The sequence below is a fragment of the Bacillus rossius genome, chromosome 3 (genome assembly GCF_032445375.1).
Source record: "Bacillus rossius redtenbacheri isolate Brsri chromosome 3, Brsri_v3, whole genome shotgun sequence".
Lineage (NCBI taxonomy): Eukaryota > Metazoa > Arthropoda > Insecta > Phasmatodea > Bacillidae > Bacillus > Bacillus rossius.
The window spans coordinates 56740691-57029048 of record NC_086332.1 but is presented as its reverse complement, the minus strand read 5'-3'; the positions used below and the strand labels follow the sequence as shown (position 1 = coordinate 57029048).

General features: G+C 38.2%; 3 protein-coding genes, 1 long non-coding RNA gene and 2 other non-coding genes across 8 annotated transcripts; 5 read left to right on the top strand and 1 right to left on the bottom strand.

The window, feature by feature from the left end:
- Positions 1-4075: 4075 nt before the first annotated feature.
- On the bottom strand, positions 4076-45846 carry LOC134531446 (uncharacterized). Of its 2 annotated transcripts, none has more exons than XR_010074997.1 (3): positions 45762-45846; positions 14316-14435; positions 4076-4273 (listed from the first exon to the last, which is right to left on the bottom strand). It is a non-coding gene; the product is annotated as an uncharacterized LOC134531446 (long non-coding RNA). The 2 variants fall into 2 exon arrangements; XR_010074998.1 differs by having other exon boundaries at positions 45615-45799.
- Positions 6711-13005, top strand: LOC134530735 (52 kDa repressor of the inhibitor of the protein kinase-like). Its single transcript, XM_063365856.1, has 2 exons — positions 6711-6973; positions 10078-13005. Exons 1-2 carry the CDS (start codon positions 6971-6973, stop codon positions 12697-12699), a joined length of 2625 nt encoding a protein of 874 aa, XP_063221926.1. The 5' UTR covers positions 6711-6970; the 3' UTR covers positions 12700-13005.
- Trnal-cag (transfer RNA leucine (anticodon CAG)) lies at positions 30123-30206 on the top strand. The gene has a single exon. It is a non-coding gene; the product is annotated as a tRNA-Leu (tRNA).
- An 11575-nt stretch (positions 45847-57421) lies between the features above and the next one.
- LOC134530733 (uncharacterized) lies at positions 57422-61825 on the top strand. The gene is made up of 2 exons (XM_063365855.1): positions 57422-57860; positions 60305-61825. Exons 1-2 carry the CDS (start codon positions 57686-57688, stop codon positions 61075-61077), a joined length of 948 nt encoding a protein of 315 aa, XP_063221925.1. The 5' UTR covers positions 57422-57685; the 3' UTR covers positions 61078-61825.
- A 33608-nt stretch (positions 61826-95433) lies between these two features.
- Positions 95434-240244, top strand: LOC134530729 (paired box protein Pax-1). Of its 2 annotated transcripts, none has more exons than XM_063365850.1 (2): positions 95434-96007; positions 235487-240244. In XM_063365850.1, the coding sequence occupies exons 1-2, from the start codon at positions 95998-96000 to the stop codon at positions 236281-236283; spliced, it is 807 nt and encodes a 268-aa protein (XP_063221920.1). In that variant the 5' UTR covers positions 95434-95997; the 3' UTR covers positions 236284-240244. The 2 variants fall into 2 exon arrangements, with proteins under 2 accessions (XP_063221920.1, XP_063221921.1); XM_063365851.1 differs by lacking the exon at positions 95434-96007 and adding an exon at positions 227802-227990.
- On the top strand, positions 124794-124877 carry Trnal-cag (transfer RNA leucine (anticodon CAG)). Its single transcript has one exon. It is a non-coding gene; the product is annotated as a tRNA-Leu (tRNA).
- Positions 240245-288358: the final 48114 nt, after the last annotated feature.

The following is a 288358-nucleotide window of genomic DNA, read 5'->3' as shown; positions in this document are numbered from 1 at the left end:
TGAATAAAACAAATGTGGAATCATTTTTCTCTAATTTGGGTGGAGTCATGGAACGCCATAATTTCCAAGCTCATGAAATATGGAATATGGACGAGACCGGAGTTACAACAGTGCAAGTCCCCGATAAAGTTGTAGCTCAACGAGGATTTAAACAGATTGGTAGTATTGTTTCTGCTGAGAGGGGTAGTCTTGTGACAGTCGCATGCGCGGTGTCAGCAATCGGTAACCATATTCCGCCTTTCTTTATCTTTCCTCGGGTTAACTACAGAGAACACTTTGTTACTAATGGTCCTCCCGGCTCACGGGGTGCTGCCAATCCTTCAGGTTGGATGCAAGAAGCGCACTTCTTGCAATTTTTGAAGCACTTTCATAACCATACCAAAAGCACTCCAGAGAAGCCAGTTTTGCTTCTCTTAGATAATCATAACTCTCATCTTAGCATTGAAGGTTTAAATTTTGCAAAATCAAATGGTATTGTAATGATTTCTTTCCCGCCGCATTGCAGTCACAAATTGCAACCTTTGGGCAGGTCAGTTTATGGGCCATTAAAAAAATTCACAAATTCAGCTTGTGATAGTTGGATCATAAATAATGCAGGAAAGACCATGACGATTTATGATATTCCTGGCGTGATAAGCCAGTCCTTTTCACTCGCGGTGACTCCCAGTAACATTTGTGTAGGGTTCAGAAGCACGAGAATTTCCCCTTCAACCGAGATATTTTTACAGAATCTGATTTTGCACCCAGTTTCATCACCGATCGGCCACATCCTAGAAACCAAGTCGCTGATGAAGTCACGCCAACTCCAACAAAAACAAATCGTCAAACCAGCACCAGTGAAGATGTTGAAGAAATACAAGCCAACAAACGAGGAGTACCGCACCAAGATCAGGCTGATCAAGTCCCTTCTTGCAGTGGTATGAGCAAGGCGTTAACAATCAGTCCCGAAGTCATTCGGCCATTTCCTAAGGCTGGAGTTAGAAAAACAGTCCTCAACAATGCTAGAAAAAGGGAAACGTCGATTTTAACAGACACTCCAGTAAAGAGATTATTAGAAGAAAAAAAAAAAACAAGAAGGTGACATGTTCCAAAAGGCCACTATTCAAAGAAAACCAAGCTCAAAACGTGACTAAAAAAAATACAACTAGCAAGCGGCGTAGGGATACAAGCGAGTGCAGCGAGTGTGTTTTTGCCTAGTCTGCATCGAGCCATTTTCCACAAGTAAGCTGCGAGACACGTGGGTCCAGTGTGTGGAATGCCAGGGATGGTCTCATGAAAAAGTTACCTCGGGAAATCTTGTTTACACATGTCATAACTGTTTTTCTGATGTGTCAAGTGGTGATTAGGAGCAGCCTGAAATTTATAAATATACCAAATTTAAATTTTTAAAATTTTTGGAAAATATTTTTAAATACTTTAATTGCAATAAAGTACCCAGTATTGTGTATGATATTCATATTTTGCAGACACTTTATTCAATTTTGTAGTTATTTTTGCAACTGCATAAATAAATATGTTCACAATATAGGTATCTGGAATGTGGGAATATTATGTATTTTAGTCAAATAATCAATAATTCATGCTTAATGTTTTAAGATAATTTAATAAACCCTTACCTTTTATTTTAACAACTTTAAGAACATAATGTGTGTGTGTTTTCTAATTTTTCTTGTATTAAATAAGTTGGGACAACCAACCCCGACACTTGAGACAACCATCCCCAGGGCGGGGTTGGAAGTCACACGCCACAATTTTTTTTAAATTAAAAATTCTTAGCCTTAAAAGTTTCACAGAAAGATGCTGATTTTTCATAAGATGTGAAAAAGTTCATATTTTTGTTTTCCTATAAGATCACGTCATTATTACTTACCAAAATTAAATCAAAATTTGAATTGTAAAAAGTGTGACAACCAGCCCCGGTTCCCTTATCCTAATTTATTTCACGATAAATATTATTATGTATTAAACTTCTTAAATTAAGTAGAATAAACATTCGGCATATTTATTGATTTTTATTATTAATTAAAATTCATCTAGAATATTTTACTAAATTAAATAATAATTGTATACACGTGTTTATATTAATATTGAATAATGAGTATTTATTTTAAACAAATAATTAGATTGAATTGATACATTACCAACCGTATTTATAATATAACTGCAGTCCTTTTGTTTATTTTATTTATATTAATATTTTTTTTGCAAAATTAAAGTCAATTTTTATTACGCCAAGTAAATATAGGTACTTTATAACGCACGTACATAGGCATTAACCCATTTTTTAAAGTATTATTTTTCATGTAAAAGGTTTTGCAAGCGCAACGAAAACTAAACGAGTTTTGTTTTTTGACAGCTTACGAATATACCCCAATTGCAAAAACTGTCAATGTTTCATACAATTTCAAAACCTGCTAAATTAATAATAATAAACCCAAAACTTATATTTTCATTTTCCATAAAAAAATAAAAACCAAACAATGTTTGAGAAATTGTGCTTAGAACAAAAACTAAAAAACTAAAAAAAAAAATAAAAAAAATCACGGGACTCACGAACACAAGATATGTCCCAATCATTGTTTTATATTATAAACATGGTGGTATTTAAATCTTAGCTTTCTTAGAAACAAATACAAATACTGTCTTCTGCGGTGCAAAAGTTAAGAAGTTTACATATTGATGACACCAATAATAACAGCATTTAAGAATTTTTTTTTATGTTTGCCTAACAGCTCAAAACAAGCATAAGGATCGTTGGTAGTGTCTACAATTGCAAGGCATTCTTGTTTTCTGAAGATATCCGGGAAAAAGTCAGGTTTTAATAGTATTCCCGTGGATATCTTTAGAGTTTTTCAACAGTGTTTTGACGTCTTCGATCTTCGATTTCAGCGCGATACGACCTTCAGTGATGATAGTTGGTAGGTTCTGGTTCTTAAACTCAAAAATATAGAAAGGTTGTCCTTGTACTAGGCACAAATTTTTGTTCTTGATTTTGAAATTAGTTTTTTTTTACATTAAATGCCAGTTCAATGGTTCTTTAATCTGTCCATCTACACAAGTCTTCCAATCTCAAACAGGGAAATTTTCTCCTACCATTTGAATGACGGTTGCGTGATTTTTCATGATGTCAATGTAGATTTCTGGCTTCACAATCACGTAAATTTCCCGTAACAATCTCTTTAAATTTCCGAATAATCTGTTGGGCGGAACAAGAGTGTCCCACAATAGGAAACTACAACTGAATTTCTCTAATTGTAATGAGAGCCTCGTTCAGAATTCAATGCATCAACACGCCTATTACAGTCTTTTTTTTTTACGTCCCCCACCAACCCCCTCACCAATCAGCAGACAACCAGATCTTGCTACCCCTTCAAAATCTCCTTGTTGGAATAGTCTTTGATGTGCGATAGAAGCTATTCGGTTATATGCTTTGGCAAAATCAGTTTCTAGCCATTTGTATGCAAACACGTTTTCTGGAGTTTGGAATTTTCTTTCACACACTGTGAATTTGTAGAAGTACATTAAATAAATAAATAAATATATATATATATATATATATATATATATAGAAAGAAAAAGCAAACCATTATCTTTTAAATCCTCAACCGAAAGTTCTGAGATTTTAACAGATTTTGCATGTACTTACCTATATGGCTTTAGGTGGCAATTTTGCGATTTTGATTTAGTTGGATTTGGAATTGGACTTTTTTAAACAGGTTTTGAAGTGTAGTTATTGCAATTTTGAAAGATTTTTCTGGTGGACATGACTTTCTCAGTGACTTTTAAAGCGATTTTTTTTCAGGCTTTAATAGAAAATAACTTCACATCTTTGGAAATAATTCTGAGACGTTTTCAACGACCTTTAAAACTTGATTTTTTTTTTTTAAATTTGATTTTAACAGGTTTTGCGATTGGACAATTCATATTAAAAAAATATATATTGCCTTAAAGAGCCATATTTTGAATTGAGTCTGCTGAGAAGATAGTCGATTAATCCTCTCGCAATGTCAAGTATGAACGTGTGTGTTTTGTTTAAGTGGAACTTCTTTACATAAAGCTGATATGGTAACTCGAGGCGATGACTCATCAGAGAGTACCGATAGTTCAACAACTCTCAGGCGAAGAAGGGGGAGGAGAGTATTGAAAGCCCCACTCCATACTTTCCGGCAAGCGGCAGTGATGCGACGCTACAGTGCTGCATTTATCGTTACGCTGCTGACACGCTGCGACACACTCCTCCTTGCTGACCGCCGCTCCTCATGGACACAGTCCGCTGAAACACAACATATTTATGCCGTCTCCCTGCGGCACGTTTCGTAGAGGTGACGGTATTCAGTACGTTAGTGTGTATGTTATGGGTTAGCTATATCGTTTAAGTGAATTATCGGGTGTCTTCTTTTATCGTTGAAGTGGATTATTAAGGTATGAAGTTTCACTTCTAACGTGCGAGGTGGCTACGCACCCCCCCCCCCCCCCTTTTAGAATGTAGATAACCAGTCTTATATTACTTACTACGCAGCAAATGAAATCCTAACATAAAAATTTTACGTAAAATAAAATATTATTTATTTGTAACTGAGATAGTTTTATTTTTCACGTGTATTTTATCTACACTGATTTATTTATTGTGTTTATTAAATTTTAATTCCTTAGTTGTAAAATATGCTGTTGTTATGGTGTATGCAAAAAACACAACTAGGTACAGTTATTCATAGCTGCGTAATGCGCAGTTAAAGTCAAATGAAAATAAAGTAATTAAACAGGGGGGAAGTAAGACAACCTGCGATAACAGATACAAAGTGTAAATTACTAGCACAGGCTAAAAGAGACTTTATACAAAACAAATTTTGTTAAAATCTAACTGATGGAGGTATGGAAGTAGAAACCTTTTATGAAAATGTCTGCGTGGACAGTTGCTATTACAGAAATGAAAATAACAGAAGATTTAAAATGCCATGCTGCAGACGAATACTGAAAACACGTGCGTGTTTCTTCGTAAGTTACACGTAAAATACAAGGTAGCGCAAGATATTTGCGTTTCGCTGTCCGTCTGTCGATACCACAGTGCACGAAAACGTAAAAAAACGGCAGCCAATGATGTTGTTTGGAACTTTTGTAACCAGCATAACACAATCGTGTGTTAGAAATAACTTCATTTGCTAACGTATTAATGCAGAACGAAATGTGTGGATATTAAAGTTTGAATATCAAGGAAAGTTACTGAAGGAGCAATAATAATAATATCACGGTAACGAAAAAAAAATTATTTAACTTAACAATTTTTGAGAGACGAGAACATAACAGCACGTTCCGGATTTGCATTGCAGTGTTATGGAAGTAAACATGAAAGCAATAACGGAACACGGGTCGTATTCAAATATAATTTTACATTAAAAAATAAACGCATTCAAAACGTAAACAAACACAACTATATCACGCGGCCAAATACTCGGCTTCTATTGGTTACACGGAGCCGTGTCTTTGTAGAGCGGGCATACCTTGTTCTCACCACGCACAATGGGAGGAGGGGAGGGATGAGAGAGTGTCTCCATGTACTTACACGCCTATGGATAGAGACCCGGAAAATTCGCGGGTTCAATGACCCCCAGGATAGACTCCAATATCCTATACACCCTCGGGCAAATGCCAACTGTTCATTGGCTGCTGTCTTGTGAATCGTCTCGACTGTGTGGCCTGTGATTCGACACTTCTATGAGTGAGGGTCTCTAATTGGCCCTCAGTCCTCCAGGTTAACAGTGAACCAATGGCAGAAGCAGCACTAAGGTATAATTATTTGAATTTTATCATAACACGAAATTAACCCGCGAATTTTTTGGGTCTCTACCTATGGACCTGCGCTCCGTGGCATGAAACTGTAGCACCACTGGTAACGTCCTGAAGAGAGGTACCTATGACATTTCGGGCTGCGGAGTCGAGAGGGGAAAAAGTACCAGTATGGAGATGTACCAGCGGAAATATTTCTTACGCACAATTGTTACGGGCTTACAGTGCTGCCTATAATGTGTTTTTCTGTAAACATTTATTTCTTTGCGCGTCATCCGATGAGTTAATTTCTGAGTTACAAACATAACTAGTCACCGTCAGGCCTGCTGTCTGTGGTATTTCAAACAAACACAGGTAACTACTAGGGTTGACAGCGCTACCTTACCAACGTATTCAATTCACTACTTCCTCAAAACTCTGAGAGAGAAACTGCTGCACTTATTCCATGAAGTGTAGGTACTTGAGAAATTATGGCGGAATTCCACTTTCGAGAAGGCCACGGGGAATGAACTTTTTCCAAGTTGGCACATTTCCGCGCCAGTATACAACCCTGACAGGCGCGGCTCCAGAGGGGGGGGCTCAGGGGGCGATAGCCCCCCCCGAGACCCGAGACATTATTTTTGTTTAAGAGTGTTTACTTTTATTCCCTTTCATTATAACTTTCTCAATATATTAAAACAAACCAATCTAGAAGTTGGTCTTGGAAATTTGAATTACCCTAGTAAATATAGGGTACCACTTCACTGGCAGCGTGTAGGCTAGCAAGCCTAGTAGGTAGCAGGTAGCAGGAAGTCTCAACCCACGCGGTCGCAGAGGGCACAAAGAGCCCCTGAAATGTGACAGAAAGCTGAAAATGCAGTGGAATTTTGGTCTGGAGTGGGAAGGCATTTACTACAATGGAGGGGGGGGGGGGTCCATAAATGGCCTGAAGCTGACAGTTTTATTGCACCCGCACGGGAAGGGCCAAACCTTCGTGAAGGGGAAGTAGGGGCACTCGCTACAGTGGCACACTTTGTTCAGTTGTTGCCAGAACTTCTCAGTACTCAGTATTGTCCAAGCTGTGCCTTGCTGTGCTGCGGACCGTGACAAACTATCTAGTTTTTTTACAGAACTGGTGTGCTTGTGGTCGATCAAGAACTAACAACAATGAATTTCTCTCACTTAATCATTTGATATTTTCTACGAAATGGTGAGTACTTATTTATATATCTGCTATAAAACATTGCTGTGTTAAATTTCAGGACTATGTTTGGTGGCATCTTGTAAATGTTAAAAATCAAATATTGCCAGCAACAGCATTTGGCTTCAGTGTTAAGAGTTCAAGGATTTTGAGTGTGATCAAATGACATGCCTCTTACCCTAAATATTTAAATTTGGTTGCCACAAGGTTAAACACGTATTTTCTCAAGTTTGAAAGGTTCACATTGCCGTAAGCCAACGAGTTTTCTCGAGTTACTCCTATTTTATCACTTCTCCATCCAATCGTACTTGGTTGCCGTAATCGTTAAAGTTCACACTTATGTGGTGATGGTCATGGGATCGATTCCAACCCCCGAAATGTGTCAATTTATGAGTAAAATTTTGGCAGCCAAGTCGTGAAGACTCTCTGCATAGCTGTGCGACGTAAGTCTCTTCATTCTCATCGCTTCACACCTCATTCTTGCTTCGTGTTTTGACAATTTGACAAGTACTTTTAAATTGACTCTCATAAGACAACTTTGTCCTTTACTGCGAAGTAACGCTATACAGTTGTAAGTATTATAATCCAAAGTCAACATGAGGTGGTTAGTGTATTTTATTGTAAGCGAATTACACATGAACACAAGTAAAAAAAAAATTATTTTATTATTATTATTCGCACCATGGTAACGGCTACAAGAGGTACCTAGTCTGTCTTCGAAATCTACCTAAAATCGTGTTATCTATTAAAGTTTACTGTTATATTTTCGTAGAATTCACTGTTTCAAACGGAAACTCTTTTTCCAGTTTGTAATACCGTTGAAAACAAAATTTATATTTGCAATTATTATGAGGTGAATATAAAGCGCAAAACAAGGTCATAAATAATAAATAAAAATATAGGTTTAAAAAAGAGTTTTTGAAACACTGAATGATTTTTTTGCTTTTTTCCCCCCACATATTAAATTCAAATTTTGCTAAATATATTCTATAAAGACTGAGAATTGTTTGAGATAAGCTCAGAAGCTGCCTTTTTTCCTTCTTTTTACATGCAAGTCTGACGAAAATGTACAACCAAAACAAGCAAGACGACAAAGATAATTTCGAGAAAATAATTAATGGCATGATATGGATTTTAAATATTTGGTAAAAAAAATTAAAAACTCAAATAATCAAATGTAAGACGATTCACAGTTTCCTGACATTTGTGTCATTTGTATGTATGCTGAGGGACTCACAAATATTTTCCTAATTTAAGATAAGTTTTCCCACCGTGGTGTGAAAATGTTGTTTTAATATCTGACTTGATAAATTTTGGAAAAGGAAAAATTCTATTTATTAGTAGCTACCAAATTACTTGAATTGTAAAGCTTTTCTTTAGTGAAATATATAATCAATAAAATATTAGATGAAAGTAACAATTTAGACTACTTTTATTGTGTGTGGTTATAAAGCCGGCACATACGAGAAGATCAGGAAAGAGATTGTGTTTTTTGCCATTTTAATTTCTCAAGCATTAATAACTGTGGTCTACTTAATGTAAATAAGTCCTAGTTTTAGTAGCTGTAATTTATCGTAATTTTTTTCAAAGCCAAACCTAAATGACCAATGATTACCAGGTCTTTAGAACTATAAATAGTGATAAGAAAATAATAACGTCCAAACTGTATCGACCATGAAAGTCGTCTTTCAAATTTTATTATAAATGAGTTGTTTTATTCCTCTTGAAACTGGAAGGATCGTGACATTAATTAGCCCCTTCCCTCTCTGAGCAATTGCATTTTTATATATTTGAAAATTATATTTTCCGACTCAGACATTTGTTATTTATTGCTCTTAAAAATTGGTCATACTTATATCCATCATCACTTTTAGGAAAACACTATTGTTATTTCTTTTCTTAAGAATTAATTATATAATTTACTTATAAAAGGTAGCAAATATTTAATGACAGATCGTAAATTAAACCACAAAAATGAAGTAGGTGGATACCCCTTAATAAACCAAAATAACTGATTACATCGTTTGTTTATAAATACTTTTAGTGACAGTCCGGCCAACTGCCGAGTTGCGACTGTGGCGCGAAGACTGTCTGCTCGAGAACATTTTAACGCACAGCACGAACATCAACTTACAGAATAAATCGAATCGTCAAAGGCATTATGTTATCCATGGTCGGGCACAAGGCACAAACGTAAAACTTAGCGCCGCTCTTAGAGTAGTAACAATAGGATCCCTTGGACGATAAAACACGTGAAAATAGCCAGATTGTCACCCCTCAAAGCTCCCCTTAGAGAAAAATAAGAGTAATATATTAATTAAGAAACTACAAAAATTGGTGTATCTATTTCGAGTTCACAACTGCCATAAAACCTCAATTTTAGAAAATTTATATATTTTTTGAAAACTTATATAGCGTGTTCGGTTTATGCAGGGCACAAATTTAATGTACGTTAGGGTATGCCAAAACAAGCAGTTTTTGTTAAGTAACGTAGTAGGTTTAAACATTCGGCTTTGGGCGAAGAGCGCAGTTTTGACTGTTAGTGAATACGGTGTTGCGCTTACATATTCGGGTAACAGTAATAACATGGCGAACTTTCATTCACAGAGGTGGCTGATAATGCTAATGGGCTAGAGGTATGTAGAGGCGAAAAAAAAATATTGCAGCGCATTTACAAAGAGCGTTTTCACAAAAGAAGTATTCCGAATAGGAATACGGCTTCATTAGCGACTGTCCACACCACGAAGAGTGACCGCTGATTGCTAGTACACATGTCTAACTAACTCTAAACGTCTGCACTCCGCTTGTCGTGTGCTTCCCGCAGAGCGTGTGACGTCACTGCGCTGCGTCTGCGCTCCCTCTCAGCCAATGATGTAGATGTAGTGCCCATATTCGTATGAAAATCAAGTTTGCATTCTACTATTCGCGCTTAAAAAATTGTAAAGTTGCATTTCCTTTTTTATTCTTCTTTGAAAATTTACTTGTATTTCCATTCCCTGCTACCCATTAAATTTCTGTCCCGCAATAATTAGCAAATGTTCTGTATTTAACATGTTTTAACTTTCTTTTGAAAGCATAAAATATTTAAATTAATTTATACATTTTTTTCACAGGCAAAAGTACCAAAAAGGCCTAAGCTTGGCTCATTGGGCTTTACCAAAAATATTGAGTCATATTTTTCAAGAGCCTCATCTTCAACGAGTCAACAACCACAAGAATTATCAACACAAGCAGCAGCTAATTCAGGAAGTGAGCAAAGAGATGCCATGGATGCTCAAGAGCAACAAGGAGCCATTGCACGATTCAATGGGTCTTCAGTGGATTGTGCTGAAGCTGTTGACTGCAATGTAGGTGCGAGTGAATCAGGTTCAGTAAATTATAATTCAGTTAATCATCCTTCCCACCAAAATGATGTAGGGCTACACATAGGGGTAGGAACCCTTATAAGTGACTACACAAAATGCCAGTTGCTGGAAAATCATTGGACTCCACCTTGCGACTACTCATTTCCTTTTTCTGTTAAAAAAGAGAAATGTAGAGAATATAAGAGGTATTTGTCCAAAAAACATATTGATATGTTTCATTGGGTGGTTTTCTCACATGCAAAGAAAGGACTATTTTGTGTGTACTGTTCTCTCTTCTCTGCCCATGCTGCTGGTCACAATAACGGTATGAAACTAGGGAAGTTGGTGACGGAGCCACTTACCAAATTTTCAAAGCTGACTGGAAAAGATGGTGATTTGGAAGTTCATGATAAAACTGAATATCATAACCAGAATGTCATTGCGGGTAAACGATTCCTACAATCCTACCATAATCCTGAGTTTGAAGTCATTAACCTGATTAATTCTCAACGTCTTCAACAAGTAAATGAAAATCGAGCTAGATTGCGACCTATTATTGAAACCATAATCTTTTGTGGTCGCCAGAATATACCCCTACGAGGGCACAGAGATGATGGTGTCCTACTGGATGATTGTACACCAGCAAACAATGAGGGTAATTTCAGGGAATTATTAAGATTCAAAGTAGCATCAGGTGACAAAGAGTTGGAGAACCATCTCTCTTGTGCATCATCTAGAGCAACTTACATTGGGAAAAATACTCAGAATGAGCTGATAGAATGTTGTGGTGATGAAATTCAATCAATTATTTTAGGCAGAATAAAAAAAGCTGGGTTCTATGCAATTATATTTGATGAAACTACAGATGTAGCACACATTGAGCAACTAAGTCTTAGTGTCAGGTATTTTTATGAAATGACTATCATTGAAGACTTTATAATGTTTATTGATGCCTATAAAGCAATAGATGGAAATTGTCAACACATAGGAGAAAACAAAGAAATTGGTTCTGATTGTGAAAGTGAGGTTATACTTGAACCACGTCTAACAGGCAAATCTATAGGAAAACTTGTCGTACAGATGCTATCAGATAGCGATCTAGATCCACGTCTTTGTGTTGGTATTTCTACAGACAGTTGCAGTGTAATGGTTTCTGAAAGTTCAGGTGCAGTTACAGAAATAATGGGAGTTACGAAAAATGCCACCAGATGTTCGTGTCAAAACCATTGTCTAAACAACTCAATTTCCCAATCATCCAAAGTGTCATCAATTCGCAATACTGTTTCCATAATAAAAACATGCATTTCTTTCTTCAACCAATCTGCCAAAAGACACAAGGTTTTAAGGAAATTTTCGTCCTCAAATATTGCCAGCTTATGTGAGACCAGGTGGGTTGAAAGACACACTTCGTTACTCCAGTTTCGCGAGCATTTACCTAGTATTGTGAAGGCACTCTCTGCTATAACATCATGGCAAGACTCGAAATCGGCCTCAAAAGCATTAACTCTACTTAATTCCTTACTAACCAGTGAATTTATCCTAGCAATGCTCTCTCTCCTGGATGTTTTGAAGATTACACTTCCATTGAGTACCCTCCTTCAAGCAGAATCACTTGATATGCACGAAGCTTCAAATGCTGTTAGGGATACTTTATCTGTTCTCAAGACTAGGAGAGAAAACAGTGACAATACTTTTCATGTAGTGTTTTCTGAAGCAAAAACCTTGGCTTCAAAACTCGATGTAGAAATAAGAAAACCTCGGACAACTGCAAAACAGATACATAGAGAGAACTATGATACTGATGATGCAGAATGTTACTACAGAGCCATTTATAATTCCATGTTGGATTTTATACTCATCGATATGAAGTCCCGTTTTTCAGAAGACTGTTTGAAATCATTTGACATTCGTTTGCTGGTACCACATATTCTTCTCAATAGAAGTAAAGATGTTGATTTCAGAGAGCGACTAAAAGCTATTGCTTCTCGTTTTTCTTTTATTCAGGATAATCAAGAAAGTGTTTTGTTTGCGAAGCTTGAAGGTGAAGTCTGTGTATGGGAGGCCAAGTGGTTTCGTGAGCTTAAGGCATCAGACGAAGTAGAAGTACCGAAAACTGCAATGGAAGCTATTTTGAAGTGTGAAGAGGAAATGTTTCCTACAATATTTAAGCTACTAAAAATTTTAGTGACATTACCAATTAGTGTAGCTACTGCAGAAAGGTCGTTCTCAACACTTCGAAGGTCAAAAACATGGCTGAGATCAAGAATTCTAGAAGAAAGACTTAATGGACTATGCCTTCTTCATATACACAGAGACATTTCGATAAATATTGATAATATTATTGAAAGATTTGCCAAGAAAGGTAAAAGAAGATTAGATTTTGTCGTCTAATGTAAATGAATTACTTATTCAGTTTCCTTGTTGTTTCAATGTTATCACATAGGTAGATATTTGTAAATATTTATTTGTTTGTGTCCTTTTTATATTCTTTATTTTAGAGTATGTCATATCACCAACATTTACATTCATGTGCCCTGTGTTACATTTACTTGTTTGAAAATGTGTATAAAAGTATGTTAAGTTCAATATTTGAGACTATAAATTTGTAAATATTTAATGGCCAACTGGTGGTATGTTAAAAATAATTTTTTACAACTTCATTTGTATTGCTACGATAGCCCCCACCGAAAAGCCTTCCTGGAGCCGCCCCTGAACCCTGACGGGAATAATGGTTACTAAATACTCAGGTCATTTCGTACATTATAGATTGAGTTCACTTGCTTTGATATAAACCTACATGAATAATCCTGGGGTGATAACAATACCCTCCAAATCTACAGCAAAACATACTCCCCTCTTTTAAGCACACATTTACTCGGAATATTTGAAACCGGCGTAGTTTCCACGAAGACGAAGCTATCTGAGGAACCGCACGAAGACCAGTTGGTTTATTTCAGGTGCAGTCTCCGGTGGAAAGTCCGTGAAGTTGACCGCGACCCAGCTGCTGGCTCGTCCTGGAACACGCCACTCCCCGCGGCTGTTCGCCGCCGTCTTGCATTGGTGCGGAGCCGCGCTGGCCCCGCCCACCACCTGCCGCGCAACGGTTATTACCGTCTCCACTCCTCTCCCTGCCCTCCTCGCTCACGTGTGGCAACACCCGCCCTTTCCGCTTCCTTCCTCTGCCGCGACGCTGCAGACGAACTGTGTGCTGGTACACATAAATTATTTATGTGGCAAAAGTCACCGCTGAAGTTACTAGTTTTTTACACCTTTCGACCAACGTTCACACTAATAAATAGAGAACGGAAAAATTCGCGAATTCATTTCGCAATAGGCTAAAATACAAATAGTTATACCTCAGTGCTGCCTCTGCTATTGGCTCCCAACTCACCTGGATGACTCTGGGCCAGTGAGAAACGCCCGACCAAAGCTTTATCGAATCACAGGCTGCTACGTTGGGACGTCTCACAAGACAGCAGCCAATGAGTGGGTGGCATTTTACCGAGTGTACGTAGAACTATGGAGTTCATCCTGGAAGTCATTGAACCCGCGAATTTTTCCTGTCCTTACTAATAAATTATGAAGTAATGGGGATACTACTTGACGAAGACGTGTTGGACCAGTGCTATGTAATCAGTGACCTGGTGTAATTTGTCGTTATGCACATGTATTTTTACAGTTACTTGCTTATAGTACCACGACTATTTTGAACTTTTTTTATTGACGTAAGTGTGTTTATACGACTAGACCGTAGGCCCTACTGATGAAAAAATTCGTCATTGCATTATTGAACTCATGTGGTTTGTGTAATATCAAAAGTTATTGACATGAAATGTATGCATTAGTGTGTTTTAATTAAAGCGTGTAACACCGTTTGGTTATCAAGAAACATTCGTGTAAAATTACACCAAATCTCTGCTTGTTTTTTTTCTCAATCGCTCAAAAAATGTAAAATTACTAAGCAATTGTATATTTTTTTTACAATTATTTTTTTAATTGGTGATTACCTTCTCTCCTCAGATCCCTATCTTCTCTTCTTCCTTATCACTTCTTTGTTCTCTTCTCTTCTCCACTCCGCGATAAGGTTTTGAAGCCATATTTCTCTTGTTCCCTCGTGGGTTCGCGGGCTGAGAACATATGAATGAACGTAGTAATACAACTTCAAACATGTACACGTCATAGGCCCGACATGGACGGATGTCGGACTGATACCACCTGCTATTGTAATTCAGGCTTAAGGCGGGGCTCTCACACGCTGTTGATTTTCTTCTTCTTCTTTCATTTTCTCATCTTTGTTATTAGTTAAGTGTTAAGAGCTATTTGCTGTTGTCACAAATACTTTTTCAAAATATATTTACTAAGTGTTATATAATGGATGTAAATATCCGCGTAGTTGTTTGTAATTGTTATCACTTGCCCGAGTTTTTACAGCAATTATTTCACACTTAGTAAATATATCTTGATATTAATTGTGATACAACTATTGCATACTTTTTCAAAAGATATTTACTAAGTGTTATATAATGGATGTAAATATTCGCGTAGTTGTTTGTAATTGTTATCACTTGCCCGAGTTTTTACAGCAATTAATTCACACTTAGTAAATATCTCTTGATAATAATTGTGATACAACAAATGCAAGAGAGGCACATAGTTAAATTCACAGAGATAGCCCTTATATAATATTATGACGAAACAAATGAAGAAAATCAGCGTGGCGTGCGATACCCCAGCTTTTCGGCAAGCAGTTTTCTGAGATGTTTGCTCGCGTGCGAATAGCGTTCCTTCCCGGGGTCGTAACCCGGTTAATAGAGCGCGAGGCTGCAGTTGGGGCGCACGTGTGATCGACCCTAGTGCACGCTGCGTGGTTTACGTCGGGTAGCAAATAGCTCGGTCTCAGCAAGCTTCCATCTCTTTGACGCCGTACCAGCGGCTATTTTCATCGCGCTTCTCTGAAACATTTTGGCCAGAGGCTAGTTTTCGATTGGGTAGGACCTACCAAGAATTTACGGTAAGAATTAGTCGCACCCATGAGATATTGTTGCGAGGCTGCTAGAGACGAGACCGGCCCGACGCGTTGCCCTGCGGTATTCCTGGGGTCACCTCCCCCCCCCCCCCCTTCATCGAACTCCTGGAACGGACGCGACACAGGTACAATGACTATTCATTATCGCGACCACTACCCCCTCCCCCTTCCTTGGCGCTTTCGCATTGTGCCCGGAGATTCTCTGTGTCTCTCGAGGACTTGCCACGTTCCCAGAGCCCAGTCAGCGTGAAGTGACGTAACTAGGTAGGAATTTTTTTTTCCCGGTGATTCGAGTGTTAAGTAGGGGATTCTGATGAGGCGACACTTCGAAGAGCTATGAGAACCTTTTCAGAGTGCGGATGAGAGGTGTGTAAACGGGAAGGATGACCTGCGAGGGTGAGTGACCCCTTGGCGAGCGATAGCGGGCGACGTTTTCGTATGCCGGGGACTGAAGCACCCGGGACGGTGTTGCGTGTGCGGCAGACGGGTATTGAGTAATACGAGGCAGTGTGTTTCGACTGAAGTGGGCCACTGAGAGAGAGCCATTGTCGAGCCGAGCTCCTGTTGTAAATACACACTTATGAAAGTGAGATTAGTTTCTGGATGGACTTTTAGATTACTGTATTTTAAGAAGTTAATAGCGTAATTATCAAATAACCCTGTATTTAATAAATGAGGTTGTCATTCTGTATCTTTTTCCCCGTAACAATATGATTATGTATGTGCATCCAAATGATTATCGAGAACAAGTAGTGTACGACAATCATAAATAACTTACTACCTGTGTATATATAGTCAGACGCGACTAATTCGTACTATTAATTACTAAGTGCCAAAACAATTGTATAATAGCCTTTAGTGATTAGTAAATGTCTTTATTCAAATATATTACTGTCTACGAAACATCGAAATTGATTCTCGTGCACGTAATTATAAGCTCACGATTATATCAACGTCTCTTGAAATTTCATTGAGCATGAATTTAGCTTTTAATGTTTTAACATTTCAGGCACTGTAAACATATTAAATCTAGCCTGTTAGCTACTTTATGTATTGTTTATGTATATGGGTACTGTCATCGGTCCGGAAGTTGCTCTATTCTAAACATCGCCGAGGTACATCCGTGAAGAATCAAGCACGACGACATAATAATACCACTTATCCAGTCAAATAAACACCTAGAATTAATGATCACTTACTAGTAACAAAGGGGACGTGGTCGTAACTTAGAAACACATAACATATAAACACATATATAAGATATAATTCTCTATGTTATGCATATTCTAAATTGTGTGGTTCCAATTGTACTTAGTGGTGTGTTTCGAAGCTATGGCAGTTTTAAGTTGAGTGTTATTAATTTGTATCTAATGGTTCTAATTGTTTATAAGGTGTGTTTTTCGTATTTATAATGTTTCTAAGTTGTTATCGTTCTAACTTACGCCTATATCAATTCTAAGTGTTGTTTTCTCCGATGATTCCAACTTTATTACTCCAAGTTATTTGTGGATCGCATATCAAGGGTATTTAAAGTAAATAAATGTCAAAGTTGCTAATAATAAGTATTATTTTAATTTGCCAAGGTGTATCTTCTCCACTATCTTGGTTTTAATTTAGTGCATATTCAATCATTGAAAAAGCGATGAATTTGTGTTATTGCTAAGTAATATGAAGTGCCTGGCGAAAATCTAAATAAAGCAAGAAGAAGCTGGGAGGTTCACACAGCCCAACACTTCAGTCCTGCTAGGGTTGATGAATGAATGGAGTGTGGCGTGACACTGATCGATCCAGGCGGCGATAACGAGGGGTCGATGGCAGCCGGCGGGGCCCGATGGACAGGGGCAAGGCGCGGCTCCTTTGTCGGGGCGTCGCGCGGTGGGGGCGGGGGAAACCCACCCCTCCCCTTCATTTGTCGCTGTCAGGACCGTGCTTCACGTGAAGCCGAACTGCTGAGGGATGCGCCCACCTCCGCTGATACGTGCGTGCACTCCGCCCAACATGGTCTAACACATTACCAAGTTTCTAGGCCGACTAAGTAATAAAACCCCTTTAAAGCTTCAATACTGGAGGTTGTACGTCGTCTGGTGCTCCTGACGGGCTCCGAGGTTCTGGAATTCCGGAACTTAAGTCTGTATCGCTCTTAGATTGTAGTACAGAGCAAATAGTAGGGCCTACCCATTGTTGCCAGATTGAAACTACCAGACTCGTTACTTTTTTCTGCATTCTTTCGGAAAATTTTTTGTTGATTTTTCTAAGGCTATAAAATAGTGTCTTTTGATAGGTTTATTGCACTTGTAAACATTCTGAAAGAAAAATATTACTTCTCAAACCTTTTTTTATTTTAAGTACCTATAGGAAAAACTATTTCTAGCAGTCGGTTACTATTAATACAAAACATTTAATTAATTATGTACTATGGTAAAAACAATATTATTCAAATTCAATTATTTATAATTTTTTGTCATAAACGGTTTAAACAGAGATGGTGTCTTCCAGTTTACATTTTCGTTAATGTATGAATTGAATATTACCAGATGATGCTATTGATGAAACACAATAAGATGTATTTCCATATTTCTCATTCGAAATTTAACTTAAAAATATTTTCTAGTACATTTAAAGTTTAATCATTACATTATTAATATGGGTCTAAAACTGATAAGGTCATTGGGGTGAATCTGACAACAGAGCCAACTAAAACAAGGAAAGCGCTAATGGCAGAAATCGTGTATTGGAAAGAGAAAGTAAATGCCCAATAAAATGCTCAGAGAAAACTAAGTATGAGACACGCTATAGTAGTGATGATAGCGGCAGCTTTGCTGCGACGAGACTTCTACATTAAACAGAATTTCTGAGCTCTCTCTGCGCGCAAAGGCAGGAGTCACGTGACTATTCTAAAACATCAATATAAGTGCTGAATTTTACTTGAGGCTGACCTTGTGGATCGCCCTTACGAGTGAGCTGGAGCTCAAGCGATTGAAGCGCTGACGTCATCTGGCTGGCGAGTTAACAAATAGTTCATGTGTGGTCTACCTAATAAATTAGTGCAAGTGCGAGGCAATTGTAAATACGGAAGAACAAGTATACTTCCTGGTAGCTGAAGAGCTGTATATATATAGATTATTATTCATGTTTTAATAATCGTAATACACACACACACATATATATATATACACATATATATATATACACACACACACACACATATATATATATATATATATATATAGAGAGAGAGAGAGAGAGAGTTACGATTATTAAAACATGAATAATAATCTTCGTGGGAAAACTACTGGGTTCGTAAATGGATAGCCCAATTAAAGATTTTACTACACAGTTTTATCGATTGCCAATACTTACACCACTAACAAATAATCTTCTAAAAAAGCCTAATAATCAATTACACTTAAAAATGTATATTCCCCAGTCACTCGGTTTTCACACACCGCACACCTCGCTGGGAAGCACCTCTGGCGCAACTCACGCCGCAGCACCCATCGTGGACCTCCGTCGTCGCACTCCGCCGCCGTCGCACTTCCCTTCACCGAGGAACTTCGCTCGGGACTCTCGCCGCACCCGCGGCACTCTCGCCATCCAACTATCGCCGAGAAACTCGCTCACCGAGGAACTCCTCGCCCAGGAACACCGCCGCACCCGCGACACTATCGCGCAGACTCTCTCGCCCCGGAACTCCGCCGCATTCGTGGCACTATCGCCCGTACTATCGTCCCGGAACTCCGCCGCACCCGCGGCACTATCGTCGCGGGTAAACTCTCCTCGGAAGCCGGCGTCCCGGGCTTATATAGGCCCAGGCGCCACCTCTAGAAGTGACGAGCGCGGCTGAGGCCAGTCGCGTCATTCCGCGCTGACCCGACGCCAGATTTATCGAGAAAGGCGTCGGGAGCTCGCGCGACCGCAGGCGGAATTCCCACAGCTGCCAGGTGTCAGGTTAACGGCGCCGAAGCAGAGCGCCGCGCGGGGAGCGGAGAGGAGGAGAGAGGGGAAGCGGCGACCCTTGTAATCTACCAGGCGCGCGCGGCACGTCACACGTTGCGGCGGCCACGTGACGTCAGAGGCTGTGCGGGGCCACCAGCCAGCTCCGAACCTGCGAGCGCCGCGGCCCTGCTTACGTTTCATAACATTATATACCTATAGGTAATAAAGTAAATATTGAAGTCCGTCATGTAATCATGCAGTTAGGAATTGAGACGGAATTATCGTGTAATGGGACGTTTCTTCCAACACGTTACCTTACCAGAGGTACCATCATGGATTTCTTTTAATACCTCTGCCACTAGACTCTTTGGAAGGAGTAGCTTGCATGGTAACTACTTTTCCATTTGGACTCTCCCATGCCTTCATTAGTAGGCCATTCACAATTCTCAAGGAATACCACTGTGCCCATTAAGTTTTCACAGCCCTTCTGTCATTGGAGATCTCATGCCATATTGGACGCCCAGTACCACGCTCTAGCAAGCTTATAATGGGTGCCGGGACAGGATCTTGCCGTTGCGCTGCTTTCAAGCTAGCATTATCCAATTTTTCTTCCCGTTAGTTATCGTTCTATACACTTCGTCCATGTGTCGGTCACCATACCTCAGCTCAAGGGCCTCTACTAATACTCTATAGTCTTTCTGGTCTGTAACTGGTATGGTCTACAGCAGCTCTAGTGGAGATCCTCGCAGGGCCAAGACCAGTGCCGTAGCCCTTTCTTCCTCGTCCCAACCATTCACTTCAGCAGCTGCCTCGAACTGTCGCCTGTAGACAGCCCACGATGATGGCCATCAAAGGTGAGTGGCTTGAATTTTGGGTGACCAGTTCCGCCTTCCAACTTCACGTCTCCGGAATAACTACTCCGTTTTGGAGCAGATGTAGCTTCCTTGGTCATCCGACGGCACCCTTCAGTTATAGCTGCTACTAGCTGTTCGGTTGCCTGTTCAAGTTGAATTAACTGCTGTTCCTGAATGAAAGTTGCTGTTCTTTTTGTACGAGTTGCTGTTTTTGTTGTGCAAGGTGCTGCTCCAAACTCTGCACTTTACCCTCCAACTGAGTGCTGGTTTCATCGATTTTATTCTTTATTTCTTCTTGGTTCTTCTTGATGTCCTCTATCTCGGTCTTTATAGCATTTTTCAGCTTTTCTTGGCTGTTCTTCTACATTTATTCTTGGCCATTCTTCATTTCTTCTTGCCAATTCTTCATCTATAATTAGCCATTCTTCATTTCCTCCTGACCCTTCTTCAATTCCTCTATTTTATAATTCATTTCGGGCAAGATGGTCATTACATTCTTAAGCTGGTCGGCAGCTATCTTTCTTGTCCAAATGCACTACCAGTCTGTCACTATCTCTACTGCCCTACGATATACAGTGTAATTTGACCTAAAAGGTAACCTAAACTTATACTGAAAACTAACACTAACTTTACTACAACTACACTCAAACTAACTACAGTTTCTAACACTAATTTTAATACCAAAAAATTTTAATTCTATTTTTTTAATCTATATTAACCATTCGTAAATTATTTACTTAGGGCTATCCTACTTCTAACACCAAAATGTTACGATTTATAAGGTGGGGAGAACTGGGCTCGTAAGGGATAGCGCAATTAGTTTTTTCACATTTTTATTGATTACTAATATTTACATTAATAATAAATAATTGTACTTAAAAATGTCCTATCTAAAATCACTGGCACTTGAAAATAGTTATCCTCAAGTCATTCAATGTCTGTCCAGTTCCACAGTTCGCACTCCTCAGTGGAGCTAGGCTCAACAGTGGTTCGCCCCTTACCTCGCGCCTGTCCACACACACAGTCTCGCGCCACTCAGTCGCCGCACTCTCACGATCCAGCCGAACTCCGCGTCGCGCCACTCTTAGGGAGGTCTCTCTACCTCTTCGTCGATGCCGCACTTCCCTTCGCTCAGAACTGCCGTAGAGGCCGGCGTCGCTGCTTAAGTAGAGTGTGGTACCCTTCTCGAACTTGGGAAGGCAGCTGTGACAAGTCGCATCATCCCGGGCCGACCTGACGCCCGAACAGTCAAGAAGGGCGGGGTCCATTAACGCCAATCCGCGCAGCGGCCCGCGGACTTCCCAAGGCCGCTCAGTGATAGATAACGGCGCCGAGGCAATACGATGCGTGGGGTGCGGTGGGGATTGGGGGGTAGCGACGACCCTTGTAATCCGGCCAGGCGCGCGTGGCATGTCTTACGTCAGTGGAGGCCACGTGATACGCGAATGACGCCAGTGGCCTGGCAGAGCCGCCAGCCATCTCCGAACCTGGCGCGTGTCGCGGTCCTGTTTGCCTTCGTAACAATATAAACAGTTCTGAACTCCTGTCAAAATGCCACCCTACTCTGCCCTCATTGGCTGCTGTGCCGTGCGCGCGCCACAGAGAAGAAATATATTAATTTCCTTCCATGTGCACACGAACGTACTAAGTAATCATTAGGTTCTAAAACATGTTTTAGGGTGGGCCGCGAACTTTGCTGTCATTCCAGCGTCAACGGGTCCATCTAGTCAGGGGTGTATTATTTTACTGAGGCGGGATGATAGGTGCGACGCTTCCCGGTGCTTCCAGTGCGGTGTCGCCTCTAAGCGCAGGGCTGTGGACTGGTATACGCAGTCTTCTCGTTGTGCACAGGCCAACTGTGAAATTTGAGTAGTAACCATAACATTATATGATACTAGCTGAAGTACCCGGCGTTGACCGGGCTAAACACATCATAAGGAACATCACTGCCGAGTTTCAAGTCTGTAGGACATACACTTGATTTTAAAGTCCCATTGATTGCACAATCTCGATGCAACAAGGCTACGCATCAGCAAAAACGGGACGCCAATCGTCAGCTTCATTTTGTGGTAAAGCTGTTAACCCCTAGACAAGACGGGACGGACGCACCAAACGATAGCGCGTTACAAATTCAAGGTAACGCAATCTATTGACGAAGTTATAAACTAAATTTTCATTGGCACCTTTAGTTCGCTAGCAGATGCGAGCTTCACTAAGCAGATGGGTTTCACCAAGGTGATAGGCCTATATAGGAAATTGCTAGACCGTGTGGCGGACACAAAGAAATGACACAAACTCAACTGTTTGTGTGTATATGACCTCCCTTCTATCTCATCTTGGAGGGTTTCATAATTATATGTAGTCTATTACATTCTCTGGCCCATACACTATCTAACTTATATGAGAAAAAAAAATTATGTCCATCAGTTGCTACGTGAAAGGACAGACAAACACACTTTCGCATTTATAATATTTGTAGGGATTGCAAGTATCATGAGTGCTTTCAAGAATCTCTACCGTGTTTTTCACGCATAAAAAATATTCTGAAAACTCGGGTAATAATTTATTTTCACTCTTCTAAAAATTCATGTTAAAAATGAAATACGAAAAAAAAAACCACTCTTACGCCCTCGACGTATTCTTAATGATTTTCTTAAACAGACCCCACTCGGATATCTTCAGCAGTTTATAAATAGCGTGGTTTCTTCTGAAGCGGTGCACACCGTGTGTGTGCGTAGGTGCCTTAACGGCCCTCGCAGTCCGAGTGCTTTGCCGAGCTTTGAACCGCGGGCCCACGACGAGCCCAAGGCGACGGAATGCCGGCATTCGCCTCTGTTAATAATAACCCCGGAGAATTTAAATTATATTTGGGGTTTAAAGAAAACTCTTATTAGACCTTTTTTTACTGCAATTAAACTAAGAAGGGGTATCTCTCGGGACTCGAAACCATGCTAAGTTGATTGCAAATTTAATTACTGCACGTACCTGCGGGGAATGGCTGGAATGTTAGAGAAGTAGTTGCGGGAGTTGCCCAGGTTTGTTGGTTAGCTGATATTCCGCTAAAAAATTTGATATAGCAGTCTAATAAACCCCAACCTTACCCTCACAATCTACTTACTTTGTAGAGTTGCTATATAATGATAGCAGAAGAAAAATGCCTTGAAAGTTGATTGTAAAGTATAGAAGGTAGTAGGCCTACCTGAACCTGGTTTACGTTTCTTGGGAATACAAATTTCCGGTTACTTCAATGGTCTCCTGTGAAGTCGGGCTAACCAACAACCATGCAGTGAAATTTTGAGTAATTTAGGTCCGGTTTTCTTGGCTTAGTGAGTTTTTGTCCTACATTTTTTTTTAAATTTGGGTTATTTATCTCAACCTTCGGTCTGATATACATATAGCTAATAACGTCCAACGACTTGTGAATTAGTAACGGTTTGATCTCGACACTAATATTGTCTATAAAGAGAGAAAGTAATTTTTTTTTTGTTTGCAACAATTAAACTTGAAAACTAATGGACACATTAAAAGAATTATTTAACAAAGTTTATTTATTTGAGATGGACTTATGGTATGTTTTAGACCATTAAAAACATTTTTCATAAGAAACAGCTGCATTTGTAATAAAAAAGGAAGAAAATCGACCACATTACCTGTGTTACAGATAAAAATATTTCACGGTGTAATGAATCCCCTGTGTGTTTCCTCATTCCCGTGCTTGAAATGCTGTTCTGTATCCAGACTGTTCAATGACAGCAAGCCAAGAGGACACAGCGAAGAACAGCGACACTTACAGACACACACACGCACACACACGCACACACACACGCATACACACACAATTTTCACACGCGGATCGTCTAATGGAATATTTATACGTTGGACACTTGACATTAATTATGGTATCAGTTTCTTGATTACGATTAAAAAAGAAAACTTGTTCGAAACTTTTGATCTGCCCACGCAAATCTGGGCACCACATCTACACTGTTAAAAATTTTCACATTCAGTTTACGAAGAACCCTGGTTACAAATTATTCAGGGATCTTCGTAAATTTACGGCTATCTTCGTGTATTTACGGACACTTCACTTACTTTGAACATGAGTCCAAAAGAAAATGATTGGTAAATTAACATAACATTTGAAAACTGGTTAAATCTACAGCAGAAACAATCTTCTTTTGTCCAACTGTGTTTTCACCTTTGTTTAGAACGAAACGTACAACTCGGAAGTTGAAATGCGGTGTAGTTTGTACGAAGATTCAGTTATTTGCAATGACGAAGAACTCTTCGTTTATTTGAGTTGAATTCTTCTTTGAAAAGTCCGTAAATTTACTGAACTTTATAACAGTGTATTTAACTATAAGTCCAAAACTAAGCTCAATTTATTTTTGAGTCATGAACTAAAAAACAAATTATCTTCACTGCTAGCTGTGCCAAAATATTTTAAAAAAAATCCGAGGTGACAGGAATTGTCTATGTACACATGTAGGTACTTTCTTCGTTCAGCGGGAGGCCTTCCCAAGCTCGCTTCATCCCAGCCAATGTTCTCGCATTCAAATTATTATTTATTAAGGGGGAGAAATAGGAACGGAAAGACGCCATACTGGTTGCAACAGTTTTTACACCGTAACAATATTTTTATGGTTTGGTATTTAAACTTGTCCTTTGTAAAGGCACGGGTAACTCATAAAAGAGATTTTCAGAGGTCACTGTCTATTGACAGTACTATTACAGTTGAAGTCATTCCCACAAACGAATTGAATACTTAACTATCTGTAGCAGCCAGCCTGTACAACTTCTAGGACCAATAATAATAATTATTATACATTATGTTTTAACAAATCCAAATTTCAAAAATAAAACGATATAAAATTGTTATGATTTGAAAACAGTTCCTATATCTTCCCCTCAAAGAAACGTTTTCGCTGTAACATTTGGGATATGGAAAAAAAAAATTAAATTAATAATAACACTTTGTCACTACCGAACATAATTGTTTTTAGTAAACATTTATCAGCTGCATAATATTTCTGAAGTGAAGTTTTATGTCAAGTATCAATTATTATTTTCTTGAGAACATCGCAAATATTAATTACATAAGTTTTTAATGAACAGTAAAAAATAAAAACACGTAGTGATCTCCGCTCGACTCCAAGATGACTGCGATCTGTTACACTGTTGATTGGCAGCTGACACTTCTAAATTATTTATGTTTGTTATGAAACTACTCATTAGGTGACTATATCTCATTACAAAACACGCCATTAACCAATGGCTGTTTGCGAGAGTACTAGACAGTAAAAAAAATTAAGAACTTGGCATCAAAAAATGCTATCACATAATTGTTTTTTGTTTTCGATTTGTAGCAATTATGTTTGTTGGGGCGTTCTCCGGTTATTGCGCTACGAAAGGTTATCATAAAGGCGATCACTTACAAGCTTAATTAAAATGTAACTACCAACGAAAAGAGAGCAGCTTTTGCAATGATGTCGTTCTGTATTTGGGAAGGGTGTCTGTACGGTCCGAGCAGAAAAAAGAAACTAGGTATGTAAACTCATATCGCTAACTCAATTGGTATAAAAAATGTATATTTTTCATATATGTAAATTCAAGGCTATTTTTTCTTAAATAGTTAATTTCAATAATAATAGAAAACCCGTATACCATTTTCTTATTTTATTGGTTTATTTTTTCTTTAAAATGTATATTATGTAATTAAAAGTAGAATGAGATACCAGCAAAATTAGTGTCTCTTCATTTTTTTTCCCCACACAATAACATGTCTCAAAATTCTACATTTCTATACACTAGTTAAAATTTCATAACTCGCAAACTAATATCGTAATCAATAAGTGAAATTCATAAAAAAATTATTTTGATGGCTAAAACAGTAAGGTAATGTAGGTTAGCTATTAATAGCAAACGGTCGCACTAAATGTTTGACAGGAATATACGTGCCTATAGGTAGGCATCTAAACTGTCCTAAACAAATGACGCGCACCGTAGACTCGAATTAGAAATATAAATACGACTGTGACTGTTAACCATCTGTCGAATTTACGTGGCTCACCTAGATCGAAGTTGGAAGGATCAAAAAAGCTCACCATTGTGTCACTGATGGTGAATAGCTTATCGGTCCATAGGCTTGTATCTGTACAGTTTGAGGTTGAATTCCACCCACAAACTTTGGCTGCAATTTCATCACGCAATTATTTTTTTTACTTTTTAGTGCATATTAATTTGTTTTGAAATAGTTTTTTTTAAGTCGGTATTTTTTTGTTAAAATTTGTGTTTATGTTGTGATGAACCTACAGCCGAAGCTTGGCGGTCAAATCCGTCGATGATTAGACAAACTTCGATGCTCTTTACACGCCTCTGACGTCTCTGAATCAGTTAGGGCCTGTACGTAGACAAGGAGAAGAAGTGTGACCCGCCAAAGCATGTGACATTATTTATTTATAAAAAGGCTTTATTATATATAAGCAGTTCGAGTTTATCCTGGGGGGGGGAATCTTCTAAATAAATACTGATAAATTCAATAATTTTGAGGATCATATATTATTTTTTATACGAGTCTGAGAGCACGACATTTTTGTAACTAATCCACGGGCCTGACACATGAAAAATACTAAACTTCTTCCAACATTATTATATGTGGCATGGAGTAAAGAAATTAAATGTAATTATCTCAGAGGTGCCCACCCCCCCCCCCCAAACACTATGACTCACCCCCGTAACCTAATGATGCGCCCCCCCCCCCCCCCCGAAATTCTTTATGCCATTTTCTCAATGATTTACTTAATTATTTTATAATATTATACTTTTTTAGTATTATATTTTATCACATTTTGCATTAATTAAAACTGATTTTCTAATAATAATTTTGGTCATATCAGGTAATATTTCCATCCTGAACCGACAGATGCCAAACTGCTTTTGTTGAGGAAAGTGCGGGGTTGCCAATTTGATTTACAAGATCCCTTTCAATAATCAAAGCACCAGAAACGTATTTTCACAATAGAAGCTATAATTATGTAAATAATATATACATTTTTTTCGTCTTTTAACCCCCCCCCCCCCCCCTGAAATTTTAATGACGCAGTCTGCGTCGTTACCCCCCCCTTGTGGGCACCCCTGATTATCTTAAAAATATTGTACAGAATTTACAGAAAAATTTAAATATAATACCTAATAACAACCATGAATCAATACATTGCAAAAAATATTAATACAATAGTTTCAATTGTTCTGCGTTAATATTAAGTATGCTTCCGAACAGTGTTTGCTGATAACTTATTATACACGTGTGCCAACAAAGATGGCTTATAAAAGACAGTTTATCTGTTGATATATATTTTTTTTGTTGGAAGATTCTTTATGCGGGCCGTACGAAACGATTTCTTGGACTGGATGTGGCTCGCGGGCGGCCAGTTGGATACTAATGACCTAAATAATCGTGGCTCTAGTTATGGTGTTGTTTTCTAGCACCGTGCCCTAGGGTCTTGGGGGGCGTCAAACACTAGGTTTTTTTTTTTACTCGAAGTCTCTTTTTGACTGTTAACTCTAGGGACGCCCTTGTGCGTTTAACATGCCGGAAACAGTGTGGCGGATGGCCGTTTTACTCGAGGGGGCAAGGTGCTCTCAGGTCACTCATGTTATGCCCTTCATGCTCCTTCTCTCGAGGAAGAGTTGCGAGGGCAAGTCGTCTGCTGGTTGTTTTGGCGCGATCTTCTACTTCTGTGTTGTTCGTCATGTCCAGTGTACTGTGATTTTTAGGACCGTGAATAACTTATGTGTCATGATACAAATAATAATGATATTTTGAATAAAGTATTTAAAAAAAACATTTATTTCATTACTACATGTAATGTGAGTATTTGACTATCTTATGTTAAAACAACATACAACATAATTTTATTCAGCTCTCATAATTTGTGGCACGATATTAGGTATTACCAACGTAGTTTCACCTTCAGACGAATATTAATTCGCATTCGCAAAAACCTTTATATCTTAACATGTTACTTATTATTGGTATTTTCACACCAATGCTAATATTAAACAGGTTGCTATTAGACAGCCCATCTATAGTATGTTAACTCTTAAAATTCTTTCCAGTGTTTTGAAATGCCATAGGTGTCCTTCGAAAATGTTGCATCGTGTTCGCAATGCAGCGCAGCTATCTTCGAAGCATCGAGTGAGTAAACATAGCTAAGGCTATTTATTACCGAGTATCGTAAATATAATTGAACTGGGAGTTATTCCCATTTTAAATTATGGTGCATGAATGTGAACCCAAATTAGCTATAAAATTATATGAGCAATCTTGTACTTGTTAATTCTTCCGACAGAAACATCACGAACAATTTTAATGAAAAATACAGAATTGCAAATATCGGGCACAAAATGTCATCTACTCGAACAAGTTCATTTTCTTACCAGTTTTTTCAATAGCACACCAATACGTTTGGTACGTCCCCCGATATTCACGAAACAGATTATATACGAGTTAATGGTGCCATACGTGGGACCGCAATCGGGACGTATTTGTCGAAAAAGTGACCTCTGCGCATGCGCGGAATTTAGGCAACAGATAGCTCACAAATAAGATACCGAAATTCCTTTCCTAAAAATAAGGGACTGGCCGTGTCCTATCGTGCACTATGAACACGGTTAGGGTACAGGTGTACCATATTTAACACCTATACCCTTATTTTTATTTCTTGGAATTATGGCATAGCCCCCTAAGTGTAGGTCCTCCCGTCTAACAGACTAATTTTAAATTGATGTTTTTCCCTCGAGGCATTGCCTATATGTTGAAGTTCAACATTCCTACTTTTTTTTTTTAAATTTAGGCTTCCCACATGGCTAAATTACAGCGCGGCACTGACGGTGACATAAACGCCCTCTTGAGTAAACAATGCTAATGCTCGTGGTTTATCTTTTTTACTATTCCGCAAACAGGTAGTAAATTCTGCGTGTCCTCCGCGAAATTTATAACAGTGCAGACGAAAACTCGTGTTCCGTTTTTGAATTACCAAATGAGCCAGTAAAATAAACTTAGCTTTGTGTCTAATCCTAAGACTGGTGGTAACAGAATTAGCAAGTTCAGAGAACTGTCCAACGAAAAAGTTCTCCTTTCACGGCGGTCTGTGATTTTGAAATTATAATCCATCGATTCTCCTGGCTTTGACAATTCAATAGTTCCATAAATCATCAATTTGCAAAGAAACACTGGTTAGTAATTATCCAGGGATGTTCGTAAAATATGCAGGAATCATCGTAAATTAAGGGCACTGATTTCACTTGTTTTAAACATGAACTCGCAAAATTAAACTTGCAGTACATATTAACAAAACCTCAACGAAGTTGTTCAAGTCGCAGCAAAACACCCTTCACCATCCCACGAGCCTGGTTTAGCCTGTTTACGACCAAGTTAGAACTCGAAGATGGACCCCAGAGTAGATTCTACGAAGCTACAGATGTCTGAGTTAAAGAAAGAACCCGTCGTTAATTTGAGGGGCATTCATATACATACATACATACATACACATACATACATACATGCATACATCATACATACATACATACATACATACATACATACATACATACATACATACATACATACATGTGTGTCTACCTCGGAGGTGCAATGCACTAAATGTCACAAAATATAAATTGTTTAGAAGAGCATCCCCAACTTTTCCTTTAATTACTTAGATATTTACATATTACGGGAAAAAAAATTACAATTTCGGGATCAAAATCAATTCGAAGTTTAATTTAAAGTTTACCTATTATTATTACTAAAAATTGGATATGGTGCACTATGCTTGTACTTTATTGAAAACCTTTCTTTATGATTAATTTTGGATATTGTGATGAATACAACTAAAAAAAAAAAGCGAAACCGGTGGTTCGAATTGTGTTAAAAATGTGTTTTAACCTATATGACACAACATGCTTGTTTGAGTTATAGTTACAATTATTTCAACGTCAGGATGGCCGAGCGGTCTAAGGCGCTGCGTTCAGGTCGCAGTCCACTTCTGTGGGCGTGGGTTCGAATCCCACTTCTGACAATTTTTTTGCATGTCGTTACAATACTCCATCAAGATACTTCGATCAGTTTAGAAGGCGATGATTATCGGAATGTATGTTTACACCATTGAACTCTTCTATACACCCTCAACATTGCGCGATAAAGTCAACTCTGTTCGTCTGATTCCTCGATGATTGACGGCTGTTATTTCAACGTTCTCCCGAATGCCGGTTAGAGACCAAACGTGTATAGGCGACAGACGATTTGTTTCTTCAAAATATGACGGTTTCATACTAAAGCGTCTACAGCCAGGTCAAAAGTATCTGTGGCAAGGGGGGGGGGGGAGGTGGAGAATAGGTTTTTGGAAAATTTTTCTTTATGAAAGTTTTTTCTATACAAATCAAGTCTCTTGTCATAGAACAACTATGTTTGCAGCTTCGTTACCCTGTCACAGTCTAGTAAACTATCTAAAATAACAGTTTATGTAGTTAAAATATAAACTATTTATCACTACTTATTGATTTAATAAACCAAGGAACTAGGAATTTACACCAACTAGTATTTTCAAGGTATCGCCTTTTTTTTCAAGTTCAATCAAAATGTAAGTTCTTACAATGCTGTCTGAAACTACAAAGAACTTACCGTTTATTTCTAGTGCATTCTTCGTTTAAAGTCTGTATGTTAGCTTTCATACTGTGATTTCTAAAGGCTGTGATACACAGATACAAACATTAATGCAAGAATATCTACACAGAGATGTAGCAGTAAGCACTTACACAACACAACACAAGCAAAGCGATCGGGCTACAATGAACATTAACTAAAACCCGTTCCTTTGTTTATTCTGGTTGTTTTAGCTTACAAGAAATAGATGCTGCAGTAGTTTTTTGTTGGGCTATGTAATCAAAAGAGAAAATTATTAGTATTTACACAATAAAATATAAAATAGCGGCGAAATTTCAAATTTAAAAGCGGGATTTTTTTTCTGTTATTTATAACGTAATTTAATGTAATGTAACGTAACCTGATAGTGGGAGCAAATTACACAAAATAAAAAACATATTAATTACAATCTAGTCAAAACAAGCATTTGTTGAAAATTTACTAAATAAAGTTATCAAATGACAACGTAGTAGTACTTTCAGGGCTTCTTACTGGCCGAAAACGTAGCATGGTTTAGCTCAGTATTAAGTAAGAACGAACGCCTAGTCACTGGTGTATTTGTGTTGGTGAGGCGAAATGATAAGTGCGAATCTCGGAGGTGCTTCTAGCGTGGTATCGCCTCTAAGCGCAATGCTGTGAACTGGCGCGTAGTCTCATGCATTGGGCAAATTTGAGATCTAAGCGGAAACCGTAAGATTATAATGACAGAGAAATTAAGAAAAATGTGTAATGCAAGTCCTTTGAGTGTTTCCAGGGATCCATACCAGATGCTTCATGCCTAAAAATTATACTGAAAACACGTTTCTTTTGCCAGTTTAAAAATCGAAATACGAAAACCGAACTACTCATTCACCATAAGTGTAATCTTAAATTTTTTTCGTAAAACGACACCACTCTGATGTCTTGAGCAGTTTTCAAATCGCGAAATATTCTCTGAAGCTTCGCACAACGTACGCGTCCTCGATAATTTCCCGCACTTTGGCAAATGCTTGTCGCAATGCACTATGCAGCTGGTTATATTGCATGACGTGTAGTTCAACTGCGTTATTCAGGCTAATACTGAGTTGTGCTTGTGAAATGATTGAGTTGATTGCGTGCGAGCTTCCACCAAACCTCATCTCCAACGTCACAAGGAGAGCATTGGTCGGCCGTTTGGCGTCTCGATGAGCGGTAGAGAAATAGAGAGATAGAGAGAGAGAGTGAGAGAGGGGGGGGAGTGAAAGGGGGTTGAGGGGTAGGGGGAACCAGCGTTCTGGTCCAGCAGCATCGCTAACCACTTGTCTCGCATGTTGCCCTCGCGGCGCGCACGGGAACTACCTCGTCACACCCCCTCCCCAACACCCTGGCGTACCACCCCTTCCCCCGCGGCTCATCCCCTCCACCTCTCCTGTCTACCCCCTCCCTCATGGGACATCTTTGATGGATCTTCCGAGTCCTCCGGGCGGGAACTGCTATATCACCACATCTTTCATCGACAAATAAAAACCTCCGACAGAACAATATTCAGTCGACAGCCGCCAAAATATCGTCCGCAACACAATTCCATCCGAGGAGAATAAAATGTCAGCTAGTATTTCAGTACTCACCAGTGATACGTAAACATCTAATCTCGGTAACGAGCAAATTAATGTGTTTTCTCGTTGCTATGATATGCGTTACTTGCGTTATTGCGTTTCTTGCGTAGTTTCTAAGCCCGGCCTTGAAAAACCCACATGTCAATGTGTCGCGCTGTTCAATGCCAGGCGTGATGAATATTAGCTTTCATGTACGTACGTTCTCCACCCGCCGCTAGAATCGCCTGAATCGTAAACGTTTTATTGTCGTGCAGATGGCAGCACGAAACAGCACGAAACAGAAGGAAATTTTAAAATATTAGAAACGGCTAGGACAAAAGCGGAAAAGACTTGAAAATATACTAAACCTCGGCTTTGGAAGTGATTTTCGACATGGAATTGTATGAAAACACTGCCCATCTTGTTAAAATCCACTGGACGGTTAATACTTTAAAGTGTCCCCACACTTTAGATAATAATAAACTATAAGAAAGTATTAAAGCATACTTGTCCTATTATATAGTTTTATTATTTAATACAAATGCGAATTCGTGGACATTCATTTTATAATAAACATAATTAAATTAATTTTTCTTAAAGTAAAACAAAAGTACGTGGGGCTACCTAGTATGAAATAATTAATGCAATGGACTGATTTATGTATTTAATAATATTATAGCAATTATATAAACAAATAAAATGTATTAATATATGCTTAGTTAGTATAATATATTAATTTGATATTAAAAATAAAAATTAAATGTTTTCAGTGAAGGTATAAACCACGTCAAAAATTACCCTTTGAGAATATCAACCGCGCGTTCTACCATTGCGCTATCGGACGATTGAGGGTTGGAGTGGAGACTATCTATTATTACCATTGTAATACTAGGTTTCTTAAGTGTATATAACTTGGGATTATTCTTTACTATGACTATTTTAGTTTACAAAATATATTCCGGGGTAGTTTCAATATCATAAAATTTCATTTGGCACACCGATACGTTTGGCATGTTATATTAATGTTTAAGAAAGTGACTATATACGGGTCCGAATTTTTGGTTGCAAATTTCCGTTCATCGACTTCCGTTCCATGTTCACGAAATTACTCCCACCAAATGCCAATTATACCGAGAGCTAAGATGTTTACACATATAATGTAAATAACTGTTCACAAATACACAGGAACTTTTCCCCGAAACAAGATGCTTTAAAACTGTTCATTTTGGGTTATTTATGTATTTATTTTTACATTCCTGTCGCCAGCGGGATACAGTAACACACGACAAAATCCACAGAACGGGTATTTTGTGAGACGACTCGTCCGCTGCTTGCTCTGGAGTGGTGTCAGGGATGGGACCAAACATAACACGTGACCGGACTGTGATTCCCACATCCACGCTCCACGCTCCGCTACTTCAACATGGCTGCACTCTCGCCCGTTTTCATTGGATGGAAGTAGCGACCAACGTGTCAACCATAAATTGGTTATTCGTGGTTTGAACACGAGCTCATCGGCGTGAAGGGAACGTTTATGTTTCTGAATATTTTCAAGCGTAAACCCGCTTTAACGCGCGTGGCGACCGAGCTCTGCCCACACCGCGTCACGCGCTGTTCGCCTGGTGTATCAAGACAGGAAAGTTCGCAACGTGCATGAATGACGAGAATGTAAAAACAATAACGACTTGACAGAGTTAGATGGGGTTCTTTTTTTTCCGGCTAGATATTTCCATGACAGAGACCGGAATGTACAGAAACTGTCAATTTAGTGTATAGATAAAAAAAAAGTGTAAATAATTTGCCTGTAAAGTTATTCAAATCACACAAGAAAAGCTTTTACAGTTACCAACTGTTAAAACGTAAAATATATTACAATTTTAACTTATTTAAACATCTCTTATGCAATTGCAAAAGAAAATATTTGAAACTAGCTGCAGTACCCGGCTTTGCCCGGGCTGAACATCGGGTGATATATTGTCCGCGAGTTACAGCAAAATATATAGCGATATGTCCAGTGTGTTGGACATTAAGAAATGACACATAATTACTGTTTGTGTATCTGTGACCTATGATTTTCTGTTTACCCATGGCGATCGGTTGAAAGGTTTAGAAGTTGATGCGCTACAGCGCCATCTAGAGTTACAAAAAAATGGATAGCATAAAAACCTTCTTCATGATAAAAACACTTCGATGTGCCAACTTTCATGGCGATCGGTCAAACGGTGTAAGAGTTTATCGACGTCATACATACCAAAATCCAATTATATATATATTCTTATATTTCGAAATTTTGGGGCTTTCACTTTTGCGGAAAGTGGATGTTCAGGACCTCGAATGGTTTGGAACACTCCATCAAGAAAGAAAGAAATTTTAAATTCCTGAAATTTTCGAAATTTTGGGGCTTTGTCCCCAGAGAATGGGGCCGGGGGGGGGGATGTGATGTTGAGGACCCTGAATGGCTCGTAAACACTCCAAACCGAAAGAGAATAGGTTTTCGAAAGTTTGGGAAATTTTTTTATTATTGGGTCTTTGACTCCTTATGGGGGGAGGGTAGTTTGAGGAATGGCTCGGAAACACTCCAAATAGTAAAAAAGTATACTTAAATTTAAGAAATTTTTCGTAATTTTGGGGTTTTGGACTCCCCCCCCCCCTCCCCCCAAAATTGGGTGCGAAGTCGACTTTGGGTAAAAGTTCCACCATGCCCCGGACACTTTAGTTCGTAATGACTTAATTTTAATACAATTTCCTCCATTTTTCGAAATTATATGGCTTTAACTTTTGTGGAAGGGGGGGGGGGGGGGGGTGGAGGTTCAGGACCTCGAATGTTTCGGAACACTCCATCTCGAAAGAATAGATATTTTAAATTCCTAAAATTATCGAGATTTTGGGGCTTTTTCCCAGAGGGGGGCGGGGGGTTCGAAGACCCTGAATGGCTCGAAAACGCTTAAAATCGAAAGAGAAAGATTTTTAAAAAAATTTTAACTTACGGAATTTTGGGGGTTTAACCACCTGGGGGGGGGGGGGGGGGGGGGGGTTGTTTTGTTGAGAACCCCGAATGGCTCGGAAACACTCCAAATCGAAAGAGATATAAAGGAAAACTTATTACTACCTATGAATAATTTTCTAAATAAATTAATAAATAACTCTATGTTTAAGAATTTACGTACATACATAATATTAAACTTCAAACTATACACACCAAAAAAAACTAAGGATGTTTGTGAAACTATTTTTTATTTGTCATAATGTTTAAAACATTTGTAGGATTTGTTTATATGTAAAACTGTAGTGGCCATATTCCGCTTATCCAAAGGAGTATAGAAATTAATAGAGATATCACTCCCTGTACACACCACAAATCTTTGAATTAAGTAAAAAAAACATAGTCCAAAATGAAACAAAAAGTATAAATAACAACTAATTTGTCAAAAAAAATTATTCAACTGGAATGACAATGTTAACATCCACCTGAAATTTAATAGAAGTAGGTAGGTCAGAATATATATAATATAAAATAAATGAAATTAAAACATACATTAATAAAATTATCCCACGCTCAACCAAACATAATGTTTAATATGAAATAAAGGAAGATGGCAATTACACGTAACTATTCTAATTAATAAAAAAAATCAACCTACCTGAAATAGTAAAATTCAAATTTTTCAACAATATATTAAATAATTTATAAATATTTCTGGTCTTCGGTCTCAGTAGCCCTAAGACTCTTGACGCTCAGCAGATAAATTATAAACACTAAACCAAACTCCTTGTGAATAAGTTATAAGTAGGTACTGTAAAAAAAATAACAATATTGACAAATAGAAAAAATTAGTAGGCCCTACCAACCTATAAATAAATTTCGAAGAAATTTATGAGTTTAAGCATTTATATACCTACATAATATGAAACTTGAAACTTTCCACACAATAAAAACCTAAGAATGTTAGTGTAACTAATTTTTTTTATTTGTCATAATACCTAAAAATATGTATGTTTCCAAAATGAAACAAAGTATAAATAATTACCAATTTGACAAAACAAATGTACAACTGAAATGACATTGAAAACATACACGTGAAATTTAAAAGAATTATGAGTGCCCTAGGTAGGGAGAAAAAAATATATATAGAAGAAATTAAATTTTAAAAAAATGGGTGCGTGTACTTAGGTACGCGCATGAGAAGTTATACTTCTTTGGCATCACTAAAAAATAGTTTTTAATTGCATGCAAAAATATTGCGTGGAGTCCCTCCGCGCGGAAGAAGTGAAACTTCGTCATGTGGAAATGAAAATAGGAAGGGGTAGAAATTGATTTTTAGTGAAATCATATTGTATCAAATCAAACTAAAAAAATAAAGGAAATAAATTTGTAATGATTCATAGATTGATCTACAGAGAGAGAGACACCTATTAAATGTCTATTAAACTTACTTTTTTATGAGAGCAGATTTTCATGAAATAAATCATGAAATCATTCAACGATAAAAGCTGTTTATTTAATTAAGCGGACGGGTTCGCCCCAAGGAGAAAATTGACGCGGCGAGACCTCGTGGACATAGAGATATGACACAAATTCACTATTTATGTGTTTATGAAAATTTATTTTTTTCTGCAATTTAAATTGTAATATACAAAAACGGTATTGAAAATTGAAACAAATATGGCGACACTACAAACTGTCAAGATCTTTATTTTTTTCTTACTCTCTACTTAGTTCCTTACAATAGAAAAACGTAACGTAATGGCTTGAAAGCTATTGCTCGGCAGGCATAGAGGAATGCCACTAACAGTTTGTATATCTATGACACACATTACATAAAATTAAGATTTATTTTTTTAACCCGTTTAAAGATTATTTTTTTAGACAAAAGATAGCCTATGTCCATCCCCAGGATATAATATATCTCCTTGCCAAATTTCATTACGATCCGTTCAGCCGTTCAGCCGGGAAAAGGTAACAAACAGACAGACAGACAGAGTTACTTTCGCATTTATAATATTAGTAAGTATTGATATATTTCGTTCTCATATTAGTTACTTTAGAGGTTTTTATTATATGATTTTAATAATTTTACAGCCAATAATTTTTTTTTGTTTTTTGTTTTTTTTTTGTTTGAAGCCCTTGTTTTATGAAAAACAGCTTGAAATGTTTTTAATCTATACATAGTCTATATGTTTTAACTATTTCTGTACATTCAAGTATCCGCAATGAAAATATTTTGCCGACAAAACTAACCACATCGAATGCTGTCAAGTGGTTCAGATTCTATTAATGTTTTTATATTCTTTTCATTCATACACGATGTGACATTTCCTGTCCTCTTAACCCCTTCAGTCTATTCATACACCGTAGTGTACGAATAGACTTTGAATGTGTGGGTCATAAGTACATTATAGTTGACTATTTTATTGCTACGAGAGTAAATATTATTATTACTATATTATTATTGAAGTTATACTTCTTTAGGCACGTTATGAAATAAAACGAGAATGAATTTTTACGATGCGCGCGAACTATGCAATGCAATTTTCACAAGACTAAAAAAAACTACGTAGGCCTACAGATAAAAATTATAGGCTATACGTGTATTTGCTTTTAAATCTTATACTTTAGTGATTGATATTGAATACTAATGGTCCATATCATTAAAATATTTATTGTGAATATGTGATGGAAACTGTGTTTATAAAAATTTTCAAGTAAGGTTTCTTTATAATTTATTTACATTATAAATTATTATTTAATAAATATTTAAAATTAATTAATTATAATTATCAATCCGAAAATTTATAGATTTTCATTATTAATTAAAATCACCTAGATTTTTTACTAAATTAAAGAAATAATTTTACACACCTTTTAATATCAATACTAAATACTGAGTGTTTATTAGAAATTTTCTCTTTGAGTGAATTTAGACACTACCAAACGTATTTACAAAATCATTCTAGTTGGTTGGTTATGTTATTTCAATTAATTATTTTCATGCAAACTTAAATTTAGGATAGATTTTTTTATTTTGCCGAGAAAGTATTAATTCTAACGCGCGTACACAAGTACACGTACCCATTTTTTAATTGTACTATTGTTTTATCTGTAGTATTACTATGATTATATTTTTATGATTTAAATTTTATGGGCAATAAAAAAACTTCCAAAACAAAATGTTGGGATTTTGGTTAGGAAATGGTAGAGTGTGACTGAGAGCATTAAAGAGGCGCTTCAACACTATCCCCGTCGCGCTTCGCCGACCGCTGGACAGCCCGGCTCGCGAATAGCTGCCGGTCAGCGTAGCATGAAGCATGAAGCCCTTCGCGGCTCGTGTGGCGGAACACCTCCCTCTCTTCCCTTGGCCCTCCGGGGGGGGGGGGGGGGGGGTGTTCCCGTCGCTCACGTCTCGCGCCACGGACTTTAACGACGTGTCCCGGGACTCCGCTGTTCTTCTCGGACCGCCGCGCCGGTCAGACACCGCACACTGCGCACTGTACACTTTTATTTTTTGTTTTGTTAGTAAATGGAACAGAAATATTCACGTAAATTTGACAGATATTTGTACATTCGTACAGTTACGTGAACACAGCTGTAGATATCACTACAAAATAGTGTTCGCGCAGTAATGCTGGGTTTTTATTCTTACCCGGGCAATTTATGTGCTTTATGTTGTCCCAGTATACCTCCGATAATTAAAAGTTATTTTGTAAACCGTTCCTTCAATAGCTTTCCGGTATTAACTGCGAACATTAATAAGCATGATAAAACAAAATATTGAATATTCGATTACCTTACCCATGATCTAAAGAAAAAAGTTATGCTTGATTGAAACACGCGCAAAAATAACCATAGCCACGTATTGTACAATGTTACAATAACTTTCTTGTAGTATGTATTACAAATTATTTCTTGGCAACTAGTTTCCAAAGGAATCTTTTGTGCAAGTAAAGATTTTTTTTTCCTGTGTAGAGTCGATACCATTCGAGTTCACCCGTCATCTCGTCTCAATCACTGCTTTCATTGTGGTTCCACTTTTACTTTGTGAGTGTCGTGCAAAGATCAGTGGAAACTTCGGGATGAACCGACAGAGCTGATGGTCCATTACTACTATCTCGGATCGACATAAAGTGAGAAGACTTCTCTATAATGTTTGTGGACTTAATGCAGGGTATTATTGCAGTCTGGCGTAAATATTAAGCACTGATTTATAAATTCTCATATTATCAAAGATACCGCAAAGTATGAAAAATGTTGCTTGTCATATCGTTAGAACCATTTTCCACATAAAAAATCGAGTAATTTTTTTGGAACAATTATTTTTTTATAATTAAATAACGGTTTTTATTGCACCAGAATATCTTTCCAATCTTAACAGTTATTTTTTACATAGCCCAGTATTTATGCCTGAATGCATATTACGTTTCTTCGTGTAAACGCAACTGACTTCGGTCCATGCGAGCAGAGATCGTCCAGCTCAAGTATGGCGCAACATTTGGATAAATGATTTCTAAATCATTCTTGGGCAAAGATCGTTGGGTTTCCGATCGAAAGGCAGAAAGGTGCTTCTGAACAGTAGTCAGAGTCCTTCTATCGTGAAAGTGAGACACGTTTGTGGCCGCGGAACCCACAGTTTTTCCGAGCAACCTGCGACGCACTACATACACCCTGTTCCCACAGCGCTGCGATCTCGCGTGGTGTGCAGATTTGAACGCTAATTTTCGCGTCCATAAATTTGCAGGGTTTCATTTCCGGACACACGTTTTTAACAAAAAAAAAAAATCTTTTAGCATTCCCTGGCACCCATTACATAATCATTTATCATCTTTATACTGTATGTAAAAAAAAAATATCAGATAAACGTTATGAATTTCATACGGATTTCTATATTATTGTATAAATAAAAAAATGGGAACGATAACAAGGTAACAATTCATTGTATGTAAAAGTTTGACCATTATTTACCTCTTACGACGCTCGTAGGCACATGGGTCTGAGCGGGGTTGATGAACTTTAAATTGACTGAATGTGTCCATGATTGTTCAACGTCTCGTCGAAATCGGGCTTATCAGAGATGGACGGAGGGTGAGCAGAGGTGGCCCTAGATTTGTGTGGGGCCCTGGGCCATTAATTTTGCGGGGATCCCAATATTTGTGAGAGTGGCTTTATAAAAGAATTACCTCCCCTTTTTGGAGGTTATAAAAGAGCCCAGCAAAAAAATTACGAAAATATTTTTAAAATTACCTATTTAAATCAAAGGTTTTAAGCCAACCATGAACTTAAATTATTAATTATGGTTTTTCTTATTTATATGTAGAAAGTACAAAAATTATAACAATAAAGATCAATATTTGCGGGTTTATAATCCGAATACTTGAACAGGATTCCACAATTGAATGACCAACATGTTACTGTACAGGTGGGTCGGTATGTACAAGATCTGACGCTGGGCTCTGGGCTTGCCCTGTTTGAAGTTGCCCCGAGGGCGGTTGTAGTGTGTGTAGTGCCTGCGAGAATAGCGGGCGAGACTCGGTCGGGAGCCGAAGCTGGCATTAGTCGTTCTTTTACAAATACTTCTAACAGATATTTACTAAGTGTTATTAAAACGGGTGCAAAACTTTGCGCAAGTGTTCGTGAATGTTATCACTTGTGTGATTTTTTTTTTAAGCTGTATTTTCACGCGCAGTAGGCCTAAATATCTTTTGAAAATGTTTGTAACAAAATAGTGTTATATTTAAAGAAATAGCCCTTAACTAATGTAATGACTAGAAAATAAACAAAAAAAATCATCATGGCGTGTGAGACCCCACCTTAGTGTCTACTCGCCACCTTAATGTTTACTCTTCAGCGAGGTCATTAGAGCCGGCAGCACATGACGACATAGAAGAGTAATATCGGTAGACATTTTAAAAATGTTCTTATATTTACGAAAATAAAATTATTGTTAAAAATCATCCAGCGATCTTCGCAAATTAACGGGTGCTGACTTAACATTCTGTGAAAATAATTCCTTTAGAATAATATTCGTGCGTTTAGAAAACGTTCAAATACTGGTCAGGTCTACAGCAAAATCACTCCTCTACCTATAGTCCAAGCGAGTGCTTGCTGTTTTACCTTGTTTACGACGCAGTACAAAACTCGAAAGAACGGAAACCACCGTAGTTTATACGAAGATTCATTTACCTGAAATTACGAAGAACACTTCGTGTATTTGAGGTGCTTACTTCGTTGACGAGTCAGTTTATGACACCGCAGAGGAATCAGCCATGGCCTGTAGTAAGCCTACAGGTATACTTGCCCCGGGGTGCTGGATGACAGAAACCAGTACGATGTTCAACACGGGGTCTAGTGCAGTGCTACGCCATTCCGTCTCGGGAAACGTGACAAAGTATCAAACAAAAGATTAAAAAATAAAGGGTGACGCGCTGTTGTGAGATGTCGCGTAGGATCGTATGTTTCCAAAGCATATATTTTCTCTTCTTATTTGAATCATTTAGATCCTAACCCCACGAATGGTATACCAACTAGGGTTTATTAGCTTCCTATTTAATATTTAAAAAAAAAATTATCTTAGGTCTTTTTAATTTTAAAATTTAATTTTATGGGGCTTATGACCGTTTGATACATTAACAACTTTGTATAGTGTCCTGCATTTCTTAATTGAATTAATTTTAGATTTTGTTTTAAATTTATTTATTCTAAAATAAACTCTTATATTATAATTAGTTAGATATCATAATTGAATAAATGTTTCTTCTTAGAATTTTTCCTTACGTATGGAAACAACTGTAATTAATATAGGCGTTTCCATAGCCGCCATTTCACCTCTTTTCTTTCCTAGTCCTCTTCAAATTTACATTCTTCATATAACTTCTTGCATTCTCCCACAACGACGGTATCATCACAACTCCTTGTGCATGGCCATACTTCGTCTTCAGTCGCACAGAGACGACTGTTCGAGGGCGCGGGGCAGAACGCTTAGTGACGCCGCAATGTAAAACCTTTTCATGGTATTTTATTGGGTTCTTATTCATTCCCGGGCATTTTTGCTTAGTATTGCCCCGTAGCTACATACATTATGCAAGTTATTTGTAAAACGTTTGGTATTAAGTGCCCATTTTAATAAAAATAATAATAAAATAAAACTCAATTTTTAAGTAATTATTTATAATTTCTATTGTTAAAAAAAATAATTCATGTATGAAACATCCATCAAAATTTTGAATGATTTGAAATATTTTTATTTGTGAGCGCGAAAATAAATATTTGTTATTGTTTTTAAAAAAAAGTATATTATACATGCAAAAATTAACCATAGAAATGTGTTGCACAAATTGAAGATTCCCCCCCCCCTCTTTGCAGCATTACGAACTACTTCTTGGCAACTGTTTTCCAAAGGAATCTCATTTTTTTCCTGTGTCTGTGCGCGCGCGGCGCGCGACGGCCGGAAGCTGTAAAAGCGCGGCCCGGTTTAGCCGCCGCCGTCGCCGAGGCAGCGACGCCCGCGCGGCCGGAACGACGTCCAACGACGCGCGTCTAGTCGCCGCGGGCGGACCGCCTCGTGCCGTTTACTGCTTCCTGGCCCGCCGAGGCATCAAAGAGCTGGGCCGCCGACTGCGGTCCACAGTCCCCGTCCCCGTCACGTGGTGTGCGGGGCAGGGACAGCGACGTCTGGAAGCGGTGTTGCGCTTTGCGTGTTTTTTTTATGTAACACAAATATTCATGTAATATTACACATATTTGTAAATTTGTACATTTACATGAAAACAACAGTATCTAGTGTTCGCAGTAATACTGGGTTCGGGTTCTTACCCAAGAATTTATTCTTTGTTTTGTCCCAGTACCTCCAATAGTTAAAGTTATTTGAGAACCATTCCTCGAATAGCTTTACAGTAGATACATATTAACTTCGCACATTATATCTAAGCATGATACAAAACATAAATTAAATTTGTTAAATATTCTATTTCATTTTTTGTGTTTTAGAAAAAAAAATATGCTTGAATAAAACATCAATTAAAATATAAAATTATGCGCCAATTTTCGTAGAAAATACTCAGTATTATCTCGAAAAACGTATTTCATCTATGTGAAAATAACCTAAGCAGTTTGTTGTACAAAGTTACAATAACATTCTTGTAGTATTACAAACTATTTATTGAAAACTGGTTACCAAATGAATCATTTGTGAAAGTAGAGATATAATTTTTAGTGTAGGACTACATAACGTAATTGTGAATGTGTTCAAAACAAATAATTTCCTAAAGTTTGTTGTTCCATGCTTGATCTACGTCAGTAGAATTGCTGTATCCGAGAAATAGGCTACCTAAAGTTGTGATATTTACATATGCAGCCTATGGCCCTATGCGACCAAAGGATCCATTAATTTCAAAACTGCACTCAGCGAGAAACTAGCCGTGAAAGATATCTAATTTTATTTCCGACACCAACATTACCTGGAGTTTACACCATAAAAAAAATTTTGGCAGTTAAATGTTTGTGTTTACAATTTTTTCACCCTCTATATTACGTTCTAAGGTTTTTTTAACGCTTAAGTTAATCATTTGACAGCAATAAATAAACGTTGAATTGTAGTAGACAGCAGGAGACTGGCTATAGACTACTAGCAACTTCAAATACGGTGTGTCAAATAAATTTGGTGGGTTATGACGTCACCCAAAACGTCACTAGCGCAGCCATGTTTGTTTGACAAGTTTGATGAGTTGAGTTTCGATCAAATATTTTACATATAGGACGAGTTTTAAAATATGTGGGATGTTGGATTCAATCGGCCAATCAAAACTGAGTCCACGAAAAAGGAACCGTTACGATCCTTTAAAATGACGATGAACACATGTGCGATTGAAGAAGTTATAAAAGTAAAATGACTTAAATAGTGTTACTATTATGAATATCGGAAGCGAAATTATTTTATCTGTAAAATGAAATTATACTGCTAGAACTTAAAAAATCACTAAGTATAAATTAATTTCATTATTTAACGAGTATTATTGTCAAATAATTTAACACATGTTCAAAAGTTTTAATATGAACAAAGAGCATAACAAGTTAAATAATGCCATCAATCATTGTGATTAATTAATTTCCAAATTAACATTAAAATTAAAAAGTTTTAGATAGCTTAGACTGAAAATAAACTTTCATAGTGTGATATGATTTAAAAAATAAAATATTTGAAATTATCTGTCCCGATTTATTTGATGGAGAAAATTGGAAGCCATTTCCCCTCCATTGCTATCCCGTCAACTCTATTGTCAGATATATTGAAGACAAATGTTTGACTGTGTGGCAGGGCTTAAAATAGCGCCACAAACCCCTCCCTTTAAGGCTACGAATGCATGGAAAGATCCGAGCGACACTTTTTTTCACGAAAGGCTGCGTCGTCGATTCTGTTAGGATACTTGCAACAATTCTTAAGGTCAACAGAAAAAGCTGACATCCGTTAAAATGAGCCTAGATGATCTATTCGTTTTTTGTCATATTTTTTTAATGGTTAGGGCCTATATCTAAAAAAAAAATATATTCGCTACCTCCCTTGCATTTGCTGTTATGCCACAAATTCTAATTTCCAACAGAAATTCTCTTATTGTAATATCATGGGTCTAAAACATCGCGCAATTGATGATAATTACGAAGACTTGCGCGTATTTCGTTTTACAGCCATGACATTACACTATGTGGATATCTGTTGGAAATATTTGTGGCAGAAGAACAAATGCAAGGAAGGTATACGGTTAAATTTGTATAAAGAACCCTTAAATAAAATAGTGACCAAAAAAAGGGGAGGATGACATTAAATGTGAGCCCAAGTTTTAAGGAGGATTAGGCCTCGCCATCTTGCAATTCAAAATATATCGGTACCACCCGCAATAAAGCTTGTTTGACACGGCTACGATAGCTGTAGTCGTCCGCGTGAAACAATAAGTTACTTCCTCGCGGCGCTTACAGACTAGAGTCTGTAAGTAAATACGTGGCTGAAAAAGGTATGGAAGATCTGGGAGATATGATTTATGCCTTGACTTGCCAAACATCGGGCCAGATAGTTCAAGATTAGAATCACTACAAAAAAGATGTGAAAATCTAAGATGGCGGGGCCTAATACCCCTAGAGAAGGTATCGGTAACCAGCAGATCTGTCGTGCGCTTGGCCTACAGCTGGGGGCAGGCATTTTACGCGAATAAATCTGAACGCCTATTAGACTGCAACAAGTTATACTCACACCAGCGGTTTCTTCCTTGTGATTGGCGGACGTCTGCCAGGGAAGTCGTTGCCTTATTTGACCGAGCCACTCAGGACGTGTTTGCTTCCGCACTGACTCACCGTGATTGGTGTTGTAACAATCGATATTGACCTGAAAGAAACTCACCCAATCACGAGACACGGACGATGCTACAGTGTTTTAACTTTCAGCTAGCCTCGGAATCTTTTTCGCGAAATATGCATGGCCCTGCCTACAGCTGTTCGCAGCCGGCCCGGGCGCCCATCGGGTCCGAGATCGGGCGAGGCTCTAGAGGCTATCTGCTCCCCGCGGGGAGGGGCTGACACCCGTCAGCAGCCGGAGAGAGGCTATCGGGCCGCCGGAGGGCTTCCGAGAAGCGAGACCCCCGAGCCAACGACCTCGCCACATGGCGGGCCGCGGGCCCCGTGGCTGCTGGATCTCTGCGCGCAATCAGCGGCCGCTTGTGGCCTGGTGCCGGGGACCCATGCAGCAGGTTCCTTTTCGGGGGAGCGCCTGTGACTCAGTACACTGATGGAAGTGAAACTTCTTTGGCAATTCGTAAGTATATCGCAAGGGGTAAAACGACAGAGAGAGAAGGAAAGAAGACAATTTTCCAAATAAACACGAATTAACAAAATTACTACTCACTTTAAAATAACTGCTCAGGATATCAGTAATAATTGATCAATCAATAATGATTAATTAACAATGTTGAAATACTCTCTGTTGAAATAATCTCCCCATAAAAAAATAAACTGTGTGTGTTACTGTTTCTTCAAGCAATTAAGCCAATTTGAACGAAATATGAAATTCATAACAGGTAGCGCTATCTATGTGGGAAATGCAGGGACGGTCTCAACAGCGCTCTCTACGCTGCTGGTTCAACAAGAAGGTTCGCTGGTAGCAAATATAAAATTCAAGGCACTCACAGCTGACTATAGGATACCTATATATATTTTCTGAAACAAGCGCATGCACACACAATCAGTATTATTCTTTCGTTCATCTATATCTCTCGGTTTTTTTTTGGCGACGGACGATTCATCGCACAAAGAGGAAAACGAGAACGAGCCTAGCAACGTAAATAGCATAGTGCTGTCTTTATATCTCTTTGGCCAAGTACTTATTCTCTGTTATTTGTGCTGCAGAAACGTTTCAAAACAATGTTTCACAAAATTGTATTATAATTTGGCCTTAAATTTTTACTCTCATCGCGTCCAAAGAAGTTTCACTTCAAAAATAGAATAAATCTAAAATGTGAACACGTGTGTTAAATGAATATACCAACATTACTAGTGACACTAACACACAGACATGTGGACCTACTCAAGTGACTGTAAGCGACGTGGCTTCGTACACAGTTAACGTTGCAGGTGTTGTAACAGATCAATCACCTTGCATCATTCAAAATATTTACCCGCTTTCACTGATATCTTGCTAATACCTCCCCACTTTTTTACCCTTCACCCCTGCCCACTGGAATATACTACTGCTTGGCGAGGCAGCCTACAAGCAGCGCACTATTTACTGCAATAATTCTATAATGGAGGGACACACCCGTAAAATTAAAGAAATATGTGAATATGTATTATTTAGTCACCGACCTTTTTTTTATGATGATTATGTAAAAGAGGATTACGATAAGTAAATACTTCAAAGGTAATTTACTATTTTAACATTTGGTTAGGTTTACTTAATTAAAAATACTGCATAATCGTGAGAACCATTGCTAAGGTTATGTTAACTACATTAAAAAAAAAATATTTTTTTAGCATAGCATAGGACTTAGCTCTGGTTGAATTTGAAGTCAACACTTGTGAACTGGTGTGATTAAGATGGTTTTAAAGTATTTTTTAATGTTGCGAACCGAACCTAACCATCCGTACACGCTATTTTATTTGAAATATTACCTACACCTTAAATTTACGAAGAAAACAATCTACAAATTATCCAGAGATATTAATTAACTTGAAGGTATTTTCGAAGCATTTACTGGGACTGAAATAACTTTCTTTGAACATTGAATTCACAAGCGCCATATTAGAGATTAACACGTCGATGACATACGTCTTCCTTTCACTGGCACGTTTGCCCTGGTCACGTGACTCAGGATTCGTAAGTGTTAACCAGGCGTGCATAGTTACCACGAAGTTCTGGTTATCTGGAACTAAGAAGAACCATCGGTACATTTGATAGACAGTCTTCGTTGAAAAGCCCGTAAATATACTGTGATTTCTAACAGTATAGGTAATTACGGTTTAATTTTTTGGTAATGTTTATAAGAAAGCAAAAGTTATTAACTTTTAACATCGTTTGGGAAAGTCGCCATGCACGTATGATATATTTCCCACTAATAAACCTGTTTCCATAAGAAAATATAGGAGAGGTACTATTACTCCGGGTAAATATATTTACAACTTAATTTATTAGCATGCTTCTACATTGGTATGCCTATGGTAAAATTTCCAACAACTTCTTAAAATATTTTTCTTGGCAGTGGATTTATTTGGCTTAAGCTGCCTGTTCCTTCGACAGCAAGTACTGTGATAAATACGTGGTTGTAGGAGAACAAGAACTGTGTATATAGGGACAACCATAAGCTGGGTGGGAATTATCATACAACCCAAGGACTGTTTCCTATTAGTAAGAACGTATCATTTACATGTGCAGTCTTAACTAAACGATCCTTTAACTACAAGGTTGCATTCAGTAAGAAACTAGCCTTAAAATGATATAGCTACTAATTCTTTCGACGCTTACATAACCTGTAGTAGAAAAAAAAACTTTTTATTTTCAGTTTACAAGTGTTTCACACTCTAATAATTCAGGCAATTTTTTTTACAGTAAAAAATAAATCAGTTTTTAAAGGGTATTAGGCCATCTTGTGATTTCAAATATTTTTATACAGCTTGCAATAAAGTTTACGTGCTAATGTTTTTTGGTTTGGTAGAGCATAGGGCTTAGCTCTGGTTGGATTTGAAGTCAACACTCGTGAACTGGTGTGATTACCATGATTGTAGTCACCTGCGTGAAATAATAAGTAGTTACCTCGCGGTGCTTACAGAATATAGCATGTTAGTATATATGTGGTTGCAACAAGGTGTAGCATGTCTGGAGACATGATTCATGCCTTGACATGCCAGAAATTGGGATACATAGTTTGAAATTAGAATTATAGTAAAACGATGAAAAAATCTAAGAGCGCGGGGCCTAATTCTCCCTTGGCAACAAACCATAGTTACATTTTTTTACTAAAAGGCCACGCCCTTATGTAAATGAAGGCCACAAGTATGAGTGAAAGGACGCAACCGACTCGTCCTCTAATGAGATTCTGTAAGTATCCTTGCAAATATTTCGAAGGTAAACAGAAATGGCTGACATCCTATAAAGATGCACTTTTCAAGATCCTTTAAGGTAAAGGGTCCTTAAGAAGGTGTTTGGAAGCAGTGAACATAAGGAGCTGTTACAATCTACTAAAAATTTAATTTATAATGTTCAGTAAGTATATGGATTATTCTGTTGCTGGAACTAATAGGTATGGACCGGAGTTTTGCGGTTAAATGACATCTAGGATAGACTCCGTAGTCCTTTTCATACTCTGGAAATTTGACACGTGTTCATTGGCTACTGATTCGTGAGACGTCTCAAATATGATATCCGTAATTCAGCACTTTCTTGGTTTAGGGTTTCCCATTGACCTACAGTTCCTCAGATAAATTGTGGGCCAATCCCAAAAGCTGTACGAAGGTGTAATTGTTTGGTTGTTAGCCTATCGCGAAAAGAATCCCAAAATGTTTTCATTCGCTTGTAATAGACATTGTAGATGGATAAATACAGTAACTCAGAGAGGCGCGGGATAGATCAGTCTTTGGTAAGAAACCATCGCAGCATTTGCCTGTAGTGGCTCCAGGAAACATTTTAAAACCCGAAATCCGGATGCCTGGGATGAGAATCGAGCCAGGGTCTGCCCAAACACAAGTTAAAAGATCCACTGTTTGCTCCCAGTGGCGTAGCCAGGATTTGTGTATGGGGGGTGTTAAGAAGCATGCGCCCCCCCCCCCCCATCACCACCGTATTGAAGCGGGGGGTCCGGGGGTCCTCCCCCGGGGAAATTTGGATTTTAAGGTGTAAAATAGTGCTATTTTAGCAGTTTTCGGTACTTAAATTTAAATATTGTAATGGTAAAAATTTTATTAATTTGAATATGAAATTTGTTTGAGTGATGAATAAGAAATTAATTAAAGGTTTGGTGCTAAGGGGGGGGTTTGAACCCCTAAAACCCCCCCCTGGCTACGCCCCTGTTTGCTCCACCTCTCACAGCAACTTTGGGGGCAGCGGCAAGCGTCATGAATCAGTTCAAATAACCGCTGGAAAAAGACTAATTCATTCAAAAGATTCCAGTGAAAAGTCAGTTATTCCAGTGGAGACTATTTGCTTCCCAATCGAACCTTTCCAAGCAAAAACCAGTCTTTAGTTTCAGAATGATAAATAGAAAAAAAAAACATTATCTAATTTTTTTTTCAACATAAAGACTGTTAGATAGGCTAATTCACATCATCATATTCATATCAGCGTAACATTTCACGATTGACGCACCTTTCCGTGAAAGGACGAGTCATTTGCTTCCTTTCATGCATACTTGTGGACTATGATGGGTTTGGGACGTAATCTTTTAGTAAACGTGTAACGATAATCTGTTGCTAACGCACGACCTGTTGTCTACGTCTTTTTTTGTGTATATCTTTCACTGGCAAATTATCAACTTGAATGTGTGAATTTTTAAAATTTCCTGAAAAAACGAGTGGGATAACTTAGGAAAAGCAAACAAGTGACTACCGAAAAGTATTTCTTTAGTAATACACTATAGGTTGTTTAAGCGTTGAAATTCAGCCTTGAAATACAGCCTTTGGTTAAGGCTGTATCGGTACAGGATTCATCCTTAGGTACTATTCGAGGACAGATGATGTGTACTCGCCAACGCATATTAGTTATTTGTGCATATTTAGAAATTACTATAAACAAAGAATTAACTTTAACAGACAATGATTTGTTCGTTATTTCAGATAAATGGATCTTCGTAAAAACTACGCCGTATGTCGACTGTTGCGTTATGCTTTTAAGGTGAACACACAATAAAATAAATAAGAGTGGTTTGCAGGAGTCATAACACATTATTGAAAGTTTTGGTACAATACCAAGAATTTTCTTGGGAATTCGTGTTCACCGTAAGTGATGATTTACGAAGATAGTGGTAAATTTATGAAGATCCCTGGACAATTTTCAAACAGTGTTCTTCTTCATAAATTAAAGATGAAAAATTTTATCTTTTTATTTAAGAAACCTTCGTCGAACGATTTTGTTTTTCGGCAAACAAGAGAGTACTCGTATTGATATTGTTTTCCGCGTCTCGTCACTTCCCCAATGCCATCCCCCGACAGCCCACCTTATTTCAGTCGGCGCTGGCGTGATATCAAATCATAAACAACGTCGGTACAACGCGCGCGCAGAGATTTACAAATAGCACGGCACTAAAACGCTGTGTCTGAAGTCCTCTCGTCTGCTATGATGCAAAAGCAATTGCTGTCATTTTGTTTTTGCACTTATAAATATAGCCTACTAACCGATACACTTGTGATGCCTCGTGGACATTAAGTTATGTTGCCTCGAGATATACTGTTTTTAATTTCTTAACTCAGTGCAGCGACTGCCTAGAGTGCCGGCACTGTGTAACAAACCTATCACGAGCCAGTCTTACGATAACAGCGCAGAAGGTGCGGAAGTTAATGCATGGGAAGTTTAAAAGAGTCATGTATATGTAGGTAGGCTATTTAAAACAACCAATTGAAGAGCGTATTTGTACCTACAGTTGGAAGAGATACTCTCACAGTTTGGGATTTTGAACCAACATGCGTACTCATGATACAATACGTCTATCACATTCCTTAAACTAAATAAAAGGGAGATTTAATTTTCAAAATGATTTAACTAAAAACATATCAGTAAACACAATACAAATTTTTACAGTGATTTAAATTTAAATGCATGTTTTATAGGATACAAAAAACAAGTTAAGAAAAACGAACAATTTAATACACTATATCCCATAAGCTTATACATATATGCTGTACCAGTGTTCGTGTAGTTAGGGCTTACCAGATTGTAAACCAGGCATTCAGGATACGAAATTAAATTATGACCAACGAAGGCTGCAGTTATGCCATGTTGTTAAAATTAAGAAGATGGTCATGTTATGACCTACATCATACAATATCTCAAAAAATATAATTACACAGGAAAGAGTCCAGTAAAATATGTAGGTCATTATTCCTGATATTATTAATACTGCAATTTCGTGATATAGTAACTTATTGTTCTATGCAGCCAGTCAGCAAAGCCTTTAGGTACATGCGATTGGTTTAACAATTGTGTCAAGGGGAAAAATGGATCAAGGTGTTTCACTGTTTGTTTACGATCAGTGTTATTAATTTCATTGCAATACATCAGGGATTCCTGATGTATTGTTGTGGTAGCTACGTCCCTCACTGAACAGGACGTTCCCCTGAAGTGACTACCACCCGTGATACGTGTTTGTGTACTGGGTATTCAACTCCACAGGCGCTCCACTCCAAGAAGCGGGTTCGCGCCACACCCAGAGCTGCGCAGTGGAGGGGATGACCACGTGACTGACGAGCGGTCGTGTCACATGACCTCCCTCCCCTCCGACCGACCAGACCGAAGGAGGAGGAACCACGAGGTTCTGGATGGTCATAGAACATAGGGGAAGGCGCCCCGAGGGGTATATAAACCCCGACCTCGGCAGACCATCAGCACGCGATGAAGGACTGGATAATTTCCCTAACCGACTCTGGCTCTGTCCACTCCTGAGTGCAGGCTCGATGCACAAGCTCGCGAATAAACACGATTAAATTAAAGCTACCAAACTAAACATATTTTAAATGTTTATTTTTATGTCAATTTAATGTTTCTCCACATTTTGTTTAGATTCAAAAGCGTACACGAATTTTTTCCCCTTCTTAGGCTGGCTGGCAGCCTGATGGGAAAAGACAAATTCGCACCCGAAACAACCAGTGCCACCAAACCAAATGCGGACAAAACGTCCAAGCTCCAGCCCATTTGCATAGTAGTCTTTCTACTCTGTCCAACTCTTCTTCCAGAACCATCCTTCTGTTTCCTGTAACCAACCTGCTTGTAATTAATGCATGAAATTTTGCATCCCGCATGTCAGTGCCCAGGGTTTTTTCCCTGTGTCTATGCAGGTTTTACCTGGGCCCAACGTATCTAGTTTTTAACCTAGAATAGTCAGTGAGGGGAGTTAGTCATGGCTAAAACGTTGCCATGGCTGGCCAATCCCCTCCTAGCACATGATGCATGCTTCCTCCCCTGCATGGTTCATAACCTGCATGCTTAGAGCGTATAGGCTTCGGCCTGAGACGCACTTAGAGTCTTCCCTACCCAGACCCCTCCCAAATACACTGAGTTATTAGTTAGTATAGGAAAAAAAACCATCAGCAGAATATCGGCGAGCAGCGGAAGCGCTGCACCGCCACTACGAGACCTGCCGCCGCCCTGCCTGGACCGACTAGAAGACCGTCACTGCGCGAGCGAACACCGAGCTCCGGAATGGGACCTAGTCTCTGCGAAGGGTAAGCGGGACTTTGACATTTTTTCGTCGTCAGTCACACTTAGCCCACTTCGCAAGGAGCACCACCCTAGAGCTATGAGAGAGCCAGTGACAAAGTGCCCAAGGTACAAAACAACGAGTGGAGTATCGATTGTGTGGCGACCGAGACGCTTGTTGGAAGAGTTGTTGAGAAGGGCACTTGATTATCGCGTGTCCGAGACAGAGTAGGACAAGAGTGGTTGAGAGTGGTATGGGCGAGTGCAAGTACGTGAGAGAGGCAGGCAAGCAATGGAAGGTGTGACAACCCACATAGACTTGTGTAATTCAGCAGTGACATTTGTATCGAATATGTGTTCACTACGAACTTACGACACACTAGAGAATGTGACAGGTGTGGACATGGCGGCAATCGCGGCAGTCCAACCAAGGGGATTCGTGGGCTGTCCTTCGCAACTCTCAGCGAAGTCTTCAACTGGGCAACTGGGCACCAACAAAGTCCAGCCACGGCGTCGTTAGGGCAGCTGAGCTCTGCACTGTAAAAAAAACCAGTAAAAATACACGTACAAAAGTCAGGTAATTTTACATTTCCTGTGAGTAACTTGTAAATACATGTACATTGTGCGTGTAATTTTACAGAAATGTACCTATTTATACATATTATAGTACATTAACAAGATAAAAAAACACAAATATACTGGAAAATTTACTTGAAAAATGTGTGAAAATACATATTTATATGTACATGTAAAATCCACCAGGAATTAGTATTATTACACGAATTTATGTGATTTTACAGTCACATTTGTCATTATATTATAACACGTACATCAGTGTAAAACTACCCATTATATTTTTCACTAAATTGTAGTACATTCTTTGTGTAAAATAACACAAGAAGTACTACTAAATAGCCATAAAATGTGTGTAAAAATACAATATAGAAAGTACGGGTAAAAAACTATAACAATAAGTATTATTACATGAATGTATGTAATTTTACAACTACAACAGTCACTGTATTAAAACACGTACATCAGTGTAAAACTACCCATTATTCTGTTACACTTAAAAAGTGGTATATTCGTAGTGTAAAATAACACCAGAAGTACTACTAAATAACCATAAAAAGGGTGTAAAAATACAAAATATTAGTACGGGTAAAAATACCCTAACAATAAGTAATATTACACAAATTTATGTAATTTTACAACCACAACAGTCATAGTGTTAAAACACGTACATCAGTGTAAAACTACCCATTATTCTGTTACACTTAAAAAGTTGTACATTCGTAGTGTAAAATAACACAAGAAGTACTGGTATTTAACCATATAGTGGATGTAAAAATACAAAATCGAAAGTACGGGTAAAAATACCCTAACAATAAGTAATATTACACAAATTTATGTAATTTTACAACTACAACAGTCATTGTGTTAAAACACGTACATCAGCGTAAAACTACCCATTATTCTGTTACACTTAAAAAGTGGTACATTCGTAGTGTAAAATAACACAAGAATTGTGGTATTTAGCCATAAAATGGTGTAAAAATACAAAATCGAAAGTACTAGTAAAAATAACCTAACAATAAGTAATATTACGCAAATTTATGTAATTTTACAACCACAACAGTATTTGTTAAAACACGTACATCAGTTTAAAACTACCCATAATTCTGTTACACTTAAAAAGTGGTACATTCGTAGTGTAAAATAACACAAGAAGTACTGGTATTTAACCATATAGTGGATGTAAAAATACAAAATCGAAAGTACGGGTAAAAATACCCTAACAATAAGTAATATTACACAAATTTATGTAATTTTACAACTACAACAGTCATTGTGTTAAAACACGTACATCAGCGTAAAACTACCTATTATTCTGTTACACTTAAAAATTAGTACATATAGTGTAAAATAACACAATAAGTACTGGTATTTAACCATAAAAAGGGTGGAAAAATGAAATATATAAAGTATGGGTAAAAATTTCCTAACAATAAGTATTTTTACACAAATGTATGTAATTATGTAACCATAACAGTCATTGTATTACAACGCGTACATCGGAAGAGTGTGATACGGTGTCAAGCTAATAGCTTTGTCGAAATAACCAAAATAGGAACAATGCAAGACGCGCTGCAAAGATAATGTCGTGGGGCTTTTTTTGTCACCACAGCTTGTCAAACTACTGCACACACACTGTTCCAAAACTAATTATTTTTGTGTAGTACTGCTATGCAGCTAGACCCGTGACTCTTACGAGCTATTAGGCTATATGGCAGAGTTTATTTCCGGCTCACCCCAGCGCATCGGGCATATGCTCGCGTGTGTTTCAGTTATATGGAAATGATGGTGCCGCGGCGGTCGAGGGGTCAGACCTCTCGCCACCGACCAAGGCGATTAAGGTTCGATTCCCGGCGGGGCATTACCCCTAATTTTCGCATGTGGGATTCGTGCCAGACGGTAGTCGCGGTCAAGGACACCCGCGGATGTTGTGTGTCGAGTAGTCGGTGATGGGTATTTCGATGACAGCGAAGAGGCCTTATCGCGGTGCTACTTGTACGTGCGAGGGTCTACCATCTGTGAGTTTAGAGATACACTTTATGAACCTCGTTCCTTAGAAGACAGACTTGTATGATTCTGACTGTAGAACTCATGTAAATAGTAGTTATTTATTTTATTTTCTGTGAATATCTAACTATAATAAAGATTTTTGTGGAGACATTATATTTAGTTATGACTGATAGTTGTAGTATTCGGACTTTTTGGATGTACATAACGGTAGATAATTTTTCATTTATTTTAAATATTTTTTATTTATTTCATTACAGACCTCAATTCAATTCGTACATTGCCAAACTTGAAACAATCGTCTCTATTTGAACGGTGCTTGTAAATTTGAATCATAACTTGGGTGGCGTTCAAGTTATATTCGCTTCAGAAGACTAAATAAATAATTAATAGAATGAACATGTTATAGGATAGTAACTATTACTAACATCAGTTTCAATTGTTTTCTGAATTTGCTATGAAATCACGTGTTTATTTTTAATTTACTTCGTTTTTCATCTTGGCCAGCATGAGTTTTGTAAATATTACTAAAATAAACTACACACTTGCCAACACCATTAAAGTTTTCGGTTAAACAATTAACTGGCAAGAGAATACATTCTGGCGATACAATACAGCTTAGTGCGTAATAAGAGAATATGATAACATCATGGTAGCAAACATTATACACCAAGTTTGTACAACCGGCCCGAAATCGAGAAAGGTGGAGGAGAGCCAAGAGTGCTGGTTGTACGAATGGCAACCCTGTAAGGGCCGGGCCGTCTCGTCTCCGTCGCGCCTTTCTGTCTGCCTTACGGCTCGTGAGTCTCACCGGCCCGCTATGTTCTGTGGCCGCGCAGCTCGATGATTTTTACTTTTAATTACTGTGTACATAGTATGGAAGTTACATATACGCCCTCGCGGAATTGTGTAATGCATATTTCCTGCTAGAAATAAATGCTACGTACTTTTAATAACCTCTTAGTTATCAGGTTATTCTGACTTAAAAAAATTGAGAAAAATGTTAGACTTTGATCCATATACCTGGAATCGAGTTGTAAATCTGTTGAATTTGCCGTTTATTTCACATTTCTATTTTACTAAAGGCGTTCGTCTACCAAGCATTAGAACAGCGATGCAGTGTGTTTGAAATCCAAGCTTTTACAGAAAACTACGTAAAAGTTTCCAAATCTGTTTCCGTATGAAAACAACACGTACTTCAGGGAATGATGTTAAGAACTTTTTAAAATGAACCTCATTTCAAAAACAATATTTTAGAACCCCTCAACGTAGCCAAAAACGCGGTTTTCAGGCTGCGTTTTATTACAAACCATTCACGGGATACTTATGGCACTTCCCAAGGGTCATGCGCTGGACCTTGCTGGAAACTTTACACCGAAAAAAAATTATAGGGTCACCGCATTGAATTCCAAGAGGCACTTGTATTTCCACGGCATGTTTTGCACTTGGTGCGCTCTCAGCCGTCGACTCACCCTCGCCTTGTTCACGCAGGGCGAGGCGAAGAAGAGCCAGGTTGGCGCGCCTGGCCCCCCCCCCCCCCACTTCCGACACAGAGCGTGCAGTGAGCAACCGCTGTTAGGGCCCTGACACACGAGCGACCGAGTCGCGCGACTGAGACGCGCGACTCGGTCGCCGGGAAATCGCTTGCCATAAGATAGCATGGGCGTGGGTGAGAACCTGGCACACGGGCGACTGAGCGCGTCTCCATCGCGCGTCTGTCGCCAGCAGACGCGAATCCCCGCGACAGATCGCGGCGACCAGTCGTGCGGGAGCCTTGCACACGGGCGACTTTTAGCCGCGCGTCCGAGCGACTGTCGGTCAGTATCTGGTTGTATGTGCTGGCGAGGAAGATGGCGTTCGATTGTGACCGTTTTATAATCGAAATAGAATCAAGGCCAGCTATTTGGGATTCCAGATGTGATGAGTATGCTAACAAATGCAAAAAGGGAAAGGCATGGGAAGAGGTGTGCGATATGTTCGTTGAGAACTTCAAAGCCATGGATAGCGTCCATAAAAATAAAGCAGGTAAGTGTAATTTATAAATATAAGTGGTTAGTGGTGATCTGAATATTTCGTGCAGCCCTGCATTCACTTTATTTGTTTCAAATGTATTATAAACATAATTGTTCTACGTGAAGCCTATTTACTAGACAGAGTATTGCAATAATTTTATAAAACTTATAAAACGAATATAATATTTTTTTTCATTATTCCTTTATAGAAACGTTACTACGTTTTTAAATGATTTACAATCGTGAAGATTACTGTTCAAAATATTTACATTATTGTCGAAACTGTTTGGATGTGCCCGCTGCATTTTCGTATCGGGTGTTCTCTTCAAACGTCCGTTTAAGTATTCATATTACCACGAACCACCTGATATTGGCAATAATTACAACACATGTGAAATATTGTATAGTTAATATATCTCTTAACAACAAACAGGTGTGAAATTTTAACAGTTCGTGTTATTCTTCCCTCATAAAATACAAAACCACTGTGCGTGCATGTGAGTCATTGCCAATGTAAATAAATTAGCTATTAATGGAAGGGTTTGTTTTCAAATTACATTGCAGTATTTTGCTTCTACGCGGAATTCATTGTAACTTACGCTTATGTCTAATGTTTACGATAAACATAGAAATACAAGTAAAATACGATATAATATTGTTACGAACGTGGGAACGATAGGGTTCGAAAGGATAGCCCCTTTTTTAAATTAATTATCACTATTTTTATTGGTGCTACTATTTACAGTTTTATTTACAAGTTATCCTGGCTTGATATAGGCTCGAAATAAAGAAAGTCTCTCTCAGTCCGTCACAGTCTTACCGCAGCCACAGATCGCCGTAAAGTGTCCGCCGATGTCACACAGGGCACTTGCTGGCTTCGCCGATGTTATACACTCTCTTCCCAGAAGTCGCCCGGTCTTCGCCGCCTCGTCGCACAGGTCTTCGCCTCTCCACACTGCGCCAGACGCGCCACACAATTATCTGCTCTGATGCAACCGCCCCCTGCTGATATAGAGGTCGGCCTTACATTTAGAACCTTCGAGATGCTCTTTGACATTGCGCAACTAGGGACGTCCAGGATTACGTGCTGGGGCCGGCGACGATGTCGGAGAACATTCAAGAACCGTTCCATTGACCGACCAGGTGCAGCCAGGTCATTAGCGCAGGCAGGGCGAGGGTGAAGGGGGGGCAGGCAGGCCGCGTGTCATCAAGATAAAGATAAGGCACGCGCGGCGCTAATCTGTTTCCGAGAAGAGCATCGCTCCGTCCCCACTGCGACTGGGCTTGCACGTAACAATATAATTAAAAGTAGCGTAACAACTAACATAATTCCAAAGTGAACACATTTTCGCATACGGAAATTTTGTTTTCTCTATATTTTGTTTATGCCACAAAATTCACCATGGCTACTGTCCAATGTAACGGTTATACGGTTATAACTATTACGTTGTTGAATGTGACACCTCTATAAAAGTTAAATTTCACTAGTATTGTTCACTCTTCAAAGCAAAAAATATTGCCATGGCACTGACCCTTGTTCACTAGAAAAGTAATCGGAAAACTTTTCTCGGATTGTTAAAGCTGATCGTGTATTTCCTGGTCGTGTAAGCGGCTCCCCTTCATCTAGTCCCACGACGTTCAGAGTGCTGTCAAATTCAACACCATCCCTTTCTCTAACAAAATTGTGTAAAATACAACATGCTTTCACTATAGTTTCTGCGTTTTCAATTTTCACGTCCAATGGCCTGTGAAAGATACGCCACTTATTTGTAAGTATGCCGAAAGTGCATTCGATGTAACGTCTGGCTCGTGACAGCCTGTAGTTAAATATTTTCTTTTTTTGAGTAAGATTTTTCCCACCATAAGGCCTCTGCATGTGAGTTGAAAGAGCAAATGCTTCGTCACCTACGAAGGTAAAGGGAAGTGGCTCTCCATTTTCAACTATTGGCCTATCACTTGGGATGTTCAACGTATTATCCTTCATCTTCTGAAACAGCTCACTGTTTTTATATATTGCTGAGTCTGATGATTTTCCATAAGAACCAACATCAACAAATAAAAACCTATAATTAGAGTCGCATAATGCTAACAACACCATGGAAAAATATTTCTTGTAGGAAAAATAGGTTGACCCACTTTTAGCAGGTTGAATAAGCCTTACATGCTTGCCATCTATTGATCCTAAACAGTTTGGGAAATTTGCACGTGTTCCAAAACCGTCAGCAATCTTCAGCCAGTCCTCTTGCATTAACTGCGGGAAACATGCTTCATGTAAAAGCCGCCATATTGTTTCACACACTTCAATAACAATCTTGCGACATGTGGAAATTCCACAACGGAATGTGTAATGCAATTCTGTGAACGAACATCCTGTAGCAAGGTACCTGCAAAAAAAAAAAAAAAAAAACACACACACTAAAAATATGCACCTTACATTATTGTTTTTTTTTTTTTCAGCTGCAGATCTGCAACGGAAATGGAAGAATCTACGTGACTGTTTCAGAAGAGAACTGGCTAAACAGAGGAATTGTAAATCAGGTTCTGCAGCAGATGGCAGGAAACAATATATATATTTCCAGCAGTTAACTTTCCTATTGCCAGTATGCGACACCAAACCTACAACAGAAGAATCTCCAGACTTGCACACGCAAGCCACACCCGCAGCAGCTACATCTACGGCACCTACTTCTCTTAAAAGAAAAAAACCGTCACCAGAAACAGAAGAACTTGAGCTACTTCAGTCGCTTAGAAGAAATATGGAAAAACGACATGCAGGTAGAGAAGAAGAAGACAGTGACAGGCATTTCTTGTTGAGTCTTTTGCCGTACTTCAAACGTCTGCCAGACGATATGAAACTTGAAGTTCAAAGCGACTTTTTAAACACCTTAAGAAGGTACAATCAGGTGTCAATTTCTGGTCATCGATGTCCTTCTCAGACTTCTGTCTACCCTCATTCTTCTCCATCAGTGATCACAGGCCCATCATTTGTTTCGCTTCCATACCCTAGTAGTAATACAAGTACCTCTGGAGTACGCAACCAACAATTTACACCCACCATCAGTCAGTCTTACAACTACGGGTCTCATTCAACTTCAGAAACATCGCAGTTAATGAGTCAACCCCAGCAGCCGCTGCAATGCCACGCCTTATCACCAATGTCACCAGCAGCTTCCTCATCAGTATCTCTCCAGTCTGATACGTCAAGTATTTGTGAAGACTATTTTAACTGATACCTAATAAATTATAAGACATGTGACCTTCATGGAAAGAGCAGTTTCAGTGAATAACAAATAAATATGTTATCTAACAATTTTCTTCTAAATTTATGAAAGAATTTATTTTCGTGTGCAAAACGATAAACATTTATGTGTTGGATCTTTGAGACAATATCGTGTCACGTAATAATAAATGTTACTTATTTGGGGTATGTTCAGAAAATGTTTTTTTTTAATAATATGATAATAAATGCTTCAACTATACCCTTAAAATACATGTAACTGTCTAATTAAATTATAATTTCAGCCGTAGCCAAACACATTTCACTCCTGTGTTCCTTGTACAACTATGAAATGAACTATTTGTCTGCTTATACAAGTGTACCCACCTTAATGTAATTGCAAGTCTCTCTTCAGCAGGGATACTTCTTCTCATACTTGTGTCAACTTTTTCAATGTGAATTTTCAGTACATCCAGAAGATCCGAGAAAGTACTCCGAGACATTCTGAAATAGTTAAAATATTTCGAATTGTCTTCTTTTAGCTCACTCATAATCGTATAAAACTGGCCCCTTGCTAAGCGGTCTGCAGTTATTGGGTGCATCCATAGTACACGTTGCCTGCGACGACGCCGGCGCCGACGGCAACGACGCCTTAGGACAATGCCAAGAACTGTTTCTTCGTCGGTGTCCATATTCACAGTGAAGAGTGTGTCGCGTGAACCTGGCACACGAGCGTCTCGGTCGCGCGGCTGAGTCGCTCTACTCGGTCGCTTGGACGCTCGACTGCAGTCGCGCGTCTCAGTCGCGCGACCGAGACGCTCGTGTGCCAGGGCCCTTAGGTGTTGTTAAGAGTGAGGAGGGGGGGGGGGTGAATCGCTGCACGTGGACGGATTGTCTTTTTTTCTTTTCTAATCTTACGTCATTATGTTCAGCTATTTTCTTTGTGTATTTAGATGTATGTAGGTGGACATAGGGAATCATCCGAGGACTTGTGCATGATCTTTCAGCGTGGATCCTAGGACTTTTGGTAATCCGAGGACCTCGGATTCATGCTGTACTGCCAACCAAGTGTGTAAAAATATAATTTTTTTTAATTTTTTTTATATCCCCGGATGGACCGTAGACAATCAAATGTGTAGTTGGTGGCGTGTGTTACCACCACGTTGCGCTAGTGTCGTTGCAACTTACACACCCTTACACGCGGTGTGTAATGCATGTTTCTCTACGCTCCAAACGAAGACATTTCCTCCGAGTTTACACACTTCTAATAAACATCTCCATAGTGTCTTACGCCGGTTGCGAGGACGTCGTTGACTTCTCTCATTTCACACATTGCGAAGCCACAGGCGAATGATTCTAGCAACCAGTTTGCTATGTCGTACTTACTCCTGAGTAAACAACGCTTGCTTGTCGCCCAGGATCCTAGTAGTCGTCGCGACAGACATTCGCTCCTTTAATCGCAGGAATACATTGTCAATACCTGCAATGACGTGGCCACCACTCACCAAGTGCAAGGTTTCCCTACATAAAGCAAACACGCTTTAAAGAATTGATTGTGTGGAAACTAGCTTTCCATTCGTTAACAAAATAAACCTATGGTCGCGGTAGATAGCAAGTACGGCTGCGTTGCATAAACCCTCACCGGCTTGACAATACGCTGCTGCCGTTGACTTGAAGCATTGCTCTTATTATCATTCACACATCACGAAGCTGATGAGTATGCGCAGAAATGATACACCTATGGTGATCACTATAAATGCCCAGCAAATCGAGTAAGGACTAACACCGGACATAATATATATGATCGTGTGTCACTGAATAACTCACAGATGTAAGTTGTTAAATATATTTCAATATTTTCATTAATTTTGGAGTTGGTCGATCTACTGTTGAGATGTACGAAGAAGGAAAACAGCGCGAACGGAAGGTTAACCGACGTACCTACGTATTGACGGTACGTAGCGCGTGCTTACCAAAACAATATCTGCAGACTAGCACCATTTGCAGGTAACCACGCTGGTCTGGCTCAAAGAGTATTTCATATTATTAATAGTGGCCACAGAACATTATTGGAATAGTTCCTAGTCCTTGTTTCCTTGTACGACACAGTTGGCAGCAACGAACAACTTTTATCTAATTGTATTTATTTATTTACCTCCACAAAAATTTTAAAATGCCTTGTTAATAAAGACAGTTACAGAGCGAAATTGTAAATGGAACATGAAAACTTCCTGTAAGCGAGTTATGGTATTTACAATACTCTGCACTGGACGAGTGTACACCAGTGTAGCAAATGGATGACGCCATTAGTAAACTATGATAAACTTTGAGGCATTTCCATTGGTGTTTAAATGGGGGATTTTACAACGGAAATTTTTTATGCTATGACACCTTTTGTTTGATTGTATTATCCGAACATCGTGTTTAGCAAGACAAAATGTTTCATAATATCTGTTAGTAATTTAATTTATAGTAATTTAGAGTAGACCAATAACATGTCAGGATTTTGAATTTTTATGTATGCCCATATACTACCATAATTAAGACACGATCGTACCACAATTTACCTGAACATAAGGCGTCTGTACCTGAATATCGCTCAGTGGTTGGTTTCTCATAAAATTTAATTTAAACTTAATTGGTGATTGTCATTTCAAAAATGTTTCAAATTTTATTATGTAAACAATAAAAATTTTGTTTGTCAGTGTGACATTTTACAGTTCTGAAGAAAGTAAAGCAGTTTGTTGTTGCAAAATTTATCCACTTAACATTAGAGGTAATGCTGACAAGCTATCAAAGGATTATTTGCCAACATGCAAAAATAGTTGGGATGGAATTATTTATGATCATTTTAGCTCCTCCTCTGGGCCAGACTGGACGAACATACCTTCAGTTTCTCAGAAACGAATCGCATTGCTTAGTTTAGTCAAATAGCTGTTAGTGTTTGAATGATCAGTTTCTACCATGGTCATATAGATAGGTCTGGCAACATCCTATCCCTTTGCCTTGGCGTACCTTGTCGGCTTAGTGAGGCTCGCGGCGGCCTGCGAATTAATGGCTCTAGTTGCACTTGCACTTCCACATTGCCTTAAATGGAAGTTTTTAATAAAAAAAATATATTTTTTAAAAAACGGTTCCTTTTTAAACGTCGGGTAAATTTTAGCGTTTCCTAATTTATTTGGAAACTTTCTAGAGTTTGAATACATAGCAATAATTTGTAATTTTACCGAAATTGCCAATTAAACTTTTAATCCAAAGGAATGTTCTTTAGTCGATATTTTTTAAGATGTACATATATGTTTGTCGCGTGGCGTAATGGTTAAGGTCGTGGGATGTTAGTCACGCGGTCCGCTGTTTGATTCCCAGTCGGCTGAGTAGGTCATTATTTTTTTTTTGTTTCTCGCATAATGAACCTTTTAATACAGACATTAAATACGTTAAAACAATTATATTACATAATCAGGAGAGAGTTCGAATAAAAATAAACATTTACAAAAGTTCTAGCAAGTAATGTTTTGCTCTGCTTTTTATTTATTATCAAGAGAAATATAGTGTATCCTATTCCTATCAAATAATACGCGTTTTTACTGTGTAAGTTGTTAATTTCTGCTAACTGTTTGAATGTATTTAGTTTCTGTTAAAAACGTAAAATTTCATAAGAGCAATATTACCTTTTTTTTCCATTTTCCAATAAAATAATACGTTTTTAACTGTTTGAGTATATTTGACTTCTATTAACAAACATTTTAATACATTTTTAATTGTTTGAATATAATTGAATTCTGTTAAAAAATATTTTTAATTCGTTTGATTTCTGTTAAAAATGTATTATTTTATTCGAGATATAAGTACATTTCCTTTTTTCCCTTTTTCCAATAAAATAATATGTTTTCAATAGAAATTCAATACATTCTCACAATTAACAGTAATTAAATATATTACTTCGGCCATAATAAAGCCAATGTTCATAGAAATTGTTTTATGTATTTAAAATTAAAACTTGTCTCGCAAAAGATCTAACACCCATTTTATAATTAGAGCTTGTGTAATATATTTATATTCGGATGTTGTTATATATTACTTGTATACCTACTTATGTATGAACAATAGGTACATATAGTCCATACACACAAATATACATTTATGCATACATACAGGTACTTAAATTATTTAACATCAATTTAGGTACCTTTGTATGTATATATTTAGCTCAATGTTGCCAACCTTTTGAAACATATTTATGCTACAACTCAGAAAAAAAAATGCTATTCTGAGAAAAATTATGCTACATTTAACCAATTTTTTTAAAGTTATTTACTAAGGTAGAAAAACATAGCTTTTACGACGCAAAATAATAAAGCTGTAAAAATTTGCTAAAACTTAATATTGCACATAAATTATTATAATATGTATTATTATAAATTAATATCCATTTTCTTTATAATCCAATCTTTTTTTCTTTACACACACACACACACACACACACACACACACACACACATATTAATAGCCAAATACAGCTAAGGAAGAGCTTCATCCTCTATACTGCTGTCATCAGCAGAATTTAGCACATTCGCAGAAGTCAAAGTACTGGTGCTGGGATACAAAGTTGTCTTTGTCATGCGGCCAACTATGCTTTTGGTTGGAGTGAAGCCTGTACAGCATCCAGACATCTTCACTGTTTGTCTTGCTTGAAGCTTGAAGTGTTCCATTGATCGTGGAAGTAATCATGCGATTGCGCTTTGCAGTTTTCATGTCATTAACTTGGGGAAAAAATTCTCTCTGCATCAGCATTGGCACGAGGTATGGACAAAACAGAGAGAGCGAAGTGAGGGAGCGCCTTGAACACATCATTCCCATGGTCATGCTTGAGCAAGACGTCGCTGAAAGATAGCCGTGTGTGTGGCTGTGTAATCAGAGATCCCAGTCCTTGCATGTAGCACCGAAACTGTGTTATCTACTGCTCTTATTACACCGAGCTCTCTGTGGTAGTTCCGAGTGGTACCGTTTGGAGCGCTACGCTAAACGCTGCCGCAATTGTCGCTGTGGAAGAGGAATATTCTTCATTCCATTGTTGAAGCCCAAGAGTAACCATGCGTCTCGTGTACGCCGGTCACGTGTACGTGTTGTGAATATTTTTTGTAGCACGAGTTATTGTGAAGTGGGGCAGCATAAGGTATGTATCAATTTCCTGTTTTTTTTTGTTTTTTTTTTTAAATAATTTGGGTACGTAGTATAGTGGTCACTATGTGCTGAAGGTCTGTAACTACATTGTTTGCTAGTTTATTTTGTTTTTTTTGTAATTGATATTGCGACGAGAAGCATTTGGCTTCTTTATAAATAAGCCTTGTATAATAATTATGCCTATATGCCTATTCGTCATTTTATTTTGGTTCTGGCAATAAAGCTTTGCAAAGCAATTATATTGTTGGTAAATGTATTAAAGGGGCTTTAATTAAAATAATTTTAAGAATGCAAACCGAAAGCTAGGTACGAGGTTTTTAGTCTAATAATGTCCTGGTGTGCAAAACTTTGCCCGATAAATAAGTTACAGAGCATTTTGTGCAAAAAATTCTAATGCGGGGATAACTTTTCAAATCACACTTTTAATTTAGGTATATAGCTTTAAATGGGTGCACAACAAATACCTACTTAATATGAAAATTTAAGATAACGAATAAACCCTTCAATATTTAGGCAAAAACTTTTGACCTATTGCATTTGCTATTTACCAGTCTATAGGACTAATGATTTTAGAATATTAAAAATATTATTATTATACATAATGTTTTACAAAATATGTAGTACAATTATTTAATATAGCATTATTTTAACTAAACAAGTTTAACCTACTACTGAAACGTTAGGTTTTCTATATGTATATGTATTTTTTTATTTATTATTATTTGAGTGCCTACCAACAGTCAAAGCATTTAACAGGTGGGCACTTAACAAATATTACATAAAGAAATAACAATAACATACACAAAACACAATGATAAACACAACAATAAAAATGGGACAACACAAACATAAACACATGACAAAAGACACATATAAGATTATAATAGCTAAATTTGTCAATTTTAAACTAATTCTTATCAATGAAATAACAATAAAACATTATTTACATCAGAAGTTATCTTAACTGCAAGAAAATTAAGAATTCAAAATGTCTTTCATTGAGATTTTTGCCCTTTGGAAAGAGTCTAAATCTTTCAAAATATCATTGCAATTATCAGTACACCGTTTTGATAGTTCATTTTTTATGTGATACGTTCGAAAGGGTCGCATTGTTCTATGATTTAATGAAAGAACTCGAAGACCAATTTTGTTTAATATTTCAGTGCTGCGGTAAACATTTATAAAACAATTGATTACAAAAACAGTATCAGTAACTTTCCTTCTAAACTGTAGTGTATGCGTGTTCAGGATTTCAAGGGTTAAGTCATAGTTAAAATTCTCTGAATTATCATCTATTAAATGTTTGTTAAAATGTATCTAAACATTTTATTTTGTATATTTTGAAGTCTATTTGAGTCAGTGGTAGTTATAGAGTTCCAGATGACAGAGCCATACTCTAATCTCGATCTTACTAAGGTAGAAAAAAGACTAATTACAGAATCAAAGAGAGCTAGCTAAATAAATTAAATATTTTATAAGCCCAATTATTTTGTTTGCACTTGCAATTAAATTATCCACGTGGTGATGAAAGTAAAATTTTGAATCTAGGAGAATACCTTGATCACGCATACAATAAGTTCTCTGTATCATGTTGTTGTTTATTACATAGTTAAAATTTTCTGTATATGTTTTCCTAGAATATGATATTATTTTAATCTTCTTAAGATTTAAATTCATTCCGTTAGTTTGACACCACTTAGTTACATTATTTATATCTTCTTGCAACAATATACAATCACTTGGTGTTCTAATAGTACTATATATTTTTAGATGTGTATATATATACACACATACATATACACACTCACACACACCTATATATATACACACACTTATACGTGTCTAGGGCCCCATTCGAGAACTTACTCCCTTAAGGTGAATCAGAGGACTCAGAAGCAACTGACCTGAGACAGTGTTTGCGAGGACAATCGTCTTAACAAGTGAACGAGAGGACCTTTCAGTGCGAGGACCTACTGCAGTGTGGCTTCGAATGGTACCACAGTTGGTTAAATCGTTTCACTTGTCAATAAAATACACTTTTTAAATTTTTTTATTTGCGATTTCAGCAAAAATGCAGTTTATCATTACCGAATAAATGCTATATTTTTGCTAAAATAAAGTTTTTATAATCCTTGTTTTTAGTACTATGTAATCACGTGTGAATTAAAAGTATTTTAATAAATTATGCAAATTCATGTTCTTTTGCCTATAAAGAAAGAAAATAAATTGCACACTTTTGGCTTGTTTCTTCAATTAATATAATATATATATTTCCAGAAGTTGTTTAGGCCTAATCCTAGATTGGTAAATTAAAACATCTATAATGTGATACTTTGTATTTTATAAATGATATCTAAAGTCGTATAATGGAAATCGGGAAACACTTGTGTATTATCGCTTGCACAAGATTGAAAATAAATTCTTTGCTAAGCGGGGAAACAGTCTCGCAGCTTTGTCTTACAGGTGGTTGTGGCAAACGTCCAAAGCACGTAAATATGTGTGACAAAGAAATATTTCCTGCGAAAATTGCCAGATATGTAAAAGTATGATGGATTTTTAAATTCATTAGCTATGACCAGGGGCGTAGGGAAGGGGGAGGTTATATGGATCCATTCATCCCCCTCCCCCCCACAAATGTGTGGAAATTTTTTTACTCGAGTTGCGTTTGTTATTTTAGCATTCAAAAATTAATAATATTTATAGCAGTACAATATTCAATGTTATATCATTAAAACTGCTAAAATAGACCCATTTTTAACCTAAAAATCAACATTTTTCCGGGGGAGGACCCCCGGACCAACAGCTTTATAAGGAGGACGGGTGAATAGCCAAATGTTTAATCCCCCCCCCCCCCCAACTAAAATCCTGGCTACGCCTTTGGCTAAGACTATTTTAATGTACGTTGTTATAATAATCAAAACACGAAATACATACTGCATGAATGATTAGAGGCAGATTATTTCCAAACACATTTTAGTGTCGCGAACAATAAATTTGTTTGGTACCGTATTTATTTTTGCTGTATTTTGTGTTAGTAAGCCTTGTGCATTTGAAGAGTTCGTGAGGATCTAATATCACACACTGCGCGCATTACAGTGAATATAAGGACGTCTTCAATTGTAACAGTCTAAACGAGGACCCTTACACATGTGTGTTAGTAACCTTGTGTTTAAGGCGTTTGCTAGGATTTAATATCACACACTGCGAGCATTATAGTGAATATAAGGACGTCTTCAATTGTAACAGTCTAAACGAGGACCCTTACACATGTGTGTTAGTAACCTTGTGCGTTCAAGGCGTTTGCGAGGACTGCGCGCATTACATTGAATATAAGGACGTCTTCAATTTTAACATTCTAAACGAGGACACATTTCTTCGCAGCTTGGTTGCAAAGGATATCACCGGGACATGTTTATATGACCCTCGCTCAAGTCGCTCCCCCTACCAGCCCTCCTTTTCGCTGAACTCAACCCCATTCCCGTTATCTTTTTGCTTGTATATGTCTCCGAGCAAGACGAAGTACAATCCTACAACCATTCTTTTAATTCTATAGCTGTGTGTGTGGAGGAGTATTTAGTTTGTCGGGTTCTCGTCTATCATGGCCTGATAAGCGAAATGCGACGCTTGCCTTCTTCGATTCCAGGGGAAGCGAGTGGCGTGGGTGGCGGTGCTGGGCTGCGTGGGCCGAGGTTACTGTGCCGGCAGTGAGGCTGGTTGGGTGCGGGGCTGCGGCCCAAATAGCGATATCAAATGTAAAAGTTTTGGCGAGTGACTAAATTTACCGGTCACAGGCAGCACCCGGGCCTTATAACGCTTTTTTAATTACAAGTAATTTTATTTTATTTCGGTTCACATCAATTATTTTTTTTATTATTTTTTTTTCTGCCCGTGTCCGTAGGCCGTTTGGGTAAGGGAGGCCCAAGCCTCCCACCCCACTTCGTAAAGTTTTTCGCCGTGAGTCTGTGTACCGCGTGCAGTTTCATGTTTTAATTTCCTAGTTTCTCAGTTCGAAGCATCTACTAATTATCTGACGTCTTGTAAACCGAGATCAGTCGTGGCTTCAAAAATAATGTAAACTGACATTTTGTAAATTTTGTAAAATTAATTGAATAATCAATATCTTCACAAAATCCAAATCTTTAATTTCACCACCGAGATAAACATTCCACCTTCATCTTAAAAGAAAAGGTTTCGTCTGTGTTTTGTCAATCATGGCCGTCATGGCCGACAATTAAGAGGCCTATACAGACAGTCTTCAGGGCGTGATTGTAGGGCCTTTTGTTTAGAAGAATTTGCAGCTACTCATTACAGATAAAACTGTCATGTTTTTTTTTGTGTATTGGGAAAGGATGAATGGGTCGATCTATAATTTTTTATAATGCTTTTTAAAATTCGTAACATAGGTAAAACTATTTCCGAATGTGTGGTTTTACGCAGCTGTTTTATGTATCGTGTGTAATGCATACAAAAAAGTAGACACACACAACGATAGAGTACCTATTAATCGTTGATTAAAATTGTGTAAAAAAATACATAGGTCACCGCTGAAAATCTCTCAGAATTCTTCTACGACGAAATATATTTCCGCACATTTATTCTGCCGCGAAGTGTCTCCCTTGCGCGGCGTATTCTTCAGCCGGCGACTGGAGCCGGGGAGTGGGGCGGCTGCTGTGAAGGCAGTCTGACGGCTGCTCGGTCGCCTTATCAGCGCGTCGGGGTATCGGATATCGCGATAACACATGTGTTCGCAGGAAAAGTGTCTACCGCTGAGGCCGCCTGGTCGGGAAGTAATAAACAAGCGCGGCTCGTGAGGAAGGGCGCAGGGGGCGATAGCCTCTTCCGAGCCCAAATTTTACTTCTTATTTCTTTGTAGGGAATATTAATGTTAACTTAAATACTTTCGTAAATGTGCTAAACTCTTCTTTCAATCAAAATTTGTACGAAAATACTACATTTCAGTATTTGAGACCATATATTTGGTGAATATCCCAAGGGCCATGTCATGATTACTAACTGCATCCTCCCGTGTGTGAGAGCCCTGTCCGAGAGGTCTTCCTGGAGCCGCCATTGGTAAGAAAATCTAGGATTCAGGCAGTTATTCCCAGAGAGAACCTCAACCACGCCTTATATTAGCTTCACCTGTATGTTTGTAACCGACTCCTTTGGGTGCGATTTTGACCCACTTTAAACGGTCAGATTTCATTCAAACTTTGTAGATTTATCGAGGACCGATGACAATACACTAATTTAATAAGATTATTCCATTATTTAATTTGTAAAATAAGATTTTTGTCAATATATAATTTTCATCTATAGTCGATAAGGTAGGAATTTATGTTAAAATTAATTTCCAACCATTATCTTTAGCCGATTTCTCTAATATTAACAAATTTCCGAATACCAAAGAGAATTTTCAATTCAACAAAATAAGCAGGAATTTAAATTTACAATTTTTTGAGGAAAGAGCCTTGTTTGCTGTTGTAATGAATGGTGATTGAGTTACCTATTAATTTTGTTCTAATAAAAATAATAGTTTAAAAAACTAAAAAATACGCTTTTATAAATAAACTAAACTAAATAGTAGAAAATAATTAATAGTTCAAAAAACTAAAAAAACATGCTTTGTATAAAAAACCAAACTAATAAATATAAATTAACACAAAATTTTTTTTTAATAAGTTTTAATTAAGAATAGTGTAAATTTTTTTATTAAATATAAATTAATAATAGTATAAATAATAAAAAATTACACACAAACTTGACTGTTTCCGCAGTACATTAAAGATTTGAACATTTATAATAAACACTTGGGTAGGTGGTGCTTGAGGCACCGATAACGAATAATAGCTTTTAATCTATAATTAATTGAATAGCATAATTTTAACGAAGCAGCTTTTAGACGCACGAGTTTGTGAGATGAGAAAATATCTAAATTAAGTAATAGGGATAATTACATATGGAGCCTAATGAAAAGCTTCATTAATAAAGCAGAGAAAATACCACCGCTTAAATGATTAAAATTTTTCATAAATACTATGTAACCTGCATCTAGCGAAGTCCTCGTATTCTGCTTTTGAGATATAGTGTGTAAAAAAAATATCACGTCCTCAGAGTCGGCTGCTAAGCACAAGTGTGTCGTGACTGCGTCCTCAGATTCCGCGCTAACTACTTGAGTGTGTGTTTTTGAAAGTGTGTGTATAGCTGTGTAAGGGTCCTTATATAAGATGAGCAACGCCAAACGATACACAGCGTGTGTAAAGACGGGCGACAGTAGCACAACGTGGTGGATACACACGCGAACTACATGGTTGACCCTTCAAGTTTTATCCGAGGACCCGGCGAAAATCCTTCCAACACCAGGTTGATCGTAGAACGCGAATCCGAGGAATTTTAATCCGAGGACCTGTGTAAGGTCCTCGGATCGCCACAGGTCCTCACATCCACGCTGAAAATTCATGTGCAGGTCCTCGTATAGGGCGCCAAACACAGTCACACACACGCTTATTTAAAATTAAGTTACTTAATAATTTAACAAACCTTTCCGACAAATAACATCATACTACATAGGTAAAAGCACTGTAGGCATGCTTCATGGAACTAATTTTTTTCTTCAGTTTTTTTCCTACTTGCTAATAAAGGTAAAGTTACGTATTGCGTATCCAAGTTAACCCTTTAATCCTGATGGTATGACCCTGATGGCATGTTCATGTGGTACATGAAGTTTTTTTTTTTTTTGTGGGAAGGTTCGTAGCGCCAACGCGTTTCGCGCGTCAGCCCGAAACCTGACGTAATTTATATTTTACATCACGTTTCGCGCGACAGCGCCTTCCCACTGCTAAAAAAATAAGCATCATGTACCACAGGATCAGGTGTACAGGATCATGCCATCAGTATCAAAGGTATATTTGTATACACCTGGATACGGAATTCGGAACTTTTACCTTGCATAAAAATGTTTTAAGGCATAATAAGGAAAATTGTTCTGCTCTGGCTTCTTCGTTAGTCTTGGTATGTGAAGTGGTGGGAGGAAAGTTAAGAAAGCCAGTAAGGAGATAATCTATTTTAATGGATATATTTACAATGCGATTATATTATTTATGGCATATCATCTTAGTTGCAGCATAATAAAAAATGCAAATATATTTTTACAAGTATCAGAACTCTGCTTTAAAGTTTTATGGCAGATTTAGTATGCAAAAAACCACATTATTTTAAGATATCATGCATAAGAACCACTTGCATAAGCAAAGGGTAAACAATCTCTCATTTATCTCTTCACCATTCCCCTTTTAAAAATCCAAAAATAAACACACTAGAGCTGAACTTCATTTTTAACATTTATGGTGTTCTATCTTAAATGTTTCAATTTTGATTCTTCATAGTTTGAAATTACAACACACATGTACCTACTTATTTCAAAGTAAAAAAAAATCAGCATTATCTACATGGAAAATAAAACAAAAATTTAAATAAAACTTTCTTTGTTAAATTGAGATGTGAAGATGCACTAGGGTTAATCGCCAATGGTAATAAAATTTTAAAAATATGACAAATTGTACTTGTAGATGATAATTTGCTATTTTATTTGTAGAGTATTCAGTGGTAAGTGAAGGCTTGATAAAATGTTTTTATTTACAGTGCATTAAACTAATATTCATTTATTGATGTTTTACAGACTTGTGTTCCATATAAATGAAGAAGGATCTAAGGTTAAAAGAGTGAAACGACAACCTGCTGCTGTACACACAAGAGTGGTGTCATTAATAGAGACTCTGACTCATTTAAAAGAAATGTGGAGATTGTAAATAGTAAAATGATTTTCTTTTTTAATGTTGATATGTACCTCTATAAATGTAAGTTTTAATGTTGATAATGCACACCTATGAATGTAAACCTGTGTCATATTTCTTTATTGTTTATAAAAAAGATTTCGTGATTTGTTATTACAGCCATTTTGTATTATTTCAGCTTTGAGAATATAAATTTTAAGCTGTTTTTTTTAGTTGAGCTATTTTTAATATGTTTGATGGTAACGGAGCATACTATGTAAATTGTGGTGTATTCGGACTTGTTTATTGTATTATTGTTAGTGTGTTACCAATAAATTCTTATTTGCAATTATTATTTGGGGTTTAAAACTTTAAATTTGTAAAGCTACTGTGCTTCTATTGATAGGAGGATAATAATTTCTCCGTGGTGTTGTTAGTTATTTATAATAAGTATTTATTCTCTAGAGATTAACTTTTTTGAAACTTTTTACAGTCAAGGCCCATACCGACAAGCCATGTCCTCAAGAAACTTGCCTTTGTTGCATTGTTTTTCTTTAAGATTGTGTTTAACTGTAAATAGCGCAAAACAGTCACTTTTTAAACATGAAATATTGTTTCGTGGTATAGGAAAACTTTTCCTGAAGACAATGGTCTAGATACAAGTGTTTCCAATGACAATTTCAGATTTTTTTAAATTTTCATCTTTGATGGGTTTATTGTAATACAATGAAGTGTTTAACTCATTTACTCAATAATTAATTCATCAACGCACAGCCCAAATCGTTGGATCTAGACCAATGAGGTTTTTTAGAAAATTTTTCAATTTTGCAAAATTTGATAAGAGGGTGAAAGGCAGTAGAATGTTTTTTTTTTTTACTTTTCTTTTCCTTAAATTACCTAATATATCGAGGTGTTATTTTCTTAAGAATGAGACTTATGTAAATAGCTAAAGTATTTTCAGAATTTTTCTAAATTCTAACTTTTAAGCCGTTAAAAAAACCAAATAGGTTTCCAATTAATTATCTGTATCTGTTAAATTTGTTAAGATGATGTCTTGATAAGAATTAAGGTTGTGAAAATTTCTAAAAATCAGTTTCTGGATTTTATGAAATTTGAAACTTAATGATGTGGAAAGCAGTAAAATGTTAAGACTCCTGTAAAATGAGCATGACCATGGAGAAATAAGCAGTTACTTTTTGCCATGTTCAGAGATAAACCTTTTTGGTGTGGGCCTGTACTCCAGAAAAAATTCTAACGATCTCCTTGAAGCATTGTCGAGTATTTAAGTCTGCTATTCTATGGGGGGGGGGGGGGGTTCGTATTCCACGTAATACTTTGCACTTTGCGAAAGTTATTACTGTGATATGTGCACAACTATTATCGACAGCCAGAAGATAGCGATGTAACACTCGATTAATTTGAACTGCTCTGATTAAATTAGGACTTGAGAGCCGATAAGGGCAACATGGGTTGGATATAGAGCAGTGTATGGAATGAAGGGTGGGGGAAACTGTGCTCTCTAAATGTCATTATTCAAGCACAATTCACACATGGGAAAATACTGATTAATATCAAAAGAATACCTCCAAAGAATTTCCTCAGAAAAGGGCTGTGGGGGAGGGCATGTATATTAAAGACAGCTGCCCAACTGTTTACCTTACATTATTCCACGCGGGCAAAGTCGTAGCTGGGCAGCTTGTTTTGGTATAAGATGACAATATGAGGTATAAAAGCCACATAATGTAGGTATTAATCCTTGTTTTAATATGTACTGTAGTAAGATTTAAGTGCCTATATGAAGAACTACACAATTTGTGGGGGCGCAAACACTACTTCTCCCTGCAAATCATTCTGTTGCTGAGCAAGCGCTCAACCTTGGATATTTTATTGCAAGTCCTCAACAATCAGTGATATATACACCAGCTGCTACTATCAATGAATTGAAATACAAACACATTGTTATCTATATGTCAAGTCTCAATTTTTGTACGATGCCTATAAACAGTAAATTATATCGTGCTTGTATATATTTGTACAGTTACTTCATGCATAATGTCTCTATTCATACCCTTTTTTTCATTTCTAAACTATATTAAATACAAAGTGAGCAACTAGTAGTATTGTGGAGTGAAATGACAGTCGTATTTATTAAACTATGGTATGAAAAAATAATTTTAATGTTATGACCCCATATTTAATAATGTAGGCATTTGAGAACTTGAAAATACATTCTGAGTTACATTTAACATTTTTGTCTAATGGCATAGATGTCACTTTTAGTAAACAAAATCCACAGCCCCTGCCTGTTGTGTAGCCTCTGCGGTAATGTTTTGATAGTTTGTGGTTATATGAACGCAATCACATAAAATCAATTTTTTTTATGAATGTATCCATATATAAGTGTGTGAGGACTTGACTTAGACATGAGTTGTGTTTATACTTTTATATAAATTCTGCTTCCTGGAGGTTTAATATTTAGTTGTAAGGTCATCTTTCTTTTGATGTTGATGTAAACATTCATTTTTTAATTAAGTTTTTTTTTACAAATATTTGATTACTGACATTTCTTCAAATTTAATTGTAAAAACTTAATAGTATCTATTCTCATTGCTATACAAATTGATAGTCTGTGGACAGTTAAGTCAGAATTCCAATGACCTGGTGCATCCGTCCAGTCGTTGCCAATCAATTACATTAGGATGTATATCTATTATAAATCATGCTTTTGTACTGCAGCCAACTTATGCATAGAAAAATACTTTTTAACATAGGTAATTCACAAGTTTAATTTCCTTTGTCAGACCACCAGTAGTAAAATACTCTTTCATGACAACAAACTTTGGGCCGAAGTTATATTCTGTTGGAAATTACTTGGTTTAATTAGTTAGTTTACAAATTAATTAGTTCACAAAACCCCTAAACGTTCTGGAAATTTTATTTATAGTATGCTGTGTTACTAACATAAACAAAAAATTAAAACCAAACAAACTTCGTGCTCTAATGAAATATTTTAAACCACTGCCATTTGTGATTTTATCCATTCCCCCTCTGAAAGTCTTAGTGTGGCAAGCTTTCAGTGACAACTTTATGTATTTTACATATTTTATACTTGTGATTGGTGGAACATCATGTGTTTAATAGATGGGCGTGACAGGTCATTGGCAATCGACCTGAAATTTTTTTATGCTACTTTGCTTATCGTGCTTTGGTGTTGTGCACACAGCCTTGCTGTGCATGCGAGACACTTGCAACATACACATTTTAGTAAAATTCAAAATGGTGTATATATTGGAGCAAGGACCAGTATTATGGCCTTAACACCAATATAACAAATGTTAAGTAAAACTACAATTTTGTTCATAGAGAGCATGGGACATAACACTATGCTTAATCAAAATTTCTTGCCGATATGGTAATGTTACTCCTACAAAGCACGTGTAATGTTACAATGGTGATCAATCAAAACTACTAGCTGGTATGGTAACATACTTGCTAAGTACATGTTATTTAACTTGATCAGTTAACATTACCAACTGGTACGATAGAATTACAATAAATAAAGTATGTGTTATTTCACATGGATATCAATGAAAAATGCTCATTGGTATGGTAACATTACCCTTGCAAAGTACGTGTTATTTAACTTGATGGTCAGTTAATATTACGAACTGGAATGGTAGAATTACACCAACGAAGTACGTGTTATTTAACATGGTTATCAATGAAAAATACTCACTGGTATGGTAACATTACACTTGCAAAGTACGTGTTATTTAACTTGATGATCAGTTAGTATTACCACCTGTTATGGTAGTATTACACCAACAAAGTACGTGTTATTTAACATGGTTATCAATGAAAAATACTCAATGGTATGGTAACATTACACTTGCAAAGTACGTGTTATTTAACTTGATGATCCGTTAATATTACCACCTGGTATGGTAGAATTACACCAACAAAGTACGTGTTATTTAACATGGTTATCAATGAAAAATACTCACTGGTATGGTAACATTACACTTGCAAAGTACGTGTTATTTAACTTGATGATCAGTTAATATTACCATCTGGTATGGTAGAATTACACAAACAAAGTACGTGTTATTTAACATGGTTATCAATGAAAAATACTCACTGGTATGGTAACATTACACTTGCAAAGTACGTGTTATTTAACTTGATGATCAGTTAATAATACCACCTGGTATGGTAGAATTACACCAACAAAGTACGTGTTATTTAACATGGTTATCAATGAAAAATACTCACTGGTATGGTAACATTACACTTGCAAAGTACGTGTTATTTAACTTGATGATCAGTTAATATTACCAACTGGTATGGTAGAATTACACCAACAAAGTACGTGTTATTTAACATGGTTATCAATGAAAAATACTCACTGGTATGGTAACATTACACTTGCAAAGTACGTGTTATTTAACTTGATGATCAGTTAATATTACCAACTGGTATGGTAGAAATACACCAACAAAGTACGTGTTATTTAACATGGTTATCAATGAAAAATACTCACTGGTATGGTAACATTACACTTGCAAAGTACGTGTTATTTAACTTTATGATCAGTTAATATTACCAACTGGTATGGTAGAATTACACCTACGAAGTACGTGTTATTTAACATGGTTATCAATCAAAACTACTAACTGGTATGGTAAAATTACACCCTTATTGTACATGTCTTTTTACATGATGTGTAAATAATTATTAACTACTTAGGTAAAACTACCCTAGCAATGTTTATGTTAATTTACTATAACGTTGTGGAAAAATGTCAGCAATTATAGTAACATTACATGAACTGAGTACATGTATTATGTTATCTTGGTTAGTAAAAGTACTAACAGGTTTGGTAAAATAACACTATCATTGCAGTTGTAAAAATACCTTATATGTACTGTAAAAATACACGTACACATGTACGTGTTAAAATACATGAACATGCGTGGAGATTGTGCTGCCACGTACTTTCGGGTAAAATTACACAATTTTTTTTTTACAGTGTGGGTGGCCGGTGCGCGACCCACGGGGACGACCCAACGAGTGTTCAGGCAAGAGTCCGGCCGTATTGGACCCAATAGGACGAGGGGTCTCATATTTTAAACCTTGTTGTAAGCCACAAGGTGGGCTTAAACTTTAGACTTATGAACTGAAGATTTTTAACGCATAATATTTTGTAACGCATCTTACGACATAATATTGATCTTTTAATTTTTCATATTTATATAGCATAGTTATGTATTTAACACTAGTTTATACCCGCGCCTTCGCTTACGTTGATGTCCTTAAATAAGTTTCAAAGACCATTTGAAAAGAAAAGAAATGTAATATGGTAATTAGTTTTTTTTATTGCGTGACTGGGGTCATCGTATTTAAATATTCCAACATACAATTTAACTTAAACTGAACCTGCTTTATTGAAATATGTTTCACTATTACAAAAAATTAATAATATTAAATAAAACATTTTCAAAAGTTTAAAGTATTAACGTATAATGTATTAATTTTTCTTTAAAAGAGTTTAAATCAGAGTATTATTCTAGGATGCTCCTGTATACTATGTTATAAGGGTTTCTGTCCGAAGCAAATATGTGAAGATTTCGGACATTGGACACACGCGAATATGATACATGCACCCCTGCTACCTGCAAAGTTTGCCCTTGCGCTTTGTTGATGGTAACAGCAGAATTAAGCTTGGCGGTAAACAGAAATCTTTTGAATTGGGACGGTAGATCAGTGGGGATAATTGGAATACGAAGTATGATAACACTTTCCCCTTTACAGACACCTGTTAAAATAGTGGCACTATATTCTGCCCCAATTGTGTGATCCGAAGCCTCGTTCCATTACATAGTCGAGCAGCATCTAGATGTCGCAACTTATACATTTAGTTTCATTTGAAGTATATGTGAGGGTACACCCGAAAGTTCGAGTGAATTTAAAAACACCGCAGTTCTGTATCCATGATTGTATCGATTAACAAATACTCCTTCATTTCCCCTCACGCCTCTTTTAAAATATAAGTGTTTATTTTATTAACGCTATCATTTGCTGGCGCTAATATTGCTGTTTGCGCGCAACCACTGATCACCATTAAAATTTTGTTGCAAGTCCGGGAAAACCTGAGAAATAAGATCCACATCATTCTATTCTAATTTACAAAATTCTATTGAAAGTAAAATATCACCTTCAGCATCAACATCCAAACAACCATCACCGAAGAAATAAAATTAGTATAAGTTTTTCTTGAAGGTGACAGCAAAATAAAATTGAAAAGTGAATTAACCACTGGTATCACAGTATTAGATTGGCGAATTATTTAATTTACTTATTAAAACGCCAGATCGCGTTAAATTTCATTCAAATCACTCAAACTCTCAGTCGGACGATCATACATACCAATATAAATAATTTTGCCCTTCGGAAAAATATTTTTTTTTAAAAAAAAGTGACATATGTTCTTTACCATACCCTTGAGAATATGCGCACAAAATTTCATGATGATCGGTAAATTAGTTTCGGTGTCAAAGCGTGACAAACAAACGCACATTCGCATTTATAATATTAGTAAGGAATTTTTGTGACTCGCTATTGTTTTCTAGAGTAAAGCGAGCTTAACGAACTTCAGAAATATTTACTTTTCTATGTAATAATTAAACATGCTGCCATTTTTTGTATTAGGGTAATTTATATGTCATATTTTGTGTTGGCAGCGAGCTGCAATATTCGAGCGGGATCCGTACCAGCACGAAGAAAAACATCGGAAGACAGTCAGAGTGTACATACTATAACCATGTTTATTGTTCTATCTCGCAATTTCATGTTAATAAATCTTGGTACTATCACTACACAATTTCCATTTGTCGCTCCAGCTCCCTTGTTTCCCCTTCCCAGAGAAAACAGTATAAATAAATTAAATATATTAAACATATTGCGAAAAGTTGTCATTTATTAGATTTAGACGGAAAGTTATTCATTGTGCGGAGATAGAATTACATAACTTTTAATATGAACGTTGCCAATAGCTATTTATTTCAATTGCCGAATATCACTTGATAAAAGAATATGGTTTTATTGTTTTATATAACATTTATTTACACAGAATGCACACCAGCCATAAAATTACAATGTAGAAATTATCAAAATCTTAATTTTTTAGAAGTTTACTTCCTTCACAACCAAGTCATTTATTCTCATAATTTTCACAAGGATTTATTCACGAGGTTTTCAAGAGGTAAGACTATAGAAAAACAAGCTATGTTTCTATGTTTCCAATTCGACAGCAGGTAAAAATTTGGCTCCGTATAACGAATAAACTTTGCTTGGCATTCAACCCGGAGCTAAATATAATCTATATTTAAAAAGCCAGCCAGACCAGCCAGGCCTTACACTTACAGACTACTGTTGGTAACATTAAATCAGGTTTTTAGTCATTAGTACTAGCTATTTATTTATCCTTATAGGTTCATGTTGCCTCTTACGAGGTTTAATTACAGATGTAATCTTACTGCAAAGATTTTTTTTAAAATACAAATATCGTAATAATACATTATAGAAATCATAATTAAAGTTAATAGTATCTTAGATTGGCAGATAAGATTCTGATTTTACGTTCATGAGTCTTGGTTCATTCAACCACTCTTGTTAATATCAAACCCTTATATTATTTGATTTTGTTGTATAACCAATAGTTAAAATTTTATTCCCGTCAGATGACTAATGAACATATTAATTTTAGTTTTTTTTAAGTGAAAACATCTTTAGCCGCGTTGAGCGATTTTTGGTAGGGGCAGAACGTATGGGTTCCCGTCACCAACATGCTAGTGACGTGTTGCGCCTGATTGGCGAATCGCAGCTACCTGTGTACATGTATACGCATATATACACTAATACATTGTATATACTCGACTGTATCCTGTGCGTGTTGTACTCAATTTTGGATGGGTACAATCTTGTGAGTTCGCATCACCGAGATGCTGTAGTAGCAGTGAGTGAAGTTAATTTTACCATGTGAATACATGACCTAGGTCTGACATCACTGGTAAGTCATAGCTAGGGAATGAATTTTTACGTAATTTTTACATACCACTGGCATCTGTTGTGACTAAAAAATGATGTAAGGATAAATTATATCATGCTGACATCGTACTGATATAATACCAAAATCATTTTCTTACGTACATTTGACGTATGTAGAAATGATGTCATATTACACATTCAAAAAATAAGTTTCAAGTTTTCAGTTCTGTTACAGTCCCCATGACTGGCTATATATTTTTTTCAAACTACTTGCTGTAAAACCGAATGAGATCCCAGCGATTACAATATATTTATTTATACCGATTTTCTATCGATTTCAAGTTCCTTGAAGAAATTTCAAGCTAAGTCGGTGGCACTGTTGCTGATGTTAGGAGAGTTTGTCGGCAGAGAGACATGCATGTTTTATCCATCCTCCTGCTGGCCAGCCCAGCCGGACGAGCATCGATGCATCGTTCCGCCGAGGCGAGCACGCCTCCGCGTGTTGGCGCGAGGAGATAGCTGATAGCGGCTGGAAACAGCACTGCGGTCGCCGTGGCAGCCTTGGCGCGACGTGCGCTATCTCTTGCCGTGACTGCTGCGCGGCGGGACATGTCCTAGTCCAGGGCTCCTGCAGTCCTGAACAACATTCGCTGGTCTGCGTGAAGGTTCCGTCTCACACGCCATGGGGATTTATTTTAACAACATCTTAGCTCTCTTGGTAGGAGTCATTTCGTGAAAACGGAACTGAAGAAGCATGGAACGGTGATGCCATCTGTACCGGATGGCGCGAAACAAAGTTCACAAGTAGAAAGGGAAACGTTATAGTATTAACTGTGTAGTGATTTTTAACGAGCTGGGCAGTATTTTAATAACATTACGTGTCGTAAATTGGTTCCAAATGCGGGGTTTACTATTTTTCAATTATTGGAGCCTTTTCATTATATAGTTGAAAAACATCGGTCTGCAAATCGAATGATTCGATAGTCGACACTGTGCGTTTTTCACCTCAAGAAATGTGGTTGAAAATATATTTACCTTGGTCGGTATTATTTTAAAGGATCCAACGCTAAATTCGTGTCCGAGTTACGTATTATAAGTATTTACTTCACTGTCTATAATTAATTTTCTCGTTGCTGAGGTTAGATGTTACATATTCTTGGCAAGTATACTGAAACACTAGCTCACATATTTGCTTCGTTTGCTCTTTATAATTATTTAATGGCTGTTTCTGTAAATTGAACACTACACCTCTCTTGCATATGTTTTTCTGTCACAAATTTTTGCATCAGTTTTTTTACTAAGAGTAATATAATAATGGCTCCAAAATGTCACGCAAGTATTATTAATTACGAACACTTTCGTGACTTTTTAAATCCATTATATATGTTACGGTTAATGCTATAACCAAGAAGTAAACCTTAGTTTACCCGGGTTAATTTGGCATCATCCAAGTTTGTTGGTAAAAGTCTGAATAATCACTCAAATACATTTGAATTCAGCGTTTACCCGTGTACCCCTAGGTTTACGACACGCTGACTGGGTAATGTGTAATGTTAGGTGTTGCGTCATGTTTGAGCACGTGGCACAAGACGCTCGAGCGCCGACTCCCCCTCGCCGCTCCGTGACAAAATGGCGGCCGAACAGAGTGCACGTACGGCGTGCCGTGAGCGTTTGTACAAAAAGTTCAAGAGTTGCTGTCTGTGAAGGGATCGAATTGTTTTCACTGAATCAACGAACCGTATTTGCAATTAACATTAACGAACGTGGAACTATTGAGGAAATGTTCTCAAGGATCCAGTTTTCTGTTTGTCAGGATAAACTGATTAATGTTTAAATTATACCGCCCGGAAAAAGAAGCTTACGACAACTTGCAAATTAACGCTCTCTTTCAGGAGGTCAGGGCTATAAAAGGTGAAATTGTAAAACGAAATACGCTACAAAAATGTGTAATGGAAAGACAGTAGTAAAATTTTGTAATTAGAACTGTCACGACAGTTTGTATTGCTCGAATAAATAATTTGTTATTAATAACACCATCAGTAGATATATTTTACGAAAGTGCCATTGTGTGAACTATTGTAATAAATATAATATTGATTACATTTCATTTTGAATTTTCTCTTTTAAAGCTTACTTACTATAAATAAGTATGCTTAGTTAAGGAATCAATACTTTGTCGGTCGTAAAATTCATTAAATTAACATATGGTTCTTAATTACTTGGTTTTTCTAAACCCAGACAACGATGGGTAGATCTAGGTTTACACGAGTAAGCGCCGAATTCAAAATTTTTAGTGATTATTATTCAGGCGTTACCCTACAAACCTGGGTAATATTAAGTTAACCCGGTTAAATCTAGGTTTACTTCTTCTAGAATTGCTCTTAACATATAGATACACTCAGTATCCATTGAAAATATATGTGACAGAACAACAAATACAATAAATGTTTAGTGTTAACTTCACACAAACAGCTCTTAACTAATAGTATTTCGAGAAAAAGAGAACAATCAACATGCGTGTCGGACTCAGCCTGAACTAGACGAAAGAGAGCGTAGGCTAAGCTTGCAATGCCTTAATTGCTTTTCCTCTTCCTCTTCGTTTCTCTTAACTCGTGTTATTTATAGTAAAATTTATCAAATATATTTATTAATGAAGATGCAAAACTTTAAATTTAATTGCAAATAATTTTTATAAAACAAGAAAAATTTATTGTTTGTGGGTACCTACCTATATGTGATATAAGATTTGTTTCAACAATGTTTTTTGGACGAGCTTCATATTGGTTAGCCTTGGGGGCGCCACAGGAGATAATCTATGAAGTCTAGCAACCATTGTAATCCAGTCCAACATTGAGTGGTTGCTGCCTACAGGACATCACTTTAAAATATTCTACCTTGATTTTTACGAGAAAAAACTCACATAGCATAAATGCGTAGCTTCCAGCAAGCGTGTCGGTGAATTTATTTACGTTTGCCGAGCAAGTCTGGCTATTGAAGCTTGGTTCTAGCTTGTTAAGTCCGAGATTGGCTTTCTGCAACCTTGTCAAAGTTGTTATGATCTTGTATTGTTTTCTGCATTTAGACGTTGTGGCAAGCTGGCTGTGTGCTCGCCTTGTAGGCAGGCTTGTTAGAATCAAGCTTGTTACAAGCTAGCACAGGTATAGCTTACTTGCCATAACAAGCTTGCGGTTTGCCATGGAAAGCTTGATTTATAATTGAATCAAGTTTTTTTTTACTCTCTGAAAGGGTTACAAATTATTCCGAGAGTTTCGTGAATTGTTTTTAATATCTTCGTAAATTTATGGGGCACTGAGTTAACTGGCTTTGAAGGTAAACTAATTTCAATCATCTTACAGTATTAACAAAACCATCAAAAATCTGGTCTCTCCGGCAAACACTCTCACGTTCCTTCTACGTGCGAGTGTGCCTCTTTAACGACGGAAAAAAGAAATAAAACAAGGGAGAGGTACACTGCCAAAGTTTAAATAAAGTTGCTGCTATTTGAAACTATGTTGAAAAGTCCTTACAATAACTATAATTCCTAGCACTGCAGTTACAAAACAATGTCGGACGGCAGTTGGTGCGTTGGGGTTATAAAACCTCTTCATCACTCTGTCCAGAGATTCGATATAGTAATTGTTTGATATTTTTAATCGCTAGTCAAGGCCTCGAGTGGGTGGAGCAAGACAAATTGTGTTGGGGGGGGGGGGGGGAGGGTGCAAAACCACTGGGGCCCAGTTGAGTTTCGAGACATTTCTTCATTATTTGGGTTTACCCTGATAGGACGAAAATTACCTTACATGTAATGCGATACGCACAGATCACGTTTAGAGTAAGCTATAGCCAAAGTAACGTATTCTTTCTTTAAAGTTCTTTTGATAGTTGTACATTAAATAACAGGGTTTGCGGAGGAGGGAGTCCACTCGTTAATTTAAATATGGCCTACGTAAAATTATCACCCAACGTTCAATAATTTTCTGGACGTGATAACGTCTTATAAATCAATGAACACCGGCTCTACGCACGAAAAAGCATTACCTATTGTCACGTTACGCCTGAGCATAGCGTGCAAGAACCGGCCAACCACCGTGCGAGAAAATCTTCTATAATATCACACAGGTTAAGGCGGGCTTTTAAACTAATTTTTTGTGATTATGTTGAAACAAATTATTTAAATTAAATTTTCAAAAACTGTAAATAATATTTGAAAACTAAAAAGTATGCTATTTTTCATCAATGTTTTCTTATGGCGTTATCACGTAAAATTATCGTCCATAAACCGACTTTACAGCCAACCCCCTTTTTAAACAAGATGACGTGTTTTCTGGAGTAGATACCTAATTATTTGGGATAAAACGCACGTGCCAACTTCTGCAGTGTAAGCCAATGATGGTCTCATGCGCAGAAGATCTGTCTATATCATATTAGTCTATGGCATATCCCCGCTGCCCTCCCGTGACCACCCTTCCCCTCCCCTTCCCAATATTACTCAGTCTGTGTATGGTTGGGTCGGTAGAGCGGTGTTGCCAGATACGAAGATGATATTCATTTTGGCTACCAGGCTCATTGAAAATATATTTTACATATGGTTGTGTTAAACAACCAAAAACATTTTTTACATATATTGTCATAAGTTCTCCAATTATTTTCTTTAATTTATATAGTATTATCAATTTATATAACATTCGATTTTCGAGACCAAAATATTATAATCTACCTACATTTTCAACTTCACTAGATGTACCCTACAAAAATACTATAGGTATCTAATACTGCTACGTGGAAACGGAACGGAAGAAAATGCTAGCTAGCTATATAATTACAAACGACGTAATTTGTGCTTAGATTTTATTTCAAAACGTGAAATGTGAAACTAACCGTTAGATTTTTTTTTCAATGTAGCAAATCATGCACTTTAGACTAAGCAACGTTTATTCACGATTTTCCGTTCGTTGATAGTTTGCTATATTTTTCCAGGAAGACCACATTCAGGCACATTTTTGCATACCAGCATGAACGTTTCGGTACCTCGTACCGAGAGTCTAATTGTGGTGCATGTACTAGATATCGGGAACGTCTGGTAACACTGCCTACACGGACAGAGTGGCTGATTCCCTTACACGTCACCACAGCAAGACATAACAAGCGAGAAGTACCACAACAATACTTCCACAGCAATCATCACAAAAATGCGACATATATTTGATGTAAGAGCCTAATATTTTGTTCTATTTTAAAACATTTGAAGCTGAATTTCGCTGCAGTGTGCACAAAGAACTTGCATTTTAACCATCGTTTATTTTTAATTAATAAGAAAAAATACAAGAAAATTTACTCAATATAGGCGTACATATTATGGATGCTGCTTTATGTACAAGTACGTTTTTCTTTCATTAAGAAGTATTTTTTTTTTGTAGAAATGTTTGACTAAGGTGACATATGATAGCCTAAATCCAGATTGTAGATTACCTCTATCTACTCTAGCTCCTGGATTGCTTCCAGTGAAATATGAGTATGTTTTTTTAACACTGTACCTAGCCCTACACAAAAGAACACTTTATAGTGGTTTATTAAAGAGTCAGCAAACCACAGCCACTATAACGAAACTAATTTTTTACTCGATAAACTTGTCAGAGGATCTTCTATTTAAGTTTAACTATTAGATATTTATTTCTACGGTGGAATTTTTTATGCCTACATCTACATTAAAAAAATTACCTAGTAATCCTTAATGATATAGGCTAACTATATCAAAAATCAAATTTAAAGAAGATTATTTAAATTTTTAATTTTTGGTAGTCTTATATTTCAAAGAAATAAGTAAAACACATTAACGAATTAAATGAAGCTAATTTGGCTGAAATTTATTTATAAGCGTATTGTCTATCTGACAGCACTGTTCGTAAAGTAGATAGTTCATCACATAGGTTACACAATACTGCCGTTAAGATTTATACTCTAAGATAAAAGAAGCTAAGGTTTCATTTAACGGAACACGTTACCTAATAATAAGTTTTAGCTGCTACACTAAACAGATAAACATTACAATCATTGCAATAAGAAAAGAATTTTAAAAAAAAATTAAGAAAGATATCCATTTTCCATTCATATCGCATGATAAGATGAATGGCACGCTCAAACATTTTAACAGTCCATTGTTTAACATTTTAAATTGGTTTATGGAAGGTTTACTTTCCCAAGTGTCAGAGATTGAGATTAGGTACCTATAATATCTCAAAATAATGGAGATCATGAGGTTTCTTATAACAACGTTTGATAACTAGGGATTGATAACAATCCATTTTTTATATCTGACAGGCTGTCTCATTTTGCCAGCCACTCATTTTTAGACATTCAAAATATGCGTTATTTTGTGGCATCAAAACACAATTATACACAAATAAATAATTGATTTTTTCCCCTTGGCTTCATTTTTATTCTGTCTGGATTGTATGTAGGTACCTATATGGTCGGATAAAATTACCCACAAAACCTAACAAAACCAGTCAATTGTTAACATGTTAAAAGCCGTGCAGTTTAGCACGTATCCAAATATCAACGAGAATTTGGCAGGTCTGAGCCATGTAAGGCTTAGAGCCAAATTTAATAGTTTAGGCTTGCTTGTACGTGTCTATAAATACTGTATGTACTGTACATAAAATTGTACTGAAACTACCAATTTTTGGGTTCCAGATGTGATGCCTGTCCGCCCACAGGGTCAAGTGGCTAGCGCGGCTGGCTGGTTATAACTTTCAGGACTTGGTGTTTGCGATGTCCCTTTCACCTTCATCCCGCGGAAGGCAATTTAAATCCATCGCAGAATCATCCTGCCTCGGCAAGCATGGTGACGTCACGGCTGTCACCACCGTGGCGTTATTGCCTGGTCTCATGACACCCAGTGATTGGTGCAACGACTCATCTTTATCAGTTGTTATTTCTTTTTAAAAGTACATTGCACCAAAACCGTGTCCTTTTAAGCACCCCCGCCTATCTGGGCACACACACGGCGCGGCGTGCAGAGCTTCAGAAAAATCAACGCGATTTGAAAACTAAGTACTCAAGATTGGGGACTGTTTACCAAAAGCATTTAAGAATTTTATGGGGACCGATAATTATTTGGTTTTCCGAATAATGTTATTAAAATCTATTTTTAGAAGAGTTAAAATGGCTAAAAGGCGTGTTTTCAGAATAATTTCTAGACATAAAACAACCGGTAGGCTATAGGTAGATTTTGAAAGCAATTAAGGGACGTGCATTACATATTTATCTTCATATCTCCGTCATATAATGGTACGGTCACCGCTCAAATTTCACAGTTGTCCTATGCACGACGAGAATACTGCGCACCAGTCCACAGCCTTGCGCCAAGAGGCGACACCGCGCTAGAAGCACCAGCGAGCGTCGCGCATATCATCCCGCCTCACCAACACACATACACCCCGACTAGACGGGGCCCTTAAGTGAGTAATTTCAATTGTGATTGCAGAGATTACTTCGTACTATAAACTACTCGAACTACAACATTCGTAAGTTGTAGCCCTATTATGAATGTGTTAATTTTCCTCTACCTGTGTGAGTTTGTTCTTACATATTTTTTCAAAACATTTATTACCAACACAAACAAAATCATAATAATATTAATGAAAGTGGAGCATCTTAAATTATTAATTGAGTTTGTTCATAAATTTATATAACAGTGTATTTTACTAAAGAGTAGGTACTAACGTACTTAGTGACTCAGGAATAGTTCTGTTTTACTGCTTTCATAGTAGTTATTTATTTACCAGTTTTACATAATGTGGTATTTTAAATGAAAATAAGGGTTAAATCCTGGTCTTTATGTATTCATGTATTAGCTAGGCCTATATGAAAACATATTAGCTAAGTGAAAACACATAATGAAAACCATAAAATTTACTGGCCTATGCAATTTAAAAGGCTCAATCAAGTTAAACATGAATTTAAAAAAAGGATTTTAATACAGGCATAAGTAGGATGTAAAATTATTAATTAAATATAACGGCTTCTTAATCGTGGTAATTATATTACAGTGATAACTGAAATGTCTTTACTACTGAAATACTTCTTAAAATCACTAAGCTGGGTTTGCAAAAAAAAATTACTAACTTAAAGGTTTATTTATAACTAACAGAAAGTAACACTATATAAATGGCAATATTAAAAAGGCATTAGCTACCTTGTGTTTAGTAAACTATAGGCTACGGCTTATACAAAGTAAAATTATATTTTCTATTATAAATTTGTACAAAATATCTACAACATTTGATAAAATCATACTAAAAAGCCGAAGACTTAAAAGAAAATTCAAACTCCGCCATTTTGAATTTAAAATAATATTAGCCACAGCGTGCAGATGAAGGCCTAGGTATCATTTAATTTCATGGCTCGACAAACCACAATGTTGAAGCAAACAGTTATCGTTTATAGTGTATTTGTGATACGTCAACTGAAGCTGCATACCTACTCACTTATAAAAGTAGCAACTTCCTCCCAGCAGTTGCACGTACTGAATGGAACTTATTCAATAATATCAGACAATAACAGCCGTAAAAACCAGGAAATTCATAGCCTCCTATTTAGGCCTATGCCTTATTGTGCAATAATTATGATATATATTTCTAAATTCAGTTACGGAAAACAGTGCGTTAAATCTAAGCTAGTAGGTTCGATGGAGAAAAGTAGTCAAATCTAGGTATATTAATTATACGACTGTTCGAGGTAGAATGTCTCAACATTGCATGAAATGATGAAAAATTTATTGAAAATGTCTAATTACATGAATGAGAACTGATATTTGGTTTTTTTTTTTTTTTAAATGTTTGCGTGTTACTTGATGGATGTTGATGTTTTTTTCATTAGGAAGTATTCAGCTAACTTAAAAACTAGGTCATATATATAGATATATATATAATTGCAGAATTTCATCCCTAATGGGGTGAAATAAGAGTTAACTATAGTTTTGAGATAATTAATTATAGGCTATCCATGAAACTAATCAAGCATAAGATAATAATATATAGGGTACCAATAATAAACACACTAAAACAACCAATCCCTATGTTTATATTTTGCTAACATCAACTTCTAAGGAGTAAAAAGGGGTAAATATAGTTTTACAGATTAATAATTATAACTCCAAATTTAATTAAGCAAAATAAATTAAGTTATATATTGGTAAGATAAATTTAAATTCAATATAAATGTAAGTTTATAATAATAATTTTAGAGTTTACATCTGCGATAAAAAAAAGGATGAGTTTGGTTTTATTTGGTTAACGGATATTGCCACATTTACTTAGTTCTGAATTTATACTTACATAGGCATCCCTGTGTGAAAATAGGAGAGTGGTAAAAATGTTTAGGAATTTTTTCAAATAATACTAAATATAACTAATAAATAACTAATACGTTGGATAAGAATTGTGTTATCTGCACACTACATTTAAAATAAAGATACGATTTTATCGAATATCTTACAATAATGGAGTTATTTGTAATAAGGTGGCATTATTTACTTGTTCTATAAGAATAGATTTAAATCATAATACATGAAAGTGTTAGTGCAAACGATCGCGTAAAATTAATTAAAATGAAATATGTGGATAAATACTAATGTTTTTAATTGTCCACCTCATGGAAATGAAAAGGTGTGATTTCATCAAGGTTAAATATATCCTCGAACATACTAAAACATAAGTTTTAAAATCAGATACTAATATAGTATACTAAAAATTAAAAAGTCCTTTTTATAACCACTTAAAAAATTATGTATTTCTTAAATGGTTTTGTTATGAATTAAATATTTTATGAACCTGACAATTTATTAGCCTACGGCTATTTATTTAGTAAAAATGTTTGGAATTGATCATTTAATTTTCTTTGGATGGTAAGATTTTAGCAACACTGAAATTGCACGAGCGAAGCCGCGGGTTATTAGGTTACCTAGTAGCTATTGCAAATTTATCGAAAATGGATTACTCAGTTTTCAGGAAAACAATAAAGAGCCGCCCCGAGTTAAGCAGTAGCACTATACAAGATACTTTTCTAGAGCGTGTTTTTACAGCTGAGAAAGTTATATATAGTTATATATAGTTAAATAAAAACTATATCATGAAGTAATTAAGTAGTTTTTCCTTTAAACCTAAAAAGTTTTAGTTCTGTAATTATTCTTATCGGCACTGCACAAAACATAAAAAAAATAAACATTGTCAGCTAAATAGGTAACTCAAAAATAATGCAGTAATTATGCCTAACAATTTTTTTTGTCATTTTGTATATAATTAAACCTGTTTAAAAAGTCTACAAGTTTATAAGTTCCAATTTAAATATTAAATATTTACCTGTAATTTAATGCTGGCATTAATATTCACACGTTGTTGAGACCGCGGGATAGTGGTGTAGTTTAGTTTTCATCTCTCGTATGTACGTTTTAATTTCATAACTTGGGAAAATATCTCATGCGCGTTCTCTCTCTCGGTGATCGAGACAGTGAAGACATGGCTATTCTACCTCGAAATATGTCAGTTAAATATGTTTCGTGATACTTTCGCAGCTATAGGCCTAGGTAGGATTAAATCTAATTTGTTGGCTATATTTTGAACATTTTTTTGTCATCTTTTTAAAGGGTCATGATTCTAGGTTTGACATTTGTTTATTCGAATATTAGTTACTCTCAAAATTTTGAAAACAATTTTTTTTTTTGTAATTCTTATGGCCTATGTGTTAAAAGTTTAGTATGAATTTCAGTGTTTTGAATTAAAGTTATTTATTTTTTTAACTTCTTAGTTTGTGTGATACATCGCCGTGAGTAGTAGGTACTGAGATATTTGATTTTCTCAAGGTCCTACTTAAATTGAATGTTTGCCTGAGTACCTGATGTTCCCCATAAAGTTGCGGGACCTTCACTAGCTTGTGAATACACCCTACACTAATTCATAAATCGGTTGTGTATCAAATAACTAGCCTACATTTTTATTGGTCACACCTTAGCTACTAGCAAATAAATTGAATTAATTTAAAAAAAATCTGCATTCATTCATTTTCCTAGCAGATAAAACGTTGGACTTAACAGATAGGTATGTAAGATTATTTCTGCGTTAGGTATCCTTTAGCCTACAGATATGTGCTACCATTTCAATTTAGTTTTACACTTTTATTTCTACAATTTTTTTATTGTTAATTAAGGTTTTAAACTGCTCCTGTAGCTATATAAAAGCGTGTATTTTAAAATCTAACACCGAATCACAAAAGGTTTATAGGGACTATAGGTTCACAAAAAAAATAGCAAGGTCTCTGAAAAATGAGTTGAGCTAAGTATAGTCTACCTCATTACATATCAATTATTTACATATCATATTGTATTTATTATTTTCTTTTTTTTGTAGGCAAACTATCTACAGTAATATATCATAGGCATATTTAAAGATTTACAGATAGGTAAGTAAGCCTAAGCTATGCCATTTCGGAATCGAAAGCAGTTGGTGCTTGTTTAGGTATTTTGAAACTGTGTATAAAGTATAATATGCCTATATTGATATCCACTCTTTACATAACATCTGCCATATGTTTTAACAGTGGCATTTAGTCTACATATAGTTGGATTAATTTATTGTGTTGTTTAAAATATGATAGGCTTTTAAAGAAGTTTCGTGAATTGGGTTATACATACCTATGTGAAAATCACTGGAAATAATTTTAAGCCAGCCGTCAACTGCTGTTTGTCAAAGTCACCCTTGTTGTGTGGTTTAGTGTATGTAGCCTATAGTTATGTTCAAGTAGACCACACATTTAGGCCTATGTGTTTTTTTAATTAAAACCTTAAAGATAATAAATTATTTGAATTTTGAAAGATAAATGTAGGCTACATCTTTGTAAAAATTAGATAGGCCTACTTCAAGCATATGAAATCATTACCATATTTAGTCCTACGAACATAAATTAAGGTTATTGAAAATGCCATACACTAGCCATTTAATCTATGCGCAAATGTCAGACCAATATTTTGCAGTAGGCAGAAGGCTATCGTCGCTGTGTGAAAGCTAACTTAGGCTACATTTTTACTTATGTTAATTATTTTCTTTAGTACCATCCAAATAAAGAAGTACTAATATATAATTTAGGTAATGTGTGCTTGAAACTACCCATTTGCAGTAACAATAACAGGAAAACTAATGATCTGCTTAGTTTTGGTTAGTAAGTAGCAAATTTGTTAGGTACTAAATGTGTAGGGGCATACTACCTACAAGTTTTTTTTCGCAAAAAGATTTCGACATTTAAAACATTGTAGTAGGTACCTGAAATCTGTGCTTCTTGATTGGAAGAATTTCTTTCAGGTACTTGTATACTGTTAACACGCCAATCACAACAATTCAGTGCTGAAGCAAACGCGTCCTGAATGGCCCGATAGAGTAAGGCAATGGCTTCTCCTGCAGACGCTGCCAATCACAAGGAAGAAACAGCTGCTGCGGGTATGCCTTACCGCTGTCTAATGGGAGTTCAGATTTTTTTTTTTGCGAATAATGCCTCCCCTTTATACTAAAATGTGTTTTCGTGACTGTTTTACGAAAAAGGAAATGTTTTCCGCAAAGCTCGTAGAAAATAAAAAAACATTGACTTGCAATATCGCGTCATTATTGGATAAAGTCTAGAATGTGTGGGTTACTATTTGTACGATTCACACGCCCCGAAGAACAATAAACAAAAAAAACTTCCTCAGCTAATTTTATTCTACCATGTGCAATGCGGACAGAAGGTAAGATATGGCAAAAGCCGATGATGAACAAAAAAAAATTGACTGATTTTTCTTCAAGTGTGTGGAAAATAACGTGAATTTGTTAGGTCTCAAAAAAATAAGTTTCAGAAATCAAACGACTGTCATATTCCATTAAAGATTTTTTTTTTACTGATTGTTGCCAAGGGTGTTAATAATGCTTACAACGCAAACAGTGATATTATTATAATAGGTACGCAATTAGTTAGCTAAGAAGAGTAAGATGAACGACTTGATGAGGGGACGGCCGGTGTTATTTCACGCGAGTCGTGTCGTGTGTTCAACCGCGCGGCCGCAGAAGACAGCAAGGGGTGGGGGAAGGGTTATTTGTCACTCCTCCCTCGGCGCGCCACCATTGGGCGAGCGCGCCGGCCAACCGGAACGCAGGCCCCGCCCCCGCCGTCGCCGCGATTGGCCGGCGAGCTAATGGTGCGGCGCGGCGCTTGGTCTAGGGACTGGCGCGCGTCCCGCGCGGGCTCTGCTCTCTCGTTTTAGTCGGTTTTGTTTTGTTTGTTTTTCGTGCGCGATCCGCCCGCCGGGAGCGCTGGAGTGGCGCGGCGTGTCGCTGGGTCCGCCGCAGACGGGTGAACGTGCAGTCAGTCCGAACTGCGTCTCCTGTCCGCATCCAGCACCTCGGAAATAACGCTTCACTCTGTTTCTTCTTTCGGTCGGGGAAAAAAAAAACAACTCTCTTTCTCTCTGTCTTTTTGTTCGGTTGACGTTTTTTACTCGGCACGCTCAGTGATAATTGTCCAGCCGCGACAGATACAATTCCCGAAACAAACGGATGGATTACATTTCACGAACTACGTAATACGCACGCCACTACAAAGCTGGATAATAATTTTTGACAGCGGCTGACAAGTACTCTGATTTGAAGTTTGTGATAATTTCGGCGCGTTCGGTGCCTGCGGTGATTGCAGCCATGTAGAGGAATACGTGGAGGGTTTCGGGAAAAAGAAAAAAAAATGTTCGCGACGAGAGAAGTTTGAATTTGAAAAAAAGAGAAGGAAACAAAAGTGCGACCGGACAATCTCGGGCGTGGGCGCTTGCTGCTGCCAGCGCGGGGCCGGACGAGGCGCGGCGGGAATGAGGGAGCAGGAGGAGAGCTGAGGACACGGCTCCCCGCCACGCCGCCGTCGCCATGGACACAGGTAGCTAGCTGGAGCTGTCCCGCCACACGTGGGCTGCCACGCCCAGTGTCTGTCACACTCCACACCTCTCCACACCACACTGTTCACAATTGCAGTCTGTTTACTGAATATTCCTACTTCCAATATTTCCGAATCATATGTTTATCAATAAAATAAGGATGTTCTTACTGTGGACTTAGCTAGTGTTCTTGTTAGTAGTATACGATGAAAATTCTTTTGTATTCGTGTTCAAAGTAAGAGATCTCAGTGTCCGTAAATTTACGAAGAAAGCCGTACAATTACAAAGATCCCTGGATAATGTGAAACCAGTGTTCTTCACAAATTGAAGGCGAAAAATTTTAACAGCGAAGCACAAATGGTACATCTACCCAGTTCTTAACTTTACCTTTCTGTTTGTTTACAACCAAACTTGGCGGAATAACAGCGGAAGACGTAGGGTAGTGTAGAATTTGAGACAAATGGATATGGGTGTAATTTTAGAATACTCTACGTTGATGCATTGAAACCACAGGAGGGATGAGAAATCAAACTTGGGAGAAATTAATTGCCTGTCTGCCTACAACATTTAAGTACAAACATCTAGACAAATAAAGGTAGGTGTAGCTATACCTACTAGACTACACAGTTTTTATCAACAATCTTTCTTCGGTCAATAACTTACTGAATGTCTACTTAAACGCAAAGCTACACGATACGAAAGACAGCCTGCAAATGCGTAGCCAACAAGAAACGGGATGTGGTTAAGCTCACTATAAAAAAAAGCCGATGCTGTGTAATGAAATCAAAACCCAACTCGCCATCAACGAGTACATCTTTACAAATAGTGAAATAAGAAACTATTTTTTTTTTTCGCGGCAAACGATTTTCGTGTGGTTTTTGTTGCCAAACGCGCTGACCCGATAAAAAAAATTATAATGTTATGTTGCTGCAAAATTATTTGACACTGAAAAAAAAACATTTTTATCAGCCACTACTCGAAAGAGTTTTGTTGCCAATAGAGTAATTTATTTTTAGCTGCTATATATTAGGCCTGTTGAGTAATTTGTAGTGTACGAACAATAGTTATGTAGGAATGCTGCCTACACCAATGTATTCGCAAATAGGCCTGGCCTAGGCTTTATAGTTTTTTGAATTGATCTTGTTTACAGCCTATGCATCTCTGGTTAACAGAATTTCTTGGGCTATGAGCGACTGTAGCTTCTAAGTAGGCCTACATGAATTTGAATTCGTAAACCAATTGGAAAATTTTGACAGTGATTGTGAGACTGTCCACTCACAGAATTGTTATTCCTCCCACTGTATCCATGACATTAGTGTTCTTATCGTCTTGCTGAAAATAATTTGTGTTTAAGAGTAATAAGTCTTTCTCTGCGTTCAAAGTTATAGGCCGGTCTGTCATTCGTTTTGCAATAATTTTTTTTTTTTATCTTTTAAGTATTTATTTTAAGATTGAATCATTAGTTACGAACGTTTCAGCCAATTTAAGATACCATCAATGTAAAAATTTTAAATTTACAATTGAGCCGAATGCACTTTACGCTTACGAGGATTAATGTAGCTAATCTCGGTGTAAGTATAGGAACTAGGTCACAAAAGGGTTCTCTACTGAAAACAAAAGAATTTCTGAGGGTGATGCTCCACTGCTCCTAGTTTGGAATGCGGTTATTTTTAATGAAATATTTTTGTATCACAATTTAGTTCCTTCACCGATAAAAATTGTAATATTAAAGTATAACTTGTATAGACAGAGTAATAAATAGTTGTAAGCCTACTTACATTTTAACACAGTGCCCGTTATCTAATAGTTTAGGACAATTACGAAATCTGTGCAAAAGCGTTTCTCTCTTCAAATATTTGGTAATGTATTTTAAAATAAATTTTACGCAATTGTAGACATCACCACATATTTTTATTATTTTAAATTTTGAAATATGTTTATTTTATTACAAACTATGTAATTGTATTGGTTTGAGAAACGTTGTATCTGGGCATGTTCATAATTTGTAACTAATCAACCGATTTATATATTTTTAAATGTGGTGATAGTTAAAATAGTGGGAAAATTTATTAAGATATTACCAAATGTTTGAGGACTGTAACGTACCTATTTGTACAAATCTCAGAACGGTGTTAAAATATTGATGGGTACTGTAGATAGTTGTTTGGAACTTGCACATATTTTTTGTAATGCTAAGAATAAAATACTGAACTTATCTCAACACAATTGGGACAAAAAAGTGTGAATCGAAGCTCAGCATATCATATTTGGGGGACAAAAAACGTGTTCAGATAAAAAAGGAATTGTTTTGTTCTACTTGAGCTGTTTGTTAATTATAAGAAAATATTTTGGCAAATACAAAATTTCCATATAATTTTCGTAAAATTACCAATTTTTTTATAATACCTCATACTTAATTTAAGTAAATAAACCTGACGATTCACGTAAATTAAACATTTCAACTAAACTGAGCAATTTGGTTGTACTTAGTCCAGGATATGACAAATACTTACTCTACTTACACCTATATAAATTGCTCTAACATTGGTTTCAGACGTTAGTAACACACATAATAAAATTAATATGATAATCGAAAAAAATTATGCTACGAATTTTGCAACACATTGATTCGGTCACATGGTGTCTCACTCTAAGATATTTGTATTATGAATCATTTACGTAGATGCATTTTATCTCTAATACTGACTGTGTCTAAGTATTCATAACGGCGAAAGGTTCTTTTTTAATAAAGGGCCAAACTCTATAAATTAATAGGCTATAAGATTTGACGTGTTAAAACATTGACTGATACAGAACATCAAAAATCGTATTTTGAATTGCTGATAATAATTATAAATACTATTCGGTAGACATGCCTTTTTAGCATGAAATCAGTAACTGCGTTTGTTTAACAACTGTTTATTTATTACGAATTAACTATAAACTAAACCACACTTCCATTGTTTATTTCACAGATTTTATTGCAAATGGTCCGGCAACGATCGACAAAGAGTGTCGAACTATCTAGTTCAAATGTTGCTGTACAAATGTAACTTTTGAAATTAAATTACACAACTTGTTTTAACACACATCAATTAAAATGGTTTAAACCAATAGTATCTACTTATCTACGACGATAACTTGATAATGGTAAAAACTTAATTTCGTTATATTTAATCTTTTTCTTAGGTCACAACAATTTTTTGATGTTTAAATACTAATAATTATTTAAATTTCAATTTCCGCGAAGGGAACTTGAAATGAATAACGTCCCTACTGATAAAAAGTATTTAGTAAACAATACGGTCCAAACACAGGTGATCGAATGGTATGCTACAGTATAAATTATTAGTTTACAAACGTAGGTACAGTTAAGTGTAAACGTTTGAACAGAATATTGGATCATTAGAAAATAAAGGGTCGGTAACCGTCAATTATATTAATAATTGGTTTAAGATCTAAATACTTAGATTTATATTCAATCAGTGAGTAAAAACCTTTTACTCTTCAAAGTAAAACCAATGAAAAATTCACCGCGACATTTGTAATTTAGCTTACGCTAATGAAGTAGGTACTGATAATCTAATTTTAAGTAATTTTTAGCACACTTACTGATCTGATTAAAATTGTGTGCTCCGGATAGATAAATAACTAGTGCGTGAATCATTACACACCGGTATGTTTATTAGTTGTTTTGTTAAATAATGCATTATTATTTCATATTAGAGAGTGTGTTTAGCATCGGATCTATGTATGATAATTTTTCCAATATCATACTGTGATTTTCTTAAGAAATAAAATTTTTTTTCTCACGTACAGGTTATTAGGAGGCTTAAATACTTTTCTGGTGAAATTATGCAGTGCGCTTTAACTATGCCGTATATTATTGCTTACATTTTTATCAACCAATCGTAAATGTGTTAAAGGGATTTTCGTTATGAGTAGATATATCATTAATTCCATTTGGTAGCTACATTAGGTTGTCAAGTCTTTTATTAATTTAAACCTTACTTAGAAAACTTTTAAAGTACCTAATAACCACGAAATTAAAATTTACATACATAATCACGAAAATAGCTACTTGTCAAATAACGTAATATACTTAAATTAGGGATTGAAATGAGTTAAGCAATAAGATAATTGGGTGATACACTTCACTTGAAACATCTTTGGGGGGAGGGGGGGGGAAGGAAAGACAAAGCAAATGCTGAGTATTGACAGTAAGGTGTACAAACAATCGTAAGAGATGAATGTACAAATGTCGGTCGGCGATATGAAACAAAATGAAATACTTCATTTAAATAGTATATACTTATTTAATCTCATGCCCACTAATACAATAGAAAGTTTATATTTATTTAATAATAGCATTGTTAATTTATTCAGTGCAATACTTAGGTATCTTATTCAACACAGCTGCTTTATAAGTACGTTTTTATATTTATGGTTTTATTTCTTTTGCCCTCATATTTATAGCAGCTCTGATTGGTTTCTTCCCTCCTGACGGACGGGCGAATAAAACTGGGTACAACTTAAGCAACGTTTAATTGGTATCTCAAGATAATTCTCGTTTTCCTTTAAGGCTGTGTTTGTTTGGCCTTTAACTGTTTACATAAGATACTTAGGCTACATTGCGTTTAAGTCGGAAGTTTGAGACAGAAGTCCATCGCAACGCGAAAAAGTTTTCTGACGATACTTAGTTTATTATCTACGTTTAGTAACGAAACTCTTGCCACATACTTATGTATTTGGCAAGCTACGTAAAGATTGAAAATTTCATTCAAAAGAGAAACGCCATACAAACCTTACACACAGGCTCATTGAGCCTTTAAGTATGTTAGAGGTTTAAATTTTCTTGGTCGTGTTAGTCAACAACGAACGTGTTTAGTGTTACTGTAAAAGAGTCGGTTAATTGACGGACGAACTTAAGACGGTCGGATGCAACGGTACTGGCTAAACTCGACTTAAGGCTAGGACAAATGTTACTAAGAGGCTTGTAATATTATCATTTATAACTAGAGTTACCAGTAAAGTTATCAAACGTTTTTTTTTAAGTACGTGTATCGGTAAGCATCTAAAAGCAAATTTCTAAATGAATGAGTTTTTCTTTTACATCTATATATATATAAACTAAGGTTACTTAAGCTAACCGTAAATATATAAAAATATTTGTTCTTTGGAATATTTCTTTTCAAGGATGAATAATATTCCCGATATGTATTTATTTATTTCCCAATTGTGGTAGAGCTAACCTTTACAATTTTGTCTGAAATCTACTACCAAAAGAACAATTTTGGGTATTAATGTTGACTAAAATTTTCACTGCAATTTTGGTTTTTGTGAGAGTTCAAGTTAACCGAAAATAATTCTGAGCATTTGCAATCATTTTATAATACTTACTTAAAAAAACACAAAAAATCAATACTTACAGCATTACAAAAGCAATGTAAAAGTTACATTTTTATTTTTAATTGGATGTAACTACGAGACTTTTTGAAGTGAAACTTATTTAGGTATAGCCGGTAGGGTATGTCAAGGTGATGACGTCATAAGAGAATAAATAAAATTGTAACGCTAAGAAGGTTTAGAAAAGTGCAACGCGAGTTTATGTACCATATTTTAGCTATCAAATTACTTGCCGAGAACACAGATGGCAGTAGCAGTCCATTTCTGCACTTGTGTACTTGCGCACTTGTGTACTTGCGCACTTGCGCGCTCGCATTCTTGCTCACTTTAATACTCGCGCATTCGGATAGCCTACTTGAACACATTCTTAACTCGCGCATATCTGTACATTTGCATATACACCTTGTAAACAAGTACACTTATTTAGAATATTTGTGTATCCTGTACAATTCCTATCCTTCTATCTGTGAAGTTTCGCTTCTAACGCACGAGGGACCACGCACCCGAAATATACCTATTATTTTAAATATTCTCTTTGTAAGTGTACTTTTAATGGACAAGCCTACAAAGTTTAAATGTAACACATTAAATAAAAACAATTTTGCTTGAAAAAAAACGTGTAAAAGTTTTTGTACCAATGCACGCATATTATAGGCTATAACATTGTATACTTCCAGAGATTTACAGTTAATTTTTACAGATTTGATGTTTAGGCATATCTAATTAAGTGTAAGGCTATATACATCATGATAACACGGAGAATAAAATATTATTTTGGTTTAAAATATGCTCTAAACCGTTTTAATCACTATCGTAATTAATTTTAAATATTAAGCCGGTAAAACGATTCAAGAAAAATATTACTGCTGCACTCCAGCCTTCCTCAGTTAGGTACTCACAGCTTAAGAAATGGAAGAAATCCTAAGACACCTCATGAAAGATTACGTAACACGAGCGTCGTTTTTTAACTTTACCACGTGCAAGTGAGTATTTGAATGTTAAACTGCGAAAATTAAAAAAAAAAAATCGCTGTTGCCTATACGTTGAGACTTACCAACATAAGCAATGTAATATTGAAAAGTGGGAACATCTTTATACTAAGGTTTTATAAAAACCTTAGTAAAATATTTTGATTGGAAAATACCGCCAAAATTTACAGATCTGAATTCAAGTCAGTGTATAATATATAGATACTTCTGAGTGTCTAACCGAATCATTTCCTGGGACAATTATTTTCAGAAGAGAATCTTTCGGTAACAGCTTGTGAGATTTCATCACGTAATTGACACGTTTAAGAAAGTAAATACATAGGATGAATAATAGTATGTTGCGGCCGAAAAATATTGTAATCACATAAATTATTTGAAGGAACTAATTATGGTACATGTTATCTTGACAAAATTCTATCATTTAACCTTTTTTTAATAATAATTTGATCTACTTAAAAATATTAAAATGTTATTCATGGTACATCAAAACGCAATTTATAAAATATATATTTTAAACAACTTTTCACAAACAAGTGCTAATAGTTTAACTTACGTTTTATTCGATCAGACTACTGCTACTCTCATTTCAGCCGTCGTCCTGAAAATTAGAAAATTTTATATCAAACTCGTTGCAGAAAACATCAAAACTGACATATAACTAAGAGTGCTTACTCGTTAGGTGGAGAATAGGTACCTACATACAATACATACATACATACATACATAGTTAATACAAAACGCAATTGTTATGATATAAATTGCATCTAAACCATTAAAACTACAAAGGTGAATTAATTAAACATTTCTTGTTTCGTTTGAGCAAGCAGGTGTTTTTTAACTTGAAAGAGTTGTTTAACTTGTCGGTAGATCTGACAAATTTATTACAGGCGCGGAAAGAAAATACAATCGGTACTTGTTCGACAAAATCTATTCTCGTTTCAGTGAAACAGCTGTACCAAACAAACGTGCTAAGTAATTGGAATAATTTTATTCTTAATTGACAGAATAGCCATAACATGAAAATATTTTTGAAATTTATATGGGGCTAATTAACTTATGAAATAATTATTCAAAATAACGCTTTAAAAATACTGAATGAAAATGATAATGATATTTTTAAATAAAACACTACCGCTTATAATGTTTAGCCTACACGGTATGGTACAGATAATGCTTAGTTGATTCATTTATTCGAACAGCATGTTAAAATAAAGCATTAAAATTGAGTTAAATAATATGTAAAAATACCAGCACAAAGGTCTAATAGCCTATATAAAATAGACTGTACAAGATGCTGATACCCTTATACAACTTTACTCATTCTTAACATTGGTACCCTTCAATTACGGATATTATTTTTTAATTTTAATTTTTAATACTTACTTCTCTTATGGGACAGACTTACGTTGCAATCTGTATTATGCTATATCGAACGCATAGAATTAATTTACGTAATTAACTTAAACTTAATCAATATATATCACTGAATAGTATTTTAAAAATATTATATCTCTGCATACTAAACATGTCCCCCAGAAAATATAAAAACTATGTAAAAATAATTTATTAAAATATATTTGGATTTTTCTTTGAAATAATTATGACAAGGTATTACAATATTTTTTCCCGCGAGATAAGTAAAGGATTGGTTGTGTTACAAAAATAAAATGAAAATGTACTATAGTTTTAGAGTAGGCCTAGTTATACCTAGTACGCGGGCATAATGTTCATTTTATAAATGGCGGGTAAGTATCTGAATTTCAATTACAGTCATACTGCATAGGGATGGCATGTAAATGTTTTATAATTTCAAAATAGACACAACGTACGTGAACTACAAAGCAAGCCGCACTCATTGGCTATCCTAAGACAGAGGATATATATAGGTATGTATATACCTATATATATACCTATATATATTAGGTATCCATGGATTCAGCCTCAGTATTTTAAATATGTTCACACAATACTTTTTTAATCAGGGGTTGGCCACGTCTGCAGGACTACTTGGTAAGTGTGTAAAGCCGTTTTTTTTAATTCAATCAATTATTGCGCCAAATTGGTTAGACACCTGAAGCATTGCTTGAAGTTTCGTGTTTGTATTATGAAAACAGTTTTAACTGACTTATTTTTATGAAAGTGGCTGATTTTAAGGACGGAGATTCTAATTCATTCTTACTAACCATCATCAGAAGTTTGTCAGTGTTTCAAGCGGAACAATACGGCGATGGCGAAGTTAAAAATTGACTTCAACTACGTCACAGCATGGCGTCTCCTGACAATTCCCAACTCCGTGCTTCAAACAAACAGCCCTTCTGACCACGCAAATATTTGTCAAGAGACATTAATGTGCTTATTTAAACCGAAAAGGGTCAGCACACCAGTCACGGCCATCCAGCGTCCTGAATGGCCAGGCCATTAGCCAAATAGGGCAATGGCTTCTCTTGCGTTCGGCCGCCAAATACAAGAAACAATAGAAAGCGCATGCATACCTTATCGGAGTTTAATGAGCGAACATAAATTTTTTTTTGCGAAAAAAATGCATGGCCCTAGCAATAAATTAAAACTAAGGGAGTTAAATAAATAATCATGGATTGCGAAATTTTACTTTGCAGTAGGATTTTTTCTAATGATGTTTCAAGAGATCGTGATGCCCAGATGCATCCCACTAACCCTCGACGCCATGGTATCCGCGCGGACAACTTCGCCAAGATAGGCAACTCGGAAAATTAGCTGCGAGCGGAGGTGTGAGCACTTTACACCGACAGTCGCGTGTGACGTGGTAGGGATTTTTTTTTTTTAAATTTGACAGCCTTTTCACGCCAAATGGTTGTCCACAGGAGCTCAAGGCGACGGTGACTCCAAGATCATGGCGCTCAGTGATTTGAGCTGGCTTCGAACCCCCGACCCTCGCAAGCGAGCGTGGTCTCTTTACACTAACCACCGTGAATCCATTTATGACGTGGTTGCGTGCGCCATACTATTAACTATTTTATATTTTCCATGCATCTACACTGTATTTTTTTTTTGTAAATGGAACTGAAATAGTCACAAAAATTACAACATAAAAAAGTTCGCAATAATGCTGGTTTCGGATTTTGCTCTGGAATTTATGCTTTGTGTTGTCCCAGTAGGTACCTACATTATGTATATTTAAAGTTATTTTTAAATCGTTCCCTGAATAGTTTTAGTATTAACTGACCGCATTAATATGCACATAAAAAAAAAATTAAATCCAAATGTTGAATAAGGAACTATTTTGTTCCACGGTTTTTTTTAAATATGCTTTTATAAAACATCAATCAAAATTTAAAATCATGTGCTTATTATAGTAAGCACGACATGAAATATTCAATAATGTAGTCAAAAACGTATTTTATGTACTTATGCAAAAATAACCATAGCAATGTGTCGTATAAATTTACAATAGTTTTCGTGTAATATTACAATCTATTTTTTTAGCAACTGGTTTCCAAAGGAATCTTCTGTAAAAGTACAAGACAATTTCTGTGCATGTTAGTGCATTCGATACATTTTGATTCTTCTCGTAGTTAAAGAAAGGTTCCTGTCGAACCGAATCCAATTCTAGTTCCATCACTGCAGATGCGTCGTGGCGTAAATCGATCAGCTTACCTAAACTCTATGAACAAGTGTGCACGCAGTATTACTTAACACTTTTTTTTAAGTTGAAACGTAAATAGAAACGTTTAGAAGTTTACTTATCTTGTTGTAAATAACGTCATACTTAGACTTCCGCCAATCTTTAAAATAACCAAACGATTGAATCGATAAAGTTGCCATCACAAATTCAAAACAAAGTACCAATAATTTAAATATCAACTTTAGTTTTGAGGCTTAGCTTTTGAAATCTTGAGAACTTAAAAACAGTTGAAAAGTCTACAAAAAACATCGTGCGAGCTTTACTCGTCCCAATTAAATTATATATGATTGGCTAGTGACAACGTATGTCATTTTTCTATGACAGGATGTCCAACATCAGAGAAAACTGGGTACAGCTGAAAATTTCAGGGGATTTTCAGTTCTGTTAAAATCAGGAATAGTGTGGGAAATGCAATATGTTACTACAGGAGATTTAAATGAAGTGGTTGGGCTAAGATTAATCCCGAATTGCTAATCCATTACCTGTGACATGCATATTTTATTTTTGGCTCAATATTTATTGCAATGCTGGTGTGCTATGTATTTTTAAGAGAGCTGTTTTTCGAACGTGAGACTAAATTCCAGCTGGGATGGTGCTTCACAGTGAGATGTAGAAAATGTCACTTTGTGCTTAGGTTTCAGGACTAAACACATGTCATGATATTGAAGAATAGGCTACGTAAGTATTTTTTAAAAATATTCCAGTGAAATATCCAGTGCAACATATTATAGTGATTGTTTTCTATGGCGATACTACATGTTTTAGCCAGTTAAATGTTTTTTTAATAATCTGTACAGATTCTGGGCATCCTACATGACGAGAAGCCAGTAAATTCGCCTAACATAGTCGTCTCTAAGGCTGGGTTTATAAACTACGCAAGAAGTGCAACGGCGCAACAGCGCAGCAAATCACAACGGTTTACAAAGTACGCAAGTCGCAAAATGTCACCAACCCTTCAACTTAAAATTGTAAAACAGAATGAAATACACTTCTCTCCCGGGCTTCTTCTCATGATTCATTTTTATCATGAAAATTAAAAAAACTGTCATTAATTTGATTTAAAAGTGTTATTTCTGTTCATATAACGTCTGCGTCTTTAAAAGTTTTCGGAACACTTCTTTTCAAATATGGCCGTCGAAAACTCAAGCCAAAACGCAAGGAAGTTGGAATTTGAACAATACATGCGTTGCGTTATTTCGCCTCGTGTGGTTTATAAGCAGAGCTATAAAATTAGGTTGCTGAACATTTTGCATCTTGCGTTCTTGCGTGGTTTATAAACCAGGCCTGACAGCGGTTGCACGAGTCTTGACCCATGCTGCACAGCTCCCAGCCGCCCTCTTAAGTCGCCCACATAGAAGAAGTGTGTCTGTGTTAGTGATGAGGGATGATAAGTGCGACACTTGCTCGTGCTTCAAGCGCGGTATCGCCTCTAAGTGCAATTATCTGTACTGGCGCGCAGTCTTCTCGGCTTGCATGGGCCAACTAACTATGATACATATTCGAGTGGTAATCATAACATGATATGGCAGAGAAAAGAAGATAAAGGTGTAATGCAAGTCGCTTAAGTGCTTTCAAGAATCTCTTTCATGCCTTTTCCAGGGCGGGGGGAGACCGTTTTCACCTCAAAAACGTTTTGAAAATTCAATTTTTTATTTAATTTTTTTAGTGATTTTTTACTAGATTTTCCTGATGATTCTCCTGGCAACAGCTATTGCATTGTTGGTTCTATATTCACTTTCGGATCTTAATCCAGTCTTTCTGTAATCACCTTTGCCATCATACTGACATAGTATTGGTTAAATAAATGTGAATCTGAAGGCCCTTAAAAACTTTAATCCAAGATTGCGTCTTTAGTTTCGGTTATCTTCTTTTTTCTAATACGTCAGTGGCGCCCCCACGGGTATGGGCGTGTGTAATGAGCAGGGCGTGTGTAATGAGCAGTGCGTGTGTTTTGCCTGTAGACTGCCGTAGCAAATCAAAGGCGGTTCAGCTAGTTATACATGAGGGTTTTTTAACCTCCGATGTGCTATAAAAAAGACAAATTTACATAACATTATAACTTTACTACCAAAAGTTCAGCAGGGTCTTACTTATTTTCTACATAATCGCCAAAAAAATCGATGCATTTTTTACATTGCAAAACAAGCTTCTCGATGCCTTTTCGAAGAAGTCAGTCGCCAGTGAATAGAGATACAGGGCTAGCGCCTGGTTACCCCTCTCCCTCACGACGCCGCTGTGAGGCGGATGGACTAATTGTGCGGCGCATTCTGCCCCACTATTCGCAAATCTTGCGATAAGGCTTGACGCGGGAGCCAGTGCGCCGCGCGGTTAGTCTATCCGCCTCACAGCGGCGTCGTGAGGGAGAGAGAGATCCAGGCGTTGGTCCTGTATCTCTATTCACTCGCGGGTAACTGTTTCGAAGGAGGCATCGAGAAACTTTTTTTACTACATGAAAAATGCCTCGATCGTTTTTGGCGATTATGTATAAGAAATAATTAAGACCCTGCTGAACGTTCGGTAGCAAAATTACCTTTTTATGTAAATGTGTCTTTTTTATAGACCATCGGGGGTTGAAAAAAAGTCCTCGTACAGTTACCTGAATATTTCTAGACACCTCGTTCTCACAAATTTTATGGAGATAACTTATTGAATACTCACAGTGAAACTCAGTACTTGACTTTTGGAGTGACTACCTTGTAAGAAGATAGTACAGTTTCTCTTTATAATATATTCGAGTTGTCGCACTGAAACAAAGAATAGTAATCTAGAGTAATGTGTAGTGTTTTATGAAATGTTTATCTCTCTGAATTTTTTTTGAAAATATTTATTTATTGACTAATAGTTATTTTGTCTCTTTTTTACAAATAATTAAAAAACATTTCATTATCAAAACAAATTATTTGAAATTTTTAAAAAAAAATATTGGCATCATTTCATGTCTAGAAACCTGAATAATTACTTCGAATGCGTTTGAATTACACAGCCCGAAAAAAATAAACCAATAAGAAAATACCTCAATTAGGCCTAATGTTATCCAACCATGTACAATTTAGACAGGAATAATAATGTGCCAGCTACCAATAAAAAAAATACATTGACTGGTTTGTGTACAAGTGCGTGGTATCTAGCCTGATACCGGAAAAATAACGTGAATATGGCACGTTTATACTACACGCAAGCCACAGTTTCTATTAATGCACAATCTTGCTTCCTTGACTGATATCCTTGACTTGACTTCAGCTAGGCGAAGAACAACGAGATGCATGCCCAAGGACAACACTTCAAAGCTGCCACGGTAGCAGAAAACCAGACTTAGGAAACAGCAACATGCTGATCTGTAATTTAAATAAGTTATTTAATACCTATAACTAATGCATGTATTTTTCGCAAAATTATTTCGAGACTAATTGCCTGTTAACACACTGTACCATAGACTGTGTTTCAGTATTATTTGAGTTTCTCTCAGAGACATGGTTAATGTCGACAGTAAAGTAAACTGATTGAGGATTGCTCCCCCTTTTGTTTTGGTAACCCAGCCCTCTTAGCATGAGCCCTACCGGCCCGGGGCCTCCACGGGCGTGGATACGGATACGCCGTATACGCGAAACGGGAGAGGTGTTAGAGATCCGGCTATGTCCAGAGGCCGAGGCTACCCATCCCAGCTTAGACACCACCTTCACCCCCCGCCTCACTCAGCTAACCAGACAATTGGCTGTGTCCTAAGCTCTTAGACATTATCAGCGTTGCTGGCGCCTACCCCGTTCTCCCACATCACACCGGGACCCCTAAATCACCCAGTGAACCCGTGGTCTGGTGGAGGCCTGTCCAACCTCCGTTAGCTATCCAGGCTAGTACCGGAGCTGTGTCGTCGCTCACCACGTCGACTCCGCATCGGGCTAGGGAACCCTTGGAGCCTGCTCCAAGCGATCGGAGCACCAGCACCTAGTACGAGTCCTACCCAATCAGAATCCAGGGCCTTGGAGAAAACCTCAGTGGGAAACCAACCATTCAGTCTTTCATGGATTCTTCCCGTATTACTACCAACTTGGCGTCTATTCGGCAGACCGTTCGCTAGCAGGCTAACCGACCATTGCTCTTCAGATTTACTCCACTGGATGTCCTCGTCTCCTCGGACTACCCACCGACCTGCCGTACCTCGGCTCGGCAGATTTACAGCAGATTAAGGCCCGTAAGTGCCTGAACTCATCCGACGGCTTCCGCAGGAAGCCCTGGCTAGAAATGACAACCATGGTGTGTGCGCTGGAGGGCCTCGGGGTTGCCTCGGTACCTCCCCGACCACTGAACTAGGGGAACGTATCACACCTAGTCGAGCAGTTTGCAGCTCTTTTTTTAAGCCCGGGTGCCCCCGAACACGCTGGCGCCATTCTCGGTCGTTCCATTACCACAGGCCTGATCCATTCACTATGGGGCCCTTGGGACCGAGACACCCCCCCACATCTGCTGTTAATGTCGACAGGCGAATAAAACCATTCGGTGCGGAAACAAGCGTCTTGAATGGACCGGCCAAAATAAAGCAATGGCTTCTGTTGCTGGCAGCGGCCAATTACATACAAGGAAGAAATTCCTGTCGTTGGCATATCTTGTTGTAGACTAATAAGCATTGAAAATATTTCACGCAAAATCCCTACCCCTATCTATAACTCAGCTAATTGTAAGAAATGCTTTTTTAAAAATTGTTCACCTTCTATTTACGACGAACAATTTATCCATGAATCCAAAACAATATCAGAAGAATATTCTTGTTTCAATATAAAAACTTTCAAAACTGGTTAAAAATACTCATTTTTTGTACCTATACGTGTGTGTTATCTTTGATTATAATATAACATACAACTCGGAAATCAAAATACGTTGTAGTTTCTACGAAGATTAAATTATTATAAATTACAAAGAACTCTTCGTTTATTTTATATCGACTCTTCGTTGAAAAGTCCGTACATTTACTGTAATTTCTAACAGTGTAGTTAGGAAATTTACCATTCTATTATATGGGCATACGAGTTAATGAGAAAGATACCAACTTCCATAATTTTCAAGTTATCTGTCAATACTTTCACAAAAAAAAATTACTTCTGTCATAAGTATGTTTAGAAAAAAATAATGCATATTTTACTACTAATATTAATTAGTATAGCCCGAAAAATTTCTAGGATTCATTTGAAGCTAGACTAAAATTCAAATCATATAGGCCTAAGTACATATAAGCTGCTTTTCCTGTTGGGTCACCGTTCTTCTAGATGACCCTGAGCTAATGAGAAACCCTCAACCAAAGTAGTATCGAATAACAGGCAAACCAGTTGAGACGGCTCACAAGTCAGCAGCCAACGAACGGGCGTTATTTGCCCGAGTAGGTATACAGAGGACTGTGTATTCTCTCCGGAAGGTCATCGAAACCGCTAATTTTTCGGATACCTAATAAGTTTTTTAAGTAGCCCTCTTGATTTTGTTTCCTCAAAACATATTCCCCCCCCCCCCCCGGTGTAATAAGTACAAGGTTCTCTCAGTCATGGTCTAGGACGCAGTCAGCTCGGACCGCCAGTGAGAACCAGAAGAAGAAAAAAAATATAATTTTTTTTATCTGGCGGGAGAACGGAAAGACATCCGCGGCGGCGGGCGAAAAAGGAAAGCAAGGTCTCTTTCTCTCTCTCTCTCTCTCTCTCTCTCTTGCGATACGGCGGGTCGCGACATTTGGCCTGGAAGAGCGTAATAAAAACCGCGCGAGTAGGAGGAGAGGATACGTGAACAGAGGGGTGGACGGGAGGAAAAGGGACACGGAGAAGAGGCTGGAGAGGTTTGTAAAAGGGGAGGGGAAGGGTATAAGAGTGACAGAAACAACCGCAGCGGGCCGGAAACACGTGAGGAACACGAGGACTGCCAAACTCTAACCTCCATCCCCTCCTCCCTGCAGCTTCCAAACCTCCTTTCCTTCACCCGCCGTTCCAGGAAACGCTCGCCAGGAACACAGTTCATCCCGCTCGAGATTAATTCCCAGCCCCTAGTGTGGACTGAGCGACCCCTGGCTGAAGCTCACTCAACGCAATAGAACAATAGAGCGCAGGGCTGACAATCATCTAAAATTTACTGGTTGTATTTCTACTCAATCTTATCTATTAATTTGCTTTGCAAAAACTTTTTGAGTACCCAATCAAATCACAATTTTACCAATACTAAATGACACAGGGCTGACAATCATCTAAAATCAAATCAAATCAATCAAATAAAAAATGTTACCTTTTATAAGCCAGATTACATAACGTCTTGTGTATCTCTAAAGCTAAAATAGTGCAGTTTTCATTGAGTTATGAGTCTATGGAAGGGGTAATTTTTGGTCTAGTGCCTTTCTGCCTTATGCCTGTTCGGTCTAGACACTTTCGGTCTAGTGCTCTTCAGCCTAGTGCCTGTTGCCAGAGTTAAGACATACCTATTACCAGAGAGATAAATGTTCAAGTTTTCGGTGTAATTCCTTTAGGCCTTGTGCCTTTCGGCCTAGTGCCTCTCCGTGTAGTGCCTTTCAGTCTAGTGTATTTCAGCTAACTACTTTCGGCCTAGTGATTTTTGGCGCACTGCCGTTTCCCCGAGTGGGTGTCTGTTGCAAAGTTGAAGTCACTTCAGATAAAAAAAAAAACCATACTTGTATAAAAGTTAATGGTAGAAATTTGTTCAATAGCTTCAAAGGAGGAAATCGCTATAAAGAATCGTGAAAATGCCATCACTGAGTGAATACTGTTGAACAAATATGTTAGAGCGTCAACAAGGAATTAGCGTTAAATTTCATAATGGCAAATGTTACAACAACCCACTCCCGTGGTAATTTTAAAGCATAAATGCTTTGTTGTTATTAAAAACGATAGCTACGCCTGAATATACTTATTATACTCATTTGTACGGTAAAAATAATACACCTTCTAGTATGTTTACTGCAATGAGTTTTAAAACGTGCAATAATTTCCTAGTAGGTGTAACATGTGTAGATGTAAAAACACTAACATGGGTGGAGACACTACTGTCACAAACATTTTCTGCAAAACTATATAAAATTTTTAAACTGTAGTTGCAGAAGAAAACGTAAGTGATTAGTACTACTTTAAACAATCAAATTTGAGAAAAGTTACAGGACGTAACCCAACGGACGGTTGGTGGTGCTATGCCTTAATTCCGGACACGAGTAAAATTTTTGAAAAGAACGAGGAAATTATTTTTTCAGAAGAATGTTTTATAGTAAGTACGTAATCCAATTGGTTACTGTGTACACAATAAATGCATTTTGTAACTGGGATTGCTAGTTAATATACTATAGAGCAACGGGAAATTTTTGTTGGTTCCTGATTATTCCTGTAGGCTAAAGTCAATAAAAACTATACTTAGTGTTTGTTCAGTTACGAATAACAGCATCGCTGTGCGGTGTGGACAGTGGGCCAGTAGACAGTATTGTTACGAACAGGCCGAGCGAGATGGCACAGTTGTGATCGCTTTGTGAGGGCCAAGGTTTAAGTCCAGGTCAGATAATCCCAATCAAATACTTCATATCTCTTGGCTCAGGACACGCCCTTGGAAACAATGATTTTAAACTAATGATACGTTTCAACATGCCTCATTACAGCCATCTTCGAGAGTGATCAACAATTGCTACTTTGGCCACGAGATCCTAAGACAAATATTTAAATTATGATTACGTTTTTAGAAGGTTTTTCTGGAATCATACACCAGGGGAACGCTGGGAGGTTTACTTACCAAAAGTCTTAGCCAATTTATTCCCCAATACTCCTGAATTGTGTATTTTTGGGTGTACATTTTCATCTCTACCTTGTGATTTTTTTTTTGTAAATGAAACACAAATATTCCCTTACAGTTACAGATGTATGTAAATTTGTACATGTAGATAATTGAAAACAACTGTATCACTACCAAATAGTGTTCACAGAAATACTGGGTTCGGTTTCTTACCCAGGCATTTATGCTTTGTGTTGTCGCAGTATTTCCACGGTTAAAATTATTTGCAAACCTTTTCCTGAATAGCTTCCCAGTATTAATTGCACACATTAAAAAGCATACTAAAACAAAATAAGTCAAGTTATTGATTATTCGATTATTTTTTTCTTGGTTAAAAAATTATACTTGAATGGAATATCAATATTATGTGTCAATTATCGTAAGAAAACCTCAGTATTATCTCTAAAAATGAATTTCATACATGCATAAATAACCATAGCCTTGTTTTGTTCAAAGTTACTACCTATATGTTTTTTGTAGTATTACAAACTATTACTTGGCAACTGGATTCCAAAGGAATCTTTTGCAATAGCACATAACACTTTTTTTATGTGTAATGACCTAACTAACGACGAGACGTCAACGTAAATAAAAAAAAAGTAGTTCAAATTGTTACTAGAATTCGGTCAACAGCTGATAGCGTCATGTCAGTCAGATGTCTGGGATCCAGACCCATCCTGACAGGGTCACTTCAGTGTAACTGACTGTAACTGACCTCAGAGTGACTGCGCAGTTTGCTGGTTGTGCCACGTCGTCTGAGGGGAGGTCTAAATTTGGTAGAGCTCAAAACCGCCAGCACTTGTCTTAGTCAGCCGCTTATTCACGTTCGTTTCTTCAGTTTACATACAACAAAATTAGTCGCTGCATTTTAAACTGAAGGTAAAAATTTTGCTTAGTTTGTTTTTGCAGCTGTAATTTGCACCCTACTAATTTGAGTTAATGTTACTGTTATTGTTGTTCACACAAATTAACATTCTGTTTATTTTAGCTACGAGGAAGCAAGCTATATATATGTTAAGGGTCAGAAAATGTTTCCGCAATCATTTATGCTAAAAATATAAAATAAATATAATAAACATTTGAATGCGCATTACAAATGTGAAAGTGTACACAAAGGTAAAACGAAATTTAATTTTTTTTTCAGCATAAAGTTTTTCCAAGTAGGTAAATAGTTTTGAAGTTTAGTTCTGTAAGGTTTCCGTTGCTTTCCATCGTGAGGCACGACACAGCGAAAATAGAAATAGAATCTACTTCTAGCGGGCCGTCGGGGCACGTATCTTGTCGTGTTGACGTCACAATGACCTTGTATTTAATTGGCTACAGAGCGTGTCGTGTTTGTCGTGGCATTGCGACTCCAGTTCAACCCAAACATATATACAGCCCTATGTATGACTCATTAACTGACGGACTTATCAATACCAATTCTAACCCACTTCCAGACGAGCTAGAAACTAGGAAATTTGATTCAGGAATATCTCGATAAAATTTTTAAAAAAAATCTCAAAACCATACTAAGCCCGTCAATTGCTGTATAGACGCGAATAAATGCTATAAACAAGTTTATTGACGACGAAACAATGTAATATCACTGACCAGCGAATTTTCACACCATTATCCACGCTGGTTTTTACGGTAGGACCTTATGTATGTTTATTTGTAAGCCATGGCCATATACTACAATAACACACCAACATAGTTAACAAAATTGTTTTCAGTGAACAATATAGCGATTGCTGTATACACATGAGGTTAGAAAACATAGCGTCATCAATTCAAGCCACTGCTATATGACCGTAATTCGAGCTGTACGTTCTGTGCAGCATGTGCCACGTCTTACACAAATGAAGCAGACGTTTATCTATGATACTAATGATGATACTGAAAACATGCACAAATTCAAGTTATGGTTAATTCTTCTACAATTTTGGGAAAAAAAATAAAATTGGCACACTATAATGTTCAACAGTTCGCATCCCACTACATGTTCTACAAAACGTTTTAATCTTACAGACGTTTTAAGTAGTGTTCGAAACAATACAAGCTTGATGATTTAGGTTTAAGTTGTTAAGAAGGGTGAATTTAGCCCTCAAGTAAAAGGCTGAATGAAACTTTAATCCTTCAAACCCGGTAGGCCATACCGAAATTGATGAGATCTACAAATATGGACCAATAACGGTCTATCGTAACTCAATCTGTAAGAACTTAGATATACAACCTCATGCAAAGGTGTGGGGGCGAAGTCCTTTTATAATACCTACCAGTAAATGACACAAATGGACAGCCAAGTTCCAAAATAAAACAGAACATAATATTGTATTATATACATATCCCTAAACAGAGTGTGTCACACAAAACATTTTACGATCCCAATATTGATAGTGATGCGTCGTTGCCTTTTTGCTAATTACCGATACGAACACTTTCTCAGTCATATGGTCATGTCACACCATTATGGTAACTGATTATTAAATGATAAATACTATCATTTTAAAAGTGGAATTCACAGTTAATCAGCAAACAATACTTGTCAGCCTTATGTGATCTAATCAATGGAGAATATAGAGAGTGAGACAACAGAAACTTCAAATGAGCATTTTGCAACAACTTTAAGCATATATCATTGTTACGATTTCAAGAATATAAAGAATATAATCTAGCGTTTCACTTTTATCTGTGCGCAAAGTGTCTGTTAATGGCAAAGAGAGATTGTAAAAGTTAGTATTCATAAATTCCGAACTAGAAATATTAGATATCTTCCCAGGAAGTAATTGTGCAATATATTTTTTTTTTTTGCTATCGTATCCGTCTCCTGTTTCAGATTTATCAGCTCGTACGAGCGATTGTAAGCAAAGCTATTTGGGCCTAAGTAATGTGTTAACACGATAGCGTGATGTGTTTTTTTTAGAGTGGTGGCTCGTAAGTATAGCTATAATTTTATGGTCAAGGATTTACGAGCTTAGTAATGTGACAACTAACTAACGTAGTTATAGCAGTCACGAGCCACCGGAGATGGGTTTCTGCTGTGACCACACATAGGTCAGCATACATCAGTGGGCTGACGTCTTTTGTCAGGGGCCTTCTTTCTTTGTTTCACTCGGCTGCCTGACGCCGTCGTTCAAGGTCACGGCAGCAATGACGCTAAGCGCTCTTTACGGGAAAGCAAACGCACTGAGCGACGAAGGCTTCAACAGCAGCATGCATGGAAGCTGCGTGAAGCTGCTCTGATTCTCTGCGCCATTTTTGGAGGTCATGCAAAGCATTGGGCATTGTGAAAACAGTTTTATAAAGATTTATTTGATGGCTGTGACAATGTTCAAGAGGCCCGCCTGGTCTGGGGTTCATTTGTGTAGTGAGGCGGGATGATAAGTGTGAAGCTCGATTGTGTTTATAACGTGGTATCGTCTCTAAGCACAAGGCTGTGTACTGGAGCGCAGTCTTCTCGTCGTGCATAGGACAATTATGACATTTATGACATTTGAGCGGTAAGAATAGCATTTTGTTGGCTGAGAAATGAAGATAAAGGTGTAATGCAAGTCACTTGAGTGCCTTCAAGACAGCATCGGGTTTACCACGTCTAAAAATTATTCTGAAACCATGTGTTGTAGTCCTTTTCACTCTTATAAAAATACAGATTTAAAAAAACAACAGAACTACTCATACACCCTTAGCTCACTCTTAAAGGCGTTTCGTAACCAAACACTATTCTGAGCATATCTTGAGCAGTTTTTAAATTGTGGTTTCTTCTAAAGCTCTGCACACCGTGTGTGTGTGCCCATGTAGTCAAGGCCCTTAACGTCGGAAATTATAATTCACAATTAGCATTAACAGCATCATGAAATGAAGTCAAGCACCATTTTCAAATTGATTTGGGTTTTGCATTACCGCGTTGGTAACGTTGAAAGTGACTTCAACCACCTCATAGCATTTCATATCCTGACAATTCGTCACTCCATTATTGCTATATAAAATTACTGGGAACTCAGTGTCACGGCCGACGAGTGAAACTAAGGGCCCTGAAAGCAAAACATAACTTTTCAAACTTTAAACAATAAAAAAAGCTCATGTGTTCTCATGCTGTAAACACACTTATAATACGAAACTCGGACAAGAAATGTAACGTAGACTTATTTAAAATAATGCCGAACATTATAAATATACGCAAATTGTGTTTTCAACTAACTTTCTGGACGGTAATCACTCGTAGTTTCCACAACCACCGCTATAATTCACTTCCATAACAGCTACATCGACTATAGAATCATTCGCTTTGCGGAGCGAAATGTTAAACTATATATAATGAAATGCATTCCATAAAAGCGAAAAAGACTTGAAAAATATTTAAACCCTGCTTTGGACCTGATTTTCGACAAGGAATTTTATTAAATACTACCCATATTATAAAATTCACTAAACAGTTAATATTGTAAAGTTTCCCTTTGGTTTTGTGAATTTTGGTTCTCGTCATTCGCCACAGATGGCAGCACCGTGGTTAAACATTTACGTTTCATGCGACTTCCGTTCAATTCCGAAATTAATTTACCAAATGCCGTAACCGAGAGCTAAGATGTTGCTTAACAAAGACTAAAGAATGAAAACGTCACCGTAAGGGCGGCTACACAGCTAACGCCGACGTTAGACTTACCGATCGTTTTTTTCCCCGTCGAATGTGCAAGCTCCAATGTACTACAGTGGGCTACTAGTGGAACGGCGGCGACGGTAAAAGATCCACTCGGAAAAATCCGAAAAACGGGCCTAACTGCAAACGTGATCTGCAAGTATCACATGATTTGTAAGGTTTCCGATAAATTGTATTATCAATTGAGTTTGTAATTTACTTCCTACTATCAACGTGAACTCACGCATTAAAAAAGGTCTTTACCCCCACCACCATGGTCCTGCTCAATGGCCACGTGTGCAGAAGAGCGACGCTTATCTCGCGAGAAAGCGAGTGTCTAGGATTCTATCCCAATTACCGCGCCGCCCCGACTTCACTGGAGATCACTGAGTAGCTGATAAAGAGGGATGTCGACGCACTTATAATTTTGGAGTTCCCGTCTCCTTAGAGAAAGTTAACCCACACAGCCTTCAACTTCCCACCTTTTCATCAATCAACTCTTACATGCACCTAGTACAAATTTTGGTTTGCATTTCGTGGTTAGGCATGGCCATTTGAAAATATTTTCTTTGAAGTCACCGGCGTAAAATAATCAAATGTTTCTCCTAATGGACGGTAACCCGCCCTACTAAGAAAAAGACGTCAGTTACGTCCTTTGTACTCTTCTTGTTCTTGCTTCGGCCAGACTCAAGAGTACAATCACAAGACTGCATGCGCGATCAGACATAAATAAAATAACTGAATTAAAAAAATGGCTACATTAAGCTTGGCTGCCGACGTTCCGTTATAGACTGTCTGAAAACAATGATGGTTATATTTGTATTACGATCCTGGCGAAAATCATGGATCGCCTTGTGCTTTTGATAAATCACCATCTCGTGCCCTTAAACGGCCGATGCAGTTCCCTGGTGTCGGCGTTTACGTTCACACCTCGGAACTGAATCAAAAGCCAGACGGAGGCGTGACCCTTCCAAGGCCGAACGCATCAGTTTGCCTTCGAGGTTGTATCGAGGGACGAAGAGGCAGCAGTGGTGAGACAATGAACGTGAATTAACATGAAGCGACACAAACAGACGTTGGTGGTTAGCGGCCCCACAAGAGGCTCAGACTTTTCCGAGGAGGGGAGACCTCTCGGTCCGCCGTCATGCCGAGAGAGCACGGGAGGAAGCTAAGGGCCGAGGGGCCCAGATCGACGGACGCGATGCGGAGGGAACGACGCCCTCCTCTCTTCCTTCGCCGTGGAAGCATCGTCCGAAGGCCCTCGATGCTAATCGCGCGCTCGTCCCGTCGGAGAGCGGCCGGAGAGGACTCAGCGCGGCTTCCGGTCGGGCGGGCGCGCAGTTCCCTGCAGGAGTACTGCGGCGGACTGCGCTACGGGCCCCGCCCCGCCTGCGGTGTGCAGAGCTCCTGGAGAACTGCTCCAGACGTCACAGGGGCGTCCGTTATGAAAGGCGTTTAAGAACGCGCTGCATTTCGTTTTACAACTGTATTTTAGGAGAGTGTGGTGAAAGGGCTTATAAACGCGTGTTTTCGGAATCATCTTTTTAGACATGAAACGCCCGGTGAGATTCTTGAAAGCTCTCTCAGTGGCCTTGCATTATAACCATACTTTTATTTCACCACCATGACGTAATGTCACGGTTACCACTCCGACTGATTGTCAGTTGACAGCCTTGCGCTTAGAGGCGACACCGCACTAGAAGCACCACCGTGAGTCGCACCTATCCTCCCGCCTCACTAACACAGGTACCTACCTACACCCCTGACAAGGCGCGTGTGTTAGGCCACTCAGACATAGGTGAAGCGGAAATAAAACATATATATAAGAGCCACGCTCGCTGTGGTATTGCCTCTATAAGCGCAACTCTCTCCGTGCAAGCAGTTTTTCCGTCATGAACATGGAAACTACAAGATCATCATTGCTTTTGACTGGTTTTGAATGTTTTTGATATTTTTAATACCTGTATTAAACATAAAAACAACATGCTTAGAATGGTCTTGAGAATGCTCAATGTTGAGATAGAGTTCGGAAAAGTAACTATTACTTACTGAGACACTTAAGCGTTTCTGCAATGATATCTGAAACGTTTGTGCATTATGCGGTGTGATCCTATTGGTTTGGAAGAAGGCAAGTCGGCTACTTTCTCTACGCTTCTACAACTTTATATAGTACTAAAAGGAAGATGTATTCTACCAATGGAACTCTAAAGGTAGAGTGAACATAGAGGTAAACTGCGGACGGGGCTGCGCTATGGAGAATTGTTTTGGCATAGTTTTGCGAGACCTTTTAAAACGTGACACATTATCTTGACCAATAAGCGTCAAGGATACGTACCAAAAAAAAAGGAAGGAGAAATTTATTGATGTACATAAATATAAAGTCATAACCAAACTTGTGAACGAAAACTGATTTAAAACCCATTATTTAATTTTATGTTCGCCAGAAAAAAAGGTGTCTAAAGATCTCGACATAATAAAGAAAGTGTCACAAATACGGAAGAAGAAAAAAACCTCAATTATTCATATTTGGATCTGGATTTTACCGCAACCATTATCGGCAAAAAGCAATGTTTGCATCCTCATTGATGTACGTATATATTGCAAGGACGTGCATAAACCTAAACTCGCTCTATATAGGTAAGCTAATCTATCCAATGAACGAGTGAACTTATATTTTTATTTTACTGCGAGACATTAATTTGTCGTTCCACACATATTATCCCATTACATAAAATAACGTACATTGTGCTCCAAAGGAATAGGGTAGCCAAACATTTAAAGGTGTTTTTCTCTGAAGTTAATGGGAAAATGTTGAGCTGTTTGAATTTACATTAGTCATAGGCAGGATTTTGGGAAGAAGGTGGTCTAGTATAACATTAAACATTTTTATGAGTAATTTTTCTTTTTAATTTAATTTTAAAAGAAAATTGTTTGTTACGCTAAAGTCTCAGGGAATAGTAGACTTTCAGAGCTCCAACGTTTATACATAGAAATTTAAGTATTGATTTTGCTTGACAAAATAAAACTGAACCTTTCATATTTTGGTTTTTAATACATTTTCCTTAACCCAATTGTTATAATATTATATTTATGTTATTCAATTCATGAAATAAACATGTCGAGTTCACGTGAAAGACATGATTACAGTAACACACGTGCAAACTAACACTATTCTCACCGCTTTCTTGTACGAGGTATGTCAGGCTATAATGGAGAGGAAATATGATATTGTGGGACGTTAAGGATTAAAATAATACTTGTGAAATAATATAATTATCTGTAACCTTATGTGGCTAAGTTGCCATGATTTAACATATTGTCTTTGCTCCTTTTTTTTTTAATCCTGGAAGGGAGGGGTTCGGACCCCACTGACCTCCTGATCACTTGTGAGAAGAGAGCAGTCTTTACTATCTCTATGTATTCACCATCTACGAATGCGACTCTTCCAAAAAATTATTCTCGGTGCATACATGTCTCCGAAGCGGGCACGTGATACGCGCCGAAGCTGGTTGACGCAGTGCAGGTTGGCAACACTGGGACCTTCAGGTCTGCGGGCGGGAAGCTCACGCTACGCTTCATTGACCACCGATCAGGTCCGAACATAGCCGAGGTTTCGCCGCTTGCTCGCGCCACTTCGAGGGTCGGGAGAAAAAAAATTAAAAAAAAAAAACACCTTTTTTGCAAGATTTATTATTTTTATTTTAAACTTTAGATTTTTTTTTAAAAGATCGCTGATCCACCCAACGAACCTTGCAGTTTAGATACCATCACTTAGACGAGCGAAAACATACCCTTTCGGGGGAAAACATTATTTTTTTTTTAAGAATTTGAATACTTAAGGGCCGCGCCTATACCCGCGCGCACACGTGTTGTGCAGAGCTTCAGAATAACCCTCGCCATTTGAAAACTGTTCAATACATCACAGTGGGGTCTGTTAAGAAAAGCATTTAAGAATACGTTTGAGGGCGGATGAGTAGTTCTGTTTGTGTATTTCTTTTTCAATCTGTATTTTTAGAAGAGTGAAACTGGCTGAAACGCGTGTTTTCAGAATAGTTTTTAGGCATGAAACACCTGGTTAAATTTTTTGCAAGCTCCTAAAGGACTTGCACTACACCTTTATCTTTATATCTCCGTCATATAATGTTAAGTTCACCACTCATATTTCATAGCTGCCTTGTGCACGATGAGAGAACTACGTGCCATTTCACAACCTTGCACTTAGAGTCGATACCGCTCTAGAAGCACCAGCGATCGTCGCACTTATCATCCCGCCTCACTGACACAAATACACCACTTTTTATTTAGTAAATATTAAAAATAAATATATAGTTGTAAAATTTATGTTATTTGACCTAGTCGGGTGAAAACCTACCCTCTAGGAATAAAAAAAATAATAAAGAACTAATCCTTGCAATTATTTTGGTTAAGCAACACAACTAACCTAACGTGCAATTTACTTAAATACGGACACGGATTTTTGAAGTGTGTGACTCGGGGCCAGTGAATATAAGTTTTCCCGGGAGAGCGGGCCAGGGCGAGAGCTGTCGCCGGCTCCCTGCTTGGCCAAATAATCCCCCTCCGACAAACGACATTAAAAACAAGTTGGTGCGCGTGTGTGTTATGCTTTTAGAGGCGAGCCCCTCTGCAAACATTTTCCCAAGGGGTACGGTCGCCTGCGGGGACTCCTGCAGTAGGGGAGGAGGGGAGCGGGGCGGGCAGGAGGTGACCGTAACACTGGTAGCGCGGCACCGCGCGACGAGCGCCCGAGTCAACACGCGCCGCCGTGCGGGCTACACGGGCTACACGGGGTTGTGGCTGCAGCCTTCACCTGCGAGGCCGCCAACGTGTTCTCTCCAACAGCCTTTCCAAACTACCCGAGGATTCCCCCTGTGCCCAGCGTGTTTTAACAAAGGATTGAGGTCGGCCCCACTCACTGCAAGCATCAACTCTAACTGCCACAATTCAGGCAACACGTGCTTGTCCAGAAAGGGCCGACCTGCATGTTAACTCTTGTAAGACACAAGAGAAAATGATTAAAATAATGTTTCAAGGCGTGTGTTCAAATGTACGGCCTTTTAGTTGAATGTGCGGTATCAGGTCTGTAGTCGGGACTGAAGATTTAATGGCATTCTCGTTAATTCAAATATTTAACTCTAAATAACTCCCGGAAATAATCAGCTCTTTTTTTACTTCACTGGTCACTAGTAGTGTATAATAGTTCCTCCGGGCCCAGGCTTAGGCTTGTGGTGCCCATGCCTGGGTCCGCCATATTGGATTTTGACGTAACGTCAGCCATCTTGGATGTCCTTGACCTTGACCTCGGTGGCCATTTTGGAGCCACTATCTTGTATCCGCCATCTTGTATCCGACATCTTAAAATCGAGCGCCCCGTTCACTAATGTTGCAGTTTTCGTTACGCCCGCCATCATGGATGTGTATGACGTCACTGTTGCACATTTTTTACGGCCACCATATTGGATTATAGAACGTTGCAATTTTCGTTATGGATGTCATATTGAATTCTTATAACATGTCCGCCATCATGTATTTTATTTCAGTCATTTTTTCGATTTTAACACCATGTTCGCCATTTGGTTTTCGTCTGCTGGAGGCCGCCATCTTGGATAACGACACATTCACCATCATGGTTTTATCTGATCCGATGGAGGCCGCCATATTGGATACCGACATTATTGTTTCTGCTGTTTACCCCTAGTAGCCCAGGAATTTTAGGTTAATATTTAAAGAAAGTTCGAAAAAAATAAGGTAAATCTGAAAATTTTGTCATTGATACTAAACACCTTGCTGAACAACATACTGCAATTCCCCTATTTTCCCATGTCGGCGTCATAATTTTTTTCGTGCAATAATGTAGTAAGTCCCCCTAAATGACACAAGGACGCAAATGTACAACCGAAAACTATTTGTATCAACTGACAGCCACGGGGATCGATACATACATATGTGTGTGTGTGTGTACCTCGGAGGTGCAATGCACTATGTCACAAAATATAAATTGTTTAGAAGAGCATTCCCAACTTTTCCTTAAATTACTTAGATATTTATTACGGGAAAAAAATTACAATTTCGGGCCAAAATCAATTCGAAGTTTAATTTAAAGTTTACCCATTATTATTATTACTAAAAATTTGATATGGTGCACTATGCTTGTACTTTATTAAAAACCTTTATATGATTAATTTTGGATATTGTGATGAATACAACTAAAACAAAATCGAAACACGGTGGTTCGAATAGTGTTAAAAATGTGTTTTAACCGATATGACATAAACTGCTCCTTACGTTATAGAATTAATGAAATCAACGTCAGGATGGCCGAGCGGTCTATGGCGCTGCGTTCAGGTCGCAGTCCACTTCTGTGGGCGTGGGTTCGAATCCCACTTCTGACAATCTTTTTGCATGTCGTTACAATACTCCAGCAAGATACTTCGATCAGTTTAGAAGGCGATGATTATCAGAATGGATGTTTACACCATTGAACTTCTTCTATACACCCTCAACATTGCGCTATAATGTCAACTCTGTTCGTCTGATTCCTCGATGATTGACGGCTGTTATTTCAACGTTCTCCCGAATGCCGGTCAGAGACCAAACGTGTATAGGCGACAGACGATTCGTTTCTTCAAGAAATGACGGTTTCATACTAAAGCGTCTACAGCCAGGTCAAAAGTAGCTGGGGGGGGGGGGGGGGGGGGGGGTGGAGGACAGGTTTTTGGAAAAATTTTCTTTATGGAAGTTTTTTCTATACAAATCAAGTCTCTTGTCATAGAGAAACTATGTTTGCAGCTTCGTTACACAATGAAATAAATCGTCAGCGAAATTTTTAAGTTTTAGATATATAATAGGCTATATTATTTTTACACGTAAAATTATTTCGCATACGAAATTCATGTTAACATTATTTATATTAATTAATTTCGACGAAACAGTTCACGTGTAGATGACTTGTAATTAATTTTAAAAACTGGCGTTTAGCTATAAAGTTTAAATATAGTTATGAACAAGTTTTCATATAAATAAACTGTAATCAAATATATATCATCAATTATATGAATCACCATAATTTTTTAGTCAATTGTAACATAACCTATTATTACTGCACTTGGCGACAGCGTAACGGGACACAGCGTAACGGGACACTGCGCAACGGAACAATGAGCGTAACGGGACACAGCGTAATGGGACACAGCGTAACGGAACAATGTGCGTAACGGGACACTTTTTCGTGCGTGCAGCCGGCTTTCATCGATTTATTAGACGTTGTCACGTCAAAAAAACTTTGATAGTGTGACATGATTTAAAACATATTTGAGGTTATCTGTCCAAATGAAGAAAATTTGAAGCCATGATCCCGTCTGATGCCACCCCGCCAGATATATTGGAGACAAACATTTGGCAGCGTGACAGTGCCCTAAGGCATCCAGGAACCACTGATGCGGACGTGTCGCAGGAGGGTCGAGGCCACGCGACGCGGAGGAGGGCAGCGAGAATACCCGCTGGCAGGTGTCCACCGAGCCTCGCCAGGTCCCGGCCACGGTATGCCTGACGCCCGCTGGTGCGGGTCGCGAACCACGGCTCGTATCAGTCAACCCCGCCGGCGGGTGGACGTGTACGGGCGTCCGCGGGATACGCCCGCCCGCGCGTTCCGTGGCCCGTTCCGGCTTCACTGCCACCATTTTACAAAACCAACATTTACACTGTATTTATTTTGTAAATGGAACATAAATATTCATGTAAAATTACAGATATTTGTAAACTAGCTGTAAGTACCCGATTCTCTGTTTTTTGGCCGTTATTTATTTATAATACATTTTTTATGAATGACATAAATATTGTTACGATTTACTGCGGGTTCGTAAAGGATAGCCCAATTAAAGATTTTTATCACACACACAGTTTTATTTATTACCACTACTTAAGTCACTTACAAATAATCTTCTAAATTGGCAAATAATTAATTACACTTAAAGAAATGTCAATTCCCCAGTCACTCGTTCCGCACAATCCACACGCCTCGCTGGGCCGCACCTCTGGTGCAACTCTCGCCGCAACACTCCTCGTGGGTCTCCGCCGCGGGACTCCATCGCCGCACTCCGTCGTCGCCGACGCACTTCCCCTTGGCCGAGGATCCGCTCGACTCCACGCTCGCAACTTCGCCCGGGACTCCGCCGCGCCCGCAACTCTATCGCCCGGAAACTCCGCCGCGGGAAAACTCCCGACTCCACTGAACTCACTCACTCCCTGCCCTGGAACCTTCGTCCAAGGACTTCGCCACTCTGCCGCACCCGCGGCACTATCGCCCCGGAAGCTCCGCTGCGGGAAGGCTCCCGCCTGAACTCTCTCTCTCTGAACTCCACTGACTCTCGCCCTGACGTCCTCGGGCATATATATAGGCCCCGGCGCAATTCCAGAACTCACGAGAGCGGCCGGGGCCTGTCGCGTCATCGCGAGCCGTCCCGACGGCAGAATTCTCTCGAAAACACGTGTCGGCGGCTCGCGCAACTCCCAGCTGTCCGGTGTCAGTTACATGTCAAAGGCAGGGCGCCGCGCGGGGAGTGGAGGGAAGGAGGGGGGAAAGCGACAATCCTTGTTATCTTCCAGGCGCGCGCGGCACATATCATATTGCGGCAGTCGCCAGCCAGCTCTGCACCTGCACATGTCCCGGCCAATGTCACGTTCGTAACAATATGTAAACTTTTCTTTATCAAATTATTTTACATTTTTTACATAAAATTTATATACTAACTGAACACAAATATATTACACATACTAAATTATTTAAATGAAATCGGATTAATATAGAATATACAATATTTTTAGTCATGCTTTCGTGTGGTATTGGTATATACTGGTTTTCTCCGCAACCTGATCTACACAAGGGAAAATATAATAAATTGTCCGTGGGAAAAAAAAAACTGTTCTCTCACATCTATTCCAAAAATCTTAAAAGTGTGTTCCTGCTCTTTTTTTTGTAGAGACTGCAAACGATATTTTTACACGAAATTGTAACCTTTTAAAACTAAATGGTAAATTTTAGGGTATCGTTGGAATGCGAGGTATTAGTACCGCTTGCCCAACTGCTGACCCAATCGAAACTATAGCTACTGTGACATTGTTTCTAAGAAATTTCACTTGAAGTCTTGTTCCGTTACATAAATTTGGTGGTATAAGTTTACGTAATAAAATAATTGGAATGACAATTTTTATTTTCAATGAATTTGGGGGTAGCCTACATGGATTCAATGAAAAAAAAATTTTTGTGTTAATGTACGACGTCTTCTTGATCCATGACGGTATAAATGACAAGGTAATATACGATGTCGCCTGGTATTTTAGACATTATTTTGTCGTTAATGGCGTCAACGATTGTACTCCTGGCAGCTAAAATTTACCTCTCACACGTCCATTTATAATTTTTTTTTCATGGATATTGGTCACATCCGGATACACTTTAGAGATAAGTTCTTCAATGTTAGTCACGAACTCACAAAGGTCAATGGCAATTTTTTTTTGCCTGATTGAGGTAATTTTCCCGTCACCAATCAAAAGGACCTTTATTAGGAAATCTATGCTTCCTCCACCTAAGTGACTCCTAATGTTGGTATTCAGCTTCTAAGATTCAACAGACTTCCATAATGGGGAAGAATTTAAGCAAGATTTAATAATATCTGCTCTAGTTTTCCTAACTATTACAGGCAATGTATGTCGGAAATCACCAGAATAAATCAAAGTAATTCCACCCATAACTTTATTTGAGCTTCTTATGTCTCTGAGAGTTGTGTCTAAGGTTGCTACGTGATCTCTATGAGTCATCGTGCACTCATATCATATTATTAGGGTTGCATCTTGCAATACCTTGCCCAATTAGCCATTTTTACACACTGTATTTTTCAAGTAATACTTTAAGGGGTAGTTTAAAAGTGGAATGAGCCGTTCTTCCTCCTGTCAATAGTGTTGCAGCAATACCTGACAATACAACGACTATGGCTATTGAACTAACTTTCGCTAATATTTAATTGGTCACAAAAGTCTTGCCAGTACCACCTGAAACATCTAATAACAAGTTTTGCCTTCGTCAGTGAAAACCCCTTTTAAAACAGAATTAGCGAAAAGTTGATCACTTAATAACGTGGGTTCATATTTGGAAACATATTTATTTAATTCATTTCAATCATATAGTCTCCACAAAACTTTTTATCGAGGGTCCAGATTATTACTATTAACGCAAATCGGTGCCGGGAGTCCGAAATCTGTAAGAGATTTTTGCGTTATCTTATGAATTTTATCCTCTATCAATGTCTTTCATAGTATATTTTATCATTGTATTGCATTGCATATCGTTTAGAATTTTATTTAATATGCCCTTACACAAATTATTACAATTTTTTCCGTAATTTGGTTGGCTCACTGGATAACAAAATATTAGAATGGTAACAAATAAGTCTTTAAATTTTGTTGCTGACTCAGAAATAGCTGTGTCTGAAAAAGTATTTTACCAAAGTTCATCTCCTAATAATCCTAATCCTTTGCAAGCATTTTATTATGTTCTTAACCAGCTCATTTGAGTATTTCTAAAAGATTTCGTAGTCATTGACGTAGTTAAAATATAGGCCTAATTTCACAACTACTTAATAAAACAAACAGCAAACGTGACTCGTTCTCAAGTAAAGTATAACAAATAATCCGTGTTCACAGTTCTCAGGTTGAAAATGTTGTGATTGTTTTTATCTATTCTTAATGGCAATTGTTTCTTTTAGATCTATAAGTTAAAATTCTCTTAAAGTGGTTTTCTCAGCACATGCTAAAAACATGCTGGAATCACAAATATCATGTGACAGCCCCGACACGACAAAAACAACACCACAGCCATTAAGAAGTAAGGTCGTAGTGAAGTCAGCCCACGAATATTGAACCCCAAACAGCCCATCAGAAACATCATTTGTGTATTATTAATGATGTAGTAACGTAAAAATATTTTTCTGTGAAATCATTCATGCTTAAGTTTGTTTTATTGTTCTTTTGATAGACTTGTAAAATAAAATCAATTGAATTGCCACCTCAGTACTATAGATGGCTATAAACCTGATTGTGACAATCTGTCGTGGTGTTTAAACATATGGTATAAATCATGCAATATTTTAGTTACTTACCCGTCGGTTGTCAGGGAATTGTGATTTTCGGTCACTAGATTGCATTTCATTTCAACCTGTGACCTGGAGTTAACACATGAATTAGATTCACAAGACTTTATATGCTGCTTATTTCTAAAAATTCTTTTTAAGATAACAGACATACTCATGTCGTTCGAGTATTCGGACTGTATGGCTGCGTTTTAAATTATGGTAGTTTTCCATTATGGCACTTTTAGGTCGCCCCCAGGCGGAATACTTTGATTATGGTAGTTTTCCAGTTGGCAGTCTTCCGTTGCCCCCGTCAAAACAGGCGTAATATTGCAATAATGGAAAATTACCATATTTATTTAAGGATCGTTTTTATAAGTATAAAGTGCTGTTTCCTGTAACCCATTTTTGGAATAATTTGTTTCTACTAGTGCGCGATCTGTTGAGTTGATTTATAACGAACAACAGAAAATCACCGCCAGAAGTGCTATCTGTAGCCTTTTAAGTTAACCTAAGAAACAGCTAGGAGGTTAACAGCGCTACCTAGCGACGTATTTTATACGCTACTTCGAGAGAAAAGTAGGTAGTTGCACTCATTGCATGGAGTGTATAAATAAATATGGCCGAATTCTGTCTCGTTATGGCAGTTTTCCGTTATGGTACTTTTCCGCCTTTTTTGAAGAGGCCAGGCTGAATTCTGTCATTATGGTAGTTTTCCATTATGGCAGTCTTCCGTCGCCCCTTTTGAACCGCCCGCGAGGAACAACGAAGTGCACCCGAACACTGGGCGCGCGAACAGGTGCACCCGACACGCGAATGGTTTGCGACTTTGCTTCGGCCATTAGGCCAGTGTGGATACTCATTTTATGATGAGAAGCGAATATCAAATCGAATGTTTGAAATATTCGCGAAGTCAAAACAAATCGCGAATATTATTCTCAGCAAAGCAGCATTACACTTATTTTATAAAATACTGATTGAAGTGAAAATAATAATAATTTAACGTTTGTAATATTAAACTAAGATTTTAACCAATTTCACCCTATAAGTATAGGTATAATACTTATAAACAAACCATGCATAATATTAATATATATTGAGCATTCACAGAAGCAAACTTGAGTGCTAAGTTTGATTTTTTTAAGTAACTAACTTCATTCGTGCAAAACATATAAAACATAAAAAAGAAATTTTCATGACCGAATCTTACGCTTCCATGTGTTAGTTTCGTAAAAAATTCCTAGGTTCACATTAGACGCGAAGTTTTGCATCACAACCGAAGTTTCAAATAAAACGAATTGCAAATTTCCTAGCGAAGTCAAATCGAATATTGAAAAGAGCTTTAATTTATTCGCTTAGTCATAGCTCTGCACATGCCTATCGGCCATGCTTTCTAACCCTGTCCCTCCTGCCCAGTTCAAGTGCTTGCTCACTAGAAGGTATATCTGAAGCCTTTTAGCCAGATTCTGTTGTGAACCAGTAACTTATACAAATATAATTGAATGATTATCTTAATGGGAAAGATTGATTTAAAAATTATTTTAACATACACCACTGCTGTAGTCACACTGTATGTTATATATAAACCTCAATAACGGATAAAAAAAAATATGAACTCGCATACATACATAAAACCACCCAAAATCAGATTATCAAATATGATCGCACACATAATTCCGTGGAAGTAAAAAGTCAGGGCAAAATATCACTGCGCAGGCGAATACAGTGGGCTGACAACAATTACAAGTATATACATACACTGTAAATAGCAATGAAATATGCCAAAAAAAATTTAAATAAGAATTTGATTTCAGTGGAAATTTTGTTGGTTCAGTTAATCCCTTTTACTTGCTGTTCAACCCATCTACGTTTATTCGATGATAACGCCGCAGTGTCGAAGTCGCAGCACTTCTGATTTGTCATGGAAGAGTGACTTAGCGGTTGTTTTCCATTGCATTCTGCAGTATGGAAGTGGACTGACACTGGATAAATATTGTCCAGATAAATTGGTAAATTTATCGTATACCTTCAGTTATTTGCGGGTTCTGAGCTTATTTACCTCCAACATGAACATGAACATAAATCATCTTTGAATTATAAAGAAGACTTTCAAACCTGTTAAAGGGGCCGCCTACCCTGACACACATACGGTGTGCAGAGCTTCAGAAGACACCACGCGATTTGAAAACTGTTCAAGATATCTGAAAAGGGACTGTTTACAAAAAGCAATGAAGTCTTTGAGCGTGTATGAGTTGTTCTTTTTCCGTATTTTGTAATAAAAACTGTATTTTTTTTTAGATTAGCCAATGTTTTCAGAATAATATTTAGGTATAAAATAACCTATATAAATTCTTGAAAGCACTCAAGGGACTTCCGAAACACCTTTATCTTAATTCCTCCGCCATATAATGTTATGGTTACCACGCGAATCTCACAGTTGATGTGCGCACGACTAGAAGACTGCCCGCCAGTCTTAGAGGCGACAACACGCTAGAAGCACCAGCGAGCTTCGCACTCATCATCCCGCCTCACTGACACAGATACACTCCTGACCAGGCGGGCCCCTTAAATCTTGATCGAAAACACTATCATAACTTTCACGTGTAGGTATGTTTACCCTAGTTACAACGGAACGCAGAACTCGAGAGACGTAATCCTTCGTGATTTCCACGAAGATAATGTTATTATTATTATTATTTTGACAACGAAGAACCCTTGGTTTGCTTGAAATGCGTTGCTAGAAGGAAGTCCGTAAACTTGACTGTGACTCCTTACAGGCTTCTGCCATGGTCCAGCCCCGTCGCTAGCGAACAGTATGCACGCAAGTCCGTCCAGCGGTGTGTCCGCGGGAGGAGAGGGGCGCCCTTGACGGACCAGTCATCCGCGTGTCGCGTGACGCGTGACGCACGCTAGCCGGAGTCGACGAGCCCCGCGGGGAGCTAATTTGGCCGGAGGAGGAAAAGCAGTTTCCACGGTGAACACGAGCTCCCACATCCAGGGAAATATTTTTATGTCAGGCCTACCTATAGGTATGCAAAAGATTCCTTTGCAGTCCAGTTGCCATGAAATATTGTGTACTACAGCAAAGAAAAAAAAATTCTAACTTCGTACAACACATTGCTATGGTTATTTTTGCATACATAAAATGCGTTTTACGAGATAATACTGAGTATTTAGGTATTTCGAAAATTAGTGCATGATTTTATATTTTAACTAACGTTTCGTTCACGCACAATATTTTTAAACCAATGGGAAAAAAAATCGAATATTCAATCATCTGACTTTATTTTGTTAGGTTATGCTTATTAACATACACAGTTATTATTAGAAAGCTATTCAGGAGGTACTGGGACAACACAGAGCATACATGCGCGGGCAAGAATCCGAACTCAGTATTAGGTATTGCGAACACTATTCTGTAGTGATACAATTGTTTTTATGTAGATGTACAAATTTAGAAATATCTGTAATATTTCACGAATATTTATGTTCAATTTACAAAAAAAAAAAAATTCAGTGTACACTCAGGAAAAAGTATGGTTGATGTAGAAACAGAAATTTCTGTATTCACAACCTATACGGCATGAGTAAGAATTGGACCGAAGAACTGCAGGTTCGCCACGAAAAAATAAATTGAAAACACGTCCACCACGTTTTCCTCTTACGGAAAAAAAAGTGCTTGATTGTGCCGGTTAACTACTTTTTTTTATGTTTTACTCGTTAGTAATTTGTTTGACATGATTTATTTAAAGCACGAATGTGTATCAAATAAATCTTTGTCAAGACTGAGTAGATTATTCCATCTTTCTGCAAGAAATAGTGGATAAGTTGAGGCCTATATTAGAGCTATTTTGTTACTGAAACAGATGCTATAATAACCCAAGCAGAACTACTGTGGGGAGCTGACATCTTGATATCTTTCAGCGCGGGGATGGGACGTATAGTTCATCCTGGAAATGAAAGGTCGCCACTCTTCAAAAAAAAAAGTTTAAAAATTAAACACGGAAACAGTACTGCTCATATGCTCCCAGCGCATTCAAAACGCTATTCGTAGACAAATCTCTCTGTATCAGTTTTTAAATGGCATGGTTTGTTGTGAAGCTCTGCGCACACACCGTACGTGTGGATGGATAGGCGGGGACAGCCCTGTTATTACGAACAGGCAACACACAGCAACACGGACCAGTGAACTCTAACAACCTCGGGTGCTTGTCACCGCGGCGCCGCACAGTGCGGCCGAAGGCCACATTATGCGGCCAAAAGTCGAAAAGTTAAGGGAACGATCTGAAATTTTGTATCAGGGGGGTTTTCGTGTCACTGATTACGAATCCGTTATCAGAATTTAAAAAAAATTTAAATGGCAGAATATAAAATGGCGATACAAAAAAATATTAAAATTAAACATAGTAATATAATTACATATTAAGAGTTTTCAACTGTAATATAATATGCATAAATAGACTATATAAGATACACTGAAATACTACGTTAAAAAATATTTTCTATGTAAAAAAAAAAGGCTTTGAAAAAAAATTAAATTAACTTTTAGAAAAAATTTTCATTGTCATCGTAATATACACATTAAGAGTTTTCAACTGTAATATAATATGCATAAATAGACTTCATAAGAGACGGGGCCCCGCGCAGACCGGCAAGCGAGCGGTCCGCGAGCCACAGGGAGGCCACACGACAGCAGTGGTTCCTGTCAGTTTGCGCGAGTACCTCGAGAAAGCGCCGTTTCTTGCTCCGACGCTCCGATGTCCCGATGCTGGGAGCAGGCCTAAAAAGAATCCCCATTCTCCTGACGGGCCGACGCAGTGAGCGACTTGGGTACTTTACAGACATTTTTTTTTAAAATTAATCCATACCTAACTTAAAAATAAGTTTATTTGAGAAGAGCCTAGGTAGCGAAGACAATAAGTGCGTCTCAGTCCGAATCATGCAGGGTTTTAGACATGCAGGAGTGGTAGCATACATGGTGTGCCAGGAAGGAAGTAGCCAGCCACGGCAGCCATTGATACCATGATTAACTCCCCTATTATCTTAACTGTAGACTTTAATTAGTTAATTTGGGCCTAGGTGGAGTTGGGTTAAGTGCCATTACAGGTGTCGACCAGGTGCCTCGGGTTAGAACCACTGCAGTTGCTAGAAAAACTGCCCACCGTATACGTGAACTTAGAGATAACTAATTCACGAGCAGAAACCTAAGATAGGACAAGGCTATCCCGGAAAGACTTAAGGCTAAGAGGGGTAAAATAAATTATACATATATCTGTTCGCTGGCGTAGACTACTGTGATGATGAGTAAATAATGTTAAGAAGAAATCAATTTGGTGCCCATACCATCATTAGCACGAGACCAACGTAGACAGATCTCACCATCTACATACATCCTCAACTATATCCTTCAAGTTTTCTAATACGAGAGAATGGTGGTAGGTTTATTTGATTTAATTTTTATGGATTGAAAATAGGAAAATAAATATAAAGTGTCTTTCCCTTGACGACACTGAACGAAGTTAATTAATAGTTCTCTGGCCGATGTAATGTACTGTTACAAGTGTGGGAAATACAGGTCCGGAAAGGATAGCTCAAATAAACAAATTAATTTGAGTTTTATTTATAAACAAATATCTACATATTTCCTAAATTACGACAATCTGAACGTCTGTTCATAAAATAAACATACTTTAATAAGTCCCCTTTTTTTCTTACAACTGGAGCTCGGCTCGACATTGGCACTCTCTACTGTTGGTCTCTTACCACAACCCCGGTCCAAACACACGTCTGTCTCTCCGCAACACCGTTCCAGATGCTTTGGTACTCTCACACGAAGCTCGTCGCTCGCCAAGAAGAGGTTCACTCACCCTCTTCACTACTGGAAAGATCTTGTAGCCCTCCGAAGAGTCGTGTCCTCGAAGTTCTTTGACTTAACACTCGCAGCTGCGATAGCAATGGCGTCCTTAGTTACGCCGCTTCACTCGCCGGAGCTCCCACAACCCGCAGAATGTTCCAGAATCCGCGTGATGGGCGTGGTTGTCAGAGAGCAGCCCACCAATGGAGGGGCCTTGTTGTGTACGAGGAAGGGAAGGGGAAGGGACAGGCTTTACCTGTGTCCAGGAGGCGGTGGAAAAACCCCCCTTGGCGCGCCGGGCTGGCTAGCCTGCTAGTCTCTAGCAGCCTCGTAACAGCACAAAAATACAAGAAGTAGGCAAGAAGTAGCCCCCGAGCGACCAACGCTCGTAAAGACCCAGTCATACTGTCAAACATCCGCCTCCAACACCTTCCAATATAGCGTGTCAAGTAAAGTTGGAGGGTTATGAGTATGACGTCACCGAAAACGTCACGAGCTCAGCCACGTTTGTTAGACAAGATGGATAACTCGAGTTTCCATAAATTATGTTGTATATAGGACAGGTTATAAAATATGCGGGATGTTGGGCGCAATCAGCCAATAAAAATCGTGTCTAGCGAAAAAGGAAATGACATCCGTTTCTGTCACAACGAATCTAAATGTTCAATCTTTAATTGGGCTATCCTTTACGAACCCGCGGTAAATCGTAACAATATGAATGTCGTATGCGAAGGAATTTTATGTTTAAAAAGGATATTATGTTTCTATAACTAAAAAAAAATCACTGAATACTTATTTCACTATGTTATGAATATTATTTTGAGTTAAATTTGTGCATGTTTAAAAATTTAAAAAAAATGCACAAATAGCTCAGACAAAAAAAATAAATGGTGTGACATCATGATTTAAAACGTATTTGAGGTTATCTGTACAAAATTATTTTAATGAAGAAAATTGGAATCAATTTTCCATCCAATTTCTACCTCTCCGTCTCTATTGTCGAATATAGTTGGAGACTAATATTTTGGCAGTGGGGCAGGGCCTTGAGTGTAATTATTTGGTCGGGAACTCCCGCTGGGGTCCGCCGCCAGAGATCGCTGGACGGGTGACGGCAACAGGGCCGAGGGGGCAGCTCCCAGGGCGCCTCGAGGGAGCGGCGACCGTCTGGAGCGCCGTGCCAACGACTCGCGCCGCAGCCAGGAGCCGCCACGCACCGCTGGGCCGGGTCCCCGCTACTCGCCCACCTGAAAACATCGTCTCCCTTCTCTCCGTCTGGCAGCCACCGCTCCTCCTTTGCTTCTGTTGTTCTGTAACAACAGCCATTCCCAAGATGTAACATAAGAAGTGTAAACGGTGCAAGTGTTCGTAACAAATATAAGTACCTAGAGCAACATTTCCACCTGTTACACAAAACTAGTGAATATCTTTTTTAAAATATTAGCACAGTAAAAACATTGTAATATCTTGTTAAAATCTCAGAAATAGCTCTTTAAATAACGGTAGTTATTAGAAAATAAATTAAAAAAAAAACTTATAACATGTAAGACCGAGCCTGAAGATATACCTATAGTAGGGTACACCTTTAAAAATCCTCTCGTTGTTTTCACAAATACTGATCATAAATCATCCACGGATCTTCGTGGGTTTTGCACACATATTCGTAAACTTTTCGGGAAACTTATTTAACTTAATCCGAACACGAACTCACAAGCATTAGGTATATTGTTTTGTCAACAAAAACTTCAGGACCATTTCCAGTCCCCACAAAAAAAATATATCACTCTTCCTCCTGCCTTCCTGTTCACAACGGAACAAACACTACACTCGGAAGTCGTCGAAATCCGACGTATCTTCCACGAACATCAAATTATGTGTAGGTATAACCTTTCACCTTGTTTACAACAGAACCCAGTCGGAAGTCGTCGAAATCCGAAGTAACTTCTACGAAGATCCAATTCGTAGTAAGTATACAAGGAATTCTTAGCTGATCATTCCGTGACTGCACTGTTATTTTTAGCAGTGAACCTGCTACCTTGTATTCGAAAACTGTCTGCTCCGATTCCTATTTTAATGCATAATAATGACATTTTCACTATATTTAATTAAGTTTTTATGGTATGGTATAAATGAAAAGTTTTCCAGCACAGAGAGGTAGGTAACAACTAATTATTCCATTGAGCGGTAGCATTAGACGTAATGGTTACACTATGTAAGTCATGGACATTAACTCCTACATCGGAGTCATGGAGGGGCAGAGAGGGGCCTTCCCCACCCTAATCCTTATAAAGCAACTAACCAGGTTAAAAATCTAATGTATAGCTTAAAATATATGACCACTGAGTATGAAAATTTAGAGAGCATACTTCTCTTTGATTACATAATAGGAAATAATTATAATCAGTTGTATTCTAAGGATATACCTTTCAGAAATAACGCTTTTTATTTAAGAATTTCTGATTTTAAAATACAACTTTGGGTCCTAAGGCAGTAAAAGAAAATGCATTTTTAAGAATTTATAATTATTATTATTAATTTTCAAGGGAGGATACCCGAAACCCGCGCTTGTCTGGGTTTATCCGGCCCCCGTCTTCTACGAATCCGGACTTCTCCTGAGCTCTTAGATAAACTAACAGTTCTTTTTCATAGTTCCAGATAATTGAATCTTCATAAAAAAAACCACGCCAGATACCTAATGCTATTTTTTTTGTTATGTTGCAAAAAAGATAAATATGCACGTTATATGAAGAGCTTGGATTTATTCGGTGTTTGAATTCACCTGAAGGCTACATATTCGTACGTACTTTTCCCCGGAAGTTGTATGAGGGCTGTCCGAACTGGTAGTAAAATATGCAAGTACGGAAGGAACGTTACCGTTTTTAAAACAACACTTTGAGGATCAATTACATGTATGGACTGCTCTCGTTCACCACGTGGGCAAAAAAAATGAAGCGTGCCCTGTTTTATCTATCGTGCCCTGTTTATTCATACAGAAATTTGTCATTCATCAAACTGCAAAAGAACAAAAAAAAGTGAGCTAGTAGTAGTGTAGAAATGTCACGTCTGACAACAGGCTTTAGGCTGTGGAACCGTGCTGTCAATCCGCCATCTTGGATTTTTATGCCACGGCAACCATCTTGGATGACGTCACGTCCGTTATCTGGGAGTCCACAATTTTGTTTTCTGGAACTATCAGTCATTTTTATTTATGTCACATACGCCATTTTGTTTTCTAGAACATTCCGTCATTTTGAATTATGACATCACATCCACTAATTTGTTTTTTCTAGAATCCTAGACCATTTTGAATTATAATACCACATCCACCATTCTATAGAACCATCCAACATTTTGTTTTTAATAACATTCCACTAAGATGAATTCCGCCATTTTTCCCCGCCTCTTTGAATTATGAAATCTCATCCGTGAATTCGTTTTCTAAAACTTTCCACCATTTTTGTTTTCGAGAACCTTTCGCCATCTTGAATCCCGCATTTTTGTTATCGAGTATTTTATACCATTTTGGATTTCACCATTATGTTTTCTACAATATTCCGCCATTTTTATGCCACCATTTTGTTTTCTAGAAGTTTCTGTAATCTTGGATTCCTTTTTTTTTAAATTACATCTCGTCCGCCATATTTAAAATCCATAATAATTATAAAACCTGAATATCTGTGTTTATTATTTTAAATTAAGATTTTTTTAAAAATTCATGGTTATATCAATACCATAATAAATTATAAGTATGTTTATAATTATTAAAAAGTTATCTATTATTTATTTAATTATCGTTGATTTGAAATGCCAATGCAATTAGATATGTTTAATGATACATTATTAGAAAAAACTTTCAAAGATTTTATTGTTTAAAAACTAACCCGAATTTAATTTGTCAGGAAAGACTATCTAAATTCCTTAAGACCAATTAGCAAAAGATAATCGAAATTTAAGTTCAGGTTGGCTTAAAAATGTTGTTTCAGAGATTGTGTTTTTCAAATTTGTCAGGATAAAGCCTCCGAATGTCCTTTGTCTCTGGGGGCTGTTCCTTCCTCTCTCGACATATGTATTACAGGCCCTCAAAAGTAAACGGCCCAGGGGCGCCTCTGTCCAGGACTGGCTTACAAGTTCGTGCCTCGCAACTGTCGCGCGCAGACGCGGCGCGCGGGGGTTGTTTGTATCGGCGTGTCGGGGTAGCTGGACCGCGGGCGTGGTCAATATTGACCCTGGCTTGAAGGCCGCGCGGGGCGAATGGGGGCGTGGGCCGGGCTCAGCGGTGTCGGGTGTCGGGTGTCCGTAATGTGTTGTCTTCCCCCCCCCCCCTCCTGGTGGGCAGGTCGCCGTGGCAAACTCCCTCCCCAGCGCCCCCGAGCGCAGCTGCACCGCGGGTGTAGTCCCGCGCCTCACCGACCTCTCAACGAAACTGCCGGATCACCTCATGTACGTACTTTTGCTTACACAGTGGATGGCAGAACAATTCTGTGAAAGGTGTACAAGGAATATATGAAACCAAAAGAAAATAATTTGTACACAGAAGCCAAATTATATATATGTATGTATGTATGTGTGGGTGTTCAATAATGTTACAGGAACGTTTGATATATGGTACCTCCAACCCGATTTTCCTTTTATTTCTCTAACAGGTATTAACGTCATAAGTAGTTTGAATTTGTCAGGATGCGGCATGTGACGGAAACCCTGATTTTATCTTAACGATACAATTTCTGTATTTCAGTGTTGAACTGGAACTGGATTTTAGTTGTATGTATGTACTAACATCATCACAGGAACAGTGTTTTAGTTGTATGTACTTACATCAACGCTTCAACTGGGTTTATTTTAAATGTACTAACATAAGCCAATTTGTAACATAAAACGGTTTTTAATGCTGCAACGGAATTATTTCCTAGGACTTTGTACCTGAGAATCTTAGGTTGTGTGTCTATATATCGTTTGGATTCAGTTGCATTTTCTATAGCTTGTGGCACCTAAGACTCCAAACGACTTATGTTTCGGGATGGGCACCTGCGCCTGATGCTCCCCTCCAGTTTTTTTTTTCCTTTCCCAGATAACAACAGAGCAGCGAGTTGGCTTGCTTTACTAAATGGAAAACCGAGTGAGTTGGTGTCATTTATAACCAGTGGACTCGTATTTGAAAGTGTCTGGGTTGAAATTCTGATCCAGCCATTCTTAATTAATTGGTTTTGCATACGTATGATTTCCGAAATCGCTACAGGAAAATGTGGATATTTCCTTATTTCAGGCCGAGAACGTCTGCGATTCCTTCCCTAAGCGCGACGCTCGCAATACTCGCTTATAATCGAGTCTGCCATGCGCGCGTTACAACACGGACAAGGCGTGAGGCGGCTTTAAGTCCAGCTGAGATCTGCGGGCCAACCAGAACACTGGTTGAAGCGTAGTGTCTGCGTTGTGGGATCAGTTTTATAGGACTATGCTACTAAGGGCATACATGCGGGATGCAGAGCTTCAAGAAAAACCACGCGATTTGAAAACTGCTCAAGATACCCGAACAGGGACTGTTTACAAAAACCAATGAATAATTCTCTGAGGGTGGATGAGCTGTTCTTTTTCCGTATGTCGTAATAAAAACTGTATTTTTAGACGAGCCAGTGTTTTCACTGTTTTTAGAATAATATTTAGGTATAAAATAACCGATAGAAATTCTTGAAAGCACTCAAAGGACTTCCAAAACACATTTATCTTCATTTCTCCGCCATATAATGTTATGGTTACCGCGCGAATCTCACAGTTGATGTACGCATGACGAGAAGACCGCCCACCAGTCTTAGAGGCAACAACACGTTAGAAGCACCAGCGAGCGTCGCATTTATCATCCCGCCTCACTAGCACAGATACACCCCTGAGCAGACGAAAATTCTAATCCATACTCACTAACCCGTCATCGCGGTAGAGTTAGCTATATTTCCGCAATGCCCACGCCGTCTGCCGACGTGTTCCCGACTCCACGCACTCGGGCGTCGCTGCTTACGCCGGCCATCTGCCGCGGCCAGAGTATCTGTATTTGTATCGTCAGGGGTCGAGCGGGGTTCAGCGCTTCCGTTATCAGCGCGGCCCGAGGTCTCAGATGATTGTGAGTAGCCGCCGGGAGGGGAGGGGGTTTTCTTATCGTCACGGCTAGTTGGGTTTTGTTGGCCGCGCGCGCGCTGAGGCCCGACTCTTGGGGATTACAGTAAATTAACGAACTTTCCAAAGAAGAATTCATCTGAAAGAAACGTACATTTCTTCGTAATTTATGTTCACTGGATCTTCGTAGAAATTACTCATAATTATTTTTTTTTGAGAGTAAACACACACGAGGAAGAAATTTGTGAGTGTTTTTGCAGGAGTAAAACAAGTTTTTGAATATTTTGATAATATGCCAAGATGATTGTTGTAGATTCATCTTCAAACTAAGCGAACTCAGAACCTGTAAATTTTACAAAGATAACGGTAACTCTACGAAGATCTCTGGATAATTTGTAAACAACGTTTTTGACATTGCAGACGCCGAAGCACTCGGCCCAGCTCGCCATCACACACCCTCTCCCCTTTCTCCCTCCATCGAAGCTTCCAGCATAGTGAATAGACTACATCACGTGGGGAAACGTGGCGGTCGATTCCGCGATCCTCCAGTCACGCAGGATAACGTGCTTCGTTTCAGCGAGATGAAAAGCAAAAATAGTGAACACATTAAATAAAATTTTGTATCACAAATTTCACAATTTTTTTTTATGTTGATAAATATTAACGATTTTGGCACATGCCAGTAATTCACTTCGAGACAGCGAGCTCTTTCGTGGTATGAAGGCTATACAACGAGAGACAAATTTGCGAACATCCAGGGCGGAAGGTTTGAGAGCTTCGTTTGGAAAAAAATGTATGGTCAGGCCGTATTCCCCCCCCCCCCCCACTCATGGAAAAGCCTCGATGCGACGGCGAACCTCTTCATTACAGTGGACTCGGAAACACTTGGTGCACATATATGGATATCAGCAGAACCACCAACATCGGGTGATTCATCGACGTAGGTGCGTACAATGCTCTCTGGCTGTTGTTTCAGGAGTCTGGCCGAAGTAATCGCGTCGACCGGGCTTAGCAGGCGTTGTCCGAGTGACCGAGTGTACCAGGACATCCTCTAGTTTTCCTCCTTCCTATTTTCCTACTCTCTGACACGGTGATCCAAGCGTGTAGAGGAAGCCTACATTTCACAGGGATAAGAGACACACCCGAACAGTTCCGAAGTTCTCCGAAGTTGGCCGATCGCTCGTGAAAAAACGCTATATTGCCAGGATTTATATATTTTACGGTCATAGAGTATTTTAAATGACTCTAACCTAAACTTACCAAACTCTCATTTTAGTTACGATAACCTAATCCGACCTACTCTCTCGAAAAAATAACTACAAATTATTTATTACCCTGACCGAACCTAACCTAACATTTTACTTCGATAAACTTCAGAACTGTTTTGAGTTGTGAGTACCAACGGCAATCAGTCACAGAATTCCATTCCAACTTGCTGCTTCAACCATTTTTGGTTGAGTGTAACATTCTCATTTAGTTTTGGTTCTAGTGCATCTGAGTGCACTGTGCAATGCTGTTCCATCATGTCGCTTGGAGGTCCCTCGTGGATGCATGGAGTACCGAAAGCCACGTAAATGCATTTGCCGACTAATTTTAGGATTGCCGAGTTCGATTCAGAGTCCGTAACGTTGGAGCAGTTAAGACAGATAGCGCTTAAAGTGTGCAGCCAAATCCAGATCCTTCTGGTCTGAACGATTCAAATGATTTAAACCATATATCTGTTTAGAATAAATGTGTAACAGTGCTTTTGTTTAACCAGCTATTCATGTTAAAATAATCTCAGCCGGAAAATATAGCAGTGTTTTTGGCAGCAGTATAGGAGATTTTTAACTTGAATGTTGTGTCACGTGTCGAGTTCCTACTCGGTTTTCCTTCTCCGAATCAGTAACGTTCACTGCAAAGATAAAAAAATATAATTGCTCCACTTTATTTAGTTATTATTTAATTAAGAGGTCCGCCTAGTATCTGTGTTGAGGCGGGATGATAAGAGCAACGCTCACTAGTGCTTCTAGCGCGGTAAAGCCTCTAAGCACAAGGCTATATGACCTGGCGCGCAGTGTTCTCGTCGTGCAAAGGACAACTGTGAAATTTTAGCGGTAACCATAACATCATACGGTGAATAAATTACAACAAAGGTGCAAAGCAAGTCCTTCAAGTGCATTCAAGAATCTGAACCAGCACCAGGTGTTTCATGTATAAACCTTGTTCTGAAAAAATGCGTTTTAGCAATTTTCACTCTTCCAAAAATGCAGTTTAAAAAACGAAAAACGGGAACAGAGCTGAACATACGCATTCAGCGCGTTCTTAAAAAAATGTTTTGTGAACAAACCCCACTCGGATACGTTGAGAAGTTTTCAAATGGCGAGGTTTCTTCTAGAGCGCACCGTGCGTGTGCCTGGGTAGGTGGGGCACTCATTTGATAACGAGCTTCCACGCCCGACTCCGAACAACATTGCTTACAGATTATCCAAGGATCTTCGTAAACATGCGGTTACCATCGTAAATTTGGGGGTGCTTAGGTCCACTTTCTGTTAGCATGAATCCACAGGAATAATCTTGGCATATCAGCAAAACTTAAAAAAAAAAACCTTCTATATACTACTGTAAGAACACTCTTATTTCTTCTACGTGTGTGTTTACCATGTATATATCGAAAGACAGAATTTGGAAGTTTTAATACTGCTTTTTTTTTTACGAAGATCCCGTTGTCTGAATTACGAAGAACTCTTTGTTCGTTTATTTCAGGTGAATTCTTCGTTAAACAGTCTGTAAAATCACTGTAATTTCTATCAGTGTAGCTGTCGTTCAGTCGGTCGCCTCGCTGAAAGTAATTCTATAGTTCGAGGGTCGAGAAGCGCAAGGGTGGGTATGGACGACACAACTTCAATCATCGGATGCCTCTTCGCCCCTACGCGCAAAGCACTGGATATTCTCGTATTCTCTATAGTTTGCCACACATATTTTTTTTGTACTTTAACAAAAGATTAGTTTTAGAAATCAATACTACAAGAAAACTATTATAAATGTGTACAACACATTGCTATGGTTATTTTTGCATATATGAAATAGGTTTTTGGAAACAATACTGAAGATTTCTTATCGCGCATACGAAAATCGAAGAATAATTCTCAATTTGGATAACGTTTCATTCAAGCATCTTTTTTTACCATGAAAAATACAATTGAATATTTAGCTATTTACCTTTATTTTGTTTAATTATGCTTCTTAATGTGCGCAGTATATACTGGGAAGCTATTCAGGAAACGGTTTACAAATAACTTCACCTAATGTAGGCACTGGGACAACAGGAAGCATAAATGCCCTGGCAAGAATTCAAACCCAGGAGTACTAAGAACCTTTTTTTGTAGCGATACAGTAGCTTTCATTAAATGTACAAATTTAAAGAAATCTTAATTTTGCAAGATTATTTCGGTTTCATTTATAAAAACAAAAATTACAGTGCAAAGCTTGATGTCCAAGCCAGCTATATTTACTGTGTCTCTTTGAGTAATTGAATAAACAATAATCTACACATATCCTGTTAAAAAAAAATTAGCCAGCGCAAATGTTTAGGCTATTGCTAGAATGTCTGAGTTTTACAGGCCAGAAAAAAATTAATCAATTGTAGCAATATAAACTGAAACAGCTTGTCGACAGTGGACAGAAGAACAAATTTATGAATCTAGTTGTTGCAGAGAAATCCAATGCAAAATGGTAGGACCCTTGATAACGAAACTTTTAAAGTGACTGAATTGCGGAATAACAAAGGTTAATGTGTTTTGCAAGCTTCTGTACTACCGTATAAATAGCAAATTACGAGATTTTTCACAACTCTAAGGCCCTGAAATAGCAAGGGTTGGAGATTAGAGCCCTAACCCAACCATGACTCATTAATTAATGAGTTCATTGTCCGTTGTGATACTCGTATCAGAGGCTCCGTCACCTTTTATCACGGGCTTAACAATGTAGAGTAAGCCCCAAACTTTCATTCACAAAAACATTTTTTTTTAACTTTACAAAATATGCCTTTGGAAACAAGTTGCCAAGAATTAATTTGTATTAAAACAAGGACACTTCTGCAAATTTTTACAACACATTACTATTGTTAGTTTTCCATATATGATATACGTTTTTGGAAACAATACTGGATATATATAGTCACGCTTACGAAAATAGTAAAATTTTGATTGGTTTTTAATACAGTAATAATTTTTTAAACCATTGGAAAATAATTGAATATTCAACAATTGGTATTTAATTTTTGTTATCATCTTATTAATGTGCGCGGTTAATACAGGAGAGCTATTCAGGGAGCAGTTTACTAATAACTTTAACAAAGCATAAATGCCTGGACAAGAATCCTAACAAAATAGTAATGAGAACATTTTATTGTAACTACACAGTTATTTTTCATGTAAGTGTACAAATTTACAAATATCTGTAATTTTACGTGATAAAGTCAGTTCCATTTACAAGCAAAAGAAAGAATACAGTGTTTATTCAAGGCGTTCTAACATCTCATCATTTCGGCATTTTTCATTATGAAGTTATTTGATGGACGTCGGTGGCGTTCCGGAAATGTATTTTTTTTTAAGTTGGTACTCGTCGCCATGGCACTAGTTCGACCCGAGTGCGAGAAGAGTGTGGCTGGTCGCCCTAACCGCCTGAGCGAACAAGCCCCCGCGGATCAGGCAGCTGGTCGCTCCGAACACGGAGTCTGTTCTCGGTCACAACGAGGTCCCTGCAGACACGGTGTCCCCGTCTCCAGAGGACGTCGACCTGAGCCAGACCCCGGATGCCTCGTGCTAACCGCACGCCGAGTAAACTGAGGGGGGTTAGGCCATGCCAGCTTGGATTTTTCCATGTTTTTACTATGATTATAATTTTTAAACAGGTATAAATAATATGACTTGATGTAAGCTTTTGGACATACGCCATTGATGAGCACATGTATGTCTGTAGAAGAAAACTACAAAAAACACAAAAGACAAAAACACAAATTAACGCTTTTGTGTTTTTTTTTAGTTTTCTTCTACATACATACATGTGCTCAGCAATGGCGTATGTCCAAAAGCTTACATCAAGTCATGCACTGCCATTGCACAAATCTTTCAAATATAAATACTATCTCCCGGACCTTCTATACCGTGTTGCAACCACGTGTTTACTAACATGCTCTAGTCGGCATGAGCGCCGCGAGGAAATAACTTATTGTTTCACGCGGGCGACTATAACTGACATGATAATCACACAAGTTAACTTCAACAAGTAGCGAAGGCTTATTCATATGCCACTTCGGAAAAAAAACACGAAAGATTTATTGAAAGCGATATCCAAAAATTTGAAATTTCAATACAGCGAAGCCTAATCCCCCTCAAGATAAACTCTGTATCTACTGAGTTGTAAAACGTAGGTTTCGTGCGTTATGGCTGCATGGTTTCTTGTTGCAAAGTGATTTTACAGTTTTTGCAAAAACTTTTCTTTTCCGTTAAAAATTTGGCGTGTAAAAATGTATTAATAATTGTTTAATACGTTCTTTGAATAATTATTCCAATGGGGATGATTAATTTAAAAAAAACATTTTCATGAGCACACGCCATTGCTGGTTTTCACTGTATTTCATAGGGAAACCACAAAAATGGACAATAAATATGAATACACAGAAAAACAAGCCAACATTGGCTGATTTTGGCTTGTTTTTCTTTATGTTTGTTTATGCATCTTTATTGTCTGTCTATTCTTGCGGTTTCTCTATGACATACAGTGAAAACCAGCAAAAAGGGTATGTCCATAAAAATGTTATAAAACATAATTGTTTAAGTTTATCAACAAGTCTTTGCACATAACAATAACCAGCAAATCGTGAATTAGTTTGGTGATTGGGTATAAACTATGCAACACAAAAAAAAAAAACTAATTTTTCATTTCCATGGGTTTTATGGAAGGTTTTTTTTTTTTTTTTTTTTCAAGCAAGTGTTCAGCAGATTTAACTAGCAAATATAACTAGCGTTAAAGAAGACTTTGAATCTTGTTTTAAATATTTGATGCAAAACGTCATTGATTTCAGACCGAAACATACGAGTTCCAGGTTAGAAAACTGAAACGTAACGATAGAGAGAGAGAGAGAGAGAGAGCGGGGGGGGGGGGGGGGGGGGAGAACACAGCGTAACAACGTAACACCGTAAAGGATCAAAACTGGTTTTCTGTCCTTTAGGTTCAGTGTAACGTGTAACTTACGACGCAGTAGTGGCGCGCTGATTCAGGTGCCTATGTTTAGAAATTTTTTTATCTGAGATCGATTGACTTTCTTAATAGTAAATTTACTTTGGACAGTTTTCCTTTGCAAAACTGAAAGAAAGAGTGCAGAATACATTGGACAGTCAGTGGGTCGGCCTCAAACCGCACACGAGTCAGCCTAAATTATATATAATAATAAGGTTGCAAAACGGAGGCTCTGGTTAACACGCAGGCGCGAGCGAGCGAGATGGTTTCGGGAACGTCACAAAGTTGACGCTGCGTGCTCTCTTGTGTTGATAAAAAAAATTGGGTTCGCAGTCAATGTCTCGCTTTCATTTCAATCCAATACGCTAAAAGAGACTGTCCACCGTAGACGTTTCACGTTAAACCAACTGCTGTGTGCTCCGACACTGCCCCAAATATTTATAATTTTTTGCTGTTAGCTATTAGGTACTACAGCACGGCTCGCGGAATTGTTTCACGCCATCATAAGTTATTTGAGTGGTTATTGCAATGAGGAAGATTGATTTTAACGCAATTTTTTTGTCTTAGGAAACCTGCTGTGTTCGTCTCTGTACTGTGGTGGTTCCAGAATATTTGTTTTGTCTCATCGCTGGATTCGTCTCTGTGTTGTCGATGTGTTTATTTTTTTAAACTTATTTATTGTTCTTGTTGCAACTCTATCGTCGTTGTCAGAGCATTTTGTCCGTCTATGCTGTGATATATATATATGTGTGTGTGTATATATACCTATATTTTTCTGACTAATTCCTTCCACGAAATTTTATGTGCTGTTTTTAACTTTTGGCATCGGCCGATTCTGGCTTGTTTTCTGTAGGTTTACATATACATCTGTTCTGTCCGTTTTTGAGGTTTCTTGGGACATTAAGTGTAACCACCAATGGCATATGTAAATTAAAACAAGTCTGATCCATGTGGTCATGTTGCGCACTTGCGAGCCTGAATGCGGCCACCTGGTTGGCTGGGCGTGGAGCCGGACGGGAGTCTGACGGAAAGATGTCGGATGAGTCGTCGTCGCCCTGGTTCGACGTCCCCCGGGGGTTGTCCGCGCCGTCTGCCCGGGTCGCCAGGCGGCGCGGCACTTCAAACGACGCCCTCGCGCGCACGCCAGACAATTAATGCTCTCTAATTAGGCCGACGTGGCTCGCAGCGCCCCTCTCCTCCTCTCCCCGACGCGTCTCCGCGGAGAGAAGTTTTTTCCATTCGCCGCGCAGCCTCGAGAGACCATCTCTGCTTCCTCCCCCACCACCTCTTCCTTCACACCGTCCTTCCCCGCCCGCGAACTTCCCCTTGTCTACCGACCGCGATCCCCTTAGGCCTGGCTTATAAGCTACGCAAGAACGCATCCACACTTTAGAGTACCGGTTAGTAGTATATAATAGGGGCGCCGAGGACTGGCTTCTGGCTGAGGATTGAAGATTGTTTACATTGTGACGTCACGGCGGCCATCTTGGAGGAGTGTAACGGGACATAGCGTAACGGGACATAACGTAACGGGACATAACGTAACGGGACAAGTAGATCACGGCAGCCATTTTGGATCCGCCATCTTGGATCCGCCATTTTGGATGACGTCATTGTGTTCTCGAAAATTCCGGCATTGTGTTATCCGCCATTTTGAATTATGACGTCACCGTTGCAACTTCCGTTACGGCCGCCATCTTTAACTTTTTTATTTATTATCCGATTTTAATGAAATTTTTTTTAAAATTTATTAAAAAATCCATTTAATAAAATTTTAATAAAATACTTATAAAAAATATACTTTTAGTACACGGAGTTTGGAGTCCTTGGTTCGAACCCGGTGAGTGCAAAAAAAATTAAAAATGGCGACAGGCTCCTTCCTCAATGGTGGGTGCTAGCAGACTGACCCCCCACCACTTTTTTTTCAAAGCATATATATCGTCACCTAGTATGACGTCATGTCCGCCATCTTGTCTTCGATGCTAGAGACCACCATCTTGTTTTCGGCCGCTAGAGTACGCTGACGCCATGTTAGTTTAACTCTTACCCGCTAGAGTGCAGTAATCATTTATTATTGCTGTGACACCCGCCATCTTGTCATTTGGCCGCCATCTTGGAAATCCGTAATTATTTAGCTAGAAATTCGGGAAAAGTTCCAAAATTCATTAAATAAATCACTCATTAACTTACATATTGATTCGATGGATTCCTGTCCTCGGTTTGATACCCGATCGATGCAATAATGTTTAATTTTATGAAAAAAACAATAACTTCAATAAACCATGTTAAACTTTCGTAAAGAGACTTTAAATCCTCTACTACCATCATCCTATCAGACGTCAAGACTACCATATTGGAAATTCGTTATTTTAATGCTAGAGATTCGGGAAAAAGTTCAAAATTCATTAAATAAATTTGTAATCTATATACTGACTGATTAGATCGACTAAGCTCCTTGGTTCGATCCCTGGATGATACAAAACAACTTTAATTTTAAAAAAGTACCACTAATGTGTAAGGTTTGAGAAAATAAAAACACCGCAAGTTCTATTAAAAAATACTTTTATTACATACATACTACACTACTACAAGTACAAAAAAATTACACAGACAAATTACTAAAGCCTTGTGGATTTCTCGACGTCTGCATCTGCCACCCACGAATTGAAGCGAGGTGGAAAGCCCCACCACTTGACGTAGGACAGTCCATTTCTTCGTTTTATAATCTTCTCCACCAAGTACGTATCGGGATACAACGTAGGCTGAATCTCTTCGGCATAGAAGCCGCCATGGATAGGTTTGTGGTCCAAATCTTCGAGGTAGTAGGTCCTAGGCTCTGATTCACGAACATGTGTCACACGGAAAAGTTCGGGACTCCAGTTCGCAGTGAAACCTTTCTCGAAGATACCTTTCTGCTTGGAGATTCGCACAATGTCGCCGACGTTAGCTTTACGCTTTCGTGGATCTTTCTTCTTCGTGTTGGGAAAAACTGTTTGAAGCAGGCGATTATCCTTTACGTCCTTTGGCTTCATTTTCGTGGTAGAATGCACAGTGGAATTATACTCGCTTATTAGTTTCGGCAAGATGTCAAGCCACTTGTAATTTCCGTTAGCCGTGAACTGCCGCCACATCTTGGAACGCAAAGTTCTGTTAAACCTTTCGACAACGGAGGCTTTGACGTTACTAAATGTAGAGTAGTGTTTGATGCCATACTTCTTCATCAAAGCCTTGAAGGTCGCATTGTAGAATTCTTTCCCGAGGTCCGTTTGCAGGTGCGACGGTACACGTCCATCACGCAAAATATTGTTCATGGCCTTGGCTACGTCAGTTGCAGTCTTTGATTTGACAGGTCTAGCCCAAGCGAACTTGCTATAAACATCGATGACTGTCAACATGTACTTGAAACCTTTATTCAATCGGGAATACGGTATCATCTCAACAAGGTCCGCCTGGAATAAATCATCAATTCCACGAACTATGACTTTGCGACGAAGGTATTTCCGTCTAGCAGGAGCATGAAGTTCGCGAGCGATTCCGGTTCGACTCATTGTATGTAGCCGGCTTCCTTCAGTTCTTCAAGTATGGAGACTATTTCGTTGATGTGCGAATAGTTTCCTACACTAAGCGATGCATGTAGAATTCTAAGGCGATCAACTAATTCATTAGGGTCGTCCCAATATACATAGTCAAATGTCTGACCACTTTCTAGCTTTTTTAAACCTTCGCCATGTATTGTTAGTTCACTGAAGAGATTAGCGAGAATGTCGATTTTTTCATGATCTACGTCTTTATATACACCACTATCTGGATCGTTATCGCGAAAATGTGCATTGGTTAGCTCTAGCAGTTTTTTGTACTCTTGTAAGTCGTTGTGAGAATATCCTTTAGGCTCCCTGCGAAACAGCAATTCGTACAGACCCGGAGTCCCGCGCGTTTTGAACTCTGCTACGCGCACGATATTTCCTGGTAGAAAGTCTATTTCTTTAGCACCGAGGAACCATTTATTATGTTTTCTGTACACTCCGTAGGTCGTGTCATTATTCCGGCTCGTAAACGATATCAGGTATGGTCGGACCATTGCATTAACTTGATGTCCCTTTTTCGGTATTTTTTTCTTGTGCATGGACTCTGTACTTGTTAAGTCCTCTTCTTCTCGATCTGGTTCATACTTTCTCTTCTTTACAGTCGGCATTTCATCTTCAACTTCTGTCTTCACAATGAAGGCTGGTTCTTCCTTGTTTTTAAGTTCGTCGAGGCGACTAGTGATTGGTTTAAATATCTCCTCATTTTCCATCTCACGTGCAAGTCTGGTTCGTCTAGCAAGTAAATATTTTTCGCGAACAGACTGTATAGCTCGATGAAGGTCACTGGCCAGGTCCGACATTGTACTGGCTGAAAACTTATTGCAAGACCTCCTTTTATACTTTTCTATTCGTTCGCAGAAACTTCTTTCTTGTGTTTAGCCAAATCTGAATTTGTTGACGATTGAGATAGTGATGCTTTCAGACTACTTTGAAAGGTCCTCAGATCGTCCCGTCTTTGTGCATTCGAAACTTCGATCATGTCGCGAATGCGAGAATCCGAAGCTTCCACGCGCTGGTCTATGGCTACGAGGTACTCAAGTAATTCCTTTTTCACCCCGTCTATTTTTTGAGCCAGTAGCGAAATGTATTTGCGGATAACGTCGTCATGAGACTTGAGAGCAGTACGTAAGTCTCGACTGCTACGACCGAATTTCGAAATGCTATGACTCATGTTTGGTGATAAACTGATCGAAACCTCGTCTGTACCTGCCCTTATATAGAGGCCAGTCTTTGACTATAACTAGGAATCCGTGTTCTTCTTTCCAACACAAGGAACACATGTCTTTAAATTCCTGAAACGACATGTCGGTGTTTACGTGATCGTCGTAAGCGTGACGTAAATTAATTTCGTCCATGCGAAACAAAACTATGACATTTGCGTTGTCTCGTAGGAGATGTTTTGGAATACGACTGTACGTCTGACACAGGTAAACGCAGTCTACCTTGGCGTGTCTGCCCATGGAAAAGTACTCTTGTATTATGCCTTGTTTCTCGCACATTACATCGTCGAAAACAAACACGGAATTGGCTTTTGCTTCGCTTGGAGGTACAACATCGGTATTATCGCTAAACGGAAAATACTCCAGACCATCCACAGATCGTAGAACAGTTGCTAGGCGCTGGTACTTTGGCTGTTGCAACGACTTGGAATACAAGTAAACGTTCTCGAACCGAAGACCGTTTGGCTCCTCCAGTAAACTCAGTAAAACACACGTCTTGCCACAGTTTGACGGGCCCGCCATTATGCAACGTACGGCAGAAGGCAACAGTAAGCCATGTCGTGATTCACGCGCACTAAATACATCGTCTTGCGTAATGCGCACGGGCAAACACACGTCTTGCTTGACGACCTGCATTGTACTAAAGTATTTGTATAAAAGAAGCGTATTTATACTTTCTGGTCAGTTGTGCGTAATGACTCGAAGAGGTAAGAACAAAAAACACATCGGCGCGGGACTCGATAACTCGCTGATAAACAATCTACCATTCGAGCTACACATTCCCGGCTACAGATTTTGCGGCCCCGGCACGAAACTAGCGAAAAGGTTAGCTCGTGGTGACGTGGGCATTAATTCTCTCGACGAAAAGTGCAAGCAGCACGATATCGCATATTCATTAAGCAAGGATCTGGAATCCAGGCACCGGGCCGACGAGATATTGGCACAGGAAGCCGAAGATATAAGTAAATCGTCGAACGCGGGACTAGGAGAGAAAATCGCAGCGTGGGGCGTTTCCAAAATCATGAAGGCAAAGACGAAATTAGGACTGGGCGCTCGTCGAGCCGGCTCCATCAAGTCAAAGACTAACTCGTGCAAGACCAAACGCAAGACTGGTGCAGGCGTGCAAAAAGCCAAGCAAAAATTACAGACTCTCGACAAGAAGATTATAGGAGGATTTCTTCCTTTGCTTTTGCCTGCATTGGGTGTTCTCGGCGGCCTCATCGGTGCAACGAGCGGTATAGTGCGGGCAGTCAACACTTCGAAGAATGAGCGCAAGCAGTTAAAAGAAGCACAGCGACACAATGCCAGCATGGAAGCCATTGCCATCGGTAAAAAAAACGGCGCAGGACTGTACTTGCATCCTCACAAGACAGGACGAGGCATGAAAAAGAAACGAGCAAAGAGAAAATCCTAAGTTCCCTACCGAAACGACCGCTCACCAACGTAGATTTAATAAAGTACGCACGCAAACTTAAAATACCAAATTTCCGCGGCGTGTTTATGCGAGACACTTTGCCCAGCAAGCCAAAAACGCACGAACGTGCCATCATTAATTTAGACACGTCGGCGGGTCGCGGCACGCACTGGGTGGCCTATGTAAAGACTGGAAACATGGCCGAGTACTACGATAGTTTTGGAAATTTACGGCCTCCGTCCGAACTGCGACAGTACCTGGGCCGGTCCACTACGTTGTTTTACAATTACGAAACGGAACAGAGGCCAAATCAAACAAACTGCGGACACTTGTGTCTTCGCTTTTTAACAAACAAAAATTAGCTGACCAATAAAAATTGCTACTTAAAGGTTGTGCAGTGACGATTATTTATTAGTCATGTCGATAACACTTACCTTGACAGGTCACGCATCTGAGCTGCGGGCGGTTCATTTCCCGCCTCTGGATTTAGACGGAGAATGGTGTATCGGACTCGTAGATTTTCAAACGTATAATGCCATACCTAATATCGACGAAGAAAATTGCAAGATCTGCTTCCTGAAAAGCGATGGGACCGCTCATGAAATACGGTTACCTGTTGGCTCTTACGAAATAGATGACATTGCAAATTACATCAGGGATATGTTACCACAGGATGTAGACTTTCAACTGCGTGGAAATCCAAACACTCAAAAAAGCATTCTAACATGCAGTGAAAATGTCGACTTTACGAAACCTGGCACCATAGGTACGATGCTCGGATTCGAATCAAAGGTGTATGGTACAGGAAGAACGTACGAATCTACGCGCGCAGTAAACATTTTGCCTGTGAATGTCATAAGAATAAACTGTAATTTGGCAAGTGGAACGTATCTCAACGGAAGACTAAGCAACATGCTGCACGAGTTTTCGCCGATGGTCCCGCCAGGATATAAACTGGTAGAAGTACCGCAAAGTATCATTTACGTTCCAGTCGTCGTGAAGTGCGCACACGAAGTCGTCGTCCGAATCGTTGACCAGCGAGGACGATTGGTGAATTTTCAAGACGAAGAAATTACATTACGTCTGCACTTGAAGCGATGGGCATAAAGTTCGTAACACCGAACAGTTATAAAAGAAATCGTATTGTCGTGAATAAGAACAGTTCTCTACCAGACATCGGTGCATTAACACCTGACAACATAAAGTATCTTCTCAGTATTGGACAAGTGCCGAATAAATATGGAAGACGAAATCCTCAACGTGGAAGATCCAGTCATTTTTGATGACAGCATTACGAAAATGGAATTGCACGAGTACCAGCCTTTCCTGCTCGGGCCGTACGCACTACCATCGGAAGTACGCATTGCAGTACAGCACCAAGATATTTGTACTTTACCTTCGCAGTCATTTCTACTTATAAGAGGCACGCTTACAAAAGCGGATGGTACACATCCGACAACGACGTCAATATCCTGCAATGGTATTCTTCACCTAATCGAGCGCATTACTTATGTACTCAATGGCGTCGAGGTAGACCAGACGAGAGATGTAGGCATAACATCTGCTATGAAAAATTACCTTTCGCTCACGCCAAATGAACTGTCTGCTGCAAAGATGGCCGGTTGGGCTCTCGAGGATGAATATAAGCTTCCGGTTTATGCCGAAGGGAAGTTCGAAGTTTGTGTTCCTCTGTCCATGCTTCTTGGATTCGCTGAGGACTACAAGCATATAATCATTAATTCGAAACAAGAGCTCGTACTGCTTCTAGCCAACACGCACATTAATGCAATTGTCGCCGCTGCAGAAAACCCTCAAGATGTCTCGCTAACACTACAGTCTATCGAGTGGATGCTGCCCCACATCCAAGTGAGCACCGTTGAACGAGTCAAGATGTTGAAGAACATAGAAAATGGCAAGAACTTCGATGTACCATTCCGATCCTGGAGTCTGGAAACTTATCCTGGCTTGCCTCATAGTCAGCGTATCAATTGGATAGTAAAGTCCAGCTTCGCTACGGAAAAACCAAGATACATCATCGTCGGGCTTCAGACCGGAAGACAGCTCAATGCAGGAGTAAGTCGCTCCGTATTCGATAACTGTCAAATACGCAATGTAAAAATATTTTTAAACAGCGAAAGTTATCCGTACGTTGACATGAACATGGACTTTGAAAGTGGAAGATTTCTTCTAGCATATCAAATGTATGCCAAGTTTCAGCAAGCTTACTATGGGCGGAGACAGTCACCGATACTGAGTCCTGGCAGTTTCAAGAACAAGGCACCGTTAATGGTGTTTGACGTTTCCAAACAGGATGATCGAATAAATTCAAACATCATCGACTGTAGGATCGAGATAACGACTAGCGGAAATATTCCACCAAACACCTATGCTTTTTGTCTGATACTTCACGATCGGCTTGCATCGTACAATTGTCGAGACAAACTTGTGAAAATCCTGACATAAATACTGTTTCGTTTTCGATAATAATTTAGTTACGACCGAGCATTGCTAGCGACAAGATGTACTGCAACCTGCAAGGTTTCCAGAGTCAAAATGGATTCGTGCTCAAGGAAATTAGCGTCACCTCTGGAGACAAGACTCGAACCCGCAGCTTCCGACCTCCGTATCCGTGGAAACTACTAGACGAAAAAAGTAAACGGTCGAACGAATGGCTATGTAATTATTATCACGGACTAGAGTGGGACGAAGGAAAAATTCCGTACCACCAAGTGAAAAACACTATTGGAGATTTACTAGTTCAAAACGAAATAATCTACGTTGCCGGACCTGAACAGAAGAAATGGCTACGAGAACTGTGCGACGTTGGAGCAGCTGAAATCGTAGATATACAGACCGACTACGGCTGTCCTTCCCTGCGCAAGCTTAGTGCAATATACGACATGCAGCCATGTGACAAGTTTGAACGTGTCTCTGCCTGTACAAACTCGCAGCTAATGCAGAAATGGCACACACAATGTTAGTAGGAGCCTGCATATATAAATGGCGTACATACGTACGTGCCTTCAGTTGACGTTCGACCTGCAAGAAGATGTTTACGTTTCATCCTGCTAACGTGTACGTGAGCGCAAGACCTAGCTTCAGCAGTGTCGAGTACAGCTACTGGGATTCCGGATATCTACGTACATATACAGAAACCTGTGATGGAGGTGCTCAGCATTGGCGGTTTGCGCACTTTCCTGTGTCCTACGAACCGACTCAGCAGCTGGTAGCTTGTTGCGAACCTGGAAACTGTGCCGTCTATCACATGAGACCACACACAATCCTTCCTGCTAGCATCGCTGAGGTAGTCGCCTCGTCTGCATGTGCAACACCAAACATGAGTGTGTTGCAACCTGTTGCGACCTGTGATGCTTCTACGCAGACGCCCAAACGGTGTGTGTCTCGTCGTCGCAGTTCAGGCAGTGAATCTGTCCCAACTAGCACTGAGCCAAAGCCCAGGCGTAGACGTGGTCACAGACGTCATCGACCATGTCTTGTCGGAGTTGTCAACGTCACAGAAGATGACCAGCTGGAAACCTGTGTTCCTGATCCTGTGGCCTGCGAACCAGTTGGAACCGGAGTCAACGAACCAGTTGGAACCGGAGTCAACGAACCAGTTGGGACCGGAGTCGACGTGTCAGTTCGTGCGGCATTAAAGACTTTGCTTGTGAAAATGCTTGATTCCTTAACCTAATATGTATTTGTGTAATTTTTATAAATAAATGTGTAAAACTTGAACTCGTATGCTTTTTATTTCTACAATTTTTAGGTACCTAATAGGAAAAAAAAATAATTTTAAATACAGACATTATTTTGACTCATGAGGTATACCAGTAGACCACGGGTATATAAGCGAGGTTCAGACGACTGGACCCGCAGTTCACCTCTGGTCGCGGTGCAGTACGGACGTGCTCTCTCCATTAAGTTTCGTGAGATTTAGTTATGTCGACCGGAATAGAATGTTTACCGACAGCAGCTGGGACCTCGATGGCAGCAACGATGATGGAGTCGGAGATCCCGATACCGACTGCAGAGGAGACCACGGCGGCGGTGGAGATCCCGATACTTGCTGCAGAGGAGACAACGATACGTGCTGTTCCATCATCAGCTGAAGTTTCACCATCTGCATTCCAGACTTCAATTCATGAAGAGCATACATCGCATCAATGCAAATATTGTGACGCATCATTTACTTTCACTTCAAATGCGCGCAGACATGAAAGAAGCAGCTGTCAGAATAATGCTCAAAGAATACTGTTTCAGTGCAAAAAGTGCAATAAACTAATTTCACGTCTCGATAGCTTACATCGTCATTATAAAAAATGCTCCGAGACGTATAATGAACATGGTTATTGATTTGACTCATGTGTTGTACCGGCTAATGAGACTATATAAGTGAGACCCCAGGTGATATGGACTTCAGTCCGTCTCTGGCTGCGGTGATGAACGGCTCGGATAGTTAGACTTGTATAACATAATGGACCAGTATCTATCTATTCTTGAGAACTCGATGGCATCATTACCAGTATCAACACCAACCTGGATCGAAGGTCTACCATCATCAGTGCAGAGTCCGATGACAACGATGTCTACAGCTACACCTGCTCTCTCAGCACAGCGGGAGATTTCGACGCGTGCAACATCTTCTGCAGAGCAGACCTCAACGGCTTCAGAAGTTAACATGTCAGCAGTGTTACAATGGTTGTCAACAGTTCCAGTGGCATTGATGAAGGAAGGTGCATCCAACGGTGTTCCATCATCCGGCTGCACGTACTGCGAGAAGATCAAAAACTTGAAATTACGTGATTATGTAATACACAATTGTAGTGATAACTCTGAACGCATTAAATATCAGTGCAACAGATGTTTAAGCAAGTTTGTACAATATGGAAGATTAAAACGGCACCTCAGGAATTGTGATAGACTGGCTGTACATTCATCGGAATCAAGCTGTATATTTTGTAACAAAACATTGGCAAATATTCAAAGTGCACAACGACACGAATTATATCACTGTCCTTTTAATGAAGTCGATAATTCTGCTTTGTGTGCAAATTGTGGTGTACCAATATGTCGACCTGATAAACTGAATAGACATTTAAAGTCATGTAAAGGACTTAGTCTGTATAGTAAGAAGACTGTTTGAATCGAGAAATCCACAAGGCTTTAGTAATTTGTCTGTGTAATTTTTTTGTACTTGTAGTAGTGTAGTATGTATGTAATAAAAGTATTTTTTAATAGAACTTGCGGTGTTTTTATTTTCTCAAACCTTACACATTAGTGGTACTTTTTTAAAATTAAAGTTGTTTTGTATCATCCAGGGATCGAACCAAGGAGCTTAGTCGATCTAATCAGTCAGTATATAGATTACAAATTTATTTAATGAATTTTGAACTTTTTCCCGAATCTCTAGCATTAAAATAACGAATTTCCAATATGGTAGTCTTGACGTCTGATAGGATGATGGTAGTAGAGGATTTAAAGTCTCTTTACGAAAGTTTAACATGGTTTATTGAAGTTATTGTTTTTTTTCATAAAATTAAACATTATTGCATCGATCGGGTATCAAACCGAGGACAGGAATCCATCGAATCAATATGTAAGTTAATGAGTGATTTATTTAATGAATTTTGGAACTTTTCCCGAATTTCTAGCTAAATAATTACGGATTTCCAAGATGGCGGCCAAATGACAAGATGGCGGGTGTCACAGCAATAATAAATGATTACTGCACTCTAGCGGGTAAGAGTTAAACTAACATGGCGTCAGCGTACTCTAGCGGCCGAAAACAAGATGGTGGTCTCTAGCATCGAAGACAAGATGGCGGACATGACGTCATACTAGGTGACGATATATATGCTTTGAAAAAAAGTGGTGGGGGGTCAGTCTGCTAGCACCCACCATTGAGGAAGGAGCCTGTCGCCATTTTTAATTTTTTTTGCACTCACCGGGTTCGAACCGAGGACTCCAAACTCCGTGTACTAAAAGTATATTTTTTATAAGTATTTTATTAAAATTTTATTAAATGGATTTTTTAATAAATTTTAAAAAAAAATTTCATTAAAATCGGATAATAAATAAAAAAGTTAAAGATGGCGGCCGTAACGGAAGTTGCAACGGTGACGTCATAATTCAAAATGGCGGATAACACAATGCCGGAATTTTCGAGAACACAATGACGTCATCCAAAATGGCGGATCCAAGATGGCGGATCCAAAATTGCTGCCGTGATCTACTTGTCCCGTTACGTTATGTCCCGTTACGTTATGTCCCGTTACGCTATGTCCCGTTACACTCCTCCAAGATGGCCGCCGTGACGTCACAATGTAAACAATCTTCAATCCTCAGCCAGAAGCCAGTCCTCGGCGCCCCTATTATATACTACTCCGGTTTATAAAATTCTCAAGGCGCGATAAGTATTGCTCAACTTCCAACATTTTTTGCTATTTGGCTGGCGTTTTCGACTTCCATGTTTGAAGAGAAGTGTTCCGAAAATTTTTAAAGACGCAGACTTAATGCGCATGTTCATTTTATTATATAAGTACGTAATTTTAACACTTGTTAAACTTTCACATAGTGAAAGAAAATTACTCTTTTAAATCTAATTTTTGACTGTTTTTTTAACGAAAGATATACATTATTGAAACAATCCCAAAATAGTAATTTGTTTAGACAGTTTAACAGTTTTAAGCTATAGGGTTGGTGGTCATGCGATTTGCGTGCTATATAAACGACTGCGATTCTCTTGCGCTGGCTGCGTTTTGCGTTGTTGCGTCGTAGCGATCCTTGCGTGGGTTTATAAACCCGGCCGTACACACTGCTGATCCGTTTGTTTGATTGGGAGCATGGCCAGAGAAAGGGCGAAACTGTGAGTTCCAAGTAGCAACCTGTTATTGTTATTGCTACCATCGTTGATCCTTCGGTCATCCACCCTACAACTGGATAGTGAGAAAACAAAAAACCTGCTCCAGTCCGAACCTGACCTTTTAGACTTTTAATTTTTACCCCTTTTAAATTGTATTATTTTACTATTTGTAGTCCTACTGTACTGCGTGTAATTTTTTGGGACTTAGTACCAAATTTTAAGAATCAATAAAACCGTAGTTTTTACATTGACTTCTCAAGACGATAGAAATGCGTTAAAATAGTTTTTAATAATACCAGCCAAAATTTTCCTGTCATCCCCTTCCACCCCCTCATCAAAATTCGATTTAATCTTATTCATGCCAATTCTTACCTGTGAAATATAACTTTTATTTGTGATCGTAAATGATAAAATAATATTTTAGCGTTTGGATAGTTAGTAAGAACTTTATCATTTGAGTACAGAAGGTTCTAAAATTATATATTGTTGAATGTAAAAAAAAAATTATACAAGAATATACGCTTTTTTATTGATATTAACCAGTTAGATCGATTTTTCTAACCGAAAATTTACAATTTTGTAATATGAATCAAAATACTTTGTGCTCTTTCCAGGAAATAATTTAAAAGTACAAGTCGTATTCATATTAAGAGTATTTACCTGGCTTTGAACACATTTATATACCGAATTTCGGGTAAGTAATTAAAAAAAATACATTCCATTCCAGTTACAGGCTACCTTCTTTAAGTTCACTCACACGATGGTGTAAAGTGGGCAACAAATTACCATTAACGACATCCTACACAGAAGAAAAATGAATTTTTACAAAAGATTCCTTTGGGAATCATTTGTCAAGAAATTGTTAGTAATACTACAAGAAAGATATTGTAAATTTTTACAACACATGGGTATGGTTATTTTTGCATACACGAAATATATTTTTCTAGATAATACTGATTCCTTCTTACGAAAATTGGCGCATAATTTTATATCTTAATAGATTTTTCACTAAAGAATAATTGTATTAAACCATGGAAATATAATCGAATCGTCAATCATTTGACTTTATTTGGTTGTATCATGCTCATTATGTGCGCAGTAAATACTGGAAGATAATTCAGGGAACTGTTTACAAATAACATTTACTATTGAAAATACTGGGATGGAACATCCAAGATAGCGTTAGCTCGAACCTTGATGGCCAACTTAGTGAAGGGCGGGTGATGAAAGTCTGCGAGACGTGCTGCTGGTATGATCGAACCAGGGGGTGGCCACATCTGCAGGATTACATGGCAACTGTGTGAAACAGTTTTTTTTTTTAATTTCTCCAGTTGTTTGTAGAGCCATGTTGGTTAGACGTCCAAAACATTCATTGGCTGAAGTGTAGTTTTTGCATTGCGTTTTTTTTAACGACGGAGGCTCTGATTTTTTAATTACTAACCGTCGTCTGACGTTATCAAGCACAATTCCCGACAATTCTTTGGGCGGAACAGTATGGCGATGGCGAGGTTAGAAAGTGACTCGAACTGCTTCAAAGCACGACGTCTCCTCCAATTCCTTACTCCGTGGATCGAACCCACGACCTCCCGAACTGCGAGCCCGGACCTGGAACGACAGCGGAGTGTGGCGAGGCGGCGTAGCGGCGACGCGCCGGACTTACGTCCCAGAGGACCCGCGGGTTCGACCCCCGATCTGGGCGTTCTTGTTCAGGTTCCCCGCGGTCTCCAGAAGTCACGGCAGGCTAGTCCTGGGATGGTTTCCAACTGAAGGACAACGGTTGATTCCTTCTCCAGTATCCCGGTCTCTGACTGCCTTGCTGTCGACGTGACTTTGTACATATAAAATTCTATATAAAAAAAGGTTCGGGCCTTGTACATCTGAAAATTTAAAGCATAAAATAAATAACTAACGTTGAATAATTTGAACGAAAGCTAGTAACTACTGCAGCACCATGACACAAACAGTTCAACAAGATACATATTAAAAAAAATCCAACTCTCGAAATTCACATACACGTAACCAAGGGAATAATTAATTAATGTGTGTGTTGAGTTTTATAAATGCCTGTGCTTGTCTGTTTATCCTTCGTACACGCAGCAAAGGAGCAACGGGGCTTTTGCATGTAGATATTTAATGGGACGGAGAGTGTCATAGACTACATATAATTATGAAATTTCATCACTAAGGGAGTGAAAAAAGGGGTAAATTCAGGTTTATAATAGAAAATCATAGGAGGTAGTAGGTCATATAGTGACAGTGAGTTCCTGTGATTTATCTATGTCCACCACACGGTCATATAGTAAGGTCTGGCAACTTCATATCCTTATCCTTGGCGAAACCCATCCGCTTAGTGAAGCTCGCAACTGCTAGCGAACTTAAGGCGCTAATAACAGTTTAGTTTAGAAATTCGTCAATAGATGGTCTTACCTTGAATTTGTAACGCACTATCATTTGGTGCGTCCTTCACGTAATGCCTAGGGGTTAACAGCTTTCCCACAAAATGAAGCTGAAGATTGGCGTCCCGGTTTTGCTTATGCTTAGCCGTGATTCACCGAGATTGTGTAATCAATGGGACTTAAAAATCAAAATTTCCCTTTTTTCAAGTGTATGTCCTACCGAATTGAAACTTGGTAGTCATATTCCTTACATTATGCCGTGTTTAGCCCGGGAAACGCAGGGCACTTCAGCTAGTAAATAAATAAATAAATTGCATTGTCACGAATATATGATTACTATTGGGTGCGTGTAACCGCGCCTGCTGACCGTCGCGTCGGCCGGCCGGGCGGGGGAAGGGCGGGAGGGTGGAAGGGCGGAACGACGGGCCGACATACCCGCGGCTTCGCAAGCGGCGCATGGCCGCCATCTCTCAAAGCGACTGGCGAGCCCACTCGAGTGGACATTATTCGCCGAGGAAGGTGACTCTCCCTAGAGCGCTGTCCGCGGGTCCGCATGTCCCCCTTCCCCCCCTCTCCACGCCTGGTTATTTACTTTCTAATTATCTTTGGCAACCACCCCCTCCCCCCTGACGAGGTACCCCCCTCCGGGCCTCTCTCAGCTGCGCCCCTCGTTATTTATAGACGCGCGGCTTGCCTTTGAGGCTTCGTGTCGCGTCGCTGTGTTAATTGTTTTTGTCCTGCCGTCTCCTCCCGTGTCCCCGTCCCCGCCCGCCATCTTGGGTTATTAAGTGTCGGCTCCCATGTTCACACTCTTGTAGGACGTCACACCTGGAGGGAGGGGGAGGCAGGTGACTGACGACGACTGTAAGATGTTGTTTGCTTAGGAAAAGCTGGTTGTGGTGCCTGTTTATCCGGATACGAGCGACGCGCTTTTGATCTTCCGTGACGATAAATTTTCGCCCGTGATATCTCGGTCGTCGCGGTTTTTTTTTTTTCTTTCTTGAAAGGAAGGGGTTGAGGCTGAGAAATAGCCCTTCTCCCCTCCTTCTACCAGCCATATTTTTATTCCGGGACAAATTTGTGGGGCGAAAACTTTGGCGGCAAAGATTCAAACGGCGGGGCGGTACCGATGTTTTGACAGCGTGCGACGGCGACCTATCTCCTCGGAGGAACACACGGCGTAAGTCACGGCGCGAGCGCTCCTCTGGACTCCGCTGAGAAGTGGTCTCTGCGCGACCAGCCGGGATGACGTGTTGGTTTTCCCGAGCACAGAGCCCTACAAACTGTCGCCAAACCGATGCAACATCCTCCGGGTTTTGTGAATCTTGTGTTATCTAGACTAATTAGACCGCTCCAAATTTTCCTTCCATGTTACCTATGAGTCTTGCAGAAGAGAAGAAAGAATTCGTTACTAAATGCACACGATACCTAGATTGCTAACAGAAAACCAGCAAACACAGTTTCCGACTAAAGCAAGCATATCGGGTTAAGATAAACATGAAGCTGTCCAAGTAACAAAATACTGAAAATATATATGAAAATTGCTGTTTGTTTTAAAAATTATGTACGCAACATACATATGTAACGATTTTTGTGTAGTATTTGAAAACAAATTCAGAGCAAATTTAAAATTAACGAAATTGAATTTTTCTTGGTAGGTGAGTTTCAAAATATAGATAATATAATATTAATACAAAAAAAAGAGAATTTGAGTTTACTTTAATACCTATAGTTTAGTTATGATACGTTTATAATAAACATAATATTATACACCCATTGCGCATTAATCAGACAGCTTATCTATCTAGTTGAGAGTATTAATTGTGCTAATTTCATTGTAATAGTTCAAAATGCTACCGATTCACATATTTTATATATGTTGATTGATTACTAAATTATTATAGTAGTATTTTGAGAGTTCTAACACGTATAGTTTAAGATAGTAATAGTTTCCCGTAGTAAACTTAAATTTGAAGTGAAGGAAAACCAGCTCGCATTTTTCATTTAGGCTAACAGGTGTGGATTTTATATGAAGTGTTAGTTTATTTATTAATAATATAAGGATATTAATTTCTTTATAAACATAGGTGTTTTAACTAGAGGATTATTTTTTTAATTACTTTCAAACGTGTAATAAATATTATATTTGAAGTAAAAATAACGTCTATAGGCTTACCTAGTTGAAATAATCAAACCATTGGTATGAGCTATATTTTTATTAATATAATTACAATAAGATAAACAGATAATATATATCAATGCATATTTTCATAAAGAAAAATTGTGTAACCCAGTAATTGTTATTAAAAAAGTAAACAAAATTTCCAGTGATGAGGTTTGAACTAAGTGCAGAATTCTTCTTAGTGTTTAACAACCGCACGCTCTACCGCCACGCTACCGAGACTACAGAGATTATGCAAGGAGACTATGTATTATCAGCACTGTAATGCTAGTTTTCTTTCGTATTTAAAAAACTTGTCATTCCTTTTTTCTGTGACTACTTTTAGTTTACCAAGTATATTCCAGGGTAGTTTTACTATTATAAAGTTTCATTTGGCACACCAATAGGTACGTTTGATATGTACCCTAATGTTTACGACAGTGAATCTATACGGGTTTATGTTGCTACACGTAGTTCCGCCATCTTGACGACTTCGCCTCGTGGGTAAAGCAAAAAAAAATAGAACACGAACTAAAGCTTCGGGTATGAAAACTTTTATACCCAGAGCCATACCCGTTGGAAGGGTGCTGAAATGTTATCTAAACGTGAGCAGGTGTGCTAACAGAAAATAGGAATTAAAATTACTAAGGAAATGGGTGTCGCGTAGGGCTGTCTTCAGCTCTAACGAATTCCTTTATTTTTTACCCTGCTGCTGTCCTGCAGCTTCAGTTTGTCACTTTCAAGTGGTCCCGTCCGACATTCACTCCACAGCCTGTCTCTTACGTGGGCATCCTTTGCCCTAGGGAACATACCCCGCGAGATATTTATTAATATAATCTACCCGTGTCACGGGTCCACATCACGGAAAGGCTGTGACTGAATGCCAATCAGGGCTATGCAAATTGTACTCGATTAGTCAGCCGACGGCAACCGTGTTCTGGGATCCTTGCCAAGGTCTCTCTCTCTCTCTCTCTCTCTCTCTCTCTCTCTCTCTCTCTCTCTCTCCTAATGGGCAGGGAGCTGGCTTCGCCAAGACTGTTCGGGAATTCCACTCCGTCCTTATTTTCTTCCTCTTTTTCTTCTACTTATACCCATAGAAAACCGTAAATTTCACGAATTCTGTGGGTCTCTAACAACTAATTACTGTCGCATGTTTCGCGAAAAGATTTCCAGCCCAGCTGTGTGTTTAAACTTTTTAGCTTTGCTTGTGTTTCATGGTTGGCTGGGTTTATTTCAGGCACATGTTTACTGTCAGCACATCAGTCATGGCCGTCCAGTGCGGAATCAAACGCGTTCTAAATGGCCCTGCCAAATAGGGCAATGGCTTCTATTTTAAGAAGGTTGCCAATTACAAGGAAACAATCGCTATTATGAATATACCCTGTAGCAGTCTAATGAGCGAACATGTTTTTTTCTGTGCAAAAAAAACACACTCCTAACTATTACTGATTAATATTCAGGTGATAATCTACTATCCACTGACATATGAGTGAAGTGAGATGAGAAACACGTGAAAAGGTTTCTAGCAAACTTTGTAAATCATTGAAGCTCGTTCGTTGTTATTCTCAAGACACCGTCAGAGAGCAACAGCAGTTTTCACACAATCACCGTTCCATTCCACTCATTTGGAGCAGTTCTGGTTATCTGAATGACTCACGTCTAGTGCGTTTCCACCCGATGCGGTTAGTTGGTTCGTTATCTGTTATTACGGACCTTTTTTTCCATCATGTGCACTCTCGGCGACAACTTGACGTAACCCTTGGGCTCTTATATGTATCTTTTTATTCGCAGCTCAGGATGGCTAATCCTGTCACTGCCTCTTAGGTCACTGTTAGCAGTTTTAGTTGTTCGTTGTTTCGTGTTGACTTGTATTGAGAATTAGGCGTATGCAAAATGAGTGAATAATGTTGACGAGATAAAATTAAGACCATCAATGTTACCTTTTTTGGATGCGATAAATGCCACAATTACTTCCAGACTTACAAAACAAAAGAGGCACGGAAAATCTCGGCCGAGTTCGTCCATGGGAAAAATCGGGCTAAGGGGGGAGAAATGTAGAAGATTTGATTCCCTGAATATAAAAAAAAACCTTCCGCTTAAGGTTTTTATTTTTGCTCATTAATGCTTTTATAGCAGTAGGATGATCAGGAGGTGGTCCAGAAGCCAACCTGAATCAAATCTTACATATAAATACGCTACACACAGCAATTTCTTACTCGGGATTCAAACCCAGAATTCCTCGCGCCGATGTTGGTGCTTTAAAGAACTGCCCCGCTGTGATCTGCAATACGTCCTCTTGTAGTCTGCCGAATATTAGAAGTTGCCTTCCCTTCGATGTTCCGTGTTGCATTTTGACAAAGCAATCCTTAAATTGAACAAATTTTTTGTTTCTTCCAGTTAGGAAAAGTTTCCTTATTGATGTCCGGGGTAGTTACTGAGGCCGCCCCTTCACTTGCGCGATTTGAAAGTAAACGCCAAACTACTTCAGTAAAATCCGGTATCAGAAACCTGAGGAGTAAGTACTATTGGTTACACCACCTCAACGTTTCTTGGACTGACAAAATATTAAGCCATGAGTAGAACAACATCATGGCATGCATGGTCAAGGCTGCGTGCAGGGTGTGACCGTCCCTCGAAGCACACAGCGTGCGACCAGCCGTCTCCTCCCAAGTCTTAATGTGGTCCATAAATCTAGCGCGATACCGCGCCCGCCAGACCACAAGCATTCCTTTTATCTTTTGGCATCTCCCCGACAACCAAGCGAGACATGCATCATTCGTTTCCTTCGCGAGCCGCAAATTAAGATAAGACAACTTCCCTGATTGGTCGGGTGCTAGCCGGGCATGGCGAGGAGCCAAATGACCCAATCATCGCCGAGGCTTTGTTGACCTCTCGGGCACGTTCCGCCAGCGCTTCGAACAGGTGCGGGCTGAAACTTCTCTGATCAATGATGCTTGTTTATGAACCACCATTTTACGCCTCCATAATCGTTGACATTCTACACATAGTTTCAACGGCGTATTCGAGTCTGGACAACACAACAACCGCAAAAACAACAACAAAAACACAGAGACACTGTTTGGTTTTATAAGAGGTTTCGTTTGCACGTCGCTGTGTTGTTCACGGTCGTTTTCCGCCTGTATTTACTGTTCTTGTGGAAATTTTCTCGTAGTCAGCCCACTGGTTTTCTTTGCTATAGATTATTATTTATCGATTGAACTGCTTCCATGGATTATTTGTGCTGTCTAGGCATGTAACATTTAACATAAAGAGGCTTGTTCTTTGTGACTTTATTATTTATCTTTGAAAATTATCATTGAGGCTTTTTATCAACGAGTGTAAACCAGTAGGAGCGTAAGTCTATGAAATAGTTTGAAATAACGTATTATCATAGGGCAATTTTCATCCTTTATTAAAACACAGCTACTTAGAGAATAATCATTCAATGCCATTTGTACAGTCAACAATAAAGATAGGAGTAGGGAGTAAATAGCATATTATCTATGTTTAAAGTTTCAGTAAACATATTATTTGCATTGTTGTAAACTAGTTTAAATTTATAGCTTTTTTTATTTGTAACGTTTTACTCAGCGTTAACTTGCGTAGACATTAAATGGGGTCGTTTTTCTTTTGAGTTAGAAATATTGCTTTATCTCATGTAAATATATTTTTATTTAAATAAATAAATTGATAAAGCTTATGGTCATGTGGAGTAAATTTGATCTTTAATAGTGAAAAAATTTTGTTTCCATAAGTCCAGTATATTTCGAGTTCACTAACTCGCACTCATAATATAAGTATCGATAACTTCAACAAAAGCGTTTGTTAATTTGAAACACCAAAATTAATAAATTAATTTATGTACCATTGCTAAAATCCGCTGATGTTCTGGCAGTTAAAACCGGTGGATCTTAAGCCACTAATAGAACGATGGTAAGAATGCAAGGATCTGTCAATCTCATCATTTATGTTCCCAGCAGGAAATGTGGGGCGCGATGGGGTCTAGAATTCACAGGCCACCGCTCACTCGATCAACTTCACAGCTTGATAAAAAAAATTGAAATATTTTATTCATTTTCACTATTTTAGAGAGATTTAAATGTTCTTGACCTAACCCAGAAAACCTTTCCTTTCATTCACGGTTCACTAAGACGTGCGAAAATCTACCCTCCCGAAAAAAAGAAAAAAAAGAAATAAGGAACAACATTTGTGAGCGTTTTATAAATGTTTCATACCTAACCTACTCTGTACTGCCACGACAGCAAAAAGAAAATTACTTAACCACTTCATGTGTTAGAAATGATAATTTCACAGATAAAGGGATACGGAATTTTTAGAAGACTCTAATATTTGAAACACGCGTAATTGATGTGTTGAATTTATTTACTAGTGTCTGTCCATGAATTAAATAGAATATAATATGAATTAATGAATGTGTGATAGCTAAACTATGATACATAACCCTACTAGAAATGTATATACTTACTGATTGTCACAATTTAAATGCTAACTGCGTATCCAACCTCAGATTTGAGAGTTCACGGTTGCGAATTACGAGTTGCATAAGTATGAGAAAGTCATGTCATCAAAGCTTTTGCTCCGCATATTTATTACCCTCGAGTTCCTTGACCCTCGCGGACTGAAACATACTCCCTTATCGTGCGGTACGTACGGAACATAATCGCGGCCCCATAGGTGAAGGATATGTCGAGAGGCTGAGGCCACTGTTCCCAGCATCGGAACCGCCCAACACCTAGCCCATTCAGCGATCTGTTAGCATTGGAGGACTGTACTGAGAGGCTGGGGAACCCAGTCCAGAACCAGCTCCACCACTCCGACGCCATTCAGAAAACCAGTGGCTTCCTCGCTGGCAAGCCCCGCCAGCGAGTTACCGACAGGCGCCTAACCGAGCCTCTCACATTCTGCAAGCCCCCGCCGGTTTATCTATCGGTGCCTACAAGGAGCCCGTGATCCGACCGAGGCACCTATCCAAACCTCTAATAGCTCTCCGGGTGATTAAGTACGAGAAAGTATACGAAGTCATTCGCTGCTGCTGCCATCTGCAACTGGCTGTAAAGTTGTTTCAATTCAAACTATTTTTTATTCAACCTTCGCCATCGTACAATATTCGTTACTTACGTTACCTATTCACTTCCGATATCCTGTGATTCTGATACAACTCCACAATGAACAGAATGAATGTTGAGCCACAGGAACACGGGTTCGGCCGACGCGCCACGGCGTGTAACGAGGGTCGCTCGAGCGATGGCATCTCGCGCCGGGGAGGGAGGACCTGGGAGCAGGAGGGGGGGGGGGAGAGGTCTGGCAGCGTCCCGACGCACCTGCCAGGGTCCCGTGGAGGGAGGAAGGGTGGCGAGGAGGGAGGGCACAAGGCGCGCCGTGGTGCCGGCGCATCGTTCCGTGGCGCGCGCGCCGCGACCACACGGAAAATACGGCGGAACTCATCGCTGCCGCCGCCCCCATCCCCTCCTTCGACCCCACGCGTTGTGACATCGGCTACAACCCACCCCTTACCCCCTCCTCCGGCAGCACAGTTTCCTCGCATCTTCTTCGCAACGACGTCGGTATCACAGCGCCGGCCGGGTCTGTATTCAGTCGACAAACTCCCGCTGCAGTTACCTCACGGGAAAATAAATCTAAAATCAACATGTGCTTCCCAAGGCAAGTTATACGCGTTTCAAATTGGTGCTGATCAACACGGTTATTGCAAAAAAAATTTAGAGGAATATGGCCTCCAGGTAGGTGGCATAGTGATATTGTGTAGCATATTTATTCAGTCAAACAGTTATCTTGTACAGAGTTCTTGGTCTTAGTAATGATGAGTAAAACGCGTCAAAATGTAAAGGTAAAAAAATAATTTAAATAACGATTTTAAGCTTTAATTACACTTAGCACTGACAAAGGATCAAACCAAATACGGAAATCGAGCGAATTAACGAATATATTAATAGTTTTGTTTTTTTAATTCTTAGAATGGTAGGTTTTCAAAATGGCGGTCAATATGAACTCATCGGCTTACTGGAAGCTGGTGAATGGAGAATTATGGCTGTTTTGGGGACATTTCGTCATATTTGATTAAATAACTATTTTTAAGCAAAAACTACTGTTAGTGTCTCCCTGCCAAGGGTCAAACCGAGGACATGAATAGATCCGATAAAGCTATATAATATTTTTTTGCACCATTATAGAATTTTTTGGTTGATAGTTACGAATTTTCAATATTGTAGCCAAGTTGGCCGATAAAGATGGCAGATGCTTCGACGGTCTAATGATTAAAATTAGTGCACTCTGGATGATATATCTATACTAAACCATGATAGCAGAAGCGCACTCTTGCAGACGAAAGCAATATGGCGGATCCATTATGGCCACCATGACGTCATACAGGTTGGCCTAATAAATATTTATCGGTAGTAAGTATGTAGTAGTGGAGTGTCAGTCTGCCAGCAGCCACCTTGCAGGGAAGATTTTTTCATTGTTGCTTTCACTGGGTTCGAACCAAGAACTCGAAGGACCATTTTGTAAATACTTTTTTATTAAAATTTTATTAAAATTGTAATTAAATATTTTTTTAATAATTGTAATATTTCTTCTCCTATTTTTAGATAATAATTACGGAAATTAAATATGGCGGATATTAAATCATAATTTAAAATGGCGGAATCCCTATTGTGGAAAGTTCTAGAATATATAATGGCGGAATAAAAACTGGGGGAATGTTCTAAAAAAAATACAATGGCGGACATGGCATCATAATTCAATATGGTGGAATGTTCTAGAATAAAGGCGGACGAGACATAAGTACTCAAAAATGACGGAATTCAAGATGGTGTCAAGGTGATCCTAGATGGCGAACTGGTTCAAGGTCAAGGTCACTGGTCAAGGTGAAGTCAATGGCTATAGGAAACAAAAGCCTCTTTTAGGATATTTGGTTCTTAAAACACTTTGATTAATTTACTATTCCAAGTTTTTAAATTTTTTTATTAATTTTTTTTTCAAATATGTAAATTTGTGGTACTGATCTTTCAAATTTTTTTGTGATAGTTATTTCGTAAAAACCAAACATTTTGAGACTAATTTGTGTAAAAATTTGTGAATTTTAAGTAAATTTGGGCTAATTGTGGCCAATTTTGAAGGGTAAGTCAGGGTCAAAAATAAAAAATATATTACCAAAGATGGCCGTCGTGAAGTCACAATCCATTATGGCGACAGGAAATCCCAATTTTCAATCCTACTCCGGGGCCAGGAGCTCCATTAATATACTACTAACCTTGGACAACACAGCTACAGACAAACCCAACAATTAGATACAAAACAAATAATTTGGAAAACACTAAGGCAGCAAAAATGCACAGGCCAGCCCAGCGATGAAACTAAACAGATATTCTGGACAGCACAATGACGTCTGCGCAGACGAAAACATTTGCGACGTTTCGACAACTAACATCTGTTCTCGCCATCAGAAATAAAAAGACTGACTGTGTCTTGATATTCAAAGAACGCATATTCGTATATTTATGTTCTTAGAAAGGTTACCAGAGTGTGTTAAGAGTGTCCGAAGACGCTGTTCAACAACTGTTCAAACTAACCGAGACCCGGGGCTGCGGACTGCAGAGAGGGAATTCCTCGACGGCAGCGAGGGGGAGGTCGCTAATTGCTTGACGCGAACTCGGGGCGACGATATTTACCGGCAGTTGCGTCCCGTGCCACGTGATCCCGGGATGTGCAGCTGACTGGTGGAAGGGGCGGGACACTCCCTCGAGGCCGGGAGCTCCGTAACGAGCTGCAAGGGGGATGGCAGCCCCCTGACGCGCGCGCCCCACTCGGTCAAACTGCCAATTAACGGAGCACCCAGGTCGCGAACCCCCGCACACCGTCAAAACCACGCCGCCCGCAGCGTCTTCCAGCTAACTCAACACTCTGGGTCATCACCGAGTGCTTCTTAGCTCCAGTCAAGGCGTTCAAATAAGTATCAAAACAATTCGGTCTCACACGCCATCTTCGCCATCTTGAGTTTTAGTTTTGCCTCATTACTTTTATTCAAGTGTTATTTCTAAAATTTTAACTCTGTATCTCCCTTGCATTTGTTTTTATCTCGCAAATATTTCCAACAGATATTCAATTAAGGTAGTAGATATCATGGGTATAAAACGGCGTGTAAGTTTTCGTAATCATCATCACTTGCACGACGTTGTTCCCAATGGCATTACACTAAATGAATATCTGTTGAAAATATTTGTGCAGAACAACGGCAAGAGATTTATCGAGGAAATGTTTTTAGAAATAGACCTTAAAGAAAGTAGTTAAGAAAAAAATCAACAAGGTGTGTGAGAGCAAAACCTTAATACGTTGCAGGTTGGGAGGAGACAGGCTTGGTTTATGTTGTCGACAGCCAAGGACAGTAGTGCTGCCGCTAATAGCACGACTCGAATAAAACAACCTCCTAACCAATCGCTAGAGACCTGCAAAATTCGCGGATTCATTCGGTGATAGGCTAGAATTCAAACACATATACCTCTTAAATAATTTTGCTATTGGCTTACTGTTCATCTGGACGAATCTCAACCAGTTATAAACCCTCAACCAAAGAAGGATCGAATCACAGACAAACCAACATAACGACTTACAAGTTGGCAGCCAATGAACTTGCGTTATTTGCCCGAGTGTACAGGGGTATGTGCAGTCTATCCTAAGGCCATGGAAACCGCGAATTTTGTAGGTCTCTACCAATCGCGTTCGATACATCTGTGACGTCTGTGCGACAAATTTCGTGGACACTAAACATTCCGATTAGAAAAATGTTGCTACTTTTAATCGCGTCGCGGGCACGATGTAGCTGAAACAGCGTCAGAAATTTGTTTTGGAATGATGGTTAGATAGACGTGAATTAACCTAAGTTTAGAGCCTTGCTTGTACTCATAAAAAAATTATTTCATAAATAAAATTAAAATTGTTATCTTTCATTTAACATTATATATTTTAAAAATTAAAGAAAAGTTTCATTATTTTATAAAATGTGTTACTGTATTATAAATGATTAATTCACACTTGCAAGTAATTCATAAATTCCTATAACATAAAATATAGTGCTTTGTATTTGAACATAGCATTTGTATTAATTCGACAATTGTTTAAAAATTATAAAATATAATTACAATAATTCTATAATACAACAATAAATACTGCCTATATATATATTACAATTTATGAACCCAACCATAAATTATTATGGCTATTTGAATGTACACTATGACACAAATATTCTAAATTATTATTAACTCATATCTTTGAAAATTAAATTGTCTATCACATTGAACACACACTGTAATTTTTTTTTTTGTAAATATAAAATAAATATTAATTTTAAATAATTGATGTTTGTAAATTGGTACATTAACATGAAAACAATTATATCATTACAAAATAGAATTCGCAGTAATACAGAGCTCGGATTCTTACCCGGGAATTTATTATTTTATTTTACAGTAGTTACAATAGTTAAAGTTATTTGTAAATCGTTCCCTGAATAGCTTTCCAGTATTAAATGCGCACATAATAAGCATGATATAACAAAATAGTCAAATAGTTGACAATCCGGTCATCTTTACCATGGTTTAAAAAAGTTATGCTTGAATAAAACATCAATTAAAATATAAAATCTGGGGTCAATTTTCAAAAGAAATACTCAGTTTATCGCGAAAAACGTATTTCATATGTGCAAAACTAACCATGGCCATGTGTCGTAGAAAGTTTCAATAAAGGCCTACTATTATTTCTAGTATTCCAAACTATTTCTTGGCAACTGGTTTCCAAAGGAATATATTGTAAAAGTATCTACAGAAAAAAAATTTTCTGTGCAAATACTTCATTTAACTAATAAGTTAATATTATTGATAGGTTTTTGAACTTACGCACAGAGACTCAACCTTTGGAAACTGACTGAATGCTCATAAACCTTGAAACCATGCCGTGGTGTGCGGCTCGATCCCACGACCCTCGCGACAGAAGCGTGACGCCTTAGCGAACAAAGCCACCCCGAGGACCCATACTTCCTTCGATGAGGATCGCTACACTGTTCGGAATTACAGTAAACATACGGGCTTTTCGTCCAGGAATGCCCCTCAGATTAACAAAGCGAACTGGATCTTCGTGAAAACTACGTCCAGATTCCGAGATGCGTGTTCCAGTGCAAACGGGGTCAATACGCACGCGCGAAGATTAATGATGTGTGAACGGTGCGTACTTGACAGATCCTTGAAGGTCTCGTCACTGGTCCGAGTTCATACTCGTGTCTCTAGGTTCAGAGTACGTACCTGAACTCATTGCCTGTAAACTTACAAAGACATGCGGGCACTAAAGAAGATCCTTTTACAAGGGCGTAAATCCAGCTCAAAAAAAGTAGGGGAAAGGAGGAAGCTCAATGGTTCCTTACTATAATAAAATATAATAAAAGGAAGAACAGCAAAAATTAAAAATCTTATTTTTAATAATAGTTTGTGATAGAGATTGCCGTTACTTTTTTCCCCGCACTTCGGAAGGGGAGGGGCATCTGCTTAATACCTGGATACGTCCTTGTCCCTAAACTATGTATTTTTTTTTGTATATGGACCATAAATATTCATGTGAAATAACATATATTCGTAAATTGGTACATTAACATGAAAACAACTGAATTACTACAAAAATAGTGTTCGCAGTTATTCTGTAATTATTCGGTTTCTTAAAACGAGAATTTATGCTTTGTGTTGTTCCGTACCTCCTTATGTTGAAGTTATTTGTTAACCGTTCCCTGAATAGCTTTCCAGTATTAACTGTGCACTTAAGCATAATAGAAAAATTATAAATTCAAATGAGTGGATATTTCATTATATTTTTCGATGTTTAAAAAATTATGAAGTAATGAAGCATCAATTAAAATATAAAACTATGGGCCAATTTACGTGAGAAATACCCAGTATTATCTCGAGAAAAAAAAAAGAATTTAGTATGTGAAAAAATAACCATAGCCACGTGTTGCGCAAAGTTACAATATCTTTCTTGTAGTATGTATTACAAACTATTTCTTGGCAACTGGTTTCCGAAGAAATCTTTTGTAAAATTATAGAAATTTTTTTTTTTTTTTTTTTGTGTACGTAATGTGTAATCAGTGTTCTTCGCAATGTTGAAGTGACGATTTTCAACAGCGTAGTCAACAACCATAATTTTTTTCTTCTTCCTCTTCTTCTACTCCTTCTTCGTGTGCTGAAGATGTCCTACTTCTGACTCCCGCGTGACTTCCGACGACGCTATCCCGGAGGGAAGAAAGAAGCGTTCGATCAGGGCCCGCCCCTCCGGTGGGACAAAAGGTGAAGACGCTCCGGCGCCTCCCCGCGACTCTATTTGCGTCGCGGGAGCGTGACTAATGGAGTCCGTTCAAAGGAACTCCGCGGCGGGGCAGAGGCGTCTCTCGGGGGGGGGGGGGGGGGGGGGGGGGGGGCGGGAGGCAGGAGAGATCAAAGATTGGGCCCCGCCCTGGTCCACGCAGCTGCGCCAGTGGACCGCGCAGTCGTTCCGGGCAGACACATGGCCCGGCTTGTGAAGCGGGCCTTCTTCGCCCGACTGCCGCGACTCCAGCGGCGCTGGAGGGAGGAGGGAGAAGCCCCTCGATGAAACAACCTTTCAGCTCGGTCCCTCGCGCCGTCTCGAATATCTCAGGGTTTTTTTTCCCCCTACAGGTCACAACTATCATTTAACGGCTATTCATTTAAATTTATCTCGAGAGATCTATGAGAAGAATAGGAGGAATGATGAAGTGACGGAGGAAGATGGAGGCAATTAACTTTGCAGTTGAGGACGTCGATGATGATAAATATGATGATAATTTTATGTTACTTCCAGAATTTTAGTCAACTAACTTTTATTTTGCTAGTTATAAAATGCCACGTAATTAAACATCATTGTGAATATAAACAATTTTTCATCGCTATTGGAACACACTTTGGCAAACATCTAGCAAATCTGTTAAACCATTTGGTTTCGCTATCAATCTGTGTTGAGTGAAATTCAATGGGAAATTAGGGACAACCACTCATGGATCATATATGTAGAAATTCATTAATTAATTCAAATGAAGAAGTTTTAACGAACTAGCAGTCAAGTGGTTTATAAGATTTCACGTAAAATGGTATGCTTAAGGGGCTCGTCTAGTGGAGGTGTATGTGTGTTAGTGAGGCGGGATGATAAGCGCAACGCTCGCTGGTGCTTCTAGCGCGGTGTCGCCTCTTGGCGCAAGACTGTGAACTGGCGCGCAGTCTTCCTGCCGCGCATAGGACAACTGTGAAATTTGAGTGTTGACCGTAACACTATATGGCATAGAAATGAAGTTAAAGGTGAAATGCAAGTCCCTTTAGTGCTTTTAGGAATCTTTACCTGTTGTCTTACGCCTAAAAATTACTCTGAAAACACGCATTTTAGCCATTTTAACTCTTCTAAAAATACAGTTAAAAAAAAACTAATCTAAAATCAAAAGTACTTTTTGGACCTCGGCGAACTCTTAAATGCTTTCGTAAACATAACCCACTCGGATATCTTGAGCAGTTTTTAAATCGCGTTGTTTTTCCTGAAGCTCTGCACTCTGTATGTGTGTCCAGGTAGGCGGGCGGGGCCCTTAAAGGCTTAAGACGACGATATTTTTAGGATGATGTTGGGACTGAGTACCGAATTCGTACTCATAAATTCGAATAATACCTGAGAGCGTGACGGGTTAGAAAACTCGGTTATACAGGGACCCACTTCAATTTAAGTAATCAATGATTTGGAAGAAATTTAATGGTTTTCGAACTTTGAAGTGTCTTCTGTCGGAGCAGCGCTGTTGCAGCGGCTATAGGCTCGTGGCCTTACAGACCATGGTAGTTATTTCATTTTTTTGTAAACAATATTATTTAAGAGCTGTTCCTGTGAATTTATAAGCTCGCTATTTTGCATTTTGTGGTTTGTTTCAAATTATCTCAAGAAATATTTACTAAATTACACTTAATAGTGTAAAATGTGACGCATTTCCTCGTAGTTATAATCACTTGCGCGATTTTTACAGCTATAAATTACTTTTAATAACTATTTGGTGACAAAATTGGTGACTAAAGAAAAATGCATGAGTGCTATCAGAAAAAAAAAACAATTACTATAACATACATTTCTCAGTTAATAATAATGGCAAACGTGAAATATAAACGCACAGAAAATAAAATTTCCATATTTTTACAAAATTTCCTTTGAAAAAATTTTGCCAAAAATAGTTTGCAACACTACAAGAAAGTAAGCCCTACTGTGTAGACCAACGCTAAATAAACAGCCCAAAGCAGTGGTTGAGCCTTCAGTTTTATTAACAGATTACGGTGAACAAATATCTTACAGCTGTGTACTGTTATTAAATTACTCTTTTACAACATGTTCTAACCTACAACCTATTGGTCATTTTAATTAACATAATTAGGCCTCTGGATCTTAACGCCTGGTACGTGTTTAACTGGTCCGTCCCCGCCTTCAACTTGGAGTTCTCCCGGGCGCCCGGGGCGAAGGGTTGCGTGGCGGCCGTTTCTTCTTGATGAGACGTCGCCAGATCCTCGGTCCCCCACTGGTCTCAGCACGATGACCATTCAGCGAACGCCCTCGCCTGCGCCGCCGCTAACGGTGTCACCCCGGAGCTGTGGTTGTGTCCGGTTTCAGCTGTGAAGCCCTGGCTGCTCCTGTCCACCCGGGGTCGGCCTTCGTCTCCCAAGCGGCGCTTCCCGACGATAGCTAACAAGCAACAGCCACTATGGGGTTCCGCCACCGTCCGTTCCCCGCATCCTTCGGCCTCCACTTCCCAGAGCCGAATATGCCAACACTTCGCCCGCAGCTCTGCCCGCCCGGCGCGCATGCGCACGAGCTGCCCAGCTCTCTTGCGCGCACAGGAAGTGATATCACTCGGCACAGGTGTCTAAACGGACTTGTCCGTTTCAAAAGGTATTGTAACTTTATACAACACATGGCTATGGTTATTTTTGCATACATGCAATACGGTTTTTTTCGAGATAACACTGAGTATTTCTTACGAAAATGTGCATATAATTTTATACTTTAATTGACGTTTCATTCACGCATAATTTTTTTAAACCATTGAAAAAATCAACTATTCAATAGTTTTACTTTATTTTTTATATTTTGCCAATTAATTTGCGCATTTAATATGTACTGGAAAGCTATTCAAGAGACGGTTTACAAATAAATTGAACTATTGGACATACTGGGACAACGCAGTGCATAAATGCACGGGCAAGAATCTGAACCCACTATTAGCCAACTGTGAACACTATTTTGTAGTGATACAATTATTTTCATGTAAATGTACAAATTTCTGTAATTTTGCATGAATATTTCTGTTCTATTTAGGTACAAAAAAAAAGTTATAGTGAGTGAATATCTGGTGAGACCACCGCCGTTTGGCGACTCAGGCATGCCGGCAAACTTATTTATGATTTGTGCGGGTACATCCTAAATTAGTTTATACAAACATACTTTTTTTTGTATCCACGATTAGTTATGTTGTTCAGTCCTGCCTCACCAGGTGCACGAAATGCTATTGCTAGAATATAGATTATTTCGCGGATTCATTGGGTAGCTTCACGTTCTCTTGAGACACCCTTGAAGATTCTAAGCCAGTTATAAAAAAAAGAAGTGGTTACCCAATCACGTGAAAAGAGGTATTGCCTGTGACCTTGTTATCGACCAATGAGCATTCTGAAATACAGAGAAGGAACAGTTCGGTTCCACACCGTAGATTTTTCATCAAAGCTTCGGGATAAAATTAAAACAAGTGTTTCGCATTTATATGTATTTTTATTATCGATCTATTTAAATATTCGTAACAATCACGCGCATGCGCCTAAACTAGTATGATGACGTCACAGGCAAATACAAATACTGCGCGTCAAACACGTACAAATATGATCTATCAGTTGTGAGCCCAACCATTTATGACCCGTTAGGAATAGTATAAACAAAATTTTATGGTTTTATTTTTAGTCTAATTTCGTTTTAAAACAGAGGATTTCGGTGTTATTGTTTTTTATTTGTATATAAGCTGTTTTTTAATGCTTACCCCACGAAAATAGTGGTAAAATTTACATGCTGCAATTTCACGATAAAATTATTTTGTAATAAATTTGTATAAAACATGTACATTTGAAATATAAAAATAAATAAGCGAGCTTCTGTGGTTTAAACGTGTTCAATAAGTGATGTAGCTACATTAAAACAAACAATTTTTTGATACATGCACTCTTGTATAATTTTTTGTCAAAAAAAATTCCAAGATATAACTTCCATTTCGGTGTTACGCGGTGACTTGCCCTGCTTTTCGGTATTATTTCGGTTTCATCGCAATTCACCATGTGATCTTGTCCCTGATTATTAGTCTCGCAGTTATTAGCGATTGAAATCCGACGGTATTTTGTCACACAAGAAAGTTCGACCGACAAGCGAATGGACGTTTTCGCGTCAGAAGACTGGAGCACGTGCAAGTCGGGTCTGGCGCGGAGTGAAGTGAGTGTCGCCGAATAACCGCGGCTCCAGACGCAGCTAGCTGCAGACGCAGTGTACACGGCGGTGCTGGTGGGGATTGGGGGGAAGCAAGCAAGCAAGCAGCGCCAGTGTTTTATTTCCAGCGGCGCGCGGCGTCGCGGAGGGATTTACAAGCGCGCCGGCGTGACGGATCAGTCACGTGTAATTGGAACACATGTTCCTCGCAATTAGCGGCCGTATTTCAGCTCCCGAGCGATGACGAGACTATGGCGCCCGCAACGGCTGCGATAACTCACTCCCCCTCCCCTCCCTTACTCCAACATCCTCCCCGCTCGTATCTCTCCCTCCTCGTCCCGCGCGCGGTTGCAAAAAAAAATATTATTTTTGAAGTGAAACTTCTCTACAGTCGATGGAGTAGGTCGAGGCGATCACTCATCTGAGCGTAACGAAAAACAAAAAGGGCTACGCCAAAAAGTGGGGCACTCAATATGGGAGATGGAGAGTAATTAACGAATGAGACAGAGATTCAGGCAACTGTAAGACTCTTTGGAGGTTTATTGTCAACATTTTTTTTTACAATTGGTAACCTCTAGTGCGCAACTCCATATTTTACTTTACTGAAGGCGAATTTTTAAAAATATTTTAGCTATTAAATAAATTTTTAATAAATACTGATGGCAGAAGCAACGCCCAATGGCATGTTCGCATTATAGCAAACTTTCATACTTGTCGCACTTGCATACTTACATTTTTGTACATTCGCACACTTGCGCACTTGCATAGTTGTTCTCTCGCATTCTTCCTCACTCGCATGCTTGCATACGTGTACAGGTGTTTCAAATATATGCGTACCTACCCTGGAAATTCCTTATCCCTATATCTGTATAGTTTCACTTCTAGCGCGTGTGGTGGCCACGTATGTATATATATATATATATATATATATATATATATATATATATATAGAGGTGTATATATATATATATATATATATATATATATAGAGGTATATATATGGATTCGTTCAGTGGTAATGACACGGACGATAACATATTCAAGATGGCGATGAAACTCTTTCCCTGAGGACTCCTAACGCGCCAAACCACGGTGTTCCCACGTCTGATTCCGGGTAAAATGTCCAATAACTTTCACACAGTCTATTCGTTCTTATCCTCATATGTTTTCTGACTGACGTGAGGGTGTACTATAGCTAGGGACCGGAAAAATTCGCGGATTCAATGACCTCTAGGATAGCCTCCATTATCCTCTGCACTTCTCAAGTAAACACGCGTGTTCATTGGTTACTAAATTGTGAGTCGTCTCCACTGGGTAGCTTGTGATTCGACGCTTCTTTGGTCGATAGTCTCTCATTGGCCCAGACAGCTCCAGTTAAACCGCGAGCCAATAGCAGAACCAGCAGAATTATACACATGTTTGAAATTCAGCCTATCACGAAATGAATCTGCGAATTTTTCCTGTCTCTAACTATAGCTTTACCTGTCAAATTTTGTACGAAGCGAGAAGGGGCATGTGGTGTGAACCTCCGTAGCGCAGTTGGCTTACGGCGCGAGAGGTTCTGGGCTCCAGTCACGGTTAAGACAAGGATATAAATTTTTGATTGTATAAATGTGTCACTAATTTGTTGAAGTCAAAGAAACTATCAAACCATCAATAATATATATTCATGTTATTTTACATGAATATTTTTGTTTCATTTACAAAAAAAAAACTAACGTGAGGTTTTCATGGAAGTAACACTTTTAAGGCAATAAAAACAAAATTATTTTATTTTAATTTTTGCTGACATATTTAGGTATGACAGGCCATATCTGTGCCGCTCACCACGATTATGCCAACCTCGCACTCTGCATGGAGTTACCTCCTTCAGCTTTCTTCTGTCGGTGCAGCGCCGCCACTTGACCGTATTTCCGACTAGGTACGGTTTATTTCTGTCCACGTTTCTGCTTCCACCTTCCTTTCATACACAGCGATATTATTTCACAATTCTGAAGTGTAACTTCTTTGCTGAGGCGGCTATAATTTTCGAGCGTTACGATTATTCAGATCGCATGAGGGGAATAGTCTGGTAAGGGATGGGGGAACCGGGAGAGCAGGAGAGTGCGTCAGCGACGACGCATGCGCTAGCGGTCGAATGGGAAGAGGGCAAAGAAAAGGAGGGGGGGGGGTTTATAGGTACGTAGCGTAGCATGCTATATGCTAGTTGAAACGGCAGGAAGGGGAGACGGCAAGGGAGAGGTAGAAATAACGCAGCAGTGATGCTATCGAATTCTCGTAACGCTGCTTTTGTGTTTGTCTACCTCTCAGTTTTCGTAACAGCTAATGTTTGACGCTACCATATTTCTTTTATTTAATTTAAAGTATCAATCTACAGTTTATTTATTCGTTTGGAAAATAATTATTGATTCTTGCAATTAACTTAATAAGTATCATTCATTTTTATGACAATAGTGTAATTAAAAATAAAATTATAACTAATACTCAAGAAGTTTCACTTCTGTTGGACGTGGAACCCACGCACACACTTTTTTTTAAATATAATATATGGCTCTAAATAGCTGTAAAATTCTTGCGTTGCTGCTTTCTGCACAAAACAGTAATTAGTTTCTACCAAACCACGCAATAGACAACTACATCAGCTCCCCAAGACCGCTCGGCGTACACTGACTCGTTTTGTGTTTGGTCACTCGATTAAACCCATCCCTCCCTTCTTTCTGCTGGTTCTCTTATCGCTTCCAACCTTCCTCTGACGAACACTGTACTGCCCGTTGTCCTCCGTCCCGTATTCCTAGAACACTAGTCGGTTCAAGCTCGGCAGTTTAGGTGTCATTCATAATTTCGGAACGTCGCCCTGCCTTCGCTTCGAACATGAACACGTTCAACTGTCAAAATATCAGTTATAGTTTTAATCTATTATACTCGTATACGTTTAGTTATAAAATTATCTAAATTGTTCTGAAAATTTTCAAGAAACTCGATTCAGTAAGTTAAAAAAAAAATGGTACAAATCGGGGGGTTAAGTTTTGGTTACATTTGGCGCCTGTGATGATGTGTAAAGCACCTACGTGTAGGCAACCATCTCATGTCACGTACCTGCAGTGTTGCATACTTAAAAAAAAATTTATCCATCCTGTTTATAACTTAAAATTCTACTAGGTATGAAGATGGGTAACCTAACTTGAGACGTTTTAATCGGGGGTTTGATTGAATACGCGTTCTTGATCGATTGGATATGTTTTAATTATAATGCAGAGTAAATATCCTGCTGTCTTGAAATTTTAAGCCTAGTCTGAGACCGATAACCTTGGGGGTTGTCTTTTTTTTAAATATATTTTTATTCCTATCCCAAGAAAATTTCAAAGAGAATTCTTAAAAAATATTTGATCTAACGTTTTATGCTTCTTGTAAGTTTCTTTGTTTTGTCAGGCCGCATGCAAGGAAATAAAACGGTTTCAAAAGTGTTATCTGTAATAATATTATAAAGAGAGTGTGTGATTTCGTTTGTTTGTTTGTTTGCCAGAATAAATTTCGAAAACAACTGGACCGATTTTAAAAATACGATCACTGTTATAAAGTCACATTTATCCTTAATCGCCTGCGTCCGACTTCCGTCCGTTCGTCATACGTTGTCCTGAAGCTAGCCAAGAGAATTACAACACGACTTCATCATCGTCAAAAAAAAATTCCCAGATCGCGTCTACTGCTTCATCATTGCTCGGAAACGTAACAAATGGCAAATAAAGAGATTTCATATCAAGTTTACGAAATATTAATTTAAGTTCAAAAAATAATATTATGCTTCGAGATCATAGCATGGGAATAATTTGTTTATATATAGGCATATATATATATAAACGACAAATAAGTAACAAACACTAGATATTCTTGTACAATTTACAACGTATTTATATTTTAAACAAACATGGCTACCACCGCAGCCAAGAACTCTGCCTCTATTGGTCGCACAGCAGTGCCGAGCTCATCCGCACTGGCCCATCTCTGTCTAGAGTGCCTTTGTAGAAGCTCTGCTCCATGAGATCCCTCTCAGTTTCCGTGCCATTACAGGACGGGCCCCCCCGCGCGCCCGACTGCGCGCCAGACGTATTGGCCTCGGCTTGTCTTGTCAGGCCAGACAAATGTCCCCCGCAGCCCCGCGGCTCCTGGCCGGGGGAGGGGAGGGGGTGAGTTGTTCAGCGGCGCGGGATGACAAGTTTACACCCAGAAGGGCGGCGCATTCCTCCCAGCGCAGCGCTGAGAAACAAAATGAGCTGGGAAATGACGATAATAGGTTTACGATGACGAGGGTGTCTAAGAAAATACTTTTGAAGTGAAACTTCCTTGCAGCCGGTAAGGTAAATTGAGAGGATGATTTACCACAGAGTGAAACCAGGAGTGGGACAATCGATTATGGAGAGGAATCAATTATAACGTCAGAAAACGGGTAGACTTTTCGCAAGTTTTTTGTCACCATGTTTGGTAGGATAGTTAACCTCCAGTTTGAATCTCTATTAAGAAATTTACCGTTTATGTTTTATTGTTAAAGTGGATTATTGAAAGTGTGAACTTTCACTTCTAACATGTTTCGTGGAACACACAGACAATTTTTATTTTAGGAAGATTTCGAAGAACGACTACTTATTGGTTACTGCAATCAATAGCTACCTACAATTTTTGACTTCGAGAAAATTTCTAACTAGTTTTTCTTTTCTTAGTACCAAACCCAAAATACCTTCAACTAAATGATTATATATGTACATACATTTACACATATATTTGTATTACTTATTGTGTAGTTATTTTGAAAAGAATTATTTCCAGACTGATAAAAAAAATACAGAGATGAAACATCTCGGTATAGTTCGTTAGTAAGCAAAATTGAATCGTGTATAAATAGTTTTTTTTTTTAACTGAAACATCCCTCTAACTCTAAATATAGAACAATTTAATAAAAAAACATTGGTTTTTTAAAAATATTATTGCCAGAAATGTTCGAATGTAAGTTCGGAATGTCACTAACGTATAAGTGACTGGAGTGATGACGACATGCTGCCCAAGATGTTGGTCGGGTACATTCGACAGGTCACCCGGGAAAGTGAATGTCTGTTGTAAAATTAAATAGGCGAGGCTTATAATATCACATTATAACGTTTTTCTTTAAAAGGAGTAGTTAAATTAAAGGAAGTTTACACCAGAAATATTACAAAATTTGTCATTGGATTTAAAAACCTAATAGTTTACAACGTTACCAACACAGTTTCTTTGACAATATTTCAAAACGATGTAACAAATTGTAGTTAAGACCCACTACAAAACTTAGTTATTAAAAAGGACTGGAAAAGTTCGCGGTTTCAACGACCTCTAGGATAAACTCCATGATCCTCCATGTATTAGGGAAAATTACACTTGCTCATTGGTTAATGACTCGTGACACCTGTTAACTGGAACACTTGTGATTCGATACGTCCTTCGTTGAGGGTTACTCATTGGCTTAGAGTCCATCAGACCAACTGTGGTCTAATAAGCTGAATTAGCAAAAAGTTAAAACGTACCTATATTCTAGCCTATATCGCGATATGAAACCGCAAATTTTCCCGGTCTCTACTTATTAACAGAGACCTGGTTATCAGGTCCACACACTCGTACACTACCACTCAATTGCTTATCTTTTTTTTTTCGTTGCATGATGCCACATTTTACATTCTATACTATAAAAATTGAGGTAATTTGTTATTGGTTTCTTGTCTTTCGGGGCGTGTCAAACTACCCACAACAAATAAAAATTGCCAGTCAAGCAAAAGGTTGTACCTATACGTTCTAGCTCGTATCCAATTGAGCAGGTACCCAAATGTCACGTAACGTGGATAGTTATTGGTTATGAACTGAGCGATAAACTCGAGCGACAGACGTCGTCGGTGGTTCTCCGGCGGCGGGGAGAAGGGAACCCCCCCCCCCTCCCCCGGCAGTTGCGCAACCGGCGGCGTGAACCGTCTCCCGGGTGACGACATGTCCGCGCCCTTTCACTCCAGCTCTTCAGGACGACTTCGGCGATCGGCTCTCGCTCGTTGCGACACCTCGGGCTCTCGGATAACGCCCAGGCGTATCGGCGCCAAGGCGACCAGGCTTGTGTCAGAAGCGCAAACACATCAGATACGGGCCGCGCGCGTCCCAGCACGCCGTATCAGTGCCTGTTCCCTGGCATCCCAGCGACTTGCTGCCCGATGGACATTTAGCACACAAGCAGCCAGGGTCACCCACTCCCGCGAGTAAACCTGTGGATGCCTGTGGGAGGGGAGGAGGTTGTATGTCTATCACAACCTCTCCCCCGTCCTTCGTTCTTATCCAAAATTTACATTTATACTACACTAAGTCCGGTATTCCAAGAAACAAAAAAAAAGTGTTAGATGTTGAATATTCTACACTTGTACCCTGACTGTATTCCTAGTGCACGATAGGACACGGCCAGTTCCTGTTTTTTTTTTGGGGGGGGGGGGGCGGATTTTGGGGTCCAATCCGTTTCCGATCTGCTGCCCAAATTCCGCGCATGCGCAGAGCTCACTTTTTCGATAGTTTCGTCCAGATGGCGGACCCGCGTCTGGTGCCATTAAGCGCGTGCGCCTCCCCCCCCCCCCCCATTTCAGGTCAAGATTTTATATTTACAGTAATAACAGATAAACCTTTAGACTTTTTCAATTGTTTAACTTTCACGAAATGAAAAATATGTACAGCGCATACTTTTTGCATAATTAGCTACCAAAGTCACATTTTTAACGTTTTTGGGTTGTACAAATAAGGAGAATTTAATTTATTGCAGAACTAAAACTTTTTAGCTTTAACTTAAATGCCATTGGCCACTTCAAGAAATCGTTTGAATTTCTTTCAGAAAATATTAATTAATTTTACCTGGCATTTAAAAATTCTCAAATGTTTTACGATTTTGACAGCCAAGAAACATGAAATGAGTTTTTGTGATAGAAATGCTTACCATATCATGAAGTAGCCAGTGACATTGCAGTTAAACCTAAAAAGTTTCAGTTCTGCAATAAATTAAATTCTCCTTATTTGTACAACCCAAAAAAGTTAAAAATGTAACTTTGGCAGCTAATTATGCAAAAAGTATGCGATGTATATATTTTCCATTTCGTGAAAGTTAAAAAATTGAAAAATTCTAAAAGTTTATCAGTGATTAATATAAATATAAGATTACGACCTGAAATGGGAGGCACCCCCTTAACTCGTTTGTAGTTACTTTTGTGATCACCGGGGGACGTACCAAGCGTGTTGGTGTGCCAAATGAAACTTTATGATAGCCGAAACTATCTTGAACACTTTAATTGTCATAACAATAAACAATCGTAACTTAAAAAGTACTTGAGAAAATTAGAAAGGCGGTTCGGTTTTTGTTGGTTGGTGCTGCTATCTCTAGTATTTTTGCATAAACAATTGTACCTATCAGTAGTTGTGAAACTTCCACTGGAATTTTATTTCTATTAATTATTTGCATGCAAAATTAAAGATAGTTTTTTACTACGCCAAGTAAGTATAACTTCTGACGCGCGTAAATAGAACGCCCATCCATGTTAGTGCGCGAATTTAAAAATGGCGTGCGGAAACAATGAGAGGACAGCGTGCGTTCTCTGTAACTGACCAATCTCACCAAAACTTTAACCCCTTGCCATTTTCCTTAGCAGCCGTGCCCATTCCCTACTTCCTATTTTGTTTCGCTTCCCTTTCTGCGATTTACACCCCTATAGTACAAGCTGAGGGTTTTATTGATAAGAAATCCAATAAAAAGGCTATCAAGCGTGTAATGGTGTAAATTCTGATCTGTAACCAAACAACGCGAATTTCTTGGATTTAAAACAATAGAAGTATATGTTATACTTAAGGACCAGAAAAACTCGCGAATTCATTTCATTGTGTGATAGGATAAAATTCAAATGTGTTCACCTCTAATCTGCTTCCGCTATTGCCGCACAGTTTATTCTCTTGACTAATGAGAAATCCACAACTTAAAAATCACCGAATCACGGGTTACCCAGCCGAAACGTCTTACCAATCGGCAGCGAATGAAAATGTGACAGTTGCCCGAGTATACACAGGACTATGGAGTTTGTCCTAGAGGTAAATTAAAACGTGAATTTTTCCGGTCCCTAGTATCTGTGGTTTTAAAATGTGGTAGGGATTTTAAATGAATGTCAGAATGCACCAAAGAAATAAGAAACTGGCAAAAAAAATAGTAAGCTCACTCATGTGGAACACATTCAAAATGGAGCCAAAATAAAATAGAGGCATGGGAATTTTTTGGTTTTGTTCAGCAGCAAAGTAGACTTGAAACACGTATGCATCTGATTTACTTAAAAGATTTGACCACAGCCCTACTTCTGTCCTCAGTATTGGCCAATGAGCACACTAAATAGGCTTTGATGAGCTCGTCTCCTACCGATCGGGTCGTATCCTACTGTACGTATCCCACTGATGAGATAGTATCCTATCGTATCCTACCGAGTTGAATGTTCGGCCAAATTTGCGCAATTCTCGTTAAATGTGTGTAATAAAATCCGAAGTCAGACCTAAATATTTAAAGGTTAAAAACCTCTTGGTCTTGTGGTAAGCGTAAAGCATTTTTAGGGACTCTCGGTCCTGAAGTAAGAGTGAAAAATGATTAGTTAGTGGCCTTTTTTCTTATAATAAATTACATCCATACTCTACGTAGGTCTGACAGTTCGAAGAATTTTGTCTTGTCTGCTTGAAATATGTCATATTTGTTTTAAAGATATGACAAGTATCCAAAAAATAATTTTCGTGGTTTGGATTCGACTTGTATGCCTGACCTAGGACCTCGCCTGATAGGAATGATTGCCATGTATCGAAAAAGTCGTCTTTGGTAGGCTTATTGATATCGAGTACCATATTTATTCAGCCAGGCAGGAGTCTTTGTTTTCATTGAGGATGATTAATGAAATAACTTTTTTAGAGAATAAATTAGATTTTATCATCGGAAAAGAATTGTACCAAGTACTAAAAGTGATAGAATCAATCACTATTTTAATACGCAATATGTTTTATGAATTTTGGATTTTTTTCCGAATTTCTAGATAAATAATTATATATTTTTAAGATGGCGGCCCAGAACAAGATGGCGGACGTGACAACTGACTGGTAATAAATACTATTGCACTCTATTGGGTAAACAATAAACCAGTTTGGCGGCGATCTCTAGTTGATTAAAAGAATATAGCTGATCCAAGTTGACCGCCATAACATCATAGGTACTGGCTGGCGTAATATATTCCCTGGAATCAGTGGTGGGGGTCAGTCTGCCAGCTGTCAACGCAGGGATAGGTTTAATTTTTTTGCCCTTACCAGGTTCGAACCAAAACTCCGAGATCCATGACGTAGCTAAGTGTATTCTTATTAATATTTGTTTAATTGTGTTTAAATAGCTATGTTTTATGAATTTTAAAATTTTTCCCGATTTTCTACGTTAATATTCAAAATTTTCAAGATGACGGCCGTAACGAAAATTGCAACGGTAACGTGATATTTATAAATTCCGAAAAACAAAATGGCGTAAATGTCGTCATTCAAAAACGCGGAAAATTATAGAATCCAAAATGGCGGCTGCGACGTAAGCAGTTGTTTAATTAAAATTGTAATCAAACATTTTTTTTAATACCTAAATAACATTATTACTCTCGCTGAGAATCAAACCGAGGACCTAAATTGTTTAAGTTATTAATTATTTGAAGTAACACTTCCTAATTTTTTGGGAGTATTTTCTGAAGTTTTTGGTCAAAATTTAAAGACTTTCAAATTTATGGCCAAGGTCAAGAACATGACCTCTGCTAAGGCTCATGAGAAACATTGCCTCCCTATGAGGAAAATTGCTCCTCTCCGAGAAAAATTATCTCCCCCCCCCCTCCCCCTGAATTTTTCGTGGGGAAAAAATGGGAAATTGTTCCTCGAAAAGTTTTTTTTTTTGCATTGAAATAGGGAAATTTATAAGAATTTTGATAATTTTAAAAAAAATTTTTGAGAATTTTTCTGGAAATTTGACACCGATATGATCGCCGTGTCGGCACAATCCTAGATAGTGGACCCTATCCATAATACACGCTTCCACTCCTTCCCAGGAGCCCCTTTTATATTCTACTCCCCTCCTACAAAATACCGTACACTTAGTTTTAGTTAGGTTAAGGAAAAAGGTTTACTGATTTGAACTCGAATTCTTGGAGTACATGCAAGTCTTTAAAACATATTTAAATCTACGAAAAAAAAAAAAAAAAAAAAAAAAAAACTTTTCTTCCTTCCACGTGATCGTTCGCACTGATTGTAACGGAACACAGAACTCCGAAGTCGGAGTACAACGAATTCTACGATGATCTGGTTAACTGAAACGTTAGAGATGCCTTAGTTTTTTCCTTCTTTTTTTAGGTAAAGCATTCGCTAAAAATATCCACAAATTTACTCGAATTTCTAAACTCTAACCACCTCAATGTTGACGAGACGTTATGGATGAGAGGTTGGAATCTAAATACACCAATTTCAACAGTTATCATGCTATAATAATATTTTTAACGTTTATTATTGCTAACGTACTTAAGACAGAGAAAACGTATTAAGGAATTAACAAAGACTATAAAATAGTGTCTATTGAAAATATCGTCACTCTAAAATAAATCTCTTCACACGTATAGTTGTTCGTAGTTGCTAGTCACTATTAGGGCATTCCGTTTAAATTACACACCATGCTTCAAGTGCCCCGCCTACCCGGGCACACATACTGTGTGCAGAGATTCAAAGTATACCGCGTGAACTGAGAACTGCTCAAGATACCAGAGTGGCGTCTGTTTACGAGGGCGGATGAGTAGTTTTGTTTTCGTATTACGTAATGAAAGTGACTAAAACGCGTGTTTTCAGAATAAATTTGAGACATGAAACACTTGGCACAGTTTCTTGAAAACACTCAAGGGACTTTAATATCACCTTTATCTATTTCTCCATCATACTATGTTACGTTTACGGCTCAAATCTCATAGTTGTCCTATGCACGACGAGAAGACTGCACGTTAGTTCAGAGCCTTGTGATACCAGGCTAGAAGCACCAGCGTGCGTCGTACTTATCATATTTCAAATACATCTTTGACTAGCACGCTATGGCCTAAAATGTGTTGTAGGTTTATTGGCAACTAGTTGGAGTCTGTTGGCCTGATAATGTCGAAATGGCGACACAAACATTGGTGAACTCTTTCGACGCGGCTGAAGTTCACATGTCAAGAAACCTGGTACAATGGCCGTAGACACTAATATCCTTAAAAAAATTGTTAAGCCCAAGATGGCCTCCTTTTGGGATTATCCCTATCCCTTAAGGATGTATGTCCCGTTCCAGGTCATTATTTTATATTTACTTTACTCGCCGACTTTTTGAGCGGCCAAATTTTCACAAAATGAAATGTATTGCATACGTTTTGCATAATTAGGTGGCAAAGTTGCATTTTAAACGTTTTTTTTTGCAGTATGGATAAGGAGAAGAAATATAGAACTGGAATTTTTTTTAGGTTTAACGTCAATTTAACTGGCGGCTATGTGACATGTTTAGTTCCTTTCAGAAAAAAATAATAAATTTACCTAGCCTTTCGAAACCATCAGAATATTTATTATTTTAAAAGGCTAAATAAAATTAAATAAACTTACCGAAAGATTTTAAAACTATAACATGCAGTAGCGTGCATTTATTCCGTATATAGTGCAAACCTTTTTGCATGATTGGCAGGCAAAGTTGAATTTTTAAATGGAATAAATAACTAAATAAAATATTGGGTTTGAAGGCAATGCTAGTGGATAATTAATGGTATAGTTAAAATTCTTTCAGAAAAAAATTATTTAATTTTATTTAGCCTTTTAATATACGTCCTTAAGCCCTGATTCATTGACTCGCACGAGCGGGAGGGACCAGACCACCGGGCGCATCAAAACAAGTCTGTCCCTCTCTCTCCCCGGGTTCATCGGGAGCAGTGTGGGTTTGAGGGCGGAGGAGGAAGGGGCTGGAGTGCTTGCAGACGTTCACGCGGTCACGCCAGGGGTAACCCGAGTCCGCCGCGGCGCGCAGGTAATGGCAGCACAAACACATCCGTGGAGGGCCCTCCGCGGGTAATGTAAGATCAACACGACAGGCGACAGTGCGCGGGCGCCGGCCCATTACACGTCCGAGACCGCCCCCTTCACCCCCTCCAGCCGCCGAGCCGCACTTTCTAGTTCGTGCAGTGAAAGTCACTTCATCCGGCAAACCACGACCTTTTTTTTTGTCAATTTCTACATTTACATGAAAACAACTGTATCACTACAGAATAGTGCTCGCAGTAATAATGGGAACGGATTATTACCCGGTAGGGACTGGAAAAATTCGCGGTTTCAATGACCTCTAGGATGGACTCCACAATCCGCTACATACTTGGGAAAATGCCACTTGTTCATTGGCTGTTGACTTGTGAGACCTGTCAACTGGGATGCTTGCCATTCGATACTTTTTTGGTTGAAGGATTTTCATTGGCTCACAGTCATTAATATAAGCTGTGAGCCAATTACTGAAGAAATATGAAGGTACATGTGTTTGGATTCTAGCTTATCGCGAAATGAATCCGCGAATTTTTCCGGTCTCTATTACCCGGACATTTGATGCTTTGTGTTGGAAACTTATTTGTAAACCGTTGCCTGAATAGCTTTCCAGTATTAACTGCTCGCAATAATAAGCACAATGAAAAAAATTAAAGTTCAAATATGGATGATTCCATGGTTTAAAAAAATTATACTTTAATGAAACATCAAATAAAATATAAAATTATGCGCCAATTTTCGTCAAATATATTCAGTATTATTTCGAAAAACATGTTTCACACATGTAAAAATTACCATAGCCATGTTTTGTACAAAGTTACTTTAACCTTTCTTGTAGTATTAAAAAAAACTAATTATTTGAAACTGGTTTCCAAGGGAATATTTTGTAAAAGAACAGACTAAGAACAGTTTTTTTTTTCCTCTGTGTGGTTCACTACATTCTGCAATCCGGCACCAGTCGAGACGCTCGTGTTCAGTTTTTTTTTTTTGTGAATTCCAGCTGTTGACTTTATTTTTTTAGTTTGCCGAATGTTTATCGTTACAGTTGGTTTTTATTTCACTATAGGGTTTTTCAAGTTTTCTCTCGGGTTACATTTCACATTTCAAGAATACACTTCCTTAATGAATTTTATTGAAGATGACGAACGCTCATTATAACACGTTTTAAATACCACTGTATTTTTTATATAAATATATTTCAGAACGCGTAATTTATAGAGACCTGAAAATTTCGCATTATTATTAGAATTCAGGCTATAATGTTTACAACATTATAAGTTTGACTATAATTTCTATTGGTTCGTGGGTATCTTTCACACAATGAGAAACACAAGAAACCAGTAGGAAAATACCACGATTTATTTTTATTCAACCAAGTGCAATCCGAAAAGTTGGTGAAATGATGTGGCAGCAGCCAATTGGGTGATATTGGGGAGGGCGGGGAGAGAGAGAGGCAAAGACTGGTTTTGAGTGCAATAATGTTAAGTCCATTATTATGGAAGAACATTAGGTATTTAGTACGTCTCTAGTAATTTAGTAATTGCATTATTACTTTTTTGGGGGGTTTCAAAGCGAGTTAATTACAGACGTTATCACACAACTAAACGGAACAAGGATATTGGGAGAATTATTGATCATGAACTAAAGTGACTACAGCCGGGAGGGATTTTTGGGAACCACTGTTAAACCTTATTCAAGAAAGGACAGGCGTTCTGGAACGCGAGTCTATTATCTTACCACCGCGCCAGCTTAATCAATTATAAAATTTAGGGGTCTTTATGTCACGCAATATAGCAGGATGATAAGCGCGACGCTCGCCGGTGCTTCTAGCACGGAATCGCCTCTAAGCTCAAGGCTGTGGACTGGCGCGCAGTCTTCTCGTCGTGCGTATAATATTTGAGTTTTAACCATAAGATGATAAAGGTGTAATGCTAGTCCCTTTGGGCGGTTTCCATAGTTTGTACCAGATATTTTACTCTTAAATATATATATTTTTTTTCCGTACACACGCGTTTTGGCCATTTTTTTCACTCGTAGCAAGATGTAGTTTAGAAACGAGATACGAGACAGAGCTCTTTCGGCGTTTTCTTAAATGCTCATGTCGCAAAAACAGACAGACGCCACTCAGACACGCTGATGGCGTGGGTTCTTCTGGAGCGCTGCACACCGAGTGTGTGCCCGGGCAGGCGGCGGCTCTAGGCCCGTCGTGGCAGGCGACCAGAGGCCTCCGGGCGAAGGGGCCGCGGGGACGCAACAAATTGCTCGTCCCACGACCTGAAAATTACTCGGCGCGCGTTTCGGGCCGGTGGGGGGGGGGGGGGGAGACGCCGAGCGGAGAGCCCGCCTGTCGCCAGGTATTTTGGACGCCACCTTTCTCCCCCTCCTCCTCAATCAACCTTCCCCCTTCTCATCCTTTCGCCGCTTATTTTTCTTTTTTCCTACAGCGCTTCTAATGCCCCCGCGCGACGGCACAGCTCCGTCTCTGCCCACGCGGGCAGCGCTGGTCTCAGTCGCTGGCCCCGCCCCAGCCGCGGCTCGCTCGCGCCGGCGGAAATTAATGAATACATTAATTAAAAAAACCTATTCATGTCCTAAATGTGCTAAGTGAACTCGCTCGTTTGTCTCTTCAGCGAAAGCAAGAGGTTCGGAACCCCAATAGAACCTCGCATTTCCCCGTCGCCCCTCTCCCACCTTACCAGGGCACACACGCGGTGTGCAGAGCTTCATAAGAAACCACGCGATTTGAAAACCTGCTCAACGTGTCCGAGTGGTGTCTGTTAATGAGAGGCATGTACGAGTAAGTAAGTCTTGGGTGGATGAGTAGTTCTGTTTTTGGATCTCGTTTGAAAAAGGTATTTTTAGAAGGGTAAAATATTTGCTAAAATACGTGTTTTCAAATTAACTTTCAGGCGTGAAACATTCTGTGATAAGGACTTTCATTACGCCTTGATTTTAATTTCTCCGATATATATATATATATATATATATATATATATATGCATACATATATGTATGTATGTATGTATGTATGACGAGAAGACTACGCGCCAGTCCACAGCCTTGCGCTTGGAGGCGATACCCCGCTAGAAGCACCATCGTACGCGGATAGGGTAAGTCGATGCGATGACTCATCATAGCGTAACGAAAAGTGCAACGCTCTGTGATGGAGGGAGGGGAAATAATGAATAAGTTGAGAGAAAAAAAATTGCGCCTCTCTTTGCAGGTTTGTTGACGCCATGTTTGTTACAATTGCGAACCTCCAGTGTGTAGCTTACCTTACATTATTATTATTATTGAGTTTTATCTTTCAAGTGAATTATTGACTATTTTGTTTTATCGTTCAAGTGGATTATTGAAGCAAGGATTTTCACTTCTAATATGCGCGGTGACCACGCACCCCCTTCTTCTTTTTTTTGCCATAACTATTATTTATAGGTTATTCCTGGAAACTTATTTCGATAGTGTTTTTGCATTTTAGGTTTAGATTAAAATTTTGTCACCATATATTTATTTACAATTATTTCCTAGCTGAAATTTGACGTAAGTAAACATCAAAATCAACCCTTAGCGCCTTTTTACCGCTATTTAGATACTACTTAGGCCTAGTAAATATCTAGTAACAACGTTTGTGACAAAATATAAATAGTTAGAATTGTCATTAAAAAAAACACCACGGCGTTTAAGCTGGAAACTGTGGCATTTTCAGCGAGTCTTCTTTTTCTAATTTAACTTTTTTTTTATGAATATAAGCAAGAATATAAATAGTTACCCTTAGCGCTCAGCTATCCCTCAATGTTTACAAATAAATATTTTTAAAATGTGACTATAGAAGGATTGAATGCATTGCCCCTCTCTGCAGACATATAAATTGAATTTATACTCTATCACCATGACACAATGATTCAAACAAATAAGTGTCACTAATGAATTATTTTCTGACTTTGTACAAATCGAATAGAATGTAGCACATATGATCTGGTGGCATAATTTGCTAAGGATAATACGCAAAGCTTGTGTGGTAAATCATTCGTAAGAATGTTCCATAAGGCCTGGTTTGTAAAATACGCAAGGCATGGAACGTCGCAGCAACGTAACAAGTATCACTATCGTTTATAAAGCACGAAAGTCGCAAGACGTCACCAACATTATGATAATTTATTTTTATCATGAAAATATATTAAATCCCTGATGATTTTATTTTAGAAGGTTATTTACTTTCATTGTGCGAAAGTTGGCAAGTAAAAACACGATGATTATAATACAAAAAACTGTTTCTGAAATTGCAACTCGATACCTTTTTTGCAGTCGTTTTGCCACTAATATATTACAATAGTTATAGCATCACGTGTAATATAATTTGTGTAAAAAGCCGCGGAAGTGCCCGTAATTATCATAGCTTGCACCCCATTAAATTACTTAATTTTTTTTTGTAAATATCTGTGACATCTATCAGCGACGGGACGATTAACGCAAGAGAGCACGAATGAGTAAGATCGTCGTGGCGCAAAACGTTTTGGCGACGAATCGCCACGCCTACCTGCGGGCGTGAGGCGGAGTGATGAAGTTCCCGGTGGACCGGCAGCCCGGGCTATTTGGCGTGCTGTCTGCGGTGGCGCGGTCCTGCGCGAAGAAGGGCCTTTGAAGCCCAGCCCGGGGCCGCGGGCCAAGGCAAACACCCCTCCTCCCCAGGGCCCCCGCCCTCCGCCCACGACCCTCCAGGGTGCTTCGCCGAGCAGCAGGGCGGAGCAACGACCGCGGGTGGTCATGTTCCCCTCGCTGCCTCGTCGAGAACCCGATCAGTAGAGACTGCAACTCACGGAGCGGACAAGCAGCGACATGCTCACTAGACTGCGGTGAGTAGAGACCGGAAAACTTCGCGCTATCAATGACCTATAGGTAGGGGCATGCAGATTTCGCGAAAAGATTTCGGGACTAGATAAAAGTTAAAACACTGTAGCACCGTCTGTGTTTCGTGATTGAGTGAGTTCCTCCCATGTACATATCGATTGTAACCAACACCAATCACAGTGATTCAGTGCGGAAGTAAACGCGTCCTGAGTGGCTCGGTCAAATAAGGCAACGACTTCTCTCGCAGACGGCCGCCAATCACAAGGAAGAAACCACAGGTGCGGGTATACCTTGTTGCAGTCTAATAAGTGTTCAGATCTTTTCGCGAAAAATGCCTGCCCCTACCTATAGGTAGAGACCGGAAAAATTCGCGGGTTCAATGACCTTTAGGATATACTCAAATATCCTTTACACACTCGGGCAAATGCCAACTGTTCATTGGCTGCTGACTTGTGAGTCGTCACGACTGGGTGGCCTGTGATTCGACACTTCTATGAGTGAGGGTCTCTAATTGGCCCTCAGTCCTCCAGATTAACAGTGGACCAATGGCAGAAGCAGCACTAAGGTATAATTATTTGAATTTTAGCATAGCACGTAAACAAACCCGAGAATTTTTCAGGTCTCTACCTATAGGATAATCCTCCATGATTTTTTTATGCACCCGGGCAAAATAAAACTGGCTATTGGCTACTGACTCGTGACACCTGTTAACTCGGATGTTAATGATTTGATACTTCTTTTGTCAAAGGGATTTTTCACAGTCCTACAGAGTCCTACATATAAACTGTGGCCCAATCACTGAACCAGCAATAAAGACAAAACGTACCTACTTGAATTCTAGCCGCAAATGTTTTAGGTGTCTAGCGTTAAGGTATGCCTGCGCCAGCAATTGTTCTTGGATCTGGAAAAAATTAGCGGTTTCGATTACCTTCAGGATAGAATACACAATCTTCTGTATACTCGGGCAAATAACGCCAGATCATTGGCTTCTGACTTGTGAGCTCTTTCTACTGGCTTGCCTGTGATTCTATACTTCTTTGGTTGACGGTTTCTCAATGGCTCAGGGTCGTCCATATGAACGGTAAGCCAATAGCGAAAGCAACTTAAAGGTATGTAGATTTTTCATTTTAGTCTAACGTGAACTCAATCTATGAATTTTTCCGGGCTCTAGATTGTTCCCTTTTCTGCAAGAGCAGCCGTTGCCCTATTTGACTGGGCCATTCAGGACGCTTCTGCTTCCGCACTGGATGGCTGTGATTGGTGTTATGACAGTAGACATGTGTGTGAAATAAACACACACAACCACCAAATACAGACAACGATACTAAGTTCTAACACAAAGCTGGTGTCTGGAAAATCTTTCAGCGAAAAGTACTCAACATGGCCCTGCAGATAAGTGTTGCGCCATAAAAGGAATGTTAACTGGGGTAAAATCGATTATGTGATTGTTAGGTATACTGAAACTTCACTTAGTTATTTGGTCACAAACTAGAGTGTTAACGATTGGAAGGGACTGAGAAAATTCGCGGGTTCAAATACCTTCAGGCATGCTCGGGGAAACATGACCTGTTCTTTGGCTGCTGACATTTGAGGCGTCTCAACTGGGTAACTCGTGATTTTACACTGCTTTCATTAAGGGTCTCTAATTAACACACAGTCCTTATTGACAATGGACCAATAGCAGAAGCTGTACAAAGGTATATAATGTTAAGTACATCTTGAATGGAATCCGCAAATTTTTCCGGTCTTTAATTTTTGGACATTAGTTATTTGGTCACGCCCATCCGCTACCTTGACCCGATGAAGCCCAGCTGGGAGAGAAGGAAGTGGCCCAGTAGGGGCATGCATATTTCGCGAAAACATTCCGAGACTAGCTTGAAGTTACAACACTGTAGCATCGTTTGTGATTCGTGGTTGGGTAAGTTTCTTTCGGGTACATTTCAATTGTTACAACACCAATTACAGTAAATCAGTGAGGAAGCAAACGCGTCCTGAGTGGCTCTGTCAAAAAAAGCAACTTCTCTCGCAGACGGCCACCAGGCACAAGGAAGAAACCATTGGTGAGGGTGTATTTTGTTGCACTCCAATAGGCATTCAGATTTTTTCGCGATAAATTCCTGCTTCTACGAATCAGGTAGAGCCGATTAGCAAAGACTAATAGGCAGGGGCATGCATATTTCGCGAAACTATTCCGATACTAATTGAAAGTTCAAACACTGTAGCATCGTCTGTGTTTCGTGATTGGGTGAGTTTCTTTCACGTACCTACATGTAGATTGTGACAACACCAGTAACAGTAATTCAGTGCAGAAGCAAACGCGTCCTGATTGGCTCTGTAAAATATGGCAACGACTTCTCTCTCAGACGGCCGCCATCCACAAGGTAGAAACCGCTGGTGCGGGTATAACCTGTTGCAGTCTAATAGGACTTGAGATTTTTTTGCGAAAAATGTCTGCCCCTGCTAATAGGGTCTCGTTAAGAAATCAGCGGATGTAAAAACCAAACTGGGTTAAGCACGTCTAGGACTTCGAATTTTACCGTGACACCAAAAGGAATCCACGAAATTTCGGGATCTCTAGTGATTGCTTTACTTCCCAGGGGCGAAAATCTGTTGGATTTCCTTGGGGGGGGGGGGGGGGGGGGGGGGGAGAGAGAAAGCAGCCAGATTATGACCATCCATTATTTCCATTTAACAGTTATGATTTTGCAAGTGCAAGTGGGTCCCCTAAGTGAGGGGCTTTTTAATTCCAGGGGATTTACGCCACTGCCCCTCCCACCAAAATATTTTTTTTTAAGCTTAACATATCTCCGATTGCACCTTACCCTGTAATATATATATATATATATATATATATATATATATATATATATATACACACACACACATATATATACAGGGTAGCCATGAATATGTGTTACAAATTGATAGGGATGGTAGATGTAGATGTGTGGAAAACCTTTTATTAAGAAACCCATGTCCGGAAATGCATCCTTATACCTGAAAACTGCGCAACAAAGTAACAGGGGTAGGTAGGCAACCTGGCAGGGACGGTGACGTCGTATGTCAATAACGACACATGTGTATCTGTATTTATTCAGGTTTATTCGTACGCTTTACATTTGCTGCTCAAAATGTCCTCCGCCACACCCGATACATGCAGTGCAGCGCCGTAACAGGTTTCGTCGCACATCGGCGAAGACAGCTGGTGTGTTTCCTATGGTCTGAAACGCAGCATGTATCCTGCCCACCAGTTCATTCCTGGTATGTACAGGAGTGGCGTACACAAGGGACTTCACATGGCCCCAAAGGTAGAAGTCCAAAGGCGAGTGGTCGGGGGAACGCGGTGGCCAGCCAATGGGACCATCCCAACCTATCCACCGCTGTCCAAATGCTCTGTTCAGGTGGTCACGAACACAGAGGGCGTAGTGAGCTGGTGCTCCATCACACTGGAACCACAATGACGCGCGAATATCAAGACTGACGTCATCCAACATGTCAGGTAAAACATCGCGCAGAAACCGCAGATACTCTGCAGCATTGAGGCGTGGTGACAAAATGTGTGGCCCTAGTACACTGTCATTATTTAGTATCCCAGCCCAGATGTTCACTGAAAATCGCTGTTGGTGGCGGGTTGGATACGTCGTGTGGCTGTGTTGCTCGGCCCAAACGTGAGTGTTACGGGTTTTGAAAAAGCCATCCTTGGTGAAGCAGCTCTCGTCTGTGAACAGCACATGCTGTAGGAACTGTGGCACGTTTTCGCAGCACTGCAGCAACCATCGGCAAAACGCATGTCGTGCAGGAAAATCAGGTTCTTGTAAGGTCTGTACATGATACGGGCGCAGAAATTGTTCCTTTAATACCAGTGCAACAGATTGACGGGAGGTGTGCATGGCATGTGCTATCGCCCGTGTGCTGGTAGATGGTGTGTCCTGAATTCGTTCCAGCACCTCTTCCTCAAAGCTAGGTGTCCGTATTGTCCTTCTCGAACAACTTGCTGGCTTCGTGACGCGCAGCAAACCCGTTTCCAGCAAACGGCGGTCAATGCGTGCGAACATTGTGTGTGCAGGGTGCCGTCGGTTAGGGAACCTCACGATACTGTCTCTCCGCCTCTCTTCCATTGCCGCCAGCTGCACCATTCACTAAATTCATATCGGCTGGCTCTGCCAGTGTGTAGCCATCCATGTCCATGTCACCTCTGCAACTGCGACAATAGCGAGTGTAACACATGCACGGTGACTCGTACGGTCACTGATCGTCAAATCGGGTAGTAAGTAAGACAACACATGTTTTCACTGGCTTTTGTTGCCTAGTTGCCTACCTACCCCTGTTACTTTGTTGCGCAGTTCCAGGTATAAGGATGCATTTCCGGACATGGGTTTCTCAATAAAATGTTTTCCACACATCTACATCTATCATCCCTATCAATGTGTAACACATATTCATGGCCACATACACATTCACAGTTGTCCCAAACAATTAATTTGTATATCCAAAAATAACAACTGTTTGTTTATAGTTTTAATTTTCACTTCAGTTGGCAGTCCTCATGACTGCTTTGAATTTTTTTTTTTTGGCCAACATCACAATTTTTTCTTCTGTTCAGATTTAATATTATTTGGTTTTAATTAATTAATTTATGGTTTGTTAATAACGTTTTTCTTGTCGTTCAGCCAAGCGTATAATGGTGTACATTCTAGCGTATGTACAAATGATAAGTCAGATTTGGCATGTCTCTGCACATAATTTCAATATTGATAGCACACACATATACCTACATATATAAATACATATACTTATTTATTCCAATGTGTGCATCAGGTTGCGAATTTTGAAAAATATTTTCTTAGGTGAGGTCGCAAACGCTTAGGAGCGTACAAAGAATTCAATTTCAAATATTTTCCTTTTCTTGGTAGAAATTATACATTTCTATAGAATTTTTAGGATTTCAGAAAGGGGTATATATATATATATATATAAACCCCCTCCCCCACCCTTTGCGTACGACCTTTTAAATGCTTACTGTGTATTTAGAAAGATAATTATGTATCATAATCATTGTAATGCCAGCTTTCTTAGGTACGTATGTATATATTCCAGGGTAGTTTCACTATCCCAAAGTTTCATTTCGCACACCAACACGTTTGGTATGTACCCTAATGTTTACGAAAGAGACTATATACGGGTTTATGTTATAAATTTTGGGTCCGCCACCTTTGTGTCACATTTCCGTTTTCATCGACTTCCGTTCCATTTTCAACGAAATTACTCCTACCAAATGCCGTACACCGAGGGGTTTTGAGAGAGAGAGAGAGAGAGAGAGAGAGAGAGAGAGAGCGCGCTAAGATGTTTACACGTGAAAGAAGGATATCATAGGGTCGTTACCACAACGCCGAAATACCACAACGCCGAACGTACAATAACGCCGAATATCATAACGCCGAATGCCAAATTGACCGCAACGCCGACAGCTAGAAAACTGCTGTGTACCACAACGCCGAAATACAGTAACGCCGAAAAATGTACTACAATAACCTAACCTAGGCTAGCCTAACATAGCCTAACCTAACCTAACGTTACCTAACCTTACCTTACCTAACCTAACCTTTGTGGCAGTCCTGCAATGACATTTTTCGGCGTTAATGTATTTCGGCGTTGTGGTAATTCGGCGTTGTGGTACACAGCAGTTTTCTAGCTGTCGGCGTTGTAGTCAATTTGGCATTCGGCGTTATGGTTTTCGGCGTTATTGTACGTTCGGCGTTGTGGTATTTCGGCGTTATGGTGCGTCATAGCGGGGAGGCACAGTTGTCTTCGGCCCGGTCCGACTGCCACCGGCTCCCCAGCCTCCTCGCCCGGCTGACGGTCGGCGCGCGGCTAAGCAGCCGCAGATGGCAGCCGGCGAAGACGAGCGGGGCGCCGGCCGATGTGTCACTCCCCGGGTCTCGCGTTCCCGCGCGCAGCTGTAGCCCCGCGGGCCGCTGTCGTCAACAGTGGAAGCCAGGGTGTCCGTTATCAACGTGAAGTCACTCACTTAGATAATATATATATAGAAAAACTACCTTTAAATTAGCATGCAAATAATTAATATCTAGAAATAAAATAATAAAAGGACTGGAGTGATATTATAAATACAGTTGGTCAAGTATAAATTCAATCAAAATAAAAAAATTGATAAACAAATCATCAGTATTCAATATTAATATAAACATAATATAAAGTTATTTAATTTGGTAAAATAATTATGACACATTTTTATGTGATAATTTATAATGCAAATAATTTTTATGTGATAGTTTATAATGCAAATAAATTAAATATACGGGAAAATAACTTCACTTCTATAAATACACTTAAAAATAAACTTATGAAAGTTTGTAAACACAATTTATATCACTAATATTCTCAATAAATGAATGAACTTAATGATATGGACCAGTATTCAATATAAGTCACAAAAGTATAAGATTTAAAAGCACAGATATTATTATTATTTTTATGTGGCCTTTTTTTCATCATGTAAAAATTTCGTTGCATGCGACGCACGCAACGAAAAAATTCACTCACTTCAGGTTTTCATAACGCACCTAAAAAAGTATCATTTAAAACAAAAAAGGAACTTGTCAGGAATAATTATAAAAAATGCCAACATGAATTGCGCCTTGTTAATTAAACTTCATTATAACAAAAATTAATTTAAGGTTTTTTGGACATAGGTACGGCATTGCTGATTACACTTTATGACTTAATAAACTTCAAAACGGACGATAACATATTAATATGTCAACACAAAGAAAATAACCAAAAACAGCCTATGTAAAAGTTAAAAACAGAGCACAGGAAATCCCGTGGAACGAATTAGTCCAAAATATATATATTACAAATAGCGACAGAGAGTTGAAAAAATTGAGACAGTTGTAACACGGCAGTAAACAAAGAAAAAAAAAGACCTTGGACAATACAGTTCCAAACAGACGAACCCATCGATGTGACAAAACAGATAAACTGGCTACTACAACGGCATATTTATCTTCATCTTCATCATATTATTTTCTTTTTTGTCCATTATTGAGGTTTCTTATAACATACATTGTTCCATCAATGGAGTCAGTAAAAAAATTGGTTGTCTGTAAAGTCGGTTTACGGATGATAGTTTCACGTGACAACGTCATAACAAAACATTGATGAAATGATTGATCCAGAAGAAAAGGAAATATCATATTCGGCCTGAGACTGAGCCGTAATAGGTTTTTGCAACCAAACCAGTTAGGCATTAAAAATATTTTATTCTTTGAGAAAGAATATTTTTTTTTCTATCTTTTGTATGATAAAATCTACCTCTGCATACTTTTATGAATAAAATTGAATCATTTTTATTGAATTATCACTATTTTGTATGGATACAAAGGAGTGAAATGAAATGTACAATTTAATTAATAAATTTACTTCTATTTGCATTCATTAATTCAAATACGTATATTTATTACTTTTGAAATGTTGCGTGCGCCGTATTTCTTTTTACAAGTACAAAAAAAATTCGTAGGTGCCGGGATTCGAACCGACATCCTTTGAATTGGAAGTTAGCCATACTGACCGCACGGCCACAAGGTATTTCTTAGAAAGTTCTTTCAGATGTTATATACATATTTATAAAAATTTTGTTTACGGTAGGGGAATAATATTATTTCGATTTTATAACAAATACGCATCCCAAATACACCAAACTTATTTATAATGTTACGATATTTTTTAAAACATTGTGCAAAAGATCCCGGGTGTAATTTGAATTATTATGTGTAACTGTAAAACACCATTGTTGGTTCAAAACGTATTTGAATATTCAACATTACTTTTAAATAACCGTATCGATTGTGCTGAAAATCGGTGGACGATCGTTAATTAACATAATATTAATAATTCAAACGACGAGAATATGATTGAAAAGTAAAATCGATGGTTGTTCCAATCGAGTAGAAGAGAGATGCCACGCATGCGTAGGTACAATGAGCATGAAGAGAGATGCCACGCATGCGTACAATGAGCAAACAGGACACATCGGTAGTGGGACATCCGTAGTGGGACACTTTTTCGTGCGTGCAGCCGGGGTTCATCGATTTATTAGACGTTGTCACGTCAAAAAATTAATCAATAATCTCCATTTCAAGAACCATTAAAAGAACGTACAAAAAATAAATCCAAAGAGGAATCGTGTGGATGATGGATATTATTATAGGTACTTTACTGCAAATTTCAACATGGAATATATTGCACATGCTTACTCTCTTGCTTCTTATCTTCATGATGTAAACAATCCTAAGTGTGACTGTTCGCGCAAAAAATGAATGTTCATGGCCACCATAAATATTTTTTTTTTGTTAATATGTACTTCGTACCAAATATTTTGTGATTTTGATAGCAAAATATGACAGTCATTTATGAGCCACTTATAAGAAAGAAAAATGTTTTTCAACACAACAATATTTTGTAGGGTCCATATTGACAGAAAAGATTTGTTTGGGTCTATATTTTGTGTCATCCACAAACCTGTTTTTTTTTTTGGTTCGAAATACTACCCCAACAGACACAAGCTATTGTTAAAATTATTTAAATATGACGTAGTATTTTGACGCAGTACGAATTTTAATGCGCTTACCACTAAATATCAAACAAGCAGATGCTACACTGAAACTTGAACATATGTACTGAAGTGCTATGAGATATAACCTCGACCAAGTGCCAACCGCGTTCCAGCATGACCCATGTTTCTGACAGTTCCATTGACGCCTATAGCTGGACTCATTATGGTCCGTCCAGTCCGGCCGTCTTCCATCCGTCCGTCAATCACGTGACCTCAAGCCAATCACAAGGCCCGAAAAATTCCCTCCGTCCGATCGTCAAAAACTTCCCAATCTTTAACTTCGACGGATGGACGGATGGATGGATGAACTGTTAGCAAGGTATAGGCGACAACCTTTACTATCTTCAAAGGTTTGGAAGTTTGTTTAACTGTTTAGCTGATTCCATTCAATTTTTGAAACTTAATTTTGAACACATTCTAAAAATGTTATTTTCTGTTAAAAAATTGACCGATATACAGAAGTGTGATTAATTGCGTATGTTAAAACAAGAAATATATTAATAAATATCTGAGTGAAATAAAATCAATTTTAATGATTTATAAGTGTTTAATTTTTCATGATCGTCAATCTAGTCCACCTATAACGGAGAAATGTTCACCTTGGCCTTCTAGTCTGTTGGCAGCATCTAAATGGAAAAGTATCTGTCGGACGTGTGGATCATTGTGAATCCCTCAGCCTGTTGACGGACGGACGGATGACGGATGACGGACGAACGGACGTATCATTGAGCGTCCGCCTTAATCTGTTTAATGCGGGGACACCATTTTCACTGCGCAGCTTGCGTGGTCCGTTTATACATCGATAGCCCTGGGGGACAAAGATTACGGTACCGTTAACCGATATGGAATATTGATAGAGACCGGAAAAATTCGCAGATTCGATTCGCGATGGGCTGGAATTGAAATACTTCTACCATTGTGCAGGGACTGCTGTTGTCTCACAGCTCATGTGGAGGACTCGGGGACCAATGAGGAACTGCCGACCAGAGAAGTGACAGATCACAGACTACAGATCCAATGGAAACTTCATACAATCAATAGCCAGTTGACCGAGTGAGCCAGAGGACTGTGTAATCTATCCTAGAGGTCACTGAACCAGCGAATTAGGTCAGTTCTTAACCATCTATATATTGAGAGTTATCCGAAGGGCTAGAATTACAATACAAACATTCTTGTACATACAACACATGGAACTTTTATACACTAGGGTTGAAAATGTTACTTGTAACGATATTTTGGTTGCTGATATTGAAGTGTGGAAACTGCTACCTTGAATACCTGTTACTGTGTTCTTGTGTGATATTCTCAGGTCTCCAGCACCACAGTCGCTTTACCATCAAGTACTGACAGCTTACAATTAATTAATTAAGAATTAACAGTAATAATTAGACCTGTCCGAAGTATGACCTTTACATACAAGTGTAATGGTTTATGATTGTCATTAACGATATTAAACACCACTGTACTCGTATACACAGTTCCATTTTAAGTACAGGGATAGTATTAATTTTGTTATTTCTAAAGTAATGAATAGTAAATCAGATTTAAGAGATAGAAAAAGTCGCTCAAGCAGATTTTGCAGTTCCCCTTCACTTTACCCCCGATAACACCGCCACCAAAGTCGAACGTTGATAGAACTTACACTCTTTCCACATGATCTGCGTTTAGTAGCACTGTTACCTAGCTAAACGACCGCATATGGTTCATCGTGGACTGAATTTGTACTACATTTGTAGCAGAAATAAATTTACGACCTTTGTTTGGTTTCATTTAATTCACTTTTGTATGAATTTAAATTATTTTCTCCTATTCGCGCTTTTCATATCGGAACTATAAACCTAGTCTGCTCTCTAAATTAGTTTTAGTAATTGTACAAAGAAATTCTTTGGAACTATTTGCCAAAATATTATTTGTAAATAAACAAATATAATAGTGTATATTTTACAGTATATTCGTGTACAAAATATTAAACTAACGGTTTATCCAAAGAATCAAGAATCGTAGTCTTCCATCAGTATTTTGTTTGGATGCCATAAGTAAAGAACTGCAAAATTTGCGTTATTTTTCTGAAACCAGGATGAACTCTACATACTTGTACATAAATCAGTCTGTGTTTATTGTTCATTGGCTGCTGTCACATTCATATTCCAGCCAGATTGCACGTGATTGGGTCGTCATCATTTTGTAAAGTTTTTATGGGTTTACTACACATAGGGGTGTGTCAACATTGCTTGTAGTCGAATGAGACCGTAGTTGAAGTGTATAATGGTGTATACACTTCAACCTATCTCCAAATTATAACGCGTATTTTCCAGGTCTCTAACTTCATGAAGTCATCAAACAAAATACAATAATTTTTTTTTCGCGGATACATTTCGTTTCAGGGTAGACTCGAATTTCCTGAGTATATGTAGGAATCAAGACCTTTAAAATTTCCAATGGTTGACAAAGAGGTCGCTTTATTTGATGTCTTACGCGTTATTCGGTAACCACTTACATAATTTTTTATAACTGGTTCAGGGTAAACAAGGGCGTGAGAAGAGCCACTGTGGTCCAATCATCAAGACGAAGCAGATACATATGTGCTCCAAGTCTACCATTCCACCAAATAAATCTGCAAAAAATTAGTGGCTTTAGGTATGGCATATGCTTCGGTACCAAACATTTATTTACATAGTTCAAGGAATTGAGGCTGTACTGTATTTTTCTTTTTGTAAATGCAACTGAAATATTCCTGTAAAATAACAAATATTTGTAAATTTTAACATTTACATTAAAACAGCTGTATTACTTAAAATAGTGTTCGTAGTAATGATGGGTTCAGATTATTACCCGGTAATTTATGCTTTGTGTTGTCCCAGTACCTTCGATAGTTATTTGTACCTAAGCCATCTCCTGAATACCATGATATAACCAAAATTAAGTCAATTTTTGAATATTCGATTATCTTTTCCATTGTTTTAAAACTTATAACTGAATCAAACATCGATTAAAATATAAAATTATGGGCCAATTTTTTGTAAGAAATACTCAGTATTGTCCCTAAAAACGTATTTAATATTTATATGTAGAAATAGCTATAGCCATGTGCTGTAAAAAGTTACACTATATTTATTGTAGTATAACAAACTGTTTCTTGGCAACTGTCATCCCAAAAAATATTTTGTAAAAGTAAATAAAAATTATTCTATGTGGACAGAATTAAAAGCCAACTGTTACACTTTTCCCATGCGGTGAACAACCGGGCGGGAATCTTGTTACCGGAGTTCCGGAGTCTGCAGTCCGCTGCCATCTTTCCTGGAGAAGGAATTATGGTCGTAAAGGAAGGGGGGAGAAGCTGTCTGTTCGCATCAGCTCTGCAGTCCCCGTCCCTCAACGCGAGGGTGAGGGAGGGGGAGGGAGTTTTGAATGGAGTGTCGACAAGTGGAATGAGGAAGGCCTCCAATTTTCGGGACTCTGGGGTTGAAGGCGCATCTGAGAACGTAACAGTATATGTGTTTCCTGTTAAACATGATGGTTATTTAGTTTCTGGAATTGACGACCTTGTGTGCTGCCTTAGGAGCAAAAAAAGAAATGTGACACGATTCCCGGAAGGGAGAGAACTAAAAGAGAAACCGCCACAAAAAAAAATACACTGGAGTCATTGGCAATTTGGGGTGAGAGAGACAGCAGTGATAAATTGTTTAGTATAATATGGACATATGGCCTACGTTTTCACCAAGTGTACTGCTTGAAAACTTTCACTGAGATAGATCACTTCTTAACACTAATCGCTACAAATTAAATTTTCAGCAGTCAACTTACGAGACTGAAAGTAAAAAAAAAATATTCAATAACGATTTAGTTTGGCCCATTTGGGTTGAGCGTATGAAATTACAGCACAATAAGAAGTATAAACTCTGACAAATTAGTCATAATTATGAAGGCTAACTCATTTTCGTTGTTTTTCAGCATTGTATCAGTGTCGTAAGCGATGGAAGAAATACCAGATCCGTTGTCTTAATGTCTAAAGATCATAAATATTTTTAAAAACTTTTTAGATAACATAAATAATGTGTGATGGGTTGTTTAATGGTATATGTCTTGCCTTTAGAGTTACGCCTACCTACTATTTGTGTTTTAATAGATAAAGTGCGCATGGTTGCCATAATACATGCTACTACAGGGAAATAGATTATCTCTGCTGGCTGGTTGTATTTTTCATTTCACATGCGAGTGAGGAAGTTTATGTTTACATGAAGAAGTATGGCCTGAATCATTGAGACTCGGTCTCACACGCTGAGTTCGTTATTGAGTTTTCTCACCATTATGTATCTAGTTGTGGGTGCTCTCTGGCAGCTAAGTGGTGGCCCGGTGTAGCCACTCACACCAGGGACGTTCGCGTCCCTGGTTTCAAAACCCATTTCTGGATAAAAAGAAAAGCGGACCATGAGTCCAAGTGCCCAACCCCCCGCATGACAGACTCTTTCTACTCTGTCCAACTTTTCATCCAGACCATCCTCTGTCTCCTGTGTTTTCCTACACTTAATGCATTCAAACTTGCTACCCACATGACTGTGCCCAGGGTTTTCCCTGTGTCTATGCAGGTTTTACCTGGGCCCAACTTAACTAGTAGTTTAGCCTAGATTTAAGAGTGAGGGGAGTTAGTCATGGAATCAATCGCTGCCATGGCTGGCCAATCCTCTCCTAGCACACGATGCATGCGACCCTCTACCTGCATGGCTAAACCCAAGCATGACCAGGCACATAGGCTTCGGCCTGGGACGCACTTAGGCCCCTCCTGCAAATACACTTAGTTTTAGTTAAGCTAGGAAAAAAATTAATGTTTCACGAAAACGTTGCATTAAAATTCAGCCTTGAAATTTTACTCCCATCGCGCCCAAAGAAGTTTCACTTCAAAAAATTTAAACAAATCCCGTCCGTAGAATATTAATTGTTTTCATTTTCACTTTGTGGCAGTATGGTTATAATGTAAATAATTACTGCGAGGTAGGTCCGTGCGTTTAGTTTTCGCATCGCGGAGCAGCGAACATGTTACTTATTGTTCATTCATTCAACGGCATAACAATAGCAATGCCTATGAATACATTGCGGTATGTCTATTTAGCCCATTGGCAAAATATGTTGCACTATAACTCAATGATTAAGTGATATTTGCAGTACAACAAAACTCAATCTAGAATAATGCTCGATTTCAAATAATCTATACATAATATGAAATTCAATTTAAAAAAATAATATATTATAACCAACCATAGTCTGATATTTACTAAAAAAATATTTCTTTATAGTTTGAGTATTTCAACAGTTAGTAATATTTATTTTTAATCAATCAATATTGATTGATCAATAATTGATATTCTGCCCCGTTATTTGAAGTTAGTAATAATTTTGTTCATTCATATTTATTTCTATTTGAAACAAATTAATAATATTTACAAAAAAGTTAGGATTCTTGAATACTTTAAAAAGAAATGAAAACCATCATTACCGCGCTGTGTTATCTTGTTATTAAATTGTGTAAATGGTTTTGCTGAGTAATACTAAATACCTAATATTATAAATGTGGTTGAGAATATAATTTATTGAATTGAGTTAATTTTTCAAATGTTTATTATAATTGTAGTTAGATTTGTTTTTGGGTTATAGTTGGGGTCCTGAAAATCTTTACAATACATTTTATGGTGCGATTATTTCAACAATGAGTAATATTGATTGTTAATAAATCATTATTGATTTATCAATAATTATTGATATCCTGAGAAGTTATTTTTAAATGAGTTATATTTTTTGTTAATTCTTGTTCATTTAGAAAAATGGTCGTCTTTCTCTCTTTTTATCTCGCTGCTGCGTGTGACCCTTGACGATATACTTACGAGTGGAGGTTTGAATCACGTGTACTGAGTTTCACGCGCTCTTTTATTTCCTTTTTTTTTTTTGATGATGATACCGTGATACACTGCTATGTACAGTAATAACCTAGGCAACTATAATTTGTATCATTAAAAAGTACGTCAGTTTGGTTGTGTGTGAATATCAAGCACTGCGGTAGGCGGGGGCGGGTTGAAGCGGCGACAGACACGCCGAGCTGTTTCCAATTTCCGCCGAGGCGGCGCTGCCTGTCACTGCGCGTCGCGGCGCCGGGGGAGAACAGCAGGGGGAGGGGGGTTATTTCTTGTCTGGAGCCTGGCGCGCGGCCAGCCACCCCCTGCGCCCCGTCGCGACGCCACTTCCGCGCACCGGGCGACGGCGTGCGTTCACAAGCGTTCTGCGGTCATTCGTCGTGGGCGCCTGGTGAGCGTCGCCGGATAGAGGCAGGACAAAAAATAATTACAATCGTTTAATTTTTTTTTAATTTATTCAACAGCTGAGTGCCGTTACAGAACGACACGTACAAAATAAATCACATTGACACATGCAATTATATTATGCAGTTACAACGTGCATGCTTCCAACCAAGTTTTGCATTTCATTTTTCCCAAAACAAAAGTATGTTTATTTTTATATTTTTTTCAAATTAAATTTTACATTACAAATTTTTTTTTAATTTAGTTTTAAAAATAGTTATACTCTCTTATTTCTTTTATCCATGAATGCTCTAATTTAATACAGAAAGAAATATAAATTTTTACACTTTTTATAAATTCATCGTTATAATAATATAATATTAGCATTTACTAAGAAATATTTTTACTATTCTTTCCCAAGCATCCACACTAAAAGATAAATGACAATGTTTCCATGGAATAAAAGTGTTATTTCGCTTTTTCCTTGGGAATTTCCTTGAAGTCATTAAATAAATCTGTTTCCTCTATAAACCCCGGCTTGGCCTTCTCCTAGATTAAAAGGCTTCGTCTTCTTCAGTATCTTGATAATTGACATTTTAATGTCGATAAAAAGTAAATTTGCTTGTTAAATTAAACTGGTAAATAATGCACATTGTTCTGGATACTTGTAACAAGCATTTCAGTATTGACAGGTGGTCCTGCATGTTTACATTTAGTGTCGAAATAGAATCACAGGCGACTAGCAGAAAATACATAGGTACTTGCAGAATGAAAGTAATCCTCTTGCCTTTTTAACAGAAGCTACCTAATTTCCATAAGTTGTAAATTAATTCTATAAGAAATTTTAAGTTGTAGTTTTACAAAACAGACCGTGGTAGTTGAAGTAAACTGCAAACCACCGAGCGAGATGTTGCGATGCTAGAATATTTCACTCGCATTATAAAGGACCCGGGATAAAATCTAAGGCGAATCTGTCTGCCTTCCACGAATTCCTTAAATCACTCAAGACGAATGCTTAGTTGGTTATTGTGACAACAAACAAGATGTGTCGAGATTTCTCTCTTCGACGTCGAAAATTGTCGATCTAACGTGACCCACGCGATGGACGGTGCCGACGAACGACAAATCCCGGGTGTTACACGGCCATGCTCTCAGAAAAGAAAAAAGTATGGTTGTACTGATCAATTTTCTGTACCTATAACCTATAACCCATGTGGAAAGTTACTCTAGAAGTGTCCGAATTCGGTTTACAAACTTCCGCTTCAGGTTCATCATGAAAAAAATAAGTTGATAACGTAACACGACTTATTATTAGAGACCGGAAAAATTCGTGGATTCATTTCGAGTTATGCTAGAATCCAAACAACTGTACCTTCATATTGCTTCTGTGATTGACTTACAGTTTGTCTGAAGGACTTTGAGCCAATGGAAAACCTCCAACAAAAAAAGTAAAGAATCGCAAGCGTCTCAGTTGACAGATGTCACGAGTCGATAGCCAATGAGCAGGCGGCATTTGCCTGAGTATGTAGGGGGTTGTGGATTCTACCCTAGAGGTCATTGAAAGCGCGAATTTTTCCAGTCTCTACTTATGATCCAGAATGCTTTCAGAGGTAGGTATGCGTTAGAAGTTAATATTACAATTAGCAGAGAAAGTATACAAGATGGAACACTGGATGCATTGGCATCCCCACATGCGTCTAAGTACTAAAATCGAGGTTTATAGGGATGCATCACTCGCATCCACGGATGCGTCCTCACATCCATTATCTTCGGAAACGTGTTTTATGCATTTTTTATGTATAAATCACTTTAGATTCTTGGCATAAGTTTTGTTTAAAACGCTATAAGCATTAGTGGTAACTTAAATAGAAACAAATAAAAACCGTAATAAAAAACCACTGTATAGTGAATTTAAGCAGACCTTTGCCAAAATTGCAAATGGTACAAAGCTATGCCTTGCTACTTTACAAATGATATTGTTAGCAAAGACTATCCTTGTAAACGAACAAAAAATTGTTTTACAGTGTATGCATGCAATAAGTGGAAAACTTTACCCTACTCAAATAGTTTTCTTTAAAACATATTTCTGGCATCATTATTACGTATATCATCTTCGTTTCGCAGTTGTGATTGCCTCCACAGTGATGTTTTTCCCCCAGGGATTCACGCCAATGCCAGTAATAGTTTTTACAGAGTACACACTGTGCCCTAGTTCCTTATACAGTATTTATAGGTAATAGAGGCACTTGTAGAATTATGCGAAAACATTTTAGCGCCTAGCTATTTCTCCTCGTAAGACTCTCTCTCTGAGCGAACTATAACCGAGAAACGTAAGGAAAAAATGGTTACATTGTTTTAAATATTTGTTTACAAACGCAAGCCAGTCTCCGCCAACAAAGGGCTCGGCGGAGAGGGGCCGCAGTCGGGGACTATTTGTCCGGAGGCGCGCAACGAGAAGGAAGGCAGGCATTACGCGGGTCGCCGGCAGAGCCGCGCGTTGCAGCCGTACAATGTAGGACGCTAGTGCAGGCGCGGCGGGCCGTTAGTCACGCCGCGGCCGGGCACGCGCGCTCGTAACCAGGAGGTCTGGGCAGTGCAGGGGGGTGGGGGGACCCCGGGGAGGCCCCTGCTGACTGGGCGCGCGTGCTCCCCGGCCTCGCTCGTATGTCAGCGCGACGGGAATAGCCGCGCCGGGCGTGACAAAGTCGCTGGACTCGCGAGGGCGGGCCCTTCCCTCCGCGGGTTCAAAGCTCGGGTTATCGGACCAGCACCCCCCCCTCCCCCTCCACCCACCACCCTCCTGCGGCCGTGCTCCGACACACTGGGTTCGCTTGTGTCTGGCTGATCCCTTGCAACGGTAGGAGCCCTGGGCCATTCTCCTTTCTGGAGATCCTCCCCACGAAAATTAGAAAAAAAAAAATTACTCTTTAAAACATTATTAACCTAACCTGGAATTTAAATTTTGACGATGGTTTTGTTAATTTATCTCCGGGTTAAAAAGTACACAAGTTTACAGTGTATGGGCATAGACCACCCGATGAGATTACTTGTGTCTGTTATCTCCTTAATAGAACCCTTGGGCTGCAGATACCTGAAAATATTACGTTTTGTTAATTGGTAAATCAATTGCAAGTACCATTTTAATAAAGTAATGGAAGTTATTAGCTTATAACTTATATGGTGTGCATATATACGTATTCAGCATGAGATTGAAGTCAAATGACAAACTTCAGCTGTAGGTACACCACAAAAACAAAATTGAATAATAATTGTGTACTACCTTCGGTCTAAAGTACTTCCCAAGGCTAGAACACGCCTTTCAATTTGGGACTAAAAAACATTTTGACGTGACAACGTCTAATAAATCGATGAACGCCGGCTGCACGCACGAAGAAGTGTCCCGTTACACACATTGTCCCGTTACGCTGTGTCCCGTTACGCTCATTGCACGCTTGCGCCCCATCTATCTCTCTTACACTCGATTGGAACAACCATCGTTTTGACTTTTTCGAGGCACATTAAACTTGAAACACTCCCATTCGTTTCCTACTTTTCCTATCATCGTCCTATCATTAACAGAATAACACAGATCGGAAGAAGTTAAATAGCAAACATGTATAAAATATATAGTTAAAATAATATCTTCGTTAAAGTAATAAACATTTTTGAATTAATGAGTGCAAATAAATGTAAATTTTTCAATTAAATTGTAGAGTTAATTTCACTCATTCTTTGTATCCATACAAAATAGTGATAATTCAATAAAAATAATTCAATTTTATTCATAAAAGTATGCAATCAATGTTTTGTTATGACGTTGTCACGTTAAACTATCGTCCGTAAACCAACTTTACAGACAACCATTTTTTTATTAGAATTTTATAAAAATTGTAATAAAATATTTTTTAAATAATAATTAGTTATTATTTATAGCAGAAAAATTTGTCTATTAAATTTTCAAAGTTTTCGATGAATTAGACTTAAAGTTGCATAAATCGTTTCTCGGGTAAATTTAAATTATTAGTGTAATTTTGAATTATAACTCAGAAAATTTCAATCATGCTATTCAATTAGTTTCCATTTAGGACATGTGACCGAGATTTTTAAAATGGGACTATGATAGATAACTATTCAAAAGATATGCATCTGTTATATTTTTTTAAGGAAAACTGCATTATTTAATAAGTCTATAAGTAGAGAAATGTTACAAGTAGCATGAATATATAAAAACTAGCTGTTGGGTGCCTAAAACCCTAAGGCATGTTCTATAATGAAACGTAATCAGAGACGGGTGTCACGGAGCAGAGTTCCTACAATGGCATGCCCGCAGGGGTTAGCTCGGCAATGCTGAGCTCTTTCGTTTACGTCGCTCCGTGCGACCAATAGAAGCCGGGTACTTGACTGCAGTTGTAGCCATGTTTATTTATGTTCTAAATACGTTAAAAATTGTTTTAAGTACAGTAATATTTAGAGTTTTATTATAACTTTATCGTTTATTATTATTTTTGCAAATTTTGCCCGTGCTATGAAAATTGTGTGTATGTATGTATGTATATATATATATATATATATATATATATATATATATATATATACATATATGTGTAGGCCTATATATATATATTTAATTAAATTAATAGTTGTAACCATGAAATGCAATCTTATAGAAAGTCATTTGTTACGTTTCCGCACATTGTGGAAGCAGCAGACGGGATGGTGATTGTTCTCCGTTTCCGTGCCACTGCAGAACTGACCCAACACCACAGCTTCCACTCCGGAACAGGTCGGGGGGCCGCGGAGGGAAAACAAACACGTCTGCGCGTAGGACGACGTTCCTGATTCGCCGCGGGGGTCGTTAAGGGCCGTTTTATCGACTGTTCCCTCCCCGCGAGGAACCGCAGGAATGCGCGACCAGTTGGCTCGGTGACTCAGTCGCCGCCAGGACGGCCTGTCTCGCGTCACTCGTCTCAGACTTGACAGCTATCAGAAGTACCCACGTGGTTCCCGCGGAACCCATTTCCCTGCCGTCGTCGTTGTGGTGCCCAGCACGTCTGTTTTGTCACACCGCGTGCGTCTCTGTGATATCTGTTCATTATCATCGCTGGGTTCGTCTGTTTGTCAATGTGTTGTCCCAGGTGTTTTTTTTTTGTCTTCAATTGCCTTTTTCTGTTGCAACTGTCCCGTCGTTGCGAGCCCACCGTGTCGTAATATTTGTGTCGTAATATCTATGTTGTAATATTTTTCCTGATCAATTCCTTCCACTGAATTTTCTGTGCTGTCTATGTTTTTTTAAATATTTGAGCTCGGCTGATTTAGGCTGGTTTTCTGTGTGTTTGCATTTTCATTTTTTTGTTGTTTATTATGTCACACCGTGAAACCATTAATGGCGTATGTCCAAAACAAAAAATAGGTAAATCAATTTTCCTCATTCAAAGAACCATTCAAAGAACGTATCACGTGGTACGTCATAGATTTGTAACGCAAAAACTATATCTGACGTTTTTAAAGTGGAGAAAAACTTTGTTCCACGAAAAAGTCCGAGGAAATGTGAAAATAAGATAGAATTAACCTACATTCTCGTTTGTTCAAAATTTTTCTATTTAGTAATTTGATAGTTTAGACCGAAAAATATTTTATGTCGTATGAAAAGACAATTTACAATGTGCTTCATGCACGTTTAACCCGTTCCTTTGTAAGAATTTAATTTTAATAACATATAGAAATGTAGTTCTTCCTTGTTTACTTACGCCAAATGATAGTTGGTGTGTACAGCTTGATTAAGTACCTACCATATATCAGCATGATTTAACAGTAAATTATTTTGGGTTTTTTGGTTGAATTTTAGGAATGTTATAGCAGTGATCACATTTAGAATTTTTGGGCTAGTTACTGGAACTCAAAACCTTTTTTTGTCAAAATAAAGAAATCGTAAGGTAATGCATAGCTTAAATAGAATAATAATTTTGAAGGGAATGAATGGCGCAAAGACCTTTGTAAACGGAATTTTAGAACTAACATACGTTTCTTTACACCGACGTTTCGCACCGCTTTTATGTTTAAATTTCGCATCTTTTTTGTCTTATTTTAACATTAGCGTCTGGTCAGTTTTATTTACTATTTCCCGGGTTGCCTCTATACATATATGATGAACGCAGGTGCATGATTTCGAGCAATATATTTTACGTGTTAACAATTTAGCTCTCAGCATACGACATTTCGTGTAAATGGAACGGGAGTTGATGAACGGAAATGTGGGAAAAAGATGGCGGACTCACATGTAGCAATTAGGACTGCGTTTAGTGCTCGAAGCTGTAGAGCACACATGTATCTCACTCAGCTTTCCCAAACAATTAAAATTTAAAAAAAAAGTTAATTCGTATTCATAACATTTGGAAAAAAAAAATTATTAGTTATGATTTAATTAGACACCAAAATTCAACTCATCACACTCTAAAAATATATTTTCTTTACCAAAATTAGCAAATAAACAACCACTACGTCTCCCCCCCCCCCCCCTTCCGCACGGCATAGTGCTCGCTGTGGGAGCGCGCAGAATTACAGCGTCTAAAAATCTCCCATTCGATGATCCCACCGCTTTCTTCGGTGGTAACTGTTTCCCGGTACAGCATCCATTGCATGCTAGGGGTTGTTGATTAATTAACAGAATATAGCTTGTTAAACATAGTTGGAAAAATGCCTTGTCAAGCTGGTAACTTGAATACGTTAATTTTGGAGGTAATGTTATAAAAATGAAATCACTCAAGCTAGAAATGGAATAGAAAAATCCATAGCTGTATAAAGGTGACAGGTATTCGCTAGGAAGAATATTAATCTTAGGTATTGTTAAAACAAAGATGTTTATCAGCTCATCAGCAAGGAAAGGGCGTTAAACTTCATAATAAAAAAAGGCGCGTCTTTCCATCATTTTGGGAAAGGGAGGCCTATAAACATGGAAAGTATTGTAAACAAAAATTCCCTAACTTCTTGTCTCCATCATTCGAAATAGAATATTTAGCATGTAATTGTGATAAGGGCAAGATGGCGGGTGTTATAAATGAGAGAGAGAAGAGCGAGGCTGGAGGCCGACACGTGTGAACCACCTCCCAGAGAGGTTGCGACGAGCGCCGCCAGGGGCGCTGGTGACCCACTGCCTGCAGGGCCGCCAACCTTTGTCACGAGACGCCGCCGACGCCCGCCCCTGCGCGCGGCGAGGGTTTTTGAAACGCGAGCCTAACCCCTCCCCCTTTCGCTTCCAACAAGCATCCAGCAGTATCTAAATCACCGGAGCGCTTTAGGCTTTAAGGGTTCTAAGAGAAAGGGAAAAGGGGGAGTGATGTACGAGCGTGGGCGGGGGAGGAGGGGACATCGTCTCACCCCCATAGCGCGGCCCCGCGTGTGTGTGTTTTCTATTCTCGTTTCTTCGTTCCGTGGCGGCCGGAGCCCCCACTTTGAAGGAATCCTCCGGAACAAATCGCCAGATTCTTGCGGCAGTTGTAAAAAAAAAAGTTTTATTTTTCTTCTTTTCTTCTGTGCTCTCCCTGCCGCTTTGTCGGCGTTTATAATCGTCCTCCAGATGGATGCGAAACACAGATATCAAGAACAGGGGCAGGAAAACTGAAAAAATAAGCGTAAGTGAAACTCTTCCTACAGCCTGTTGGGTGACTCATCAGAGAGCACGGAAATGTGCAACGTTGCAACATTCAGGAGCGGGGCGCTCGATGCAGGAGTGGGGAAGAGGGAATGTTGAGTGCCCCTCTCTCCACCAGTTGGGGTGGGGAAGGCAAGGCAGAAGCACAGCCGCTGATTGACCTCTTAAATGAAAATTGAAATTGAAAATGAATAATGATAGAACAATATCGATCACAAGATCCGAAACAGCTATCAACACAGTATTTTGTATAGGGCCTACCTTTATTTAGATGTACGCACTCGAATATCGAATTTAATAAACATATTTTACCAATTATAAACTCATTTCATTATTCAATTTAGCTGAAGACCCGGCCACTAATTCATAAAGATATATTTAAAAAAATACTTACATGTGTTTTAAATATTGGTGTACACTACAAAATAGCTATCGCTCTATCTATGAAGTTAAACTTCGAAAGCATGTGATGGCCGCGTATAGTAATTTTTTAGCTAAAAATATGGTCAAACTGTGTTAACAAAATCACACACATTCATAAACACAAGTATTTTTAGAAGTGAATTTTTTTTCGCTAGCTGAAAACTTTATGAATTGAACTCTATATTCGAAAGCCAGAACTAAATAAACTGTGTTGTTCATCAAATTTCGTTCAATGAACGGTTTACTGAGTTATTTAAAATAATTTTTTTCTGCTACAGTTAAAGCAAGCTTTAAGTGTTGACAAACAATTGGTGCAGGTGCGAGTCATTGTATGCTTAAGTGGAATTGTGTGCGGCTGTGAAGAGGGATGACATAAATAGATACACGACTATTTCAAGACTATAAACATCTATTCCGCAATAGAATGCACTCGACTTTGCCTGAATGTAAGCAAGACCTATAGAGTGATCGTTTGGTATATAAAAATGTTGCATCCTTTGGCGGTTCTTTTTATGACTTTTGCGATGGGGAAGATTGATTTAAAACTTTTTGCTGTCGTCTTGGTGTTGTCCAGAATATCTGTTTTGTCTCATCGCTGGGTTCGACTATGCGTTTATGTGTTGTTTAGATACTCTGGAGTATCTGTTCACTATCTTTGTTGTGTTCGTCTGTTTGTCGCTGTGTTATCAAATAACATGTTTTGTCAGTTTTTACGGTTCTATTTGCAACCGTCTCGTCATTGTCAGCCGCCTGTGTTCGTCTGTGCTGTGATATTGTTCTAATTCCTTCCACAGAACTGTCTGTGCTGCCCACACACTTCACTTTTGACATCGGCTGATTTTGGCTTTTTTTCTGTGTGCTTGTGTATTTTTCCCTTTTTTTTTCGTTCTTGAGGTTTTGCTATGCCATAATACAGTGTAAATCAGCAATGGGGAATGTCTAGGTCATGTATTATTCGCGAAAATGTTTCCATACCAAATGTGTGTTAAAACTTTGTTAGCTTTGTGTTTCGTAGTTGTCTGGGTTTATTTCAGGCACACGTCTACTGTCAGCACACCAATCACAGCCGTGCAGTGCGGGAGCAGACGCGTCCTGAATGGCCCGGTCAAGCAGGGCACCGGCTGCTCTTGCAGACGGCCGCCAATTACAAAGGAGCAATCGCTAGCGCAGGCGTACATCGTTGCAGTATGACAAACGATTATATCATTTCGCTAAAGTACATGCCATATCGATGTCCGAAAATCATCCTTCGTGTAGTTACGCGTAATTGAGTAAACACTTGTTCTCGTTGTTGATTAATAACTGGTTTACCTATAGTCGTCGTGGGCGTGTCAGGAGCATTGTAGCCCAGTCCTCAACGTAAAACAGGTGTACTGAATGATAAAAGGGTGAACACCAGATGTCAAGTTAAGCTGTGACGCACTGTGGCTTTGCCGCTGGGACCACGGATGTTCGTAAAGTGTTCCAGGCTCTTGGCGCCTTCTTGCACGCGACCGCCCCGCTCGAGATTGGTGTGGTTTGGTGTTAATTAGGTATCCAGTGGCATGTTTGTGCCGCTGGAGCGGGGGACCGACCTCGCAGAGGACTTCCCTCCTCCCCCTGCTCCCTGAATGTATGTCACCCCCAAGCAGGCCAGGGGTGACCAGTGTCGCGGGCCAGACGCGGCGCTTCTGAGAGCACTTCTCTCCAGCCGGTGTGGTGCCGCTTCCAGACTTCTTCGTTATCTGAGATAGTATGATAGTTTACACAGGTTTTTTTACGTGGAGTTTATTAAAGTTGCACTTCTTAAGGGGCATTCAGGGTGACATTTTTAGCAAGCAGCGGGAATGCAATGGAGCGCGCGCGTGCACCGTGGACGGAAGTTTGACATTATGGCCTAACGCGCATGCGCTGAAACATCGAGAGACTGGCCTATCAGGTTCCAGATTATCCTTTATTCACCGATCGACGTAGCTGTGTGGATGCGCTGTAGCCATATTTTAAAACGTATTAAACTTTTGGTGATACATGCAAGCATTGGCGAAAATCTGTAGAATTCCCGGGGGGAGGGGGCAATAACGTTTATCATTCCCATTTCACAGTTTTGATTTCACAAGCGCAATCGGACTTCCTCAGAGAGTGACTTTTTAATTCCAGAAGGAGGGGGGAGGGGGCTCCCTAGAATTTACTTTCATTCATTCAAGTGTACCGTAAGATATATTTATACCTGTGCGTTTGTGGTTACATCTAACGACCTTAACTACTTATTTGGTTTAATTTATTAATGCATACACTTAAGTTAAAGTTACATTAAAGTTTTCCTATAAACTACATTTTTTTGTTTTACTTTCAGGAGCAAGCGCAACTGTTTTGTGAGGGTATAACTTCGCGTTTGTGGTGCTTTACGGAAATCGATATTTGGCGTATAATTATCATCATATCTTTGGAACTGTTTGAGATATCAAAATAAAATACTGACTAAATTAACCCTAAAGTTACTATTGTTAGCATTCTGATTTCAAGTTTACTATAGCATAAGCCGTTCTTGAGTTATATCATTACGTTCAGACAAACATTGTTTGACTTTACATGTTTAATGCTAGATTTTCTTTAGGTATCTAATCCGCTAAAATAAAAAATAAAAATTTAATCTAGGTTTAATTATTCTAAAACCACAGCCACCTATAATTTACTCATTTTCTTACAATTATGATACATAACTAATCCCAACCTTTAAAAAAACTGAATGTAGGTTTGATTTTACTCTTTACGAAAAATTTCTGCATAGCTATCTGAGCTTAAATCAAGTAGGGTGACTATTTTGAAATTTAATGAGAACTACGCTGAGTTATTGCATTTGACGCCCGTATTAATTCGTAAACATAGTTTTTACAAATTTCGTGAGAAAAATAATATGATGATTTCAGGTTATATTTGGTTTCTTAAAAACTCGGTTGAACTTGGGATGTTGATGTTCACGTAAAATTTAAACATAATTCGTTATATTATTTTTTAATGTTGTGTGAATAAATGACACTATATTCAGAACCCTTGCCTAGGAAAGCTAATTTACAATAACCTAGCATTATTTTGATAGTATGTAATGTTTCTACCCAGAAGTTCCTCCTATGAAAGAAATATTTTGTAAAGGATAATAAATTTCTTTGTAATTATATAAAAATTAAATTAATTACAAGCATTATACTAAAGGCCACAATTGTTTTTTTTTTAATTTTAATTGTTACATTACCTTTTTAGTAAAACTTGGCAAGCATTCTGAGAACTGATATGAATTCAAGATTTCAGGTTTGTCCTATAATTTAAGTTTATCAAAAACATGATATTAGCATATTTCAGGAGTTGAGTGGAAAAAGTTCAGTCAAAGTTGAAAAAAAAACTCAAGTCGCAGCATGAAATTAAAATCTATTGAATAAAACTCGAACACTGACTGACAGACAACGCACAGTTTAAACCGATGGATCTAGAAGCATGAAAATTTTCACTATAACGTAAGAGAGCACTAAGAAAGTATTTTTTTGAAAATTCATCTCCTAAGGGGGTTAAATAGGGAATGAAAGTTGGGGAAATCCCACTGGGCACACGGCTAGTACCTATATGTATTTCTCCTATGCCTATTTTCGCGTTAGCACAGCGAGAAAACTGCACGTCAGTTCGGGGACTTGGACGCACAGACGATGCTACACTGATGCACCAGCAAGAGTCGTCCTAACCGCTGCAGTGATGCTGATGCCTCATTCGCAGTAAACCTCATGATGATATGTGACGTCATCAATGTACGTCATGCGATAAGATCGGCGCGTGCCTTGTGCGAGTCGGGTGCGTATGTCGGCACGAGGCCAGAAATGTGTATCTTTCCTGGTGCGGACAGGATCTCATGACCGTCTTGGATCAAATACAATAGCCCGTCACGTCCGTCCGTCCGTCGGCTCGAAGAGCTTCTTAAGGTCGTAATATGCTGTGCTAAGGCGTATTACTGCAATACCGCCCAGGTGTGCTGCCTGGCTCAGGAAACCTCCTAGGTCAATGGCTTTTTTGCTATTTGATTTTGGGAGCACGTACTGTTGGACGGTATTTTTCTATGCTATATAGGTACAATACCGATACTAATATGCCTTACCACAGTGCCCCCCAGTAGTGGCTACCTCCTTATATCGGAGTCTGATCTGCTTATATGTATTTTACAGTGTTGTTTTGGTATTACATATGTCTAAATAAAACTCTTGATTGCAGGACAGAACTGTTAGTGTATGGAAATCACACACGAGTGGAGACTTCAATGTATTCGTAACATATTATTTGTTTTAGGTTGCAATTAAAAACGTACCGTGCCTTCAGTAACACAGCCGGAACTGGAGGTGAAGTCTTCTAGCCTGGCCATGTTCATCTTACATAGGAAGAGACCGGAACAATTCGTGTTTTCAGTGACATCAAGAATAGATTCCGCCATCTTCTGCATACTCCGGCAAATGTCGCCTTTTCATTGGCTGCCGACTGGTGAGACGTCTCAACTTGGTAGCCTGTGATTCTATACTTCTCTAGTTGAGGGTTTCTCACTGTCGAAGAGTAGTCCCTATAAATTTGTGTACCAATCGCGGAAGCAGCTCAGATTAATTTTACCCTATCACGAAATGAATTCGCGAATTTTTCCGATCCCTAGACATAGCTAAAAAGCCTTAACACAACAGGCAGTAAGCTTGTGAGGAACCAAACCTACAGTCGTATGCTTAAGACTATTTTGAATTAGCAATTAATTTTTTTGGACACGATTTTATTTTTATTCGTGTTAAATTTAGAACACAGCTCGCTGAGGACGTTTACTCATAGGTCCGCAACTGCGGGGTAGAGACCTGAACATTTCGCGGAATCATTTCGTGATAGGCTAGAATCCCAATACGTTTGCCTTTTTGCTGCTTCGGAGATTGGGCTACAATTTATCTGAAGAACTCTGGGCCAATGAAAAACCTTCAACAAAAGAAGTATCGAATCACGAGCACCACAATTAACAGGTGTCACGAGTCAACAGCCAATGAGCAGAAGTAATTTGCCCGAGTGCATGGAGGATCATGGAGTCCATCCTATGAGTTACGGAAATTGCGAACTTCTCCGTTCTCTACTGCTGGGCTGGGATCACAGAGTATCCGTGGTGCGCCACGATTGGCCGATCACTCAACCTATCACAGCGCACCAATGGAGGTCTGCTTGCCAGTATTGAAATTGGTATTTTATATTTACGATATAATTTCGGGTCATGATCCCCGAAAGAAGAAATATACGAATTTACACTCGACGCACATGTACACAAAAAAATTTCAATTTTACAAAAATTTCCTTTGGGAACCATTTGCCAAGAAATAGTTCGAAATACTACAAAAATGACACTTTAATTATGTATAACACATGGCTATGGTTATTTTTGCATATAAAATACATTTTTAGAGATAATACAATTTATTTCTTACGAAAATTGGTATATAATTTATTTATTTCAAATGATGATTCAATAAAGCATAATTTTTTAAACCATAGAAAAGATAATAGAATATTCAAAATTGTACTTTATTTTGTTGTATCGTGCTTATTAATGTGCACCATTAAAACTAGAATACTACTTAAGAAACGGTTTGCAAATTACTTTAACTACTGGAGGTACTGGGTCAACACAAAGAATAAATATTTGGGTAAGAATACGAACCCAGTATTACTGGGAACATTATTTTTGCGTGATACAGTTTTCAGGTTAGTGTAAAAATTTACAAATATCTGTAATTTAAAAAAAATATTTCTGTTCCATTTACAAAAAGGTTTTTAGCAGTCCTGATACAATAGTCCTTCAGGAGTTGTTATTTCTCCTTGTGTGTATGGTCCTGACGGGGCAATACACAGGTGCATACGTCGCGTTACGAATTCTTTTATTTAATAACTGCCGAGTTCTGCTAAAGTAACACGAAGCGCGCCTATCACTTCCGAGAGATCACGTTCCAGAGAGGTTCCGGCTACCACTTAATGTGCGTACTGTAAATGCATTTTCGACCTTAGCTACGAAATTACAGGTTTTAAAATTTAAGTTCGCCGGGTTGTCGGACCATCGGGCATTCCGGACCGTTGGATGCCGGACTATCGAAAACCTACTGGACAGTTTTGATGTCGCACATAATTAGGGCAGTGTACATATTTTTTTTTTTTTCGCGAAAAGCTTTCGATTCCAGCAATGCGTCGAAACACCTTTAGCATCGCCTGCGTTTCGTGATTCGTTGATGTTCTTTCAGTTGCACGTCTCCTGTAGGCTCACGAATCACGATCGTTAAGTGCAGAAGCCACCGCGGCCCGGCCAAATAAGGCAATGGCTTCTCTTACAAGGGAACAATCGCAAGCGCAGTGGTCAGATTTATTCGCCGCTACTCGTCATCCACGAAGGAGGCTCTGAAATCGTACCAAACGTGAGGACTTGTTCATGTGAATGTGCGGGCCACGGCTCGGCTCGGCGTGGTGGCAGCCATGGAGCCGCTCGGGAGCGGGAACAAAGCCCGCTCTGTGCGGGCCGCGCTGGGAGGAGCTGGCGGCTCTTCAAGTCGTCGGGCGGGCGGCCCGGCGGAGGCGCGCAGGCGGGGCGCGCACAAAAGGTCGGCAGGAGAAACAAAACACCCACGGCGCGGCGGCGGGGAGAACAGCGCGGTAATTCAAACATCCCGGGAATTGGCACAATCCTCGCCGTGCCTCCCGGCCGACGCGCTACATTAAGCCCCGGGCCCGCGGACCGCTTCCAAAGCATCTGTTTTTAACGCGCGCGCGCGCGGGGCGGTGTGCGGTCTTCGGCTGTGAGCTCCTCCCAGAGGAAACAACTGGGCGCGCGTGCGTGCAGCACGCAACAAGTCCGCGCCCACGCCGTCAACGAACAACAGCAAATGTACCGACATTTCAGTGAAGAGTGTGCCTCGGATGAACTGAGAGTTCTTCGTTATTTCAAATAACTGGATCTCCGTGGAAACTGCGCCGTGTATCTACTTGCGGATATTGTTTTTTCGGTGTAAATAAGGTAATCAAATCACCCACGTGGCATGTGTATTACTTAGTTTTTGAATGTTTTTCTTATACATAACAAGATTATTTTTGGCAGTTCGTTTTCAATTTACGTAAACGTTGCAACCGTAAATTTACGAAGATAACGATAAATTAACGAATATCACAGGATAATTAGTAATCAGGTTTCTTCGTAAACATAAAGTGAAAAATTTTAACAGTGTTCTTACGCAAGTGGTTCTACTTCGTGCAGCGATATAGTTCTAGCACAAGCCAGAAGTTGTTTCGTAATTTTTTTTCTTTTTTTTTTGTGATTCACTGCGCTTGATTTAGCAAAACAAACGTTGATATTCTCCGTGTGCTCCTGATTATTTTTATCAATATTTTGTTGGTTTTCTCAGTGTGCTTCTGGTCATTCCTGACGTGGCTTCTGGTCATTCTTAACGTGGCTTCTGTTCGTTTTCTCCGAGTGCTTCTGGTTATTCCTGAGAAAACAATACCTTTTTCTTTCCTAGATGAGACATGCATTTGTATTCAGAGTTTCGTTTAATTGACGAATTCCTGTTAGCAAATCAGTACTTACAATATTTTTTATCATGTGAAATTAAACGAAATAGGATACATTACTGAGTTGATTACTATGCCTTGAGAAAGCTGAGAAATGTTATCATGCAAGACGAACTTTCTTCTCCTTCTAGCGAAGCCCTTCTTCTCTTGCGATCGTGAGTGAACATCCCGCATCCCACATGAAAAATAAATAATATTTACCTCCACGCAACATGTGATGACATCTGTTGTTGAAAAGCAGAAATACTTGGCTATGAGTCTTCCAAAATTGAAAAATAACTCACGCTGATTGATTACTCGAATTCGTATTGAAGTATCTGTTTCTAATTTAAACAAATCTCAACATATATCTAGTATTAGTTGCAGAAGCTATTTAGAAAGTGAGAGTATTCGATTCTGGTTGGATAATTTTCTGTTTGAAATATGGAATACGATTTTGTGACATATCAAAATTAGTCAGCATGATTCCAAAAAAAACATTAGTGTAACCGATGACATATATGTGCCGGTACTGTGGCATTTCGTTCACTACAACCAACAATGCTCGACGTCGTGAGAAAGGCAATTGTGCAAAAAGTCCTATGCGGGAAATGCTACATTTGAAAATTGCTGTTTTCAGTTTGAACGAAGTGATAAATTAAAAAGAAAACATAAAAACCTGTGAAGGTACACTTTGAGAAAATGTCTGTGTTTGTACCGAATGTACATGTGTGGAATTGGTAAAAATCATCACACTTGGACATTTGCATCGCTTTAATCGAAATGTAGTGAAATTATAGCATCGAAGAATCGGTACCAAGATACAGTACTACAGAAGGAAAATAATGATAAGATTCCCTTAGATGAGTCATGAAGGATTTGAACTTCCTACAGAATTATTTGGTGGATTTTCTGTTACTCAAGCTTAAGGATTAAATAAAATTACTGAAAACCATAGCAGTAACAACAGCTTTACAGAAAAAAAGAACAGAATAGAAGAATTGGAGGCTACCACTGAGGATGCACTGAGGCTAAAACGATGTAACGACGCATTAAAAGAAATTATTTTGATCAAGCTTATTCTGGTTAATGGAACGATGATGACAGTGACTTTGAGGCAGGTATTAAAACGGAAGACTTGAGAGATCTTAAAAATAATAACAAACTTGCAAGGAAGATGACAGCAGCAGAAGAGATTGATTTACACAGCATGGAAAGATTCTAACATATAAGTCTATATTTTAAGAATTTTATATTTGCTTTTCTTAGTTGGGGAAACTATTCGCACCTCAAATAAGTAGTCACCATGCTCAAAGAACTAAGAAATGCAGGCCACATACAATATCGACCTGTTTTACCTGCAGGTGTATAAATATGAAAATTAATCAATTTATTGTATTTCCAAAGAATTATTGTTTTATTTCTCGAAATCTGATTTCTAACTAAGACTGAGTTCTCGTAGTATCCTATCATATCCTACCAGACGTATCCCTCTGATTAGATAGTACCTATCCCTGTTCCGTATCCCTGTACTGATTCCGTATCCCTGTGATGAGATTGTATTCCTGTGTCGTATCCCTGTGATGAGCTCATATCCTTGTGCCGTATCCCTGTGATGTTATTGTATCTTGGTGTAGTATCCCTGTGATGATATTGTATTCCGGTGTAGTATCCCTGTGATGATATTGTATCCCGGTGCAGTATCCCTGTGATGAGATCTTATCCCTGTAATGAGTTCGTATCCTTGTTATGAGATCGTATCCCTGTGTCGTATCCTTGTGAAGAGATCGAATCCCTTTGCCGTATCCCTGTGATGAGAACGTAACTCTGTCCTGTATTCCTGTGATGGTATCGTATCCCGGTGTCGTATCCCTGTTATGAGATCGTATTCCTGTACCGTATCCTTTTGATGAGATCGTAACTTTTTGCTGTAGCCCTGTGATGAAATCGTATCCCTCTGATTTGATCGTATCCCTCTGATGAGATCGTATTCTACGGAGTTAAATTTTCGTCCAAAGCTGCATCCTTTTCGTTAAATGCACGTAGTCAATTTATCGTCAGGACTGAATATTTAATTAATCAAAACCTCTCGGTATTGTATTAGATCAGATCCATACAATTTGGTCTGACAGTTCGAAGACTCTTGTCTGCTTGTAATTGGTCATTACTTGTTTCAGAGGAAGGCTAAGTATAAAAAAATAAGTAATCTTGTGTCGTATAGACTTGGCCTATACGCCTGACATTGTACATGACCTGGCCTCTCGATTCGAAGACACTTGGCCTATATGCCTGACATTGAACATGACCTTTTTGACATGTTGGTCGAGTAACGTCGAAAAATACCTCTTGTTTCGGATTAGCTTGGCCTGTATGAAGATGTGTTGCTTCTTATTATTCGTGGCGATGTCTTTTCTGTGGCAAATGGCCTGGGTTCGACTCTGGTCAATGCACTACAAAATTTTTTGGGGCCAAAATGTTACTTTGTAGGCTCGTTTTCTACTCTCCTTCAGTGTTTCGTACTTAGAGGTGATTCCAACAAGTACTTTTAATGTACTTGGTTATGATTTGAATCATGTTTTTACGTATTGCCGTGATGGTCGGTGCGTCGCGTGCCTCGAGCGAGCGGCCAGCCGACACTTCTGCTGGCTTGCAACACTCCACTGCACGCCGGCAGACGAGTCTCGTTCAGCCAGCACCGCCAGGTGGGGCCTTTGCCTGGCTTCGTCCAACCTCAAAAACTTTTTGGTTAACATGCTTAAATTTTTTTAGGTACTTTGACTAGTCATACATGAAAACTTTTAACTTAAACTTGTATTGGAAGTTATTTTTCTATGCAAGGCAAGGAAAAAAAAACTAAGTTTGTGGGTGAGTATCGATCATAATGGCCCTTACCACATGAGCGACTGGCACTTGGTGTGTGCTAACTCCTCTGGCCTGCTGTTTCATGTAATGTTTTTTAGTTATTGTATCCTGGCGCTTAGACTTGTTAATATATACTTAATTAATCAATTTAACTAACTCTGTACTGTCTGGTATCAAACTGTGGACAAGTATCAAAAGAATCATTCAGTAAATTAATTGCTAATTTGTTTGATGAATTTTGAATTTTCTTCCGAATTTATAGATAATAAATTACGAATTTCCAAGATGGCGGTCAATATGTCATAATTAGCTTACTGGAGGCTGCTAGACTAGGAATCTCAGCCGCTTTTAGGATTTTTCACAATGTTTTATTAAAAAGGTTTTTTTTTACTTACCTTAAATTGCCTTTTTAGGATCAAGCAAGGATTGAAGGGAGGTGATCGAATCAATCATTACTTAAACAATAGATTTTTTTGACAAATTTTGCAACTTTTCCTGATTTTCTACCTAAAAAATTACAGATTTTCGAGATTATGGCCGTAACAAAAATTGTAACAGTGACAGCTTATTTTCAAAATGTAGGTAATTGCGCAATAATCCAAGATGGCAGTCGATGAAAAGTTTCAAGGTAGTGCTAAAGGTCAAGATAATGTCAAATGTCAAAGTCAAAGTTAGGCTCAAGTTCAAAGTAAAAGGTCAAGTCAATGTTAATGTCAAGGTTCAAAATAAATAAAATCGTATTTTAGTAACTTTTTATAAATTTAAAAAATACCTAGTTTCTAACATAAAAATTAATGTTTTTCAAGATGGCAGACAAATTTAAAAATGGTGGAAGTTTTTGTATTAAAGTTTTGTTATTTAAATATTTTATCAATTTTCCCAATTTTCTAGCTTAATATGTGCGGTTTTAAAATATGGCGGCCGTATTGAAACGTGCAATTGTGACGTCATCCAATATTGTTGTCATAACTAAAATTGCAATGTTTGGGAATTGGGGCGCTCGATTCCAAGATGGCAAAATTCAATTTGGCGGCCGAGGTCAATATCAAGGTCATCCAAGATGGCCATCGTGACGTCACAATCCAAGATGGCGGTCGGAAACAAGTTGACAAAAAAAAAGTTTTTAATACCTCAAGAAAGATATTTAAACTTCGTACAACACATGGCTATGGTTAATTTTTGCATAGGTATGTTATATTAAATAAGTTTTTCGATATAATACTGAGTAGATATTTCTTACGAAAATTGGCGCATTATTTTATTTTTTAATTGATCTTTCATCCAAGCATAATTATTTCAAAACCACGGAAAAGTAATCGAATATTCAACAATTTGACTTTATTTTCTTAAATCATGCTTATTATAAGCGCAGTTAATACTGGAAAGCTATTCAGGGAACGGTTAACAAATAACTTTAACATATGGAGGTTATGGGACAGCAAAGCATAAATTGCCGGGTAAGAATTCGAACCTAATATTTCTGCAAACATTATTTTGTAGTGTAGTTTACATGTAAATAGGTAATTATACAAATATATGTAAATTTACAAAAATATTTCTTTTCCATTTACGCAAAAAAATTACAGTGAACGAATTTTGAAACAACGTATTACCTAATATTTTGGCATAAATTTGTGTTATAAATTTTCCAGTAAAATGTTATTCATTTTTGCACATTATTATGTATATATTTTCAGTTTCACAGTAGTCTTCAGTCCGTGTAGCCTCATACGAGTGCAGCCTAGTTTTGATGTATTATACGTAGAGACTGAAAAAATTCATGGTTTCAATTATCTCTAGGATCCCCTTCATACTCGGGAAATTTCCAGATGCTAATTGGCTACTTGTGAAACTTGTCAACTGGGATGCTTCCCATTCGATACTTCTTTGGTTGAAGGTTTTCATTGGCTCCAAATCCTCAAGATAAACTGTGAGCTAATCACATAAGTAGGGACCGGACAAATTCGCGGATTCAATGACCTCTAGGATAGCCTCCATTATCCTCTGCACTTCTCAAGTAAACTCGCGTGTGTTCATTGGTTACTAAATTGTGAGTCGTCTCCGCTGGGTAGCTTGTGATTCGACGCTTCTTTGGTCGATAGTCTCTCATTGGCTCAGAGACCTCCAGTTAAACCGCGAGCCAATAGCAGAACCAGCAGAATTGTACACTTGTTTGAATTTCAGCCTATCACGAAATGAATCCGCGAATTTTTCCGGTCCCTACACTTAAGCAATATGACGGTACCCGTGTTTGCATTCTACAATAACGTGAAATGAATCCACGAATTTTTCCGCTCTCTATATGTAGTAAAATTTAAAATGGCTATTGGAAGCTATCTTACCGTTGCTTTTGGTTGAGTGAGTGTATTGCGTAGAAACGGATTGGAGAGTCTATCCTAGAGGTCATTAAAGCGGTTAAATGTGTTCAGTCTCTCAAGGTAAAACAAACTGCTTATTAGTTAGCAGCTGCAAAAAGGCATTTAAATTGAAGTCCGCAAGTTATAAATCAGTCCATATTTTTCTTGTTGAATTTCATCATACCATCATATCCAAAACAATGTGTTAACCACATTAAAAATAAACAGCAAAAGAACTTACAACTAGAGATCCAGAAATTTCTTAAGCTTAAAGACTTGCAGGAAATATACAGCGTTTTTATCGAACAGTAATCATCTTTAGCTACTTTGAGAGCGTTTTAGTCTCAGAAACGGATTCAACCGTTCAATTCATATTAACTTGTTATTGGTTAATTTACGTTATCAAGCGTAAAAACAACAGTTAACCAACTGAAAAAGTTGCAATGATAAACAAGTGCTCGGAAGTAAATTTATCGTAATCCGTAACATTTCTAGTTATAGGATACCATTGAATATAGGCAGTACGGCATCTTTATCTTCTTCATTTTTTGTTTGAAAGTTATAAGACGTCATTTGTAAAAAAACAATCACTGGTGCACAAATTTGTCAAGTAATAACTGAGATTATAGCGAACATTTAATGGAATGGCATAACTCTTACATGTTCATCATATCCCGGAGCAACTGATGACAATGAACTCTTAGATTACTTCGAAGCAGGCTTTATTATTACGCCACATCGTTTTATGCGCCCTTATTTTCTGCGATAGAGTACATGATGTATTAGAGGAAAATCACAACGAGGGTAGATTTCGATGTCATTGCTTAAAATGCAGTTTTATTGTTGTGTATTATATTATTTGATTTTTATAGTCTATGAACATTGAATAAAGATTAATGGAAAAACATCTCTCTCTTGCACACACAAAGTATCTATGCATGTACAAGAGAGAGTGGAAAAAAGGGGGGGGGGGAGATAGAGAGATATACTATGTATAGTGCATTGTAGATAATCTCAATGAAAACTTGTGAGTTCTTATAGAAGTGTTTGCTTTCAGTTACAAAATGGTTAAAATATTATAATACTGGTCCGTTTGGACAAGCTTCGTTTGTGCTGATTTTTGTGCTATTTTTGTTAACAGGAATGATTGTCCGAAGACGATTCAAAAATGTTCAGATTAGCTGGAATATGCATATACCTACATGTTTGTATTCTCTTTTAATTAGTCTCTTTCTGGAAACTATTATCTCTTTTTTTAAATGAAATCTTTGAAATTTTTATTAAATCAAGTTTATAAATAGGTCATATATAAAACTTCATAGACCTTAGCATTTAACTAAAACCTAGTTTGAAACACCACAGAAATAATCGTCGAATGTGAAAATTTGTTTTCATTAATTTTTATCTATGATTAAAATAATTTTTAGTAGAAGTTTAAATCCTAGACTACTGTTTTACTTTCTTAAACAAATATTTTTCTAGTATATAAACTTTTATGAATATTAAAGTTGTGTGTTTCGAGTGATTTACTTTAGAGAAATTTTATTTTTTATTCAAACTGAATGACAAGTATGTCCGTTTTATAATACCATGAGAGGTATGATCCTTGACGAATTAGCAAACATGCGTCGAATATGGTAGCTAATGTCCCTCGCATGTTTTCCTCGGTCCTCGACCGAGTGTCCAAGTGGTGGTAGTAACAGTAAGTGGTGTGGAGGTGAGGCCAGGAGTGTCGCCTGTGTTGCAGACGCGCAGTGCCAGCAGTACGGCGAGGTGAACCAGCTGGGAGGGGTGTTCGTGAACGGCCGGCCGCTGCCCAACGCAGTGCGCATGCGCATCGTGGAGCTGGCGCAGCTCGGCATCCGGCCGTGCGACATCTCGCGCCAGCTGCGCGTGTCGCACGGCTGCGTGTCCAAGATCCTGGCGCGCTACCACGAGACCGGCTCCATCCTGCCGGGCGCCATCGGGGGCAGCAAGCCGCGCGTCACCACGCCCAAGGTGGTGGCCTACATCAAGGAGCTCAAGCACAAGGACCCGGGCATCTTCGCGTGGGAGATCCGCGACCGCCTGCTGTCCGACGGCGTCTGCGACAAGTACAACGTGCCGTCCGTCAGCTCCATCTCGCGCATCCTGCGCAACAAGATAGGCTCGCTGGCGCACCACCCGCACCATCACCACTCGCACCACCACCCCACGGCCGCGGCGCACCACCCGCACCTCTACAACTCCATCTACCCCACGTACCCGTACCCCGCGGCGGCGGGGCCCAGCAAGCTGGCCGCCTCGCCGGCCGCCCCCTCCGCCGCCGCCTGCTGGCCCAGCTCGCACTCCGTCACCGACATACTGGCCAACGCAGCCGCCGCCCACCACCACCTGGCCACCGCCGCCGCCGCCGCGCAGGTCGACCCGGCGCAGAACTACAACTACTACATGTACCTGCAGAGCTGCGGCGCCGCCCCCGCCGCCGCCGTGCACAACTCGGCGGCGGCGCTCGCCGTCGTGAACGGCCACCACGGGCTGGCGGCGCCGGCCACCTCCTTATAGCCCCCGCCTGCCGCGCGGGGAGGCCTGGACCACGGGGGTGGCGCGGTGTAGCGAGGCGGCCGTGGCGCCAAGGAGCAGTGCCCAAGGAGTACAGAACAATACAGGAGCATTGTGCAGTCAAAATGCAAACGAACCCCATCCCCTTTTTTCCATCTCTTCAGCAAAACATTTTTTTTTGGTTGCTGACGTGTTACCTTGTTTTTTTAACAATAATCACTTCATTAGGGCCTACTATATTTTTTTGACAGTTCTCCGTGAGTTCCTTTGAAGTTTTTAAACAAGCTTTCCAGTATCACCGTTTACGCAGCTACAGTTTGTTTTGATAACCATTTTCAGAACAGACACCCTCGCCTTGGAATAATACCTCCATGTTTAAAACCTTAAATACACGTGTCTGCAATTCACGGACGTAAAAGTTAATAAAGTGACGCGATTTGTACAGCACGAGACTTTCTGGAAAATCTGAACAGTTTATTTGATAGTGTTCTTGACGTAATTATTTAATAAACACTCAAGTGGACACAATTATTTCCATACACTCTGGAAAGGTTTTTTAAAAAAACGTTATTTCGTTTTTGAAAATAATTTTTCCTTAGGGTTAAACTGGCACATATATTGGTCCCTATGACCTTACAGGTGCAACATTCTATATATAATTTGTCGTAACTTATGGAATAATCTTCAGCCGACACACACATTGAGACTGGCTCACATATGTCCAGTGTTTACCCAGTTACCAAAGTAATGTGCAATTTTTCTGACATATAGAAACTGGTTATAGGTGGTGCATGGGTTAAACGTCTTCATTAGAACCTAGAAACTGGTGGTAAGAATATTCTCCTTCTTATAGAAAACTTTATATATCTCTTTCTACGGGCATCTCAGAAATGCATATATACTTGGCTAATAATTAATTCTATATTTAAAATATTGAGAACTGTTGCAAGCATATCAGATAAATTAGAACTCGCGTAAGTTGAAACTTATTATGTATGAGCGGGAAGTGCATTGTTTTATTAAAAATTCGTACTTATTTCAGTCATTTCCACAGTGATTGTTTAGTGAATTTAATAACGCCTATCGAGTGACTTAACTTAAACTGACGTTTTAGAGAGTTTTTCACGTTTCTAAATCCCTTATTTGCTTTAAGGGTGTTTTTACAGACAAACAAACCACTCACTTGTCAAAATTCTCACGGAGTTATGGATTTTTCATGATATGACATACTGTAAAGTAGATGAAGTGCTTTTCTACATCCACCAGCGTCTTATTTTAAGACCAAACACAATGCGGAAATATGTAGTGTTTTATCGGGCCTTATGATGGATAATAATTATACGCCCAATGTTCTGGTCGTCCCACAAACATCAGCCGGACGAATAGCGGCTTCACGCAGTGTCTGTGTAGTAATTCTTGCACGGCCAACAACAGGTTGGGCCTAGGGAGATGGCTGAGGTATATCGATATATTGGAAATATTTCCAATATATCGATATTTCAGGACAAAATATCCACTTTTTTTAGGTTTTTTTTACATTTGGAAAATTATATAATAACTACCGCGTCACTTGTACAGTCTTGTAGTACTTATAAATACTCCATAATAGGCAATGAGAATCAAGTGAATAATAATATATTGAAAAATAACTCTGTAGTATACTTTTACTAATAAGAGCCAAACTTGTTTTAGATAGCTTCATTGCGCAATCTTAGATATATCAGTAGAGACCGGAAAAATTCGGATTCATTTCGCGATAAGCTAACATCCAATTAAGTATACCTTCATAAAACCTTTTGGGATTGGCCCACAATTTATCTGGGGGAACTGTGAGTTAATGGGAAACCCTAATCCAAGAAAGTGGCGAATTACGACAACCTAGTTGAGACGTCTCATGAGTCAGCAGCCAAATGAACAGGTGTCATTTTAGTGAGTATGAAAATCACTGTGGAGTCTAACCTAGAAGTTAGTGAACATGTGAATGGCCTCCAGGATAGACTCCACAATCGTCTACATGCCCGGGCAAACATCACATGTTCATTGGCTGCTGACATGTGAGGCGTTTTAACTTAGTACCTTGTGATTCGATACTTCTTTGTTCGAAGGTCTCTAATTGACCCAGAGTCCTCCAGATTAACAGTGAACCAATAGCAGAAGCAGCACAAAGTTATAATGATTTAAATTTTAGCATACGACGAATTGAATCAGCAAGTTTTTTTCCGGTCTCTACCTAGTATCAAGAAATAGATTATAATTTGATAATAAGTAAAATAAGGTAAAAGTTTGATACTGCGATAACCCGATATATCGTAAACAACAATATTTTCTTAGCGTCGATATAATTGAAACGATGTATCGAAAGATGAGCGGTAAAAGGTTGTCATCCCTGGGCCTGAGCGGGATTCCTCCACGAGCGCAGGACTGTTGTCTGCGAAGCCGGGCGCGGGCGGTAATGTGCTTGTGTTTGCAGTCGGCCTATCACGTGACGAGCGGCGGCGCGCCAGCCCAAACACGGCGTCACTTGCGGCGTTTGTCTTCCCGCCGCGGCAACACGCCTCCTTGCCGTTTTCGCCGCGCTGCGATACCAACAGGAGGGAGGCAGTTTGCCAACTAACGCGATACGAATAAAATATTATTTTCCAACTAATCACGTTCCCACACGTCTGTGACGTCAGCGCGGCAGCGTATTCTCATTACATTTTGTTTTTCGAATGACATTTAGACTGGTTTCATTGGCGAAACTAATTTTATTTGTGTATTTTTACGTATTTTTATCGCTAAACTTAACTTTAAAATTTTCTGAAATGTACCCAAAAACAATTTTTTTTCTAAATTAATGTCAAATTTGAATTAAACATATATCTATAAAAAAAAGAATCCGTAAAAATTGATGGGTGTCGTGAAGTTTGGTGTGAATATGAACTCCGGTGTCATTTTGTATTATAATAATTTATTTTTGTTCGTCGTGAGGGGTTTTAACCGCGTGCTCACAATAACGCGATGTTCCGCTGTCGCGTCGCGCCCTCCGCGTCTCGTTCGTCGCGCTATTGAGATCCCAGCATTGTCCCTCTAGTGCATCCGAGACGTCTCCGAGAATGTAATTGACTCTAATTACAAATTATCCAGGGATATTCGTAAAATGCATTGTTATCTTCGCACATTCACGGGTTCAAAGTTCACTTACTGCGAACATGAAAACAAAAGAATAACCTTGAATTACAATTTTAAAAAAAACTTATGACAACTGGTTAGGACTCGTGCAAAAACACACTTATTTCTTCGACGCTGTTGTTTACCCTGCTTACATCGAATAACAGAGTTTGTAAGTTGAAACACGACGTAATTTCTACGAAGATCTGAAATTAAGATGCACTCTTCTTTCATTTCAGATGAATGATTCGTATAAGAATTCTTAAATTTACTGTAAATTTTTAACAGTGTTCGAAAAGAACAAAGAATAAAGACACGTGAGTCACCCCACTCCCAATGACTTTGTACTGGCAATGTTGGAAGTTGTGTTGGAACGAATCATTTCCTCGAAGTGTGTCATTTTACATCAGTTCATGTTGCGTTACATCCAGTTCATCAAGAGTAGTTATCTTGTTACACAGAGTTGTTCAAGAAGTGTGAAAACTCATTTGCAACGTAGTCGTGCCACCATGTTTTCTTGCACAGTGAGAGAACGGCATAAGAAAGTGTGTTTCACAAATGTAAATAACTCGTTGAAGCATTATCTGCATAATGATGATATGAATATTGTGGTGCAATGTATTATTATACGAACGTATTGTTGAGGCCTGTTGTATGTAAAAAAAGAACGAACCGATATAGTGTTGTTGTATTTAACACCTGAACACGTGTATTTGTTTATGAAACAGTTATATATAACAAATAATACTAAATACGTGTTTTTTATCATTTTAATCCCTTGTGTTACTCCTTTAATTTATATATGTTAAGGAGGAAACTAAAACACCAAAGTCAAGCCAATTAGAGATTCACGCATGGTCTTTATTGTAACGAGATGACAGAGGTCAAGACAGCTTATTTGTTTACTTCCGTGAACTAAACTTTCTAAGCTGAGCCATAAAAATGTATCATGAATATAGTTCCAGTAAAACTATGTAACGCGGCCACACTTCTGAAGTCAAGATACGCAGACAATACCTACGTGCTCCAACTTTTCTAGGCCAAGAGTAAGTATGTAAGCTTTGGAGATTGTTTACTTTTGCCTATACATAAAATATGCATTACTACCAGTTAAAATGGGATAGAATGCAACTAAATAAAAAACCAATTAGTGTTTCATTTATTTATGTAATTTTAAAATTAATAAAATAACATCACTTACATTGACGATGTTGGTTTTTACATGACGTCCATTTATACCCATGTTAAGGATGCATTAGATAATTACTAATAAGAATTTTTACGGAAAACAAATTTCATGGCAAACTCAAACATTTCAGTTCGCTGATCTTCCCACTTTGACACTGAAACAAGGAAAGGATTAAATAACGTTTAGAAAGATTTTTTTTAACGAGCGCAATTAAGAATTTGGTATAGTTGAATAGTCTTGAGCTTAGCAGCGCGTTGGCACTATAAGTGCTGCATGGTATATTACTGTACGCATGCGATTCCTGTAGGCTTTATGGCAGAGGCGATTTCCTCGTGCATATGCCTGACTATTGTCAGGTGGATGTTGAGAACATTTGCGCAATGAATAAAAGTACAATAATAAACACTACCCACAACCAGTTTCCTTGGCCCTTCTTTCACAGGAAGAGAAGTGCTGACTTACGCCTTACGCGATTCGTTAGGAAGCCATGCATTATTTGAAAATCGAGTTTAATTTCATTAGAATGTATTAGCGCCTGCCAGGTAGGCAGCCGGTAAAGTTTAAACGCGTGCCGCGAAGCCTATGTCTAAGGAGAGACGCTCGGAAACGAAACCGAAACTACGTGTTAGTGTAGTACAATACACATGCTCATTGGCTTGCCTTTTGAAGGAAAAAAAAATGGCTTGTATATTTTTAACTTGGACATCAACGTGTCATTGATAGATGCACAACCATTCTAAGTACCACGTGAATTTAGTCACATGCACATATTATTTTTTTGTAATTTTTAATTAATTTTTTTGTTCTCAACTCTCTTTGGCACTAAGGTTACATCAGAGGCTGTATACACTTTTGATTCACTGTTGCAGGTCTTTAATTTCAGCTAATTGATGTGCTTAAAAAATTTTTTTTCGTAATAATATCATGAATGGAAATCTTTTATACATATATCAGTAGAGGCAGGCATTTTTCGCGAATGAAAATCCGAACGCCCCAGCTGTTTCTTCCTTATAATTGGCAACCGTCTGCAGGAGAAGTCATTACCTTATTTGACCGAGCCGTCAAGAACGCGTTTGCTTCCGCACTAGAAGGCTATGATTGATGTGTTGACAGTAGACACGCCCCTGGAAGAAACTTGACCATACACGAAGCACAGACTATACTACAGTGATTTAACTCAGCTAGTCTCGAAATCTTTTCGCGAAAAATTAATGCCCCTAAAATTGGGTATTCGAGCTGGTCTTATGACAGTTTCTCATCTTACGATGAAAATATGTAGCATGTAAAGTAATGCTGACTGATTGAATTCAGGCACGTGGCCAGGGTGGAGGTTTGTGGGGTCCAGACCTATCCCTTCCAGGATTTAAAAAAACTAAGCGAAGACAATAAGAAAAACATAGCAAATTAGCTAATTACATATTATTTTATAATGATTATTGTAACACTTATGCTACAATAATGTATTTCCTACCAATTATAGTCCAACATTCCTCGTACACAGAAGCAACAGGAATTGTGTTTCCAAGTTGTCTAAATTTAATGCCAGTTTTCACACGTGCTACTGTAAGTAAGTATTTCATACATTGGTGTGTGTTTCATGTATTTAATAAAATTATTTTAGGCTAAGTGTAGTTATAACTTATTTTAAAGATATCAAATATTTGACTTCAGAACAAAGTACTTTTAAAGGCTGGAGTTCTAAAAGTTTGCTATTCCCTGAGATTTTATTTGAGTGTGACATTAAATTTTGTTTTAAAAATCAGATATAAAAAAAATATTTTCAAAAATGTAATAATGGTATAAACTGGACCTCCTCCATCACAAAATCCTGGCTATGACCTTGTTGAATTGCTTGGGATTACAGTCGTTCTTGAAACAATCGTCTGCTAAGTAATGTCGTTTAATAAATCTGATTGCAAATACGCCTAAGCATATTATTTTCATTAAACATAGTATAAAACAAAGTCGCTTCCCGCTGTCTGTCTGTCACTATGTATGCTTATCTAGATCTTTAAAACTACGCAACGGATTTTGATGCGGTTTATTTAATAGATAGAGTAATTCAAGAGGAAGGTTTATATGTATAATACATGCATAATATAGAAGAGAAACACTGATAATTTTAGAGGTTTCTAATGTGATGTCGTAAATAAACACATTTTTTGCGCTTACATTGCAAACGCTGGCTGAACCCTACGAGATAGATCAAAATAATGTACTACAGTATTGTACACCTTAAAAAGGTCTACAAAAATTCCGCCATGGGATATGTCTATCTCTTAGGGACAACCCACAATAACCATTTTTGACGTGACAACGTCTAATAAATCGATGAACGCCGGCTGCACGCACGAAAAAGTGTCCCGTTACGCACATTGTCCCGTTTCGCTGTCCCGTTACGCTCATTTTATATTGCTCTTTGCTAACCTGAACCTCCTAGCATTACGACCGAGTCCGTGGTGTAATACTGTTTTCATGCATTTCAATGTAATATTTTCATTGCTCTTTGCTAACCCGTTCCTCCTAGCATTGCTGCAGAGTCCGTGGCGCAAATATATTATTTTTGACTGCATTTTGGTGTTGGGTAAGCCATTTTCCTTCACATCATCCTTGAAACACTCCCATTCGTTTCCTACTTTTCCTATCATCGTCCTATCCTTAACAAAATAACACAGATTGGAAGAAGTTAAATAGCAAATATGTATAAAAGTTATAATTAAAAAAATCTCTTCGTTAAAGTAATAAACATATTTTAATTAATGAGTGCAAATAAAAGTAAATTTATCAATTAAATTGTAGATTTCATTTCACTCCTTCTTTGTATCCATACAAAATAGTGATAATTCAATAAAAATGATTCAATTTTATTCATAAAAGTATGCAATCATTTCATCAGTTGGCGTTCATCGATTTATTAGACGTTGTCACGTCAAAAGTACATAATGGAGGTTCACAATTGTTACAAACATGGCGACGAATAGTCTGCAAAGATTCTTATTCTTATTGTTGTCTGACCTCTAGGTACTAAATTAGTTACTCCAAGTATTTATATCTCTCTCCGACATCGAGCTCCCTACTCTACGATCAGTCATCGCACCGACTTCGCATAAAGTCTTGCTGTGGAGACAGTGGGTTTTTTTTTTACCTCTGTCTTCTCCAACCCATTGTTACTGCTGCGTGACCGAGTAGTTTTAATCTGAAACACAATTTTTGGTCAGAAGGATGGAGCGAGGTTTCCCAGAGCGTGACGTGTGTGCCCGCCGCCCTGACAGCTGCGGTGGCGCTCCCCCCCCCCCCCCTTCCACCTCACAGCCGCGCCTGATTGGCGGGCCGGCCGCGCGCGGGGTGAGAACATGGAGGCGTTCCGCCGATTGCCGCCGCGCGTGACGTCACCGCGGCCAGACCACGCCCCCCTCCCCCCCACCAAGCCTTCCACGTTGCTTTCATCTCGCCGGCGGCGCGCGGGCCAGAGCGGCGCAAAGCACCAAGAACTGATCTGTAGTCCGTCTCGCGCTTCAGAGCTACCCGGCTCGTTAACATTCAGAATATTATTTTGTATACCGTCGTTAACTGTACAAAGTTTTAATGTTTTTTTTTTTTAATTTTACTAATTTGTACTGCTTCTTTACTGTATTTATAACATCATTACCACTGCACTTTGTAGGAACATCAAAAATATTATTAATACCAGGCAGACAAGTAGAGAAGTGTGTGTTATAAGAAAAGGTATTGCACATGAATTCCTACACTGTAACCAGGGAAACAAAATGCTTAGTAACAAAGAAAAGGCTGAAAACAAGAATATATTAAATAATTTTATATAAACTATCGGCAATGTAAAATTACACGGAGCTGCACACTTTGTGTAGGCATGCACATACATGTGACAAGTATCTACACAAAATTTATTGTTCTACCTCTCTCTTTAATTACTATTGTGATAGAAGATCTTCATTTGACACCAGTTCATTCAATAATCTGTAATATACTAAAACAAGGGCTTTTTATGGTTTTGAGTACAAACTATCTTGATATTGTGCAAGGGGGTAGCCGAGTACATGCAGGAAAAGAAGTATTTATGGTTGTCTTGGTTCACAACAATTTTTTATGTATTTCACAGTTTTAATAAAAGATGGTTTCGTTACGGCTAACTTCAAAACATTGGCAATCAGTAAGACTAGTGCAAACAAGACCACTGGGTTGGAGAGTCTCTTAAGTTCATGGTGACAATTTACACTTGTAACTGTTAAGTGTTCATTACTCAAAAATGGCTTTACGTTAAGTTAGATCAGTACTTTGCTTTAATGCTTTACGTTTTACTGTTTTCAAATGGAACGCCTAAAATATATTAACGGTCCACAATATTCTGTAGTGTTCGTGTGTAGAGGAATGCGTTGTGAAATTGTACTGTCAATATGAACTGTCAATACCTTTTTAAGTACTTATTACCCTAAACACTACATTACACACTTATATAAGTTCAAAAAGCATCTTTAAGTATGTGATTATGCTAAATCTAACTAGCACTATAAGATTTTCACCGATCTTCAACAAACTTCATATAGACTTGGATCACCATTATAGAAAAAGGAATTTTGATTGTTCAACTCAAAAATTACTTATAAGTTGAAATGCTGGCCTCTGATTGGCTAAAAATGTCGTGCAGATCAATGTTTTTACGTGCAACAATTACACAACCAAAACGTCAACAATTGCAGTTATGTGTGGATGTCACTGTTTAAATAATAATTTCACACGAAAAATGTAATAGTTAATATAAATATAAAAATTCATCCGTCCATTGATAGGACCAATAGTTATTAGAAGAGAGGGAGATTGCGTGTATCTGTACTGGACCAGGACGACGCATAGAGTTCAGGCGTCTTAGATTCGACTTAAGTTTACTGACACACTACTGCTTTACAGGGCAAATGTTACCTATTAATGAAACACATATTAAAAATAAAAGTTAATTAAAGCACCCGTGAAACACGTTTTATCACAATTTGTTGATTTTTCTAATAGCCTACCATAAATTAATGTCTATAACAGTGTTATTACAGTTGTCATTTTGACAAAAAAAAATTCAATGCTAACACCAACTATTGTTTCACACCAGAAACTATTTGTAGCAGTCACTCATTACTAATATCTATCGTACTAATAAGCTATAAAACTATGTGCTATGTTCCAAAGAGCAAACATTTTTTAATATTAAATGATACAAAAAATTTTGACAAAAATTTGAAATCATGATGGTGTCTTTCAATTACGAATCCTTAAAATAAACTTTTAATATTATCTAAAGATGCTCTTGATGACAATAGGAAAATGTATTTCCTAAATTCCCATTCAAAATTTTACTTTACAAGATACATTTTTAAAATAATTTCAGTAGGTACTACATACATCAAAATGTTGTGTCTAAAACATTTTTACTATATTGCGTATATCTGGCACTAGTGCACACCGAAACGATGACAGCATCAATGGCAAAAATCGTGCGTTGGAAAGAAAGAGTAAAATGCCCATTTAAAAGCACACTCCAAACTAAGGATAAAACGCGCTTTAGTGCCATTATCATGGTGATTGTTTCGTGATCGAGCCTTGTATCAATATATCGTAAATACCACTTGTTTTAACAGTAGAGATAGGTTTATTATTTTAATGAAACAGTGTTATAAACGATAAAGTTCTTTCAGCCTATGTGTATCGAATAAAGTGTTTTTTGACGTGACAACGTCTAATAAATCGATGAACGCCGGCTGCACGCACGAAAGTGTGTCCCGTTACGCACATTGTCCCGTTACGCTGTGTCCCGTTACGCTCATTGTACGCTTGCGCCGCATCTATCTCTTTTCCACTCGATTGGAACAACCATCGATTTGACTTTTTCGAGGCACATTAAACTTGAAACACTCCCATTCGTTTCCTACTTTACCTATCATCGTCCTATCCTTAACAGAATAACACCGATTGGAAGAAGTTAAATAGCAAACATGTATAAAAGTTATAGTTAAACTAATCTCTTTGTTAAAGTAATAAACATGTTTGAATTAATGAGTGCAAATAAAAATAAATTTATCAATTAAATTGTAGATTTCATTTCACTCCTTCTTTGTATCTATACACAATAGTGACAATTCAATAAAAATTATTCAATTTTATTCATAAAAGTATGCAATCATTTCATCAATGTTTTGTTATGACGTTGTCTTGTTAAACTATCGTCCGTAAACCGACTTTACAGACAACCAATTTTTTTTGTATACATAGCTACTAGCTTCAGCAACCGGCGTGGCCCGGGCTGAACACAGGGTGATATATTGTCCGCGAGTTAAAGAAAAATGGATAGCGCTATATGACAGTGTGGTGGACATAGAGAAAAGACATACACGTGCTGTTTGTAAGTCTATGACCTATGATTTTCTGTTTACTCATGGCGATCGGTTGAACGGCTTAGAAGTTGATGCGCTGCAGCGCCATCTAGCGGTGAGTTACAAAAAATTAATAACACAGAAACCTCCTCCATGAAAAAACACTTCGCCAACTTTCATGGCAAGCAAATAAACTGTGTCGGAGTTATCAACGTCATACATACCAACAGCCTATTTTATATATTATATCGAAAGATATGTCACACCTGTGACAGGTAAAAAGACAGATAAAAATATAGATAGGTAAAAACATAGATTTTAAATATATTCATTGCTATAGAGTGATATATAATAACGAAATTTCATTCTATTTAATTTAAAGACAATTTATGTACAGGACTAAATCAAAGAACAATATGCTATATGTTAATTTTGAAATATCAGAATACTTGAACTGGTAAGGCAAGAGAACATTGTTCTATAAATTTAAAAAGAAAGTTGATAGTAACACCTTTGGCAATGTGTGTACTTTGGTTTGATATTCAAAACGTTTTACATTCGATATTTAAAAAAAAACGCAGTGGATAGACACCAGAAGTTTGTTCTTAAGAAATTTTAAAAAGAACGTTTTTAGAGATAGACCTGGAAAGATAGTCATGTAGTTGCTCGTCGTTATATATATATATATATATATATATACACACACACACACATATATATATATATATATATATATATGAGCCTACTGTGAAATTTAAAATGAAGCTTTGTAGAAGCTTATGTTTTAATGACATTTAAATATTTTCATACATTTGAAAACTTCGAAACTCAAGACTTCCTATGTTAGTTCCGTGTGTAATATTTATGGATTTACCATTGGATCTTGGGAGTCGAACGAATCAATAAAACACGGATATAAAGAAATTTTGATTACCTGACGTGGATTCTACGAACTTTAAATCACCTAATCGACTTCAGATATTTACGAATATATTTTCGCCGAGTGGTAACGGACTTGTGATGCAAGAAGACTTGGTTGCCATCGTGTGTAATTAGCAGAGACTCTTATTAGGCGATCAGTCATATGAAGAGTCTCCGAGTGCTATAACTTTACTACATGCACCTCTACCTGGCTACCTACACGATTTTGCGGCGCTTCACATCGACTGGGAGAAACGACTTCAGTTGCAGCGGCAGTACCGTCAGGAATACCAGCTACACTAGTTCCCGAAACCGACGATTGAATCTACTAGTAGGCCCTATACAGATAAGTTCCTATGTTAGTAAGTGTCATAACAAGACAAACACTACAAAATGTATCTATGCAAAGTTCGTATGAGTGTGTAACCAGGTATATGTATTATATATGAGTGTATTTATGTAGAGTAGTTGATGCTAGGTATCCAAAAATCATATATAATTTTACATCTTATACATCTGTAGTATGTGGTGAAGTTAAATTAAAATGGTAACTTTTTCTTTATTTATTTATTGTTGCTACTCCTTAATCTTAACGTTAACTTCCCCCAGTAGTCCTATTTTAAAGTTGAGAGTCTTGGTTATTTATTGCTGTTACAAGTTGACTAATTAGACATTTAATTTCCTGTGTGAATTGTAAGATATTACTATTCCCTTCATTACTAATCGTAGGCATTTCTTTTTTTTTTTTTGGATACAATTAACAAGCTGGGGGTTACTTTCTGATTATCAGTAGGTATATTATGTTTGCGAAAGTTAGGTAGCGCGATATGTCATGAGAGTGTTTGTTCACGATGACGTTGGAACTCTGTGACTTGCTTTAAATACAATGATCAATTTTCTCAAACGATATGATACTTCCTCAAAAGTACAGCAAATTAACTCAGTTTATTAACGCCAAGGTAAAAAGGGTAGGATTAGTTGGCGCCCTGATCAACATAACCATGTGATTGCTAGACTGTCATAACTTGTATTTTTTTGCGAAGAATATTATTATTTTATCAAGTAAATTTATTCGAGGAAGCAGTATGGATAATTTTTTTTTGTAGGAAGCAGCATGCTTAAGCCCTTACATATATCCAGAAAATACCTTTTAATTACAGTAAAGGTATAGAGGAAATATATATAAATATATTTTGGGGATATATATATAAAGGAATATATGTAGATAGAGGTATTGAGATATACATAGAATAATAGATAGATGGATAATTATATATATAGATGCTTTGTATATGTATACCTACTTCAAACAAATTTAAAAAAAAAATTGAGGCATTTCAACGCATGCTGGGCATTAGTAAAGAATTTAAAAAAAAACATTTAATTTATTTTTTTTACATTATTATTTGTGTTTTCTACAAGTAATATTACTTGTTGACGATCATTTAAGAAACTGTATGACTTAAAATGCATAGGCTATTGAGCTGTATTAGTAATCGCTCCAGTGTGTCACTGTCTAGAATATCCCCTAGCATGTTAAGACACGATCTAACATCGACTCCCTCGCCGGACCAGCCACGACTTATACAGTCCGAGCACTTCAGCAGTCAGTCTCCAAGTACCCTATCTCGGTAGTAGAGCGTACTGCGGCGACGACTGCATCCTCCGCCGGAGCGGGAATTTTCCAACAACACGTTCACCAACTGATTGAGTCTAATCGAACAGGTAAGGTGGTAAGTTATTGGTTAGTGGCATGTGCTTTTCGCGATCCCTAATTATATTGCAATAAGGTATGCCCGTGCTAGTGATTGATTTTTTTTTCCCTTTTGATTGGCGGCCGTCTGCAAGAGAAGCCATCGCCCTATTTGACTGGGCTGTTCGGGACGCGTTTGATTCCTCACTGTATGGCTGTGAGTTTTGTGCTGACAGTAGACATGTGCCTGAAATAAATCCAGCCAACCTCGAAACACAGGCAATGCTACAAAGATTTAACGCACAGCAGTTCCGGAAATCTATTCGCGAAAACTAGATAGCCCTAGTCATATGCGTATATCCCTAGACAGGGACCCTTCATAGTGGGGACCAGCTTCCCCTTGCAAAATCGTAACTGTGAAACGGGAATGACAACAGAAATTCCGCCTCCCCTCTACCCCAAATCTAGGAATCCTACATATTTTTGTCCTTGGCCCTAGTAATTGGTTGTCGCAGGTCGCGATCGCTAGCTCGTCGCGTCCTGGGTTCGATGCTACCAGCCCGGCGCGACTCGTATTATGAGCAATATGTCGATGTCCGAGTGGTTCGGAGACCAGTAGAATCTTGAAGGGAAACCTGCAGTTCACAGGAATGAGAGCCACACCCGAACAGTTCCGAAGTTTTCCGAAGTTTGCCGATCGCTCATGGGAAAAAAACACTATATTGCGAGGATTTATATATTTTATGGTTCTAGAGTATTTTATTTTATATTAACCTAACTTTATCTAACTTTCATTTTAGTTATGATAACCTAACCTGCCCTCCCGGAAAACTATAACGCACTATTATTTATTACACTGACTGAACCTAACCTAACTTTTACTTCGGTAAACTTCGGAACTGTTCGGGTTTTGGTTGTGGCTCTCATCCTTGTGAACTGCAAGCTATCCAATCTCGGAGGTCCCATCGCAAACTCTGTAAAAAATATTTTGTTGCCCTAGTCAAATTTTACACCTAACAAAATATAAATTTGAGTTGACGGAACCATCTTGTTGGGCCAACAACCTCTTTCCTACTACAACATATATTCGTTTGAACCAACTGTATTATTTGTTTTCGCCATTTGCAAACAAATATTACTTATATTATACAGATAAACAAACTTTTCACTCGGGGTGCTACGAATGGATGAATGGCGAATTACTGAAAGGAAGATTGATTCAACGAAGTGCTTCACAAGATCACTTGTGAAGGGGGTGAAAACAAACGACAAACGACTAGCACCTAAAAATAAGACACAAATTCTAAGTTAAATTCGTTAAGCTATCCATTGTCTAAGGCGTTTCGGTTGCTTCTGCAACTGGCCAAAAGTTCAAGTGGAGGTCTCTGAACCAATGAAAACCCTCTACCACATAAGTATCGAACCACAGACAGCCCAGTTGAGACACCTCTAGAGTTCCAAGTAGAGCCTTTAATGGCCTTTTAATGTCAAAAGTAACATGTCTTCAAACGATTTTTAGTATATCAATCATTAACTTAATTTAAAAACCATAGAAATAACCATAGAAACCCGAGATTTTTTTTTAGGGTTTTGAGAAAACCAAATGTTTATAGATTTATGAATGATATACTAAAAATAAAGGGTTTGAAGACAAAGGCTACATACGAAGGAATAATTCAAAACTGTATAGCCTACCGTATGATTTCATACTTTCAGTATATACTACTATTGACGTTAATATTTGTCTATAAGCTTATTAAATACTAAATAAAGACTTGTTTATTAGAAAACTCAATTTATGAACAATTAAATATGGTTATATTATGTTTATTAAAAACCATGAACAAATGTTTCGAAATATAATAAACTAATTTAGGATACTGTCCCTTAAGGATTTTTTATTTCACCAAGATAATTCTCGTGGATTCATACTCAAAGTAGGCCAATCTGTAAATGTACAAAGATATTTAGTGTGTTCTCTGAATAGTGTGTAACCAGTTTTCTTCATAAATTCAAGGAAAATATTTATTACCAGTGAAGACCTAACCGCACTACAGCTACGCTACACGGTCAATTTCATCGCGAGGGCGCGGAGAACTCTCTCTTGTAGCGCCTTAATGCAGGCAATATGCCGTACAAGGTGAGTACTATCGAATACAGCAGACAGTCTTGCAAACAGTCACACGCCGGAACACGAAAATGCCTGAAGTGCGCTCGCTCTCTAGGGGGTGGTTTCCTTAATTATATTGCATCTGCAATTCTGTGTTTCTGTCCTTTATTAAAATTAAATTCATAATATAACAATGATTAGTGTTTGAAAAAGGTTTCAACATTTCAAAAAGTAGTTATTAAATTGTTTTAATAAATTAAAGAACGATTTATTATTTGAAGTAGAGCTTGAAATGAGAGCATTTATTGAAGTAAAATACAGCCTTGAATTAAGTTTTCCGAAAATCTTGGAAACTTTTTTTTAAGATGTTGGGAAAATACATTTTAATTATTTTTGTGGCATTATAAAATTAAATTTTTTTAACAGACAAATGCTGTATGTGAACTGTTTATCCGAAATTTTATACCCCATTATAGAATTCTATAGTTCAACATTAAGCAGAAATATAATTTGGCCCATATAACGTTAAATAAACCATTGTTAATTTGATAAAACCATTTCTTGACTTTCAAAAATGGTTCTATTAACAATAAATTTCAAATCATGGCTAAAATAATAACGAAATTACTAATCATTTATAAAATTGACCCCTTAACACACCATTCAAAGTATGTTTACCGCTAGTGGGCGGTAGTTTACGCTCGCTCTCTGGAGTAAACCTTGTGTTTCACTCATCCAACTAGGGTGTGGAGCCGTTGGAAGCAATGAATCTTGAACCATGTCCGACATTATACTGTAATGTTTTTGGTAAATGTAACAGAAGTATTCATGTAAATTGACATATATTTGTAAATGTGTACATTTACATGAAAACAACTACATCACTACAAAATAGTGTTCGTAATATTACTAGGTTTGAATTCTTACCCGAGAATTTATGCTTTGTGCTGTCCCAGTACTTACTTCTAATAGTTAAAATTATTTGTAAACCGTTCCTTGAAATATTTTTCAGTATTAACTGCACACATTAATAAGCATAACAAAAAAATCCAAGTATTGAATATTTGATTATCTTTACCATGGCTTAAAAATATATTCCTGAAAGAAAAATAAATTTAAATATAAAATTATGCACCAATTTTGGTAATAAATACTCAGTATTATTTCGAAAAACTTATTTCATTCCTACAAAAATAACCATAACCGTGTGTTGTACAAAATTACAATAGGTATATTTATTGTGGTATTACAAACTGTTTCTTTCTGATTTCAAAAGGAAGCGTTTGTAAACGTACAGATTTTGTTTCTGTGTACTTATGTCATGTAATTTTGATTTGCAAGTCTGTTCTCCTCCCCAAGTAGGCTTAGTTTCTTACACCTGACGTAAGAAAAATATACAAGCTGGGTCAGATTCAGCTGCAGGTTAATCACGAAAAAAAAAAAGTTGAAAACATTTAAGTTTACGACATGTGGTCCAAAGTGCTTCCCAAGGCTAGCATACGCCTTTACAGTGAAGCAGAACCAATGATCAAATACAGAAAGTATTTAAGAGAGAACACTGAGGGTCTCACTCTAAAAAAAAATTTGTACTTTTACAAGGGAAATTCTTGGAAACCATGTTGCCAAGGATATTTCTTGCAAAACTACAAGGCAGAGCCTTGCAAAATCGCACATCGTACAAAGCTCTGCCTTGTAGTTTTACATGTAATATCCTTGGCAACAGGGTTTCCAAGGATTTTCCTTGTAAAATATACAAAAATTTCTTTCAGTGTATATAATGTTCCTTTCTACAACTACCTCAAATAGTTTCCCTTAGGTACATGAAATAATTCCCTTTTTAACGTGAGAGAAAATGTAGACTTTAATTCGTACATATATTTCCAACTTTTTTTTTTTTTTCGTTTTGAACCTGTGCAGCTGAAGATTGTCGGTTGAAGTGCGACCCATTCTGTGCCTGTATAAAACTAAAATAACGACTAGTTTGTTTTAAACGTACTGAAGTGACCACCAAGTGACTGCAGGGCCCTGAATGATAAAGACACGGGGTTTCCAAGCCCATCTCCTTGCTCCGGAAGAACGCACGTCGCTGCGAAACAGGTTGCGGCGCGGCTGACGAAGGGGTGGAAGAGGGATGGCAAGTAAAGAGCCGGGGGCGGCCCGTCCCGGGGAGGACCAGGGGCAGGAGAGGCGCCCGGCGTTAAAAATAGGCCTCCGTCGGCCATGAATCACGCTGACAGCATCCACAATCTGCGGCCAGGAAGCTGCCGGCAAACAAAAACACCGGCCCGCGCGCCGCTGCTGGCGACATCCTACCCGTCATGCCTCGCGGCGGCGCGGCCCGACTCCGACACACTCGCTCCCGTCACAACTGTAGCAAAAAAATAAACAAACCAAGAGACGTGTTTTGAAATGGGCTCTAAGCATTGGAACTTCTTAATTTTTATAAAAAAAAAAATACATACTCTGGTTTTAAGGATTTATGGAGAAAAAAAAGTTGATTAAATCTGTATGGGCCTACCGCAAAATTATAAGCTCTCAACTCGTGCTATATTTTCAGTATGACTTGTCCTTAAGTTTCCTTAAAACTGAATTAATAAAACCATCAACAGCTGAACATCACTCTTAAGGATTTATCAATTTTCCGATCACTACAAGATGTAGAGTAGCATTTCAGTATGAGATACTTACATAAAAAAGTATCAAAAAAAATTACGGGTATGTGGAGATGAGTTTCCACTGTGCCTTCAAACTGTTAACTATGTTAATGTAATGAATTAATTTCGAGTGATGATAAAACGATGTAATGGTATAGGTAAGCAGAGTTACTGAGAGAAACTTCCCTCTCAGAGGTCTGCAGACGGGTCCTCGGTACATGGAAGATGGACGGGGCTGGGTTTCCCTCGCGGGTGCCACGATATTGGGTATTGGGGGGGGGGGGGGGGGGAGGGGATGTGAGGCTGTACGTGAGTATACTGGCTCTTCTCGGCCGGCGCTCCGCGGACTGGACATTTAAACAACACCTGGTGCACAAACATTCACACCACTAAAGCCATGTATTTTCAAAATAACAACTGCTCGAAACCCACCCCCCCCCCCCCCAAATCACGTGATAAACATTCAAAATTTATTTTTATTTCAAAACTACCAACTCTAAATCAAATTTACAGTAAATTCACAAAGCAACCGCCCCTTTCTCTTTATGAAACATATTTGCAGTAACTCTTTATAAAACGGCTTGTTCCTACTTACCTTTATAACAAAAACAAAATCAAATATGCTTTGTGTTGTCGCAGTACCTCCAACAATTTAATTTATTTATAAACCGTTCCCTGAATTGCTTTACAGTATTAACTGCGCGCATTTATAAGTAATTACTGTAAGTATAATAAAGTTCAATTATTGAATATTCGAGTATCGTTGCCATGGTTTAAAAAAAAATATTCTTGAATGAAACATCAATTAACATATAAAATATGCGCCAATATTCGTAAGAAATACTCAGTATTATATAAAAAAATTATTTTATATAGGCAAAAATAATTGTAGCCATGTGTTGTACAAAGGTGCAATAACTTTCTTGTAGTATTACAAACTATTTCTTGACAACTTGTTTTCAAAGTAATCTTTTGTAAAAGTATATAAAATTTTTGCGTGTGTGTCTGATAGTTCGTACATTTAAATATGTACTGCAAATGGTGGGCAATGTGCAGAATAAATAATTCACTCTACCTCTTCTTTTAATGTATGAAACTAAGTACTGCAAGTCGGATGTGTAAGCTTTCTATTATAGCTGCTGATTGCGTGTACATGTGTTACAGTTGTTAGTTTGAATGCGCTAGTGTCAAGCGTGCGATAGTTATCTACTTTCGTTTCCAGTTGTACTTCTTTGAACAAAATAATAATATGGTGACCTTTAATTAACTATTTCGGTGTGTTTTATAACAATTAACAATTTATTAAAAACATATAAGTATTGCTATCAGATACTACTAACTTCACAATGTTTAGAAAGTGTACAAAATCGTTGGTGGTTTCAAATGGGACCTAGGGGCATGGTTGGTTTTAGAGTAGATATATAATGTACTTACAATTTTTTTTATTTCTGTAGGTATAATAATTTCGTGAAATTCATTTTTACTGCAAATCTAGATCCAAAAGTTTCCAGAAATCACGTTATTATGATAATTAATGAAATGATATTTTAGTTAGGACTATATGAGATGAGCATTTTTTTCTCATGAAAAAGGCAAGAGATATAAAAAAATTTAAAGAGTCATAGAAGATCCGAAAATATGTTTACCCTTTTATTCATCTTGGAAATGGCATTTCATGCAATCCTGAAATTACTTCAAGCGTTTGTATAATGTGCATATTTGTACGTATTATTCTTCTGTACTTTGATGTATTTTCATGTACCTACTCAGGCCTTTACTTTTGGTTAACTTTGCGTACATATTCTGGCAGTTATGATGACAACAGCAATGCAATCGTTAAAAAAAATACTGTTTTCTGAAATCCAAAAAGACCCTAACATGTCATTTAAGTATAAGTAGAAATAAATTAAAGTGTCTTATTTTGGGCTGATGAATGAAGCAATATAAAACAGGCGGAGATAGCTCTAATGTTGAACGAATGGGTCGGGTGTGAGGGACAAAAAAACAGAAGACCGAGGATGGTGATAAAAACTCATTTCCTGCCGTAAGAGGAACCATCAATCAGGAAGCATCGCATGGCGCCATTGGAAGGTCCTTGGCTTGTTCTCTGGCTATTATGGAGCTCGGAAGAGGCATAAGGAAGATAAGTTTCAGCATCAATTTATATATAAGTTATTTCAAGCGTTTTATTTGCGTGCTATTCAACGGGAAACATACTTTTCATTGACCGCGAGTCAGACGCCCAAAACAATTGGCGTTGGTGAATGAAAGTTCTTTGGGCGCGATAAAAGTAAATTTTCAAGGCCGAATTTGAATGCAACGTTATTGTGAAACCTTGTTGTGAAATGTTTCTGACGCGAAAGGGGCAATAGGTGCTTGTTTATATTCATTATGTGTAATTAAATTTCAATAGTTTAAATAATATTTTACCAATCATTAACAGTTTAAAGATTTTTTTACCTTAAGTAAGTAGCATTTAAAATACTAAAGATTTGTGTAAACGCTCGGTTAGGTAAGGTTAGCTACTTTTAAAATATTGTAAACAATGTGTGAACGGTTTCTTACGCAAGTACGTTTCATATTTTAGTTACCATAAAGCTATAATATCTACATTAGTGTAAATATCAAGGAAATAAATTCAAAAATCCAACTGATATTTTGGCTATAACATTTTCATTTTGATCCTTTAAATATTTTCCTTAAATTCTATTAATAATATAATTTTTTTTTAGAAAATTAACTTCTCTCTCTTTCTCTGCCGTTTTACCCCTTGCAATATACTTACGAGTCAACATTTTAATTGCCAAATAAATTTAACTTCTATCACTTGTACTGAGTTACACACGCTCCTTTTTTTAAGTTTAAGGTCGGTACTTGCTAAAAAATTCGTTCTTTTTTTCTCGGGTGGATAGGTTTTTGTACGTCTAGGTAATCGTACCTACAACGAATAGCTGGTATTTTAGGTCACTGACATGTAACATACTGTAAAATCTTGAAAATATATTAAGCCTATCAAAATTATGTTATCTTTTTTTATTCTAACCACGAAGTTGCACGAGCGAGCGGCTAACTTCGGACATGTTCGGAGACTGATTGAGGGTTAGTGAATCGCAGGCTTTCACTATTCAACTGACTTTTCGAAAGTTAGTTTATTTTTCATGTTTACCTGTTTACAGACAGGTACCATGATTTGTGACAGGAGGCCGAAATAAGGGGGTGTGCTTGCATACTTAACTTCTCCTTACCTACCAGTCTATCACTATAAAAGCGCGGGCGTAAACATAAACCCGTTCTTGACTTCCAACGCTTACCTGAGATCCGAATGCATGGCCTCCTTATGGAAGCCACAACACTCTTCCTTTCATTGCAAAATCTTTGGATGGACAAAAGAAGATTGCTTAAAAGATCTAACTTTACCAGAACAAAAAATTAACGATTCCCAAGATATTTAGTAAAATAACGTTTCTTTTCTAAGAAAAATTTATCACTATATATTAGGAATGGGCCAATCAAATCCTCAAAAATGTACTTTCAAATCCTTAGAATTCAAAGGATTCAATATTAGAAGAAAAATATTTGACGAAAAATAAATATCAGAGGAAATAAAGTAAATTAAAAATGTCAACACTTTTAATTTTTATTCATGAACAAAGTTTCTAGCAACAATACATATTGTAATTTTATTTGTATAATATATGTAAAAAAAATACATTATCTTCAACACCATACTTAATATTATTCTCTTCTTATGCCTTATTTTATTTTTGACCCTTGAGAGCTAGATTCTGACTCGAGGGATATACCTAGGTATTTGACCCCTAATTACTATATATATCTTTTATTATAAAAATATTTTACAAGACCCAAGAGAAATATCACTTGTCATAACCTTGGTAGGGTTCCAAGTGCTTCATCTGAATTTATTGTCATAATATTAGAGGTGTACAAGCACACTTGTTGTTAACTCAGGGGTTTAGTTACATGCGCAGGGTCCTCGGAGCTCGCGTGTGGGTTGGCAGGCTTGAGAACAGCCCCGAGTGCCTTAGTGGTTCGAAGCCCATTGCAATCGTTGAGATTTCAGCATCTTAAGCCTTTTTGCATACCTGAGTGACATAATCCTATAATTTTCAGTAAAATAAGCATAGCGTAAGTGAGAAAAATGAACAGAGAAAATACAACAAAACATAGTTTTGCAATAGATTTACACAGAAACAGAATATAGTTAAGCTATAGATTTACCTGGAAACAAAACACAGTCCTGTTATAGATTAACATGGCAACAAAACGCAGCATTCAGTCAATATTTGATACATCATGAGGAAATGCAAAGGTAAAGAAGGCTTCCAACATCGCATATTAATTTTATTCATAACTATTAACCATATTGTAGCAAAGAGACTGTAACAAAATTTAAATTGAAACTATATCAGCACCAGAAATAAATTACGGCCATGTCATCAGTACAATTACTCCTATTATGCATACGTATAGGATATCTCGTTTTCTATATTAAAACAAGACCCAGTATTATTGTCTCTTGTTATTATTATGTTATTATTCCCCACTGTGGCAGTGCTAAAATATCTACATAAGTTTAGTAGCTCCGATAACATCGGGTCTTGTCCTAATGCATAAAATGAGACATATTCATCATATATGCTACTTGTGCTACGATATTGATGACAGGTTCAACATTAATTATAACAAAAATATGAAAACGAAATTTTTAACTTTTTATGAAGAAATTTATCGAAATATAAAACCATAAAATTCTCGGCTTTATTGATATGTGACGACTGGGAACCACACAACCGAGTGGAGCTAATTTATCCCGCTGTTCTAACCACCGGTGCTTCGAGCTGAACGTACGGATCTCAAAATGGACTTTGAGGAAGGTGTTGCCGTTTCTCTAAGTAGAGGTCAGTCCTTCGGGAAATTTCTCATATACGGACACGGCCAGATGAGAGGCCAGTTTAGTGCTGGAACAATTACCAAGCCTCCTGTCATTCTGGAGAAAAAAACTGGTCATTGGAGCCTAGGTCCGAAGTAGGTTGACGGATACCCCCCATCAAATACATTAGAGACTAATACCGGACAGCTCCATACTAACAACAGAGGTGAGAGGCGTGATTAAAAATTACATTTATAAAAAATTGTTAGATGATTATATCTGGCATCAAAAATAATTAACTTTTTTTTTTTAAGAAATTTGGAGAGCTGGTGGTTTATTTTTCTATGTAAATATGTATAATGATTTTAAAAATATTTTCTAAGAATGACGTGACAACATCGCCAGGTTTTCACATAAACATTTTGGAGGTATCCGGTATTAGTTAATATTATTAGCTACTATTATTTGTATTCGCCTCCATCGAGCAAGCTGTGGGTTCCAGTCAGTTAAAAACACGTGTTCCTGATGGATAGCGGCGGCGCAGTGGCTAAGACACAAGACTCGCGTTACGACGGATATGGGTTCGACCTCCGGTCCAGCCATCTTGATTTTGATTTTTCATGCTTTTCTAGGCAAATATTTGGATGGTTCCCTGCTTCCATGGCTGATTAATTCCCCATCGTCCATGTTCGGGTATTTCCGTCTGTTGACGAGATCAAGACCGTTGTTTTAAAAAAAATCATTCTATGGATTGACAAGGAAAATATTCAAATGGGCTAGCATCCTGAATAATTTATCTTCATAAATGTTCTGTTTGTGCCTTTAATTTAAATTGAATTCGTAATATAACTATTTTTAATTTTTACTAATGGTTTTATCAATTCAATACGTTTTTATGGTTTTATAAACGTTTAAGGTAATTTTATTTATTAATCCTAGCATAAACTGAAAGCACACTGTCATGGTTATAATTTTTAATAAACAGTTCGTATGTAGTAATTGTCGCCAAACTCTTTAAAGTAAAGATATCGATCAAAAATATAAAAAAAAATGGGTTTTCCAAATGCTTGAAATGCTCAGATTTCCATCATATGAAAAAATATAATTTTTTAAAGATTTATTAGTAACATCCTAATGCTAAACAGTTTTATGGCAAATACTACGTATAAACAGTTAGTTCAAAATTTTAAACAACATGATTACACCTGAGAGATTTGAAATATAAATAGGTCATTATCGTACTTTAAACATTAACTATAAACTTATTTAATTGATAATATATTTTGCTAACAATTAAATATAGTTATATACTATAGAGATGCATGACACTACGTAAAAAAATTGTTACTTTTCAGTAGAGCAAGTTTTCGATTTTTTCCAACTTCATTTATTTTCTGGTTTCTTCACTAGTATTATGGATGTTTAATGAAAATTTCACACATTATTCTTGGACTTCTTTATTAGAAAAAAAGTATTATTTTCAAGATAATAGTTTGAAGTTTTTAATCAAAAAATTATTTGGGTGTAACAATGACACTTTAGACATGATGATATAAGTTTAGAGCAAGAAATCTACATGATACCAACTACATTTAATAAAGAAATGGAAATGGTTAACCTATGAGGTACAAAGTTACAGGTGTGTGAAAATTATTAGACTCAAGGTCATATTTCTCTAATATGTAAACCTTTTTAAAGTCTACGAACATTTTTCATCAACTAAACAGTACATTAATTTTTTTTCATTGAATTGCGTTATTTTGTCAATATTACATGGCTGAGTAATTCTTTACTCTACGTAAAGTAAGTAAAAAAGGAAACTATTAAATACTAAACCTTTTGCTTTTGAGTCCAATAATTTTTTCACACCTCTGTACATAATAAATTCGATTAAAGTAACGAGTAGGGCTATGTATTTTTCGCAAAAAGATTTCGAAAGCCGCTGTGAATAGAATTGTCTGTGTTTCTTATCTGGGTGAGTTTCTTTCATTTAAACGTCTACTGTCGGCAACGAATCACAGCTATTCAGGGTGGAAGCAAACACGTCCTGATTGGCCCGGTCTTATCTTGCAGTTACAAGGAAACCGTCACTAGCAAAGGCAATCTAATCAGGATTTTTCGTGAAAATACTTGCAGCTAATAATGAGCTAAAACACCGAAGTACAGAAGTGAAATAATTGAGGAAACCTCCACCCAGTTTTGTTGTGGCTGTGCCGTAGCTGCGACGAAGGCCGCGCGGAGACCTTGGGGCCTGAGGCAGCTGGCGCCGGGAGATAACCTCGCGACCCTCTGCGGCGCCAATCCGCCGGTACGGACCCCAGCACTCGGCGTGTGTTTCACCGCCAAGCTGCCCTGCAAACACCCGCGCTTTTCGCTGCTGTGTGCGACTGGCACGTCGTCAGCGATGGTCATCAGCAGGGGCAGGTAGTCTTCCCGTACTCGCCACAGATGTGTAACAACTAACCTCGGTAAAGAGAAAATTCACGTGTTTTCATTTTGCAAATACACTTATAATACGAAACTCGGTCAAGGAATTTAACTTAGAATTCTTCGAAATAATGCCGAACGTGATAAACAATTACGTAAACTGTGTTTATTTTTCAATTTACATTTATTGACGTGAATCACGCGTAGTTTACGCACTTTCTGCTATAATTCGTTGCCGGAGCAGCTACGTCAACTATTGACACATTTGACTCGCTGACCGAAATTCGAAACTATATGGAATGAAACTGCTCCGATAAAAGCGGGGGGAAAAAACTTAAAAAATTACTAAGCCCCGGCTTTGGACTTATTGTTTAATGTTATTGAAATACTGTCCTTCCTGTTAAATTTTACTAAACAGTTCAATTAATTCTATAGAGTTGCGTTTGACTTCGTGAACTTTGATTCGCGCCATCCGTCACAGGTGGCAGCACCGTGGTTAAACATTTCCGTTCCATGCGACTTCCGTTCCATTCACGAAATCACTCCTCCAAATGCCGCAACCGGGAGCTAAGAGGTAAAGCAAAAAAAAAATCAGACCGCTCATTAGACTGCATTAAGGTATGACTGCGGCGGTGGTTTCTTCCTTGTCATTTGGCCGTCGCTACCGTCTGCAAGAGAAGCCATTGTTTTATTTGGCTGAGTCATTCAGGACGCGTTTTGCTCCGCACATAATATATGTGATTTGTGTACTGATAACCGACATTTCCTCGAAGCAAACAGTCAATCACGAAACACACAGGTAGCCTCGAAATATTTTTGCGAAAAAATACATCTCCCTAGTCGTCAGGGACTTGGAAAATGCGCGTTTCAATGGGGATACGGCTATAACGTATACCACTAAACTAGTGGAGCATTTTTATTAGTTTCATGGGTATTTCGACACATCCTAAAGGGACAAAAAAAGTAAACCTGTCAATTAATTTTATCCAAACCATATACAATAAATAGGAACTGGGAAAATTTGCGAGTTCAGTGACCTCCAGGATGGATTCCACAATCGTCTACATTCTCGGGCAAACGTCACCTGTTCATTAGCTGTTGACTAATGAGGCGTATAAACTGGGTAACTCGTGATTCGATGAACCAATAGAAGAAGCTGTTCAAAGGTACCTATATTGATTTGAATTTTGACATATCACGAATTGAATTTGCGAATTTTTACGGTCTCTAACAATCAAGTCAGAAGGTAAAATATGGCCGAAGCCTAGGGAAATAAAAAATAAGTTACATTGCCTGGTTTGTGTAGAAGTGTGTAGAATCAAACATGATGCCAGAAAATAACGCGGATTTTACAAGTCTCTAGTAATCATTTAGCCATCGCAAAGGTCAATTATATTTCGTGGGAAAGTTGTAACAGTTTGTTAGAATTCCACATACGTTTAAATTCTTTTGAACAGTTAGTTTTACTATAGGCTGTGGTCAATGAAAAGTGCTTTTCTGCATTTTACTGGGCCAATGGTAATGCATTAAAAATAATACTTAACCTCTATTATTTGCCACAACTGTAATATTTCATAACTAGCGTTGTTTTCTGGAATCAGACTGGACTTCACACATCTGCATACAAACCAGTCAATTATTTTACCTATTGGCTGCACCACATTTGACCTTCCGTACGGGTTGCTTATGGTTGGATAAAATTAATTTAGGTACTTTATTAACGGTTCCTTGTCCTTGAGTGCATTTCTAACTTCCCAAGAACCACTATAAATGCCAGTCAAACATATAATGGTGTACTTCATAACTTGTATCCAAATAATGACACGGATTTTGAATTTCTTCGGTCAATAACAGCAAGCAGAACCCTGCGGTGTTTGGAGAAATAACTGGAGACTACATGTTTTCGCGAAATTCAAGCTGTTTATACACTGTTAAAATCACAGTAAATTTACGAACTTTTCAACGGATAATCTATCTCAAATAAACGAAGACTTCGTAATTTAAAATAACTGAAAACTTCGTGGAAACTACGCTGTTTTTCGACTTCCGAGTTGATGTTTCGTTCGAAACAAAGGCGGGCAAAAGAAGAGTGTTCTTACTGTAGACATAACCAGTTTTTGAATGTTTTCTTAAAATACCAAGAATATTCTTTTAGATTCATATTCAAAGTAAGTTTACTCAAGTGTCCAAAATTTACAAGGATAGCCGTAACTTTACTAAGATGCCTGGATATTTTGTAACCAGCGTTCTTCGTAATTTGAAGGTGAAAATTTTATAAACATTTGGATGAGCGACAGACGGAGATGGTGTGTAACACACGCGGCAGCCAATCAACAGTACAACACCCAGAGCATTAGGACAGTGGAATGAAGTGTCACGCAATACCTGGGCGCACATATGGTGCGCAAATCTTAAGATAAAATCATGCTATTTAAAAACTGCTCAAGATAACCGAGTGGCGTCTGTTTACGAAAAGAATTTCAGAATACCCCGAGGGCGTATGAGTAGTTCAGGTTCCGTATTTCGTCTTAAAACTGTATTTTTAGAAGGTTAAAATAGGCAAAATCGCATGTTTTCAGAATACATTTTTGGCATGAAACTCCCTTTACAGATACTTGAAAGCACTCGAGGGACTTGTGTATTACACCTTTATCTTCATTTATTCTCCATATAATGTTATGGTTACTGCTCAAATATCATAGTTGTCCTGTGCACGACGAGAAGTCTGCGCGAGAGGCGATACCGCCCTAGAAGCACCAGCGAGCGTCGCACTTATCATCCCGCCTCACGGATACAGATACGCTCCTGACTGGATGAATGGTAAAATGTACCGCAGAATAATAGGGGCTCTACTGATCGGTAGCCGAATGGCTTGAGATGCGAACACCAGGAGGTCGTGAGTTTAGTTCCCTTAGGATCAAGAAAGAAATTTTCATGATCTGCTCCTGGACTGGTTAAATTAGTTTTGATAATGACTTTCTTGGTTATCAATACCAGAGACGTAAAAAACCATATTTTAAAATAAGAAAAATAAGTTTCTAATGTGAGTTTTGACCCACCATAACCAGTGCGCGGCATCCACTATGGTCGCTTTTCGAATGCTGACAATTTTGAAAACCCTTCTCGAAACCGAGTCATCACACTTATTGGGCACAACGGAAATTATTTCATGAGTTTTGGGGACTTGATTTTTTAAAATAGAGAAATCCCATTAAACATAAAAATAAAATTGGAAGGAAAAATAAATGTAGAGCAAAATTTTAGGACTTTTGGGTTGTTGGGAACATTGTTGGAGGAGAGTGAAATTAGAAACACACAAGGGCAAATTTCAAAGCCCAAGTCATCCAAGATAGCAGCTGATGACTTCACCCAAGATTACGGTGGACACCGACACCACAGCTTGAAATGTGTTTCTGGACCTTCCAGACTATACTACTCGCAAATTTCAGATTATGCAGAATTTAAATGAAATAACCACTCATGAATAAAAATGTTGTGTAAAAATACAATTCCTGAAAATATAATACAATATAAAAATTATCTTGAAACGAAACTTTCTGTTAGGTTGTTTGTAAATACGCAGGCCTACTATATAAGCTACTTATTCTTCTTTAATTTAAACTCTGCTTGATTATCTGATACTACCTTGTAAAAAAAATTGCCACTTAAAGTAGGCATCATTTGAAATTAAGAAGGTATTTTCTTAAAAATTAAATAAATTTTTCGTTTCACTTGTAAATTAAACATAAAATACAATGATCTTTCATAGAACTGAATACAAACTGCAGAAATAAGAAATGGGATATCAATTGCATTTGAGGGATTATATTTACAAGCCCTGAAATGGAAGATGATTAAATATAGTTTTTTTGCAAAATTATTAAATATATTTTTATTTAAATAAATGTTGCGGTATATTTTACAACCAAGGGACTAAAATACAAATTAGGGTCGAAGTAGAGAAAATTGCAAGGAGAATCGAGCCGAGTAAATAAAGAGCAATTAATTCCCAGCGTATATTTTAAAATAAATGTTTCCCCACGAAAACCAGTCGTCTCGCAGCCCGCGGGAAGCGCGAAGCCAGCGGCGCGATCGGGCGCGTGCTCGCCGGAGCAGAAGATAAGCTGTAGTTTAAGTTAATTATTATAGCTCATTAGAGCCGGCCGCTCGCTGTGTCGCAACTGCCCGCCGGAGGGGACGACCTGTGAACTCGTGAGACGAGGCTTCGCCCGGAGATGAGACAGCGACGCTCTGGAGATATGTTTCTTTTATAAATGTTGCACATTTACGTGAAATACAATTGTATCACTGCAAAATTGTGTTCGCTGTAATACTGGGTTCGGATTCTTACCCGGGCATTTATGCTTGGTGTTGTCCCAGTACCTCCAGTAGTCAAAGTTATTTGTAAACTCTTCCTTACGCACATTTCTAGGCATAATAAAACAAAATAAAGTCAAATTATTGAATATGAGATTATTGTTTACATAGTTTAATACAATTATGCTTGAATGAAGTATAAATTAAAATATGTTACCTGGAAAAACGTATTTCACAAATGCAAAAATAGCCATAAATGTGTGTTGTACAGATTAACAATATATCAATTGTAGTACTGCAAACTATGTACTTCTTGGCAACTGGTTTTCAAATGAATCTTTTGTGAAAGCACGGAGACTTTCTGTCTGCGCACGACGCTGTGGTTCGCGAGCCGACCGACAGCCGTCTTGCCTCCCGTGCTCGACTGCCTCCTGGGCGTCGGCAGACCGCAGCCCTGACAGCATGCCTCAGACCATGTCACACAGCGAACATGCCGGGACATAGGCAAACACTCTGCGATCAAGTCCCGTTCTACAATGACACGGAAGAGTATCCGCGGATCCGCAAGCTGTTCACGTTTCGCTATCCATCTGTCACATCTACAATGCAAAAAAAAAAAACTTAACAAACGACAACCAATTACATTGAACTTCAAGGTCACGAAAAATTAATTTAAATGAAAACATTTTGAGATCCAAAAACCAAACACGGTCAGGCTTTACAGATATAGTAATAAAAAATAAACCACAATAAATAATATGTAATAATAACACTAGATATACTTTTACCTGAAACAATGTTTCACGAATTTTAAAAGTAAACAAACATGGCTACCTCCGCGGACAAATATTCGTTTTCTATTGGTCACACCACCCATGGCCGCATGCGTGCCGTTGTAGTTATTCTGTTTTGTGAGATCTGTCCCCTCCCCCCTTCCCAGTCTTTTTTTTTTCCTTTTCTCGACCATTTTTTCTGCTTGTTGAAGAGAGACTAACAAGGACTTAATACAAGAGCAAAGTGTATATTTCGTAGTCATAACACAGATTTACTATCATCAATCATAAATCGGATTTAAATGACAAATCCTGACAAAGCTTTAAGTTTGAACAAATTGCAGGGAAGCCTTGACTATTCTCAAGCATTCCTTTTGTAACTTCTGCAAGCACATATCACTTTCTTATTAACCTCCAGTATTGGTATTGAAAGAAATACCTTATGATAAATAACTTTCAAGGGCATAATTCTCCAATTACGAGCCTTTACAGTACAAGAATCACGACCAAAACCTTGACCAGGCACATTGGAATTTGAAATTTACCAGGCTCAGACAACAATCAATATAAGATAGCCCATAATTAAAAATTAAGATCTCGAAAATATAACCATTGCCATGTGTTGAACAAAGTTAGAATATCTTTCTTGTGTTGTTAAGAACTATTTTTTGGCAACTGGTTTCCAAAGGAATCTTTTGTAGAAGTAGAAGGATTTTATATTTTTTGTGTAGTGTGGTTGGTCGAAGCTGAATAAGAAGAGCCGCCGGTTGACGGGTCAGGAAAACAAGCGCGAGCAGTCCCAAACACGACGCTGAATAACGCCGCCTGCAGCGCTCACGCGGTTAGTTGCTCACGGGTCGCGCGCCGCCACACGCGTCGACCCGGCAACCAGAAAAGTCAACGCTTGTTTTCGCAAGGGAGACCTAAGATGCACATAAAGTTCTGCCATTCCCGATTACACCAGAACAATTCACCTTCATCCAACTTCGGGATTTGTTTTATTTTTGCGCAGGAAAAATGAATTCAAATATTAAGAGTGGTCGGTTAGGTTAGCTAGGTACATTAAAACACTTTAGAACACTATGGACGGTTAGTTAGGTTCGTATAGCTACATTAAAATAAACAGAGAAATATAAATATATATATAAATAAACCAGAGGTTGGCCGAAGGTTCGGGTGTAATCGGGAATGGCAGAACTTTATGTGCATCTTAGGCTTCCCTTTTCGCAAGGGACCCTGCGATTCACTGGCCCCCGATCCGCACCCAGCATCACCTGTAGTTCGCCGCCCGCTCGCGCCACTTCGTGGTCGGAATAACGAGCGCGTTGTCCTACACGCGAGGCAGACTCTCTCTGCATCCAGACCACCCATTCTCACCCCGCCTGTCTGTGCCCAGGGGGTTTCCCCTGAGTCCATGCAGGTTTTTTATTTGGGCTCAAATTAACACCAGACAAAGGAGATAGTCATAGCATCAGCCACTGCCACGGCTGGCCAATCCCCGCACAGAGCACACGATGCATGCGACCCTCTCCCTGCACGGCTAATCCCCGGCATGACCAGGCGTATAGGCCTCGGCCTGAGACGCACCTGGGTCACTCCCTAATACGAACACCTCCCACAAATACACTTGTTGACGTGACAACGTCTAATAAATCGATGAACGCCGGCTACACGAACGAAAAAGTGTCCAGTAACGCACATTGTCCCGTTACGCTGTGTCCCGTTACTCTCATTGTACGCTTGCGCCGCATCTATCTCTCTTCCACTCGATTGGAACAACCATCGATTGGACTTTTTCGAGGCACATTAAACTTGAAACACTCCCATTCGTTTCCTACTTTTCCTATCATCGTCCTATCCTTAACAGAATAACACAGATTGGAAGAAGTTAAATAGCAAACATGTATAAAAGTTATAGTTAAAATAATCTCTTCGTTAAAGTAATAAACATATTTGAATTAATGAGTGCAAATAAAAGTACATTTATCAATTAAATTGTAAATTTCATTTCACTCCTTCTTTGTATCCATACAAAACTCCATAAAAATGATTCAGTTTTATTCATAAAGGTATGCAATCATTTCATCGATGTTTTTTTATGACGTCACGTTAAACTATCGTCCGTAAACCGACTTTACAGACAACCAATTTTTTTTAGTTAGTTTAAGAAAATTGAAATATAAAATAAACGCTACCCTGACTTAACCAAACTTTCCTTTTAGTTACCATAACCGAGATAAGCGAAAAATTTACCCCTTCGGAAAAATAAAGTAAGGAACGAATTTTTACGAGAAGTTTAATACTTACTTTAACAACGATCTTACGTATTATTTATGTAACTGAACTAATCTAAATAACGTTTTATCTCAATTTAGATCACCAAGACGCAAGAAAACCTATCCTGTAGAAAATAAGTATGATATTTACGAGATTTTTATTTATGTAACAGAGCTAAACCTATCTTTTATATACTTCTACTGCAGGAAAGTATATTCTCGAGCTTTGATTATTTGGTTCAGCGAAGAGTAGGTTCCAGTTCTTATATGATGTAGCCTGAAAGTAAAAAAAAAAAAAAAAAAACATGCGCGGCAGCCAGCAAGTCTGATAGCCTCTGTCTTGTTTGTTAAGCCAATCGACCGCGTTATTATTATAGCTCATTTTATGGCCTCTGCAGATAGCGGGGGTTACACATCGACTGATAACACGTATCGCTTCCCAGACAGACACCCAGGAGCTCTTACCCGCGTTGCAGTCGTCGGAAACAAACTTGCTTCACTCTTTAATAACTGTTTATTCGCGCAATGTTTTCTCAAAAATCTTCGATTCGGGATCTGAGATATGAACTAGGATGCGACAAGTAAACAATATTAGTTTTAGCTCAGTTTTTTTAAAGCTACATTTTTTGTTACATTGGGATATCGGTAATAAAGTAACCATGCCTATACTATACTTTGTTTAAAATGGCTTAAAAGAGACATATATCCTATTTTTTTTTAATGTAAACGAATCTTTCAGTACTTGCCAGTGACGTGTACAACATCTAACCTCGCTAACGAGCAAATTCATGTGTTCTAATGTTGCAAATAAACTTATAATACTTACGAAACGTGACAAAATATAACGCAGAATTCTTTAAAATAATACCTATCCTACTTATAACTTTTTAGTTAGGAAATATATTTAACAAATATATTTAACATTTTGTTGGTTCTTTAAAGCATTACGAACGCGACACTAATTTTTAATACGTAATTTTCAAACTAGAAGGTGCAGTCCAATAGATGAATTAAAAAAGGAGATTGTCTGTAAAGTCGGTTTACGTACGATAATTTTACGTGATAACGTCATAAGAAAACATTGATGAAAAATTGCATACTTTTAATTTTCAAATATTGTTCACATTTTTGCAAATTTAATTTAAACAATTTGTTTAAATTTAATCACGAACAATTAGTTAAAAAGCCCACCATAAACTTTTTGATATTATAGAATATTTTCTCGCACGGTGGTTGGCCGGTTCTTGCACGCTCAGCTCAGGTGGAACGTGACAATTTTTCGTGCGTGCAGTTGGCGTTCATCGATTTATAAGACGTTAACACGTCAAAAAAACAACATGAAACATTTAAAAACACATATTATAACACTAAGTATGGGTTTGTAAATTGTTTTGTCCAGCAAACAAAACTTATGAAGCTGATTCAACATTTAAAATTACCAATAAAAATTTAATTACGAAGTACCTTTATTCAACTGGGCATCGAATATATGTAGGCAAACAATGTATTGTGTCTATACATTAAGACGAACGCTGCGCTCTCTCTACATTTCAATGTTCTCTGAGGATACCCTAAACTGCAATGCGTATTCTTAAGTAGTCATTATTTCTATATATGACCTTAAATTATAACTTAAAATATGAAAGGACAATTATTTTGTAATACCTACCTATGCACGGTGTAAATTCTGCGATGTTCGCGAAAGTAGTATATACGTATGAATCACGCTGGTCCGCCATCTCGTCGAGATTACTGAGACGTCCACAAATGATTTAACATTTCCGTTCCAATCGAATTCCGTTTCATTCAAGAAATTACTCATAACAAACGCCGTATACTGAGAGCTAAGATGTTTACACTAAAAAAAAATGCCTTAAAAACTCTTAAAAGAAAATCCATGTAAAATTTAGTTTTGATTAAACGTCACAATATTCCTGACCTTTATGACCCAGTGTTGAATATGTATAATATATAATATATATTATATATATTCGGGCAATCCTCCTAGTTAATTATTTCAGCTTAGCCTGATCCTTAGCTTGCACTATTACAGGCTATGTTAAGAAATCACATTACTGTGTTTAATATTTCTTCGTGTTGCGGTTATCACAAATAAATTTATGGTTGGCTTTTTCCACAAAATAAAACTACACACATTGTTCACGGATTGCGGGGCATCAATTTAATGGGTGGCAGGAAATTCCAAAACAAGCATTTATTTTGGTTGCAGACTGTATGTCCAGAAAGCAAAACCTGATTAGTTATAGGTGACATCGCGAGATCTGGCGGGCTTCAAGGCACTACTCCACTGACGCATGCTCGCGGCGCAGTGACGGTTAAATGCTTCCCGTGGAGCACGTGACTAGTCGGGCGCAGTCGTTTGGAATTAGCCATGCCCAGTTAGGCGTGCAAAACTCCCAGTTACAGGCAGCCGCTGGTTAAGCCGTAAATGTCTTCGTACTCGGAACACGTCCATTGTGAAAGCGTCCTTTGGCGAATACATGCGCGCTTCCCCCCTGCTGCAATTTATTTCCGCCTGGCCGTTAACACCGTTGACACAACGGACCGTCTCTGGGAATGATTATTCTGCAGTGCTGTTGCTGTTTGTCGAATCTGTTAACACCGCAGCACCGTACTCGCCAGCAGTCAACACGGCGCTAATCGACCCAAGACCAAGCGTGCAGACCAACCACAACCCAACCACCCACTGTGCCGTACACCAGACTGCTGGTTGCCAGGGAATATGGCTGACTCTAGACGTCTGCGCCCGGCTCGTCGCCTGCCTTCAGAGCGTCTGGACGCCACTACGCTGCGATCGCGCGTCCTCCAGCCAGCGGAGCGGTCCCATGGAGACCGCCAGGTTCAAACTAGCGCGCTACAGTTCGCGCCTGTAACTCTACAGGGTTCCGTTTGCCCACATATGCTCATCCAGGAAAAAAAAAAACACTTTCCTTTTTGCATTCTATGCCTCATATTAAATGCTTGCCAAACAATTTTGCGAACATTTTGTATGTACTTATGTGTACATATATGTATGTATGTATATATATGACAGTTTGAGTCTAGATTCGACAGCCAAACTTATGCTGTAGGTTAATAACTTAAAAATGAGTTGAAAACATACAATAATACGTATGCTTTCCCAAGATTGGTGTACGGCTTTTAAGATGCGGCTGAACCAGCCGTTTATTGAAAATAAAATAATAAGTTTTTATGACGAAACGCCAAGAGTCTGTATAGTTTAAAGTTCTACAAACACTGCAAATATTATCACTGAATTTGAATTAATTAATTGAAATAATTCAGGGTCACATTTTTATTTCCCATAATTTTTTGTGATTCTGAGGAATATTTTGGTTTTTTTAATGAGTATTAATCTAAATTAGAAAAGTAATTAAAAAGGCCACATTTTTATATTATCCTTTACCCCACCGTTTTAGAGAAAACCCAGTAAAAAATCTGAAAGAAATACTTTAACGCCTGGCAAATGTGCAACGCTCACAACACGTAGTTTGAACAGTTGCCTAAAATCAGGGGCACTATTTGTTAAGTGATATAAACGGGGGTGCGGCGTTTGTCCTAAAATCGTTTGTCCTAAAGCGTTAGGACAAACGACTTTAGGACAAACGACGTTAGGACAAACGACTTTAGGACAAACGACTTTAGGACAAACGACTTTTAGGACAAACGACGGTTCCAGTATCGATAAATCCTTACTCTGAGTTATAGGACAAACGACTTTAGGACAAACGATATTAGGACAAACGACTTTAAGACAAACAACATTAGGACAAACCACTTTAGGACAAACGACTTTAGGACAAACGACTTTTAGGACAAATGATTTTAGGACAAACGACATTATGAAAAACCAAGTTAGGACAAATGAATTTAGGACAAAAAACCTTCAGTCAAACTATTTTATTTGAAAACCACAGAGCATATGAGAACGTACAGTAAAAGAAAACGTTTGAAAAAATTATGTTATACACTGGGGAAATACTTTACATTCTATGTAAAAAATTCAGCGTTTACGATCGTTACAATTTTTAGACATCTAGGAATGGACGACTACGGTTTCAACGACCTAAATATGCTTTTTTTTCGCCATATTGGATCCGCCATATTTAAATCGAGCGCCCCACTCATTATGATGAAATTTTCGTCATGACCGCCATATTTAATTTTTCTGTTCTACTGGAGGCCGCCATCTTGGATGCCGTCGACTTTGTTTCTGTTGTTTGTTCCTAGATAGCGCCAGCAACGCTCTTGATTTTTTTGTTCTTCTGGAGGCCGCCATCTTGGAAACCGTTGACTTTGTGTCTGCTGTTTTTTCCTAGATAGCGCCAGCAACGCTCTTGATTTTTTTTGTTCTTCTGGAGGCCGCCTTCTTGGATACCGTTGACATTGTTTCTGCTGTTTGTTCATAGAGAGCGCCAGCGTCGCTCTGATTTATCACATAAGGTCGATTTTCCATTACCTACCTTACCTATTATGGTCCTTATCGACATATTAAATTTAATTTTTTTTTATCAAAATATATTGGAAGCGCTGTGATTCGAACCATTGCAGCTCTGATCTCTAGTTTGGAAAACATACGCCTTTAACCGCACAGCCATCGAGACATTTACCAGACTGAGAATAAAATAAGGTATATATAATAAATAACATGCATATTCGGACTTTTAATTTTTTTTTAATTTGAAGTAATAACAGCACCACCTGTTCGAGACAGAACCACCATCATGTATTAAGAAGTAACTGTTGCAATTATCGTTACGTCACCATCTTGAATATCCGTAATTTGTATGTTAGAAAATCGGGAAAAAATTTAAAAATCATTAAAAAAAATTAATCAATTGAATCAAATAATAAAAATCTTAAAAAACAAAGTTGCAACTTTCGTTACGGTCGCCATAATTAATATCCGTAATTTTAATGCTAGAGATTCGAGAAAAATTCCAATATTTATCAAAAAATTACTTATTAGTATACTGATTAATTAGTTCGATTCCTGTCCTTGGTTCGAAACTGGTAAGAGCAAAAAAAAAACAGACCCTTCCTTCACAGAAGCCACCTACAGACTGATCTACCGCTACCAATAGCAAGGTATATATATCGTCAGCTGGTGTGATGAATTGTCCGCCTTCTAGTCTTCATCCGCTGGAGACCACAATCTTGTTTTCGTCTGCTAGAGTGAGCTGATACCATGTTAGTATAATATTCTGTTCACCATAAGTTTGTCCTCAACTGTTGGCATTAAACTTTGACCTTGACCTAGAAATTTGACTTGACCTTAATCCTTCACTTGGAAATTTACCTTGAACTTTGACCTTCACCTTGAACTTTGACCTTGACATTTGACCTTGACCTTAAAATTTGACTTTTACCTTGACGACCATCATGGATCCGCCATTTTGCGTTCAGTACATGCTACCAGGAGCTACCACCTGCTAGAGGTCATTGCCACCATCTTGTTTTCGTCTGCTGGAGGACACCATCTTGTGCGTGTACTCGTCTTATAGAGTACATTACCATCAGACTTGTCTAAGTTTTACCCGCTAGAGTGCAGTAATAATTTATTATTACTGAATTGCCTGTTATCTTGAAATTTGGGCGCCATCTTGGAATCGTGTAATTATTTAGCTAGAAATTCGGGAAAAAAATTCAAAAATTCATCAAACAATTCACTCATTAAAGTAAAGATTGTTTATAACAATTCCTGTTCTTGGTTCGATTCTTGGATGATGCAAAAAAATAAACTTATGTAAAAAATAGTAATTATATATTATATTAATTATTATCAAAGTCCTAAAAGAGACTTTAAATAATCTATTACCATAATACAATAAACCATTACGACCGCCATTTTAGATATTTGTATTTATTGACTTTTTAGTTCGGGAAAGATTCCAAAATTCACCAAAATAATCACACATTATTTTACATATTGAATCGAAACTTGCTTCGATCTATGGACGAAGATGAAAATTAACTTAATTTAAATACCAGAAAAGTGTCAGGTTCGAGAAATAAAACACCGCAAGTTCTTTTACAATCATAATATTTATTGCATAGTTTCTATCCTACTACAGGATCACTTGCAAAAGCCAGTAATTTTATAAACATTCAGCCCTGCATAGACGTGAAACGAAAATTCTTATCTCCAACAGCTCCAACTGCTCCAAATGCTCCAAATGCTCCAACAGATACAAATGCTACAAATGCTCCAACAGCTCCAAATGCTCCAACAGCTCCAAATGCTCCAAATACTCAATGTTCCAAACGCTCCAACAGCACCAACAGCTCCAAATGCTCCAAATGCTCCAACAGCTCTAACTGCTCCAAATTTTTTAAAGGCTCCAAATGCTCCAACAGCTCCAAATGCTCCAAAAGCTCCATTTGTTCCAAATGCTCCAAAGGATCCAAATGCTCCATATGCTCCAAATGCTCCAACTGATTTCAATTAATTTTTTTTTATCGAACGTGACATGATTACATGCATGACTTTATTAGTATACATTTTGGATGTCAGTGGTGACTTTTTTTTACACCTTTAAGTTATAAGTTTTATTTAGAAATGAGCTTTCGAGAAATGATAAAATACATTTTGAAAAAAATATTAATTTTTCTTCAAGTTTATACACATGCATTTGATTGATACCATTATTTTATGTAGTCAGCTTCCGTCAGTTCTTTAAGTATGAAGGATATTTCTTTGATGCTCGAATAGTTTCCTGCACAAAGCGAACCATGTAGAAGTCTTAGCCTGTCAACCAATATGTTAGGATCTTCCCACGAGGTATAATCAATCTCTTCTGCTACGTTCATGTTCCTTGTATGTTTATAATAAATTTTATTATCCCTGGTGTATTCTGTTTCAACACCAACCACAAGGTCACTTTCGTCATCGAACCAGTGCAAATGACAAGCTTAATTAGGATAATTTTTTTTATTACGTCGTTTCCATCCTTTTGATCTCAAGCCACCATCACTGTCTTCGCTCTTGACCGCTTTAGGTGCTTCAGCACAGTACTCAATCATGTCTGCATCATAAGCTTGATTAGGATAATTCATTTTATTACGTCGTTTCCATCTTTTTGGTCTTAAGCCACCATCACAGTCTTCGCTCTTGCAAGATTTAGGTGCTTCAGCACAGTACTCATTCATGTCAGCATCACAAGCTTGATCAGGATTATTTATTTTATTACGTCGTTTCCATCGTTTTGATCTCAAGCCACCATCACAGTCTTCGATCTTGACCGCTTTAGGTGCTTCAGCACAGTACTCAATCATGTCAGCCTTAGATATGTCAGCAAAGTCATCGATCATGTCAGCCTCACATGTGTTACCACAATCTTCAAACATGTCAGCTTCAGATGTTTCATCACAGTCTTCGGTCTTGTCAGCTTTAGGTGGTTCTCCATCTTTCACATTTTCATGGAGACGACTAGATATTGATGTAAATATATTTTTATTTCTAATGAGGTTGCTACTTTCTTCGTTTGTTTTTAATTTTAAATGATTATCTTGATCTATATCTGGGGGCACGTCATTGCCCCCGCCAAGTCGAGCGCGAAGCAAACACTGCCGTACCATCCTTTACTGGAACCATTTCACCGCATTTTCAGGCCCCTATTTGAGAATATCTGGATAAGACCATAACGCAGATATTTTCGTCATCCAGTAAGCTATAAAATCACATACTTAAAATAAAATTTCAAGTCTGTAGGTCATTTAGTTCCGAAGTTAATGGTAAAGCAAAGTTTCGCATTTATGACACTCTTACTCACTCATGATCATCAGAATAGAACTAGTACTTCCCATAAACTCAGAGAGCTGAAATTTGGTACAGAGTTAGGGTTTAATGTTCACATAAAGGGAAAACTATAAAAAACTAGGATAATCGAAGATCTGGAGTACCTGGTGACCCTTATTTGAAAACCCAAGAGCCCAACTAAACTATTAAAGATCGACATACCGCCTTTACAAAAAATATTCAACTTTGTTTGCCTCTTCATTTGAAGTCAAAAATCGAAGGTCTGAAGTATCTGATGAAGAACCTTCAGCTTGTCTCAGCTGTATTAGAGATATGGTAATGCCCCCTTCTACTATTGGTACATAAAAAAATCGACTGTCATTGCAAAAATCCAGCGTAGTGGGACACATCTTCTAATTTAATCTAGCCTATTGCTTCCCACTGCTGGGCGAATGCCTCCCCTTCTGCTTTTAATAAGCATATAAATAAAATTAAAGGAAAACTCTGGATAAGACTAGACTGGCTTTTAACATACTTATGCTTACAAGTTTACCAGAAGAAATAGTCGAACGATTAACTTTATTCTACTCGAACATTACACAAATTAAATAAACAAATTACACTAAAATATTAATTAATTTCACTCAAAATTTGTTCAAAATATAATTAATTGGACTAAGAGTGGCGGTGATACCCGCACACGTCGCTTTATAGCGCTGACTGTATTTTAAAATGCGCTTACGTTTGTTTTTCCGATAACCTTATATGGCGAAGTGGCAACCGGCCGCGTTACAGTCATTTACGACATTCTTCTACTGCGCTTGAAAAAGTTTGCTAGGGACTAGGAGGGATTATTTGCATTACGTTGATTTCGCTTATTATTGCGTGAGGTTTGCTAAGGTTAATTAGCAGGTTGTTATTATAACAATTCGAAGATTTGAATAGGTTAGGAAATTTATAATTAGTGACGGATTACTGATTATTACTTAATTATTATATTTAAAAGTACTTTTAATTGAAAACTTTATTTAATTGTTAGTTCAGGCAGTACTTCGAATCGCGTTCGTGTTTATAAGTAAGTTTTTTTATAGTATTATAGGTTTAGTTTATTTAGGTAGATATTACTTCGTTTCGTTTAAAAATCTGTATTTCAGTACTAGGTAGGTAATACCTTTGGTACAAAGTTCATTGATAATTAATTATATTGACACTTGTCTAATAATTAAGAGTTAACGTTTTGTTTATAGTTTGTATAGATTGAGTAGGCTGAGTATAATATTATTTTGGAGTTTTTTTATTAAGACAAAAGAAGTCTTAAATATATAGGTTATTATTGTTTTAGTCTAAATATTATTGGTATTTCTGATTTGTTGTCCATATACTAAAGGTCGTTGAGTTTATTTGTGTTTGATTTCGCAAGATAATATCGTAAAAAAATGTCGATAATATTAAAAGACGACGATGAACTTAGTGGCTAACAAGTAGTTGGTATGCCCAAAGACGGGTCTTGTCTCTTCCATTCAATATCTTTCTTGGTGTATGGTAGAACTGACTTAACTTGCAGTATCATATCTGCTATAGTTGCATACGTTGCTGAACATTGGGACGAAATGCAAGTGTACACGTGTGATGCTGATGGTGACGTATACACGGGCGCGCAATCCTACACGAGCGATATGATGAAACCCACGGTGCTATTTCATTTCTACGACCTAGGCAGCTCACCTGAAACAAACAGTATAAAAAATTATTTCCAGTACAGACAGACTTCTAATCATTGATATAAGTCCGTCTGTACGTCTATTTTATGTTAGATCGGTGGTCGATTTGACACTCCAAAAAGAAGAGAGCAGAAGTCAGCATTGTCAATGCTGAATGCATGCGTTGCACAATCAACAACAGCCTAAAATGAGACACTAGTGTCCAATTACCAATACCAGTATGGGCTATTATCTCGCTTAACAAACAGATATAACATTACGTGTAAAAAAAATGACTTGTACCCACTAACGTATAAAGAATGTTAAACGGCCAAGTCACACAACATTAACTATAATAATAAAGAAATCGCAGTAAGGAACCTTACACTTGGCACGACTTTGTCTAGATTTCATTACTTTTTAGAGATAAACAAGCAGCTCAATCGAGACTTGGCTAATATTTTTACAGAATATTTTTGGTGGGATCAGTATTTTTAGCATTAGCTTTTTTACATTATTCATAATCATTATTGTCGTATAACATTCTGCCTTCGTTCCTCTTCCACGATGTTGGAGCACAGTCTTCGTTATCTTTATTCATCTTAGTTGTACAGTTCTTGCAATGTCTATCCAAGTAATATCTTCATCCAAAGGATTTATGACACTTACTGCAATTAAAAGGTTTTTGACAAGGACCCAAATTACACTCGCTTCTCTCATGTCGTTTAGCATTCTTTCTCAAGGTAAACACCTTGCTGCAGTATCTACAGTGATGTCGTTTTGATACAGCTACATGCAACGAATCAGGGTACATGTTAGATTCTGCCACTAAAGGCAGATGTAAACTAAGAGTTTTAAATTAAAACCATTAATTAAATAGAATTTTTTAAATTATTCGTCAGCGAGAGTTATCTCATGCAAAAGTACTGGTTGTAAGTAGTTATGCTTTTCAACAACAGATGATGCCACGTATGCTGCAAGTAAATAATATTTATTTCTTTTATGCGGGATGCGGGATGTTCACTAACGATCGCAAAAGAAGGATGGCTTTGCTAGACTCCAAGGAGAAGGAAGTTTGTTCATCCAGTTAGTGTTTCTCAGATTTCTCAGGGCATATTATTATTTGACTGAATAATGATTTTTTTAAATTCCACCTGATAAAAATATCGCAAGTGGTGATTTAGTATCAGAAATTCACTAATTAAATTTAACCTTGAATAAAATGACATGTCTCATTAAGAGTAAAACTCCTTCATGGAGAGATCGGTTTCTCAGAAATAACCAGAAGCTTTTGGAGAAACCACAGGAATGATCGCAAGCACACGGAAAAAACCATCACAATATTAACAAGAATAATTAGGAGCACACGGAGAAAACCATCATAATATTGACATGGATAATCGGGAGCACACAGAGAAAACCACCAAACATTTTCTTTGATAAATTACAAAAAAAAAAAAATTTAAAAATTAAACAAAAATTACAAAACATACAAAAACTGATTCTGGCTTGGACTATAACTCTATCTTTACTCAACAATGAGAAGTTCACAAGCTATCATAATCAGTTTTTGTATGTTTTGTAATTTTTGGTTTAATTTTGTTGTAATTTATCAAAGAAAATGTGTGGTGGTTTTCTCCGTGTGCTCCCGATTATCCATGTCAATATTATGATGGTTTTCTCCGTGTGCTCCTAATTATTCTTGTCAATATTGTGATGGTTTTTTTCCGTGTGCTTGCGATCATTCCTGTGGTTTCTCCAAAAGATTCTGGTTATTTCTGAGAAACCGATCTCTCCATGATGGAGTTTTACTCTTAATGAGACAAGTCATTTTATTCAAGGTTAAATTTAATTAGTGAATTTCTGATAATAAATCACCACTTGCAATATTTTTATCAGGTGGAATTTAAAAAAAATCATTATTCAGTAAAATAATAATATGCCCTGAGAAATCTGAGAAACACTAACTGGATGAACAAACTTCCTTCTCCTTGGAGTCTAGCAAAGCCATCCTTCTTTTGCGATCGTTAGTGAGCATCCTGCATCCCGCATAAAAGAAATAAATATTATTTACCTGCAAGCAACACGTGGCTTCATCTGTTGTTGAAAAGCATAACTACTTAAAACCAGTACTTTTGCATGAGGTAATTTAACTCTCGCTGACGAAATATTTAAAAAATTCTATCTAAGTAATGGTTTTAATTTAAAACTCTTAGTTTGCATCTGCCAATAGTCGCCGAATCTAACATGTACCCTGGTTCGTTGCCTGTAGCTGTATCAAAACGACATCACTGTAGATACTGCAGCAAGGTGTTTACCTTGAGAAAGATTGCTAAACGACATGAGAGAAGCGAGTGTAATTTGGGTCCTTGTCAAAAACCATTTAATTGCAGTCAGTTTCATAAATCCTTTGGTTGAAGATATTACTTCGATAGACATTGCAAGAACTTTACAACTAAGATGAATAAAGATAACGAAGACTGTGCTCCAACATCGTGGAAGAGGAACGAAGGCAGAATATTTACGACTATAATGATTACGAATAATGTAAAAACGATAATGCTAAAAATACTGATATAGATCAAGACAATAATTTAAAATTAAAAACAAACGAAGAAAGTAGCAACCTCATTAGGAATGAAAATATATTTACATCAATATCTAGTCGTCTCCATGAAAATGTGAAAGATGGAGAACCACCTGAAGCTGAAAAGACCTAAGACTGTGAAGAAACATCTGAAGCTGACATGAATGAAGATTGTGGTGACACATCTGAAGCTGACATGATCGATGACTGTGCTGACAAATCTAAGGCTGATATGATTGAGTACTGTGCTGCAGCACCTAAAGCGGTCAAGATCGAAGACTGTGATGGCGGCCTGAGACAAAAACGGTGGAAACGACGTAATAAAATGAATTATCCTGATCAAACATGTGATGCTGACATGAATGAGTACTGTGCTGAAGCACCTAAATCATGCAAGAGCGAAGACTGTCATGGTGGCTTGAGACCAAAACGATGGAAACGACGTAATAAAATGAATTATCCTGATCAAGCTTGTGATGCAGACATGATTGAGTACTGTGCTGAAGCACCTAAAGCGGTCAAGAGCGAAGACAGTGATGGTGGCTTGAGATCAAAACGATGGAAACGACGTAATAAAAAAAATTATCCTAATTAAGCTTGTCATTTGCACTGGTTCGATGACGAAAGTGACCTTGTGGTTGGTGTTGAAACAGAAGACACCAGGGATAATAAAATTTATTATAAACATACAAGGAACATGAACGTAGCAGAAGAGATTGATTATACCTCGTGGGAAGATCCTAACATATTGGTTGACAGGCTAAGACTTCTACATGGTTCGCTTTGTGCAGGAAACTATTCGAGCATCAAATAAATATCCTTCATACTTAAAGAACTGAGGAAAGCTGGCTACATAAAATAATGGTTTCAATAAAATGCATGTGTATAAACTTGAAGAAAAATTAATATTTTTTTTTCAAAATGAATTTTAACATTTCTCGAAAGCTCATTTCTAAATAAAACTTATAACTTAAATGTGTAAAAAAGTACCACTGACATCCAAAATGTATACTAATAAAGTCATGCATGTAATCATGTCACGTTCGATAAAAAAAAAAGTAATTGAAATCAGTTGAAGCATTTGGAGCATATGGAGCATTTGGATCCTTTGGAGCATTTGGAACAGATGGAGCATTTGGAGCATTTGGAGCTGTTGGAGCCTTTGGAGCATTTGGAACTGTTAAAGCTGTTGGAGCATTTGGAGCATCTGTAGTCTTTGTAGCATTTGGAGCATTTGGAGCCTCTGGAGCTGTTGGAGCATTTGGAGCATATGGAGCAGTTGGAGCTGTTGGAGATAAGAATTAGTCGTTTCACGTCTATGCAGGGCTAAATGTTTATAAGATTGCTGGCTTTCGCAAGTGATTCTGTAGTAGGATAGAAATTATGCAATAAATATTATTTTTGTAAAAAAAAACTTGCGGTGTTTTATTTCTCGAACCTGACACTTTTCTGATACTTAAATTAAATTAATTTTAACTTCGTCCAAAGATCGAAGCAAGTTTCGATTCAATATGTAAAATAATGTGTGATTTTTTCGGTGAATTTTGGAATTTTTCCCGAAGTAATAAGTCAATAAATACAAATATCTAAAATGGCGGTCGTAATGGTTTATTGTATTATGGTAATAGATGATTTTAAGTCTCTTTTAGGACTTTGATAATAATTAATATAATATATAATTATTATTTTTTACATAAATTTATTTTTTTTGCATCATCCAAGAATCGAATCAAGAACAGGAATTGTTATAATCAATCATTACTTTAATGAGTGAATTGTTTGATGAATTTTGAATTTTTTTTCCGAATTTCTAGCTAAATAATTACACGATTCCAACATGGCGCCCAAATTTCAAGATGGCAGGCACTTCAGTAATAATAATTTATTACTGCACTCTAGCGGATAAAACCTAGACAAGTATGATGGTAATGTACTCTATAAGACGAGTACACGCACAAGATGGTGTCCTCCAGCAGACGAAAAAAAGATGGTGGCAATGACCTCTAGCAGGTGGTAGCTCCTGGTAGCATGTACTGAACGCAAAATGGCGGATCCATGATGGTCGTCATGGTAAAAGTCAAAATTTAAGGTCAAGTCAAATTTCAAGGTCAAGGTCAAAGTTCAATGCCAACAGTTGAGGACAAAGTTATGGTGAACAGAATATTATACTAACATGGCATCACCACACTCTAGCAGACGAAAACAAGATGGTGGTCTCCAGCGGATGAAGACTAGAAGGCGGACATGTCGTCATACCAGCTGACGATATATATACCTTGCTATTGGTAGCAGTAGATCAGTCTGTATGTGGCTTCTGTGGAGGAAGCATCTGTTTTTTTTTTTGCTCTTACCAGTTTCGAACCAAGGACAGGAATCGAAATAATTAATCAGTATACTAATAAGTAATTTTTTGATGAATTTTGGAATTTTTCTCGAATCTATAGCATTAAAATTACGGATATTAATTATGGCGACCGTAACGAAAAGTGCAACTTTGTTTTTTAAGATTTTTATTATTTGATTCGATTGATTAATTTTTTAATGATTTTTAAATTTTTTCCCGATTTTCTAACATACAAATTACGGATATTCAAGATAGTGACCGTAACGATAATTGCAACAGTTACGTCTTAATACATGATGGTGGTTCTGTCTCGAACAGGTGGTGCTATTATTACTTCAAATTAAAAAAATTAAAAGTCCGAATATGCATGTTATTTTTATATATACCTTATTTTATTCTCAGTCTGGTAAATGTCTCGATGGCTGTGCGGTTAAAAGCATATGTTTTCCAACCTAGAGATAAGAGCTGCAATGGTTCGAATCACAGCGCTTCCAATGTATTTTGTTAAATAATTTAAATTTAATATATCGATAAGGACCATAATAGCTAAGGTAGGTAATGGAAAATCGACCTTATGTGATAAATCAGAGCGACGCTGGCGCTCTCTATGAACAAACAGCAGAAACAATGTCAACGGTATCCAAGAAGGCGGCCTCCAGAAGAACAAAAAAAATCAAGAGCGTTGCTGGCGCTATCTAGGAACAAACAGCAGACACAAAGTCAACGGTATCCAAGATGGCGGCCTTCAGTGGAACAGAAAAATTAAATATGGCGGTCATGACGAAAATGTCAACATAATGAGTGGGGCGCTCGATTTAAATATGGCGGATCCAAGATGGCGGAAAAAAGCATATTTAGGTCGTTGAAACCGTAGTCGTCCATTCCTAGATGTCTAAAAATTGTAACGATCGTAAACGCTGAATTTTTTACATAGAATGTAAAGTATTTCCCCAGTATATAAAATATTTTTTCAAACGTTTTCTTTTACTGTAAGTTCTCACATGCTCTGTGGTTTTCAAATAAAATAGTTTGACTCAAAGTTTTTTGTCTTAAAGTCATTTGTCCTAACTTGGTTTTTCATTATGTCGTTTGTCCTAAAACCATTTGTCCTAAAAGTCGTTTGTCCTAAAGTCGTTTGTCCACAATAAAGAAATTTCGAAGAAAACGAACTAATAATTACACTACAATAGATGCAGATGTAACTTAAATCACATAAATATATATGCTGAACAAAACATACGTATCAACCAACACCTCAAGAGAGAAAAATGTGGCCACGTCTTTATTTGTGAAATATTGTCTGCTCATGAAAACATAACTTATTAATTAATTAATTAATTGACGTTAATACCACAGTTAAAAAAAATAGCACTAAAAAAAGCTTGATATTGTGTTTTAAAAATATAAGTCAGGCAGCACAATTACTATTAACAATTACTAGTATTAAAAATAACTTTGTGCTCATCAATGCTATGATACAAGTATGTGTTCCAGCGGTAAAAAAAAGACTGGTCTGTTTCCATCGGCTGTGTTCTGAGGAGTGGTAACTTCCAGATTTGTAATGCATTCCTCACACTTAACGTTTATTGATAATGCAAATGTAGTGCCTCTTAGCAAAACAAGAGCCAATTCTGTGTTGGTTTTCGACGACGTTGTGTGCGAGAAGTAAGAGTACTTTCCCATGGGTAGACAAGCAAAAGTAGACTGAACTTACCTCTGTCATACGTACAGCCGAAAACCGAAGAATCTGCTGCGTGACAGTGCGAATGTCGTCGTGTTGTTTTGAATGGATGAACTTAATTTACGTCATGCGTGTGACGATTACGTAAACATCGACATTACGTTTCAGGAATTTAATGAAATATGCTCCTTGAGCTGGAAATACGAGCACTGATTCCTAGTTATCGTCAAGGACTGGCTTCTATGTTATGTCAGGTATAGACAAGGTTCCGATGAGTTCGACGTCAAACATAAATCATAGCATTTCTAGATTCGGTTGTAGCAGTCCAGACTTACGAACTGCGTACTGTTCTCATGTCTCGCGACGCCAATATTCGCAAATACATTTAGCTACTGTCTCAAAAAGTGGAAAGTACGAAAAACTCATTACAGAGTACCTGCTATCCATAGGCCAGCGCGTGTAGCCTCGGGTTCTCGATTTCGTGGCATGATTAAAGTATCGAACGCACAAACACATGACGATTTGAGGGCTTTCCAAAGTGGCCTGAATGCATCACTAACTCACTTGGCAACGAAACCAGATCCTGCTAAACACAGCGAGAATGTGATTTATTCGTGTATGGAAGAATTTTCTGCGAACGAATAAAAAAAGTACCTATAAAAGGGAAGTCATTCGCCTATTTTTAGCCAGTACAATGTCGGAATTGGCCAGTGACCTCCATAGTGCTGTACATTTTGTTCGTACAAAATATCTACTTGCTAGAAGAGCCAGACTTACACGTGAAATGGAAATTGAAGAGATACGTATTCAAACCAATCACCAGTTGTCTCGATGAACTTATAAATAAGGAAGAACTACTCATCACGATAAAGATGGAGTTGATGACGAGGCGCCAACTGTAAAGCAGAGGAAATATGAACCAACTCCTGAAGAAGAGGACTTTACGAGAACCGAGTTAATGAACAAGAAAAAATACGGAAGCGTAGACACCAAGTTAGTGCAATGGTCCGGCCATATCTGATATTTCACGAGTTGGAATAATGACACTACTTCTGAGTGTACAGAAAAAATAATAAATGGTTCCTTGGCGCTAAGCAAATATAATTTTTTTTTTACTATAAAATGTAATATGTATAGAGGAGTAAAAACACGTGTAACTCCAGGTCTGTACGAACTGCTGTTTCACAGGGAACCTAAAGGCTATTCCCACGAAGATTTGCAAGAGTACAAAACCTCTAGAGCTTACTATGCACATTTCCGCGATAACAGTCTGGAAAGTGGCATATATAAAGACGATCATGAAAAATCTACATTCTCGCCAATCTCTCCAGTGAACTTGCAGTACATAGTGAAGGTAGAAATGAACGATCTTGCGTCAAATGGTGGGGCTTCCCAACCCGCTTTAATTCGTGGTAGCTCATGCAGCATTCGAGAAATGCTAGAAATTTCCTGGTTTTTGTACTTTTAGTAAAGTAGAAATTATGTAATAAATATTTTGTTTGTAAAACTGGTTTTATTTATTGAACCTGTCACTTTTTTAGTAAAATGTTAAATTGAGGTTATATTTAATAAAAATTAATATGTTTAACCTAAAATTAACTGTTTGTGCATCGACAAAGGTTTTAACCAAACACTGAAATCGATCGAATCAATTATTATGTTAAAAGGAGAATTCTTTGATGATATTTGGAACGTATTCTGAATTTTAAGGTTAAGAATTACACAATTTCAACATGGCAGCCAAGATGGCTGACAAGATAGCATACGTGACAATAGTTGACTTTTTGGTAATAAATTCTACTACTGCACTCTAGCGGGTAAACATCAAACCAATTTGGCTGCAGCACACTCTAGCAGAAGAAAACAAGATGGCAGATCCAAGATGGTCACCATTATGTCATGCTGGTTGCGTAACATATTCATTGATATTAGTGGTGGGAGGTCAGTCTTCTGGTAGCCTCCATGGAGGAAGAACCCGTCACCATTATTAATTGAATTACATCACCAGGTTCAAACCGAGAACTCCGAGCTCCTAAAAAAAGTGTGCTTATTTTATTAAAATTTAATTAAAATTGCATTAAAAATTTTAACAGTTTTTTTTTAATTTTTAAATTATTCTGCTAATGATTAAAGATTTTGAATATAGAGGACATGACATAATTCTAAATGGCAGACATGACTTCATTGTTAAACATGGCTGACATAATGTCAATATTCAAAATATCGGATGTGATGCAAATGCAAAATGGTGAATGATGTAACGATAAAGTGCAACACACATGAGTGGGGCATTCGATGGAATACCATAACGAAATGTGCAATGCAAAAGAGTGGGACATTCGATTTTCATATGGTGGAAAGTTCTAGAAAACAAAATGGCAGAAAGTGGCATCCAGCAGTAGTCGAGCGAGTTACCTTATAGAGGGATCTGGCGAGTCCTCGGGGATGGTCCATGAAGTCGCCACCTGAGTGTCGCCAAATGAGTGTTGTACAATACTACTTTGTGTCCATAGTTACTTATGGAGCAGAGACTTGGACTGCAGATAAGAGATATGCTGGGAAGATCAGAGCAATATGAATTAAATTTATGAGGAGTATGTTGACAGTTACGAGGTGAAACAGGATCAGGAATGAGATAGTGCAAGAAAGATCAGGAGTACAGGACGTGAATAGCATTATTGAAAAAGCAAGAATGAGATGGTATGGCTATGTCCAGAGAATGGGTAAAGAGAGGCTGCCTTGAAAAATGATGGCATTGAAGTACACAGGAAGATGAAATGAATACCAAGGAGGAGATGGAAGAACAAATAGTTTAAGGAGTGCAGGAGAGAGTAGAAGACCGTAATAAAGTGAAGAATGAGGAATGGTGGAAGGACAGAGAAATATGGAGGCATTTTACTTGGCTGATCTGGCCACTGGCTGGAAACAGTTGATGATAATGGTGATGTTTATGATGATGATGATTACGATGATTCTCTTGAGCTAAATGAATGTTGACAATTTTTGAACTAATATTTAAAAACCCCGAGATTAACTAAGTGAAATAAATTTCCCTACAAAATGAATTTGATGATAACCAGTATTAACACACAGTATAACTTTGGAGTCACATTGTGCACCAACATAAAGTATTAGATAGTTATTTTATATGTGGAGACTGTGAGATGGTATAGTGCATTACTATAGGGGCCGTCTGGATGGCTAATCAATGGGCACCTATCACACAGGT

Coding starts and splice junctions, on each gene's coding strand:
- LOC134530733 (XM_063365855.1), top strand. CDS start 57,686: ATGGCGTTCGATTGTGACCGTTTTATAATCGAAATAGAATCAAGGCCA. Junction 57,861..60,304: donor CGTCCATAAAAATAAAGCAG/GTAAGTGTAATT, acceptor TTTTTTTTTCAG/CTGCAGATCTGCAACGGAAA.